This window comes from Siphateles boraxobius, unplaced genomic scaffold (genome assembly GCF_051911475.1).
Source record: "Siphateles boraxobius isolate OS27281-9 unplaced genomic scaffold, OSU_SipBor_1 32, whole genome shotgun sequence".
NCBI classification, from domain to species: domain Eukaryota; kingdom Metazoa; phylum Chordata; class Actinopteri; order Cypriniformes; family Leuciscidae; genus Siphateles; species Siphateles boraxobius.
In genome coordinates this window covers 2255012-2543369 of record NW_027508942.1, presented here as the reverse complement: position 1 = coordinate 2543369, position 288358 = coordinate 2255012, and the positions used below count along the sequence as shown (strand labels likewise).

Here is a 288358-nt window from a genome sequence, read left to right as displayed (position 1 = left end):
TTACCGGTGTTCTGACGATTTGTGCTGCCTTGTCGAAAAATGCTACCGTAACGCGAATCGATAGCAGAGTCTGTCGATTTGTGCTGCCTTCGCAAAAAAAATGCTACCCGAGCGCGAATCGATCACAGAGAATCTTGATTCATTCCCTATTGTTTCCATAATTGTGTAAATCTCACATTATTATGACATCGTTATTTCATTTAAATCAGGGTAGGTGTATGGGGAGCATATTTTGATGTTTTAAATGAACTAGCAATTATCACTTTTGATATAACAAGTGAAAATGACATTATTATATGAAATACAATTATAATAAAATTTGAAGTTAAGAGTGCAGTATACTGTACTGTTTTTATTTTTTAAAACGGTGTGAAAAGTAAAAAATTATCATCAAATATTAATCTTTGACCTGTCAAAGTTTCCTACAAGTCTCCACAGAAAGGATGCATAGATTTATGGGCGTGGTAAGCAGAAGAAAAATTAGTCTGCACATGCGCATAACCAGTAAGTAGCACATCTCGATGGGTAGCATGAATCGTCAGAACACCGGCAATAGCCTCGTCCTTTTTAAACAAATTAGTTTCAATCAATGTAAACTATTCGTGTGACTATGCCCCTGCGCAATACACACACATTACCGCGGGATGGCGGGTGTTCATCTCATAAACTGTACACAATGGTAGCTTATTTATTTTGTAGCCTATAAATTAATGTATATGTCCGACGGATAATGTCATACTTTTTAGTAGTGCTATCGTGGCGTAATAATCTGTTTGGTTGTAAAATGTATTACCTGAATGAAATGAAATGAAATCGAATGTATCGTCCTGTGGAATCATTCATTCACAGATCTTGCATTTGCAGATTTGCTTTCACTAGACTAAACTGTAGCTCTTGGTGTTCTTAAATCTTCCTGTTACGACTCCGAGTCGAGTGTGATTGAACGCGCTTCAGTGATTCAGTGCGTGAGAAACTGAACAGAACTGATTCGCGAACCGATTTAGACAGATCTGCCAACTTGTTTGATGAAGTCTTTGAACAGAATCGACCCAAAAGAGTGATTCATTTGTAAATTGAGCATCCCTCATGCCCATAAAAAAGATACAGCGCGCTTGGAATAAACTCATTTAACAACGTGTAAAGTAACGAGAGGAACGATCAACGTAACATTTCTTTACACCTTGTGTCCCTGACAGGAAAATACCCTGCTGCGCGATTTGCGCGAAAATATAACGATATTCGATGGCTATTTTTCAAAAGCTATTTTATGATCCCAACCCAACTTTGAGAATAGATTAATGGCGATATTTTTTTTTCCGCCCGATAAGAGTCTCACGTTAACGCCGATAACGGCCCACCACTAATATATATATATAGGACTTGTAAATTGTTTTTCTTTTTTGTTTTAACCAGTTGAAAATGGGTGAACCTAAATGAACCTCCTATATACATTATATATATATATATATAACCCATATAACAAGCACTTTTCACTATTTGGTTGAATTAATGTTCTAGAGGAAAAATGTTTCCCTGTGGTGAGAAGTCCAGAGGTAAAAGCACTAAATGATATAGAGTAAGTTTACTTTGATAACGCCTTTAAAGGTCTTCTGAGAAGAACAACATTCATAAGTAGTGGTGCTAAAGTGGAAAAGGCAAAACTTACAGTTTCTTTTATTATATGGCCATTGGAATCTGCTGAGGAAAAAAATCAGCTCTTCACTTAAAAAAATAACTGTCAAGTCCTGCAAAGATTCAACAAAGCCACACAATATCTCAAGTCTCCGGCACTGACATATCCAGAAAGAGAGTGCTGGAAAAAGTCTGACAGTTTTTGAACACAAAAACACATCGAAAATTGTGCATGCCAAGTGTTGTTTCATTTAACACACATATTTCATTATTGAAAAGAAATCACAGAGCTGTCACAAGATTAATGGAGATTTTTAACATTTCACTTTTTATTGGCCAATATTTCTCATCTGAGGACTGGAAGATGCTGTCTACATGCCAGACCAAACCTGTCATCAATTAAAAATGCTCAGAAGTCCTTCGTGACTCACATGGGAAAGTTGAGAGGAAGACATTGATTTCTTTCGACTCTCTTGCATAATTTCATGCTCCATCAAGCACATCATACAACTTTCATGAACAATGGAGACTAGAGAATAAAGTATTGTTGTGCTCTTAGTCATCATTATTACAGTAATGGCCTGTCTTACATTCTTAGAACGGTGATTCGACCGTTACCCTATATGAAAGTTAGTGGACATGTAGTTGCAAAGTTACTTATGGTTAGTAGAATGTCTAAAGTGGACCACAATATGGTGTGACCCTTGTTAGTCCAACCAACCCTCGTTTGTCCCTTTGTTTAGAGAAACTGGTTTGAAATCATTTTTAATGATGCTTTTAATTTGATACATTTGTATTAATTTATCATTTAAATTTTAGAATAATTTGTTTAATATCTTAAAAGCGTACTTAATGTAATTTCCATAAAGTATTAAACACTGCTATGGTTATCTTATCTTCTTGTCTGCACTTGAACAATGAACAAATTATACTTATTTATTGTTGATATCTAACTCTCATTACAGTATTAGTAGACTGTTAGGTTAGGGTTAGGATTTGGATTAGAAGAATAAGTTTACATGTAGTTATTCATGCAGAGTTATTTATAGTCAGTAGAATGTCTGTTGGGAGCCTCAAACTAAAGTGTAACTCAAACGAGCAGTCCAACTCAGGCCATTGTTGCTCAGACCAGAGGAGCCTCCTGGTGTCACTATATAATTCAGACAAAAATCATGTTTGTTTTTTTTCATTGCCAGCCATTCAAAAGTAGCCATTAATTCTGCCTGAATAAAAATGTTATAGACTTCTGTTCTGCATTTAAAATGACTTATTAAATAATTCAGAGGATGGTCCACATGTAGGCCTATTCTATGATAAGTGCATTCAAGTGCTTTTAAACCATTTAAGAGCCATAAGGCACCTTGAAAAGTGTCCACATCCGCCTTGGCGCCAGTCGCTAGTGTGTCTTTTTGTAATTGAGCTGCAACCAGTGTTGCGTCTACGATTTACAGCCCAAACGCTCACTAAAACATGCTCCCACTCCAAGAAAAACCCACTCAAAACTGCCAAAATAATGTGATAGAATTTGATTTTATTCCCAATCAAACCAATCGAGGTTGATAAGCACAATTTTTAATCTCCTTAAAACAAAATAATGATGACAAAATAATAATATTAAGATAAATTTCCCAGAAAAAACTATCAAAACAGGGCAAAGACATTTAAGAGAATAAGCAAATGACTAAAATGTCCAGGTGGAAACTGTCAAAATGCCAGTCAAGAAATTAACTGATAACTTTAACCCTTGAAAAAACAGATCCATCATTTTTAATGTCAACACAGTAACAATAAGCCAATTTAAGTGAAAAAAGTGCCCAATATAAAGGATCAGAATAAGCAACATAATTGGCAGGCATTTCACACACGTTAATGCACACACCACAGCCAAAACGTGTGTATCATACGACTGTATGATAATCTGACAACAAAAAAATGACAACAACAACAATGTGCTTACCTTTTTACCTTCAGACAGAACTACATTACATCTTTCGTGAAGCACTTAACATACCGCACTTAGCACAGTAAAAACTGATTAATCATTGATTCCAGCGTCTTTCAGCTGCTGTCGGGGACGAGGAGAGTGCAGTCTAGACTGGGGTGACTAACGTCTGTCCCGGAGAGCCTCAGTCCTGCAGAGTTCAGCTCCAACCCTTATCAAACACACCTGAACAAGCTGATCAACGTCTGAAGGGTTATAGAAAGATACAGCCAGGTGAGTTTTTATCAGGGTTGGAGCTCAAATCTGCAGGACTGAGGCTCGCCAGGACCGACGTTTGCCACCTCTGGTCTAGACGGTTTAAAAGTTGCAGATGTCCGCTGATTGGCTAAAAGTGTGTGCTCGTTGGCGACCGCAACAACACCAACGCCTGTGTGTCATGATGACTGCTTTTATGGAGTATATGCACACTTGAGTTTTGTTTATTAACCAATTTGACTATAAAAATGTGATGTTTGCCGAACTGACCCCAAACCAGCCCAATTTTTTACCCGCACAATCAAATTAAAAAACGTCCAATTAGGCAGGAATCCGCTCAATCTGGCAACATTCAGACCAGAGTCCTGAAAGCCTTTCTTTTGGAGCCGTTTTTGACTCAAACTTGAACTTCTAAACCGCACCACCGTGAATCCCACACAGAGATGACACCGAAATATTTTATTTCATATATTTCTGAGAATACCCAGAATTTTGTCAGCAATTGTTCTTGTTAACTGTTAAATATGAGGCCCAAATAACAGTTACATAGAAGAAGAAGAATGAAATGTGAGAGCAATAATGACAATAAACACGTTAGAAACGGACCGAGTCAAGCAGTCATCATCCGAGCTTGAAGCCCACAGTCCTGTCATCTGAGGTAAATAATTCATACGATTGAGTTTGAGAAAGGTTTGAATTTCAAGGAGGGAGTGGGCTGAGAGGAATGGAGTGTGTTAGGAGAGCGTGTCAGAGAATCTCTGCGAAGTTTGAAGAAGGTTCCTGTCGGGAAGCACAGATCATTTATTGTGACTTCATTTGCACAGAGAAAGAGAAATCTCTTTCATTGCTCTGTGCCGTGGTGATGACGGCGTATGAATCTCAATTCTTCAGCTTGTTAAAAACAGGCCTTTCGTGAGTCGAAGTTATGAGCTGCAGAAATATAAAATAAAAAGACAGGCAACTTTTCAAGCCATGCTGATTTCACCAAATAAATATTCAGGAGCATTTTTCATCTGAATAAAAATATTCAGTGCATTCAGTTGAAATTATGGTGATACCCGACTCCAGTTAAAAGAATTACTTGTTCCATATACTTCCAAATTGAATTGGAAGTACTGCAGTAGGTTGTCTGATTTTTTTATTATGACTTTGTTTTCTCTCATCAACATGAGAGAATAATTACGGCAGTCTCATGGGAAAGCAACACCTGATGTTGCCTCCTGTCATTTGAACCTATAGTATTAGCAGAAGATGTGTTAATCACAGTGGCTCACCGGTGGCAACAGATTGAGCCTTTACTAGTGGGAACGGCTATAACAGAAAAGATAAGAAAAGAGACACTGCCGTTCTGTTCATCAGACTACTGAAGGCCTAAATGGGCCAATATTCCCTAGATGTGAAAAATTAGATTTTTCTCTCATAGATCTGTCATATTCACTTTAGGAGCCCATACACTTTCCATTCTCCGCACCACAGCCCACTGCTTCCCGTTCAGTTATCCACCCTGACAAACAGAAAGAGGTACAAGACAGAGATTGTTTTTCCTCGAGCCTTTTGAATTCCATGAATCCTGAAAGAGACGTTCTATAATTCATGTTACTGATGTAAACAGACTCCAACAGAGTCACTATCACACAGATGTATGGTGAATCAAAGGGACATTTCAGAGCATGGGATGTTGTGATATACAGTTAAGGCACTTACCTAACATAATAATCATTTTGTTTAATTTTGATAGTAAAAACATTTGTATGGATTTACAGCATGTTCATGGCAGTACACAGTATTTGTGTAGTTTCAATGTATTTGATAGAAGTTGGCTGCATTTATTTGATCAAAAACTATAGTAAAATCAGCAATATTGTGAAAAATTATTTTTGATGAATAGAAGTTTCAAAATTACAACATTTATTTGAAATATTAATATTTTGTAACATTATTTAATGTCGTTACTGTCAATTCTGATCAATTTAATGCATCCTTTAAAATAAGAATTAAGATAATTATATAAATATATGTAAATAATTGTATTCGTTCAAATAAATCAAACAATAAAAAAATGTTTTTTGTAATATAATGTTAAAATGTATGCTATGATATAATTTTTTTTTTCAATTTAGTCAGATGGTGTAGTTACAAAATCTTGGTAAACCTTGTCAAAAGCTTAATGTAGGGTATAAACGAACATCATCATTGTCACATGACATCAGCGTCACCAACTCTAAGCCTCAGGCTACTTTTTTAGTGTTTGTTTAATTATTTTTTTTTTAAATGTGGAAAAAATCACAAGAGGGTTTTACTGATGCATTTGTTTTCACCACAGATGTTATTTTAGCCATTTAACCAAAAACTAATTCAAAAAACCCATTGACTTCAAGCTTCTTCTCTGTTCGGCTTCTTCCTGTTTCTGTTCCAATCACTGAAATAAAACATGCAGTTCTAGTTCAGTGGTTGCTCTACTTAGCACCATCAGGCCTGAAAAATTACCACGGAGAAAGCTAAATATTTTATGTTAGGCCCAATTCTATAAGTAAATCTTACTTTCCAGATTTACACTCGAATCTAATTTTGTTTGACCTCGTAAAATATAGCTGACACACAGTCCGACCCGCACATTTTCTATTGTATTAATGTCATCCAGGGCTGGGTTTATATGAAATAGTTGATACCACAATCAGCGTTGAGGGTAATGCATTGCAAGAAACTCAAAAAAGTAATCAGATTACATTTTCAAGTAACTAGTAAAGTAACACATTACTCAGGGATGCAAACACATGTATGGTCAAAAAAGAGAGAGGTTATCGAAGCCCTCGCCCCGCGGCAAATATCCATAATTGTGATGAATTTAATCCTTTGTAAGTTATCATTTTGCAGTATAAGATTACAGTTAACACCTTTAAATATTACATAAATGTATTATGTATTTTTATTAAACTTAATGAGTGTATAAATCAGCAGCAAAAAGTAATTCTTGAAAAAATCTGCACAGTAATTTTATAAAAACTCAACATGTTAATAAAAACAAATTACTATTAGTACTCTTATAGAATTCAATCATGCAATCATACATTTCACAATTTTATATTTATATATGAATGTCAAGAATTCAGACGTGTATATATTTATATAGCCTACACTACACTACACAGAAATAATATACAATTAAATTATACTTATTTTAAATGTATTGTGCAGGATAGGTATAAAAAAATAGGCTTTTAATAATCTTTCAGTGCGCAAAACCATGAAGGCTTCAAAACAGAGTCGTTTAAAAACAGCAACAAACATAATATACAAATACACAAAATAAAGTAATTTTATGCAAATCCACAGCCTTTTATCTACAGATCAAGCACTATAATGTGAATATATCATATTGGAGAGAGTTTTACCGTGCATCCTGCTGTAACCGGACGTGGCGCGCGCGCTGTTTGAATACTGAATGGAGAATGATTGACAGCCGCAGAGGAGGGAAAACGACTTTCCGTAAACTTTAATTTAATGATGTAAATAGACTTCTGTCCCTCACATTAAGCTGTGGAATGGCTTCAGATGACTTTGTGAAATTATAATAAGACCCTATCAGTCTCAGACCCAAGTCACCGAAACTGACGTGAAAAAAGCGTGAGGCGCCGAAAAGCGCGCTGTTTGCATCCCTGATTACTTTTCAATTTAAACCAAAATACCTGAGTTACTTTTTCAAATATACACAAGTTACTTTGTTTTCTTATTTATTGACTGACAGCTCTCCTGTCCCCATGTAGAGAGATATCAGGATGAGTGCAGAGGATTTGTCTGTGAACATGATGATTATTGTAGTACTAGACTAAATATGAACTCATCTCACTTGCACAAAAATCGTATTTCGAGACCGACTCGGAGGAGTGATACGTGGCACTGAAGCGAGCTCCGCAGAAGACTTCTTCCCGACAGTCAAAGCGGCGTTACGTCACAAAAGTGTGGACTCAGAGAAAGACTGCGAGTGTTCAGGTTGCCATTTGGGACAGGGCCTAAGAGTGTTGAACTTTCGTTTTCTGTGTCTTATTCTTCTTCAATACAGAACATTAGCAGCTGAGAGGTTTCTTTGGGCTACGTCCTCTACTGTACAGCCTAGAATTTGCATTTCATTCAGTCTAAGGCTTATTCGTTTCACTTTTGAACAACAAACAAGAAAGCCTAGCCCAGGTGAGAAAAAGTAAAGCGAAAGTATAATGTAAGACAATGACAATGACAAGACAATGATTTGCTTTTTTAGGGACTAACATAATATTGTAATGCATTACTTTTAAAAGTAACTTTCCCCAACACTGACCACAATAATAGATCACAATGGAAGATACTCATTTAAATAACTGCATAGTAGCATCAGGAAAGTCTGTAAAGTGGAAATGGTGGAAATACACTGTGAATTCTCAGGTTCATCCATGATACGATCAGCATGTGTTTAAATCTATTAGTGATCTTGTTTGCCAGTTGTATGTGTAATTTAATTTAAGTGAGTAATTAGGTTTTGCAGATCTTCGATTCAGAGCTCTTTAATCTCTCACTAATCTGTCTTTCTTATCGTCGACAGAACCAGTCCAGTTAAGCCAGACCACATCAATTCCAAGATAAAATTTAATTTCATTGACTTCATTTGTCTTAATTACCAAACAGTTAACAGGGAAAAAGAGGATGAAAAATTCTTGCAGTTTAAACAGTTACTAATGCAAATTATTTACATATTTTTCATTGTCTCTCTTTTTGTATAATATGCATAAAATGTCCCTACCTGACAGCTATCACGGAGTTAGATGTCACTTTATATATGTTACACATATGTAAGGAACTCAGCTTTTTGGAAATATTAATAATCAATAATATCTTGTTATTATTAATTATAAATATTTGGGTCAGCTAATTGGATTAACTTGATGTGGCTGAATTAATATTACAATCAATTAATCAGTTCTTCCAACGAACTCTTTTGATTATTAATTTATTCTAAGAAAAGGGTATCTTCCCTGGCCACCGAAGAATAATTATTTCTTCGCCTGTACAGTACTTTGAGCCAGTAGCAAAACCGTGATCGTAAAGTGACTTGTATTGCAAACAAAACAGAACCAAATACATATTATGTACAGGTTTTATTAACTAAATATAGATATTTATATGAATATAAATAAACTAAACAACATAAACACATGAATACATACATAGGGTAGTGATAGGATGAAATTGGAAACCGGAAGAGGGTCTATGAGAAGAACCATCAGAATTTCATTTTCACATTTCATTGAATTGAATACTTGCATTTGTAGTGGGAACAATTCTTGGAGTTGTTGAAAATTTAAGTCGTTGATGGTTCCGGCAGTGTCAAGTGGAAGTTGGTTGAGAGTTCTCTTTCTCCAGGAACGCACGACTGGTTTGGTCAGGGCCTGGGACTCTGTTGAGGCCACGCCGAGCACCCAGGAGAAGTGAGGAAGTCGGAAGAGTGGGTGATTGGAGTCGTTGTTGGTTGGAGTCTTTGTTCCAAAACTCCTGAGATTGTCCTTGGTTCTTTGTGAGAGAGTCTTCTCTCTCCTGCCTGAGCCCATATCTGGTTGGATTGAGGCCTGCTGGGCCCTGGGGCCCCCGTGGAGGGGGAGGGGGTTCCCCAGTAACACCAGAACAGTGTTGCGGCTGGATGAAAGAACTAAGAGAGGGCGGTCACATGTGGACTGTCTCTAATAAGGCCTGGAAAAGATCCTCCCCTAAGGGTTGAACTCGACCAATCAGAAAGGTGACATGTCTGAGAGGGAAAGTGGCTCTTAGTTGATTTATGGATCTTTGTCCCTAGCATGATTATACCTTCATTAATGCTCAGATAGCTATAACACATCCACACTGCATTCTAGAAGAAGGTGATGTACATCAAAGTGTGAGTCATTAAACGAGGATTAATTAGGTAGGAGGCATGATACAGGTGAGGTTACATTGATCGTTAGTTGGTTGTATACCAGGATACATACCATAATATATAGCTAATAGTACACGAGACAGTAAACCATTTACACTGTTTCTTTCACAGTTTTATGCATGTTCATTTATAGATCAGTTAGTCTATGATTAACGCAGCAAAGTCTGTTTTAAAGAGGGTTTCTGTTTCATAGTCTCTCTCTTGAGTATGTGGCCACATTCCTCGGAGGTCGTAAAATCTCCTTATCATGCCCTGTAACATGACACTGTTTCTGCCCTTGTGTTTGTTCATTTGGGCTGTGTGAGGAGTTTCATAAACCTTTTTATATAATGAATAATTAGTATGTGTCTGATTGGTCCATACCCTACACATACTACAGACACAACATAACAATGAAGCCGAGTTCAGAGTTAAGCTTTAGGTCATGTGTGTGATCAACTAGAAACTGAGTGATAAAATGTCCAAACAAGCAGTCCTTACTCAAGCCATTGAACAATTCATAAAGCCTGCAAAAATTCCCAACAAGCTCCATTTGTGTCACGCTTGGTTGTAGAGAGCCATGGCGAAAGGTGTAGATAACAAAAACAGCCTTAAACAGCCACAATATTTCTAAAATTTAAATAAAGTGACAAATTAACTTAATGTCTGTTTGTAAATCAAAACGTCATAGAACAAATAGTCAAATAATATGGTTTGAAAAAGAAGTCCACATTTAACCACACATATTGATGAACCATTGCAGCATGAAAAGAAGATTAAGACATGTTTCATAAGCTTACGTTCCACAGCGTCTAAGCAGACCAGTACAGGTCTATAGTTTTTTTTGTATTGCAATAGGGTAAAAAAAACATATAGTGTAACATATTCGGCGTAACGGGAAACAAACCAATAAGAGCTTTATATCACATTCCCTTTAAGAGCATGATGAACGATTGCACTTGCTACTATTATAACGGCGCATTTACCAGGCGCGCTTCAGAATCGGTTCACAGCCGAGGAGATCGATGTTCTCGCCAGGCCCGTAAAAGAAAGAGAAGTGACATTGGGGAATGGACAAACCCAACTAAATCAGCTTCGGTTAAACATGCATATAATAATTTGGGTAAATGTGTAAGCTTTATGCCTATTTTCCCCATCGTCATGGACACAACAATGATTTCCCTCGTGTTTTAATATTTTTCCTAATTTGCAAAAAGTTAAATGCATCTGTGTAGTAGATGAGAGAATCATCTACAGTGTATGCGCGTTGTTCACAATCTGTATTATGTCCAAGCATGCGCGCTTAAAATAGCATCTGAATGTACGCGCAACAGCCATTGACTTTAGACTAGGTTATTTCTGGTCAGTGGCGCAATTGTTTTATAGAACAGCAAAATAGCATGAGGGAAAGTTTGCGCCGGAACACGCCTCCTCTTTGCGCTGAACCACCCCGGGGAGTCCGCTTTGCGCGGGTGCAAAATAGGAATGATACATGGGTCAGTGTACAAAGTCATTTGCGCCGGGTGCAAGATAGGGCCCATAGAGTTATTATGAAAATGTGTCCGCAAAAACGTCTTTCTTTCCCATTCTAATGAAAATGCATGCTGATCACTGGCTGTCATGTTTACTACTAGCAATTTTGCTTTATTCGGAAAGTCTGAAACTATTTTGCATGTATATGAAGAATTACTAACTTTGTTTTTTAGGGTCAGGACAGCTACAACCACCCACTCAAAAATGATTTTAATAGATTTTTTTTTATCTTCCTAAAGTGCACAAAACAATGGCTCTGTTGCAGGCCAAATATAAATGCATTGTTTAAACTTTTCTTGCAAAAACTCACATTCCACGTGAATAGGCCTTAAATCAAAGCAACAGTCCCGGGCCCTAAGACTCAATTAAATCAAGAGCTCAGGTGAAATCACCTTTTTCAAGGTGGGCTGGAGCTCCTGTTTATACCTGCAAGGGTACAATCATAAAGCATGCTTTTGCTCGGTGCTTACCCTCAAAATTAATTCTGTTTCTTCACCATTTCACAGACCTATCATCTGAGCCTGGATTTCTTGGACTGCAAAGCTGAGATAAGGAAACACGCTCAAGCTTATTCAAATGGGGAAATTGGTTTTGATCACATTGCTGTGGTTTTTGAGCTGTGGCGAAAATAACTCCTTAGTGAGTACTGGCCAGGCAGCGCTCCAACTCGATGAAGACGTCTTGACTGAGCAAGGATACAAAAACCGTCCATTCAGGGAGCTGCTGGCCCTATTCAGCGACTAACACAATTATACTCACACACACACACCTCCAACCGCTTTCATAAGGTCTAGGTTACACACACGTATACAAGCACACAGGAACCCCCACACACAGAGCCTTGTACTGTTTGTTTTTCGTTGATTATACAGGCGTTCGTTTCCAAGCTTTTCACCTAGACTCCACACTGCTGCATACAAGAAACACAATGCACTCTAACCAGAGCAGATGCTCAGAGACTTGAGTGTGTGCAGCATGATAATGCACTAAACCTTTGTACACCTTTTTGTTGTGAAAAATCTCAATTACACGTACTCAAACATAATCGTGGACGTACAAGCAAATACACATCTGTACGGCTCCATCGGTGGCAACGAAAATGCAAAGATAATTGTAAGCCGAAGTAAACTTCTTTGATATTGCTATTCATAATTTTATTAAAACTAATTAACAATATTTGCATATAGAAAAATGACTTGAATGTCAACAAACATGCAGACCTATTACAGGAGTACAGTAGGTTTCAGTAGGTATCAAATAACTTTTAATGAATTTAGCAATGAAATGCAATATGCGATTGACTTATTAATGTTACAGCAAAATGTAATGGGACAAATGTAAGATGTGTCAAATCAATTTCAATTATTTTCTAGTAGAATTTAAGCCATAAAATAATGACACATCTATAATGCATTTCTCCAGTTTTTCAGGGATACAGAGAGCATTTCTCTGACTTCTGAAAGTGAACAGCAAATATTTTACTATTTTAAAATTGAATTTCTGTTAAATGATTCATCCAGAATTGAGACAAATAAAATGGACGTCTAAACAAAGGGTATAGGGTTAAAGCTGCAGTATAGGGAGTTTTGAGAAAATGTTGAATTAGCCTGAAAATTTGAACAAGCACAACTTACAGGTCCAAAACCCCCTTGCTCTCTGCTTCGCTACAGCCCTCCCTCCACAGCTCCTCCCTCACAGCTCCTCCCTCCACAGCTCCTCCCTCCACAGCTCCTCCCTCCACAGCTCCTCCCTCACAGCTCCTCCCTCCACAGCTCCTCCCTCACAGCTCCTCCCTCCACAGCTCCTCCCTCCACAGCTCCTCCCTCCACAGCTCCTCCCTCCACAGCTCCTCCCCCACAGCTCCTCCTCCACAGCTCCTCCCCCACAGCTCCTCCCCCACAGGTCCTCCTCCACAGCTCCTCCCCCACAGCTCCTCCCTCCACAGCTCCTCCCCCACAGCTCCTCCCTCCACAGCTCCTACTCCACAGCTCCTCCCCCACAGCTCCTCCCTCCACAGCTCCTCCCCCACAGCGGAGCCTGCCGTTAACGCACAGGCTAATAAGCAGGACCACCGATGACGGCGGATTATAAACAGTTATGGAACATTCACTAATAGGGACGAAACATCAACAATATGCTTTACATTGACTATGGCCTGCCCATACTTTGACTACAAACTTGGTCCTCAAATCATTATGTATTTTGCAATACATGTAACTTTATAAGGTTGCACTCTTTCTATAAGTTATAAATAGCTACTAAGATAACGTTAAAGGATTAGTTCACTTTTAAAAAAAACTTTTGCTAAAAATTTACTCACCCCCATGTCATCCAAGATGTCCATGTCTTTCTTTCTTCAGTCGAAAAGAAATGAAGGTTTTTGATGAAAACATTCCAGGCTTTTTCTCCATGTAATGGACTTCAATAGGACACAAAAGTTTCGAGGACCAAATGACAGTTTCAGCGCAGCTTCAAAGGGTCTTATCTAGCGAAACGATCGGTCATTTCAAAAATAAATAAAAAACTTTACGTTTTATAAGCACAAATGCTCGCCTTGCTCTGTTCTGTGATGCACGTTCGTGATCCTGTTCGAACTCGTTCATCCAAATGAACGAATCTTTTTTCGAGTCATTAGGTTCGTTGAATGAATGAAATGACTCCGAAAAAGACTCGTTCAAAATGAACAAATCTTTTTTCGAGTCATTTCGTTCGTTGAATGAACGAAATGACTCGAAAAAAGATTCGTTCATTTGGATGAACGAGTTCGAACAGGAGAGTCAAAAACACGGTACGCGCTCGCGCTGTGCAAGAGAGGGGTGATCAGCGCGTACACGAGCGTGATTGACACTACTAAGACATTCCTCCTGGCTCTGATTGGTTGTTTCTGACCGGGAGCGGTGTATTTCTGCAAATGGCAGTAGGACCACAGGGAGGAGCTAGAGGAGCTTGATTTTTTTCACAGATTATCTGTCTCATATTCTACTTTCAGGACATAATGACAGTTTTAACAAATATTTGTTTATAAATGTTACCTACTGGAGCTTTAATTAACAGTTACCCTATGAATGTTATTAACACGTTTTATCAAAAGTACACCATGTAGTGTTTAAAAAACAAAATGCATCAATTTTGTAGAAGAACATTGTTTTGAATTTGACTATGTGTCTGAATATGATTTTCCTGTAATGTTTTTCGTGGGTTCTTTGGTGTGCATACATTTATGAATCATATGTTCCTTATATCATTTGGTTATTCGGTGTCCTTTTGGAGTCTCCAAGTGTCCTTTTTTTGGGACACACTTACATTTACCTTGAAAAAAAGTTTTGTGTGAATCACCCTTCAATCTTATGCTTTACTTTGCTGGATATAGCAAATGATAATATAATGAACGTGTTAAACAAGATAAATGGTGTATGCTAAATTTCACTATAAGGGTGTGATTAATTGTGATTAAAATGGTTTATTTATTGACAGCCCTAATATAAACACTTATAATAGGCTTACCAAAGTGAATCAGGGAAAGACAAAAACATATTTTGGAAGAAGGATTGATGATGCATTGATTAATTTTGAACAAAAAAAAGTACATAGTGTACCTTTCATGAATATTATTAAATATGAATGAATTAATAAATATTTATATTGATGTCCTTCATGAGTTGGTTTCCCCCACAATTCAAAGACATGCAATGAAGATGAGTTAGAGACACTAAAATGTCAGCCTCTCTGTGACCCTAAAGAGGATAAGCAGTTTGGAGAATGAATGGAAATTAATATTAATTAATATTAATTCAATATTTAATGCACATCTATATTTGCTAAACGGGCATTTAGATTTAATTCATTCACCTAATTTTGCTTTTTTGCTGTCACAGTTATGGACTGACTTCTGATGAACTCTAAGGAATAAATGAACATGGAAATTAACAAACCATTCAAATAATTTTCACCTAGCAGGTTTTGTAAGCAACGGTTTGGTGAGTGTTCACCCATTTTGTGATGAGACAACAATCACAATATTATTTATTTTTTCCTCTCCTGCGATGACAGCCAATGGGACTTAGGTGTGCACGATTGCTCCGCTCCTCTTGATAACCATGTGCTTCTGTTTTGTTGGTTGGCCAGGGTGACAGCAAAACATGCTCAGAGGACTAGCCCTCATGATACGCATACACACTCTTGCATGCACATCCAGTCCTGCCAGTGTAGCAGAATATTATGCAGTATGAATCAATGTGTTGCGGTTGGCTGTAAATCCTCAGATGTGTATCCTACCATTTCATGGGCCAGCTCAAAGTAATGGCAGCTATCAGTGAAAGTGACATGTGGCCACCCCACTACACGGTATAGTGACACTAGGATTCATTCAGACCTGTAAGGCAGAGCACTGCGGCCATGACCGTACATCAAGAGACATGTTAATACAGTATAGCCATGAAGTTAAAGAATTATGATAGAGGGAAAAAGACCATACCATAAGTATTAATTAGAGTAATTAGATTAAACCATATTACAACCGCTGAAACAGAAATACTTCACCTATTGGGCAATGCAAACAAAATGCAATGGTATCAGCAAAAATGCAATCTCATAAAAAAATAAAAAAACGCTGGATGGAAATGCCAAGATGCGCATAAATTCTTAAAATGCGCATAAAAAATGATGCGTTTAATCGAGGCAGATCATTTTTTTATCTGATAAGAAGACATGCGCATAAATAAATTATGATGGAAACACATTTACCGAATAAATCCCTCGATGCGCAACAAAACTCATGTGACTTTGCCTCAACAGTGGATGTGATTAGATAACTGGACTAACCAGCGGATCAGTTTCATAGCACAGCATCTCAAATGTTGGTCTGTCATCAGAATGATTTGGTTTAATTCCCCCCCAGAAGCGTCTTAAACACCTGCATCCGAATGCAAAAGATCATGACAGTGTTTATTGAGTTTCGTCTGAAGCTCTGAGACATCAATTATGATGCAGAAGAAAAGAGCCACAGTGACTTCCCCAATTGCAGCAACTTCCATTTTTATTACAGATATTTTGCGGCAAATTCCCAGGAAGTGACGATTTTGTTTTCTTAAACGCATGGGATGGAAATGCTGCTTTATTCACAAATGTTTAATGCGATATTACAATTTTGTGCATAAGTTAAATTCGTACTTTGAATGGAAACATAGCTAGTGAAGAAAACGATTTAATGAAGATAGAAAGTCATAAATGTTTGGAACAACACAAACTTGAGTAAATAATAACAGAATTTGCAATGATTTATTAAATATTTTTCAAATTCTACATTGCTGTGCACTACTATTTAATCTGATATATTTGTTTGTTACATTTTATTCTATTATTGTTTAATTTGCACAGTTGCACATTGTAACCAGCTAAAATACAAATGTTTTAATCATGCCAATAACAAGCACTCTAAATTTAAATTGAGAGAGACGGAGATAGTATGTGTTTAAACTGAAATAACAAGAACAAAAAACAAATAAACACATATTCTCAAGGTTCATTAGAGCCAATAATAAATCTTGGTTGGTTTTCCGAGTCAGGTGTAATTATAGAAAGAGGAGATTTTATGTTATTGTGTAGGTACTAGCAGACTTAATGACATAATGACACCTCACAGACTGCAGGATACAATCATGCAATCAGTCAAAAACTGTCATTTTAACTTGCACTTCAACTTTAATTTAAGTTCATAATTGCAATTGTTCCAATAAATAAATATTTGACCTCACAATACAACATTTACAACACCAAGAGATTTACAAGCCTTTCAAACACTGTGACTCACTTCAAATGTTCTCAAAAGTTGGTTTTCAGCATGTTTCACTGAGCACGTTGTAAAAATGTGGCCAGAGTAGGATTTCATGTTATCAGTTTATTAATGCTAAACAGTCTCTTTACTATAAGTAGGCTAAAGTTGCACCTACATGTCTAGCAGTCATTAGAGTATTAGTAGACAGTCTGCTTAATATCTGCTAATACTTTATTTTGATGCTCCCCAACAGACATTATACTGTAAGTAACTTTACAAGTACATGTCAATTTATTCTACTAACCCGAACTCTGCCAGTCTACCAATACTCTACTAATACTCTAATGAGAGTTAGTCGACATGTAAGTGCAGTGTTACTTATGGTCAACCGAATGTTTAATGGGGACCACCAAAATAAAGTGTTACCCAAAACATTTGACAGAAGCTTCTAAATCCAATGTAAAATTTATATTGTGTGACTGGTAATTACACCATCAATTTTCAACAACAGTCTTGATTCTGTTTAAAGCCCTTCAGGAGAATTGTAACACAAGTGGATGTTTGTTTTAGACCAGAGGCTCTTGTATTGACCTTACCCAACACTGTCTGAAATGTCAAGCCACTTCAACTTACACCATGCATCCCTGCTTCCAGCCATTTCTTCCACTATTATAAACATGCATCTAATTACCAAGCATAGGAGTATCCGTTTAAGTCTAGTTCATTGAGTCTGAAGCCATTTTAAAGCTAAACTATATTTAACACTTGGGGACCTTGTTACCCTAAGATCATTTGAGACATGATTTTACACTTTGCTAGATTCTGAATATTTAAAATGGCACTTTATGCTTTTAAATGTCCATTATCACTTTTTGCATCTTTAAAAAGCCATTTTATAAATCATGCTAGAGCAATTATAGTAATTTGACTACCTCTGCACAGATAGAAAAAATATTCACATTCATATATATCAGTCTATCCTGTTGATATGTTCGAGCGGGAAGTAATAGACGGGAATTTCAAGTAGGGGTTACATGGAGAGATCTCTGTGGTTTGCCTCTGGCCTCCAGAGTCCTTGCATGCTTCTAGGAACAACGTGATCTGTAGTGAAGAGTGCATGGATAATAAATGAGAGACTCAGACTGGCCTCTACATGAACATTTCATATACCCAACAAGGTTGTCACCCTCCATGGTTTAAACGTAAAAGGGAAATCAATCTACTCTTTGATCGTCACAGAGCTGTTGGGTTATGTATAACATGTCATAAAAGTTTTATGTGTGTGCACTATAACAGGGGGCTTCCTCAGGGACATCTCCTATTAATTTGTCTTGGACAGCAGGTAAAGTTCTGGGGGAGTTAACAATAACAGGGTTTGACTAGTGTATACAGTATTTGCTGGTTCTGCAGGTGATGGCCATTGAAAAGGAGGTCTGTAATACGGAGAAAGCTTTACAATGATAGTTTCTCATGTTTTTATATCTTTGCTTATGGGCACTCATCAAAATTTGCCCAATTCCATAATATAAAGAGTGCTAAAAGCAGCACGACAGATGATTTATATGTCCTTATAATTATAAAACAGTGGGCAAAAATTCCCAAGATACTGAAGTCTGCTGCCGATGTACAGTTTACTATTTATATATTCCATAAGGCCAATACCATGATTGCGAGTGTGATATTGCTATAACAATAGTTCCAAAAACAATTTAATATTGTTAAAACAAAGTCTTGCCAGTGTTATTCCATAATGAGTTGAGTAACTTAAAGGTAATGATACGCAGGGCAACTTTTTGAGTAATGTTGCTGGGCAATGTTGCCGTCAACGGTCAACCAGATGAGACACAGGGCCCACGACCGATCAAAATTATCCAGATAGAAATGTATTGCCCATTTTCAATGGGAAAGTGCCCAAGCAACAATCGCTCGGCAAGATTGCCCAGCAACATTGCTCAAAAAATTGCCCTGTGTATCATCACCTTCACACTTTAGACACAATGTTGCCATTTTCTTTGCTTTTGCTCCACTTACAAAAATAGTTCCAAATGAAGCCAAAGAAGAATATATCTTTGCACATTTCCAGGCAAAACACACAGTAGTGATTACAACACATATAGTCCTGAATAAATTAGTGTTTGATCGAATTAGTCAAGTGAATAATTCAAAGATGTGCATGAGTCAAAGAGTGTTTCTCAATTGGAAGGCTGTGTCCTAGTAAGACTGCATATCTTGTCCGCAACATCATTAGGCACAGTCAAAATCAGTGTTTTTGAATGAATCGGTTGAATAAATGATTCAATGACTCACTCGTTTAGACGGTCACTTGTCTCCACCTACTGGCGAAAGCATCTAACCTGCTAAATGAGACATAGACAGACAGACTATTTGTCTGGAACCATTCAAATTTGAGGACTAGAACTAACAATTGTTTAATATATTAACAAATAATTTAATAGTTTGCAAAAAGAAGCTGGATAAGTATGCTTTTTGCTCCCATAGTGGTGTAGTTATGGCATCCACCAAAAGAGGCTAACTGCACCATGCCAGCTAGCTGACATGGTGGTCATTAGAGCTCAGAGAGCAGATGAAAAAGGCTAATGGAGTGTGGAAAACCAAGACTCAGAAAAGACAACAACACAACACATACCCACTCACACACAGGAAGCACATTTTTCCTTCATACAGTACATTTATTTTCACGGTTGCAATCAAGCTGTGTAAAGGGAGCCTTTACTACATTAGAGGCTTTTGTTGAACATAAGGTAACAAACTCTGCTGTCCACACTTTAACCTGGAGTGTGACTGGACTACTCTAGGCGAGAGGTTTGCTCATGAAACCATTAAGGTGACGAATGGTGACACTTGCCACGGATAGCAAGCTCATCTCGCCTCCCGTACACCAGAGGGACGGGAAAATCTGACTGACTCCGACAGGGTAGACAGGGTGGAATATGTATGCACACAATGAGAGAGAACAGCTGTGTATAATTCATGGTTCTAACAATGTGACCTTTTCTAGATATGCACCATTACACTAAGCCGTCCCATACTGAGTGGGCTGTGTCATTTTACAATAGGGCTTTTTCAGTGGATACATAATCCCTGCTGCTTTGAGCGGTCTCTCTGGAGGCTTCACATCTACTGAATGCATTACTGGTACCTCCTTTCCGGATCAAAACCCTAGTCTCCAATCACACCACTACATGCCACTCAAGCGGCTTTCATCTCAGCATCGAAAGCCGTGGGGTTGCATATCTGATAGCTTTGCGGCAACACTCATGCACACGCACATGATGTAATGGAAGCCAGGAGACTTTCACCTGAGTTAAAATGGATTTTGCTAAAGGCAGTTAAGTTAAAACAAAATTATTCTCTTAATATTTTGGCAACATTGATACCAGAGAGCAGGTCTTGATTCCAGCAATAATGCGTCCTGTTAGATGTATTTACAATCTGGATGGATCTATAATGATTAAATGGATGGATGAATTTCGAAATATTCAGATTCATCAAAGGGTCAAGGTTTGGCTGGTTAGCATGACCCTGTTAGCTGTCTCTGGTATATGCTGTAACTGCACAGTCGGGCTGCCAAAATCACCTTTCTCCATTGACAGCCGTTCTAAATTAGTCGTGCATTATGGGAGTTGCTGTCAGTGCTTTCTCCATTGTTTATATGAGATATTTTATATGAGATGTCGTTTGGATTCGCTCACATAAAATTCAGTCTGCTCCAAATGTAGCACATAATCAACCAGGCCGTGCAAAAGTCAGGCTAATAAAAAAAAAATATATTTTAGAAATATTAATGCGTAAAAAATAAATTTTACAGCATCAGCACTATTATTGATTTTGCCATATGACTTGACTGGGAATATAGTGAAGCTGATTCAAATGCAGACATTGCATGAATTCTCTAATTAGGACTCTTGGGGAGACATTTTCCCATATGTCAGACGATGATGAGTAAAGAAGTGCTGAATAGAGAGTAAATATGCATTATATAGTAAGGCAGATGCCTGACGACCCCTTGGAAGTATTTGATTTGAAACTTACCAAGACAAATTTAAATATGCAAAAGCAAACAAAACCTTTTCAGTACAAACATTGGTAACATTTTACAACACAGGTGCACTAATATGCAATTAATTCATACTTAACTAATGCACAACTAATCATAAGTTAATGTATGACTCATGAAGAACTAAACCATTCATTAATGATTACTGCTGATCTGATTAATATATTAAGTCATATATGAATTGCTGTTAATGAAATGTGTCATCATGTATTAATTCCTTAAAGAGTATTAACTAATAGTGTAAATTAATTGTCACAATGGGCCAAAGCCATGTATTTCAACTTCTAGTTGTCTGCTTGTATTAATCATGAGCTAATGATTTGCAGAGATATCATGCTATGACTTTACTCGTTGTGGCACATGACTATTAATTCGTTATTAAGTAATATGTCAGTATGCTACCCGATATGATTCAAACTGTCAGTAATAGGTAATCTAGTTGTGAGTAGCCTTTATTTAAACTGAATGTTTGTTTATAAGTAGCTCGAGGAGATCACACTTCAACACCTGAAGCGGCTGACAGACTGCATGAGGGAGTTGAGGCTGGAGGTTAAAGATTCCCCGCTGTCATGCTGAGAGATGCTTCAGACTGGAGTGTGATCATTCTGGGCTGGATGAGAGCCCTGCTCATGACAGATATATTGATGCCCAGGAACTGAGCTCTGAATTGACACTTCTTTTAGAGATTTTCATTGGATGTGTGTAAACTGTGGGTGGAGAAATTCTCAGTGACATTCAATGTTAGCATGAAGCTGTTAATATGAATGTCATTTACCTAATAAAGAGTTGAGTTCTCAATTTTTAAAGTCACAATTTTTTTGAAGAAAGACTTCTTGGTTTGGCTAGTTCTGGCTTCGACATGAAAGTTAGCATTGTGTGCAGCTAAAATTAATGCAATGCTTATTTTTTTAGGTCACTTTGGATAAAAGTGTCTGTTAAATTACTTTAAATATAAATCGCCCTCTTCTCCCTGTCATTATCTGATCCCATTAAAGGCTGAAAAAATTATTTTAAAAAAGAGATTCTGATACATCAAGCAACTGTATAATGTATCACACATTTGGGATTTTAAAGCAATAATCCCTACACTAATCTCTACAGGGCCTAAAGAAAGGGCAGTTATCAAATTCCCATCCAAAATGTCAGCTAAAAGTGGAGCATGCAGAAATCTTGTCACAAGTCGCAAGTCAGACACAAAAAGTAGCACGACAGAATTCATTATCTTACAGTTCATTGCATGGTTGTTCTTCTCAACTTGCAAAAGAGCACAATTTATCACAAGGGACAATCTCTGAGGTGAAAGCCTCATAGTACCCCAAGGCCCCAGGAATTAGTCTTACAAAGATGAAATTACTCAGGGTCACAAGGAACAGAGGCGGATAAATGGTGCAATTTTACCTGCATTTCAGTCACAATGAGAGTGTAAATGAGGGTTAGTCCACTGTACCGAGGAAGGCCTCCAGGATGATGCTAATGATCCTTCAGGCAGAAGCACATTAATTCAATTGAGATATGTGAAATGAAACCCTCTGAGTTATAATTCATTCACTGGATATTTGCTGCTGCAGAATACAGGGAGAATCTGTGTACCACTGCACTGAATGAAATGAAAGGCAATGGATGAGGGTATGTGTGTGCCATACCTCTGAATAACATCATAAATGTTGAATATACTACTGAATATTATTTTAGTTGTGATTATGGTAAACATATTTACATAATCCACATTCAGAGGCTTCACATACTTTTTTTCTAACTGTATTTACACTGTTTTATCATTGCTTTTGTTGTTAGGTTTAGTAACTTGCTGTTTTTTTGACATCTTGAGCTCATTTTCTACTCAAAGTGACACATTCATACTCAAAAGGGATCCAACGAATGTTACCGTTATTGTGTACCAAGTAATGAGATCTCTGTGTTCGGGTGGTTATCAGATTACTTATTATGTTGTCTACAAAATATCAACTGTATTATTTGCTTAGATGTTCTAAGTAAAGAATACACTTTAAAAGCATGGTATAATTCAGTGTTATATTATTTGAGTAAAATGTACTTGTAACAGAGTAGAAATTACTCAACAAACTTTAACTGGCCAAGTTGCAGGTACTTATTTTCTTTGTCAACTTTACTTAACTTTGTTAAGTTGATTTTACTTAATTCCCTATATGTGAAATTTACTTAAAAAATCTGTGTGCAAAAACTTGCAAAAGAAAAATTAAAGGGCACCTATTATGCAAAATTCACTTTTACATGGTGTTTGAACATAAATGTGTGTTGGCAGTATGTGAGTAAAACCACCCTAGAATGATAAAAATCCATCCAGTGGTTTTTTTACAATCTCAATAAATCATAAGCACTGTCTCAGAACGAGCTGTTCTAAGATTCGGCTCAGTGTGACGTAGAATTGAGCAAGCCCCACCGACGTAGTTTGATTGACACTTTGGTTTTGGCATAGACCCCGCCCTCGGTGATCTGTTCACCATCCTCCATTGTTTCAATGACAGCCGGTGTTCTGACGATTTGTGCTGCCTTGTCGAAAATGTCTCCTAAGAAACATAACTGTTCTGTTTTGGGATGTAATAATGTTCATAGTAGTTTTCACTTACTTCCGACATCAGAGCCACTGAAAACGCAGTGGATGGATTTTATTTAGGAAGGAAAGGCGGCACTTAAACTTTGAAAATACATTTATGTTGGCGCGTATCATTTTATGACAGACTGTTTTGTGAACGAGGGTCAATTCAAAGCAGGTCTTGCTTCAAAGTTAATCCTCAAGTGTGAATCGTTGCCTACTGTTCGTGATCCAACGTCAACGTGTATTTTATGATTTTCGAGCAAATAGTCATTTCAGTCGATGTCAGCCAATTCAACAACAAATGCGTCTAAAGTTGTTGTCGTCGTCGTAGGATGTCTGTGTAATAATTTAAACCTTGTTTGTATAGTGTGTAACCAAACGTTTATAAATATATTTTTTAAAGATATTGTATTAAAAACTGTGCATGTTTTCTGTAAAGACATCAAAATTGCTGTTTCATCCGTCTTGTAACCTTCCATACAACAAATAGCGTCAGACAGTTTTATGTCACGTATTATTTTTTGCAACAATTACAAATGTAAATAAATGAATACCTGTTCTATCTCCCTGCAGCATAATATTTTCTTGTTCTGTAGCCATCTTCTCACATTTGCCACATAAGCACCTGTACGACAAGTAATGTAAACATGACGCAACAGGTCCCTCGCATAAATGTAATTTCGTTTGTACGTAGCAAACGTTATCACAGTATTTGTGTTTGTAGTTTCAAAAAATTGCGCCAACGTTATCACAGTTTGTGTGTGTCTGTGTGTGTTGCACATTCATAATTGCAAAGGGGACGCGATTACAACTCTATAAGTACATACATGTATCAAATAACCATTCCGAGATGTCCTGGTCCATTCTCATTTGTGTTTCTTCTGCCGGAGTCTCTTCATCATCTGGGTCTGATTCCGGTTCAAACATGTACGGCTGAATGCCATACAAAACAGCAGGTCTCGTCTCTCACTCTCAGCCATTCTGCATCTACCGACTGTTGTTTGCAAGTTACGCCCTCATCTAAAGGCTGGGCGGGGATATGCAGCTCATTTACATTTAAGGTGGTACACACCAAAACAGCTCTTTTTAAAACAGGCCCCAAAAATGACATTTTCAAATGGTTATAATAAATTAAATGTGGGGTATTTTGTGCTGAAACTTCACAAATACATTCTGGGGACACCCGAGACCAATATTACATCTTGTAAAAAGGGGCATAATAGGTGCCCTTTAAGTCAATTTTAAAATTTTCCAGTGTATTTCATCAGATACATTTTATGACCTTGTTATTATTTTCTTGTCTCAGATCTTATTTTCAATGTTAAACTATGAAAATATAATTGCAAATTATTTAATTATATTTAAAACTATGATAACCTGAATGTTTATACATTTAATAAAAAATATGGTAAAGAATAATATTGTGAAAGCATTACAATTTAAAATAACTGTTTACTAATTTAAATCCTGTGATGCAAAGCTGAATTTTCAGCATCATTACCCCAATATGATTGTCAGGGTTGTTGCAGGATGCCGAAGACGAGGACACGGGAACTGAAGTATAGTTGATTTATTTACAAACTAAACTTGCAGGAACAGACAGAAACAAAGGAAAATCCAGGACTTCAAAAACACACAACCTTACATCGAAGACGACCAACAAACACTGAGGGAAAACACAAGGCTTAAAAGAACTGGGACTAATGGGATGATTAACAGAACACAGGTGAAGAAACTGAACACAAACGAGGAGCGGGAAAACTAACAGGACTGAACCAAAATCACAAAAGACGAGGGTGAACAAGATCACAAAACTGAACTAATAACACATAGAAAACGTGACAGAACCTCCCCCTCCCCGAAGGCGCGTCCTCGCGCCTTATAACATCCAAAGGGGTGGGAGGATGGGCGCCCTTGAGGCTGACGAGGGCATGGTGGTGCAGGGACGGGAAGCCTCCAGGCCGGAGCTGGTAGCTCGGGGAACCGGGGTGGAACAGGCTGTGGGCGTGGCCAGGGCGGAGCAGGCTGTGGGCGTGGCCAGGGCGGAGCTGTCAGACCCGGCTGTGGGCGTGGCCAGGGCGGAGCTGTCGGACCCTCGGGCATCCAGGGCGGAGCTGTCGGACCCTCGGGCGTCCAGGGCGGAGCTGTCGGACCCTCAGGCGTCCAGGGCGGAGCTGTCGGACCCTCGGGCGTCCAGGGCGGAGCTGTCGGACCCTCGGGCGTCCAGGGCGGAGCTGTCGGACCCTCGGGCGTCCAGGGCGGAGCTGTCGGACCCTCGGGCGTCCAGGGCGGAGCTGTCGGACCCTCGGGCGTCCAGGGCGGAGCTGTCGGACCCTCGGGTGTCCAGGGCGGAGCTGACCCTTCGGGCGGCCATGGCGTTGAGGACCCCTCAGGTGGCCATGGCGGTGAGGACCCTTCGGGTGGGTGCCCCCCCGAAATTTTAATGGGGAAATTGACAGGAAAGGGGGGATCCGGCAGCAACGAGGGTCTTGGGCTGGGCAGGACCAGCAGTGAAGAGGGCTTTGAGCTAAGCAGGACCAGCGGCAAAGGAAACTCTGGGCTGGACAGGACTGGCGCAGGATCAGTGGGCTCTGGTACAGGATCAGTGGGCTCTGGTGCAGGATCTACGGGCTCTGGCGCAGGATCTACGGGCTCTGGCGCAGGATCTACGGGCTCTGGCGCGGAACTGGACGGGGCCAGCACATCATGGGATTCGGAACTGGACGGGGCCAGCACATCATGGGACTCGGAACTGGACGGGGCCAGCACATCATGGGACTCGGAACTGGACGGGGCCAGCACATCATGGGACTCGGAACTGGACGGGGCCAGCACATCATGGGACTCGGAACTGGACGGGGCCAGCACATCATGGGACTCGGAACTGGACGGGGCCAGCACATCATGGGACTCGGAACTGGACGGGGCCAGCACATCATGGGACTCGGAACTGGACGGGGCCAGCACATCATTGGACTCGGAACTGGACGGGGCCAGCACATCATGGGACTCGGAACTGGACGGGGCCAGCACATCATGGGACTCGGAACTGGACGGGGCCAGCACATCATGGGACTCGGAACTGGACGGGGCCAGCACATCATGGGACTCGGAACTGGACGGGGCCAGCACATCATGGGACTCGGAACTGGACGGGGCCAGCACATCATGGGACTCGGAACTGGACGGGGCCAGCACATCATGGGACTCGGAACTGGACGGGGCCAACACATCATGGGACTCGGAACTGGACGGGGCCAGCACATCATGGGACTCGGAACTGGACGGGGCCAGCACATCATGGGACTCGGAACTGGACGGGCCAGTACATCATTGGACTCGGAACTGGACGGGGCCAGCACATCACGGGACTCGGAACTGGACGGGGCCAGCACATCATGGGACTCGGAACTGGACTCATGGGCCAGAGCTGATGTGCGTGTAGCCCACACACACAGAATCGCCGCACACATCACAATCAGCGCTGTGTCTTCTCGTGTGGACTCACGTGTGGTGTGTTCAGGCAGGCAGGCGATGGGTTCAGGCTCTGGCTCGAAGACTGGCTCCGGCTCTTGCTCGAAGACTGGCTCTGGAACAGCAGACACTGGCTCCGGTTCTGGCGGGCTTGGAACTGATTGGAGTGGGAGATCTTCTACGAGGTAGTTGGATCCACACGCCCATAGCGTGTGATCCACAAACTCATAAAAGGACATATTGAGGTCCTTCACCAGAATTATCTGGGCTAGCGGGTCCTTCAGACCACCCGAGAAACTCTGCTTCAGTTCCTCTTCATCCAACGTCACATCATCATAGAGCTCTAGGTAACGCCCCGCATACTCTTCTAATGAGCGCTTACCTTGAAAGAGGATAGGTGTGTGAAATGGTTTCACCTTTTTGTTCTTCCTCCTTTGGCTCATTTTCGGTTTTTGTAAGGTTGGTCATTCTGTTAGGGTTGTTGCAGGATGCCGAAGACGAGGACACGGGAACTGAAGTATAGTTGATTTATTTACAAACTAAACTTACAGGCACAGACAGAAACAAAGGAAAATCCAGGATTTCAAAAACACACAACCTTACATCGACGACGACCAACAAACACTGAGGGAAAACACAAGGCTTAAAAGAACTGGGACTAATGGGATGATTAACAGAACACAGGTGAAGAAACTGAACACAAACGAGGAGCGGGAAAACTAACAGGACTGAACCAAAATCACAAAAGACGGGGTGAACAAGATCACAAAACTGAACTAATAACACATAGAAAACGTGACAATGATGATTTGATGCTCAAGAAACACTTTCTTTATTCTCTCTCTCTCTCTCTCTCTCTCTCTCTCTCTCTCTCTCTCTCTCTCTCTCTCTCTCTCTCTCTCTCTCTCTCTGAAAATAGATGCTATGAAATTCTTCGCATAAGACGATGACCCCATCATGACTCCCTACAACTCTAAAGTTACGTGTACAGAAGTTCATGACCCCATGGACACATGTGGTATGATGTCATGTCTTGTTTAGAAAATCAGATATCCTTCTGGGGCATTTTTCTACTCTGTATTCTGCTGTGTCGGTAGTTCTGTGACAGGACATGTTCGATTAGTGTTGGTTCAGGGATGTGACTAATGTTTGTCTCTGCTCTGAGGTCTCTCAGGCCTGACTGCACTTTGAGAATCCCACATAGATCCAGTGCATGTGGGAGTTTCCCATCTGAGTTACACTCCTGATTTCCCTCCCGCCAGCACAATACATCAAAATGTGGCCAAACTAGGCTGTTAACCTGTCGGTCTCCAAAAGGATTTTTTTTATTATTATTTGTAGCCTATCTGCTATCTTCTATCTATCTTAGGGTTGTTCGCTATCACAGCATTGGTATACTACAGAACATATAGGTGTATAAGAAGTGACTTTTGTACTAAAACTCAGGGTGACAGCAATGTGAGACATTATTAGCATTAGTTCCATCAACTGTGTGGAGACAAGACAGAGTTATGACAATCTAGAGATTAAATAGAATTTCGGAAAGGTTTTATGATGCATTCAAATGAACTTCCTCATGTTGAGCCGCTTTTATGCATAAAAAAAAATCCATTAGGGTGAATTCAGATGGAAAATTAAGGTGAACGTCTTCTCACTGGCAGAGGACTCATTATTAGAAATCAACCAACTTTCAGTTATCTTTGCTACTTAAGAGTTTTGAAATTGATGAAGTGGAAGAAAAAAAGTCAAAAGCATCATGGAACAACTTCCATCAATTCATGCATGAAACTTTTCGCTGTGGCTTTATGGGCAGTAAATGATTTCCCAGTCATTCTGAAAAGAGTCTGCTTCGCAGTGTGCTACAAATGATTCCCAGCCCCAGTGGTGCTAATTAGAGACGGGATGTGCATTGGGACTACTTAAAGTGATGATGAAGGGAGAGATGATGTACAGCTCACCTTTACAGCACATAGATATTCTCATTTTCCAGCTGAACTCTCCCTCATTGATTTTGCATTATTTTTTTCAAATTGCCAAGCTAAAAAAGAGCTTTAGAAGCCCATAGAAAACGAATCACATAATTACGTTGTTTTGCAGCCGGAATAAACAAAAGGTTTCATTATACATGAGCAATTTACAAGGATGAGCGGGTGACCTCTGGTTATTAGAACATGGAGAGCTGTCTGTCACTTGTTATCGTCAATTCCTGAGGTATTGTTCGCTCATTTTCAGCGAATCTGAAAGGAATTGTATACACCGTCAGCCATGACCCGTTAGATGAAGCCTGCTCCGATCAGTCAATAATTAGTTTATACGTGATTCACAGCAGATCAAAACTCTTCTGAAGGATCCTCCGGATTTGATGTAGGTTAAGACCCAAGTGGAGATGCAGATTGATTTTGGAGTGAATGCGAGGAGCGGCGTTATCGACTGCTGTGGCTTGAACCTCAGTCCATTAGCTCCACGAATGAAGGTCCGAGACATTCCTGCCATCAATCTGTAATGTGTTCTTACGTCTCAAATAAGACTGTGCCATATTATGACACTGACCGAGAGCAAAAAGCTATTTAAGGTTCATGCAAATGACTGCAGCATTGTCTCCAGTCCCGCGCTCTTTGTTGTCTCCCAGCGCTGTGTAAAACCGGATATTCCTGAGAGATACACAAGACAGTCAGTCAATGGAAGCGCAACACTCAGAGGACTCGCCCGGCAGCCCGGATACTTTCAGCGAATCAAGGGAAAGTCATTCCTGTTCGGCATGCAATTCACGTGCCACCTCGACTCAGGTTTGCTCTCTTAGCTCCATAAGAGCTTTTCTCATCTGCCATTTTCAATATCATGCCCGGAGGCAGTCCTGATGCTGTGAAATGTGCTGTGAAAGAGATGGGAGAATCCCCTCTGCTCCTTCATTCAATACAGTACTCTCTTTAGATGTCTAAACTGAAGTGGGGCAATTTGCAGAGAATGAATTCTGACAAACAGGCAATTGAACGACCATAAATACGCGGTTAGGATATTAGCGCTGACATTTTCCTTTAATCTATTTGTCAGTCATGTGCTGACTCCTTCTTAATGACCTGCTATCATGGCATAAAGATTGCTGACATGCTCAATCTCATTTCCTCCCCTCATCAGCAAAAGAGACATAGCCCGATTTACTTTGAAGTCCTACTGACGACCACGAATGCGTTGGCCTTTAACTGAGTGTTTTATGCACCTTGCTTTATGGCTCCATGTATATTGATACAGTGATGTAAAATTGATATGTTGAGCTCATTAGGAGGAACCGGTGTCTTGCATCAACCTCCTCCGAGGGCATTGAAGACTCTCAATAGAGTGTTTAATGAATATTAAACTGTATGTTTGGTCTCGTGAAAATGCAATCACGCTGCCATCAAAGAAACTTTCTAAAGGAATAAATGTAAATCATGCAGGTAAATTATGTGTGAATTGCAGAGAAAATGCATTTTTTGTGGGCAAACTTCATGAAGGTTGTTTATGTTAAATGTTCTCGCTCTTCCTCATGATACATCAGTAATGAAATTTACAAGTTGAGTTCAATGAAATGCATTGCACGTTGCATTTATTTAATTTTCTGTCAATTAGGTCTAGGTGTTTCTTAGTATTAGAAGTAGTTAATAAAAATCTTCCACATTTTACCTCTATAAGTGAATAATCCTATTTGCATAATACATTTCCTTGAGTTAACAAGCACAGATTGAACAAATTCTAGAATTGTCATATCAGTATTTCCTACAGCCATGGCTGTGTGTGACACTAACAGTGTTTTTATTTTTATATCGTAATATTATACATTTTAATTTCTTTAATTATACCATAATTAAATTATTTAACCTAATCTATTAAGTCTTTAGATGACTCCTAATAGAGAGCAACTGATTAAGTATTTGAGTGAATAGCTTTTGTGAAGGATGTCTGTATCTATGATGTATCATCTGAGAGAGAAAGAGTATAAGTGATTTAAGAGATATTAGTATGCAATTTTTGGGGGTTTGTCCAGTTATGCACAAAGAACTGAGCAGATTCCCTATTAGAAATTACCATTAATTATTAACTGAAACTCATTAAAGTAAACAAGTAACAAACAAGTAAAAAAAGACCATATTAAAAATATCTTAGCAGAAAATGTATTTGAAATCAAGAATTGCTGGTCACCATCTAAAGGTATGTTTTGCTGGGATGCTGGTTGCTGATTAGCTGGTCTCCAGTATGAAGCAGGAGTGCAGCTGACCCAGTCACACCAGCTCAGTTTTGCTTGAGAACAGGAGGACTATACGGAATGCATGCTAACAATTGCATTAACCTTTTTATTTAGATCTGTCTTTTAAAAAATGTTTGAGAGACAGAGACTTCCATTAATAGCATTGCAGAGCTCTAGCACTAGCAGGGATTCCCAGAAATATAAACCAATTAACCAGGCGAAACTACAGTCTTTACTGGGTAAGTGGATGACTGACCTTTGAAAACGGTGACATTTTAACTTAAGATCTCCCGTATGAGTCGAGTGGACTTGAAAGACTTGGGAAATATATTGGATAGTGGGACTACTCTTTTAAGAATGGGAGAGAAACCAAAATATTGTCATAGTTAGTCAAATTAATATAATTATCATTAGCATAATTTATTGCCTTGGTTGGCAGAACGGTAAAATGTCTTTATAACATCTTCGGAAAGGTCTTTATGGAGAGAATATCTAAGAGGAACTGCATGGAAAAGCATGCGGGTGCAATTGAAATATATATGAATATATAGGATGTACATCTCAATATAAAGATTCATATGCATAGATATGACAAACAAGCTGATGAAAAGTAAATGCAGAGGGAGCAAACATGTTAGTGTTTGTAATACAGCAAAACATTTAATATCATCCATATGTCATCCAAAGACAGACAGTGAAATTTAATGCAGGCAAATCTAGACAGTTTTCTGAGAGTTATTAAGTAATATGAATCACCAAGATAGAAACAGAGCCTCAGCTGGGAGAATTGTTTTAAATCAAATTTCCACCTTGAATGAAAATTACAACATAATATCCATAACAAAGAGTAAATCAGGGGAAAAAATGAGCCCCACAAAGAATCAGTTTCAAGCTCACAGAGCTTTTGCTTTGCTTTCTGGGAAACCGTAGCCATGAAAAAAGAGGTAATTAAAACAATAAGCTGCCTTGATAACTTTCTGACAGTCTGCTGATTATCTATCCGTCATGTATATCTAGAGAATAATGAGAGTGAAATGAGAATACAACAAGAATTTTTGCAAGGAAATTGACATGACTTCAGAATGCAAAATATATCTAGTGAATAAAAGTTTTTATGTCACTTCAAAAAATAACTAAGAATATCATGCTTTTTATATCAGGTCCTTATGTCAAAGTATACAGCTCCTTCCTGTGAATAATACACCAATTACAGTGACACCACAAAATAATAATAATAATTATTTTTGTAGAGAAAAAGGTCTTGACGGAATATTTTATGTGACTATCTCCAAATGTTATTTATTTTTCTAACTTGAACTTGCTGTACTGTCCTTCAAGAAGGTTTAATAAAACCGATGAAGTTCGTGGCATTATAAAGGTGTAGCAGAAGCGGAAATCTAAGCTTTAGCAAGTAACTCTAATTAGTTCTGCTCTGACAAGGTGATCCAGGCAAATTCAAGACAATTCCTTTAATCTTTTCGAAGATTAGACCTGTCATCAGTTCAAATGGTTGGCGAGCAGCCACACAGTCAGAGGCTGATGAAACAAAAATCTTCTTTAGAGTGATGCCGAAGGATTATTTAGCGAAGCCAAGTGAGGTCATCTAGTGTTAAACGCGCAAATGAGCTGCAAAACAGAATTAATCCGCAAGGCAATCAAGCTTGCCCTTGTCCAAAAACCTCAATTTACACCCTCAGAATTGCAGTATGTTTTGCCGAAAATAACATGCAAAGCTCAATGAAAGCATGGCCTCTTGAAACCAAGTATGGTTTCTTCATTTTGTAGATGACTCATTGTGCACACGAAATGTCATTATCTCCGTGTGTCAGGCACTTCAATCCAACTTTCAAGTTCCTTCGGAAGTCATTTAGGGCCAAACGTCTGCCTCGAGGGCAAGCCATGTGATTGAGTTGCTGGTAGCCTAATACACAATGATGGTTCATATAAAACACCAGCACATCCTGCTTGTCTGATGAGGTCTCTTCATTTGCCCGGTGACCTCTGAAGAAATGCCAGACTTATCATTTCTCAGTAATTGGCTGAGGGAAAGGGGGAGTTTCATTCGGACAAATGATATCGGAAATATAGCTTGATTTTTTTAGCATGTTTGCGAGGAATTTGTTTCCATTTCTGTAGTCTCTCCATTGTAAGCCACAGTGGGCAAGAGGATCTTTTGCAAGCATTAAAAAATACAAGATGGGAGGAGTTTATGACATAGATACTGTGAGAACCATTGCGATCAAAATAATGTAGATATCACAGTCACCGTCATTGCTAACTTTAGTAGATGGCTGGGTGTAACTTTACACTCATGCAACGTACAAAGGGAACCATTTAACCAATAAAACTCTCCAGCACTTTTATGGTAACAGCATTGCTAGGATCTGCAGACAGATGTCAAATGGTATATGGACTTGCATCATGTAATAGTGTCCAATAATTTCTGCTGGTATAAAGATTTTACTGCATCTGTTGGTTCAGCTCTGCTAGAGGAATGCATTTATGTCCTGGCCGACTCACTGCCTGAAGCTTGTAAAAGCTGTTTATTTGCATATTTTATTTGCATACTCTAAATGGTATAATTATTTCTAATATAAATCAGGGGAACACCATAAACTGCGACCTGTCAGTCTTATTTGAAAGTCACCTTTATATACATTTTGTTGTTTTAAAAATTCCAGGTCATACAATTTTGAGTGAAAGTATACATACTTTTTTTTTTTGACCAACCATAAAAATGGCACACACACACACACACACACACACACACACACACACACACACACACACACACACACACACACACACACACACACACACACACACACACACACACACACACACACACACACGGCTGAAATAATGCTATTTTAAAATATATTTTTTACTTTGAACTTCTTGTCAAATCCACTTGTTCTGACTTGCTTGTTTTGTGCTCATGCCATTTGTTTGCAGCAATTAGAATAAGACGAGGGCTTAATAAGTGTAACAGCAGTATCTGTGTCATATTCTTTAAAAAAAATATATAAAAAAATATGTAATTCCATTACAATTCCGGTGTCATTTTAACACAACCAGAGTTACACTCACAAAAGCATACTTTAAACTTAGCAACAGTCTAATTCCCATAGGGTAAAACTGGTAGATGGAATTGCAGTGAGATTTTCCCAGATGGCAGGCTGGTAGCGCTTTTTATTTCTCCTGACAATTACGAGAAAAAACCATCCCTGGCAGAATCTCTGAGCCCTAATCCTCTTCTGAACTGAAAACCTCTGTTTTTTTTTGTACTGCTAACATCACAGACAAAGCTTACCCAAGGTACCAACATTATCCTCTTTAAGACAGAATTGTGGACTCCATAGCGCACAGATTATCCTGTGCTTTTGTTGCTCCTGCTTATTGTGTGTCACTCTATCAGTACTGATAGAAGTCATAAAACCTGTGTGTCATCTCATCATTTCACTGCTTTATGGTTCATGGTTTTATTGCAAGATCTGTTGATCGATTGCCCTATTGAGTTTTCTCAAACAGTGATTTATCTCCATGTTTTCTGAAAACAGTCCCCATAAGTAGTCTTAGAATCGGACCAATGAACATTTTCTAATGCACTTGACACCAGAAGCATCTATTGGACTCAACACCAATGTGCGATTTTGAAGCAGTTGGACATTACAGTGCACTTCAGAGACAGTAACGAAGAAAAAAACCTAGCATCTGTGCTGAAACAACATTAAGAGGCCTAGCAATTCTCATTCCTTTTTGGAGGTTGCTTGGTAACTTTTTTCCCATGCTGGCAATATGAGACCTGTGTGAGTTGTGGCACTTCAACCTTGATTCATGTTGGTGCCCTTTGCAATCTCAGGTTCACTCAGAAGGTCTATCCAACAAAGGAACCGCAGAGGTGAGATTCACTTCTAAAAATGCCTGGAAGCCACAATCTCCTCCAGCCAGAGCTAGTCATCTCACAGACTATATCCAATGAAACAAACAACATACATTCAAAGTTCAAACCAAAACTACAAGATCCTCGTAAATAGATAGTATAGCAAGACAATTAAAGGTGATGTGAAAAGCGTGAAAACTTTCCAATATTATCAGAATATAGTCATATTATACTTATAATTCCTGCCTAAGGGCCGGTTCACACAGAACACATTTTTGCAGTTAAAAATGCGAGATGCAGGTCAGTGGAACAACAAAAAAATGCGAGGAACTTCTTTTAAAGGCAGGGCAGGCGATTTGTTCCAGAATTGTTTTTTTGTTATGCTGGTTGAAAGTCTCCACACATCCTGATAGGAATCACTAAGTTAAGTGGTCTAAATGTATGTATATGTACATAAATATTTCCATACCTTCTCCACACACCCTGCTCGCGCAGACATCACACGTCATCAGCGCGCTTCATGCTATGCTGAGTTAGACAGACGTCAGTCATCGAGCACCGCAACCGTAATTTGTAATATTGTAATACTGTAATTTGGAAGAGATGGCATTTACATTAAAAAATAATGGAAACGTAGTGCAGGTGAATGGAAAAAACGAGTTGTGTGTGAACGGCCCCTAATAAGTTCTTTGTGCTAGCTTGACTAAAAACATGAAGTTAACTAATCACATAACGTGTGCTATACAAATTAATCTCAGGCTGATAACAGAATACTTCCTTAATGAATAGTTCCTGCTTACAAACAATATGTATTGTGAAATAAACTTGAATTTGATTGAAATGAATTGAATAAAAATGCTACGCATTCTCACATGTTCCTGAAAATCCCGCTGAAATCTCAAGCTCATTTGGGATGTTCAGTAAAGCTTTTATGGTGTTGATCCTGTATGGATATCACAGTTAAAGAAGGGGAGATACATAGGTCTTGTATTGTGCAGTGGTCTTAAATGACCTACTGGAGAATTTACACATAGAAGAACATTATTTTTTAAAAATCATTCTTTTTATGTAAATATATCCTAATATGTTCTGAAATAAATTGTATTTTCCTTTGCCGTTCAATTTAGTCTTCACTATTTTCCACTCTGGATCTCTAATCCTCCAACAGCAGCAGCAGGAACTAACCCGAAATCATCCTGAAATCAGGCAAGTGGAACCAGTGATTACAGCATTTCATAATCCACTGACGTCTGCATAGTGTATAGAGATCCGAGCATATGTGGAAACCATTAATAGCATTAGAATAGAGGCTCTTTCCAGCTAAAGTGGAGTTCTGCAATGCAATGCAGTGCTAACACAAAAACCTAAAATTCTCGGGACAGCAGCATGTGTCCAAATTTTAATCTTAACCGTTCGATTTCATCAGAAACGATCTTAAAACAGGGCTTTACTTGTAAAACGCCGAACTTACCCTTTAAATTCCCTCTTGTTTGCTTTGCAGTGAACTGTAGCATACAGCTGGGCTTTTCCTCTATTTGCCTGTTCTTCTGGAGGAAGGCCTGAAGCTATGGGCTCAGAAACTTAAAGTAGGATACCGAATTGTACTATAAAGCAGAAAAAAGTTACAGCAAACACAACATGCACTGAATTTTAAACTAGGGGGTCAAGACTTGTACTTGAGATCCTACAGATGCAGTTCTGTTGGATATGAGGGAAAGGAGATGTCTTCAGTGAACTTGTTCTTTGACCTTCTTTTACAGAATAAGCCAGGTTACCTCACAAGCTTTCTGATTCAGACAAACTGCTGGAATCCAAAAGGCATCAAAGTTTCTGATGAATCAGAAATTTCAAGATCTTAAGCGTCTTCTTCTCTTTCAAGTACATGTCTCGGTACCTGTGAGAATATCTGGTGGCAAAGTTCAGCCGTCTCATTTACTGCACCTGCCAAACTCATTATGTGGAATCAAAAACAAGGAAACTAATTAAAGTTACATTTGTGCTAAATAGTGTTTCCAATTTGACTTTGTTCTCTTTGAACTATAGAAAGAGTTTGACGGGGAGACATCTGCATGTTTGATCCTCTTCTCGTCACTTTCTGCTGACAACACTCAGTGCTGTTGTGAAGGGAATCTTTGGGAGACATGTGTAGAATGACAAAGGAATCACACTAGTCATTTCCTCTTGCTCAGTTTCCTCACATTTCTTCCTGTTCCTAAAATTAATAACCAAACACCAGTCAAAGTCATTACAGCGGGGAAGATGACGATTGTGGTTGTTTAGACTTCACTTCAGGGAAACCAAAGTATATTTTGTATGATAACAAATGATTGAAACAGTGCCAGGAGATGAAACAAAGTGATTTTCCGACTCATAGCTCACTTTTGATACAAGATCATCAGTAAAGAGATGCTTTATTTACAGCATTTGGCTAGATGATGGATTTTGCTCCTATGAATTTATCAGATTTATTACTGTTATGATTTTCTCAGAATACTGTCATCATATTTATGTATTTGCAGTGTATTAAGGCATGGATATGAAGGAATCCATTATTGCATGTTTATCTGAGTTTATCTACAGTGTTCAAATTCACTGTCAGAAAACAATGTGCAAAAATGTATATCACAGGCATCTGTGCATAAGGGTTAGCTTGAAGTGATAGTTCACCCAAAAATGAAAATTCTGTCATCATTTACTCACCCTCAAGTTGTTCCAAACCTATTTAAGTTTCTTTTTAAGGTTGAACACAAAAGAAGATATTTTGAAGAATGTTGGTAACCAGTTGACGGCAGACATTGACTTCCATAGTAGGAAAAAAAATGACCATGGAAGTCAAAGGGGTCCATCAATTGTCTTCAAAATATCTTTTGTGTTCAGCAAAAGAAAGAAACTTATGCTTTGGAACAACTTGAAGGTAAGTAAATGATTGCAGAATTTAATTTTTTTTGGGTGATCTATTCCCAAAATAAAAATGATTAAAAACAGAGAAACTTCCTACTATGGAAGTGTTATACTCTAACCCTTCAAAGTCTAAAGGGTTTTAAGTCCGCCTGGCACTATGTTGATATTTTGGCTTCTGCAATGGTCAATTTTCATAGCAGAGTGAAGAGTCTCATATTTCTGGATTCTATAGACTCCCAGCTACAATGTGGATGCATTGAAAATACACTTGTATGTGTTCTGATGTGATATATCACCAAGAAATACAAAAACGGAAGTTCAATAATTTTGTTTTTATTATATAAAAAGAGTAAACCATAAATGAACACCAGTTTAAGATAGCTAATGTGTGTTATGCTCATGATGGAGCTGTATTGCTCTGACTTTTAAAGAACATGCTCCACACTCCAGGCAAAATTATGCATCTGTTCACATCTGACGCCAGTGTAACATAGACCCGAGACATAGAGAAGTCAAACACTAAGCTGAAACCGTGAGTGACACTGTAACTGGAGTACAGGAGAATACGGTGTTGTGCAAGTGAAAACAAAAGTAATATGATAATTTGACATGAAACTAATTTAAAGAAACGTCAGAAAGTTCTAACATTAGTGGATGTATAAGAGAATATAAAAGTTAATTTGTGAATTACTTACCTCAGACTTGGAGCCAGTGCTATCTGTTTCATTAAACCTGAGACAAAATTATATTTCAACCTACTGTATAATAAAAGAATGCTTTTATACTTTACAAAATTACTTTTAGAAATTGTTTTGCCATTGTGGCTAAAGAAGGTGAAGTATAATAAGGTTTCAAATAGTTTAACATTTGAACAAAGAAGGGGTGTTTTTGTCTTCTGTGATACCTGTGCTCTTTAAAAAAAATTTTTTTAATTCTATTTATCTTTTTTCTTTTAAAGAACATAACGCTGCCTGCTTGGAATGCATTACCGGTTCATTCTGCTTCCTCAAATAAATTCATGTCGACACAGGCAGGAGTAAATGAGCATCATTCACAAGCACAAGAACTGAATTAATATAAATAATAATAATATTAATAATTAGACTTCTTGCACAACTGTTAGTTCACAGTGCATTGACTAATGTTAACACATACTGTACAACCTTTGATTTCCATAATGTATTAGTAAATGTTGAAATTAATATTAACTAAGATTAATAAATGCTATAAGTATTGTTCATAGTTCATGTTACCAATGCAACCTTATTGTACAGTGTTAAAAACAAATTTAATAATTATAATATAATATACAGTGCTGGGTAGATTACTTACAAATTGTAGTCTGTTACTGAATACAAATTTCATGATGAAAATTGTAGTTATTGAAGTAATTATTACATTACACATTTTAGGTAATATAATATGACTACTTTTTGATATACTTTTAGATTACTTTTAAACGAACTCATTTATCTATTGACACTTGATTCTGCAATGGACTAAAACAATAAAAAAGTAATTGCAACTTTTTATGAAAATATAAAAAGAAAATAGAAAATATGTCATCAACAACAGGAAATGCTTTAAACATTACATTGCGTCAGAGTTGCGCCACCCCCAAATCCTTCATGTCGGTTATTGGCAGGAACAGTTTGTTATGTTTCGTGGTGCGGGTTAGCCCAGTTTGTTTTTGTTGCCGTTTGTGGAGCCTTGGGTGTCTGCAGAGACCGCGTTTTTTTACAGTGTGTTCAGGGGACAGGCAACTAGCGGATAGTGAGGAGATGTTTGCTGTATGTGACAAAAAAATGTTTGGCCTAAAAAACGAGTGACATCGCTTAGAGCATGTGGCGAACAGGACGGCCGAGGGACGTGAGAGAGCGGCGCGAGGCCGGTGGTACGATTGCTAATGAGCAACACCTGTGAAGCACACCGGTCTCGCATCTCTCACGGAGGAGCGGAAGCATAAAGGAGGAGCGACGACGTTGATGATCGAGAGAGGAACAGGCCTGTATTTTAGTTGTGTTTTGTTTTTGTTTTTCGCCGTGGGCCGGAGCCTGCTGCCATCCGCCGAACGAGGGGAGGAGCAGGGAGCGGGGGACTCGCGGCCATGGAAGCTCGAGGCGGTGCGCTGGAGTGAGTTGCCGGTGTGACGGTCGAGTTCGCTGCCGGCCGCCTTGGTATTGGAGGGGCGGCTGCCATCCGGGAGGGAGAGGAGGAGTCGCCGCCGCTCACCGTGGGCCGGAGCCTGCTGCCGTCCACCAGCAAAGGGGAGGAGCAGGCCTGTATTTTAGTTGTGTTTTGTTTTTGTATTTATATTTTATTTTAGCCAGCAGTCGTCCGCGAGGGGATGCTGGCAGTTATGTTTATTTTCGGTAGCCAGCAGTCGTCCGCGAGCGGCTGCTGGCGGTATTTTGGTATGTTTGTTTTATTTTAAATAAAGTATATTTTGATTGTTCGCCGGTTCCCGCCTCCTTCTTCCCTAAACATTGCTACACTGGTGCCGTAACCCGGGAAGAGGGAGGAACGCGCTGTCAGAGAGTCCTCGCCACTAAGGGGAATCCGCGGTGCCATCGAGCATGGTGAGCGAGTCGCCGCCGCTTGCCGTGGGCCGGAGCCTGCTGCCATCCGCCGAACGAGGGGAGGAGCAGGGAGCGGGGGACTCGCGGCTATGGAAGCTCGAGGCGGTGCGCTGGAGTGAGTTGCCGGTGTGACGGTCGAGCTCGCTGCCGGCCGCCTTGGTATTGGAGGGGCGGCTGCCATCCGGGAGGGAGAGGAGGAGTCGCCGCCGCTCACCGTGGGCCGGAGCCTGCTGCCGTCCACCAGCAAAGGGGAGGAGCAGGGAGCGGGGGACTCCTGCCATCTGCCCAAGGCACCCGAGGAGCCGTTGCCGTCCACCGGGCGGCGGAGGCGCGTCGAGCCGTCCACCGAGGGCTACCCAACGTCACCGCCAGGCACCGCGGAGGAGATCACCCAGCTGGTGGGGGACCAGATGGCAGCGCGTTGTGGGAACCGGACCAATTTTTTTTTCCTCTCTCCCCTCTCTCGATCTGTCGCTCCTCATGCTTCCGTCTCCATTTCCCTCGGCTAGTCGGTCCATAGCCCCCAGGGATCGCCGCCGCCGGGGGGGAGTAGGCACAGGCTCGTGGGTACCCCCCGGCCTGTGAGGGGCGATGGGGGTATGTGGCGAACAGGACGGCCGAGGGACGTGAGAGAACGGCATCTCTCACGGAGGAGCGGAAGCATAAAGGAGGAGCGACGAAGTTGATGATCGAGAGAGGAACAGGCCTGTAATTTAGTTGTGTGTTTTTTTTTGTATTTGTATTTTATTTTAGCCAGCACTGCCCTACAAAGGCTAAGTGCAGTAACTACGCAAACAAAGAAACGGAGAAAAGGGCCTTTAAAGTTTTTATACCAGCCAGTCAAACATGTTATGGGTAGATTAGTGGTAATGCATCTCCGAAACGGAACATGATTTAACCCAGATATTTTTTCACAAGACAGAACACATGTCATAAAGCCCATTAGAAGTCTTAGCTCAAATGTGTAGTTACTGCTTAGCCTTTGTAGGGCAGAGCAGTCGTCCGCGAGCGGCTGCTGGCGGTATTTTTGTTTTTTTGTTTTATTTTAAATAAAGTATATTTTGATTGTTCGCCGGTTCCCGCCTCCTCCTTCCCTGAACATTGCTACAGAGCATCTTTAAGGAACCAACCCAATCTCACGCCAATTTGTACGTATTTTACGAGGAGGCTAATTCGTACGAATTCATACGATCTGTAAAGGTGTTGGCTAGTAGAAGCTGAATTTGATGCTGGTTGATAACAGACCCACTGCAGAGCGTCCGGGGAGAGACTTTTACCAGAGATAATCAGGTATATGGGAATAACCCATTTATTGTCACTACAACTCAGTACATTGAATAAATTTTGAGACCAGGGGAGTTATCCATCAGCCGGAAACTGAAGCCTCCTGGGGGCCGCCATTGTAGCAGACCATCACCTGCTGTTAGCATTCCATTTACTCCCATTCATTTTGGCTCATTTCACTTTGACAGCGAATATCTTTACATCTGAGGCGTCCAAAGACTTCATTTGTCCATTATTTATTTCTAAAGAAACACGACAATGTATAAAAGGCTCCATTACTTTGTATCTTACGTTATGGCCCCGTAGAAGCCTTTTTTGAAAAAATAGGCTAACGATTGCGTCATAACCACGCGACTCTCTGTCGCACTTTAGAGAAATTACTGTATAGACAGGAGGAGAAGCTTGCAGGCAATCTTTTACTGTCTATGAGGCAATCGGGGGACATAGAGGCATAAAGTCAAGGGAGAAGCCCATAGATAGAGAGTCCATAAAAGCAACGGGACAAAATATTTCAATAACGTTTTTGAGGAATTAGGTGATTCATATTTGTCTTGGCACAGCTACTAGAAGATTTACAACTGTCAGACAGGTTGCTCATGTCACATCTACGTCGTCAAGCTCAGCCATCAGGAAGTGAGTGCTTCTAATGGGCTTCACTTTTCTCCGTTGAAATCAAGAGGGTCGCTGTGTCCATTTCTTTTACTGTCTATGCCTGAGACCCGCGACTCTCTGTAGGCAAGGGCATGGTGAGCTGGTGTCTGCTTACGTCACGCAGTACCACAACATCCAATAGGAAAATTGAAAATAGAAATAGAAAAACTGCAGTAGCCACCGTTCAACCTGAAGAGGGCAGCACTCAGATGTGTTTACACCATATATTGAAAATTAATGAAAAGAATTAAAACACTTTATACCCAAATGTCAAAAAATTTACTTGAATCAATGAACAGCATTAATAAAGCCCCAGTCTTACAGATACTAATTCTTTCATTAACTAAAAAAAGTTGTTTTAGGGTTTAGTTAACCTTTAAACAAATTATACGAATGGTCATGAGATTGAAAGGAACTGCAGGGGTTTCAGGTAAATTGATGAAAAAGGTAATTCATTAAACCATAAAAATGTGAAAAAAAAAAAAAAAAAAAACATGAAATATTTTATGCTGTGTGATCTCTGATTTGTGCATTTGTAAAACACTGGAAGACTTTCTGAACATTTATACTGTAAGCAATATGCTGTTTTAGGAAGGAAAATTTAAAATAAAATAAAAGAATAATTAGTGACAATCAATGAATTTTGAATAATTGCCTGCCATTTTGTGAATATTAAATAATCATGTAATGAATACAAATTTTATAGTAATAGTATTGCATTTTCGGAGTCCGATACAAAATCCAGATTGCATTTAATCAGTTTCTACCGAGCACTGATGATATACATTTAATCTAGTTATTTATGGCCACTGAAGTAACACAGATAAAGGGAATTTACATTTGCACAGGATGAATCTGGACATTGCAGTAAGTACCTTGATTCTGTGTGTCAGACTGAAGAAATGCTTTTCACATTCCCTCTGATTCATTCAGGTGCAGTTTTGCCTGGTAAGCATCACAAAAGGGTCCTTCAGCATGGCCGAAAAAGCCCTGCTATGTGATCTAAAACCAATTTCACTGTTAGAGTAAGCCAACAACACACATTTCCTTATCTTCCCCTTGCAGTCCAAACGCCCATGCATAACCGCGAGAGGTGAAGCATGGTAAGAAAAAAAGAATGTAATTTTAAAGGTAAGCACCAAACAAAGCAATGCTTTAAGAGTGTTACCGAGCAGGGATAAGCAGGTGTTTGGCACGCCATGAAAAGGTGATTTCACATGAACCCCCACTTTAATTGGGTCTCAATACTTTGGCCTTCTGGTAAGAGAATACACCTGTGATTTGGCCTTTCCTCTTCTCTCTCCAGCAATAGCAGATACGAGGAACCTTCTTTGCATGACCTTTGTTTTTATAACCATCCTGTATATCAGTGGCTACAGTAACATGGACACCTTTTGCTTCAAACGCTAAATGAAGTGATCGGGTTGCACGACTATACAGAGTTTCCCGCTGTTTGCGCATACTAACCATTCTCATAAATTGCTTCTTTTCTTTATTTTAAAGAACAAAGAATTTTAGAATGACACAACAGTTCGTTCCACGCCTCATACGTTATTTTGTCATTTTTATGATTAATAAATAAATAAATAAATTTGGCTTAAATTATTTATTTCGGTTCATATTTGATTTTAGTCATTTGCAGGCAATATTTCTCATTTTTTATTATTAATTATTATGTTTTTATATTATGTTTATAAATTAAATATGATATAATTTTTATATAGTACACAAAATTGCACATGATCATAGCTGAAGCTTATAAACAAGGTGAAAAGGGATTTATGGAAGCTTGTTTTCGCCACTGGACTTTTTATGTCACAATTGTCCCAATTGCAAATGATAAAATTCGAATTATGAGATATAAACTCGCAATTGCGAGAAAAAAAGTACAAATTGTGAGATAAAAAGTAGCAATTACCTTTTTTATTTTTTTTTCTGCAGCAAAAACAAGTTTCCATAAAAACAAGCTTCCAAAGGGATTGGAGTAGTGTTTGGTGGCTTAACTGTAAATCTTCTTATTTTATTTTAGATTTCCCTGCTTATTTTAGATGCACAATAGTGCAGTATTATATTTGCAGCTTCCAGCTTTCTTTCTCCAGTGGCACAGTCATGATAAAACAGCGACAGTGCTGATTTGTTTCCAGCATGAGAGCAACAGGGAAACGCTTTACTGTGTGATGCCGTCAGATTGCATTTCGTCCCGCTGTGAGACGTCCTGCAGAGTCCTCCTGTTATACACACCCCAGGGACCTCCTCCACTCCTCATGAACACACGTCAATAGTCCTGTCCATTAAGCGGAGGGGCTGCATGGAACGATAGTTAGAGGTTATTGAAAGGCCACTTAGGTACATTTCTCTTCTAGACACACAGTCAGAACATAAATGCGTATTGCATATTTGTTCTCTTAGGGTTTTAAAAAGAAATGTTCATCCGGCTCTATCACAATAACAAAATTTATCCACTGATGTTTTTTTGCATGAATAGAAAAAAGAAAAGAAAAAAAGAAAAAACAACAACAACAACAACAACAACAACAACAACAACAACAACAACAAAAAAGACCATATTATTCCTGTCGCTCACCCTTCCTTCCAAAGATGACTGTATTTATTGAGAATGGAGCACTTATGTATAATAATAAGAGATAGTTCAGGGATAAAGGGCAGCCATATGATCAAGGTAATTGTTTATAGCTTTTTCACGGTTATGGCCAATTTCTGCCCCGTTTAACTCAAAAGGAGCTGTAATGCTCACTGAGTTTAAGGGACACGACAATGGTGTACTAAAAACGGAAAAGTTTTTCCTTTGCATTTTTCAAGTACGTATGATGCTGTACAGATAAAGGTAATAATGCAAATAAAAAATTGACAACAAAAACATGGAAAAATGTTGTCTTCTGCCAGAAAGACTGTAATTGCTGATATCAACGAGACAGAAAGGCATCCTGTGAAGACGAACGGCAGGAGACAGAGCTCAGTCTTCTTATCAACAGCACTTCATAATTCATGTGCTTATGAATTATGCATTATCTGTGGTTTGAAAAGAGGAAGAGTTCCTTTGTAAACATGGGGAAATACAAGCCCGAGATGTATCATTCAGTAGCGTTTCTTCTTTATAGGTGGTCTTAAAAACTTCTGTGCCTGCGGTCTTCATGCCGATTCACGCCTCAGTCTTAAACTCTCAGTTCCTGAGAAGTAAAAATAGATTGTGAAGTGTAATGCACTCAGCTTGCTCCAGGTCAACTGTTCCTCTGAAAGTAGTGTCACTAAGGTGTTCTGGATACAATAAATGTCCAACGTGATTAACAGACCACGAGTTTGGAAATGTTCCTTCATGAACACGTACAGTATATGATGTATGATTTGTTTTGATGAGTAAAATGCAGAAGCAGTTATATTGGGATTATAATTCAGAATTTGAGTTTACTTTAAACATGACCATTTGTCTTGTTGTTACTTTAGGTTTTGTTGTTCGTTACGATTCTGGCAGGTTTAAAATGGGTTCATCCGTCATTTTAGACTGTCCTGAAAAAAGATCAATGAATATTAATGAAATAAAATAAAAAAATCTTACCTTGAGACATAATTATTAATTGACCGTATGAGGAAGCAGCAGACAGTAATTCAAAAGAGCAGATGAGATTTACTTTTTTTTTTATATGAAAGCTTGTTTAATTTTGTTTGCTGGTTGAATTTAAAAGATGAATGTGTCACTTTTGGTTTTGAGTAATGCCAAGGCCTGGACGAAACCTGCAGACTGCGATTTTTGTGCTGATTTTAAGGGAAATTCTGCAGAATTCTGTGGAATGGACTTGAACATTATTCATAGTTTGATTATCTGTGATTCATTTTGTTAATAGGTTTGGTTCTTCTGTGTATTTAAGCCCTGTGTTTTGTTCAGTTCATTGTCTGTTTTCATCACATTTTAGTGCAGTTGTTCTGTCAGTGTCTTGATTCATGAGTTTTTTGTTAAATAAATCTTTACACTGCTGCATTTAGATCCATTCTCATCATCGTTACTGCAACCGACTGTGACAATATGTTGAATTTAATATAATGACAGATTCTGTTGCCTGTATGCACTTCACATTCATATATGAAGAACAGCTCCATGCTGGAATACAACACTTGCTGTAGTATCAATCAATGGAAAATGGTAACACTTTATTTTGTCCTTGTTAGCTACCATAACTATAAATTATTCATAATTACATGCAGCTAACCCTAAACCAAAAACTAATCCTATCCATAATATTACTCAGTCCTTGAATGAATAATTACACAGTAACAAGGACACCTTAAAATAAAGTGTAACATGGAAAATATACACAGCATAAGTCCAAGTTTTATATTATTTTCTTTGTATGAATATCTCCACAAGAACCACTGCTTTCTCAGATCTTATATGGTGGTTTCGATCTCTACAAGAGAGTCAGATTCCAAAGGAGGAATAAAAGAGGATTTAATGCTACTCAATGCTGTCAGAAATCTTTCACAAGTACGTATATTTTACTCCAGAGATAATCTAAGGGTGAAATTGTGAGGATAAAGGACTCACTTGTCCCTCACTCACATATGGACATATCAGGATAGTAAAATAACCCTATAGCTGCCGATTTCATGGTCAAATACTCTACCTTGCTGTCTTCTTCTTTACGGTTTAAAATACAAAATGCAGTTTAGAAATGGTGATCAGAAGACAGCTGGGCATTTTAACAAAAAGAACACAAACATGTTACCACACCACTGCACATGAGGTTATGACAGCAGTGCATATGAAATAATTCTATGATCTTCCTTCATATTAAAAATATATTAAACTCAATTAAACTCAATCTTTTAAAGAAACAGTACTACTATTTTTATATATTGATATTATATATATATATATATATATATATATATATATATATATATATATATATATATATATATATATATATTTCAATATGTTTACCATTATAAGTCAATAAACCATCACAGAAATAAATAAATTGTTTGAGATTTTTAGATAATTTCTCTCATTTTATGTCGGTTCTATTAGCAGCTCGCAACCCCAGAAAAACGAATTGGGTCCATCAGTTAGTTTGTTAGTTAATTAGTTTATTTGTGTCGCACATTTAAAAACAACTCGAGTTGTTTCTAAGAATGTGCATGATATTAAAAATATTATTGCAGAGTAATATTGCACGATAATGTCACAGGAGCTATAATTGTAATTTCTGCCTGGATCTTCACCTGTTAGAAGAGCTTTTAGCCTATATATTTATATGCATTTAAATAACAATGCTTAGTAAATATTCAGTCTCCTCCACATAAATGTCATTAAACATAAAAAAATATGTAAACATGCTGTGATATACACTGTGATTGAGAAAATAGGAGGATAATATTACATGCTTAAGGCTTTGCATGCTTATTTGTTTTTAGTTGATCTGATTATTTCAGGTTTCCACCACCAATTTCATTTGGACAGAGCTCAATTGGACTGATTGAGGTGTTTACATGAAATCTTTTCAGTCCGATTGAGCCATCAATCCAAATACTAAAATATTATTTGGTTTAATATAAACGTAGCTTGACAGATTTAAGATAAATGGAAAGATATTGACTGAGATGAGATCTTTATATATATATATTTTTAGATAAAAGCTTCCATTCAGTTCTAACTGAGTGTGGTGAGTTTTAAATAGGCCCACTGAAATGGATGTGTTTTTTTTTTGGAGGTTTTTATTGAAAGCAGAGTTTCTGCATATTGAGCCTTAAGGCCAGTGAAGTTCTCTCCAAATACAGTCCCATTTTCCTTGTGCTTTCAAGGAAACGGTTTAGCAGGACTACAAAGACTTATCCACAATGTTTTTTGGGGATGCGAAAAAAGCCCCAAACAACAAAGAATTTAATTTATTACGCCCATCTGCTGCCTGCCGCAAACATGGGACATGACATCAAGTTTTATGTCTCACCGCTTTTCCGTGGAATTATGAATAAACGGAATTATGGCTAACTAAATCAAAAACTATGACTCATCCGTCAAAACTTGAACATTAAGGGAGCTCGCTGACTCACTGTCCCAAAAGATGTATTTTTTTCTGGCTCACTGAATTCTTGTTTAGAATTCAAAATCATTGTCCTAATATGCAAAAATCGCTTCATAATCACTTTCCGGTAATGAGCTTTGGTGTCTGGTGGCGCTGAGTGACAGAGGTTTGGTCCAGGATCACTCTGCATTCAGGCCTCTGAGCTAAGCTCATTATGTAAAACACAGCACAGTGTGCAGACCACATCCTGCTGCTTAAACTCACACTGATATACTGCCTGCAAAATCTATTTTAAGCTGTGTCTGGGTTTGTCCTCTGAGGACAGACACGGGATGCAAAAATCTCCACTGACATTGAGTCACTCCTATCAAAACTAGTGCCTGTGACCCATCTGCTGAGAACAGGTAGCAATGCTGCATGAAAAAGAGAGAGAGGGAAAAGTTAATTCTATTTTCTTATAATCTGATGCTTTGGATGACAAAGATGTGAGGATTTCCCATTTATTCTCATTCTTTGGTGAATTTGTTCAAATTAATCTTATTCACAGTTTTTCATCTACCACCCCACTGATGGACATTCATGCTTAGTTTTTTTTTTTTCTTCTAAAAAATATGTTTTAATCCTAATTAAATCATACTAATTCATACGAAATCGTAAATTCGTGATACTCGACGTGGCAGGTTTGAGTACTCTACCACCCGCGGTGGTGGCCACCATCACTTCATCTAGAGCCTTTGGTGGCCACGAGACACACCTATGCTCTGAAGAGGAACCTCTTCGTCAACTGGTGCTCTTCTCACCGAGAAGATCCCAGAAAATGTGCAATCAGTGTCGTGCTTTCCTTCCTGCAAGATGGGTTGGAGCGAAGGCTGTCTCCCTCCATCCTCAAATCGTATGTTGCTGCTATCACCGCACATCACAATGCAGTTGAAGGTAAGTCTTTGGGGAAGCATGACCTGGTCATCAGGTTCCTTAGAGAAGCGAGGAGACTAAATCCTCCTCACTCTCCTCTTGTACCCTCTTGAGACCTGTGGTGTTATCTGCCCTTTGAGCCATTGCGATCAGTGGAGCTTAAGCCCCTGTCTATGAAGACAGCACTCCTGGTCGCTTTGGCCTCCATCAAGGATACGTGCCCAAGGTTCCCACCACTCCTTTCAGGGATCAGGTGGTGAACCTGCAAGCGCTGCCCTCGGAGGAGGCAGACGCAGCCTTGGCACTGCTCTGTCCAGTACTGCACTGCTCTGTGCTTACGTAGACAGAACGCAGTGTTTCAGGACCTCAGACCAGCTCTTTGTCTGTTATGGTGGGAAGCTGAAGGGAAAGTCTCTCTCCAAGCAAAGGTTGTCTCACTGGATAGTGGACGCCATTGCATTGACATACCAGCAGCAAGGCCGACCATGCCCCCTTGTTGTGAAGGCACACTCCATTCCGAGTGTGTCTTCCTCTTGGGCTGTAGCGCATGGCGCCTCGCTCACAGACATTGCAGAGCTGCAGGCTGGGCGACACCGAACGCATTCATGAGATTCTACAATCTCTGAGTTTAGCCAGAGTCTTCTCATGTACTCGCCCCCAGCCATTCCACTCCTCGGACTGGATAAGTGCGATATTCTCCTCAGGTGAGCTTCCCGACAAGCCCTGAGTTCCTCCAGCACTGTTGACGTCAATGCCAGAGTTATGCCTGCGGCAGCTTTCGTGTTGGCTAGGTTCCTCCATGTGCATGATTCCCCCGTTGGGTGACCCCCACGTGTGTATTTCCACTGTAAGCCTCTCCGAGCTTGTGTCTTTCCCTTGGCAAGCCACCTTACCACCCCTGGTATGGAAGGATTCCACCCTGCGGGCTGGATACCCCAGTGTTTTCCATATGTTTCCCGCTCGCGGGTCATATGTGTATTCTGTAAGTCCTCCCTTTGGGCAGGCATTTTGTTGCATATTTCCACTGAGATATGCTTCCCAGTGTACCTTGTTTAAGTAGGAGTCCTTCGTCCGTGCTAGTCTCACGACAGGGAGCTCAGATTACGCAGGAAACTTGAAGACAGCCGAGGTGCCGTGCTCAGACTGGGAACCCCATTCGTCAGTCACTGACGTAACTCGCAGTGACTTAATGAAAGGGAACGCTGTACCGCTGGAACCGGCTGAGTTCAGCCTCGGCTCCTCAGCAGGTAACAAATGCATATTGTCAGCATACTTCCTTATTTACCCACGAGGTAGGGCGGAGTTACGTTATGCAAATTCCGCAGACCCATGGCATTTCCTTGCCATTGGCTCGTTTTGTAAGAACTCGAAGGTGATAGGCTTTCTTAGCGAAACCCCTTTCATCAGTCACTGACATAACGTCTCCATTCCCTCCTCAGGGAACAAGGGTTACATATCATGTGAACCTCAACGAACATTTTATATATATATATATATATATATATATATATATAATCCATGTCATGACAAAGGAATGGTTGTTAGATTCATATATATGTTATATATAGATATTTGAATTAATTAATGAATTAATTCAATTAATACTTTTTTTCAGCAAGGGTGCATTGAACTGATCAAAAGTTACAGAAAGGAAATGTATAATGTTACAAAGAACTAATGCTTTTCATTTCAACTTTCTATTTGGAATCCTGAAAAAAAGTCATAGTTTCCAGAAAAAAACATTAAGCAGCACAGTTGTTTTCAACATTGATAATAATATAATAAATGTTACTTGAGAAGCAAATCAGCATATTTCATTCTGGTTCATGTGGACAGTAGTGTATACTAATATATTATTAACATTTCAAGTGTTATAAAAAAAAAACAATCACAATGGAAAATAGTATATACATTAGTGCTGCACCCCCCAACAAACTGAGATTTCTACCAATCTTTCATGATTTTTCATGTTTATTGCTATTTACAAAATAAATGCCTAAACCCACCTAATGAATATGCAATATTCTTGTTGCAAACTGATAAATAACTGCTCCTCTGTAATTTATTTTAAAAAGTACCCACCAAATATGAAAACTAGAGATTGTAAGCTTTCAAATGATATATAGTTTGTCAATATTACTTTAGGTTTTTACTAAGATATTATTGTTTTAAATATATAATGGCAACCGTCCCACAGGTGACAGTTAAAGAATGTTAGCAAATTATTTTTTGCTATGTGACTTATTCATGTCATAAGCTCAAATCTGACCTGGCCATCATTGAAAGCTCATCCTTCTAGACTCCAGCGGCCTGCTATTAACCTCTCTGAGTCACTTATAGCTAGTGATGAGATTATGACAAATGGAAACTACTGGAAACTGACAGATTCTGAGTAATTAGATTCTCTATTGCTGTTCATCAGTGCAGAGGAGCTGCCAGGTTCATACCATGAATATATTGAGTGTGAAGTTTTGATTTTGAACTAAAATTTTTATCAAAAGCAGTAGTGTGTCCTCCAGGCACTGATTATTTCTACTAAAATTTAATTATAATTTTCCCATGATACCTGCACTCCTTATTGTAATGCTATGATGTGATTTTATTAAACATCAGGAAATATTAGGTACAAGTATGAAAATATACAAGTATATATATATATAACTATATAAAGACTATGTAGCAACCTTGCTGAGAGACCAAAGAAATCTGTATGTGGACATGCAATCTGCATAAAATTGAACTATATCATGTTCATCAGCATTTAGCTGACTTATCTGATCACACCATATGCAAGCTCACATTTATCATTCTGCAGAAGCCTAGACGATAATTAGAATTTGTCACGTCATCACACTTACTGTCTACTGTCTGTCGGCCACACCAGAATGCATGACATGTTATATATCACTGTTGGAATTACTAAGCCACAGTAGCTTTATTGCTGTTCCCACAGTGTTATTTCTCCAAAGACAATAGCCGATGATTACACCCTAAAATAGAAGTATATAGTAAAAAAACAAGCAAATATAATATTTGACATAATACATAAGTCTATCTACAAACCATATACATTACCAGTATTTACGCAAAAAAAAGTAAACAAATTCATATGTTATGTTTTTATGTGTGTATAAAATCAATCGATCAGTCTGTCTGTATATATATATAATATATGCACGTGTTCTTTTTTAAATGCTTTTTTTCTATAGTATAATGACACTGGGCTTTATGGGTCAACTAATAATTAATTGCTGACCAATCAGTTAAAAAATTAGTTGCGTGTATACCTAAATGACAAATGTGGACCTGCTAGCTATCATTGCCTCATTTTACCCCCAATTACCTGGGAAATAAATTCCACCACCTGAAATGAGAAAGATTGGACCATCTGCTGCCTCTTTCCCACTCCGGCTTCCTCTCATCAGACATGCATTTCCACATCAGCTCATATGGCTTCTGGATTTCTGAGCAGGGGTGTCGCTACTCTTTAGTTTCATTTTATTTTGTTGGTCCCTTTAACACATTCTGTTGACTAAAAGTAACGTTACACCACATGCCAACTAACTCTAATTAGAGTATTAGTAGACTGGTAAGTTTAGGGATGGAATAAGTTGACAATACTTGCAAAGTTACTTATAGTCATAGAATGTCTGTTAGATGACCATCACAACAAAGAGTTAAAGGTGCAGTGTGTGATTTTTAACGGCATCTAGTGGCATAACCAACAAAAGTTACGGTGGCCGACAGGAAAATATGTCATCGTCTGAGACAGCAGAGAGTAGCCAGTTCAGCAATGAGGTTTCTTTATAAGGATAAATTAAGAAATTATGTTTACTTATTCAGTAAAAATAGGCCTATATGTTATTGCAAATATTATTGTTACTTGTTCATCATTGTGTCAGTGTTTTATTCACTGAACTAAGCTTGCTTCTTTGCACGAAGAGCAAAATAGTAACGAAACGTTTTTGTCCGTTTAGGGCTACTGTAAAAACATGTCGGCGGATTTCATGATTAACTAACTGTATTTTTCTATGTACATTTCTGAAATGCACTTTCTGTAAAGCTGCTTTGAAACAATATGTATTGTAAAAAGCGCTATACAAATAAATGTGAATTGAATTGAATCTTATATTGCATTTCTGTCAATAGATCCTCAGAAATATTACACAATGCACCTTTAACAAATATTAAGCAGACAGTCTACTAATACTCTAATGAGAGATAGTTGACATATAAGTGCAATGTTACTTAGTCAACAGAATGTTTAAAAGTGACCTTAAAAATAAAGGCTTACTCTTTTTACGGGCGCACGAGTAAAAATTTCCTGACAAATCATTGTCTGATTAAGGTAGGTTTACTGTAGATAAATATGTCTGAAAATAGGGTTTCCTGTTAATTAAACGTTGTCATTTACAATCTTTTTATTATTCAAAACCTGAAGGCTGATTGTAAAGTGTGTCTGACTTCCTCCTGCAGTACTACAATACTGCAATACTGCAATACTACAATATAAGTTTACCTTAAACATTTCATACATACAACATAAAATAAATGTACTTCAGTCAATGACATCCACGCTTGTTTCATTCGCGTAACTTGTAGTAGTAGGCGTAAATACAGTGGTGGGGTTTGTACTGCGGGATGCAGACAGACCCTTCTTGTAATGCTAGTTGAAGCAAAACTATCCTGTGCATCCTCTTTAATCATACGCATCGGCCCCGCCCCCTCGCTGTGCTCCTCCTCCTTCACTTTTTCAAGTAATTCCATTTTAATGCCCTCTAATTTACCTGCTACAGATTTGATCAATAGCGTTAGCTTGTTAACTAAATTGCAGTAGTTTGTGGCTTAATATAATCATCATCAGTGCAAAATAGGGATGTTAACGATAAATCAACGATCGATTCATTGTCGATAATACATTTAATTGATCAAATTCATTTATCATCGATTAAGCAGGTTCATGGGCGTGCGTGCTGCTCAACCGCGAAACATGTAAGGAGAGCGTGCTGGAGTTATGTTTGGGACCATTTTACACCATCATGACTATAAGTTTGCGTGTGCAGTCGCAGCCTTTTGTTTTGTGCAAATGTAAGTTGTAATTGTGTTTATTTTGTGTAGGCCTATCTATATCTGATTAATATCATATAGGATGCATTTGGTTAAAAAAATATGTAGTAAAGCGTATGGTGATCCTCTTCAGCTTCAGCGCGCGCAGCTCAAACGGCAATGCACGACTAATAATGACTATTGGGATTGTCATATTACATAACATTATAAAGAGAACAATATTGTTATAAAACACTGAATTATTTTGGTTTACTTGCTGTGTCGCGTTGCTCCAGGAAGAGCGCGTCCACAACATGAGTCTTTCTGAATGGCACGTAACTTAGTTCAAATTCACTTATGCATTCTCGTAATTTTGTGCAGATATAATTTGTAATATTATGTTTATTTTGTCTTTTGTTTATTAATCTCACATTGGATGCGTTTCTTTGAGTTAAATAACACGCTAGCAAAGTGCTACCGATACCGGTAGGCCTATATTCATTCAGCGCATGCAGCTCAAACAGCAATGCACGGCTAATAATAACGATGATTGGGACTGTCATATTACAAAACATGAGAAAACCATTTTATTAAATCGTTGTGAATTCATTGGGTTTACTTGCTGTTTTCAGCGTGTTGTTCCAGGGAGAGCGCGTCCAAGACAGTCACACATTCTGACAAGCGCGCATCTGAGACGCCGTTGGTGACACATTGTATTAGTCGTTATTTGATAATTCAATAATTAATTTAATTAAATGATCAATCACATCGAAACATTTTACATTCCTACAAGCCCTTTATTTAGATTAAAAAACATTCTCATTCATTTGGTGAGGAACATGTAGTTTTGAGCAGCATTTGCAGACCCTGTCATGCCGTTGACGCATATTGCAGTATTAAGGCTAACGATTAATTGATTGTTAATTTAAACGACAATCGATCATGGGAATTTGTGAAAATTGACATCCCTAGTGCAAAACTTCCAAAAACTGCCAAAGTAGAACCAGAACTGAATGTTTTGAAACCAGAAACCAGAATTGAATGTTTTGATGCTGGGGGATGAGGCATTCATTTTTGAAGGAGAACAGGGTTTGTAACTCAGACTGTAACATACTGCACTTTAGAGTGGGCAGCCAAAAATCTCTTTGGGATTTATAGCTGACAGACAGGCTATATGGGCCAGCTGTAGTTCGGTATCTGGTCTTGGTTTCTCACCACTGCCTCTTTTACATTCTTAGATCTACATTTATTATCTCAGAAGGTGCTTTCTAAGCAAAGGAGCGTATATTTAGCTAGGATTAACATCAAGAACATGATACAAGAGTGCTACAACTCATGTGAATGGTGTCAATACTGTCAATACTCTCAAAGTGCTAGGTAATGTCACTGTTTACTTAAAGTAAGAGTCGTCGAGCCATCGGGTGCCTCTGTCAGCTCAGTGCAAATTGGATTGTTGTGCTGGATAGTGGGGGAAGGATGCCAAGTAGAAAATGTGGAGGTGATGAGTTTTCTCAGATGAGATGAGTGTGCGTACAATGAGAAGTCTGTCCCAAGGCTTTGTTTTTGAGCATAAGTGTTGAGTTAGCTCTTCTGATAATGTCTTCTGGCAGTGTGTTCCAGCAGACATGGAGAGCTGGGGGAGTTGGGAGTTGTGAGACCATCTGAAGCAGCAGATTTCAGCGATTGGGATGTGCTCTTTGATGAGGGTTTGAAGGAAGTGAGGGGCCAGGCCATAGGCATTTTTGTAGGTTAGAAAATAATCTTGAATTTAAGTCAATATCTATCCATCTATCTATCTATCTATCTATCTATCTATCTATCTATCTATCTATCTATCTATCTATCTATCTATCTATCTTTCTATCTATCTATCTATCTTTGCACAATACCATGTTATGACCTTAAAACACTTTTTACCATTGTGCATAATTTGTAAACGGATACATTTTCATGTTTGCATCACATAACCATCAACCAACAACCCACATTATAAAACGTTTCCAGATTCATGTTCAACTGACTATCTGTCTGTCTGCCTGTCTGTTCGTCCATCTATCCATCAGTCCGTCCATCCATCCATCCATCAGTCCGTCCATCCATCCATCCATCCATCCATCCATCCATCCATCCATCCATCAGTCCGTCCATCCATCCATCCATCCATCCATCCATCCATCCATCCATCAGTCCACCCATCAGCTCATCTATCTATCCATCAGTCCATCCATCAGTTCGTCTATCCATCCATCCATCCATCCATCCATCCGTTCGTCTATCTATCCATCAGTCCATCCATCCAACCATCCATCCATCCATCCATCAGTCCACCCATCAGTTCGTCTATCCATCCATCCATCCATCCATCCATCCATCCATCCATTCGTCAGTCCATCGTTCTGTCCATCCATCCATCCACCCATCCATGCGCATACCACTATCTATATGTCAGTCCTAACCCATCCATCCATCTATCTACCCTCCTTCTTACCACCATCCACCCATCTATCTGCAAATTTTGTATATTTTATTATAAAATGAATGAATGCTCAAACTGATTATTCAGATTACTACTATATTCATGCGCATTTCAGAAGTGTTGCGATGACAGTCGCTGTGATGAGAGAACAAAGGGAGTCTGAATTTCTGATGCTGGTATGCTGCTCTGCACTGCTCTGTATGCAGGATGGACGAGAGAAAACGACAGAGCACCAGACGGGAAACGCTGAAACACATTGATTAATTATCACATTTTCTAGAAGGTTCTGATTGCTGTGCCTCTTAATTATGTAAGCGAATTAGCTATTGATCAACACAAGTGAGTCAGCAGGGCAGCAAAATAACTGCAAGTAGTATCTGTGCTTCTCCCGCAGGGGAGCACTGAGATCTCTCTGAGACTGTGCTTCACTCTCCATGAAATCACTTTATCCCATGCAGCTTCACTGCTAATGACAGCAACTTAGTAGGCTGGACAGTTTTGGTCTGTGTAACTCTAAATGGCTAAAAAAATAGGTGATCTTCATGCCATTTGTTACAATATATACATATATTTTTCTGAGATTATAACCAAACAACATGGTTTAATCACTAAAATCTCTGATGTAATCATTTGAAACATTGTCTGCAAGCTTAAAAAAAGGCAGTGCAATTGTAAGTAGAATTCGTAGGCATTTGTGTAGAAAGTCAGGTTCTAGCACACATTAGCACACAGCTTGAATAGAAGCTGAAGCATATTGGCATCTAAAAGAGACATTTAATGCTTATTAATTTTATAATTATCATTGCAGTTAGTGTCACTGGTCCCTGCTCAAAAAACTAAAAAATGGATTGCACCCCTAGTCACAGTACCATGTATGTGTCTTAAAAGCACAGTTTTTCACTGAAGTCTAAACCAAATTTTGCCTCAAAGTAACAGCAGGGCGAATGGTTTCTGTCACCTCCGCTGTCCCAGTTGTACTGTGAGATGTCCCGCTGCTGCCATAACACTAATGCTTCATTCCTTTCGTTATGGTTATCTTATTCCCCTCCATCATCCTGACATTCTCAGTCATCAGTCCTGACAGCAACACACTTGAGTGTACTTCTGCATGAACGCAGCTTAGCTCGTAGTACACACTCTGACTGACTGCCTACTTTGAACAATGTCATTTGCAACTTGATTTGCTCAGACAAGCGTTCCATCCAGAAGTTTTGGCTCAACATAGCCATCAGAACAGAGGCGAAGAGATGTGTGTAAGTATTAAAAAATGGAGGATTACACACTGACTGTGAGGACAGACTCTGTGCCCTTGGCCACTCAGGAGGAAAAAGCAATCAAGTTCATCACTCCCTAGAAGATGGGCTCAAGCCTTTACCTTGTTTATCCTTCTAGTTTATAGATTCCTACTCACATCTCCCTTGGTGACAGCAAATCTTACTCTCCTAATCGAGAGACAGCTGAGATTTTCAAGTTGTGTAGTGGAGCAACAGCCTACAGTATATCGCTCAGTTTATAAATCCAAAGCTTCGGTTCTGGTAATTAACCTGTTTTTGCTTTTAAAGCTTGGCTGTTTTGTTGAATTCAAATGAGACATGCTCCAAAATCTCGCTAAATGACTGCAACTGCTCATTTTCTCAGCTTTTCTTTGGAGTGTGAAGAGTATCTGTTGTTATTTAAGCGGTTCTTTTTGTTGTACATGGGACTATTCTTTGTAAATTGCTGTTTGAGTTTGTATGCCATCCCAGTTGGACGACTTTTACCCCACTGTCACTGTATGTACCCAGTTAAATTACTGCAAAGAAGTTGATGTTTCAATGAAGTTTTAACCACTGCGTCCATTTTAAGCACGTGATTAAATGGTTTAGCGAGAACAAGGCCATTTTGGTCCATTTTCCCAGGAAAGACTGTACATTTTAAATCTGCTAAAAGAAACGCAATCGCATGTTGATGGCCTCAAAGATAAGCTTAGAAATATTTGATACATGGGATTGCATGTCTTCTCCCTCCTGGTGACATATGCTATTTAAGACATAGAATAACTTTTAATATAATTTCCAAAATGTCCTGCCTTAAAGGGGATAGTTCACCCAAAAATGAAAATTCTGTCAGTATTTACTCACCCTCATGTTGTTCCAACCCCGTAAGACCTTCGTTCATCTTCGGAACACGAATGAAGATATTTTTGAGGAAATCTGAGAGCTGGATCACTCCTCCATAGGCTTCTAAGGGATTGAAACTTGCCAGCCCCGAAAAAGTTATTAAAGACATCGTTAAAATAGTCCAAGTGACTACAGTGGCTCAATCTTAAGTTTATCAAGCGACGAGAATACTTTTTGTGCGCAAAAAACAACAAAAATAATGACTTTATTTCAACTATTCATTTCCTTCTCTGTGGGCCTCGAGTCAGGTAAAGTAGTGTGATTGCGTAGTGCTACGTCACACGTAGGCTCACTATTGGCGGACGCTGGTCATTGGGTGATGCGTGTGACGTACAACACAGAAGCCTATGCTATAACACTAGTGAACTGACTTGAGGCCCACAGAGAAGGAAATGAATAGATTTAATCAAAAATATCTTAATTTGTGTTCGAAGATGAACGAAGGTCTTACGGGGTTGGAACAACATGAGGGTGAGTAATTACTGACAGAATTTTCATTTTTGGGTGAACTATCCCTTTAATGCTTAATATTGAATGCATTGTTTACAGAAAAATCATATTGAAAAAGTGTCAAATATGATACAGCAGGTATATATGAGGTGATTGATGTACTTCACTATTCCCACTACAATTCAAATGTCCCTTTACTAGAGATCTACAGTAGATAATCTAAAGTAAATAGGTTGATGGTCTAACTAGCAGCAGGATGTGAGATGTCCTTCTTAATTGATTTCCTGATACAGTGTCATGGCTCCTTCACCTGAATATTGACCAGCTGATGGCAGGATAATGACCTCGAGCATGTCTGTCAGACGCTTTCTAAGAGCTCATGTTGTGGCGACATGTCGAGTATCATCATCCTATTCGTTATTTACAGGAGTTAATTAATATGAGCCTTTCCCTGTTACACTGAAACAGCTTATGAAGATGGAAAAACCTTGGGACTTTCAGCATTTGCTGAGCTAGATTGAATTGCTTTTTTGGTTTGGAAAAATGGTTTTCCTCTTAAACCCTGGAAACCTGATCATCGCTTACTTATGGGTGAATTGTTTTACAAGATCGATCTCCTCTTCGAGGAGAGTCGACATGTTCACAGTGAGCTCAGAGAGCAGCTTTGCATTTTCATTCAATATCATTTGCTGCTCTATATTCCAATCAGGCAGGCTTCTGTGTTTTGCTGTATTGGAATGCAATGAGAAACCCTCCTTAATCTACAGTGGGATTAAGTGCTCTCTTTGCATAGCTAAACAGCAACATCCCTTGAAATTGACACTCGTTAAAGACTGCTGGCTTGAAAGATCAATATCAACATCAAAGACAACAGCTATCAATTTCGCAAGTTGAGATAGAAAGTTCAACACTGCAATCCTCACTTCTTCACAAAGGGTTTGAAGAAGATATTGACAAGGACTCTTATGAGCTGCCACGACTTGCCATTTTAAATCCCTTCCGGTGCTTTAGGAAGAATCAGCAGTGGCCCTTTATGGATTGTATGCTGATGCGGAATTATACATTATTAGAACGTACCGCTCCTGGCAGAATTTTTGTAAAATCCATAAGAACTGTTTGCCGACAGATTTTTTTTTTTTTAAACGTCTGGTCTGAGGCTTGCGATATACCAGCCAGCCAGGGGTTCCCAGTCTTGCTCCTGGAGGGCCAATGTCCAGCAGAGTTTAACTCCAACCATAATTTAATGCACCTGAACCAGTTTTAGGATTACTAGAAATGGTGCGTTCAAGTCCTTCTGGGAAGTTCGTATATACGAGCAGGGAGGAAGTCGTGTTTTTTACGTCGTCGAAGCAAGTTGGCGGTGTACCTACTCTTAATTAACTACACAAAAACACAGAAAGGTTTTTAAACCCTATTTCTAGAAAATGTACAAAGAATGTGCATCAGCCAGGTGTGTTTTGTTTCCTTATGTTTTTATTTATTTATTTAATAAAGTTATAAACTTTGTAACATATTATTTTGTTATATTTTATTTTATTATATTTTTGAATTATTTTTTTGTAAATGAAAAAACCTGACAATGCCTATACAATTCCTATAAGTATTGTGGCATGTCTCACTGACTCAACTCATAAACCCGGGGCTTAAAGAAAATCCTGAGCTTCCCACTGGTATTTGCAACTTTGTGGTGGTGTTCAAGTGCGTTCAACTCGTAAATACAATCTTTCCAACATGATTTGAATGAACCAAAACTTCCAGGAGAGTGTGTTGAAGCAAGCTAGAGCTATTTTGCAGGACGTTGGCCATGCAGAAGCAGGAATGGGGACCCCTAAAGAAATAGTTGTATTCAGTAAGGATGCAATAAATGTACAGTATGCAAGTTTCGCCACTAGAGGACGCTTATTCAAAATAATAACAAAGACGTAGCTTGATGAAGCAGTGTCGGAGTGTGGAATCATGGGAGTTTCTGTGTTCACCTCCGCAGACGTTTTCGTTTTATAGGGTTATCTTTGGCAACAAAACCTGCAGCAATCAATAATAAATAATTCTGGTCCATCACGAATGTGCAAAAAAACAACAACTTTGTTTGCTAGAAGCTACCAGAGATTTTTCCCGGAAGTGCCCTGTGATTCCATAGTTTCTACAGATGGGCCGTGCCACTGGTTAAAATTGTGGATTGCTCTAGGTTTACACATTGATGTACACATTTGGGATAATGTAAGTATACAAGTAAAATATATAACAGTTCTTTTTGTTGTAAATTTTAGTGCAATTCGTACATATTGTACCTTTAAATCCATGAAAACTGACAATGAAGACTTTTACATTGTTACAAAAAAAGAAGATATGCACATAAACTAAAAGAGCCACAGTGGCTTCAACTTCCATTTCTATTTCCGAAAATTTTCACACAAATTACAGCTTTGTGTAATACTTTATTTTACAGCATCCTTGTTACACTTTACATGTACTTATAGTATAGTAATAACAGTAAATTATGCATAATTACATGCAACATACTCTAAACTAAATCCGGTAGCACTTTATTTTACAGTCCTGTTCCCCATGTACATACTATAGTAATTACAATAACTGGGTAATAACTAGGTACTAACCCTGAACCTTACAGTGCCCCTAAACCTAACCTTTACCATGTAGTTACCTTGTATTAACCAGAATTTTCTCAGGTAAGTACACGTAAGTACATGTACTGTAAAATAAAATGCAACCCCAATTCTAACCCTATAACTACATGCAGTTAATTTATAGTACAATTACTCTGAAACTAATTACTTAAATTAAATTTGCAACTTGGATGCAACCATAGATATTGAACCTACATTCTAACACTCAATCAACCAGCTGTCATAATAAGACTTACTTTTTTTTATTGAGAAACAAGAGAGAAGGAACATGCATTATTATCCATCTGTTCCTTTTCTTGCGATAGCAAATTTGGCCTTCATTCTTATTGCAAGCACAAAATGTTTTACTTCTTGGTTTCCCACGGAGTCGAAAGATTGCCCGGCGAAATAGAGATGCGGTGCTATCCTTACTCAGGCTGCTGAATCACCTCTCTGATTTAATGATTCTCCTGGGCTTCTGAAGTAACACTTTATCTCCACACCCAGGAGCCATGCAATACGCCAGTCATCTTTATGATCGTGTAGAAGTAGAATTCACATTCCCTTAAACAATCTCTGTATTTCTGCACCTGTAACAAGATCTCTGATGTGGAATAACATAATCTCTAAAGTGCTTAGTTTAAGCTTTACTCCTTTTCTTGAACTAATGAGAGGAAATTGGACAATAAATGCAAATGTTGCAACACATTCTATGTGTATAGGGAAACTGTTAAAACTGTTAAAAAAACCTTGAATTTTACAAGTAGCATCTTCCCTGTGTAAAAATTAAAACCGTGCATCAGTGTGATAGAGTGATAATCTCAGGTCTTACTTCATTTTAATATGCTTATTATTACTTGATTAGAGGTTTATGGGATGGTACTTTGGCTGAACACGATAAGGCGGTTACTACAAAGTTTCTCACTTTGGTGCAGAGGAGTAGCATGATTATATTTATCTTTGCAATCGAATAGAAATGAGCTAGATGAGATCATCACACTCAACTAAAGAAATCCATTGAACTCTGAGTAAACAACAGACCATTGAGTGAATGAAACCAGTATACTGAAGATGGTTTTGCTAGCAGATTCAGCCTTTGTATTTATCAGTATATATCAGTATTTGCAAATAGTTGATGTCAAAGTCAGCATGACATGGAAATTCACCCTACAGTCTAAAGACCTGTTATTGATCTTATTGTGAACGATTCATCCCTCCATACGTTTCATTTTTCAAAACGTTTCAAAATATCATAACTTGGTCTCCTAAAATGACAGACTTCTTTCTGGTGGTATTTGCCAGACTTCTCAAATCATTTTGTTCTCATAATCCTGCCCCTTTCTTACATCTGACTGAAAGCTGGCATTTAAATCTGCCTCCATCCAATCAACAACCAATGGATAAAACCAAAAGCCTGTTCTACATTTTTTACTTTTTCGATAATCTGTTTCACGTGGATGTACGTCACAATACTGAAGAAAAGATTTGTCGCTACTTTCATTACATCACAACCTTAAAATATCTCTGCCCTTCAAAGTGGGATGAAATGGGAAAAATCGTTCCCAGTTTATACGATATTCTAACGGTGATTAGACCAGAAAACAATGCCGTGTAGTTAAACATAAACAAGCCTCAAGTGTCAATTTAACATTCGCCCATCTGCACTCTGCAGCAATCCCAGGAAGAGAGACACACATTTTTATTTTCCATCCATCCATCCATCCATCCATCCATCCATCCATCCATCCATCCATCCATCCATCCATCCATGAAATTATCATAGCCTGTTTGGTTTTATTAACCAGACAAGATAAAACCCACAACTCTAACCCATTAGCACATGTATTTACTGTCCTCTCCTGTCATATCAGTTACCATAGCAACATGGGCCAACAGGTGAGAAGGGATCCATCTGAGTCTCTGCTGCATGGCTTAGAGCTCTCCTCATTAGTGCTGCTGTTTATCCTGCTGCATACACTCCCACAGCATTAAGGGGCAGAAAACAGCTGAAATGGGACGCCCATATGGCTCACTCAAATATGGATGCCAAAAGATAAAAAGGACGAAGCAAAATATTTAAAACAATAATTTATGTATTTACCATGCACCTTATGTTTTTTTGTTTGTCCACTGTGCATTGTGTACAAGCAAATGCCTTTGTTCTGTAATCACATGATAACTGTATTTACCTGTTACTAAATAACCTTTCAGCAAGAAAGATATCTGCCTTTTTGGCACACAGGATTACTTGGGAGGATAATGAAAACAGCTGCCTCCTGCTTTTTATTTCTCCCATTTTCACCTGCTATTTAAGCATTATTATTTTGTGCTTGTGCCAACAGTAATGATAGCAATTATGAGTATCCACAGTGGTTTTCCAGCTTGAAAGTAGAATCAAAATATCACAAGTACTCCTGAGAGTTAATGTTCACTTGAGTGTCCCACTCATCACTGAGGGGCCCATATTAAAGAGGACGGTGTCCCGGTCGTGTAAGAGTGTGAAAAAACTGAGCTGTGATGAAACACAGTCCACTTTTGGCAGACCTGTCGAATGTTGGATACTTGCTAAAACATTCTCTTATTAAAATGAAAGCTACAATTAAGGCTTTTCCAAGTTGAATTTATTTACTTCAGTAAATGTTTGAGTAAATGTTTAAATGTAAGGTTGCCATGTCTTATAATCTGCCATCATCGTAAAAATGTAGGTAGACAACACTAGCTCTAGTATTCCTTTTATTTATGTAGGTTTAAATGATTCAATGATAATGATTTTTAATGATAACGACTTGTCGTAAACTGTCAGCAACATTACACACACACGCACACGGACACAGACACGGACACGGCAGCCCAGTCTCATCCCAAGGCGTCATCTAACTGACGCTTTTGACCATGTTTGAACATGCGTCAACATGCCGATGCACATGGCACCCTTTAAGCGTCAATATGAGACGCGCCTCCTAGTGGTCTAACCCTAACCCTACCCCAGACCTAAACCTACCCATAACGGAAGTGTCATCAAACTGACGCTAAAGGGTGCCATGTGCGTCGGATTTAGACGCATGGTCAAAAGCGTCAGTTAGATGACGCCCGAGGATGAGCGTCTCATATTGACGTTTAAAGGGTGCCATGTGCGTCGGCATGTTGACGCATGGTCAAAAGCGTCAGTTAGATGACGCCTTGGGATGAGACTGTGTTGGACACGGACACGGACACGGACACACGCACACACACACATTAAATACATTAAATATATATATATACACACACACACACACACACACACACACACACACACACACACACACACACACACACACACACACACACACACACACACACACACACACACACACACACACACACACACACACCTTGAACCTTTTCATGAACCTCAACATTTGGTACATGAAACATGACAAGGGAAACAATCAACAAACTGAGTTATAGGAACAAACTCATCCTGACATCCCAAGACAACAAGTTAAACATGACAACAATGTTAAATGTCAAACCCTAAAACAAAGCAACCATATTCATTATACATGCCCCAGTGTACACTGGGAAAAGGGCAGATGGTACTGAACCACAAAATTATATCATTTTAGTGTAGGACTATTTGAACAAAAAATATTGTATTAGTCCGAATCAACTATTCTACTTGCTATCAGTAAATCCTATCAGTATTTCCTACTAGTAAAGTTGTTCGAGTGTAATTCTTAAAAAAAAAACAAAAAAAAAAGAACTTAGTAAGTTATTTTTTCAGCATAATTTAGTTATGAAGAAATCTTTACAGGTGTATAAATATTGTAAGTGGATACTGAGGGAAAGACATTTAAAATAAAAATGTATTTCTAAATACACATTTTTATACATACATATATGTGGCGAGCAGGACGAGGCTGAGGGCGTGAGAGAACGGCACGAGGCCGGTGGCGTGATTGATAATGAGCAACACCTGCGCGACGGAAGCATAAAGGAGGAGCGACGACAGTGGAGATAGAGAGAGGCTAGGCCTGGACTATTTTATTTAATGTTTTGTTTTATGTGTGGCGGCAGTCGACCGTGAGGGACTGCCATCTTTACTTTCGTTTTTGTGTTTTGTTTAATTATTTATTATTAAAATTGTTGAATGTTCGCCGGTTCCCGCCTCCTCCTTCCCACAACATCTAACCTTGCTTCAATATAAAATAATTATTCTTCTGTCACTGTGCAGACACATGACAGGAAAATAACTTAATGATTAGTGAACAATGGTTCCATTTACATCTAATGGGTCACTGAGATTTTGTTATGGTTAATTCTTGTCTGACACCATGTGGTAAAGTGGAGTTTATAGGCTCTCAATGGATAATAGCAAAACGATAATGCTCAATTTGTATGGGTGAATTTTTAAAGGTGACCCTTTTTGCCTTGTGTCGCATAATGCTTCAAATCGAAATTCGTTTCTGTGTCTGTCTCTACAACATAAATATCTTAAATAGACTGCTGGCCTTTCTCCATCAAAGTCTGCCAGGAGTCATTTAATAAACAATTTAATCAGCGGTCTCGACGAAGTAAAATCCGTGTCGAGCCTTAGGTGAGAAACACAAGGCCCCTCACACCAACGAGACAGGAAATAACTTGAAACGCGATATATGAAGAAGAAACAGGTTCTAAGAGTTTAAGTCATATTCCTGCTGCTGGCATCAACAAAGGATTATAACGTGACTCTTCTAACTGGCATTGCTTATTGTAGGCAATTTGATTTAATACGCATTAAAAGTACAGATGCTGGATTTTAAAAGTTATGTTTATATGTTCAATGATGTAAGGGTTTATGACAGATACAGGATGTTTCAGATTGTCATTTGGCTTGCAAAGTGTTGACATGGTGGAATCAAAAAGAGAAAAAATAATGTGGTTCTTTTTTCATTCAAGCATGCTTTCATCAAATCAACAGAAAGATATCATTTAGTAGATTTGTTATTATCCATCTGGCAGCACTGCTCTCAAATTGGTGGTGCTAAATAAAGAATCCTTGTAATAGCCAAGGCATGATATTTTGTGTACATGAAATTAATTGAAAGTACAAGACATGAGAGTTTGCTGGGTTTTGCCAACATCCAGCTTTGCTCGCACATGCTCTGAGAACACAATTAAACTGACACAAACAACTCACCTCGATAACTAATTTCAGGGTTGTCATATTAAATAAACCTTCGCATAATGTTTTATACCTACACAGAAGACCAATTTAAAATACACCTACAGTTATTAAACACACCATTGTAAAAGCCTTTTGAGATTCCATTTGAAAATATACACTTTTAATGACTAATTAAGTAAAATAAACAAGTAAGTAAGTAAATAAATAAATAAATAAATAAATATAATACCCAAATAAAAGGCTTGTGGGGCCAACCATTCTGTTGTGGTTCATTCATATGATGTTAGCATTACTTAATACTAATTAGTAACTGTTGACAGTATGGTGTCTGGCAGGTGCATATTTGTACCCTTTTAGGCCTAGTCCACACGGACACGGGTATTTTTATAAAAAATATATAAAATATATTTAAAAAAATCCCGTCCACACATGCTCGGTTTAAAAAAAATCTCCGTCTACATGAAAACGCAAAAACACGCTATCAAGCGCTGTCAAGAGCAGTCAGCGGCACGCAATCTGACGTCAAACACAGCGGATAATGGCGCACGCTCTGACGTCGCAAGGCAAAAACCCCGGTTTTACTGTCTAAACGACAACACTACAACCGGCGTTTCTGAAAATCCTCACCCTGGCAGGGGTTTTCAAAATGTTCAGTTTCAGTGACCTGATACTGCGTTTCCGTGTGGACGAACGGCCGAACCGCGGAAAAAAAAATCACGGTCATAAAAATACCCGTGTCCATGTGGACAAGGCCTTAGTATAGGTGCTATACGTAAACAGGGTTATAGCTTACTCCTGCCACTGATTCAGAACACCCCCATCTCTTCAACATAGAGTTGTGCCACATTTATTAAACTGAATGTCTCTTAAATTACAATTTACTTCCTGAATTTGAATTGAGGTGGACGGACAAACAGACAGACAGACAGAGAGATAGAGAGACAGACAGACAGACAGACAGACAGACAGACAGACAGAGAGACAGAGAGACAGAGAGACAGACAGACAGACAGACAGACAGACAGACAGACAGACAGACAGACAGATAGATAGATAGATAGATAGATAGATAGATAGATATAGACAGACAGATAGGACAGACAAAGGCAGAATGCCAGACAGAGGCAGAACAATGGATAGAACGATAGATAGAACGATAGATAGATAGATAGATAGATAGATAGAACGATAGATAGAACGATAGATAGATAGATAGATAGATAGATAGATAGATAGCTAGATAGATAGATAGATAGATAGATAGATAGATAGATAGATAGATAGATAGAACGATAGAACGATAGATAGATAGATAGATAGATAAACAGACAGATAGGACGAACAAAGACAGAACAATAGATAGATAGATAGATAGATAGATAGATAGATAGATAGATAGATAGATAGATAGATAGATAGATAGATAGATAGATAGATAGATAGATAGAACAATAGATAGATAGATAGATAGATAGATAGATAGATAGATAGATAGATAGATAGATAGATAGATAGATAGATAGATAGATAGATAGATATAACAATAGAACGATAGATAAACACATAGAATGACAGACAGAGACAGAACAATAGATACAACAATAGAACGATAGATAGATAGATAGATAGAACATGTCCCTTTCCTGTCATTCAAATTCACTTCAATTCTAATGATATTGATCTAATGATCCTACTTCATCTGCACACCTTGTCCAAAACACCACAACGACATTCCAGCAATCCTGCTCACACACTGATTCTCAGGCAGAGGGTGTTCACGGTTGGCTAAAAAAAGAAAGAATGGGCTGCTCCCTTGACTCTTTTTTCAGAGTGTAGGGCTGACACAGAGACAGGTGTGATTTCTCAGGGCACCTATTCCACTGATATCTGTCAGGTAGAGGAGACATTTTATGGATGGTAGTCTGAAAAAAAAGAAAAACAACACAAATACAGAACCTTTAAAACCTTTTAGTGACGCATGTGCTTGGATTAAATCTAATTTGTGATTATCAGTGCATACAGCATTACTTTAAAATAAAATCAGTGCTTGTGGAGATCTTGTATAAGCCAAAATAAAGTCTTTCTCCTGGTGACATTCATGGCTGAATTGGTTGGTCTGAGCTGGTCTTGCAGAATGACATTCTGTGGAACCGTACAGACAGAGATCGACGGACCAGATCTTAGAGACACAAGGGAATTAACCTGCCTGACATTTGATTGCTTATTCGCACCACTGGTCTACCGATGGCTTGCCTGTGAACGTTAAAGCAGCAGTGTTTGGAGATAGTTATACTCCGCAACTAGGTGTTACACTGGACAACGTTGACTCAATCTGATAAAAGTATGCTGGAAAAAGGTCACTGTATTTTTAATCTTGAAATTGTCAGTAGCTAAATTCACATTGTGCCTGCATGCACCGAGTATTTAGATGTTAATAAGGTGGCATACTGAATGATGTTTACTGTTCTTGGCAGCTGTCCCATTAGGGTTTCTACTGGTGCTGTGAGGACTAAAAATAGCTTGAACCACAGCTTAAGGCGACGGCAACTAATATGACATACAGACACTTATGCAACACACTTATTTGCTGTTCTCTAAATCATAGTCTAGGTATGCTTGTGAATGCAACTGTGCACCACAGGGAAATGTTCCATGTTCAATTATTCATGAGCAGGCTATGTAACACAGGTAACTTGGGAATTCTTTACACACCTGACACTGCATGCGCTAATCTCTCACCTGCACAGCAAGGAGCTTGTGCTAATTCAGAGACACAAGCAATATTCTAACAAGTTCTTATGTGTATTTCACAGATCCTGAGAGCTTGAAAGAAAAATAAATAATAAAAGGGGGAGATACTGTATAGCTTGATCTATGCACTGCAGAAAGAGTACATTTTTATATTACAATTGTAGTCAAATATTAAATTATACTTAGTCATCTCTTGAACTGTGAAAAAATGCATTTTACATTAACACCGTTTTTCAATGGTCCAATTTAGACATTACCCAGCAAGTAATTTTGCGTTTAAAAGACGTCTAATAGTCGTCAGAACACAGCTCTGACGTCTAGGCTAAATCAAGGCAAAATGTGGGCTGTCAGTGAAACTGTTAGACAGAACTAATAAAACAAGAACCAATGAGGATCTGACACATGAACCAAAGGAAACAATGAAAGCCAGACACATGAACAGGTGAATTACATGACGGGATCACATGAGGGAAATAGGGAATCACATGACATGAACAGACGCACCAAAAAACATGAACTTCAAAATAAAAGATACGAACACATGGACAAAACCTAAACAGACATGACATATCCCCCCTTCAAAGTGTGGCTCCCGAGGCCTTGACGAAACACCCAATCAATAATAAGACAGTCCAGGGGGAGGAGAAGTGGAGGCGGTCCAGGGAAAGGGATGAAGGGCCAGGCCCATGAACAGGAACTGTATATGGCATGGCAGCGGACCCGGACAGCAAAGTGGTGGCAGACCTGGACTGTGAAGCAGAGAACAAGACAATGGATTGTGGAGCATGAAGGATCAGGTGGACCTGGACCTTGGATCACTGGATGAGACTACGGAGGATCAGGTGAATGTGGTGGAGCCAGTGGACATTGAGAAGCCATGGCACAGCCGGCAAAGATAACCACCTCAGCAGAGCAGAAGAACACGGTGGATTAGCAGGCCACGGCAGAGCAGAGAAGACAGAAAGTTCTTGGATGGCATCTGTGGCAATGGCAGAGCCGATCCGCCCTATACGCACACTACGCAAATTACTCAAGGCCCCGCCTCCCCTCGTGTCAAACTGCGTCAATAAAAGTTTACAATATCGCTGAGAAAATTAAGCGGAACTATATCCTTCTGGTCATGAAAAGAGAGAGAAAAAACACCATGAGAGTGAATTGCGGGAACAGCAATCAGGTAGATATGTGTTCTCTCCTCTCCAAGCTTGTCAGCAAAGAACAGTAAAGTTAAGTTGATGTGTATCTATCTCTAGTCTGTCTGTCTTGCTAACCCAGCTGGCAAGTGCATATTTTGGTCTTTCTGCGTCTTGCTTAAAACACCGGCCACTTCCAGGACTTTGAGGGCTGTGTTCTGTGACTTTGTGCCTGACAAAAAAAGTGAGAGTGAAATACAACTATTTATTACGTTTGATAAACAACAAAGGGCAACGATGTTTGTTTGGAGCTCTGCAGCTCGGAAAAGATAACCGCGTCGCGCGTTAACATGCGTTCATATGAGCGTGCACGAAATGAAATGCACACTTTCCAGCAAAAGATCTGTGGGGACCAGTACAATATGGGCGTGATGGCACTCCTCATTATAGGCGCACATACTTTTACAACAAGGCAATGATGATCTAGTCTCCAATTCAGTTTAGTTTGCAATAAAGCAAGATGGAAAGCAATGTACTGACATTGACTTTTGATTTATAGGCTATATTGCATTTAAAATGTTGATTGGCTGGACATAGCCTACTGGTCAATATGGATGCACATCTCTCAGTAAATAATAACCATCAAGTATCAGGTATTGCTTTTGTCATTTAAAACACTATGGCATGCTATGACAAGCCATTTTAGGTTTTATTCAATCACAGGATGCATTTTTGATATCAATAATTTGATTTGTACCATTTAAAATGTGAATTCTTGATATTAAGAATGTACTTTTTCTAGTAACAATGTCTATTTCTGATATCAGGAATTATATTTTCATCAGTACTAGTTAAAGGAGTGGGAGCACTTGGGTGTCAGGTGTGACTGTGTGGCAATGGCAAATGGTTTACGTGGCTCATGGGTCAGATAGGAGGGCCCCTTAACAGAATTTAGCTAAGGGCCCCAGGGAGGTCAGGATCGGCTCTGCTCCATGGCCATGATAGAGCAGGCAGATGTCTTGACGGACGTTATCACGGACACTGCTACCGTGGTCATTACCAGAAGCACCATCGACAGCCTTCAGGGCCACTGGATTTGGGACCACCGGACATGGAGTGCTGCGACCACCATGCTTGGGAGCGCTGAGACTACAGGACCTGGGAGCACTGGGTTGAGAGCCATGGCTGGCAAGGGACCAGCCTCGGTGGCTATTAGAATAACACAACCCACAAATTTAAAGGCAGGGGATAAAGTGTGAGGAGACCGTGACGTGAGGAGGCTCTGGTTTTAGCCTCTCATTGAAAATGATTCCACGTCTCCACTTGCTTCTACTATTCTCGTTCTGCATAGTTTTAGATGGTGTCTCAAAATTTTGTAAAATTGTTAATAAAGCTGAAAGTAAACTAAAATAAGAGTTTCAGATTTAATACTAAATGCCATGCTAATCTGATCACCAAATAATGAGAAAATGATGATTCAGAATTTGTACTTGTCTCTAGGGGACAGAGGTCCAGAATCCTTGGCTGGTTCAAATGTTGCCTGACCTAATTATGCAGTCTGAGGCTGCTCATATGCATCCAGGCAAAATAACTTTGTACATTAATTAACCATAGATGCAAAGATAGCTAAACTAAATACAGGGAGAGATGGAAATGCCTCATAATGAGTTCTGGCTTTGGGCAATGGAGAATTAGTGATATTTAACAACCTTTATATTCAGTAATAAATGATGTGTGCATGTGTAGGTAGTCATGTGCAAGACTACAACTGCACTTTGATTGTTTAAATGTCCAATAATGACCTTTGTTTGTCTTAAAGAGCAAATTCAACTGCTCAGGGGCAACATGTAATGACTTTATAACAATTGAAGAAAGGCTAATTTCAAATAGAAAGAAAGAGAAAAATACAATATTTTTCTATATCCAGCCTTTCATTATGGATTTGAAACCAAGTGCACATGTAGTTTTGTGAGTTACTGCATGTGTTACATCAATTACTCCATGTATTTCTGCTTTAATTATCATTAAGATCTTCACTGAATCACAATAGACCACAATTGCTTTACAAAACAAGCACGACATGCATTTATTGTGTTGCATGCATACACACGCTACAGAATAAGAGTTAATAAACAAATTTTGTTATATGCTTCAATATTATTATTTACTTAAATCCAACAAAAAAAAAAATTCAACTTTGTAACTCTAATTCTAAAAAAATAATAAAAACAAGTGCCTAAATGTATATGCATATAACACAGCCATCTCTAAATGTACAAATATAACACAAGAAATGTGAGCCAACTTTTTATTTGGCCACAATTTCACATTTACATCACACCATATGTTCTCTCTGGCAAATGCACATGGGAAAGAATCTCTTTGTATGCCTGATCCATCTCTGACAATCATTCGAAGATATATCTTCACTGTATCTGAGGGACACATCATTGTACGGTTGTAATACATTAGAGATTGTAGGAGCATTGCAAATCTCCTTAGTGTAACCACTGAATATGTTTGCTCAATGCAAGGCATTATTTGACAATGTAAGCATCAAAATTATACTGTGAGATAAGCCTCATTCTTTCACCAATCAAAACTCAATATTCAGTGGTAAAGGCTGACTTAAAAATAGGAATGCGGTGTGAACAACTACATGTGCATCGAAGGTTATGTGAGTTGTTTTGAATAATGTGAGGGATAGACAGTTCCTCTGGGTTGTTGATTAAAGGGAAGTGTGTTTCTATGGTTGTTTCTCTATGATAATTTCACAATGCACAAGGGCACCATGGGCACACAGCAGGAAGTTTTAATGAGCACAGCAGATTTCGGCTGTGGGCATCAACACAAATCCAGCATCCATAGGGTCATATGGAGAGTTTCTGCTTTTAGAGCAGTCAAAAGTTGAGGTACACTGAATGTTTTGTGACTATGAAGGGCTCTGAATTAATGGAGATTGAGAAAGACAATTACTAAGTCGCATTTCTCTAAACTATAATAACAAAATCAAAAGTACAACTCAGTTGTACAAACCTCAAACTTTTCAGACAAAAATTGAAAGTCATCTTTATGTAATTGAAACTTTGCTTTTGACTCACAAAACTATCAAACACACAGATGCACTGAACACTCATTATACACTTTTTCAGGGCAACCTCTGAACATTTTGATTTGTGCAAAATACTACTAATCTACATAAATTACAGTGGGAGGAAAAGGAATAGGTGCACTTTACATTCAGGGTTCAATTTGTTAACATGGTTAATGCAGTAGGTATCATGAACAATGAACCACATTTTATAGTAAATGTCTTAATAGTTAATGCTAATTTATAAACATATACCGTTCATTAAGTCCTGTTTTACCATAATACATTAATGTTAATTTAACAACATGAAATGTTAAAAAATATATTAATATATGTAGAAATTAACATTCCAAATAGATTCTGTAAAAACTTTGTTAATTGTTAGTTCAAGAAATCTAAATCATTAAATAATGGTCACGAATTTAATCTTATTGAACAGTATTGCAAGAAATATTATAAAACGTACTTATACAGTCTACTTATAGTTATATGATTATTCACATAGTTGAAATATGTTATAAAAAGTCCTGAATATAATGTACAGTAAATCTGTTGAATGTAAACTATACTCAAAATACTTTGAGTTGAATATTTTAAGTAAAAAAAAAAGGTTTGGTGTAAAGGATGTGAGATTATTCGATTAAGTTTTGATAAATGGACCTTGCTTTCAGAAAACTGCATTATTGTTTGGGTTATTAGATAATAGAATGGAATTTGGTGTCTAAGCAAATGAGAGAAAACTACAAATGAAGCAAAAGCACTTAAGCAGCAAGCTTAGGGAGAGAAAAGTGTGCACTATCAAGAAGAAGAAACAGCATGATGCATAATGCAACAACATGGACAAAATGCTAGACATGATTGGACTCAAATTGTGTTGTCACAAGCTTTTATATGCTATCACTTTCACAGTCTTGCTAAACTGAGAACAAAAATCACTTTTATCAAGAAATGTATCAGTTGCTGAACTAGAGTTTTATACATGGTGTGGCTAAAGCTCCTTCAGGGTCCATAGAACATGAAAGAAAATGAGTGTGTGGCATAACCTGGCATCAAAAAAAGCATGAATGATTCCAATGATAGCTGATTAGAGGTAGAAGTGATAATTCACGCATCACTTCTGAATTATCCACGAGTTCTTCAGTGTGGCCCAACATGAGCTAAACATTCTACAGAAACTTACGACATTGTGACTGCACTGTGTGTATTAATATCACAGATGTAAACATGATTATCTTATCTCTCGTCTGTTAATGGAGCAAAAGGTCTAACTTTAATTTACACTGACCACTGACCAGTGTTGGGGAAAGCTACTTTTAAAAGTAATGATTTAAATATTGCATTAAAAAAAATCAATAACTTTTTTTAAAACTTACTTTTTATGGAAAGTAATGCGTTAAGTTACTTTTCAATATTTTTTTTCTCACCTGAGCTGGGCTTGGTTGCTTGTTTGTTTTGGCAAAAGTAAAGGCCCTTTCTACTGAGTCCTGCACATACGGGGAAAATGTGTTTATCGTTGCCACGAATTAACAATTCGTTCTCTTGTTTTAGTAATTCATGGCCATGATTTATGAATTAGTTTCCTCGTTATAAGTCAATCGTGCGCACAATATAACAATGTGTTCCCTTGTTTTACTAAATCATGGCCACATTGTAATAATTTGTTCCCTTGTTTAGTTAAATCAAAACTAATAAAAAATTAATACAACGTGGCCCAGATTTACAAAATCGAGGGTACAAATTATTATATTGTATTTAGTAAAACAAGGGAATTAATTATTACATCATGCACACGATTTACTAAAATGGGAACGAATTCATAATTCGTGGCCACGATATGTCATGTCATGTGCAGGGCTTCGTACCTTTCACACCAAAACTGAAATGAATAATCCTCAGGCTGAAGGAAATGCAAATTCACTCCAGTACAGTAGATGGCGCAGCTCAACTAAGTTCCAAACTCTTACAGTACTTCAGTAATAAAAAAAAGACAAATGTGATGTTTATCTAAAGTTATCTTTGTTCACCAGTACACTGGTTAAGACATTGCATTTTACTGTTTTTATTCATTTTGAGGAATACTGAATCTGTTTTTGGGCAAGTGAGATGAGCAAATGCATATTCACATTTAGTCTAGATCTACAACATGTTCACACACAACGCCTCTGCACTTACTCCTGATTTCTCTCAACATGAGGACAGGAGAGCCGTCAGTCAATACATGAGAAAAAGTACTTGCGTTACTGGTTTGAAAAAGTAACTCCGATATTTTGTTGTAAATTTAAAAGTAATGTGTTAATCAATACTTGAAAAAAGTAATCTGATTATGTAACTCATGTTACATGTAATGCATTACCCAAACACTGACAAGGACTCCATTTTTGTAAAAGTTGTTCAGGAAACCTAAACCTAAATGGAAACCTTAAACTTACTATAAATAGTCTATAATGCACACCGGTCTGCACCAGTCTGTCTTAGTCTTCACTACACTACCCAGAATCCTCCTTGTCTCCACACCAGAACTCACACCCTCACTTGTCAGCCTGTTCATCGTTATCTTCATCCGTGTCACCTGTCTTCACCTTGTTATGTTTGATTTGTGCTTGTATTTAGTTTGCTTGTGTTCAGTCGGTCTTTGTCGGTTCTTGTTAATGTTTTGGAGTGTTATGTGTGACTTTACATTTTCCCGTCAACCTGCCTGTACCTGCTTGTTGTTTTTCTATATATATATTAGTAAATGTTGTAATCGAAGCCTTTTTGACTCAGTCTTCTCCTTCAACCCACACACCCCGTGACAGCGACACATTCTCAGGTTTAAGACGATAGTCCAAAACACTGAATCTAATCACGGTACAGGTAAAAAGTTCACTTTCACAGTTAAAAAGGAGGCATCGATGAGATTTGCAGTAAAAACAGTGCAAATGGAGAGAGAAAGGGCAATCTATATTATTATATCTCTCTATATGAAGCACTTTATTCAATCCACGAAAGACAAGTATATTATTGAAAAGCCAAGGGTGAAGTCATTATGTGCATTAACACCGATTTGGGAGAAATATACTGTAATTTAATGTAAAACTACGTGAATTGCTCTCTGTGGTGTGGCAGGATTTTGAACACCGCTTCTCGTACAGTGTTCGTCCTCCTTTATTCTTATTCTTCTGTATCTTGTGACTAACGTTAGTATTCTCTTAATATTATTCAACGTTATTCTGCATTAACAATGTGCCGCGCCACCGCACATAAAAAGAAAAAGCTTCTTTCAACAAGATAGGAAATGAAATATCAACGCCAGTATAATGACTGGCCACCCCTCTGGCTCCGCCACTGAACGGCACGGTAACTTAAGCAGATCGGATGCCTGGTGTTTTAGATGATGTTGTTTCTACTATTACAAAACACTCATGAATTATGTGTCTTGTTAAGTTCTCATTATGATTCATCTAGAGAGAGGAGCATGTGTTTTAGGGATGTGAGCGTGCTGGAACACACTGTATGCTTGTGGTTCATCTTGGAAGGATCTCAAGGGAAATCACCACTAGTGTACTCCTTTTCCACATCTATGTTTAGGATCGCCAAGAGAAATAACAGTCATTTGCATGATAATGTCCAACTAATTGGTTTAGGGAGAACTGTTTGTAATCCGTCTTAAACATACAAGGTCAGAGTTGGCCAAATCACCCCCTCGGGTTTGGAAACAGAATACCGGTAGTATAATTACATCTTATCCATACAGAGTCGCATTTAGTAAAAGCTAATACCACAAGCTATTACATTTACTTTGCAGGGGCCATCCAACAAAATGTGAAGGTGTGGTGTAAATGGTGTCGCCATCATGGAAAGTGAACGGTACGTGGAGGCCGGCAGGGAAACGTGGACGTACCTTGAGCTCAAGGACTTATAGCCTACATGAACAGATGAGAAGAAAAGGCATAGAGCTGGATTTATGGCACAATAAGCATCAGGTGTGTATCCTTCTGCACTGTCAGCAGGGCTCCTTTATCATTCCCCTCCTTTATCATCCTTCTTTTTAGCTCTCTGCTCCGGTTATGAGCAGGAACAGTGGCCTGTGGTGACAAAAGATTTGCAGTAGAGCTGCAACTACATTGATAATCCATTAATTTGTCAGTTATTTCTGCAATTACTCCATCAAACAATTAATGTGCAAATTGATATACCTGTATATAAAAGTATGCTATACATTGTGTGCAAAAAAATTGATTAAAATATAAAAGTTACAAATGAAAAGGATAAAAAATAAAACGCTTTACATTAAAATTACGGTGTATATAAAACTATAAATATTTGCATTGCATACAGAATTTTCATTTTTTCATACAGATCAGACATCGCTCTGTTGCACCACATGCACACATTCTATGAAGTATTTAATGACCTATTCAATTTAATGCCTTTTAACAGCAACTAAATTACTTCTTAATACTGTATAATAGAATACTAGTAAATAGTGCTATATAATAGAATATTGTAATGCAAGTAGATCAAGTGTCACAATGTCATAAACATATGAAATACTTCAGAAAAACTGAAGTGAACTACTGAAGCAAACCATAAAACCCAACATGGTTTTGTCCTCCCAGCAAAAGTTAATCATATGAAATGGATTAATGTAGCAGAAGTTACACGTTACTTGTATTTACAATAGTAATAACTATAAATGAAGCACAATTGCTAATTGTCAATCATATCTGACGATAGTGGTCCTGACAGAACCTATAGTAAGTACATGTAGATAATTATTATTACTCAGTACTTAAATGTATAATTATACTGTAACAGGAGCACATTAAAATAAAGTGTAACCAAAAAGTGTCACAACAACTATTACCAACATTATATGGTGGTCATTTAAACCTCCCTCGGTCTGGTGAGGTCAACATCGGGCGCAGTGCTGTCATGGTAGTTTATTAAAATCTCCTATTGCAGGGAGGAAGAATTCGCTCTACTGTCCCAAAGCAGCAACCGAATATCCCTGCCATCATTGAGATGCATGCTCTCCTACTAAATGAGCTGCCCCTGGCAGCTATAGCAAACCAGCCAGAGCTAATATTTCACCTCTTTGTCAAACCGCTGCTATTAAACTATGGAGGATGGAATAATTTCATGTGATGAAGTGCTTTGTGGGAATCCTGAAACTTTTTATCTTTAAACCTGCAAACTTAGGATGGTACTTTTCAAGTTTGTTATAGTTCTCAATGGCCCATTCCTGATAACTATTTTAGAATTTATGGTGGTTATTAAAGGAAATATTCTATGTAGTAACCCCAAAATCAGCATTTTGTGGAGATACTGTAGTTAATTTATGGAGTGTGAAAACTGAGGGGTCCTATCAATTTCTAATGAGCAAATGCCACTAAGATCAATGTGACTGCTAATGAATCACTTAAACACCTTTTTGTCTTAAAGCTATGCATACTGTACACGGATTTCCACCGGCCCAGTCAAATGACAATCTGTTGTCTCCATGATTGAATAAAAGAGGATGTATCTCCTTGTTCCTCTATACAACATGAGTCACTTTGTTTACACTTGGCAAGCGTTATCAATTTCTGCGAGCACAGAACCATTTCACCCACATAAACACAAATTCCCAGAGAAGAAGCAATAAAACAACTTAGCAAGGAGCTGTGTTGATAAAGAGGTGTGAAAATGTATATAGCCAAATGGGCTCACATGAAGCTTACAGCGCAACGTTTTTGTGGGACTGTAAGCAAATCTGACATGCTAGCTAAGCTCTTACAGTCTGTTGGCAAACATAGCTAGTTACATAACAATTGTTAAAAATATGGAGACCTGTCATGTTTCAGTGTAGTCACCACATTATAGGCCAAGACAGGCCTACGTCTGCTATGATTCCATTAAAATTTTCGAGAGAGTGTGTGTGTGTGTGTGTGTGTGTGTGTGTGTGTGTGTGTGTGTGTGTGTGTGTCTGTGTGTGTGTCTGTGTATGTATATATATTTAATGTATTTAATGTAACTCTAGTCAAGCCATTATTGTGAAAATACATTAAGTCGATTGGGAAAAAAGGTGTCTGTCAATGCACAAAATACAATGTAAATGTAAATATTTTGATAGTTCTAGATATTTGACGCATACTTGCCGCACTTGACATGCAGCTGAATTTTTAGTTACTGTGTTTCATTTTCTGGCACTCTGAACATCGTTCTGTGATCTTATGCGTACTGTAAGGGGGATTCTTCTTCTGTTTGTTATGCTATCTGGCATAGTTATAATTCATTGGATTTAAGCAGGAAGCCCAACGCATAGAAAATTATGTTTATTTTGAGAAGCAAGATAAATCTCTCAGCAAAAACAACATAACTGGCAGGCAAGCAGTAACACTACGAGAACAGCCACACATGGAGTTACTGAATAATAAAATCAGAGATGTTAAGACTTTAAATCAATTGTTTCATGTATTGTAAACAGAGCTTTATGCACACTGTGCACGTCGAGCTGTCTGTGTGTCAGTAATCCTGAAGGCTTTCTAAATCTAAGCAATACAGTGAGACCAAACACATCAGATTTCAGGATCAGAAATTCCAAATGAGCAAATCCAAAACATTTATCAACTTAAAGTGCGGTATTTTCTTCACACAAACTATCACATGGCTTTACAATATATAGATTTAAAGTTCAGTATTTAAAATATTCATTCTTCACCTAACCTCTGCAACAGTGACACCACAAAACATTGAGACCAAATACATATAATAAAAACAGCTAAAAAAAAAGATAAAAAATGCACAAAACGACTATTCAGCGGTGTGAAAGAGAGGTACTACATATGTAAAGGACAGTTGGAGTATAACGTATAACCTTATCTTTAGAACAGCATGATAGCCTCTTATTTTATGCCTCAAGCAAGAGCGTTGTTTAGTCATCAAGTGTGAAAACCAAATGAGTGGTGAAATTGAAAAACAACTTTTTTAAACTCAAGAGGATCCCATGGTGGAGGAAGCGTATTTGCATATGCCTAAAACCATGTTGAAATTTGGGACACCAGTGTGTTGAATCTTATTAAAATTCAAAATTGTTATAGGAAACGCTATGTAAATACAAAAGTTGTATTTGTATGGAACCTGCAGCACATCTTATTCAAAAAATAACATTACTGGACTAGTACAATTTAACCCCCGATGCAAAGAAATGTGCATGGCATCAGCACTTATGGGATTACATTTAGTGAGAATTAAGAATATTACTTGTCATCGTTTAATCCTAAAGAAACCGTCTCAAACTCTTTTTTCCGCCATCTCCCAGTCATTTTCTTCACATCCTCAAAAGTAGTTTCAGGAAGTTTGACTAATGAACAGCATCCTTCATTTTTCATTAGGCCTAAAGCATTCCTTGAGGACAGGATTAGCCTTTTAAGATGCAACCAATAGACTTTAGCAGTATTTTGCTTATTTCGCTGAACACTAATAAAGGCTAAGTGGAGAGTGCTGACGAGTGGCAATTTCCTGTCCAAACCGAATCCTCAATGATAATATGTAATTTGTTGGTGACATTTACTTCTAAGAAGATTTTGCATAGCGATGCATTTCTATATGAGATTTTTTTCTCATATATCAACATTTTTAATGAGTATTTTATCACGGATGAGCTTAAGGTCTTTGTTGTAGATCAATGTTGTTTTGGACGGACTTTTGTTGTATGGACTAAAGCAGTCGAAACATTCTCCAAAATATATACTTTTGTGTTCCAGAGAAAAAAAGAAAGACATACAGGTTTAGAAAGACATGAAGGTGACTAACTGATAATAGTATTTATTTTTTATTTTTGGCTGAACTATCTCTTTAGAATCATGGTCCAGTAGTGCAAGGTCAGATAGTTCCTCTATTCGACAGACAAAATGTGAAATTCCAGCAGACTAATATGTACAAGTATTCAGGACAGGGAATTACTCCAGTTTCTGTATCATACTGACATTTAAAGTTCCTCCGTCACAGGATTCAAGCATGAACAATAAAGGGCATCTCTCAATGCAGAACCTCGGTTATGAATGAGTGTACTGTCTGGCCAACATTGTTTTTTGCAGTTTATTCAGTCAAAATATATCCGACGTAATGGAATGTTATGCCATTTACCACATTCACGAACCTATTGATTTTATTACATTTAGTAGATTGCATCACAGACTAGTTTAGTGTAAAAGTCAGTAATGTTTATGTGCAGTAACATTTATTTTGACAAACTGCTTAATTAAAAAAAATTTTTTACTGTTCTTTTGTTCACTGTTCCTTCTTTTGTTCTTTGGACCTTGTTCACATAGACCTGACTTTGTTTTATTGATTCATATATCTATTACAAATCAGACTCAGAAAGCATATACTGCAAAATCAGAGAAATGTCAGCATCAGTCATCACTTTAAAGACACACAAATTAAAATGTTTCATTATCTAGACACCCTCATGTCATTCCAAACCTGTATGACTTTCTCTCTTCTGTGGAATATAAAACAATTATATTATTAATTTGAAGATTTTGAGAAATGTTTTAATTTTTTATCCATACAATGGAAGTCAATGGGCTCTAATGTTGTTTGGTTACCAACGTTCTTCAAAATATCCTAAAAGTTCCAATCAATGGGGTTTTTCAAACTTATAAAAATAGTTATTTGCATTACAGTTTAATACTTATACACTTCTAAACTATATAAATAGTTGCAATCTCAGTTAATGTTAACAGTCTGGGCATAATACAACAAAACTAAACTGAAAAAATTATATGATCAATGCAAGTCAGTTTAATATAATTTAAGTTTAATTCAAATTTATACTTAAAAATTGAAGGCGGCGACGTAGTGGTCATCAACGAGTGGATCTCTGAGCTGGTGTAGGTGAGTGGAGGCGGGGCTCATTTGCATATTCATAGATCCGAGGATACAAAATGAAGCAATGGTGAAGAGTTACATTCAAGCTATTTTAAGGAAAAAACTTTAAAATTTGTCAATTTGGTGATCAAAGATGAGTTTTAAGGGATACAATTATTGACTACAGGGGGACTTTAAATAAACACACTCAAGGATCTTTTAATGTAATATAGCTTTGCTCTATTCTCATAACTGCACCTGGTCGCTATAGCATCTTCAGTATATACTCCATTTCCACAGACACACTTAGGATTTCGTCAGGCTTAGTTTGTTTTAAAGAGCTAGAAAGACAATGGTGTGTTTGATGCCAATTCACCTCAAAGATGACATTACAAACAGTGTTAAATATTTATTGGGAGCATTTTGTGTTGGCGAACTAAACCTAAGTGAGCTAATGTGCAATCTATCTGGCTTTTCAATTTGGTGAAATAAATGGATCACTGCACTGTGTGCAAAGTGGCCTTCTGAATTTTAAATTAGATGTATGCACCACTGGTCATTTGGACGAAGAATTAGATTCAAGGCCAGTTATAACACTAGTGTATAATGAATGCAAAACACAAATATAATGGAAGTGAGTGCCCAGCCAGGGTGAATAACCTTGACTAAACGTTCATAGTGCCAGTGAAAAGCAGCATCTATGTGTAACTGCAACAAACATGCTTCCTGATTATAAAATGGGATTCAAATCATTTTTGAAAGGGAAGAATCAGGGACACTAAAACTTCATATTTAAATGATGATATCAGATGGAAATATATTGATTCTTGCAGCATACAATGCCTTGCAAAAACCTCTACCATACAAATGGTTTTAGAATTTCAGTGTATAGCAATAAAACAAAAACATCAAAAATCTAACAAAAATCTGAAATTAATATATATAGAATGGCTTCTGTAATAAGTCTTCGGTTTCGTTTGGTTGTTGTCAGACTGCATTACCAACAGGAGGCAGAGTGCTGTCAGAAAGCTTCATGCTGGAGCGTCTGTGTGCATGCTTTGTGACTGATTACGTCAAATGTCTCATATGACATCCTTGTCACTGACAACAATAAAATATTGTCGAATTCAGGCCTGCGTTATGATGACGGAGAGCGCCGGCTTCTATCCTCTGCCTAACTGTCTCAGTGCAGACACATTCTGCTTGCTGTTTCCCAATAGACTTCCATGTTTGAGAGATATCTGAAATGGAAATCATGTAAATGTTATGCTCTACTTTCACTGCAACTGTAGCGCACTCGGGTTAACTCACACAGTGTACGTGTCTATGTGGACACCACTCCAAAGTTTCACTGATGATTTGTCTGTATTTTTGATAACCAAGGAAGGTTTGAAATATAGTCTGTAAATTGATTTAACGCATGATTTTGTCACCGTCATTAATTCTCGGATGAATTCTCAGCATTTAAATATGCTGACGCTACATCATTATTCACTATAGCAATAAATATCACAGCTGTGTTTGCATACTAAAACATTTTGATACCTATACAGACCCATCAGTGTTCAATAACCCAACAACCTCTAAAAATGATGTTCAACTGCACCATTCAAGGACTTCATTTACATCAGTTAGGCCTTAACCACATAAAGAAAAAAATAAAATAAAAGAAATCAATTAGGTATTCAGATGTAAAATGAATGCAGTCTTTCTGTTAATTACTATACGGCATACTATATAAATACTGTACTGAATGTAAAGCTTTCCTAATGAAACGTCTCACCGGGCGGACTGCTTTGACACACAGGGAGGTGTAATACACCTCAGCACCAAGAATATGGTTTAATTAGTCATTGCTAAGAGTGCATGATATTTCGGTCTATTGTAAAAAAAGCATACCTATTATAGATTTGCAACAGTAAGCAGTGATATTTGAGAGAGTCTTTTAAACTCAGCTTAAACACAATTTTCCCCCTAAAACTGAAACTGCTGATCTACTGGGATTTTCATGCACAACCTTCTCTAGGGTTTACAGAGAATGGTCAGAAAAAGAGAACATATGCAGTGAGCATCAGTTCTGTGGGAGAAAATGTCTTGTTGATACCAGAGGTCAGAGGAGAATGGCCAGACTGGTTCAGCTGATAGAAAGGCAACAGTAACTCAAGTAAGCACGTGTTACAACCGGAGTCTGCAGAAGAGCATCTCTGAACGCACAACAAATCAAACACCAGTGATACTCGTGTCAGTGGAGAAGAGTAAACTGAGGCTAATCTGGCATAAAATCATGGATCCACCCTGTCTTGTATCCGCGGTTCAGGCTCCTGCTGCTGTAATGGTGTAATGGGGGTTTTCTTGGTACAATTTGGGCCCCTTAATACTAATCTGAGCTTCATTTAAACACTACAGCGGACTTGAGTATTGCTGCTGGCCATGTCCATCCATTTATGACCACAGTGGATCATCTTCTGATGGCTACTTCTGGCAGGATAAAGCGCCATGTCACAAAGCTCAAATCTGAAACTGGTTTCTTGAACATGACAGTGAGTTCACTAAACTCAAATCCACAGTAACCAGATCTCAGTCCAGTACAGCATCTTTGGGATCTTTGCTGGAACGAGAGATTCTCATCATGGATGTGCAGCCGACAAATATGCAGCAACTGTGCTATCATGTCAATAATATAGACCAAAATCTCTAATGAATGTTTCCAGCACTTTGCTGAATCTATACCACAGAAAATTAAGGCAGTTCTGATGGCAAAAAGAGGTCCATCGAGGTAATAGAAAGGCCGGTGAATGTATATTGAACATTTAATCTAACATCAATTTTTCAATATGAAAAAATAAATAAAAAATAGATGCAGTAGGGCTCAACATAAAGGATTTTTTTCAACACAGACTCATTGGAAAAACATGCCTGCGGCGACATTTCTGCAGAAGATATTATGTAGCATTTGAAATACTACACTAACCCTATCCTAAACCTAAAAAAATAATATTAGAAAAAGAAAACATGAAATATGAATGCATTTGCTGAAGCAACTGTGACATTTTATCTTGAGCTCTTCTATCCTAACTCGTTTTTCACGGCACTCGAACCTGAATGCTCCGCAATGTGCCGTGATGCAAACGTCAAAATGGATTAGTTTACAAATCATGCTGCACTGTAAAAAAAAAAGTCAAAGTTGTGAATAAAGCAAGTATTATTGGAGTACGGTTTACAAGAAAATACTATTTCAGTTCTGCTACTTCAAAATTTCATGTTTAATTTAATGTGTTACTTGTCATTTCTTTGTAATTGTTTGTGAAAGTGAAAACTGTTTTTATACCATTTTTTTTAGTAAAAGGGAGACCATATAAGGTCCAAGAAGCCATGATACACCTATAATGTAACAGATGCATATGATGCAACACATTACTGATAGGTTTTTAGATTTAACACATTCTTCTTTGATGCATTCAAGACTAGCAAAAGCCATTCTTTTGTCATTTTGATAAAACCTCATCTGTGTTAGACAGCTAATACTTAGTTTCTTTGGTGACAAATCAGCAGAATTTGCAACGGCAGAAAATCAAATGTTTACATTTGCAAGGTATTAAAATGGACATACAAGATCAGGAAACATAAAACTGATCCAAAACACTCTCACACAGCTTATGGGCTTTAATATGAGCTCTGAATACCACAGGCATACAGGTGGTCACGAGCAATACATTCCACATTATATTTACAAGCTCACGTTACATTTTTACAGCTGAAATAAAATGTCCTAGTTGTTATTTGAAAAGGTCTTTCTTTATAGGCTTATAGGAATATTCTAGCACATGATGATATAAGAAGTACTGAGACAATAAAATTTAATACGCAATGTCTTTAACTACACTAGGTGCTGAGTATATATTCTCATGTATTACATCAATAATTTATTGTGACTTTTAAAAACGCTGTTCTTAAAGTCCCCCTGTAGTCAATAATTGTATCCCTTAAAACTCATCTTTGATCACCAAAATGACATGACCAAAATTTCCTTGGAAAAAAAAACTTCATGCCTTAAATAACTTGAATATAACTCTACACCCTTGTCTAGTTTAGTGTACGCGGTTCTATGAATATGCAAATGAGCCCCGCCTCCACTCACTCACACCAGCTCAGAGATCCACTCGTTGACGATCACACGTTGATCTGATTGGTAACAAGGTAGTTTTTGACGTCAGAAACACCAACGATTTCAAACTGCGTTTTTCAGTCTTTGGTTCACTGCAGTTTTAAAGAGAAAATACTCAGCAATGCTGTTGACATGAATTTGCACATGGTTTGCCAAAGCATACTAAAAACACCGCATAGACATATAAACAAAATTAAAAGCTTGATTTTCACCAACGGGGGACTTTAACGCAGAACTGTGTGATTTTTGGTGTTGATAACATCACATGGAAACACTGTCTTAATCAGTGCTGAGAGTTTGGGGAAGGACGAATGTGTTTGACCATTACTTTGACAATTATGCACACAAATGACAGACTTAAACTTGAAAAAATTTTGGTAGGCACTGAAAAGAAGACAATTAAACACAAGCAATACCATAATAAACAAGTGCACATAGACACATAGGCCTACAAAAATGAAATCATAAATGTACAAGAAACAAGATACACTAAACACACACTAAGCACAATGTGAGAGATCTCGCTGTTGGAGAGATGCTGACCGATCAATAGACAGTCTGTATTTACTCTCAGGTATTGAAAAAATTATAACTGTGGAGAGAAATAATTTTTCCGTGTGAGTCAAAAGTAGTCAACAAGAATTGGAAAAAAATCTGCCCTGAAGCCCCAAAATCTGGACTGGCACCCGAGCGAGCGAGAGAAAGTCATCACATTTCACACCATGTCAAACACACATTTTCTCAGACTCACGTTTGTGATCTGAGCAGCAAGACAGCTTTACTTGACTGCCATTTTCACTATGATGCCCTGAGGCGGTCTTTAATACAGCGAAATGTGCAGTGAAAGAGATGGAGAATAATGCTTACACACTCTTAGTCTGTAGGTTACTAAACTGTGCAGCCATTCGAGAGAATGTACTCTGATAAACATGCGAGAGAAAAACCGTAGGGATGTTAAATGTGACATTTCTAATTAATTCCTTATGTCCTTACAAATGCAAAGCAAGCCACACCTAATATGGATGATGCCAGTCATCTTCTCTACAGAGGCTTTTTGAACTTCTCTGGGAGCTGAAAATGGACACATCTTGTGCCAGTTTTACTAATAGTGGACTCATCTATCATCTACAAGTGATACTCCTGACAGCCTCAGCATAAGCTATCAATTAGCTATAAAATATACAGCTATGAAATATTAAAATAGTTTTCATGGCAACTTATTATTGTGGCATAATCTATTTTAGACAAATCTGAAATACATTGAAAAATCCATGGTTGGGCGCTTTCGTTTTCATGTCAGCAGACATTATAAAGGAAGGACATGTACATATACTTTATGATACTGTTTCGGGTCCGTACAAATTTTTCTTTAATATAATTCATATTCAGAAAATTAACTTGATCAAAGATCAAAACAGATGCACAGTAAGATGACTTGCTTTAAAGACACTCTTCTTGTTCTTCATGGCCAGAATAACCTGCAACGTGGACTAGACCTGTTACCATCGAGTCAGAAGTCAACTTTTGCAAGACTAATAATCTTGTCAAGTCAATTTTAGTCAATATTGTCAAATTAATTCAAATTAAGTCAAATTGTTTGTTTTACTTCATTAAAGGTGGTAAACCCGTTATATAAAAAGTACAAATTCTTCACATTTTAGGTAGGGATAAATAAAACTGGTTATCAGTACAGTCCTCTTGTGACGACCCTCTTTTAGCAGCTTTGGAGAAGCTGAAAAAGTCCAACTTATCTCTTTTCAACAGCTTAATATTGAAGTAGGTGACATAATTGCCCATTAAGGCCGCCATAACACATTTGTGTTACCGCACAGTCTCTGCTTTTTAATTTAATGTGAATAGCTCAAAAAGACATGCTTGAGGTGCCACTTTCCAAATGTGTGAAAACATTTTTTTAAATTCCAGGCGTACCACGCAAAACAGCGTAAAATTGGCTGTTACAGTACTGGTTACAAATCTGACAAAACCATGTTGTGCGTGCTGTACATCAACGTTTTATGAAATCAGATGAAATCGAACAGATTATGTCTTGCTTTGATCTCTATAAAAATAAAGACCCAGATAAATGGTACAAGCTGTTGGAGCCCAAGCATTATTTCAGAAGACACAGAGAGAAGAGTGAATTTCAATCTTCAGCTCTGCATCTCATGCTTAAATAAACAATCCAATCTAAGCTTACAGGATAGTCGGTAAAACAAACAAAATGAAAGAGAGAGAGAGTGTAAGTGGCAGATGCATAAGTGACAAGGTAGTTGTGTCGATTGCCACTTCTCATTCTCACTGTGCCGAGCAGCCATCATCACCAGCACACACGAGGTGGGTAGAAAGGAATTGCAATGCCATATTCAGTAGTCCTACTGGACTCTTATTATAAATGAGGAATCTGAGGGAACGGTGGTCGCAATCAGAACCTCTTGATATTGCATGTGAATTTGAATAATTCATGTAAAAGGGATCAGGTGATGAATGATTACAAATCTGTATTGGGTTAAGCCCTCATAAATCTTTACAGCTTAACTGGGGGGCATTTGAGAGACAATAACAGATACGACCCCTGATGTATCATTTAAAGGTAGATATATGGTGTGTAACATGACCACAAGCTTTGATGGCATTAAGATTTTAAAATAGGATACATTTATTATAAATGAGTAAGAGAAAGTGTATATTTTAGATCCTCTTATTGTTCACCATTTTGCTAAAGTTTTTCATGGTTGTAATCTTTTAAACTTTTTTTTTCCTTGACTAGTTTATTTGAAATGGTCCTGTAATATGATAAAGAATTGAAGTATATTCCTGGAGTCACTTAGTTAATGAGGTCTTAAAAACTGCATGTTTAGTTATTATTATATAAGATTTAGTAAGGTGAACTCGGAAATTAAAAAAAGAAAAGAAAGGGATGTTACAATAAAATCAAAAGAAATAGCCTATACGTTTTTGACATTAAAATGCAATGCTATAATACTACCATTAAAAAGTTTAGTGTCCGTAATCATTTTTTATATATTTTATATTAAGTATCTTATGCTCATTAACACAGCATTTAACAAAAATACAGTAAAACGTTAATATCGCAAAATATTATTATAATTTCAAATGACCGTTTTCTTTTAAACTTATTGCAAAAATGTAATTTATCCCTGTGATGCAATGCTGAATTTCTGCATCATTACTCCAATTTCTTTAGTGTCTTGTGGTCCTTCAGAAATCATTCTTATATGCTGATTTGCTGCTCAAGAAACATGTCTTATTAATGTTAAAAACATTTGTCCTGCTAAATATTTTCACGGAAACCATTATTTTGCAACATTATAAATGTCTATCCTGTACCGTTTAATTAATTTCATGCATCCTTGCTAAATAAAGCTTTAGTGTAAATGTACTGACGTCTTGGGCAGGTCTGGAAATCTTGTAGTGTGTGGCAGGCTTTATGCAAGGATCCAATATACTGTTACTGTTTTTGATCAAAGCTGACTGTACTCAAATACCGAATACTCGCCAAGACCAGCAGTTTGACATCATTTGTGTCAAGCCATTTAAGCGCAATAAGGTAGAAAAAAGAAGTCAATTTGGCACTCGGGAGCTGTTTAAGAGGCGGCTATATTCATGAAACTGCAGAAAAGGAGTATTGCAACCATTTCAGATATTTCAGTATCAATACATATTGAAATATTTATATTTTTCACAACACAACTCAATTCATGTGGAGACTGGAATTCAGCTGTGGCTCAACATAGAAGTCCCAAATTGAGTCTTTGAATGGCTTTCCCCTTGACTCCACAGCCTAAATAACGTGAGATGGGAGGGATATCATTAATTCATGAGTGAGAGTAACTAACTCATCAGATCATCAGGCCTTCGAGAACTGTAATTAAACTGATGGGGTTGTTTTCCCTCCAGCATTCTGTCTGGGAGAGAGACCGAGAGGAAGGATGTGTGCGACGAGCTGAAGGTCTAATGTGACTTGCACACCGAGGGGCTAAACTGCTATTATCAATCTGGCTTTCTGGGGAGTACCGTGAGGGTCAAAGCAGCGAATCTCCCCCGTGGAGGTGAGGAGAGAGCGTTACCTGAGGCAGTGTTGACAGAGCATTCCTCTAGAGATGTATTATCCCATCGACCCTCTGTCTGCAGTCCTCAAGAACCAGACAGTCCTGGCAGTTTTACAGGGTCCAGCTGAATCGGTGCATAAAGGTGCCATCATTAATTATTACAAATGAATAAACAATCAATGACTAGGACCGGACAGTCGAGAGCTGATGTGATATTAACGTGCACATCCACGTTCATTGAATGTCCTCGAAGACTCTTAATAGCTGTCAGCATCATGCTTTGATTGAATTACATCCTCCTCTTTCTCACCAAGGAGACAGCTAATTATCTGCTCAAGGTGGGTCTCCGCTCACTCAGAAAACATCAGCAGCCCGGACCACCTGTCGCTGGATCCGCGCCGTCTTGTCAATATATTGACAAAGCAGCGTTTTATCCGTTAAGAGTGAATAATGAATGTTTTACCTGTAAAATCGCAAATTAGGCCCTAACGGCTCATCAAATCATCAAGTGTTGAACATCAATCTTAATAGGTTTAGGCTTACCAATAATTAATAGTTAATTATTAGACCGCAGTGAAAGATCTAACAACATTGAGGTTTTATTTAAAGACTGGAGCCCACAGGTGCTTTAGCTCTATACCTCACGCCTCTCAATCTTTCAGCATTATGTTAGACTCCCCGAGGGGCTGGGAACATTTAGAGGCATAATTGCTTTGTAAATGTTAAGCTCAAGATGTTTAAATGAAATAGAACACTAATCTCCCCGACACCACATACAACCTTGTATGTAAACACAGATATCCTCCTATAATCTGTAAAGAAGAACAGAACAACATTTCCGCTCACACAGAAGTGACTCATGATTGTTTGGGAATTTGCAAGCAGCTTTTCATTTGATCAAGGCTGGTTTCATGTCCAAAAATAAACAAATCATGAAACAAACAGACACTTATTATATTGTAAGAAGTGAAACTGCAGTTACAGACCATGGTCTGTCTGAATACTCGATTGGGATTGTCTGGAAGGTGTGAAATAAAGCCGTTTAATGCTCTGATAGTTCCAAGTCAGTTTAATCACCATTCTATATTAATGCACTGCTATATAAAATCACCACATACACTGATGTTCAAAAGTTTGGGATCGGTAAGATTTTTGTCTCTAATGCATCCTTGCTGAATAAAAGCATTGATTTATTTTATTCCCCCTTTCTATTTCAGATAAATGCTGTTTTTTTTTATTTTCTATTCAAAGAATCCTGTAAAAAAAAATGTACATAACTGTTTTCAACATTGTTAATAATAATAATCTTTTGTTGAGAACCAAATAAATGCAGCATTGGTGAGCATGAGAGACTTCTTTTAAAAGCATTAAAAATCTTACCAAACCAGACTTTTGACCGGCAGTGTTCTAAACAAATTGGATGACAAATACTCGTCAGCTCACAAATGTGCCCTAATTACAAGAAACAAACAAACAAACAAAAAAGATGGGAAATTATTAATTATACTGTTTTGAATTTCCAACTCTGTAGCTGGTGCTCTCACACATGTTACTGACTGTGAATTACTGGACTTATTAGTCATTCAGCTTAACATTCATGCATGCAACAGCTGCTCACAGGTAAGACACTGATGAAAAAGGAAATGGACACAATAATTGCTTTAAATGGCATTGGGAGAACATGACTTTCATTCTGAATGGATCTCTCTGTGTTGGGATTCAAACTGATTAATTAAACAGTACAGTTTTTCATTTCTATAATGTGTATTGTGTATAATTACACTACTTCTTTTGTCATTACGCACCAGTCAGCATCTTCAAGTCCCTCTGTGATAAATACACACCCACACAAGCACAAATACCATGTTTTCAGCATAAATACAGGTGTGCATCTCCATGCGTGGTGTGCAGCAGGAGAACAAAATCCACAAGGGCACTTTTATCCACTTTTTAATCGTGGTTTGTGACATTGATTAAATAAAGCTCTGAAGTGGTGAATATCTTTTGTGAATTGGATTTACAATCTGTCCATCCTAATCTTTGAGAGGTGAGAACAGCTCGCTCAAGGGAAGGAGAGGCAGCATTAAGAGGTATTATCAGGATTTTAATCGAGGTCCCTGCTGATGGGCCGTCAAAGACAAACAGCCGAAAGGATATTACACAAAGCCAAGTCAGGACTGACATCAGACGTGACCATGAAAAATGAACAGGCCATCACTAAAGGCTTAAAACATGAGTGGACATGCGCACTCAGAGAGGAGATCTGTGACTAACCACCGCAACATCACCCTTCACTTTTTGGTGAGGTTTGCTTGAAATTACTATAGAAAGAGATAGTAAGAGATAGATACTGTAAATCCCTTCTGAATGACGACGTGAAGGACATCCTCTCATCCGTCTGTTTATGGACAATGGTCGTCGGGTCACGTAAAGTCGCTGTCTTCCTATTCATTCTTCCTCTTCTGGACAGTCTGATACTGTCAGAGCTTCCAAGGGGCACATCAATGACTCTCTTTGATGCAGATGCGGGATCCCATTAAAGTCGAAGGGCAGAAGACAATGACAGAGCTGCCAGATAAAGAACATCACACACCAGAAGAAAAACAGTATGGGGTAGAGGGAAACAGAGTGACACATGCATAGAGAGAGAGGCAGAGAGAGCGTGTTAGGCAGCGGACAAAGAGCATGTTTAATGAAATCTTACAGACGATCGCATACTGAAAGAGCATCAGTGATAAGGCTTCCGTGTCTCCGTGGGAAAACTTCTCGGGATTCGTTGAAAAGAAGACGTGCATACCGAAACCTAGCCCTGCTCCTCTGCTTCCTCACCTCCTTTGGAGTCTGCCGAGCTGAACCTGACACAGATACAGTATTGACTTTTGGAGCCAAAAGTGAAAGCGGAAGATTAACACACTAAAATTATAGTGGAATCAATTGTGAAAATTGCGAAATTTATTAAATTGTGCAATGCGTTTCACAAGTTTACTGAGTGCATTCTGCTCTTAAAATGTGTTGAATTCTGAAATTTAATTGACAAACTATTACACTCTTGAAAATAAAAGTTCCAAAAGGTTTTTTTTCAAAGTTATGGCATAGAAGAACCATTTTGGTTCCCCATAGAACCTTTCACTGAACAGTTTTTTAGTGTAAGGAACATTTGAACAATCAAAAGAAAATTTTAACAATCTAAAAACTCTTTTTTCCACTATAAAGATCCTTGAATGGAAAGGTTCCATGGATGTTAAAGGTTCTTCCTGGAACCATCAATGCCAATAAAGAACCTTTATTTTTACGAGTGTCCATAGATTAAAATTAAAAGGGATAGTGGGGTACTATATTTAATATTGTCGTGGACAGTGGGGCCTTGGAATCAAAAAGCTTGAGAACCACTGCTTTAAATACATTCATATTGACATAGGCAATAAACTACGTTAAGGCAATTGATACCATGAGCGATGCTTTTTCATTATTTGTGATATGATTGTTTGGTTGATGTCTGTGACATCTAGATCTGCACTTTGAATTGCAGGCAAAATTTATCATTCAGAATTTATTTCAGTTTGTCAGATCTGGGGTTTCTAAGTGTCTCTGAGTAATATGGTCTCTGGGAACAGCAGCCTGATATTGACATTAATATTGATAGCAAAGTTATTTTTCAATAGCTGTGCAAGCAAAATAAAAGGTCAGATTCAGTCTCTTCTCTGTCATACGTTCAACAGATGTGAAGTCTTCAAAGAAAACACTTACTGCAGGAGGGCAAAATGCATAATGCATCCTTCTTAGCTACAGTGAGGCTCAGTGCTCCGTCATAAGACTGCGCCCATAATACCCATACTAACAAGATCAAAGTCTAGTGTGCTGAAATTGCTTTCTACAAGCCACTTTCACACTAACAATGTTGAACGAGAGCAGACTTCGGTGCTTTTCTGAAGGTTTTCCTATCGTGCATGTGAAGAAAGGTAATCACTCCAAACAGCCATTAAAATGCAATGATACCGTTTTATTATTAGTCTGTTATTCTCAAGATCCAATTGCATCTATAAAATGAAAAAAAGTTTTTTTTCATTTCTTGCAAAATAAAAAATGATTCTTCTCCCATGTTACTTGTAAACATTGGTAATCTGTCTTTAGATGAGAATCTTGCAGGGTCGTCCTTTATTAATAACCTGAATGAGGTCTGAACTTAGTCTGTCCTTCAGCTCATACACTTTAAAATCAAGCACTGACATTTATATTAGGAGCAGATTTATGTGCAAAAACCAATATAAATGTAACTTATGCAACCTGTCCAATTTTACTTCAGAATTGTTCTCATTTATGTGTAGGCATATCTTCATTTTCACAAGAGTTTAATCAAACTGTCTGGCTCGTGCAAGTTTTGCCTAATTAATTCCCTGGTATCTATGGTAGAATATGTTCTCCCTTGTAGCATTTACTTTGCAGTAGCTCTTGTTTCTGAAGTGTTTTTTATGAAAATGAGATTCAAGTCACACTCTGTATGTGTGGATGTGATCTGGATGTTAGATTTCAACAGCCACCTTTATACGAAACGACAACCGTGGCTTGTAGGCAAGTCTTTTAACAATCTCCAATATATTTAGCGGTTCCAAAAATCCTCATCCACTGCAGTGTTTCTTTAATAACACATGATCCCTTTGAAGTCATAATAGCAACTCATTTAAAATAGATGCTAAAAATGATAAAAATCAGGGAAGGTGAGATTTAATCCAATCACAGTCCTATATAGAAGCTGGAATTTCATAACAAACTGAATTGAATAAGAAGACATTTATTTGAGTGTCTTTTCCAGGAGAGAATTTAAAGATCAGTGCCAGAGACGAGGTTTCCGTGGAGCTGTTCATCATGGCATTATCACAATAGATCTGGATTCATTCACTGACAAAGCAGAAGGCGCTCAGACAAATTCCTGTCATGTTATGCATTGTGTCGGGCACCTCTGCTGATTCCTTTGGCTTTTTGAAAACTTTTTCATCAGCAAATAATTTGATTAGAACAGAGTGCTGTGATGGCTGACATTAAAATGTGAAACAGATGTTTCATATTGGAGCATATAAAATAAAAAAAAACTGAGGATATTGGCTTGAGTTTGTTGTAATCAGATAGTCCGATATTTTGTAACTTCCAGAGCATCCACCTTCAGATAAAAAAGAAAACATATGGAGCCCATAAAGGCATCATAATTGCATCATGATGCATAGGCTGACCCCAGATGGGGTTTGATCAATTTTTCAGTTCGTCTGACAGCATTCTTTGTGTTTTGTGAGGAAAAGGAGAGGTAATCCACCTTTCTTCCTCCTGGCCAAACATAAATGGAGGAAATGATGCAACCGCACTGACACATACTCAGAAAGATGTGTAATTGTTATGGGCAATCTGTTTGTCATGCCTTACAGCATCTCTGCTATCCTCACTTTTACAGTTAGCCTGTGAGATGGTGACAGCAGCTTTGAATAAAAAAAGGCAAATAAAAAGGAACCTGTTATTAGTTCTAAAGCAAGAAGAGTACCACACGGGGTAAAGTGAAGGTGAGGCAAGCCAGCACCAGATCTAATTAGGTGAAAGAGATGCAGCGCTGCTTTCATGCTGTGCTGAGGACATCAATGACCCGAGGGTCGTGGATAGGCAGTCTCTCTGGAGGTCAGTCAAGGTAACAAAGGGTTTGGCTTCAATCGAGAGCCATTTGTAAAGTGCACCAGCCACCAAGCATGTGGAGAGAGCCAAGCACCACAACACTTTCTTTTCCCTTTGACAAGATCTTCAATGCACTGTTTCAAAACACTTTAAGCACTTTAAAGCACTGTAGGTGCTGTCTTGACCCGTTTCAGAAGGTCGAGCTACAGATACCGCGGGGCAATTTTGAAGCCGGCGTCTTTCATATGTATCCTTCATGACATTTTTAATATAAAAAAGCATTTCTGAAACATATCCATTAAGATAATTCACAGTAATGAAGAATGTAGTATTTGTATGTTCTATTGTAGGCATTCACTGATATTAAAATTAGCAGATAATTATTTTCATGTAATGGCCGAAAACTGATAAATGGCCCACATTAAAATTCTATCCAACTTTTTGTCTTAAAAATACTAAACAACACAACAACAACACAATAAAAACTACAATCAATCATTTTAAATGCTACAAATGAATTTAGGCAGCACAAAAAAAAGAATAATATTAATTTTGAATATATAGAAATTAATACTTTTATTCTGCAAGTGTACATTAAATTAATCAAATTTGACAGTAAAGACATTTGTTACAAAAGATTTCAAATAAAGTTTGAAAAATCATCATATTAGAATGATTTCTGAAGGATCATGTGACACTGAAGACTGGAGTAATGATGCTGAAAATTCAGTTTTGGTCACAGGAATAAATTACAATTTAAAATATATTAAGATAGAAATCAGTTATTTTAAATCACAATAATTTTTCACAATATTACTGTTTTACCATATTTTTTATCAATTAAATGCAGCCTTGTTGAGCATGCAAGTCTTCTTTCAAGAATTTAAATATATATAAAAAATCTGCACCCAAGAAGGTTTGTGTGCATATATCAGCTTAGTTCGGGATTTATTTTGTGCACACTAATCATCATGCCTTTTAGAGCATTGCATCATTTGTTTAGCAACATGCTAACATCAAATTATGTAACAATTTATGTAGACCAAATTCATCATCCAAAAAAGGTCCAGGGAGCTTAGTGTAGGTATAGTGTAGAGACCTCATGTAGGCAGCAGACAGTGACTCCACTCACTAGGTTTTAGAACAGAGACAGAGTATATCATGCACAGAACCTACAGTCATTATAATTACACTGTTCTAGCCTGTTCTGTAAATGTTCTCCAAATTAGCCGAACAGTTCATTAACATGTCCACAATATCTTACTGCATGGATGTCTAATCAATTTGTTAAGCCAATTCAGGGACTTAATTTTCATTATCAAATCACTCAAATTATTACTGGTCTCTAATGATTAACCCAGTTAGTGAGACACATCTTAGGGTCATGTTCCCCCAGGGTTAATATGTGACGGCAACATGCAAGAAATCAGGGTCTGTTCTAATTAAATCCTCAGCCTGTCCACAGCATTAGTCACTTCTATATTTGTCATTTCTTGCAAACTGCAGACTTCAAAATGATGCTTCATACTGTAATTACCTGCTGATAGTATGAAATCACACCTAATGTTTACTCATACATTGTAACCAAGATGATGATACATGTAAACAACATTACAGTCCTGTGGTTTTGGCAGAGAGGACAGGGTTTCTCAAGTGAAGGCTTAAAGCGTTGTACAAGTTTGTTTCCATGGAGATGAGAGGAGTTTGACAAAGCTGTTTGACTTTTAAAGTTAGTTCAAGTTGTCAGATGTCATGGAAAGTGTCAGACAATTACCAGACAGAGGTAATTGAAGATTACTGCTGTGTGACCTTATAATTTCCTCTATAATGTTTGCTATTTTAATGTTAACTTCTGAAGGAAGGACACTGAACACGAAAAAGCAGTTGGAAAAAAAGTCAAATTTTTCATATTTTATATGCTAAATGAATTTCTATACAATTGCTAAATATTTAGATTTTCAAATCAGCTAATCTGCCTCAAATAACAGTTTCAGACTCAAACAGGAGTTTGATAATGGTCTCAAATAAAAGATGTCACCTGCCACCATCTAAACTATAACCTGACACAAATTCACACAAACGGTTTCCTCTAGTCTAGCAGGATCTACATTTTTCCCCTCATATTTCTGACTTACACGGCCAGAGGAGCAACAGGGCTGACGGAGAGAACACGTGAATCAATACTCAAACCCAGAGCACACTGAAGACTAGCTCAAACACACACCGCTCTAGCTCACATGCTTCTCTGCTCCACTGGTAAGCTCAAACACACACCATTCTTTTGGTTAACCAATACCGCTGGCCGTCCGAATACCTGAAGCACAGCAGGACGATGTTGATGTAATCTTCTGCAACGTTTCCTCCTTGCAAACAACTTCTCAGTGGTGGCCTCAAACAGGATCAATACAGGGTACAAATAATAAGAAAAACTTCAATTAGTGAAGTAAACACTAAAAAATAGAGTTTATTAAGAAGTGCTTGTAAAACTAGTATAGCCTATACTGTATATATATGATGCAACACTGATTGCTTACCTCTACAACAGGAAAAAGAGCTTAAGAAGAAGAGACAAACTATGCTCTAACCCAAAACAAGTTCAGATGGCACACAAGAGGCGAGCTTACTAGTAGCCCATTCGCTGAGTTTCGATACATTTTTGTGAAGGGCTCCACAAGGAAAGGAAACCGGGGTGACAGAAAGCGGCATCCTGTTTGTTTTCTTTATTTTACAAAAGCACGTTTTGTTTTTGTTGTGAGTGTATATATATACCCACATTTACAAACACTTCTCTTCTCTTCTCTTCTCTGATGAAGTGTTCATAGTAACCTGTCACTCACATGAGATTAGGGTTGCAAAGGGGCTTGAAATTTCCGGCAAATTTCCAGAAACTTTCCCCAAAATCCTGGAAAGTTTCCGAAAATTGCAAAAAGGGAAACTTTGCAAACCTACAGGAGATGGACCAATAGGAAAACACAATCAATTCCCCATGGACAAAATCTATTTTGTCCTATTTTTTTTTTCATCCAAGAAGTCTTTTTACCCGGATATAGCCTACGTCACAACAGGGAAGAAAAGACGATTGCAACTCCATTTTATGCCGGCTTTAATAATGCATTCAAATCTCACTAGTTATGCAAAAATGCTGAAGACTTCACATGAGTGAACTACCTTTTTGTTAGACACAATGCAATTACAAATGATTTGAATTATTTAACAGAACCAATACATCTCTGGGTCTGAAAACAACATAACCCGTAACAAGCAAACATGTCTTTTAAGGAAGTAAGCAACGTGTGCTGCTGTTTTATTCACATCTCAAGTCTCAAACTACAGCGGGTGAAAGTCAGCCATCAAAGCCATGTTTGCTCCACATCTCCCACCACACCACAGTTCTTCTCCATGTAAACCCACTGGCACGACCTCAACTTCAACTCTTACATGCTTTGAAAGAGAGGCAAATGTGAGTTTTTTCGCTCAAGTCCTAGGCCTGTAATGAATGGCGGTTCCCATGTCCCTAAAGCAGTAAAATTGAATCCACAGAAAACAAATCTAAAAGGAGAATACACACTCTTGGGAGTCCTGAGGATGTTCTGCTTACTGTAAATCATCCATCGCCCCATGCATGGCACAGTCCAACGGCAGCGGCTTTCACTACATTCATTCATGTTTACAGTAGGTGTTTTAAAAAAAATAAGAACATTCCGGGGATTCCATTTCAGCGGCTGAGCTTCGGAGATCCTTTAAAACATTTTAGAAAAATGGAGCGTTCTTCTTCAGTTGTGTACTGAGCAGTACATACAGTGGTTGCATTGCATTGTTGCAATGCTCTAGTCATTATAATGTTTTATTGTTCTCTGTTCTGTTAAGGGTTACACTGAGACCGAGTTTATGAGAGAAGGGAACTTCATAATGTAGCTGAGGTATGAAATAATGAGTCCTGGAGGGTAATGTTCATGCATATTTCTGCTAATAAAAGGTGAAAGTATAGAGATGCATGCGTTATGACCAGCTCTGGCTCACAGAGCTATTGTGTTATGCACACAATAATCTCACAATAATGTTAAAATAGACCAGTTTGTTGTTGATACATGCACCAACTGTAAACTGATTTTTTTTCCATACAGTTGTGACACCAATTAATGAAAGTTGTTGAAATATCTTGAAGGTTAATAGATAACTTTTCTTTTTAGCAGAATTGGTAATTATTCAAAAGAGAATTTAAAATGAGTGTTTACAGTTTTCTGCAAGTATTTCCGTGCATCACCTGGCTGGAACATTAATTTATTTTTATGCAACTAATAAAGTGTTTTTTCTCGGTTAAGCCCGACATCCTCAACATGCTATTTTACACAGAGGAATGCTTTTTGTCTTTACATTTGACCTCGTACATTTTCTAGCCAGACTCACAGTATTTGAGCGCCAGACTTACAAATCGAGGACATACCACAGCAATAGATGGTGTGAACCGAGAAACTAGGAATATGGAAAATGGGTCTGCTTTCAGGAGGCATAATAACTGTGGAAAATCGCTGCAAGCAGCAATTATAGAAAAAAGACACAGTATGACACAGATCATACAATTCAACCAATCTCCAAAGAATCAGTGGATGGAAGAATTGTGCTTTTTGATCAGCCGTAAAAAGTTTATGAGCACTGTTACATTGAATATAAATGGCAGAATTATTTGATCTACACTCCAGGGCAAAACAATGTCCCAAGTCCAAAACGGCTAAACGCTAATTTTCTTAACCACAAATTATTGGTCAGGAAATTAGCTAAATTTAAGCAACTGCACTACTTAAAAAGCCATTGATGTCTCAGAAAAGCATCAAAGACAGAATGAAGTTTTTGCCCGAATATGTGAAGTTGTGTGTGGAGTGATTAATCACAATGAAACACGAGTTGCATGGTGATGCTCCAGAGCGGTGTCTTCAAAAATCTGCGGAAAAATAATAATAATAAATGCATCTCTTCCACAGTGAAGCATGGAGGAAGAGGAGCCTTTTCAGCTGGTATTGGTGAGCTGCTTCACTATCATTTAGTGCTTTGGAATACAGGAGAATATTACTGTTCTATACTATTACTATATGACTATTTAAAGAGAAATGATCAGATGTTATTTTTCAACAGGACAATCCTCCAGCCCACACTTCAGAAACAACCAGATAGTGGCTTGAGAACGGTGAAGAATGGTGTGTGTTGTTTATACAAGTTACAATACATCACCCACAGTGTATCTGTCAAAATGACGGATGGCTTTCAGATTTTTTTCACTGCTAAAATATTCCATCAATTACAGAAAATGTTCAGATAACGCCACCTCTGTTTGCACTAGAAGGTTTTTAAAAGTCCGATCCCAAAACTATCTTCGACCCTCTCTCTCCTATCTATCTCTGTGCCAAATTTCACAATTTTTTACCATGCCGTTCTTGGATATTACATAGTTCTTCCTGTCCTTATTCCCTTTTTTGTTTTATGTGGAAATTGTGCAAGAAACTGTGGGAAATTAACTGATTATCTGTCCCTGTAAACATAATATGTGTGAAAAGGACTTAAAGTTGTTGGTGTACTGCCACTAATGTTCAATGCAGCTGGAAACTGTGGTGAATTGTATGTATATGTACATTATTAGAGTTTTACAAAAATGAGGGAATGAGACACCATTGCGAAATGCTCTAAAGCATATTTCTATGGTTCTGCTCTTGGCTGCATGGACGTTAAGATCTTAACACCGATAGTCTGAACACAGATCTTAATCCTGTCTAAGACTACGCCGCATTACAGAGGACTTTGTCAAACGTGGACCCAGTGGAGTCCAGTTGAATCTGCAATCTGCTCAAAACTATTTAAACAAATCTCTTCAAGCAGAGCTAACTAGCTCAATGTATTCAACTATTGATTTATATTGATAACCTTAAGTAAACGCATAATACTAGGTCTGTCAATGTAAAGACAATTCCAGTTTCTGGCCTACACTCGACACTACCGAACCCATGTAAATTGGCTGCACAATGTAAATTGGAAAAAGTAGCAATGCTTATGCAACAGATATCCCGGGCATTCTCAGCTGGTGCCTTAAAAGCATGCTTATTTGTCTTATAATAGAATACAGACTTATTATGTAGCTATTTGGAGTTTAATGATCCTTTTTCTTTAGTCTTGTCCCCTGTAGGGAAGTTTCTGCAATTTGAATTGGAACGAGAAAATAATTATTTGAAAAATTCTCACAAAAAAAAAAAAAAAAAATGGCTGACTAAATTCTGTCAGCCATCACTAATCTTCACATTATCAAGCCAACAGTTTGGGAAAAATCACTGATGCTACAATAGCTATTTGACCTCAGATTATTTCATCTCCCTTTTAATTAGTCAATCCCCAAACAGTCTTTCAGTGCATGATTAGCACAAACCGGCCTCCTGGAAAACAACAGAAGTATTACACAATGTTAAAATTCATGTTTATACTAATTGCATTACTGCTCCCTGTATACTTGCAGAAATGGAGAGCTTGAAATCTAAGAACGCCAATTGCCCATCAATATTACAGTCTCACTGTGGCGCTTAATAACAACCAATTACCTTTACACAAATGCTGTGAATGCATTTTCCTGAAGATAAAAAAAGGATCCTGGTAAACCATGTCCCTTGAAAATATAAACAGAAAATGGAGACCTTTTATAGATTAGCAGAGTTTGAACCATTATCTTGTGGTTCTAAAATTAGAACCACGTAATGCATATCATATTATGAAATCTCTGATTTGTAAGAGGGCATATATTTCATCCATCAGCACTCCTAAATATATGGATATCAAGCAATCCCACAGGGGTTCGAACCCTTTGCAGAGCAAAATGAATACGGAGCAAAAGAAATAAGTTGATTTTAAATGTATAAAAAGAGAAAAGAAATTATACATAAAATTAACTCATTTGAAATTATGTAGGGAACAGATATAAAAGTGTAGTAGTGCTTTAATTAAAGAATTCCAAGAAAAAAAGTGTTTTAGTAGCAGATTTGAATAAGGCTCGGGTTGGGGCACATCTGAGCTCTTCTGGACGATAGAGTCGTTAGCATAAAAGCTAAACTGTCTCATGTTTGGAATAAACCTAAGGTATTTCCAGCTGACTTTTCTAATTATCTAAGAGGTCTATTGAGTCTATATGCTATAGGCACATCTCCATCTATTTGGGACCTGGTATTCTGTAATCTCTAAAATCAATTCTATAGTGACCACAAACACATATGCATTACATACTCAATAACGTGCTCAACACAACAGGCTCTTTAAACTAACCAGTCAAATGTTAATCCTAAAAAATGTTTGTAGATTACATAAAGTCATTGCAATTCTGAATGTGATTCCTTTACTGCTATTACCTGACAAGCATCTGTTCTTTAGAGATCTGACACCTGCAGCATCGCTCTATTCGCTTGAGCTAGAAGGGGGGACTGACTCTACTAACTAACCAAATGCTACTGTAAGGATTTTTCAGCTCTTGCCTTATCATGGGAATACCCTGCAATATCATATAACTAACCTCTGACCCCCCACACCAGACACACGTCTATTGACGGATATGACAAGACATGGACGGCATGCATAATAAAAAAGAAATTACACACCAACATCAGTGATGTTACTAGACTCATTCCAACCCGATCTCATGGCAATTCGTACAAAGTTTACAAGTTGGCTGATTCGTATGATTTTTGCTAAATCATACATATTTTACAAGTTGTCCAATTCGTATGAATGACCTACACCTGACCCCGCCCCTAAACCTACCCATCACATGGGTTTAGACAAATCGTACGAATTCATACGAGTGAGGTCGTACAAATTCGCGACCTTTTACTCACTCGTACGAATTGGTCGTGAGTTAGCGTTGCTCATTCTGGAGAGATTATTTTTGTTTCGCTTTTTTGTGAAGAGATGAAAAGGAGCGCATTCGAGCTTATATAGCTCTAGAACTTTACAATAGCACATCTCTAATTTCTTTTCCACTCTCATGTCTCAAGCCTCTGGGACCTTCACAATTCGTCATGAGTGGCTCTTGTCAACCCTCCACAGGTCAGTGTTATTTGTAAAGTAAAACCCATCAGAAACCACTTTTAAACCAAAAAAATGATACCCACTGTTTTTCCACTCTCCCCAGATGGCTTTAGAAGAACACGATCTCAAAGATACGAAGAGAGAGATGTATTTTCCTGGAAAAGCAGGTGCTATTAGACAGATTAAACATCACACCATCCTCTGTGTTTCTTATATCAACTCAGCTGGAGATAGCAGTTTTAGCAGTGTTCTCCTGGAAGTCTTTTTTCTTATACCATTTTCATCATCACAAAGAAGTTTTCCAATTCATTGTTAACTGATCAAATTAATTTTGTGGTGTGTATTCCAGATATATGACAAAAACGCATATGACAAAACGGCGAAATACTACGCACATGGCACCCTTTAGCGTGAATATAACACGCGAACCCAAGGCGTCATAAAGTTGACTGGCATCCTTTAGCGTGAATATGAGACGCAGACCCTACCCCACACCTAAACCTACCCATCACAGTGCGTGTTATATTGACGATAAAGGGTGCCATGTGCGTAGTATTTCGCCGTTTTGTCATATGGCGTCACATATGACGCCAAAGGATGAAAATGCGTTAGAAATCGTGGTCTGCTGTCTAGTTTATGCCTACATCCCAGAAAATGATTCAGTGCATGAGTTTCTGTTTATATAGGAACAGTAGATTCAGCTTCTTCGGTCCTCTTATTAGAACATGTGGATAAAATAGAACCACCATAGTACATTAAATTTATTAGACAGTGCTTGGAATTTTCTTCTAAATAAATTCACGGCACATTATTCGTTTTAACATTTAGAGGTAATATTAATCAGTATTCAGATTGTGTCAGAGCTCTTGAGGGCCCTCAGGGTGCTAACAGAGAGGTAAACATCTAAAAAAAAAACCTGTATGTGGTGCACTTAGGCGAATGTCCATAATTTGATAAAGTATCACTAATTAAAAGGTGGATAAGCAGAAAAATAATGTTAGGCTCTGTCAGGTCAATAATTTGATTGAATTTTATTTATTCAACGTTCCCCCTCAATTTTTATTTTGTTATTTTTTCAATTTGAAAAGTTAGTCATTAACATTTACTATTCTGAGACCAGCCATGATAAAGGTGTAATATTAAAACCCTACACTTGATGTAGGCAGTAGAAGTTTTCAACAGCTGAATAACTTACTGAAAGAAACAGCATTTAGGTTTTTCAAGGCTTTAGTGGATCAAACTGGGAATATCACATCAACTCTGATACAAGTAATAAAGTAGTTTGTACTCAATTTAAAAAAGTTCCAAATTAGATGTTGGCAAATTATCATATTAGAATAATTTCTAAAGGATCAAGTGATACTGAAGACTAAAGTAATAGGTACATTGTAAGCACATCAATGATTTTCTTGTATGTATATATATATATATATATATATATATATATATGAGAGAGAGAGAGAGAGAGAGAGAGAGAGAGAGAGAGAGAGAGAGAGAGAGAGAGAGAGAGAGAGAGAGAGAGAGAGAGAGAGAGAGAGAGAGAGAGAGAGATTTACCCCTTTTCCACCAAAGCATTTTGAGAGCCGGTGCCTACTCGCGAACTAGTTCTTTGTGTTTCGACAGCCAAAGAACCAGTTCTCGGGCAGGAAAATCGGTTCCAAAGCGCCACCAACTCTTTGCTGGACTAGAAACAGAGAACCGTTCTTTTACCACGTCATGCTTACGTCGGGGGCCAGGAGAAACATTTGCAGAAAGACGATGTAGTCCGCCATTGTAATTGATATGCTTTAAGTTGTCGCAAGTGTTTCAGGGAAAGCTATGTTGACAGTGACGTTCGCTGGGCTCTCTAGTCAGTGGAAATACAAACAGGTTTTGAGAAGGTTCGCAGGTTGAACAAACTTTGAACCAGCACCGAACCAGTTCTTTTTTTGGTGGAAAAGGGGTAAGAGAGAGAGAGAGAGAGAGAGAGAGAGAGAGAGAGAGAGAGAGAGAGAGAGAGAGAGAGAGAGAGAGAGAGAGAGAGAGAGAGAGAGAGAGAGAGATGGTAGTAATGTCAAAACATCTCATCCATCAGAACTGTTTGTTTTAATGAGCAGCCCACTCTACAGGAGGAAGAGAGGGGCATGATGGGTAATTAGTGTGAGTATTTAATTAGGTTGTAGGCTTGGGTTGCTCTCAGTTCTATTAAATGCTTTGCATTGGTGACCTTTACAGCTTAAATTGACTTAAACCACAACATCTCAAAAAAACGGTGGAGCCTAATAGAAGATGAATGATTTAGTAAGGACCAGCATATGTTGGCAGGCTATCTTGTGAATATTAATGCAGGTTTGCTCTTTAAGATTAAACACTTTAAAATAGTTTGACATCGTCAAGCTGTGTGCATGTTATAGATCAATTAGCTGCAGGAGATGTTTCGTCAATGTAGTTTCAATTCGAGTACAGCATACTATATCAGAGTGCACATTTTCAGATTGTGGCCTACTGCCAGTAATGACACTCACTCAATATGAGGAGCAAAATCAATGTCTACTACATTTCATGGCACTCTATCATACTTTTTTAAATAATCCAACATAGTTCAGCTATATTAAATTTGTTATTAGTAAGAGTTATGTGCAGTGATATCATCAGTCTGTGTTATGTGCTGTGGTTAAAGATCTGCAAAAACCAAGTGTAACTAACATCTCCAACTACAGTTTATATTGTAATCTCTAGTCCAGAGGGAATGTCCAAGCAAAAAGTGTACTAACTAAATGAAAAAGAAGTATTTCTAGAGTACAAATGTGACGAGGTGAAATATAATAGGTGAATAATTGTGTTTTTATGCACTGTGTGGGAGGCAGTGAGAAACTTTACTGCAAAGCCCCACAGCTGTTCACTGTAAAATCTGTCCTCGCAATGAATTTACGGCTGGCTCGCCGCCACACTTTTATATGCGTGTGCCCAGATTCACACAAAGTTAAAGTTTGTCTTTAACCAGGTGGGGAAGATACATTTGCCATGAAAACTTCCTCCATCCTTGAGGAGTAGCTCTCCTCCAAATGAACCTAATGAATCATCTATCACTGTCCAGGTACAGAAGAAAATATGCTAATCATTGGTGTCATGTTTGGAAATGTTGTCAACATATCTGCAGGGTGAAGCTGTAATTTTGCATCACCGCACACAGAATTCATAATACTACATCACTGTTCTTTTCTCCGAATGTCAGATAAGATTTAAAAACCAGGCTGTTTCTGTTGGCTGTTGTTTCTATCTTAAGATACAGTGTTGCATAGTATCCAAATGCATTTTTTTTTCTCTGTGTGTTTGTATGTGTATGTTTGACCTTGTAATTCTGCTTTTGGCAACCAGGAATCGGCATGAATCCACTGGCACTGCGTCTCTCACAGCTGGCCCAGATTCTTCAGCTTCCTTTTCTCCTCTGATGATTGCTTTTGTTGTTCCTGAAAATACTGTTTTACCTCCTCATAACTCAACACGTAAAGAGCCAAACCAATAGAGATGTCTGTACATGAGTACTTCCAGAGTGAGTTTGAATAGAAGTATTGATGGAGCTATTTAAATTCACTTTGAAGTTGCTGATGGGCTCTATTTCCTACACCTTTTCCCTGACTCGAGTGGTTTAGATGCTATGAAGAGGGGAAAATTGGCTTTCTGAGCTGTAATTAGCCTATCAGAATGCCTTTCTCAAATTCATCCAAACCCCATTTAAGCGTTAATGGAGGCTGAAGGCAAGAAAATCGTTGGAGTTTCCAAGACCAGAGTAGAAACCCACATGTTGGACTTTGAAGAGGATCAAAATAATGACATTGCGCCTTCTTTTTTGCATTGTTTGACCTTCAGTTATGGCAGAACAGAAGATTGTTTTTGGATGCAAAGACTGGAGGTAATATGTAAATCCAAAATTAATGTCTCATTCCCGGTGCTGAATGAAGCACTTGACTTTGAAAAGTTTGTAACAAGTCAGCCTCGATTCGAAGCAAATGTAATCAGGCATATTCTGCCTCTCCGCAAGGCTTTTTCAGATAGGCTGATATAAATCAGGTTTTGATCACGGCTCATTTTTATTTATAAGATCTTGTAGAGGCAAGTTTTTCAAGGGAAGACAACATCATATTTTTGGAAGCCACAGTGTAGCTACAGGTAAATTGGCTCTTCGCACAGATTTGCCACTATGCGTCTCATTTTCCTGTGAAGCGATCTTAGAGAGAGCATGTAGTCCGTCAGGGAGTTGTCCAGCTCAAACATTCATGAGGAACCTCTCTTTCTTTCTGGGATACACTTGGCATGCTTTCCCTTAGAAGTTTGGATGATAATTGGCAAGGTAGCAAATGGCCTGAAATCATAATTTGCAGGTGGACGTTTCTACTAGTGTTTTACCACCTCCGACTCGAGAAAAAGATGCTGTTGCCTCATTAAGATGTGACATAAATGTGACAAAAAACAACAACTACAACATATGAGGACAAAAGCCTTGATTAATTGAAATAATCTTTAAAGAACAGCTTTAATTTCCAAGATAAAGCTGTCATGTCAAGGTCAAAAAAAGAAGCTGCCATCAAGACTCACACTCACCACAACTTCTAGTCTCCTAGTCTCTTTATATCTTTCACTCAAGTGTTTACATAAAAAAGAATAGAAACCTTAGCAGGGAAAAATGGTGGGCAGCGAGAGGAAGGACGGAGATCAAAGGTCCAAAGGTCTGTGAAAAAGCTAAGAACCAAAGCTTTGAAGTTATTATGATGTGCTGCTCACGTACAGGATACACCAATGAGGACTTTCCCTTGCTCCCTCGGGATCTAGGTTATTGAACTTGCACTTTAACAGTACATCAGGGCCTTTGTTAAAGCACCAAAGGTGTTAATTAAATGGAGCGGCAGAGTCAGGACGCAGGAAATGCACGGTTGTTTTACTCCACAAATAACCATTTATTCTTCACACATTTAGCGAAAATCACGGTTTATTGTAAAGGACACAAGAAGGTAGAGAAACAGAGAGATGTAGCAGTAGATTAAGTACTCGGTGCATGGCACATCATTCTTAGGGAGGCGACTCACTGTGAGTCGAGTTTTTCTCTTTAATTCTGGCACCAAAAGCTCCGAAATATTCAACAGTGATAGTTGGCCAGCCAACTTGAGCCTCGTAATATGGAGTAGGAGGAGTAAATTAATCTTTGCTACAACACGAGACAAACCGTACCTTCACGTTAAACAGTTCTTTTCGTAATTTCAGCTGAATTGGGATTGAGTCGGTTTCTGTTAGGGCTGCACAATTAATCGGAATAAAAACGAAAACGAGATATGACTTAGTGTGACTATCGAATCGCAAAGGCTGCGAAAGAATTAAATAAGTACATGCACTGCGTGTTTCAGAGTGAAGTGCAGCACTGTGTTCTTTCACAAGCGAGCACCTTATGATCTGGTGTTTTCAGCTCGATTAACAGTAAATGCTGCTCCACACAAACTCATCTCAGCATGTGCTCTGAGTTTGGGTCGCTTATTACGTGCATTTAAAAAAATGCAAAGCGCCAAACTTGAGAATTGTTGGGAAACTGGCTGAGAAGTGAGAAGTGCTTATAAACCAGCTGTTGTCAAAAAAAAAAGCTTTAAGGGCTCTCCGTGGTTTCTTGACAAAATAAAAGCTGGTTTAACGTTTGAAAATGAAAAAATTAAGACTAAAATATTATTATTGTAATTTTACAGTTGTACTGTGAAATAAAAATCACATTTTAAATCACAATTTATCAGAAAAATCACAATTCATCCCCCCCCCCCAATCGTGCAACCCTATTTTGCATTCAGGACATACAGTATTCAATATTTCAATATTTTCAGAAGCTGCTTTGACAAAAGTTTGAATTTGACCTCATTAGTAAATTTACAGAACTCAAATGACCCCCAGCGTGACCTTTAACACTGAAATTCTGGTCTGCGGTGCCAGAAATAGTCTTTAATTACAAACACAAATCAAAGAACATTGTGTCCTCACTTTAGAAGAGAGAAAAAAAAGAATCAAAATAGATAGTGAAAAAAAAAGAATAGCAGTTATTAAAAACCACCAGTACCATCGTAACCTTGTAAAATTAATATCTAAAACTCTATAATGCATGCCATACTATGTGGTTGTTGTTTTTAATTTTTTTAATTTTTTATTTAAGAAAGTTAAAAATCGAATGTTGGGAATTTCTTTTTCTACATTAGCAGTGTTAGACTAAGTATTTTGTGTTTGTGTCTGTCGGTGTTTGTGTTTGCCTATTGTGTGTGTGCTTATAAGCTCTGTGATGAAGAGGGGCTTAAACCGATATGACATCATTTTTACCATGCAGAAAATCTGCCAAGTCTTCCACTGTCTTTTCAGTTGTGATTGTCCATTTGTGTCTTTTTTAGGTCTCCGTCTGTTTTCCCGCTTCCCTCTGCTGTCCTTTCTTGACCTTGTCCGATCTGCTCTGGGGTCTTGGACTAGAGAACAGAAATGACAAGAGAAGAGAAGAGAATACATGCATATGGTGCATACGTCTGGCACAAACAGAGCAGCTGATTAGACATTCACTGTACACCTTCCTCTCCGTTTCCCCTGTCGCGTCAGACTGACCTATAATTTGACAAAAAACTGTCACCACTTGCTGCAGTGCCCAGGGCTAACACTTCTTAGCACTGGAGCAAATAGTTATCTGTGAAAGTGTGTGTACGTCTGTGCTTACTGCGTTTTGACAGCTCACTTATATAACATGGGGAACAAGGAGGCTCAGAGACACATTTTAATGTATTATGCGAATTTTGGCAAATTTGAATTGGAGTCAAAAGGTCTGAGACTGAATAGAAAACATGGAATGAATAAAAAAAATATTTAAATCTGAAAATAAAGTTTAGTTTAATTTTAAACAAATACACATGATGATGTACAGTAAAGTGAATAAGAGTGAATATTTCAGATTCTGCACATTTTCTATTCTAAAATATTTTAAAATGTAATTTATTACATAATTTCTCCAGTCTTCAGTGTCACATGATGCTTCAGAATCATTATAATATGCTTGATGCTCAACTCATATCTTGCATATTTCTTAAATTATCATTGTTGAAAACATTTGTGCTAGTTCATTTTTTGTGAAAACCATGATACATTTTCAGGATTCTTTGATGGCTATAAAGTCAAAAGAACAGCATTTATTTAAAACCGAAATCATTACAAATGTTTTTACTCTCTCTTTTGATCAATTTAATGTGTCCTTGCTGAATAACCGTTTATCAATTTAGTTTTAAATTAATACTACATTAACTCATTCAGTATTCATTTATTTCAAAAAAAGTTTTGAATGATACTCTAATTTGTAATGAAGTAATATATGTAAATTAATTAAATTAAAATAAAATAAAAAAGCATTTTCACTTTCACAAGTTTCAGACTTTTTTACCCCCTCAAAAATGAAAATAATTGACTTGGTTTTGTGAGGAGCACAAAAGAAGATATTTTGAATTCCAATGATGGTTTGCTTTCAAATGGGCAAAAACTGTTGAACAAATCTTCAGATTCATCTTCTTTTGATCATGTTCCACAGATGAAGAAAAGTGAGTAACTGAGGGTGAGTAACTGATTTCAGATTTTTTTATCTTTAATTCTTTCAATAGGCACATCAGAACACTCACTCGACTGTGTCCAAATGTCTTTTTCATCTCAGATGAACTCTCGGTCTGATTGGAACATTCTGCTCCCACCTGAAGGTACAAAGAGAGAGACAGAAAAGAACATGTTCATTTAAAAAGCAAACAAACCTCTAACAATCGAGCACAGAGCGGAGGGGATAGACAGCTTGGTTTAAAAAAAAAGAAGGAAAAAAAAGTCTGTGGCCACAATGGAGCAGAGATACAGTATAAAGTATAATTGTTTGCTGTTTACATTTTCCACAAAAGCCTGAGCTATGAGATTATACAATGTTGCATAGAAAAAAAGATTAATCATGTTGCTCAAGGGATGCAGCATTTTCAGGAAATGTTTTATATGCTTGTCTATGAGCTCTGAAACAAGCTAGAAAGATGTTTATGGATCAACACATTAAATAGAAGAGTATAAGACTACAAGAGATTGTTTTTAACTGTAAAGTGCACCCTCATTTTTTTTTTATTCTGACAGGACAAACAACAGGGAGGTTAAGTTAATGGAAGTGCTGTAGAATGGTGTCAGCCAAAAGAACAACATTATATAGGCATTAAAGATTAACCAACTAAAACTCTTGTTCATTTTCCTTCACTGTCTACAGTAGGTCTGCTTCAAGTGCTGTTTCCTCACAATTATTGAGGCTGAGGAATTTAAGGAACGTTCTGAAGCCAGCAGAGACAAATGAAACGAGTAGCAAATATCAGCGATGACACGTGCCTCTGGACCACCGATGCCAACTATTTTCAATGGAAAGTCGCTAGATAACGTCATATGCTAATTAGTACCTTCATGACATCATTACGTCACATTTGCACTCTGCCTAATGTCAGCACTTTACAATTGTTTGCAAGTCTCTTATTCTTATCAAGGCTGCATTTATTTGATCTAAACCACATTAAAAACAGTAATATTGTGAAATATTTTTCTAATTTAAAATAAATGTTTTCTATTTGAATATATTTTAAAATGTAATTTATTCTCGAGATGGCAAAGCTGAATTATCAGTCTTTAGTGTCACATGATACTTCAGAAATTATTCTTATATTACCGATTATTATTAATGTTGAAAACAGTTGGACTGCTTAGTGTAATTTTTTTTTAACAGAGATACATATTCATGATTATTTAAGTAAAATAAAGTAAGTAAAATCAACATTTACTTGAAATCGTTTGTAACATTATACATGTCTTTACTGTAACTTTTGATCTATTCAATTAATAAAAGTAATAATTATTTCAAAAGATACAAAAAAACTTACTGAACCTTTTGAACTATAGGGCCCTATCTTGCACCCGGCGCAAATGACTTTGTACACTGACGCATGTATCATTCCTATTTTGCACCCGCGCAAAGCGGACTTTTCCCTCCACAGACAGACGTCGGTTAACTAAGAAGTACACTTGCGCTCCCCGGGGCGGTTCAGCGCAAAGAGGAGGCGTGTTCCGTCGCAAACTTTTCCTCATGCTATTTTGCTGTTCTATAAAACAATTGCGCCACTGACCAGAAAAAAAACTAGTCTAAAGTCAATGCCGCGTTGCGCGTACATTCAGATGCTATTTTAAGCGCGCATGCCTAGCCATAATACAGAGTGTGAACAACGCGTATACACTGTAGATGATTCTCTCATCTACACAGATGCATTTAACTTTTTGCAAATGATACATTATTATAAGGAAAAATATTAAAACACGAGGGAAATCATTGTTGTGTCCATGACGATGGGGAAAATAGGCATAAAGCTTACACATTTACCCAAATTATTATATGCATGTTTAACCGAAGCTAATTTTGTCGGGTTTGTCCATTCCCCAATGCCACTTCTCTTTCTTTTACGGCCCTGACGAGAACATCGATCTCCTCGGCTGTGAACCGATTCTGAAGCGCGCCTGGTAAATGCGCCGTTATAATAGTGTTGCGCCATGGAACAAGCGGACCTCGTTCATCATGCTCTTAAAGGGAATGTGATATAAAGCTCTTATTGGTTTGTTTCCCGTTACGCCGAAACCACACCTATGAATAATGAAGCTACTTCAGACCAACCCCTTTTAGATTTGCGCCAGGCGCAAGAGGCATTTATACCGCCGGGAAAATAGCAACAGCGCCGGGATCCGTCCACAAATTTACTTGCGCTATGCGCTTTGACACTTGCGTTTCAGATCGTTAAAATAGGGCCCATAGAGTATGGAGTCCAAAATATGAGAGAAATATTTAAAATGTAAAACTTTTAATTCTGCATTATTTATAGGTTAAATAAATAAATAAAGTTAAATGTGACATTGGTCATGTGACTCTTTATACAGACAGTCAGTTGTTCTTCCATTGAAGCTCAAGATGCTCTCTGATCATTTCAAATCATGCTGGAGAACCTGATCATTAGGCAAAAGAAAAACAAACCACATACTAAAACATTATCTATAATAATAATAATAATAATAATAATAATAATAATAATAATAATAATAATAATAATAATAATAATACGAACTACAATAATGAAAAAAAAAACGAATTTGTGGTTTGGTCTTCAAACACACACTACCCTATGATAAATGACTTGGTAAATACTCTAGTAAGAAAGAAAGATCAGCAGCATTCATGAATGATAAGATGCCCCTGGTGAGAAAGTCAGAGTAATGTGTTTTATCTCCGTCACACTGCTGTCATCAGGACCATCAGCAGACTGAGATCTGCTTCGGGAACATTTTCATTAGACAATCTTCATGGCATGTCATCTACAGAGGATGATCTTGTGTTTCTTTCTCTCTATTTCTGTCGTTCTTTGTTTCCTGTCTCTTCTTCACGTGGATATCTTCCCCTCACACACACGTTCAGCTAACACACAGCCACTTACCCACAATCACACACACAATCCTGTCATTACAGTTGATAAGCGCATGTCAGCAGTCAGTGAGATGTATCTCTGGCTTACAGAACTGCTCTCTGCCATGCTGATATCTGTGAAGCACTGTCTCAAACATTCCAGAATACAGGATCCCACATCATGACGACCGGAGATCAAGTACAGATAATGGCTATCAAAACGAATAACGAATAATTCTGCCGAATAATATTCGGTTGAGGCTTGCACAGTCACTCCTCATGTTTGCTGGATAACAGGTGAGCCAAAAGAAAGCACGATACTATACATAAATCTCTAAAATCACAACACAATAATGAGTGTGTGAAGTGAATGAGTGTTCAGTATACTACTCTTATGAATGAAATGAGTAGGCTAGTACAAATTAAATAGCAGAAATCGGAGCTTGGCAAGAGTAAATCAACTAAAATACTATATCATACACGTTCTACTATTTGATGTGTATATTTACATGCTTTAAAGTTTAAACCTTTTATGATATGATACACTAATTAATGGAATAAGCACAGCAAGATCTCTGAGCGTCTCTCAGAAACCAAACCAGCTGACTGTCAAGAGGAGCCTAATAATCAACTAGGATACATATACATTCTCTACTACTTGATATATCTATTTAAATGTTTTAAACATTGTATGATATGATAGGCTATAATTTGTTCAGATAATTGAAAAAGTGTTTACTTTCTTTTCTTTCCTTCCTCCTCAACCTCTATGTTCTTTAATCAGCTATTTATAGAGTCAGACTCCTCTTATTTGAGGTTGGGGTTGTCCTGACATTACTCAGTACACAGAGCTCTGGAATATATATATATATATATATATATATATATACACCTCGGGTCGCCTGAAGCACGACCGCATTACACCTCAAAAAAATTTTTTTTATAAGTGACAAAAGGCATATTTTTCAGTGATAACTAATGAAGAATACTACACACCCCTAATGCTTACCATACGAATGAGAGCGTTGCTCAAAATGGGGTTGTAATCTATTTAATCTGCACTTTTTTTTTTAAATATCTCCAAAGATCTATGACGTGCACTCAGAAAAAAATTACAAAGATAGAGTATAATAATTTTGAGGTAATTTTTAGCTATCTTGGAGGCAACTTATTATAGAAAAATCAGGGTAAATCCCAAGGCATAGTTCTTTTTTATGCATTTTTTATGACTACTGTATGTGTACAGTACTTGTGATGTAAATTTCATCATCAGCCATATTTTTCTAAACATGTGTTCTCTGCATGCTCAGCTCACACACGCACCTTGAATTTCTGTTGTGCTGATTGGTTGGTCCAATTTTTTTTTTGACAGTCAAAAAAAAAAAGGATTAATACAGAACAACAACAACAAAAAACCCTCAACTACATTAGACAGCTGTGCCGACGAGCATTTGTGTGAGTGATTAAGAGATACTAAGTATAGTTGCATGATATTGCGGAAAAAACTGGCATTGTGATATTTAGTTTTTCTGTGATATACACATAGGCGGCCTTACTTATGTTTCACCCGTTATAATGTGCATGCGCTGGTCTTAAGTGACATGTATGCTCAATATTGTATTGAGATAATGTTCTAACCTGTGTAGTAATAGTACTGATAAATAGTAATAAGTATTTATTGATGAATAATTATTTACATAAATATGATCCTAGGTTCTCTCTACATACATGCAAAATAGTTAATTTTACAACATTTTAAATCACATGATTTTAAACCTAAATTTGATGGATTAATAGCATGTTGTCACCACAAGTATATATATATATATATATATATATATATATATATATAATTTTTTTTTTTTCAGTGTCTGTAGGACATGTACTTACATAAAAAAAACACCTACTGATTTTAAGTTTCATATACAAACTGGTTACAGCAGTCAGATCAAGCGCTTGTCACTACAGTGACCATTTATGACAAGTGACATGGAAGGACGTTGAAAACAAAACAAACAAAAAAAACAACTGATTTTAAGTTTCAGATACAAACAGACAAACTGAAAGTGACCATTTATATTTATACATGGCTATCAATGGACAATTTGATGTGGTTTTGTACGTCTCACAAAAAGGACAGTGATACAGGTTACAGCACCGTGTGCATCTTGAAATTACAGGGCAACTGCCCTTTTAAAGACATTCATCTAGAACAATGCAATAACAAATAAGTAATCATTAGTCGAGCAGAATCATGTTAATTTTAGATTAGCCCTGCAGTCTGTCCATGGTATTATGTTCTGAAGTAAAAGATTAAAATGAGAATCGCTGTGGTTATCTTAAAAGTCATATCAGCTAAACACGTTTCGCTTCGGATGCACAACACTACACACGACTATACATGTTGAAACAACGAAACAGTAAATAAAGATTCCCAAAGATGAAATACCTAACGATATACAATCAATGTTGTTAATTATTACATAATTTTTCTTGGAAGATCAAAGCACGTCCGATTGTTCACCAACTCTCTAGTATTGTGCATGCATGTATGACGTCACCAAAACACACCACCGCGCATGCGCGTAACAGTGTCCAAAACACACCACCGCGCATGCGCGTAACATTGTCCAAAACACACCACCGCGCATGCGCGTAACAGCGTCCATGACGTATTGGACCATCAAGCTACGTCATCGTGCTACAGGCTAAAGCGAGGACCTCTTGGTTTCAGTTGCAACAGGCCCCGCCTTCACTAGTCAGTATGAAATCAACCTTGTTTTTAGGAAAACGTGTTTTATTTGCGATCTTCTGGAGAAATACTACACTACCCACAATCCTAAGTATAACACTGACGTCTCTGATTGGTCGAACTCGCGGTTACCATTGCGACGTTTACCGCCCCCGCGAACAGCTTAAAGTATAATACCGGTAGTTTATTTGTTTATACCTTTGCCTTTTTTTCCGTTAAGTTAAAATGTTATTTTGAGCAGGAACGTTTTTTTAAAGTAAAATGAAACGTACATATGCCAGTGGTGCTGAAAAACGAAAGATATCGGACAACAAAGGAAAGCTTTATTCAGTCTACCAAAAGTGACCTCTTTCTTTGGTCCAGGCAAGGTGACAAAATCGCTGGACAAAGATGAACTTATCACGGCATTCTCAGCACTCAAACACAGAAAAGTGGATTTCTAAAAAGGGTTTAGGTGTAATCTACGCCCGCTAGAGATGCGCGGTTGGCGGTTACAGCCGCGGACTCCGCGGATAAACCACGGATTGGGCGGATGACGTGACGAAAACATTTGTTTTAATTAAATTCGGGCGGTTGGCGGGCGGTTTCTAGTCTCGTGGCTGACATCAGCAGCGCCTTGTATCGCCCAATCAGCGAATGGCGGACGGGTGCGGTTTTGAAAATTGGTCAAAAACGTTGGTGCGGATGGATGGCGGACGGATGATGAGTTTTGATGCGGTTGCAGATGAAATAATGGCCCATCCGCACATCTCTAACGCCCGCCGCCCGGTAGGCTGTCCACGGTGCTGAAATAACGCGGAGCCCATCACTGTATTTATGATAAGTTCGGTTCAGTGTCAGTCAGATATGTTTTTTTTCTTTGCTTTTGTTAATAATTTAAGTTGAGAGGATGTTTGAGCTGTTTACTTTATGTCAGCCCAGACAGCTGAAAATATACTGCGCTAATCAATTAAGCAGAGAAGCTGCCGTCCGTGAAAGGGCGTGGCTTATTCCAACGTAAAACGCTGTATAATTGTATATAGTTTTAATCAAATAAGGTTGGATGATTTCTATGTTGAGCTGCCTGTTCGTGAAGCTGAAAGTGCACGTAATAAAATAATATACCATTGATGCAAACCAACAGGAATCCATGCTTTTTCTGCTCTATTATGTTTATGTTTTATATGGCTAGGGCCCCATATTAGTTATTGAAAAGGGCCCCCGGATGCATAAGGTTGCCACTGGATATACATTGGCATATGAAAATAATTTCACCAGATGACTTGAATAGGATCTATTCGGAAATATATAATCATTCCAGAATGATTTTATATTGGAGTGAATCTGCAGAGAAAACAATAAAACAAATTACAAACATAGATAAATAAAATAAACAAAAAATACACATGAAATAAATAGTGCTTTGTGTTTTTCAGGTAAATCTAACAGTATTCAGGTACGGAAATTAATCGAATGTAAAGTAACTGTAAAAATTTAATATAAATAATCTTGGTTAAAGCTACGAAAGATTTAGATTTTCTCTTTGTATTTCGTCCTTTGATTAACATTCATGACACAGCAGTGAAATTAGACTGCTGTCACTTCAAGACCGAATGCACGGATCCAATATAATGATACGCATCTGCTTTCTTTATCAATTATTTACATTCACGTGAGCCATAAGCGACTGTTTACGAGGATACTCATTGAGACGGGCATTTTGACATCATTTTGCGTGTATGTGTCCCACAAATAGAAGCCGAAGAGAAGGGAATTTTGTTGTTGTCGTGGGGTTTAGTTTGTGTGCACAGAAAACAGTAAATGTAAACTGTGTTTACAATTTAGTTTTGTTTTTTAAATAGCAGGTGCTGGTGTTTCATCTGGCGGGCATTTAGACAATCAGCGCCACACTTACATCACTGGTAGTTTCTATTGTGATGTGTTAGACCCTACTCTAAAGTAGGAGCTAATTTAGTCCCCCCAAAGGGCGGGCTCCCACACCATAAAGTGGGTGCTTCCACCAGTAGTTATAGGAACTATAAAAACGTTCCTCTGGTGCGAAAGCCCCTTTGACTGGCCCGAAATGTATTGGCTCACCAATGGCGTTATTTTGGAAGGGTCTATCTGTTTAGCTGACCAATGGAAGACAGTTTAAAAAACCTTTTTGAAAACAATCATTATTATTAGTTCCATTTGGTGCCTTAAAGGTACATAAGTTACACACTTCACCCTTAGCTGAATGGAGCAGTGATAATTTCTCATAGATCCAACAGCAGCGGTTCAATATACCATTGATCAGGAGAAAACTGCTGAGCGAGGCCTCAAAGCTTATTCTCGAACGAAATTGAATGCAAAGTTGTAAATGATCTTAAATAGCTAAGGGATACACTGAGATGCAATGAACATAAGTCGTCCCATTTAGTCCAAAGGGTAAGGAAGTGGCCATTAGAGTATAAGGGGCACTAAAGATTTACCTTCACCATCTGGCAGTCTTTCGGTCCTGTGCTCTCTCTCCTCATTACCGCACTGCTCAAAGGCAATTTACTTGTTGTTGTGATCCGGGGAACTTTCGGGATGTCCTTAAGGAAGAGAGCATAAAGAAACAGAATGTTATGTTATGAAAGACACAAAGGAATAGAGAGAGAGAAAGAAAAAGAGGAAAAACAGGAGAGTGCTGGGGTTAAATTCTCCAGACGGTTTATTATGAAGCACAGACAATTTTCCACTTAGGTTCATTTGAAGTCAGTTGTCAACTCTCTCTCTGCATTGTGATCTACAACTCGATTGTTCTGTTATTGTTTTCCATTCAGCAAATGCTTTTATCTAAAGAGACTTACAGTAAATGGCATCTGTTCCATTAGCCAAACAACATAATTATAAATGCTAAGTTTTTTGCTGGTTCTGTGCTTATAGAGATTTTAATAATATAATATGTTTATAATATCAACATCAATATATTATATATACCATATACATATAAATGTATACCTTATATAAAAAATGGGGGAGGGGGGTACTTTTTATGTAAATGTTTGTCTGTAATAATAGTATACAAACTATAAATGAAAATAATAGTATATAAAACATTATCAAAGTCCCTTTAAGGCAAGTCATTTGTTTCAATGTTTGCAACATTGATAGTAATAAGAATTTTTCTTGAGCAGCAAATCAGCATATTAGAATGATTTCTGAAGGATCACGTGACACTGAAGACTAGAGTAATGATGCTGAAAATTCAGCTTTGCATCACAGGAATAAAATACAAATGTATTCAAATATAAACATTCACAATATTAGAATTTACTGCATTTTTCATCAAATAAATGCAGCCTTGGTGAGCTGAAGAGACTTCTTTCGACCCCAGACTTATGAATGGTAGTGTATCTTTAGAGAATTGTATTATTTTTATTAGTTTATTCTATTTTGGTGGAATGACATTGTGTTTTGTCAGTAATAATAGCAATAAAACTATAAAAAATTATCAAATAATGTATTTTTTTGCATTATTGATCCTCAGACACTCAGAAAAAGCAGGTAAATGTGTCTCTGATTACCGTATATGTGCGTCTCTAGGTAAATCAATGTGTGTAATTAGCGTAAAGGAAAGAAAAAGAGAGGCTCTAACTGGAGGCTTCTAGAAAAGCTTTTCACACATCCGATCACTCATTTACTGAGCAAAGCAAATGAGATAAATGTTACTACAGTAAAAAAACTCCATAGAGTCTCTGAAGTGTCTCTCTGGAGAAGTAATGATATAACAATAATCAGCTTAGGGACTCTCTGCTCCTCAGAGTGAATGAAATGGAATATGACACACTTGTTGCTTCCCCATTGCAAATCAGCATGATGTCTATAGAGGCCCAGTTTTTTTTTAGTAAGTCAGTTTTGAACATGGTCATCTGGTATCGACTGGAGTTCTTATTATATACTTAATTTGTCCAGATTTGAAAGGAAGATGTGCTTATTCAATCAAATTACTATATTTTGCACAGGTACACAGTAGACTGGTTAAAATCATGGTTATGAAGGCTTTGAGTTTGCACATTTCACTTCAGGACATATCCATGAATCTTGTATCAAGCCCTCAGAATTCTTGTTTTTACATGAGAAATGTTGTGCTGTATTTCAATTCAAAACAACTCTCATGAGAAGACCAACAGCATCAAGACAAGATGCCGCCGGGCGACTGCTGTAAAGAGTTATTACAAATAGGCTTTCGTGTTTGAGTTACTTGTTCAAAACACCTTTAATTAATCGGCTTGGCCTCCTTGGTTTAAGATGAGCTAATTAGCGGATGTTTGGTAGAAATACCTGCAGGGAAAGCAGGGGTAAAAATTATTTTGGTTCTCAGTTTGTTCAGATTGTCAGTTAATTAATGGTGTTTAACTGTACATAGTGAATCAACAGAGTTAGCATGATCAATTTCCATGATTTCCAGCATCATCACATTCAGTTCTGTTGTTGTCAGCTGCTGTTGGCTTGAGATAGAGAGATCAAAACTTTTGACCTCTTAGCTATTGTCAATTTAATGCATTTACAAACTAGCTTTTATTTGGGGTTTACTTGAAATATGACTTATATACAGTCTTTAAAGATTATTTAAATACTGCACCACAACAGACACAGACCGGAATTGCTAAAATAGTTTTTAAACAGGTTTGAAGACGCTTTACCTTTAAGTAATTTCCAGATAACACATTTAGTATGCCATACATACACATAAACATAGCATCAGCATCAGGAAAAGCAATCTGAGGTCTATCTCTAGAGGCAGGCTAAGTGGCTTCTCAATTACATTTCAAATTAGTTTGAGCGAACCCTGGCTTTAAAGGTAGATCTTTTTTTAAACAATTAAAAAATAACGTGTTAAAAAAATGCTGCACGACTAACCTGATCCAGGGCAAGTTTTTTTTCAGGAAATGAGATTGTGGTAACACTTTATAATAAGATTCCATTTAATATTAGATAACTACACTAGTTAGCATTATCTAATTATTAAAATGACTTGTAAAGCATTTCTTTAAAAGGTGCAGTGAACAATTTCTGAAAACACTGTTGATATTTGAAATCAGCCTAAACAAACATTCCCTTCATCGCTCCGCCCCCAAAATGCATGGACTGATGTCTCTTTATCATAGCTGATGCAAAGGAAAATAATGCTTCCTCCCCAAAAAAGCGAAAAGATGATGAACGACGAAAAACCAAAAATGAACATACAGTACACAAGTATAAAAGCAGGAGTTTGTTGTTAGTCGTCAACAGCACAGCAGCTCCAGACAAAGAATGACACTCAAAACTGTCCTGTTGTTACATTACAACAACAGCACAAAACCAATGTTACTCATGTATGGAACAAAGCAACACAACCTTGGCATCTGTTTTGAGGCCTTCTCATTTCAGTAGGTCCAGCGCTGGAACACTTTCCTAATATAACAATGGTTCTAAAGCTCTTGCCTGATCATAATCCTACTTTTTCCAGAGATATTCTTACAAGCTTTTCTCTTTTTTAATGTCTCTCAGCCACATCTCTTTCTACAGTCTGTCTTCAGTGTTGGGGAGTAACGGAATACATGTACCGGCGTTACATATTCAGAATACAAATTATGAGTAACTGTATTCCGTTACAGTTACAATTTAAATAGTTGGTATTTAGAATACAGTTACATTGTTGAAATCAATGGATTACATGACGATACTTTTCTGTTTCATGAGTTTATTCACTCTCTAAAGAAATTAAGGCAACTCCATGCATTTCCCAGAAGCCCCAATATGAAAACAAAAAAATGCGCGGTTTGCGTGATCAGTCACAATGGAGTCGGAAGAGGAGCAGCGGGAGCTAGATGTATGGAGCCGGAACAACAGAGCCAGGGCAAGAATGCGTTTCTATTTTGGAAATTCAAACAGCATTTCACATTAAAGAAAGAGAAGGGAGAACAAATATAACTGTGCAGTGCAACCTCTGCTTGCAAGCAACCATCCTCCTTTCAGCGTCCAAAGACTCCACCTCCAACCTGAAGAAGCATCTTAAAGTTTTTTTTTTTTTTAATTAGCCAGGGGTAGTCGTCTGCTGTAGTTTTACTGGTCACCTTGCTATTTTATAGTTGTATCAGGTAGGCTACTAGCTACAGGGCTGTAACAATATGCGATATGAAACCGAAATTGCGACACTCAGATCCACGAACCTGTATCGCATGCGAGAAGGCAAAATTGCGACACACCCCTTCCAACTCCCAGAGTTATCCTTCCCGTCCAGATCCAATGCTACCACATCTTTAAATTACTATTAGTATTATTTGAAGTTAAGATTATAAAATACGTATACATACACCACAAAACTAGTTGCGGAATAATTATTTAAAATTTAGCAATTGCGTTATGGACATGCATTTTCTGAGAATGTAGGCTATATTTCAAGTTTTGACTGCAAATGTCATTTAATACCAATATATATAAACGTCTGTTTGTATATCCATACTCCCTTAATAAAGGAGTCCAGACATTAGAAAAATATCTGTCTACACATGCGTTTTATATTTAATATGAGGGAAATAAACATGCGTGACACAAAAAATATTTAACTTTTAGGCCAAATATTTTTTAGTACTTCTGTGAATTAGGCTACACGGCGCAAACCAAAAGTAATACCCACCGGATGAAGAAGGGTTGGCTCTCCACAGAACATAAAATATTCATTTTATTTAATTTTTCTTGTTCGCATTTATGAGGAAAAAACAATGTTACGGACGTGACCACTCTGAAAGCGGCACTAAACAGATGCACAAAGCCTTTCTTTAAAGTGAATTTCGATTTGTATTAATTGTATCTTAATTTTAATCAATGTTTCATCAACCAAATTGGCTGGAATTAATAAATAAGTAGTAAATATAGCAGACAATAGATATCACGGCATGGAGGCGCTGGTGCGTGAACTGGGGCTCATCTCATAAATGAACCGAAACTTGTAAGGTAGTAAGGTAGGCTAGCCTCCTTGTCTCACAGACATGTCTACTTTTAAACAGAACAATTCAAAACGAAAGAAAACAGACTGTTCTCTGTTTATGTAATCCGTATGAAATGTGCATTTCTCTGCGGCGCGTTCACTAGAGTGCTGCGAAGATCGCGAGTCATCGTCAACTTCATCTTTGCAGCCGACACTAACATATTCAGTCATTACTTTTGCCGGTTCTTTGTGACAGCTTTTAGGTGCTTTATTGGCAGCGCCACATTTACATGTTACATGAACCCATCACCACCTCATCACCGCACCGGTGACCGCAACATACACTTATAGTCTTTGTTCTTCTATAGCAAATTATAATATATTGCACTTTCAGGAAGACATGGGCCTAACACATTCAGCCAGATGGAACAGAAAAACACACCAGAATAGGCCTGTTTAGTAAGCAGGATTTGATGGCCGCATTCCTACACTTTTAAAATGCAATTCAATGTGGAAGTAATCCAAGTATTCAGAATACGTTACTCAGATTGAGTAACGTAACGGAATACGTTACAAATTACATTTTTGGGCATGTATTCTGTATTCTGTAACGAAATACGTTTTGAAAGTATCCTTCCCAACACTGTTTGTCTTCAAATCTCCCTCTTGCTCACTTTCTCCTCCCCAATCATTAGTGGACACGCCCCCTACTGCTGATTGGCTCACTCTCTCTTCTCCGCTATCATGAGTGGACACGCCCTTTCTACTAATTGGCTCACTCTCTCTCCTCCCCCATCATGAGTGGACACACCCCCTACTGCTGATTGGCTCACTCTCTCTCCTCCCCCATCATGAGTGGACACACCCCCACGACTGATTGGTTACAAGTGTGTTGTGTTGCGGAGTTCGATCAACTTTCAACAAAGTTTGTCAGAAATCGCTTTCTGCACCTTTAATGTTGATTTTAAGATTTAATAATACATCAATACAATAAAAAGCCTCTATTAATATTTAATGAATCAGAGCTTGCATGAACTAATAGTTGCGTTTTTATTAATGTGAAGAACAATGAATAAATAGGTCTACTGTAACCAATGCATTGCTCATTAGTCAATTCATAAACTAAAGTTAACTAATGGTACTTTATTATAAAGTCCTAAATAGATCGTAAACAGATACCGGATACTGGACCAGTCAGCTGGAAACAAAGTGATATATTTCTGATGCAATAAATTGCCTATATGAAAGTTATATTTATATGATTTATATTATATAATTTGTATTTAAAGTCATTTATAAAAAATTTATTATTGCTTTTTTATAATTGCATGCATTTAGTGTAAACACCTAAGCTTATGTTTTTATGCTGTTTGTGGATATATATAAATTATAAACTTCTAAAATTAATTTCCATTAATACTTGCATAATGATCTTTTGATCTAAACAATCTACTTCACATACACAGTATTTGCTAACAGGCAAATAGCACAAACACATAAATGTCGCATGCGACTAAAGCTACAGCACATGACATCTATCAACGGCTGTTAAACATGAAGCGACTATCATTTAAAACTGCTTGTTTGTTAAAACCTCACGCTGATGAATCTTTCAGCAGCAGGGACTAGTGTGCGCTGGCTGACAGTATAGGTTTTGCACGGCTGTTTGGAAAGGATTAAGCCTCATTACGTTCCCAACAGTTGATGAATAGGGACTGTAATGAAATGCTGAATGGGACACTGTAAGAAGGACTAAATGTCTTCTGCTCATCCACTTAGTTTGAGTGGAAGAAAGTGATTTTTACTTGAGAGAAAACCATGGCCAGATATTTCACAATGACATATTTAATCTTAGGAGAACACTTTTTGACTTTTCAGGGTTGAGATTTGTGTCCGGTTTCCAATGAAAGTCTAGCCTGGCTCTGCCCTCCTACGTACTTCCGCTCAATTTTCATTTTCCTTCAGTACTAGGTCTGGGATTGTGCTGTAGTCTTTGGTGGTTTTCTCAGATTAATTTTTAACCGGGCCAATCAGCGAACAGAGGGAGTGGCTGAGAACGATGACGTTGATGTTGTGCGTTATATTGAGTTGTAGTTCAGTAATAGAGTGCCGAAGTTAGGACGTCACTTTGTAGGCCAAAACGCGGAAGTGAGTTAGCATTTTAGCACTTCCGGTTCCCTCGCCCTAAAGTCTCTATGGGCTTTTTGAATTGGTTTTTGCTAAATCTCCTGAAATAAGGTCTGTGGTTAACAAAGCCTCTAAATATTTTCACGTTTTGATCTATGACATAAAACACGCCAGTTATAACCTGCTTGTGGTTTTTTAAACTTTATTGTGTCTGCTTGTGGTTTTTTAAACTTTATATAGGCTTCAAAATGTATTCAAGTGTATTCTAAATGTATTCAAGGCCATTCAACCGAGACTGCACTACTGTCGGTCACAGAAGCCCTGCGGATCGCAAAAGCTGCTTCCAAATCTTCAGTTCTCATTCTGCTGGATCTCTCTGCTGCCTTCGACACTGTGAATCATCAGATCCTTCTGTCCACCCTCTCATCACTGGGCATCAAAGGAACTTCCCTCCACTGGTTTGAGTCCTATCTCACAGGTAGGTCCTTCAGGGTTACATGGAGAGGCGAGGTATCCAAAGCACATTAACTGAACACAGGGGTTCCTCAGGGTTCAGTTCTTGGACCGCTCCTCTTCTCCATCTACACCACATCATTGGGACCCATCATACAGGCACATGGTTTCTCTTACCATTGCTATGCTGATGACGCACAGCTCCACCTCTCATTTCAACCAGATGATCCCACAGTAGCTGCACGTATCTCAAGCTGTCTGGCGGACATCTCGGCATGGATGAAGGAACATTACCTGCAGCTCAAACTGGCAAAGACTGAGCTTCTCGTCCTCCCTACCAATCCGTCTCTACAGCACAACTTCACTATCCAGCCAGAGTCATCCTCAATCACCCCATCAAGGTCGGTCAGAAATCTTGGAGTAATATTTGATGACCAGCTGACCTTCACAGACCACATTACAAAGACAGCTCCATCATGCAGGTTTGCCATGTATAACATCAGGAAGATCAGGCCTTTCCTAACTGAGTATGCAACACAACTTCTCGTCCAGGCCCTGGTTATTTCTAGGCTTGATTACTGCAATGCTCTTCTAGCTGGACTTCCATCATGTGTTACTAAACCTCTACAAATGATCCAGAATGCTGCAGCCCGCCCTGTCTTCAATGAGCCCAAAAGGGCTCACGTCACTCCTCTGTTCATCTCACTGCATTGGCTACCACTCGCTGCTCGCATAAAATTCAAAGCTTTGATGCTTGCTTACAGATCTACCACAGACTCAGCTCCGTCCTACTTTCACTCCCTACTACAAGTCTACGTCCCTACCAGAAGCCTACGATCGGCCAAGGAGCGACGGCTCGTGGTGCCATCACAGCGAGGCACTAAATCACTCTCCAGAACATTCTCATTCACGGTTCCATGCTGGTGGAATGATCTCCCCACCCTCGTCCGTAATGCAGAATCCCTGACAGCATTCAAAAGAAAACTCATCTCTTCCATGAGTACTTAACATAAAAAAATAATAATAAAAAAATGAAAAAAAAAATCTTCTCTTTTAAATCTTTCCTTCCCTTTTAAATCTTCCCTTTCTGGCTTTTGCTACTCTGAGCAATGCCTGAACTTTGTATTTTGAGCACTTCTTGCGTCGTTCTTCCCTCCTCACGATGACTCGCTTGCTTTTGTCCTCAGATGTAAATCGCTTTGGATAAAAGCGTCTGCTAAATGACTAAATGTAAATGTAAAGATTATCTTGATAGACAAAACGTGTAAGGGTCACAACTCTTTGTTGAACACAGATCTTATTTTTTGCGATTTTCCAAAAGCCTATGGGGAAAATGCATAGCTTTTCGATCAAGGGAACCCATGCACCGCTAACTTCCGAGTTGTCCTACAAAGTGACGTCATAACTTCAGCACTCTATGGCAGCGGAGAAAGATGCGAGCGAAGCCATTCGATCCGTTGTGGCAACGCTGCCGAATATCAAGAAGTTAAAGCCAGAGCAAGAACAATCTTTGCTTAGTTTGGTAGTGGCCATGATGTTGTGGCCCTCCTCCCCACGGGGTTCGGGAAAAGTTTGATTTTCCAGCTCGCTCCGTTAGTGGTGAATGAGTTGGCTAAGGCAAACGTTAGTCATACGTCACGACCAAACGTTAGAGATTGGTTATGGCAGATCCAATAGTTTTAGACTTCAATAGAGTACACGCCTACAAGGAAGTTAACGCTTGTCAATGGAGCGGTGCCAGACTCTATGTACAAATGAAATGTACGAGAGTCTGGTGGGACCAGGCTAATGAAAGTCTTGCTGAAAAGCTCAAAGTGAGACACTTCAGATAAAGATTCTAAGGAAATTAAACAAATATGACATTGTATGAGAAGATACTGCATCTTTTTTTCCTTTCATGTCTTTATGAGTGCTTGATAATGATGCATTTTGAATACCATGTTCAGTACCTACAATTTTCCTTCATAAAAATAATATTTTTTCGAGAAAAAAAAGCTGAAGGCCAAAGCCTTGTTTTATGAGGTCTTTTGATGTTTTCTAATATGGTTCTGTGGAGACCTCTCGCTTATGGACAAGAGTATTGGAGCATAATCAAAAAGAACTGCTCTGTCCTCTGGGTTTAGTACATATAAGCATTGAGATTCTGAGCAACACTTCTCACTGAGGCTGAGTGCTTTTGCGTCATCTAGGGGAAAAAATAGACGCAGATTCTCCCACACTGTCTGCTAAATAAATCAAGCACTGTTAATGTTTGTGTTCTCAGTAGTACTGTATGCACCGAAAGAGTTGTTACTTAACAGTTTGGATGACAGATTGTCTTTTGTGGATTATGACATTCAATCCTAAAATGTTGCCACAGAGTAATAAACCTCTTATCGTCAATTTACAAATCACACTATGCTTATGAGACAACAATACAATTGTTAAAGGAATATAATGTGCTGATGTATATTTATATATATCAAATGTCTTCCAAAATAAGTTAGATAGAATACGTGCACTACGTTTTTATTTCAAAATGTTCAGATTTTCAGTGAATAACAATTTCCGCATAGGTCTTTTTCTTACACAAATATTTCATTTGGATTCAGAAGTTTTAAATCTAGCAAACTGTAGCATACTTTTATGTTACGTTTATGTCGTTTATGAAGGTTGCTCAGTGTCCAACTATTCATTCAAGATATGAAATACCCTTTTACAAGTTCTTGTATTTTGTGTTTATAACATAATAGTTCTGTCATGACTGAAATTCGGGAAATTGTCATGGTAATAGAGATTGACATGGTAATGGATATGGCAATGTTAATGTATTTGGTCTTGGCGGAATAGATCTGCTACGCTGCTGCAGAGCAAGTACCAAGATTTGCTACTGCCAATGCATTGCAACATACACGCAACATACACAAATTAACCTCCGTAGCAGATCTATACAGGTGGAGCTGGGGAAGGTGGAGGGTTTCTGAAAGCGCGCTGCAGACTGCTACCAGCAGCACCCCGGTTTGAATGTTGAGCCGCAGCTCATTGGCCGCTGGTTCAACAGCAACCAATCAGCTGTACTATGTAGATAATGATGTGATGGCTAAATGAGTCAAAGACTCATCAGCCTGCGCCATCTAGAGTTTCATGCCAGAACTAGGTATATATTTATAATACATACTACATATACGTACATATAGATAATACATAATACGAGCAAGAGTGCCATTTTCTCGAATATCAGCACAATTGCAAAATGTGATATTCATTTTATACAACAGTTCAAGAAATAATAATTTGATTATATGAATTGAGAATTTCGACACAACGTTGTTGTTTTTGCTGAACGAAGCAGGTGAGTCAATTTAGTTTCACATATAATAGTATAATTTCATTTTCCACCAACATTTCATATTTCTTTACTCAAAAAGTTGTATTTAGAACATTAATCTCATAACATTATTTGGGCAATTGTAATTGCAGTGTAAATGGATTTTGATGAATTGTCAGATGGATTTCGTATACTGAATTCATTTAATTGGTACAACAGGCCTATTGTGTATAGTGTTAAACAGTGCCATTAAAGGTGCATTGTGCAATATTTCTGAGGATCTATTGACAGAAATGCAATATAAGATCCATAACTATGTTTTCAGTGGTGTATAAAGTGGTGTATAGTGGTGCATAATGAACCGTTATGTTTTTATTACCTTAGAATGAGACATTTATATCTCCATAACCACGGGCGCACCCTTCAATGGAGGTCGACATGTTATGTCGTCATGTTTCTACCGTAGCCGACAGCGAACACACAGCGCTACAGAGCATGTTTCGTCACTACCTTGAAAAATAAGTTTTCAGTGGTGTATAAAGACCTTACTTAATGAACCATTATATTTGTATTACCTTAGAATGAGCAGTTTCTATCTACATACACCGTGGATCCCCTTATATTGAAATGCGCCGACATGTTTCTACAGTAGCCCTAAACGGACAAACGCGTTTCGTTACTATGTTGCTCTACGTGCAAGGAAGCAAGCTTAGTTCAGTGAATAAAACACTAAAACAATGATGAACAAGTAACAATAATATTTGCAATAACATATAGTTTTAATGAATAATTAAGTAAACATAATTTCTTAATTTATCCTTGTAAAGAAACCTCATTGCTGAACTGGCTAATCTCTACTGCCTCATACGACATTTATTTTCCTGTCGGCCACCGTAACTTTTGTTGGTTGCAATTCGTAACCTCACCACTAGATGCCACTAAAAATCACACACTGCACCTTTAATTAAAAGATGATCAACAATGTGTAACAACTTTGTTTTATTAATAATATAAAAGGATTGCCCTTTATTCCACTTGAGCATCTCCCCCCTCAAAATGTCAGTGCACAGCCCTGCTGTTTTCAACTGAAAAAATTTGTGGCCGTTCATTTACACAACACCAGCATTTTGAGGGCCTGAAAAAACGATACTTTTGAAAACAGGTTTCAAAGTGCAAGTTTTTGAAAACTATAGCGTCTCCATGTAAACGACAAAACTGCAAATTTGTGAAAGCGGTGATGTCGTGCGCATTACATGTTCCGTCTACAGGCCTGTGGTGTTTCTTTACAAAGTGACATCGCCAGCTACTTGCCTGACCAGAATACAGCGCTTTTAGTTGTCAAAGGAAAAACTTTTCCGTTTTTAGTACATCGTTGCCGAATTATTTTTAACCATCCCTTTAATATTCGATTGCATGTCTATGACATGAATAAACCAAAATAAAAAAAGTCTGTCTTGGTCAAACTACATCTGTTGGTCATTTAAAATCTTGCGTTTCATCACATCAGAGAATGGTTTTGGTGTTCGTACCTTTGCGTGCGGCTGCTGAAAGGTGACTCTTGAGTTGTTGAGCAGGGCTGAGTATCTCAACAGGTTGGAGGGTGTTGCTGGAAATCTGTGTAAACTTCCGGTCTGGCTGTGTAGGACAGACGAGAAGCAGATATGTACGGTGTCCTTCAGGGCTTTCAGCTGTGACTCCTGCAACAGATTAAGTGAGACAACACACATGAGATTAATGGGCAAATGTTTATCACGCTGTCATCTTATCCTTTTGTCCTCAAACCATTTATCTGTTCATTTGCTTCTCGCTCTCTGCTGAAATTGCAAAATCCCTGGCCTAAAGAGATAATACAATTCATTCTCAAAGTTTACATTTTAGAAGATAGCAGAAGAGAATAACAGTAAAGCTGAACTGGAATGACGAAGCGGATCGGCTCATGTCTCACCTTATCTAGCGCTGCCTTCTCCAGTTCATCTTTGGCTACTTTGAGTTTATTCTCCAAGTCCATCAGTTGCTGTCCCTGCAGAGAAGATAAAATTTGATCCTCTTATCATCTTGCCAAACTCACACAATTCTTAGTTCAAACTACTTGTAAAAAGTTATAGAATTTTAGGTTTATTGTTATGAAAAATGCACAAAAATACTATTTTCAATTTTTATATTAAATATATATTTTTCAAAAAAGGTTGTCTCAAAAATTGAGCTTTCAGTAAGATTTTGTTTGAGTGCAGTATCAAACATTTCCAATAGATTAAATTCTTTCCTAATCATTTTCAATGCGCACAATGTGGGTTCACATAGCAAGTGCCAAAACTTTTAACAAACAAGTTTTGTACCATTCCGATGATGAAGAGAAAAAAAACTAACCATAGAAACCATTTTTGGTCAAAAATGACCCAAGAGCACCAGAGGATTAAATTCTATTTGAATCCTATATTGTGTTCAGAGACTTTGTGCATAGAAAGTGTGCAAAATTAGCAAACTAACCAAATAACCCATTTTTTAGCTAGATATAAATTAATATTTGTAGCAGATTTAAAGATACATTGTTAAAATAAAATGCGTCTCATTTTGCACACTTTCTATATTAATCTAGATATTTTATATCCTTCAGTATGTCATTTGCTTAGTTTCATAAATATTGCTATGTGACTGTGACGCTGTGTGTGCAGTCAACAAGAGACTCATTGAGATCTAAATAGGTAACAGAGATTGCCCATCTGGGATGATTAGCACACGTTATCTGGGCAATGAAAACTAACAAGCTTGGATATAAGAGATCATACAGAATGGACTTAAATGTTCACATAATTTCTTAAATATGTGTAAGTCATCTAAAATCTAAAATGAACAAGCTATCATTTTGCACTCACAAGTTTCAAGGTTCCTGAAATCATGAAAAAAGATGAAGTCATTTTGTTTGTTCTAAAAAGACATTCGTTTTTGAATAGCTTTTCGGGAACGAGGTTAAACCTTTAGAAACTACTAAAGCCTTTGGTTTTGAGCATGAAACAAAATCAATGGAAGACACATCAGTCTAAAGAAATATAGCTCTAAGATAGTGTTTTTTTCCTCAGTGACTCAGTGGTTGTACGTACACACACAAAATAATTAAACTAAAGTGAAAATAAGTTTAATGCGCCTCGCTAGATAAACCAAATAAATCTTTAATATTTAATTTCATATCACATTATAAATGCACTGGTTACTATATCAGTGGTTCTCAACTGGTTTGGCCATGAAACCCACATGGTCATTAAGCTGCAACCCAATTGTTTAGGAATTTAAATCAAACAAACATATTTCTCAAAAAATTGTTGACACACACATAAATACCATCCCACTTTACATCACATATACATAAATTGTAAACATATAACTAACACTGATGAAAAAACAGTATAAGGTAAGACTATTAAATAGCAGTCCCAAACCATAAGTTGGTATGGAGCCACCACAGTCATCAAAAATATAGAAAAAAATCACAAAGTGAAAATAAAGTGTTATTTTGGATTAAGGTTATACGGAAACTACAGTAAGCATGGTAAATGCACAATACTAAGATGGCCTGTTAATACAATGTATGGACAATGATCCTAATGAACAGGATGAACATCATACCTGCATGCAAATCCTTCCCAGCTAATACACGCATACTAGTTATGTAATTTATTGGTACTTTGATCATTTCATGACATACTAATTAACAACATAACTTGTTGCATGTTCATAATTTAATTTGCTCTTTAGTGAATGCGTGCAATTGAAGAGCACAGTGTAACGTCTGACAGGACAGGAAAGTTTGTTTTTCTTAAGTGAGAAACTTTTTATTTTGTAACAAATGACGAAACATTAACATTAGAATAATGACACTGACATATTGCCTGAAAACATTTTATCTGAAAGCAGATACTGAATCAAGAAAACACATTTTTCTCAGGCACTCTACTTAAAATACGTCTGACAGAAGAGTACACAGCTTCCAAGTAAGTCTTTCAAAATAAAAGTCTTGCATCAGAAAAGCATTTAAAATTCTGTGTTTCTTTTTTAAAAAAAATTTTTTATGTTGATGTTTCTTTGACTATACATTCTGAGCACCACTTAAAAAGGTCTTGAGACCCACCGGTTGAGAAACACAGCTCTAAATAAATGTCAATTGCTATATATACAGACCGACAAATATATTGTGTAATGGGATTTGTTTTCAATCAACGTAATTGATTACCATAATCACAGTAGATTGTGGAATATCCTTAATTGCTTGTAAAGTAGCTGCCGATTTATTAAAAAATAAAACTGCATTCAAAATATAATTAAAACAAAGAACAAATTGCAATCATCCTGATTTTGTGTTATAACAAGCTAATATGTCACTGCTATCAAAATTGAATCTATTTAATCTTTAATCTATGTATAATTATTTTCACAGACATCTTTCGAGCATGCCAGAGAAGAGGCACCAAAGGAATAGCCAAATCTTAAACATGTATGGCGTTTTGCTACAGAAGATGAATGATGGTAAAAAGGGTGATAAAGGACAATTACAGTACCAAGCAAATGCTAATATGTTTGAATAAACAGCAATGTCACACAATATGTAACAGTGTGTTCCTAAGAATCTTTGACACATTCAGTACATGATTGTGATAAAAAAAATGGCAGTGCTTTGAATAAGAAAGAAAAAATCCATTTAATACTGGCTAGATCTGGGACAAAGCAAAGGTGTGACAAAGCAACCTTGCTCATTGTCCTTCTCGAGCTTTGCTGTGCTATCCTGAGCCTCTGAATGTTCTACCTTTGCTTCCCATTACCGAACAGTGCCACTTCAAACCGACTCGTACTTAAAATGCAACTCTAGATATAAACTCTGAAAATAACTTCTTTAATCTTGAATATAAAAGGAGGAAGGATAATCTTCCTTCATTGATTTCAAACAGGGGAGGCAGAAATTGATGTACAGCGCAGATAAAAACACATTAGAGGAAAATAAGCCCAGATAGAATATTGCTTTTTGAATACGTTTTGCAGGCGCCTTGACCAACAAAATTAGTAATATTCTTTCTTAAAAATAAACAAGACATATTTGACAACACGTGTTAGCCTGTGTTCCCGATTAAGCAGCAATGGTTTCAAAGTGATGCACTTTGTGTGAAAACCCAGTGCTTGTATGATGGTACCAAAGGGCAATGTGCTGGAAATATCAGCTGACATTTTCCCATCTTACACTGCAAATAAGAGAGGAAAGGTCAACCTACATGGCAGGAAAGGTCGCTGTTTTTTCCATGAATATTCACTCTCATCTCACATAAAAAGGTCAAACCATTCAACTAGAGTGCACATATTACCCCTAATCTGTTATATTTTGGCCAAAAATGCAGATTATTGCGTATGATTTGTTTGACGGTGACATTCACATTGCTTTGTTTGCACTTTCAAAAGCATCTCAGAAGTCAGAATGGTTAAAAGAGGTTAAAGACGCCATTTGGAATAAGAGGATTTTGGCTTTCGGATCATTTAAGCTCTAAATGCTTTTGTACTCATAAAAGTTCAACTTACAGCAATTGTATTCGACTTTATTTCTCTTTTTCCTTTGGTTAAAATAAATGTACTACTGTTCAAAAGTTTGGGGTCAGTAAGATTTCCTCTCTATTTTTAATATTTTTTATTTTTAAATTAGCACTTTCATTGAGCAAGAAGTCACAGTAAGGGCATAGGCCTATATAATTTTCCAAAGGATTTCTACTGTAATAAATGTTCTTTTGACCTTTGTATTCATCTAAGAATCCTGAAAAAAAAGTGTCACGGTTTCCACAAAAAAATAAAATAAAAAAAAAGAATCATGTGCACTGAAAACTGGATAATGATGCTGAAAATTCAGTTTTGCATCACAGGAAAAAAAAGATATTTTAATATGCAAATAGAAACATAACTGTTTTTATTGTATTTTGGATCAAATGCAGCCTTATTGATCATAAAAGACGACTTTCAAAATCATAAAAAAAAAACTTCCTGACCACAAACTTTTGAACGGTAGTGTAGATATTTAATATAAGGACAAGCTGAAAATTCCTGTTTCAATAGTACAGTAAACACGTCGACACTCATAGAACTGCTCATCAAGAGATTACATGCGGTACATCTGGTGATGTGGCCTGACATTGTTAACTAAATCCTAAATATATTATGAATGGTTACAGTAACAAGACAACACACAATAGCGTTAAGCTTCAGACCTGTGGTTAAACTGCAGGTAAAATCATCTTTTTACGCCCCTGCGCATCATGCAAGGGTACAGTAATCACACATCCTCTTTGTTTGGTTCTTACCTTAAAAATTAAATCCTTTTTGCCATACCTCAGCTCTTTCAGTTGGGCTTGGATTTTTTTGGACTGCAAAAAGAAGATAAGAGAGAATGTGCGTTAGCTTATTCAAATAGTAAAATTGGTTTTAGATTGTGTAGCGGGCTTTTTGTGGCCGTGCCGAAGTGTTCCTTTGTGTCCCTTGCTGGGCAAAGCTCCAATTCAAAGGAGAGACCGTCACTGAGCAAGAAAATATAAAACTCTTCCCTTCAGTGGACTGCAGGGACCACGCGAACACATTAACACATCAACACACACTCGCACAATCACACTCACTCCATGCTATGGCATTGTCTTGGCTTGCTGCCTGTGGATTGCTGCCATAGTTGTAAACATTCACGGAACACACGCACACACACTTCTCTTTCTCTATAGCCACAGTGTCTTCAGTAATCTCTTACTAACTGAAGTGTACAACACCTCCACAAAACTAATGACATTTCATTACTCTCTTCCCCTTAGAGAACCAAAATAACACTTGCGTTTAGTTGTCTACCTTGGCAATTTCCTTTGCTTGGAATGACTGGAAGGTTGAATTTATAATATCGAGTTGGTTGCACTTGAATCTAGCACGAGCACCAAACTAAGTGTGTGTGTGTGTGTGTGTGTGTGTGTGTGTGTGTGTGTGTGTGTGTGTGTGTGTGTGTGTGTGTGTGTGTGTGTGTGTGTGTGTGTGTGTGGAAAGTTCAGCTTATATATACAGGTCCTTCTCAAAAAATTAGCATATTGTGATAAAGTTCATTATTTTCCATAATGTAATGATAAAAATTTAACTTTCATATATTTTAGATTCATTGCACACCAACTGAAATATTTGCCCTGGGCGACAGTGGCTCAGTGGTTCATGTAGGTTGTCTACAAACCGAAAGGTTGGTGGTTCTATCCCCGGTTCCACCTGACCAAGTGTCGAGGTGTCCATGAGCAAGACACCTAACCCCAGCTGCTCCCGACGAGCTGAGTGGCGCCTTGCATGGCTGACACCGCCGTCGGTGTATGAATGAGTGAGTGAATGGGTGAATGAGAGGCATATATGTAAAGCGCTTTGGTGGCCATTGGGTCTGTGAAAGCGCTATATAAATGCAGTCCAACTGAAATATTTCAGGTCTTTTATTGTTTTAATACTGATGATTTTGGCATACAGCTCATGAAAACCCAAAATTCTTATCTCAAAAAATTAGCATATCATGAAAAGGGTCTCTAAACGAGCTATTAACCTAATCATCTGAATCAACTTATTAACTCTAAACACCTGCAAAAGATTCCTGAGGCTTTTAAAAACTCCCAGCCTGTTTCATTACTCAAAACCGCAATCATGGGTAAGACTGCAGACCTGACTGCTGTCCAGAAGGCCATCATTGACACCCTCAAGCAAGAGGGTAAGATACAGAAAGAAATTTCTGAACAAATAGGCTGTTCCCAGAGTGCTGTATCAAGGCACCTCAGTGGGAAGTCTGTGGGAAGGAAAAAGTGTGGCAAAAAACGCTGCACAACGAGAAGAGGTGACCGGACCCTGAGGAAGATTGTGGAGAAGGACCGATTCCAGACCTTGGGTGACCTGCGGAAGCAGTGGACTGAGTCTGGAGTAGAAACATCCAGTTTCTACAAAATCTCCTGATCAATGCAGCTAGCTATCAGGAGATTTGGGAGCACTTCATGCTTCCATCTGCAGAAAAGCTTTATGGAGGTGATGATTTCATTTTTCAGCACGACCTGGCACATGCTCACAGTGCCAAAACCACTGGTAAATGGTTTACTGACCATGCTATTACTGTGCTCAATTGGCCTGCCAACTCTCCTGACCTGAACCCCATAGAGAATATGTGGGATATTGTGAAGAGAAAGTTGAGAGACGCAAGACCCAACACTCTGGATGAGCTTAAGGCCGCTATCGAAGCATCCTGGGCCTCCATAACACCTCAGCAGTGCCACAGGCTGATTGCCTCCATGCCACGCCACATTGAAGCAGTCATTTCTGCAAAAGGATTCCCGACCAAGTATTGACTATTGGGTGCATAACTGAACATAATTATTTGAAGGTTGACTTTTTTTGTAAAAACACTTCTTTTATTGGTCGGATGAAATATGCTAATTTTTTGAGATGGGAATTTTGGGTTTTCATGAGCTGTATGCCAAAATCATCAGTATTAAAACAATAAAAGACCTGAAATATTTCAGTTGGTGTGCAATGAATCTAAAATATATGAAAGTTACATTTTTATCATTACATTATGGAAAATAATTAACTTTATCACAATATGCTAATTTTTTGAGAAGGACCTGTATATATATATATATAATGGAAGTTTGAGATCCAAGATGGCGCCGCTGTGTTTGGCAAGCCGTCGGTCGCTCTTCCTATTGTGGATTATTTTCAGTATTTTCTGCTTCTCTGTGATCAAAACGTGGCCTACAACTTTTATTTATGATCGGCAAATGTTGCTAGATTGAAAACTTCAGTCATTAATATTAATAAGGATTTATGGAGCGGTTCTCACTCGTTCTCCTCACCACCTTGGATGAATATCCCGGAGCACCTGTGCCGGCACACCTCTAATCTTCTTCGCAAAAAACGCCGTAGAAGACGAGGCAAACGAGGAGGTGCCGCTACTAGATTGAAAGCCAGAGTGAATTTTCTGTCTGCTGTGCTGCACGGGATCTATCTTACCGGAGTCGTTGGATTCGGCCTATTGTTCCTGACTCCCTCAATGTTTCTATGGTGTGTCTACTTCCCCGGGCTCGTCGAGGTGGAGTGAACCCTCAGTTTCTGCGCTGACTAAACAGAGGGATTCAACCTGACAGCGATTCTCTGCCGCCAAGGATGGCATTACTTAACGTGCGATCCTTGGTAAATAAGACTTTCATTTTACATGACTTTTTTATTTCACAAAATCTGGATGTCCTGTTTATGACGGAAACCTGGACTAAATTGGGGGACTCAAGTCCTTTTTCTGAACTTGTTCCCCAAAATTGCTCATTTTTTAATTCTCCAGGACACTACGGTCGCGGGGGAGGTTTGGCCGTTGTTTTTAAAAACTCTTTTCAAGGCCGCTTTATTCCGACAGACGCTTACACAAGCTTTGAGGTTAAAATGTCCTTAATGAACACGGAAACTCCAGTACTATGCGCAGTTGTTTACCGGCCCCCACAGTTCAACAATCTATTTCTGAGCGAATTTGCGAACTTTTTAGGGAATGTAGTAGCAATATATGACCGAATTTTACTGCTTGGTGATTTTAACATTCATATCTGTTGTCCTAATAAGCTGCTAACCAAAGATTTTTGTAATCTATTGAATTCTCTTGATTTTTCTCAATATGTACAATGTCCTACGCATGTTCATGGTCACATCTTGTACTTGGTCTTTGCTCATGGATTTTCTATCACAGATATGGACATAAGAGACAATGGATTTTCTGATCATAAATCCGTTACTTTTACAACTGCCCTATCTTGTCGATCAAATACGAAACCAGCTCAGACACGTTGGGTTCGTTATTTCTCATCCACAGCTAGTGAGGACTTTTCCACTGCCTATAAAGCAACGAACTACTAACTACGAAACGGATCTCTGAATCCCCGGACGCTGATGCATGTCTAAGTTTATTCAATAATACCTGCTTGGACATTGTTAATATCATTGCTCCTTTAAAATATAAACGTTCTATAAAAAAATGTTCACCTTGGGTTAATGACTCTATCCGCCCACTCCACTTTTCGACAAAAGTGTAGACGAGCAGAACGCAAATGGCTCAAGGATCGACTGCAGGTGTCATATGATATCTTGAGAGAATCTCTTCATGCTTTCCAGAAAGCTGTCAAGTCTGCCAAATCAAAATATCTTGCAGAAATCGTCTCCAAAAATCAGCATAGACCAAGAATTTTATTTTCCACCATTGACTCTGTTTTAAACCCTGTGGCTGATGCTTTCCCCACTGTGTCTTACTCTTTATGTGAAAATTGTGCATCTTTTTTTATCACAAAGATAAGAAGGTTAAGACCAGAAACAACGCAGAGCTCTCCTGTTTTCCGTGCAGTGCCTAGGTGCCCAGCTACATGGAGCATTTTTGATCTCATTTCATTAACTACCTGCAAAGACATTGTTGAACATCTTAAACCTACTTCTTGTCCTAATGGTACTATTCCGTCATACTTTTTTAAGCAAATTATCGATATCATAGGGCCTGATCTCCTATTTTTTATCAACTTTTGTTTGAACACTGGTATGCTACCAGATTGCTTAAAACATGCCACAGTCACTCCCCTATTGAAAAAACCTAATCTCGATACATCTGATTTAAGTAACTTCAGACCTATTTCTAATCTTCCATTTATTTCGAAAATCCTGGAAAAGGTCGTTCTCAATCAATTACATTCCTACATGAGTACAAATTCATTATATGATACTTTCCAGTCAGGATTTAGGAAACTGCATAGTACTGAATCCGCTTTACTGAAAGCCACTAATGATATTATGCTGGCTACGGATACTGGGAGTGCTGTTGCCCTGGTCCTCTTAGATCTGAGCTCTGCCTTTGATATGGTCGATCACTCAACCCTTATTATTAGACTGAAATATTTAGGCATTCATGGCACTGTTTTAAATTGGTTTCAGTCTTTTTTAACTAATAGAACATTCTCTGTATGTATTGAAAACTGCACTTCTTCAGCAGCACATCTTTCCTGCGGTGTACCTCAGGGATCAATTCTAGCTCCGATGTTATTCTCTCTTTATCTGTTACCACTGGGTTCTATTTTCTCTAAACACGGAGTGTCATTTCATTTATATGCCGACGACACCCAATTGTACTTTCCATTTAAGCAAAACAACTCAAGTTCTTTAGAAGTCCTTCTTGCGTGTTTTCAGGAAGTGAAGCTATGGCTTACACAATTTTTTTTTAGCTCTTAATGAAAACAAAACTGAAGTAATACTGTTTGGACCAAATGATCGCTACGACTCTGGTACATTAGATCTTGATGAGTTAAATCCTCATGTTACGTCATCAGTAAAAAATCTAGGTTTCCTGTTCGATTCAGGCCTTAAGTTTGATCAACAAATTAACTCTGTTGTTAAATCCTGTTTCTTTCACTTACGACGTCTCGCAAAAGTAAAATCTCTTCTCTCTTCTAAGAATTTCGAAATAGTCATTCATGCATTTGTCACTTCACGACTAGAATATTGTAATTCACTCTATTTTGGAGCTAACCAATCATCAATTGGGCGCCTTCAATTAGTACAAAATGCTGCTGCCAGGCTGCTGACTGGTAGTCGAAAGTTCGATCACATTACCCCGATCCTAACTTCTCTAAATTGGATACCAGTTACAAAGAAAATAGAGTTCAAAATTTTAATTTTTGTTTTTAAATCATTACACGGCCTAGCACCGGGGTACCTATCGGACCTATTATACTACCACAATCCACCCAGGTCACTTAGGTCTAGTAACCTTGGATTGCTCTCTGTACGTCGATCGAGACTGAAACATCGAGGTGACCGAGCCTTTGAAATAGCAGGCCCCAAATTATGGAATTCACTACTATTATCAATTAGAACAGAGTCGTCAGTTGCCACCTTCAAATCAAAGCTTAAAAGACACTTTCTTAATGCTGATTCTTAATCTACTTTCTTAACCTGTAACTGTATTGTATTCTATGTGTTATTTATTTTAGTATCCCTGTATTCATACTGACTGCACTTGCAATTTTACTATATCTTTGTATTGATTATTTTGTCCTGTTCAGCACTTTGGTCAACCATGGGTTGTTTTTAAATGTGCTCTACAAATAAATAATGATGATGATGAAACCATTCATAAGCATCAAGAATAGAAAGGCCAGATTAGACTTTGCCAAACAACATCTAAAAAAGCTTGACCAGTTCTGGAAAAGCATTCTTTGGACAGGTGAAACTAAGATCAACCTGTACCAAAGTGACAGGACGAAAAAAGTATGGAGAATGCTTGGAACAGCTCAAGATCCAAAGCATATACATCATCTGTAACACAATGTTGGAGGCAGTGTGATGGCTTGGGCATGCATAGCTTCCAGTGGCACTGGATCACTGGTGTTTATTGATGAAGTGACAGAAGACAGAAGCAGCCGGATGGATTCTGAAGTGTATAGGAATATACTGTCTGCCCAGATTAAGCCGAATGCAGCAAAGTTGATTGGACGGCGCTTCACAGTAGATGGACAATGATCCAAAACACACTGCAAAAGCAACCCAGGAGGGTTTTTTTCAAGGAAAAGAAGTGGAATATTCTGCAATGGCCAAGTCAATCACCTGATCTCAGCCCGATCGAGCATGCATTTCACTTCCCTGAAGGCAAAACTAAAGGCAGAAAGACCCACGAACAAACAAAAACTGACAGCTGCAGTTAAGGCAAAACATCACAAAGCAGGAAACCCAGTCTTTGGTGATGTCCATGGGTTCCAGAATTCAGGATTCTCAACCAAATATTAAAAATGAACATTTTATTTATGATCATATTAATTTGTCCAATTACATTTGAGCCCCTGAAAATGGGGGGACTGTGTATAAAAATGGTTGCAGTTCCTAAAATATTTACTTGATATTTTTGTTCAATCCCTTGATTTAAAGCTGAAAGTCTGCGCTTCAAATTCATCTTGATTGTTTCATATTAATTTTATTCTGCTGGCATACAGAGCCAGAAATATGATAATTGTGCCTGTGTCCAAATATATATGGACCTAACTGTGTCTGTGTGTGTGTCTGTCTGTGTGTCTGTCTGTCTGTGTGTCTGTCTGTCTGTGTGTCTGTCTGTGTGTGTGTTTCAATTTTAAGCAAATGATGGGGATGCAAGACTTTGGAAAAATCGTTCCAAAACGTTTTGTTAATCATGAATCATGAAACATACTATAAATATATTCTATATGTTTCTATATTTTTGGAACTTGCATTCAAAATCAAGCGACAAAATCTGAGGGTGTCATGTGAATAGGCGTAAATAGGCCTCAATATAATTGGCCTGAAGCTTGATGGATAAAGTATAAATGCTGCCAAATTTCCTACTGTGTTTGTGTGTGCAACAGTCCGACGCAACATACCTCCTCTGCGTGTATGTCACAGAGCTTGGTCCCCGACAGAAGTTTGTTCTTCAAGCTTTTATTCTGCAAGGCAGGAAAAGGCAATAAACAGAGATATACTATACAGTCGGCTTTGTAACATGAAGCATGAAACAAGCCCCGACGTCTTGTTTTATCTAGGTAAATACACTCCGTTTAATGGTACCCTGTCCCTGCAGACAAAAGCCATGCTTCAACTGTTTCCATAGAGCTCATTCTGACAGTTCCCTCACAAGCTTATTGAAGCTCAAGGTGACCCAGGAGTATATGCCTCATTTCTGTAATAACCTGCAGTGGATGTCTTTATGGAAATAGATGATGGTAGATTAAGAATCAATACAGAGATGATGGTGGTGCTGAGTTTAATCTAGTGCTTTCCTCCACCTCCTCCTCTGTTTTCCTCTCTGTTCGGGTCCTTTTGCTTTTATTTTTCCCCTCATTATTTCTCTTTCTCAGCTTCAATTTCTCACTTCCTTTGTCTCTATGTTGCTCTCAGATGCAAATGTACATGATTTTACTTCCAATGTCACCCATATTCAGACCTACCAGTATTTCACAGGACTTTTTTCTGATAATTGCAGCCCAAAAAAAACAACAATGTTCTGACTTTCTAGGGGCTTTTCAGTCCCACTTTATATTAAGTGGCTTTAAGTACTATGTATTTACATCAAAAAATAAGTACAATGTACTTATTGTGTTTATGTTGTATTATAAACACTTTTGCTGCTATTGAGGTGTGATACGGATAAGATTAGGGACATTTGGTGGTATGGGTAAGTTTAAGGTGTAAGGGAAGGGTCAACAGTGTAATTATACATGTAATTACATCTGTAATTACATGCAGGTATTTTCTAAAAAATAAGTACAATGTAAAAACATGTATGTACACAATAAGTCCATTGTATCAAATCATTAATTTCAATGTAAGTACATTGTACTTAATATAAAGTGGGACCGGCTTTTCTCCTAAATTGTGATGCTGCTGTGGTATTTTTGGTGTTGTTTTGCAGAGAAAACCCATCAGCAACCATGCAATTAGAGTTAGTGACAGTTGACGTACAATTACCTTTAATTGTTTTAGAGCATAACAACAGTACACATTGAAATATCAAGACAAAAATGCATTAGCTTTTTCTGTATTCAGCGTAAACAGAGAGATCATGTTAACAAAACCTTGAGTCATTAACACAAAAACTTCAGTCATTAACACAAATTGACAGTTAGGTTGTGAGAGTTCTGTAAATTATTTTCTATAGACACAACAGGTATAATTAATTTAATGTCATACATCCATTCTCATTCCGTAAGGTTCATTAAAGTCCCCCTGCAGTCAATGATTAAAGAATCATCTTTGATTATCAAAATTACATATTTAAATGTTTTTTTCCTGTGAAAATAATTTCTTCATGCCTTAAAATAGCTTGAATGTAACTCTACACCTCTGCTTCATTTAGTATACGTGGAAGCATGAAAATGCAAATGAGTCCACGCCTCCACTCACAGCAGCTCAGACTTCCTGATCCTGTAGTAAACGCTACACAATAGCAAGTGGAACTATTGGTTTAGTGCAGCCATATATATTTGAACCAGAAACCGTTTCAGAAGAGGAAGACAAGTCTACAAGTCGATGTATCAGAATGATAATGCGTTTTATGTATCATTCTCTACAACATCAGACACATAACGGTAACTGATTAGCCTTTGGCTTGACTACGTTATCAAACAGCTAATAATGTTACAGAAACCATATTACTGTTCACCACCTCAGAGTCAGACATGATTTTGATAGTCCAGCTATTGTTTCTAATTTGTGGCACACAAATGGGAAACACTTTTGGAGTTTCAAAGTCGTCATCTTTGTGTGTTGTGTTCTTTAACGGTCCCCCTAGAAGCAAAGTCGTCATCTTTGTGTGTTGTGTTCTTTAACGGTCCCCCTAGAAGCAAAGTCGTTGTGATGCCAAACTCCCTTATGGAAGAGATCGTGTTTACGAATGTGACAATGAGTGCTTATCAGGATCAACTAAACGCTGGATTTTCAAAAGTAGGCTAAATGAAGTATGTGATGTTCACAGCACCATTGTTGCCGTGAACATGCATGATGTACTTGAATGATTTGCACGCCAGTTTAAGGACATCGACTTTACATTTTCACGCCCCTAAACATAACACTGAACAAATCAAACTGTGATTGGTTGCTTTACGTGTAGGTCAAACAGCCTCTTGGCCAATGAAAGCTGCGATGGAGTCCAGACCTGTCTGAAGATCTGGCTATGTGAGATTTAAGGGTGGGTTAAGGGGTAAAGGAAGGGTCAAAAGTGTAATTGTAGATGTCATTAGAGAAATTGGTAACACTTTATTTTGATAGTCCACTTTAGACATTCAACTAAGTATAAGTAACTTTTCAGCAACATGCCAACTAACTATCATTAGAGTATTAGTAGACTGTCTGCTTAATATCATTTTGTTGGTCCCCCAACAGATGTAGTTGCTAAGTTACTTATAGTCAGTAGAACAAGTCAACTTGTTCTCCTAACCCGAACCCTAACAGCTAACCCTAACCTAACAGTCTTGTACAGTCTACTAATACTCTAATGACAGTTAGTTGACATGTAGTTAAAAAGTTACTTATAGTTAGTAGAATGTCTAAAGTGACTATCGAAATAAAGTGTAACCCAGAAAGGAATTATAGCCGTAATTACATGTAGGTATTTCTTAACTATAAGTAAAATGTAAAAACTTGTATACAAGTGCATTGTATCAAATGATTCATTTAAATGTTAGTACAGAGTATTTAAAGAAACTTAATATAAAGTGGGTCCAAAAAGGTTTAAAAATGAAGTGGCAGTGACGTCTTTTTGTAGACGCATGCAAGACATAATGAGACGCCCTTCAGAGTGTTGATTCCCTGTCAAGTTTGTGTTTTTTTGGCAGAAAATTGGTGAAAATGAGACTAAATTGCATGCTATCACAAATAAAATGGGTGCTGAATTTGGTTGAATTTCGCACCATTTGATTGCATCAGTCTAAGTGCAGTTTTCACTGTATTGCGCCAAATTGTGAAATTCTTTCATGTTTCATTCTTTCATGCAGAAATTGTCAGTGTTTCACTCATTTCCACCAAGTGGCGTTTGATAGAAAATTTCAAAACAACTAAAAATGGCACAGCTATTATCACAGCAGAGCACTTGCTTTGCACACCATATGTCCAGTACTTCCGTCATTAAGTTAATGCTAGAAGTTCAACAGGCTCTTTTCTACTTTTACTGTAATTACAACTCCTGCTGTGTAACGAGTCACACTGGCCCACGCCAACAGATTGACTGGGGAATATATAATAGCTGCTGGGTCACAGAGGTGTTACATTAAAGTGGCTGTACGTGAAAGAGAAAGAATGAGAAAGGAAAAAGAAAAGAAGGGACATTCTGAGAACAAGTGGAAGGGTGTTTGAGGTAATGAAGCAGAATAGCATTGCAATACGATTCAATGAGGTGGAATTGGCTGAGTATCAAATCCACACACTTGCATCTCAACCTCTCTCTGAAGAAGAACGAGTGCCTAAGTCTGCAAGAAAAATGGCAGCTGTCATTAAAAGTGACACGAGGCTGCCATGCAACAGACTGCGATGACACAGGGATCCACCCAAGCAGATCAGAGTCAAGTCACTTCAAACAACAAGCATGAAAACCAGCCTTAAAGGTACAGTTCACCCAAAAATGAAACTTCTGTCAGACTTTATTCAGGCCCAAACCTGTATGACTCTTCTGTGGGACATAAAAGAAGGTATTTTATTAAAAAAGGGTTTTTGTTTTTTGTCCTTACTATGAAAGCAGTTCCAGACTTTTTTTCATACAGGTTTAGATCGACATAAAGTTGAGTAAATGATGACATCATTTTTTGCGTGAACTATCCCTTTAAATCTTTATTTTGCATTATTGTTATTTTGTAAGTCTATAAAGCTAACTTTAGTGATAAGCTTTTCACCAGTACTTTAACACATTCCCTTGACTTCAGTTGAACTAAGGTGACAATTTAAATTTTATGTTCAATTAAAGACCATTCCACTGCAGACTTTACCTTGAATAACACAGCATATTGCAGTAGTCATAGCATAATTGCTCCATTCATTTATGACCAGCCGTTGGCAAAAACAACTGCTGTGGCTGCATCGTTCTCTTCCTTGATGAATGAAAACATTCAACATTGTTTCATTTAATTGCATTTAATCACACATATCCTGTAAATGCTAGACTATTAAAGTTTTTTTTTCTTTGATGTTCTGAGGCATTATTGCATATATTCAGAATTAATACATTAATAACACTTCCACCTCTTTAAAAATTATAAAGAAAAAATTGTGGTGCTCAGTACCTCTTGCTGAAGGTCTTTGATGATTTTGGTCTTCTTTTCCATCTCCATCTTTAAAAACTTTATCTGTATGGAAGGGAAAAAATATTGCATGTTAAAGCCACAGTAACATTTTATACAGGAAAAAAAATATTTTTAATCTGTTTTAACAAAGAATAAAGTATGCTGTTAAATATAAAGTTTTGGGACAGTAGGATTATTTAAAATGTTTTAAAGTCTTTTTTTTTGTTCACATGCAGCATTTATTTATCAAAATTACAGTAAAAATAATATTGGGAAATATTATTACAATTTAATTTTTTTTTTTTTTTTACTTATGTCTGTTTTTATGTTTATTTTACTGTTTTTAGGTAATTTATTTCTGTGATGCAAAGCTGAATTTTCAGCATCATTACTCCAGTCTTCAATGTCACATGATCCTTTAGAAATCATTCTAATATGATGATTTGGCAAACGAAAATCAAGAAACATATTTCATAATTTAATTTATGAGATTATTTTGAGCCAGACTTGCTTATTAACTGTTGACATGCAAGATGTAATCCAGATTTTTTTAGTAAGTGTTTTATTAACATTTTTAAGAATTATTTATTTGAATGTAAAAATTGTATGATTTAATTACTTAATAGTTTTCCATTAAACTCACTTAAATCCTGCAGTTCCTTCACAAACCTCAGTCTTGGAAACGTAATGTATTATTAAATGCACTTCATGTTGTTAATAACAATTTTTTTTTTAAATATTTTCTTTCTCTTTGTATTTTTAAATAAATCTAGTACAAGATTATCCTTTTCAAATAAATGTGATAAATGAGTTGGGTCAAAAGTAATCTAAAAGTAAAAGTAATCAAACAGTAGATTCAGTCAGTCAGACAGACAGGTAAACAGTCAGATTACATTACCTTAAATGTGTAGTGTAATGGATTATGTTATTAACTACAATTTTTGTCCTGTAATTTGGAATCCGTAACCATCTACTATTTGTTGATATCTCGCGAATTTACATATGATTGCGCGATATAACAGGATGTAGTTTCTATAAACATAACCACAAAACAAGCAACAGTTTGTTTCCATCCAGAGGAGTAGAGGGGAACAACTCTGTGTTGACCTGCTGATCTCCCTTTTTTGTGGAGATTATTGTGATTCTACCATGGGTAAGTACAATATTTATAATTATATAATCAACTTATAAAATGCTAAATGTTTATTTTGGGTTCCTTTTTGAATGTATTGGGAAAGTAGTAGGCTGTGTAAATAAAGTAAACTATTGTTCTTGTTGGAAAAGGAAAAAAGTATAATACAACATCTTCGCCCATTATGACGTTTTCAAGGTGTAGTGCAGGGAAATACGATCCGCCGTGAGCACGGGGTCTTTTATTTAGAAAATTACTGGATGTTTTATTTTGTTTCTGTGCTCGACTTCCTGCGGCGTCAGGAAAAAGAAGAGACTGATATAACTTTGAGAAACATATTAAAACAAGATCAGGAAAAGGATAATAGAGAGGCTTTATTTAAATATTTGGAGAAAACAGGGTTAATAGGATTATTATTATTTATTTTTTTTAAAGCCAGAGGAGCTGAACACGCAGCGCTGGCTTTAACATATAATGTTTTAATATACTGGGTAAAGATGAGGAGTGGGTAGTGGTTAGAGTCTCTGGATCATGTTCACATAGGTGAACAGTAGGTGGCGATAATGCACGAAATTGATGCGAATCGCCAAAAAAAGGAAGAAGAAGAAGAAGAAGACGACGACTTCCTGCGGCGCTCTCCGGCATCCGGCAAAAATAGAAACTCTACGTATCTGCTTCGGAGGGATGTGGTCGCCGGAGCTGGGACGGAGTCGGAACGCAGTCGTTACCCAGTCAGTGAAAATACACATATTGACTTTAATGGAAACCTATTGACTCCGCCGCCGTTCCGGAGCGGATCCGCAGCCGTTCCGCAGTTGGTGGAAATTGGGGGTGAGCAATCTACCCAGCACTGTTCTGAGCCCTATATATTTCATATTTATTTTATTGGTTTATTGGCTTGGTTTGGGGGTTTACAGATTAAAAATAAAGGAAGAAGGAAATGGAATAACAAAGGTAGATCAGATCTTACTGTACATTTCCTGTATAACCGCGATGTAAATTCATGAAAACCTCAATCATATTTATCCCTCATGAATTCAAATGAAAAGAGAACCATGTAAAAAAAATTAAACGCGTCTCTTTGTAGAATACAAATGTGGAAGTGAGAGTTCCCAAAAGAATACAGAGCGTGGTACAAACAGCCAGAAAGAATCCGAAGTGTTTACGGCCCTGAGGGTGAACCGCAACACCAATCAAATAGAACGTTCCAGTATTGCTCCTTATTCACCCAGCTCAGCCCTGAATGTCAAACTACCTCAACTCGCAAACTCTCTCTCTCCTCCCTCCAGCCACGGCAGACACTGTGGAAAAATAACAGCACATCTAAATACTGAAGCCGAGCAGCTGTGCGCATTTCCAGACAATACGCCAGTGTAGCTGCAGGTGGATTCGTTCTGATTAGCAATTTAATTGAATTCAGTCCAAGTTCATATATTGATATGCTGCAGTCAATGCATAGATATTTTTTCAATCTTGTTTTTTTTGTATGTTTTTTTTTTTTGGATTACAATAGAACGGTATCTTGTTTCTCATTTCCTGGTTTCACGCGGCTTTGTTTGTGAACTACATGCATCCTGAGTCTTTTCTATCCTGAGTGTCTTCACTAAACATGTTTTGATTCAAATACTTCAAAGGGTTTATATCAGATTAAGGTTCATGAATAATGTAATTTGTGTTCTTAAAAGAATCTTAAAATGATAGTTTACTAAAATTTCATACAAAAAAAAGTTCTGTCATAATTTATACACTCTCATGTCTTTTCAAATTCCTTCCTTTTTGACAAAAAAACTAACAAACAAAATAAACAACACTAAGACATATATCAAAAATATCAAAGAAAGTCAATGACATGACGGTGAATAAATGATGCTAAAACAGTCTCTCAGTGCACAAGTTTTGAATATGCAGTTAAATTAAGATGATATGGACCTTATTTATTTTGCCAAAACTCTGGACTCAACGGCTCAACATTATGGCCAGTTAATATAAAGGTTAGCATAAAAAGACACTTACAGGCAAACAAAAGGTCACAGCTCGTTGGGCCGCTTCAACAGCAGTGCAAAATGTTAACATTCCCCAAACTGAACGGGCACATTGTTGCAGCTTGTGAATATATCTGGGGTTGTGAATCAGCTTTGCTCTCTGTAATTGGTGTCAATTGGTGGTGAACTATTCACAGAATGGAAAGAATGGCCAGAGCTGGTGAAATGCTAATTCTGAGAGATTCATTCTCATTCCGAACACGAGCCCCTGTGCCTCTATCCCCCGCAGAACGGCACAGACACACAGATGAAACAAGAAAAGTTGCATGCAGATAATTGTGTATCTCTTCCAGAGACAGCAAGGTGCTTCCTACAGTTTTCCATAATTACTGTAACATAACTCTTCCATACCTAAAGGTAAATGCCTAAAATAGAAGAGCCTCTCTATATGGCCCCTCCATGCCATCTCACTGACTTCAATGAGGATTCTAGAGTTTTCCTGGTAATTCGTTTGGAAGATGCAGTGGAAACAAAGCAAACATTCAAAATGGAGAAGTCATGATATTTAGTCTGAACATGCTTCAATACAGCAACAACAAAGCTAAACAATTCTATTTCTGCACTGATCTATAGGGGGGATTATTCAATTAGAGAGATCTACAGTATTTGTACAGTACTATGATATATAGATTTTTTAAATCATGCTAGTTTTAAAGGGTAAAACTTGGTAGCACTTTATTTGAACGGTCAACTTTTAGACATTTTACAGTGCTTGCAACTACATGTCAACTAAGTATCATTAGAGTATTAGTAGACAGTCTGCTTAATATCTGCTAACACTTTATTTCGAAGCTCCCAACAGACATTCTACTGACTATAAGGAACTTTGCAAGTACATGTCAATTTATTCTACTAACCCGAACCCTAACACCTAACGGTCTAATAACTAACAGACTACAGACTAATAATACTCTAATGACAGTTAGTTGACATGTAGTTGCAAAGTTACTTATAGTTGGTTGAATGTCTAAATTGAACCATCAAAATAAAGTGCAACATCAATTTCTTTATTTCTCTTTAATTACACACAGATATATATATTTTTATGTACAATTTGTAATTTTTCAATAATCAAAAAAGGTTTTTCCAATTTTCCATTATGCCTACTATCATGCTAAGCAATTTGGAAAACAGTTGTTGTTGTTGTTTCCGTTATGATAACAGAGTGACGATTTGAAAATCAGAAATGTCATTAAATCTGAAGCTTTTCCATCATGATCTGAAAGCATCTTTTTTACATGATCGTATTTAAAAATATAAATTATTATTTCATTTTATAAATAAAAGTTTATTGACTGTTATCGAACATTTTGTGTCAGCAACCCCAAGGCTTTCTTTTCTTTCCAAAAAGTGAAAAGGCCATGATCAGATCTTTATTGCAGGATATGTATTGAATATTTTAACAGACTATAGAAGCTTGCTTTTCTTTTAAGATTTCAAGTCAAAAGTGCTCTTAACTGAAGAATCAGCTGTGGACAGTAATGTCATGAGTAATCATTCAAGCAGCAAAAGCTATAGGCCATTTATTATCATTAGTATTTTGACAATCCCCAAAAGGCAAGTTCATGTTTTTAGCATTTCAGCAGGTTGTATTTATATAGTTTAACACATCAGTGTAAAGGGTCTCACGGTGGCCTGTTGTTTCTCTGCACGTTCAGCTGCATCATCCAGTTGTTTCTGCAGAGCTGCCTGGAGCGACTTCATCTCATCCCTGTGAATGAGGGAGATAGTGGCACAGAGAAAAACAAATGAAAAACAGTGAATAAGAGTGCAGAGGGGAATAGCGATCACAATGGCCATCTTAAATGTGTGATATACTCTAAAACACACATACAGTCATGCCATATCAGCATATGAGCACAACCAAAATTCACCAATATCTGAGCTATATATTTAAATAAAGCTCCATGACAAACATGTAAATGAATACACCCTACCATAAAGCAGGGATTGCTCACAATGTACGCTTGATGCTGTATAATAAATAATGGGAATTGATATGCTATACCCTTTACTAAACGCACAAAAAAAGACTCAGCTGCATTGTGCACCGCAAAACAAAAAATTGGTATGTCTCAATGTTTTATTTCATGGGGATGGAAAATGTTACTTTCCTTCCCTGTGGTGAAAACTCACCAAACTTTGCATGCATGCGAGATCTGTGGCTAATTGCATTCTCTGTAATTTTAGGATGGATGGGATGTATGGTTGCCTAGCAACTAGTGGATAACTTTGCAATATTCATAACATCAGCACCACTACACCGTTTGAGCTCAAGACTTAATATTTCACATGAGAGTCACAGAAATTTGCTTCGAGGACCACCAAGTTCCGCCATTAAGACGTTTTTCAGTATCTGACATTTCAACCAATAGCTAAAGATTTTAAAGGGTAACACTTTATTTCGATGGCCCAATTTAGATATTGCGTAAGATTTTCAATGGAACTTCATCTTTATAAAAGGCCACTGTGGGTGTAAAGCAGCCAAAAAGGGGTAGATTCACGAGGACTTTCTGAATCATGAAATGACAAAAAGGACACCCTGAAGTTGTGTTGCCTTAACACACATAGGCATGTGAAGGTCACAAGACCGCAAGCCTGAAGAATTTGGATCATGTCCATTTCTCTATCATCTACTTTATAATGTTCTGGCAAGCAATGCCGGAAACAAGAGCTGTGTGAATGGAGAAACACCAGGGGCGCAAGGGTTAATGAGTGTCACCTGCGCCACACCGGTCCCCAGTCCCACGGAGGAACTCCAGAAGGATGAAAAGAGGAGTGACGACAGTGAAGGACAAGAGAGGACCAGGCCTGGACATTGTGTTGTCGTTTTGTTCTAGTTTATGTGGCAATCATCCGTGAGAGGCTGTAATTTTTCTTTTATTTTGTTTATGTTTATTTTGTGATTAATGACCGTCAATTCCCGCCTCCTTCTCTGAGCCTTTACCCTTGTTAAAGACGTCTTCTTATACCGACCTAATTCTTTTTATAGTTTATTTTTAGTTTAATGAAACCTAAAAGTCATATTAAATGTTTATCAAGTGGATCATTTATATCAGCATGTAAATTCTAAAATAAATAATCTAAAGTGGGATACAAAATATTGAGACCACGAGTGAAAATGCATTTATCTAAAGTAATATGTATTTTTTTATTTAAAATCATATTATCATTACAACAATTTTAATGAAAAAATAAATAAATGTACAGAATTCCAGATTTCTTTCTTTATTAATCCCTTCCGCTAGAAATCTGAAACATTTAACCCAGGCTTATTGTAAAAATTACATTTCTGCAAAAAATTATGCTACTTCTTGCACGTTTCACAACACACGTCAAAATGAAATGTTCAGTGAGAGGCAGTATAAGCATGTTCAGTTTGATCCAAAACAGATAAATGTGAATCTGGCAACATTTTGTTATGCTGGTTGTTGTAAATATCGTGGCAATTCAGAAATGAAATGGTGAGTGGTGCTAATCACTTTTGAAAACAATGTACCAGCTACACTAAACCCTACCCTGAACCTAGTCTCAACCTCAGACGTCACACCATTTTCACACCCCTAAACTTAACGATAAACAAAACTAACTGTGATTGGATGCCTTAATTGTCGGTCAAATGGCCTCTTGGTCAATCCTTGGCCAATGAAAGCTGCTATGGATTCCACATCTTCTGTCAGTCTGAAGATCTGGCTACGCAAGACTACCCTAAACCCAACCAAAAGTGTAGGAAAGTAAGAGATAAAAACACATTGCTGAAGCAACCATGCCATTTTAGCTTCCTACTATGAGACTTTGAGCTCTTTTAATCGAGTGACATAGCTTGTGTATCACAGGTTTTCACAGGTTTTAACTGAGTGCTCTGTTTGTCCAGTGCTATACCAAGTGAGTTACTGAGCAAATTTACTTCTTTAGAAAAGGCATACAGCTGGTTATGTGATTTCAAAATATAGTATTGTGCAAGGAACTACTAGAAAATAAGTCTTTATTAATCCATAATCTGTCCCTTTATTCATACTTTGTGTGAAAAGTAATAAAAGTCTTTGGCATCCTCAAATGTTCATTTCAGCTGGAAACCACAGTGGATTGCATTTATCTAGATTGTAAAATGTAGATAAAGGCACAATTTCTCAAAAGAAACATTATTATTCATTCAAAATCATAAAGCTTTCTGTTGATTTCCAGGTTTACATTATGTTTTGAACATCAGATTTTCTATTTGGTCTCAGATTTTTGGACCACACTGCATCTATGCTGCATTAAATCCTCTGAGAAACATCACTGTGTGCCAACTAGCAGGCGAAATACAGAATCCATTGTCATTCTCCAGACTTGCGTAATCACAAATGTCCATGGGACATTTCTTTTTATACCAGGTGCTTATATTGTCATTTTAATCAAGAGAGTGAAGGTCAGAAACATCAGCACATCTGCCCTGAATTTCAATATCTGTCTGCTGTTGATTGGGGTTAAAAATAGAAGCCATTACGCACACCTGACACAGGGGGAAATTGAATTCTGTCACTAAGTCTCCACAGCCAACATGGATAGAACGTTGATGGATCCAGTCTGGATCCAAACTCCCAATGCTTGAAGTCTCCATTTTTAAATTATGTAAATCATATCAAAAACAAATATTCTCGGTTTAAGTTATCCATATGAAAGCCACGGCATGTACAGTTTCTCCAACCCGAGCCCATTAACTTTAATGTGACCACACCCACACGCGCACGAGCTGTTCACATGCAAATATCCACGTGAAGGAACTCAGAGCTGTAAATGCCCTCATCACCTCTAAACAAAGAATAAGTAACTTCAGTACTTCTCTGCTTTTCATCGAGTTTGGAAGACTGTGTTTGTGCTGTGCTGTTTACCTTGGATTTACCTCAGAAGAATTAGAAGAACACGATTTGATTATGAGAACGATTTTTAAGGTAAGAATAATAGTATTCGTATACTCATAATAGTAAGCCTGTTATTGTTGCATAAACTTTACATTGTAGCTACAAGTTAAACTAGTGCCAGACTAAAATGTTATGAAATGAGATTGGAGTAAAAATATGAAGCCTAATGCTAAATGTTCATACATGTACGACAGAAGAATGTTTTTATGTTCGATAATTAAACACAGCACGATATAAAAGTAGACTAGTATGAGTGTTTATTCTTAATTGGTGAATATTATAATGTTAAGACCCGTGTTTACTGTTAAATACTGTGTTTGTGGATATCTGCTCAAACGTGTATAATGTAACAATAATGTTTCCTAGTTTGGAGTGGCTTGAGTAAACGTTCTCTGCACATGCTGAGTTTGAGTAAGTTGCGCTGTGCGTTTGAAAAGCAAAACACGCCAAACATTAGGCTTCATTTTTTTACTCCAATCTCATTTCATAACGAAAGGAAACGTTTGAAGTAACATATGATAATCCATATATTTTTCTCTAGTGTTACTGAAGTGTTCATATAATATAATATATACATATGTATGTATGTATGTATGTATATATGTGTGTGTGTATATTTTGTAAATTTCATAATTTGTACCAGAAAAATCTAAAATGTATTCACCAAAAATCATGCAGCCCTATAGTTTCTCTTGATCACAGCATGTTCACTGGGTTTATTTTTTACAGGGACCAGATGCCACTGGATGAATCCTGCTGACTTCAACATTCACATGAGTCTCTGTACATGAACATGGTAAAATGAAAAATCAAACACCTTGGAAATGAAAGTTATGTACTATGTTTCAGGAATGGCATAAAGGTGCGTGACTGTTCAAGTCTCTGTCTTTAGATCAGTGTGTTTACTAATGTGCTTTTTTGTCCTTTGTTGTGTATCTTTGGATTATGTTGTGTTGTAAATAAATCCAAACAATCTAAAAGCCATTCTTTTTAAAATCTCTACTCATTCTTTGTGCAAGGCTCCTCATAATTATAGGACCTGATAACACCTGATAGGGCCATTATGGGAGGGTCTTTGTCTTTCTCAGGTGTGAAACACATCAATATTCATGATGTATTCACGCCTACTCGCATAAAGCTTTCTCACACTAAACATGTCTTACAAATTTTAAATCAATATATTGTCTTATCTGAATGAGTATGCAGGATGATTTTCACATATCATCCTGATATGGATAGGATAGTTTTGGATAGTAAAATCCAAACATAGTTGGAGCAAATATTCTAGGCTACGTTATACAATTTTCAAAAGTCTTCTGAAGAAATAATCAGTATGGGTTTCATGACCTTATTTTAGTAACATTTTTTTTTCACAAACCACGCATAAACGCCATTATCTCAAAACTACAAACTTTTACATACATGCTGCTGACATATTATTGTAGCAGAGTTTGAGCTGAATACAGTGTAGTAAGTCGCTAGCTAATAGCATGGCGTTTTAAAATGGGTTCCCACTGCGTATAGCTACGCAATATGAAAGTGAACATTCTCAAAAGGGAACGTACTCGGTTACTAACGTAACCTTGGTTCCCTGAGAGTAGGGAACAAGTATTGTGTAGCCTGCCATGCTATTATGCTTGGCTCAGGTGCTGTCGCTTCAGTCGATTTAAACTGACTCTAGGGCAAAATGGTCTACTTATATAGGCATAAGCCACCTCCATTCTGGTGGGTTCTGACTCGCCCTGGGTGTGAAGCAACCCGTTTCTCGCGTCGCAGCCGCCTCGTAATAGGTTTGTGCAATTGCTGCAGCACAGCCAATGAGGGAGCTCTGCTCTGTGCTCGCTGTGCAGCTGCACTGCGTTTTAAAACAATGGCTTCAATATTCTCTAGAAAAGGAGTTTTCCCACTGCGTAAAGCTATGCATTACTCGTTCCCTACTGTCAGGAAACCGAGGTTACGTTAGTAACCGAGTACGTTCTGGAGTGTTCTGCAGTTTTCTATCACTGAAAACCCATGACAATTCAATCTGGTTTAAATCGAGAAGGTTGTAAAAGCTGCATTAAAGAACCCTGTTGCTCTTGAAACTGGGAAATAACAGTGGCTGAGAGAGCCTTAGAGATGTACACGACAAATGGCGGAGCATCTGTCTATAGCCGTGTACATGTAAACAGTTGCTAACAGTCTCTAATTACTGATGTTGGTGTGTGAGAGTGAGTAATTCATTAGAGTCTCTCACAGCACTGTTTCCTTCACAGTTCATTTCATCTAAAGTTGACTGAAACACCACATGGGCTGAGATCCTTGTCTTTAAACTTTTTGAAAAGATTTTTTTTTCTTAAAAAGGAATTAATACTTTTATTCAGCAAGGACACATTAAAGTGACAGTAAATACATTTATGATGTTACAAAATAATTATATTTCAAGTAAATACCATTTATCAAAAAATCCATTTATCAAAAAATCCTGAAAAAAATATCAACTTTCACAAAAATATTAAGCAGCATGACCTTTTCCAGCATTGATAATAACATTAAATGTTTCTTGAGCAGCAAATCAGCATATCAGATATGCACACTATTAAAGTTATCTATATAGTTACCATTCTTGGTGTGAATGGGCCTTGAGAGTTGCAGATTTAAAAAGTCATTAATTTATACAGTGATTCAGATCATAAGAGGAGCAGCAGAAAGAATAAAAACATTTACCTTTGCTTGTGACTGAGCTCCAGGATCCTTTGCACATCCTTCTTGGGCACGGCATCTTCATTCTTAAAAGACTGTGGAGAAAGAATTGAAAAGCTGTGATGTATGCTTTACGATATTGTATATCTGTATACATGAGTGTTTGAGCTGTTTATTTTTGGATTTGACATGGCAGATGATGATGACACTGTCAGATTTGTTCATCTGTAAAGATATGACATCCTCCTATATGCTGATTTTTCCAGTAAGCCTGGAAAACCCAGTAAATAGAGCTTTACCAATTTGAGAAATGATGCTTTGGTGGTGCAGTTCCAAAGCATCTGTTTCCCTCCTCAGAGAAACATCAGCGAGATCAGAGTGAGAAAATCTGACTAATTCTCATTATAGCCTCATTTCCATTTTCTTCAATCAGCATACACCATGAATAATGGCATGCAAAACCTTGAAAGAGAGAGATATGGAACCTCTCATTCAGATCATTTCTAGAATTGCACATTGATGAATTCTGATGTTTATTATGAGCTTGGTTTTTTTATTATTAAAATATGCACAGTTTTATCCACTGTCACAAAGAAGTCATGGGATGTGATGAGTAGTAAAATATTACATGTACTCTGGTATATAATCAGTTGTCATTTTTCTTGAAACACATCTTCAGATGCACCTGAACACATCATCAGTGATGTAACCTGGGGTCCTCGGGTGTTTCGGGTCTTTCAACATCAGACACCCTCACCCAGGCGACCCAGCCACGGCTGATCAGACCACGACTTGTGTTCAGGTAGCACTCGCTTGCCCCCATGGTGCTCCTCTACGGATCCAGAGCCATCTCGAGGCTCTCTCGGCTGTGTCGGTGGTGTTCTTGATGGCCCTGCTCCTTTTTGTTCCTGCAATGCCCAGCGCAGTAAAGGCTCTGTGAAAGGAGTGTCCCACAAAGCCTCTGCAGCCAACCTCGATAAGCATGCATTTTGCCTTCCAGCCCTGTGCTCGGCAGTCTGTGACCAGATGTTCATATTTGGTCATCTTTCTTTCATGGGCTTCTCCCAAGCGGTCCTCCCATGGCACGGTCAGCTCCATGATGATTATATTCTTGGTACTCTCTGAGACTAGAGTGATATCTGGCCTCATAGTTGTGCTGACGATGTGCTGGGGGAATTTCAGCTGCTTCTCCAAATCCACCGAGAGTTTCCAGTCCTTGGCTGATGCCAGAATTCCTGCTGGTGCCTTCCTCCCTGCCTGTGGCTGTTCTCCTGCCCTAACAAATACGATTGAGCGAGTGGTGTTGCTGCCTCGGCCGCCTTTGCTGATCTCTTTGCTGATGGTGTCTGCAATAGCTTTCAGCACCTGATTGTGACGCCAAGTGTAACGACCCTGGCCGAGCGCTGTTGGGCAGGAGCTCAAAATGTGCTCCAGCGTTCCGCGAGCTGGGCACAATTGGCAAGTTGGTGTGTCTGCTTTCCCCCACGTACAAAGGTTTGCTGGGCTAGGCAGGACATCGTACACTGCCCGAATCAGGAAGGTTATGCGGTGCGGCTCGCTTTGCCAGAGCTCCGTCCAGGTGACCTTGCGGTCCATGGCCTGCTCCCACCTGGTCCAGGCCCCCTGTTGCCCCATTCTAGCAGCTCTGCTCGTCCTTCCTTCCTCCACAGTAGCTCTGACCTCTTCATAAATTCGGCTGCGCTTCTCCTTCCCCTTCAACTCTTTATGTCGAGGAGGTGTTGGGAACATCCCCAAGCCTGCTCTGCCTCGGGCCACCGCTCCCACAAGCTCTTTGTGCCGCAGTCGAGCCTGTGCATCCAGCACAGCGGCTTGGGCGCTCCACTTCCTCCCTGTCACCTTTGGGTCATTGGAGTCTCTATACATCAGAACCTCACGTGCCCGAGTCACTTTAAACTCCTCTTCCAGGGATTTCAGAGGCAACCGGAGCATTGTGGTGTTTCCATAGAGGGCGATGTTGCTGAGACTCCTGGGCAACCCTAACCATCTCCTGAGACAGCTGCTGACCTTTCTTTCCAAGGTCTCCACCGTGGAAATGGGAACCTCATACACAAGTAGCGGCCAGAGTATTCTTGGCAGTATACCATGTTGGTAAATCCACGCTTTAAACTTGCCGGGGAGGCCAGAACGGTCTGTTGCTCTTAACCAGCTGTCCACCTCCTGACCGGTCAACTGGACTGATGCGAAGTCTCTGAGGCTACTGTCAAAAACCTTGCCCAAGCTTTTCACCGGCTGTTCTGACAGTGATGGTATCTCTGCTCCTTTGATGCTGAAATGGAACCTGTCTGTGACCTTGCCCTTCTTCAGCACTAGCGAACGGGACTTGGCTGGTTTGAACTCCATCCGAGCCCACCGGATGAGCTTTTCCAGCCCTTGGAGTATCCACCTGCCTCCTGGCACTGACTCTGTGGTGACTGTCAGGTCATCCATAAATGCTCTGATTGGCGGTTGGCGGACCCCTCCTCTACTTTGGGCCCCCAACACTCAGGCTCTGCCGATTTGACAATCATGTTCATAGCCACCGCGAATAGGATCACAGAGATGGTGCAGCCTGTGATTATTCCCACCTCCAGTTTGTGCCAATCTGATGTAACACCTCCTGCGGAGACTCTCATCCTAAAATGGTTGTAATAATCCAAGATGAGATCTGCAATATGCTGTGGCACATGGTGTTTGGTCATGGTGGTCTGGACCAGCTTGTGGGGGATAGAGCCATATGCATTGGCTAGGTCTAACCACAGTACCGTAAGGTCTCCCTTGGGTTCACGAGCTTCCCGGATGAGCGGAGTCATCACTCCCGTATGTTCTAAGCACCCTGGGACTCCAGCAGTTCCTACTTTTTGCACAGATGTGTCTATGTAGTTGTTAGTTAAGAGGAAGTTGGTCAGACGCCTTGCTACTATACTGAAGAAGATCTTGCCTTCCACGCTCAGCAATGATATTATTCTGAACTGATTGATCTTCTTGGAATCTTTCTCCTTGGGGATCCAGACTCCCTCAGCAAATCTCCACTGTTGTGCCACCTTTCCTCTTCTCCAAATGACTCGAATTATCTTCCAGAGTCGAATGAGTAGCAAGGGGCAGTTCTTGTAGACCTTGTATGGGATTCCATTTGGTCCAGGGGCAGAGCTAGATCGTGCCTTACGCACAACCTCCTGGACTTCTTTCATCAGTGGCTCCCTGCTGTCAAACTCCTTGGTGGGGGGAGGTGGATCTACAAGGATGTTGCACTGGCCCAACTCTTCCTCCCGGAGAGGGTCACTGTAAGTGCTGTGTAGATGCTGGTCAATTTCCTCTTTTGAACAGAGCAACTTGCCGTCGCGCTTCTGTCCAAGGAGCTGTTTAGTGAAGCCGAAGGGGTTGGCAATAAACAAAGCTCTCTTTCTGGATCTCTCCTTTCAACGCCTTCTGTGCCATTCTACTCTGCGCAAGGTCATCAGCCTTTTCCTCAAGACAGCCCTCAACTCCTCCAGGGGGGGGGGGGGGGGCGTTGCTCCTCACTGGCTTCCTTGTACCGCTTCTTGAGGGACTTCAACTCCTGCCGGATTTTGTGGATTTTTGCTGCTCTGTGGTTCATGGAATAGGTGGTTGGAGTTGATCGCTTCTCCTCTGCACCGAACCTCTCCTGTGCTAGGCTGGAGATGATGGTCGTCATTGTCTGCAGCCTTGGATCCACATCTCCCTTCTCTGTTGCTTCAAGCACCTTGTCAACATCCTCATCGAACTGCGTCAAGACTGCCGTCTTACAGGCCTGTGGCCACTTGATTCGTACCTTTGCCTGGGGCAGAAGACTTGGGGGGACGGTTAGTGGCACACGGAGGCTCTGAGCGCTATGGGGTGCTTCCTGGCTCGGCTCCTCCTGCGTCTCATCAGATGTAGCATCTGTGCGCTGTGACACATGTTCGTTCTCCAAACACTTCATCCTGGCTTGGTGGATCTTTAGGCCACGGCTGTTTTTGCAGGTTTTTCCGCACCTGCTTACTGCGGTCGTTGTCGTTTCTCCATTGCCATTAGTCATTAACCTTGGGTCTGTCAGATTGGGGTTCTCATTCTCCCCCCCTCTCGGGCTCCCCTGGGGGTATACTTCCATGAGTCGATCTGTAGCTTCAAAAAGGGTTCCTCCTCTCGGAGAATGTGGTTTGGGCTGCCAACCCTTCCCACCCCTAGTGCTGTCTTCCCAAGCTGCCAACTGTCTCTCCAGTAGTCACCAGCCTCTTCCTGGTTGCCAACCAGTCTATTCCTGGGAGTCACTGGCCTTGCCAGAACAGGTAGTTCTTGAAACACATCTTCAGATGCACCTGAACACATCATCAGTGATGTAACTGGTGTAACTGAATAATTAATATTATTAAATGGGTAACACTTTACAATAAGGTTAGTTAACTACTTTTGTTCAAATTAACTAAGAATGAACAAACCGATCTCACGGCAATTCATACAAATTTTACAAGGTGGCTAATTCATACTTATTCGGATGACCTCTAGTACAAATTTGTCCGATTTTTGCTTAACTGTACATATTTTACAAGTTGCCAAATTCATATGAATTCGTACGAATGGCCTATACCTGACCCCGCCCCTAAACCTACCCATCAAGTGTGTCTAGACAATTCGTACGAATTAGCCACCTTTTAATCACTACTACGAATTGGTCTTGAGATAGTGTTGGAATGAACAATGAATCATATGTTTTATTTGTTAACATTAGTCAATGCACGGAAACTAACATGCACAGAAAAATCAACAGCATGATTTTTTAATAAATACTGTAACAAATGTATTGCTCATTGTTAGTTCATGTTAATACATTATTAATACATTATACATTATATATACATTACTAATGTTAACAAATGAGACCTTATTGTAAAGTGTTAGCATTAAATGTATAAATGTCACAAGGAAAGAGAGATGATTTTTAGTATCATATTTTACACTGTAGGCAGATTCTTTTTTCTTACTATTAAAAAGGCAAGGCTGTTTATATGAGCAATATTACACAATTAGGACACGGCCTGGAGCTCACATCTCCAAAAATGTCTAAACACATTTTGAAATGGGAGATATGTTTATATATAAATTGCATATTTGATGTCTAAACAACTACATTCTTGCCTAAAAAAAAATCCTAAAATTACCTTCTGTGAAACAATAACAGTTTTTGTAAAATTATGGTAGGTTTGCTCCTCCGCCATGAAAAATGCAGCCAGTATAAATCCGGCAGAAACAAGTGGAGTGATACACATTGTGAAGCGTTTTTTGTGCGATGTTCGAATATATATACATAAAATTACAACCAGGTTTTCATTAGAAAACAGAATGAAACTAATTATATAAAATTCAAAAATTAAATAAAGTGTTGAACGTGTCATACACCCCTGCATCCACATCAACATTATTTATATCTGTCTGTCTAATATTTTATAGAGATGATTAAATATATATATATATATATATATATATATATATATATTAGAGAGAGAGAGAGAGAGAGAGAGAGAGAGAGGGAGAGAGAGAATTTATAGATATATAAATAGAGAGATAGATAGATAGAATGGAGATTTTATTTTTCTGCTGAAGTGCTTGGAGCGTTAATGGATAAGGACAATAACGGCGTAAATAAAACTGACAGAAATAGCTTGAAAGCATATATATATTTACATATACATACACACACACACACACACACAAATGGATAAATAGACAGACAGACCGATAGACCGATAAAAAAAAAAGTGTTAGAGAAAAATTGTGTTCATCATACTTGATATCAAAAGTGACCACATTAATTTAGACAGCCCTAAAAATCTTTATTTTGTAAAAAAATTATTTCAGCATTGGGGTCCAGGTTTCAAGGGCTTTACTCCTGTTTATATTTTCGTCAATACAGTACATGATTATTTTAGTCATTGACAGCAAATAAACAGTATTTCAAACAAAAGAATATCCCACTAAAAAGATGCAATCATTGATCATCTTCTAGAAACATAATTACATTCCTATATAATTTGTCAGTCCCAACACTGATCATGGGGTGGCCGCACTTAGACAACATCATTCCACTTGACATTCTTTGGCATGAAACATATTGGTCATCACTATTGCTCTGTCACCCCACTTGGACACCTCTGTGTTTCCAGAAACTAACAGCAGCAAAGCTTTGTCAGGGGAAGACCATCTGTGCAGCTGTTGAGTTGTATTGAGATTGGCATCGCAGTGTCTTTTCAGGCCAAGCTGGCAGGAATGTGCCGGCACAAACACACAAACCCCTGCCAAGACTACAGGCTCCATCAGGCGAAGTTTAATGATGATGAGCAGCACTCTGGGGAGATCTCATTATAAAAATAAACAGTATGGACAGTAAATCTGCTCAACAAAAAGGTTAACTGGTCACATATACATAATTGATCACACTAGAAAGGTCATAGTTGATCATGGTTTTACAAATCCACTGGAGATCCCGGCCTTAAACTCAAGGGATCTAGCAGTTCGGCGCAGGGCCAGGGATTCAGCAGTCGGGCCCTTGAGGTTCCCCTACTCTTGCATATCCAACACCACATAACATCCTAACAGAACCATTACACTTATACTCGCACATTGCTATGCATTCACATGCAGGAATTCGCAGATCATACAGAAACACAACTGCATCAAAATGATGATGATCCATTTCAGTGATGGATATATTTTTCAATATTATATATATATATATATATATATATATATATATATATATATATATATATATATATACATACATACATAGGTCCTTCTCAAAAAATTACCATATTTTGATGAAGTTCATTATTTTCCATAATGTAATGATAAAAATTAAACTTTCATATATTTTAGATTCATTGCACACCAACTGAAATATTTCAGGGTCTTTTATTGTTTTAATACTGATGATTTTGGCATACAGCTCATGAAAACCACAAATTCCTATCTCAAAAAATTAGCATATCATGAAAAGGGTCTCTAAACGAGCTATTAACCTAATCATCTGAATCAACTAATTAACTCTAAACACCTGCAAAAGATTCCTGAGGCTTTTAAAAACTCCCAGCCTGTTTCATTACTCAAAACCGCAATCATGGGTAAGACTGCCGACCTGACTGCTGTCCAGAAGGCCATCATTGACACCCTCAAGCAAGAGGGTAAAACACAGAAAGAAATTTCTGAACAAATAGGCTGTTCCCAGAGTGCTGTATCAAGGCACCTCAGTGGGAAGTCTGAGGGAAGGAAAACGTGTGGCAAAAAACGCTGCACAACGAGAAGAGGTGACCCGACCCTGAGGAAGATTGTGGAGAAGGACGTATTCCAGACCTTGGGTGACCTGCGGAAGCAGTGGACTGAGTCTGGAGTAGAAACATCCAGAGCCACCGTGCACAGGCGTGTGCAGGAAATGGGCTACAGGTGCCGCATTCCCCAGGTCAAGCCACTTTTGAACCAGAAACAGCAGCAGAAGCGCCTGACCTGGGCTACAGAGAAGCATTACTGGACTGTTGCTCAGTGGTCCAAAGTACTTTTTGGATGTCATTCGGAAATCAAGGTGCCAGAGTCTGGAGGAAGACTGAGGAGAAGGAAATGCCAAAATGCCTGAAGTCCAGTGTCAAGTACCCACAGTCAGTGATGGTCTGGGGTGCCATGTCAGCTGCTGGTGTTGGTCCACTGTGTTTTATCAAGGGCAGGGTCAATGCAGCTAGCTATCAGGAGATTTTGGAGCACTTCATGCTTCCATCTGCTGAAAAGCTTTATGGAGATAAAGATTTCATTTTTCAGCACGACCTGGCACCTGCTCACAGTGCCAAAACCACTGGTAAATGGTTTACTGCCCATGCTATTACTGTGCTCAATTGGCCTGCCAACTCTCCTGACCTGAACCCCATAGAGAATCTGTGGGATATTGTGAAGAGAAAGTTGAGAGACGCAAGACCCAACAATCTGGATGAGCTTAAGGCCGCTATCGAAGCATCCTGGGCCTCCATAACACCTCAGCAGTGCCACAGGCTGATTGCCTCCATGCCACGCCGCATTGAAGCAGTCATTTCTGCAAAAGGATTCCCGACCAAGTATTGAGTGCATAACTGAACATAATTATTTGAAGGTTGACTTTTTTGTATTAAAAACACTTATTTTATTGGTCGGATGAAATATACAAATTTGTTGAGATAGGAATTTTAGATTTTCATGAGCTGTATGCCAAAATCATCTATATTAAAACAATAAAAGACCTGAAATATTTCAGTTGGTGTGCAATGAATCTAAAATATATGAAAGTTTAATTTTTATCATTACATTATGGAAAATAATTAACTTTATCACAATATGCTAATTTTTTGAGAAGGACCTGTATATATAAATATATATATATAAGCTCTTTCAAACTATTTCTGTCAGTTTTATTTACGCCGTTATTGTCCTTATCCATTAACGCTCCAAGCACTTCAGCAGAACAATAAATCACTCTATGAATTAGATTGAATGAATTTGGAGCGTATGTTTTTTTTCTTCTCAGGCACCAGTACTGGTTGACTGCCATTGGACAAGGCAATCAAGTATTTGATTGACTGGCTCAGATGCCTGGAATAATGTATTCTCTTTGTGGCTAATCTGTCTCCATATGCGCCAACACTGCTTTACATGTCTGCTTGCCAGGCTTACTAATGCAGCTCAGTTTTTAATAGTTGCTTAGTTTACCCATCTAATTTGGCTAGCTAGCATCGCAATGTACAAGAAACAAGCCTTATTTGTAGGTTGTGGTTATGTTTGACAGTACACCAACAAATGAAAATTCTGTCCTCGTGTGCTCACGTCATTTCTGACTTTCCCTATCTGTTGCTCACGTTCGACGTAACGTTGACGTGACGACGTATTTGGGATCACTTCAGGGAGCCCTATCATCTTGAGCCAATGAACCTTGGTGTGTGTGAATCGTGTCACTCGCCCCGCAGCGCAGGTATAAACAGTAAGCGGGCGCACGCACTCATTGTCTTTCACTTCAGAGCCAGCTTACTGTTCGACTTCAGAGTTCTACAGACTGCTTGAAGACTCGTGAAACAAAGACTCTTTTTTCCAGTGTTGGTGTGACGGCGCGATCAGCAGTGGCCGCGAGCATCTTAAGCTCACAACTGCGGTTTTCACAGCATTGTATTGTCTGTGTGTTTGTCGGTCTCTGTGGGCGTTCTATTGAGTGTGTACCTCGATTACACCGCAGCTACTTCAGCACTGAAAGAGTTATTTTTTCTATTTTTTGTTTTCACTAAAAGAGCAACACAAGCGTTATCCTGCGTCCTTTTCAGGATGTCATTCCGCTTGTGTGTTTCTGGATAGGGTCGTTCCCTGGTGCCAGCAGACGGCCATATTCCCATTGCGGGAATATGACTATGGCAGCACTTAGATCAAGACTGGCTCACCTCAAGGGAGGTGCAGTCCCCTCGCCTATGCCCCGATCTAGTGTCTATTCTGGACCTCAGAATAGATCTACTTCTGCACATGGTCAAGGTGATCTGAGGATTACCGTGAGGCCTTCCCCGCTGATGCAATCTCTGTGGGCCCCTCACGCCTCACAAGAGTTGCTACCGCTGGAGCCCCCAAAAGAGCGTGCTGGTCCTCATCATGGACGACCAGTCGTTTCTTTTGGATGAACAGATGACCAGATGTCGGAGGGGAGCTTCAGTCCTCTAGAGATGAGGATTCGGCTGCATTGCCCCCTTCGGGGAGTGTAGCGTTGCCCGAATCTGATCCAGAATGGGCGGCTATGCTTTCCCTGGCCGCCGAGAAGGTCGGGCTTGTGCGGAACCCTACACCATGTCTTGAACCTTCGCGGTTGGACGATTGGTTTCTCGGGGCGGGCCGTGCTGGTTCTCAGTGCGCCGCCCCGGTACCTTTCTTTCCAGAGGTGCTTGAGGAGCTTACTAGGAGCTTACTAGGACGTGGAAGACACCGTAAGTGTGCTATGTGAGCCCGTGTCTTTCCCTTGGCAGAGTCCGCTCTGCCGTCACTGTCTGGTGTAGCCTCCCCCTTCTCAGGCTGGAGCCCAGTGACATTCCTTATGTTGCACTGCCCCTTCCGGCCAGTCCATATGTATGTTCTCCACATGTTACCTCCCTTCGGGCAGGATGTAGCTTTCGCAGCGACCCTCTCCCCTGGAAAGGCACGCTTTCCCAGTGTTATCCAAACGTTCCACTGTGTGGGGTATAACGGAACAGGGGTGAACTCCCTCTACGCAGGCCTTCCGCCCCAGCCAGTTGGGTGTCTGAGAGTCTTGCGTAGGGCACTGGATGTGGCAGCAACTGTGGCGTTTTCCATAGGGATCCCAATTACGTCGCCACGTCGACGTTACGTCTCCCGTTCCCTCCTTCGGGGAACGAGGGTTACATTAGTAACCGTGACGTTCTTTCTTCTGCGGAATAAAAAATATATTTTGACCAAACCAAACAGTTACCCAACTTCCACTGCATGGGTAAAATCTCTCAGACAAAAAAAAAAAAATCCTCTTTTGTGATCCTCAGGAGAAAGAAAATCATAGAGGTTTGGAATGACGTGAGGGTGAGTAAATGACAGAATTAAAAATTTGGGGTGAACTACCCTTTTAAAATTGAGGCTGAGGACAATCTTTTTTGGGACACAAATACTACAAAGTCATAAAAACATATTCATATTTCCACAAATATAGCCAATAGCTGACTAACTAATTAACTAATTACTTTAGCAGTTTTGTTAAAAGGTTCCCATCATGCATTTCAGCAAAAAAATATATACAGTTATTGTTAAAGATTCTGTTTTTTTATCCAAAATGCACTTATATTTTAAAACAATAATGAAATAACAATAATCAATATTATATTCATAAATTCATATTAATCTATAACAATAAATGCAGACAAATTGCTGTAAGTTGTTTATACTTAATGCATTTAATACTTACTGCATTAATGCAATGTTAACTAATTGAATCGTTTTGTAAAGTGTTACCCTTTTAACTACTAGAAACTATAGAAGATATGTTTTTCAATTAAATGTTATGTTCTTTTTGTTTTAAACCTTTGCAAAGTCAGAAATATTCACAAGAACACAAAAAATGTGTAAAACATGAAAGGGCAAAAAAGACAAACAAAAAGAGACAAACTTCTGCCCTAAATAATATTTCAATGCTTCTTTAAGGTATAGAAAATGTTTACACCTCAAAATGGCATAAAGTGAAAATGTGAACAAAACATAAAATGCAAAAGCAATACACGATAAGAGCAGACTAAGATCTGAGTAGCAGAAACACATTGAGGAGCATTACAGCTAGAAACCTTGAGCAGCCACAGAGTTAGAAAATTAAATGTGACACCTCTCTCTCTTGAAAAAAAATCTTCCTCAATCTGCAAGCATTAAATCATGTAACAAAGATGCACTCGTATGGATTATTTACATTTGGAAAGGAACACAAATCCCTTTAAGTTTCCCATCAGCACACAGTGGAGTTTTACCTGCAGGTTCCCCTTGATGCTGTCCAGCTCCTTTGATGTTTTGGAGAGTTGTCGTAAAATTCCTGTCCTCTCTGTGAAAACCTCCTTCAGCTTCTTCTCCAGTCCCTCATAGCTACAGGAAGAGAAAAGAAACAGAAAGATGACTTCTTTAAATCTAAGGCATGCCTGGCAAATTCATTCTGCACGGCAGGTTACAGCAGCCTGGAGGATTTCAAGCCATTGTGAGTGGATGATGAACTCAAGAAAACATCCAATGTCACGAAAATCCTGAAAAAGAACTTGTGACCTCGCCTCAAAGTCACGTCAGGGTCTGTTTCAGGGTTTCTTGACGTCTAAGGTTGCAGACAGAGAAAAATATACACATATTTTTGTTTTAAAAGCCTTTCAGTAACACATTACATTAAGGTATACTTTGTTAACGTTAGTTAATGCATTAACTAAAAATGAGCAATATATTTTTACAGCAATTATTAAAGGTGCAGAATGTAAGATAAGATAGCTAGTGGTAGAAATGGGTACTGCAGTCCAAATTCAAAATATTGGAGAGGGTTGTTTCCCCGCTCCACCTCATATGGGTTGCCACATTGAGGACATGAAACAGGAACGAGGACACAAATTTATCCACATTTAATATGCTCCCGTTCATAGACACTTTTAGATGGATGTCAAGGCTTTTTGAGGTTGAGGTTTTATGTTCTCTGTCAGAATTTCAACACTTTGCCAACCCAAAAAGACGCACGCAGCTGTGCATAGCACAAAAAAGAAATAAATATAATGTGCCGTGATTTTCTTTTGTCATTGTCCCAAATACAAATCATAAATAAGTTATGTAGAGTACAGTCAAATGCTTTCAACAAATGGGCTCTTTGCCAAAGCATCCTGAGCTGCTGTAGCTGAACTTTTATGTTTCAAGGAAACCAAAGCACAGTCGTACTAATCTCCATGATAGGAAAGCAACACCTGCGAAATAAATAAATCATGCTGGAAGGCATCATGCCTATAAAACTCCCACAGTGTGATGTCTGTGAAACTGATCAAGGGTGTGGGCTGGAAGAGACAGATAGAGATGAAAAAAACATCACGCTCTCTCTACCAGATTTCAATGGAGTTGGACTCATCTAGGACAGACCGATGAGATGTCAATAATAGAGTCTGGCTCAAACTAGGGGTCGAGGTTTGGCTGGTTAGTGTGACCCAGTTAGCCCCTGCTGCTAAATGGCGCAGCTATACAATATCTGGCAGCAAGAAACATCTTTCTATTCATTGACGGCCATTCAACAAAATATGTGTATATGTTATGGTGTTTATCTGTGCACATCACTATTATTTATAAAATGCATGTGCCCTCGTAATCTTGATCAAAATAACTTCCACTCCCTCTTGTAGCATCTGTTTTCCTCTCTGATGACGTGTTAACTGGAATGAGGGTGGGACAACCTCTCACATTAGATCAACCAATAACAAACCACAACCATCCAATGATCCAATCAATTACCCACAGACAAAATCACGTCCCACCCTACATTTCTTCTTGTTCAAGAAGCCGTTTCACTTCCGTTACATGGTGGTCAGAAACTTTTACTATTACTCCATCACAATCCACACTTATTACTCCACTACATTTCGTAAAAACATGCCATTCCTTGTTATTTTGAACAGAAGAAACAGTCACCCGTTCCTACACACAATAGCAATGTCCGATTCGTGAACAAGCTGATTATTTTCAATTAACCTGTTAAATTGGTTCGCAAATAACACTGAAAGATTAATTTGTGAATTGGACAGATGTGACTGCATCAGTTCTCGAGTCAACAACTCACTAACTCCGATGATCTGGTCAGAGCAAGTCTGATCAAAATGAGCAAAGAACAGGAGATCCTCGGAGGTTGAGTGAGCGCGCGACTGATGCTGCGAAAATTAAGTTACTAATGCTGAATTAGTGCGAATAAAAACTAAACAAAGTTAAGCTAATACACATGAATCCCCAATGTATTTCAATATATTTGTAATTACCTATTTATAATGAATTTGCTTTTTATTAAATATAATAAATAAACAATAAAAAATGTACTAACTTTAAATGTAATATAAAATACCACACCACAGTTAAAATTATAATCAAGCATGTGTGTGTTACGGTACGTAGGGTAGTGAAAAGCATGATGAAGATGGAGAAGAGGAATAATAGTATTTAATATAAAAACTCAGGAGACACTCACTTAAACACAACATAACATTAAAGAGAACGCACGAAGACTGAGGGAGAACACAGGGTATAAATGCATGGGCAAACAAAGGGAGCTGATGAGTGAATGACAAGGAACAGATGAATGAAATGACTAATCAAACAGACTGGGGAAAACTAGGTCACAGGTCTAAACCAAAATGAAACATAATGAAGGGGGGAACACAGAACATACATGTTACAGTGTGCTTTAGTATGTTAGTCAACATATTAAAAGTGTACTTTAAAGCACGACAAAAGATTTTTAAAACAATGTGTACTAGTTCTAGTTCAATACTTCCTCAATACTTGTCACTTTTCTCAAAACTCTTCACACAGAACTCTTTTTCTAAAGCCTGGTTCACACGGCAGGATAATTAGGCCGATTTTAGCCCCGATTTACCCCTTCCGACAATCCGGATGCTCAGATTATCGTGATAATCTGATGAGATATTCCTGCCGTGTGTGGTGTGTCAAGAGTGCTCTCGTCTGCTCGGAAGGACGCCGGGACCGCTCCGATCTCAAATCGGGGATATCCAACATGTTGGATTTTTTTTGGCCCGACTACTCCTCGTGTGTGGTGTCCCCCGGGGACAAACGAGCACGCAGCCTGTAGATTTTGGCGTGTAGCCAATCAGAAAACGAGGTGACGAGGCGCAGAGGAAGCACCGGGAAACAAAATCAAAACAGCCGGCGGCATGACGCACCAGAAAGTCTGGTGGACGTCAGAGATGGATTTGGTTAAAAACAAACGACAAACTATCGCCACTGCATCCTCTTCGTCCGCCATGATTGTTTACCCTGAAGTCACGTTTGATCTCGAGGGATTTTGCGAGATTTTCCATCTGACCTGGGAATGCTCGATCGGGAGTCAAATCGGTTTGTGTGTGATGTGTTGATTTTGCTGCGTGGCTGCGCACCACACAAGGTACGACCAAAACTGTAGGACCCGTGATTTTTTTATCGCCGTGTGTGGGGTTTCTCAGGTTTGGAAAATCGGCCGACAATTTTTAAATCGTCCCGTGTGAACCAGGCTTAACCAACTTTCAGCTTGGCACAGCAGATAATTTAGTATGCACACTGCACTGCACTAAAGCTACCAAAACACTGCATACACGTCTCAAATCAACTCATTCTTACATAAGACTAGCAAAGGATGTGACCCAACAAAGCACACTTTGGCGCTCATAACATGGAAACAAAAAATAAAAAACACGTTTACATTACAGTACAACAGTATTCTTAAGTTTCCCCTTTTGGATAGATGGTAATACAATTTAAAGTCTAACACCTGTCTAGTTGTTCAGCTAAATGTTTCAGAATATAGTTGAACATGGTGTTACTGTAGAAATTTCTTATTCAGTTTTGTATTATGTTAAGTTTTGAACTTAAGTTTAACATTTTAGAAAAGAGAATAATTGGCCTGTAGGTACATAGAGTTTTGGCAGTGGTTGTGTCTAAGTGAGAGAAGATTGTATGTGATTTGAATGACATTGAATGCATTTGTGCCAAAGCAGTGAGAAAAGACCCACATAAGCTATCTTTCCATCCAAAGTTACACTTAATTTAAATTTAACTGATGTGCAAAACTGGATTATTGCATTAAACATTTGTGAATAAATCAGAGTTTCCATCCCACGTGTTCAAGAAAACAAAATCGCCACTTATTACGACAAATGCCAAGCAGATGACATTAGATGACCGGGAATGCTACCGGATAACTTTCTCCTGATATTATCGACCTCATTTGGCTCAAGATACGAACATCGTCACAACGGTACAGGTAACCACAGAGTCGGGAATATGAGGAATAAATTGGTCATTACTATCACAGGTTGATAATTATGCTGTGACCACTTTTGACACAGCTGTTTTGGCAGACTCTCATATGAGAGAGACCACAGAAAGTGTTCTAATGAGAATCAGCCTGTCAGACAAACAGGCTTATAATCGCATGCTGTACTCCACAGCTCCTCATTGCCAGCGATCGCATAATTCTGATTAAAGCCACACCATGTGAAGGCTGACGATAAACCACAATCCTCCTTGAAGAAAAGTTGCTTAGCTGTAAGGATCTGCCAGAAACAATCTGCACACATGAATGGTGATGCTGTCTGAAAAAGTGATTGTTCAGGATGAAGGGAGCTTTGAATAACAGCACAGGACAGGCAGAGAAACAACCATACGCACACACTGCCTCATTAGACAGAACCTCCCTACCCAGGCAGTACGTTTCTGCGCTCGACTTTGAATTATATGGAACTGATCTTCCTCCGTAATGAAGAAGTGCTGAGGCCTGGTCATTAAAGTGGAAAGTGCTGAGTTTCACAAGTCCAGAGCACAGGCTGCTGCTACAGCTCAGTATGGATCTATATAGGCCTTCACTGAGGTAAAGATCAGATGGAGTGTGATTGGGCTTTGGCCAACAAGGCAGGACCCATCACTCCTCATCTTCCATTAGCCACTGTTGGACTGAACGTTTCCTGCAATTTTATGTGCTTTCAGAATGATATAACAGAGAGAGATCGAGAGAGAGAGAGAGAGAGAGAGAGAGAGAGAGAGAGAGAGAGAGAGAGAGAGAGAGAGAGAGAGATCGAGAGAGAGAGAGATCGAGAGAGAGAGAGATCGAGAGAGAGAGATCGAGAGAGAGAGAGAGAGAGAGAGAGAGAGAGAGAGAGAGAGAGAGAGAGAGAGAGAGAGAGAGAGAGAGAGAGAGAGATTGTGTAAGCATATTGCATATATGCTTACAATATATGCAATTCAATTGTTTTATTTGTGATGCAATGCAATGAATAATGCCAAATTGTGCAGACAGAATTTTTAGCCAGGGTTTTATACAAAGAAAAACAAAAATCTCATGAAATCATTACTTAACAACAAAATCAGTTATTAATAGTTCCCTTTTTTTTGGAAGTTCATAATTTCTATGCATTTTTTTTGCACAGTAAAATAAAACCATTTTTAGTGTACTCATTTTTTTGCTAAACAACTAAGTCAGATAAATACCTTAACTAAGTGTTTTTTCTTGCCTCATATTTAAAGTATTTAAAAATATAAAATATTTTCCTCATATTTTGATGGTTTAATCAAACTTGTAGGGTCAATAAAAACGAATTTTGGCCACTACTGTGTGTTTTATAAGACCAACCAATTAAAACATACCTAGCAATTACAATTTGTAGCCATAAATATACTAGACAAAGATAAGCTGTCACAATTAGCTGTAACTATTCTTTGAATTCGATTTCAAAAACAGTAAATGCACATATAGTGCCTTACATAAAAGTGCACAAGTTTATGATCTTTATTTTTAGTTTTTACTTACAAATACGATAGAGAATAAATAACTTCTGTACTGCATTTTTAAATACTTTAGTTACTGTGCTCAAACAGAGACGAATGCATCCTGCAGCTGCTGAGCATTATGACCAAACATCTGCCACTAAACATCCTGTTCGGCTGTGTGGGATTTAAAGCCCTCTATATATTTTCTGCATGCTTTGAAATTCGTGGTTGTGTCAATTTTGCATTAAATATGAATGAGAACAAAAAGGAGGAGAAAAGAGAGATAAAAAGGGAAGCACTAAATGAAAAATTGCTGGGGAACGCAGCATTACTCCTTTTACGAACTGTTAATGCCGTGTGCCGGGATGTCAGAGTGTCTTTTGTATGCATATTGCTTGATTATCAATCCATACGCTGTCATTCTTTGAGCCAGATAAATGTGACAGCAAGCAATTGGCAGGAATAACTGTGGCCATAGACAAATACTGTAAAGGTACAGTAATGGAAATAATATTGGCAATGCAACAGCCCATCTAAATTCCATACTTTCTAGCCTATTCATCCGCACAAAACCCTTCCATAGTCACAGAATGCAAATAAATATGCAACAGCTCGTACAAACGCATGCACATATTCACATGTGAATATTTTGAGTAGAAACACATGAAACGAGTTTGATAAGATTGCACTGCACTTAAAGAGAAGCAACATGCCAGAATGCTTTGAAAAACATGGTTGCCGAAAATCATTTGTGGTGCGGTTAAAGCAAAAATTAGGGCACTTGTCATACTGTGGACATATAATATTAAGGGGGCGTGAGATTTCCGATTCATGTTTTACGTTGTTTGCCATTTGCAGTTGTAATGAAATGCTCAACTACAATTCTACTACACAATAAGCATGCTAACATTTGGAGACGACCTGCGGCCAGTGCACTCTTTCCTGTCTCTATTTTGGTATTCAGATCACCGTCGTTCTGCTTTGCTAAAAATGACTTGAGTTTGAGCTTTAGAGTTGACTCATAATTGCCGGATATCTCATTAATAATTTGTCCCAGGCGTAATCTTGAAATTGAAATATAATCCATAATGCATTATTGAGCATTTCATTTAGGCATGCAGACGTGACTCGATATGTACCAGCCATAGCCTGCATGTCCTATTAAATCCTGTTTAAAATAAATTAATTGAGGTCTTTCTGGGAGGTACAGGGGTTGTTTGCCATATATGTTTGACTCCCATTCCAACTCTAGACATGTGATATGATTCTCTCTATCTGCTCTCTAGTCTGGTAGGATGTTAAGAGGTTTAATAATGCCCAGCTGGCAGTGTCTAAAGCCCCCAGTATTACAGCCAGACTGGTATTGTCGTCTCAGGATCTCAGGACTTTTTTTATTAGGCCAATATAATACCTAGAATACATTTTGTACCTCTCTGCACACTGCTAAATATATGGCAGGATACACGCAGTGAGTCAGTTAACTGGTGTATCCTAATGCAATATGTTATGCCCTTGACAAGCACTCTGTGACTATTTTACATTGTGACTATTTTTGTTTGCCTCGTAGGATTAGGGTGGACATATACATGTATATAATAAAGAGCCTGATAACACAGTGCACTTCAATGAGTTTGGAAAGGCTGCACTTAAAACACAAATATGTCATTTAACCTAAAGCTAGAATCAAAGATGAAATAAAGCCTGTTATTGTGGTACACAGAAGTCATTTGAATTGTCATTTTGCAAACAATTAGGCCATATCACATGGCTCTGAATAATCAGCAATTAATTATATATATACAATTATAACAAACAAGAAGTTAATATTAAGTAAATTACACAACATTGCCTGTTACTTTGTCTGTTTTGCTCTGCCAACAACTGTTCTAAAGGAAGTAAATGTAGAATTAAATGCTGTGCATCTCCTAGCCACATATAGTTGGTGCATTTAATTCTTGAATAAATCATTGAGTGAACGATTCAATGACTCACTCATGTCCAAATACGCCTGCTTCCTTACTACTGTATATAGCAGGCGAACAACAGTATGTGAAAAAAGTATTGTATCCAAATTCATAGTATTCATAAAACAGAAGGTGAAATGTCATTTGGATAACCTGTTACTTCCACAGAGATTCTCAAGTGCATATCTAATGGAAACTTCATGTATGCAATTTCAGATGCATCTAGTCACTTGTTTTGTTCCTTAATGATGAATGAATCAGTTGACTGAACTAAACAGAATTAGTTCCTGGGTATGATCCAGGTCATTTGAGTAAAAGACTCAAGAATATCGCTATATTGACCCCCTATATTGATTTACTGTAATATGCAGAAAGAGCCATTGAATAATTCCACCACCAAAGGCCCATTCACACCAAGAACGATAACTAACGACTACATTACCAACTACATTAGTGTCCACACCAACACACAATGGCGTTCTGTTTATTATATGCGCACACTGCCGTTTAAATGCTCAAGCTCTTCAAAGCAGGGTGGGTTCTGATTGACTGTCAATGTTTTTATCGTTCATCAGCTGGGAAAAATCATTCTAAAAACGAGAAAATTTTTCCTCTGTAGTGTTGTCATTTTGGCTGTGTTGTGGATTTTCCCATCCATAGAATTAGAATCATTATTAAAACATTATAGTTACTGTTCTTGGTGTGAATGGGCTTAATGCAAAGACTTGTTTTGAAATATAAAATGCACATTAATAATGTAAAATATTAGCTTTAGTCAGAGGAGCTTTTTTACTATCAGTAATCTTGCTTAGTAGCAATATTTTATGTTTTATCACATACCTGTTCACCCATGCAGAATTTTTGTGCTTTGCGTGTATTAACAGATTCCAAATAATCTCCTTATCAGGATCACAATTAGCTTTAAATCTGTCATGGCAGTAAATGTAAGCTTTACATAACCTGATGCTCTGAAAAAGGCTATTTCATGTAAAGAAAAAATGCTCCGGAATGCTATAGGTTCACAATTCAAAGGTGTTTGTAGCAGTGATCAATCAGCAAAAAGCAAAAAAGAATGAGCGATGCTTGGAAATCATCCAGCCCCATACTGAGCCAAAAGCAGTTCAGCATGCAATGCTGCAATTTCATCCTACAAATCACAACTCAATATACCAGACTGACCAGACTTGACAGATTGCTCCACTAACATTATGGAGGGAAAAGTCACAGGAGGTACACAAATCACAACTTGTGATGTTTGACTTCCTAGAAAATCTTCATTTGGATTTCATTTAAATAAATTTCAAGTATGATTGCCCTCATCTAATATTTTTCAAACACCTGAGACGTAGTTACAATATAAAACTGACTAAAATCGTAATCTTGTTAGGCAAGAGTAACTATCCCTGGTTAATTCACTGGGTACGCATTTTAATTATGTTGCATAGATTACCAATATGTTGAGAAGAGTCTTTGTTTCATTCCAAAGGGCAGTGAAACATTAAAAATCAATCTCTTTCCATTACCCTCAGATACCTGTATTGACTGGCTCACAGCGTCTCAGCGTTCTCACATATGAGAAAAGACAGCAATCTGACAGAGCTCGCAAAGACAAAAGAATGACCTTTTGGGTTTAGTGTGAGGAAGGGTAAAGTGTCGTTGTGGGATGGTTCAGGGCCTCTGTGCTCCAAAGGCAATTTTCAAAAGCTCGGGACACGGTGTACACACTTTCTCCAGTGGAGCGTTTAGGAGCGCTGCCCTGGTTCAATGAGCCTTCTTGGAAATTTAATTTGATTTTCTTTTTTGCCGTTTTGTGTTATTAAAGAATACGAAAAAACGTTTAACGATCAAGCGACAAATGAACCTCTACACAACCGAATCCGCTCCTGAAATGTCAAGGTTTCTTTTTTTTTTTTTTTTACTGAATGGAGAAAGTAATAAGAAGATGTATATGTTTTAGAAGGTTTGAGAGACATACACTACAGTTCATAAGTTGAGGGTCAGTAAGTTTTTACTTTATTTATTCAGCAAGGATGCATCACATTTATTACTAACTATTATTAAGCAGTAATTAGCAATTTATTGAGGCAAAAGTTGCAGTTAATAGTTAGTAAATAGGGAGAATTTGACTCTTATCTAAAGTGTGACCAAGACTTCTTTCAAAAACATTTGGAAACTCAAGTTTTAATCAGTTACAAAACAAGCCAAAATGTTTTTTTTCTCTCTTTCTCGCTCTCTTCTTTCACACTAGGGACCAGAAAGAGTGGTATTAAAATCAGTTCATAATCATAAGTGCTGATGTTACCCCGACTAGACTATTATTGGTCCATCGGGGCCATAATTGCATTTCAAAGATGCACAGTATCAAGTAGCATTCAATCCTTTTACATCAATTTGGATTAAATGAAAGTGATAAGGTGTTCTCAGACTGCAAGCCCATATGAACACGAACAGTAAAAATGATTCACCGCAGCCCATAATGAAGTGTTTTGTGTCTCCTCGTGTTGTGTGGCGCCTCATTACCGAGCCGCGGCCCAAGGTAAGCGATATGTGAAACACTGGGGTCAAATCCGAATTTCCTTAATCAAACCTTTTCAGCAGATGGTTAGAAGTTATGTTAAATGACAGATGAAAACTTAAGGCCTTTCTGGTCAGGAATATGTTTTGATTACGTAGGCCTATCAGATAATAAGAGCAATTATTTGTGTATGTGGGAATGAGGTTTCGAATGACTTTATTGTCACGTACAGTAGCAGGTAGAGGCAGCCAAACTAAATTAGCATGCCTCAGGTGCAATGTTTTCTCACAAGGCTTTAATTCAGAGAGAAAATAGGGAATCAAACGTCCCTGCTTAGCACATATGTGCTTATGGAAGTGACTGTACTGGTTATTTATTCTCAGTGTAGCCGACTCAATGTGTTCGCTTTTCGCCTCGGGCTTGCACCTGGTTCCTTTGTGAGGAGAAATTATTAACCCTCTTCTCCTGCATTATGAATTGTCATACCATCTTCGCAAATGTATGCATGCCACGAGGAGCGAGAAACCTCACAAGTCCTTTTCCAGTCAGATGGCAGTCGTCTCTTACGTTATACAGACTGCTAATGGTCTCTCTGCAGTTCTGACCCCTCATCCGTCTTAGTGGAGCTCTGAGCTGGACTCCTCTATGCTATAAGCTGCCAACCTCTGCATTTGCCAATGTTTGCTAAATGGAATCATTCCAAGTGTTGATTCCAACCAATGATGTCGCTTTTTAACAGACCTCAGTCAACCTCTACTGATCCATTGGCATCAGTGTGTCTACACATTTATGTAGAGGGAGGGAAGAGGAGAGAGCGAGAGCATGTATTTCTATAGCAAATCTTTCTATTCTCATTTTCCTTTCCTTACTCAAATGCTAAAAAGGCTAAAAGGCCATCAGTTGGCAATAGTTTAGCATTAATGAGGAATGATAATAAAGTAGTTACTTCTCCTAACTTAACTTGACCAATTACAATGACAAACCACAAACATTCAGCACAACTGTTTTCAAGAGGATAATAATAAAAAAATGTTTCTTGCGCAGAAAATCAGCATATTAGAATAATTTCCGAAGGATCATGTGACACTGAAGACTGGAGTAATGATGCTGAAAATTTCTGAAAATGTCATCAGAGGAATAAATTACATTTTAACAGTGTTTTAAATTGTAATAATATTTGGCAATATTATTGTTTTACGGTATTTTCGATCAAAAATACAGCTTTGATGAGCATAAGAGGTAATGTGTATTAACATTACTATGCGGTTATATTATCCTGGAACTAATTTATAAAAAATAAAATAGCATGCTTGTTTTTTACCAGCATTCCCACTGAAAACGTTGCAAAAAAGGGTTATACCTACAATCCTAAGGGTGGATAATTATCTCCATTGTTATGTAGCTAGCTAGTTTACTGAACGAACTGCCTTATTTAATGTAGTGTGAAAAAATGGCATATATGCTAATTGTGACATTAAACTGTTTACCATCAGTGGTGCCATATACCCTCTTATTGTTCATTTCCACTTTCTAAACCAGAAATGGGAATGAGATCCATGATAATCTTCAAGGATCAGTCGAAACAAGAACAACTGATTTGGAGAACGATTGGCCGAAACATCAGACTTGATGTTTTTTTTTTGTTCTCTCTCTTTCTTTCTTCCTCTACAATCATGTCCAGCGTTCCAGCTGAAATAGCTGACAGTTCTGGCATTGGCTGGAGTGACTCTAAGTGATCTCCAGACTTTTAAAGGCTGATATTTGCGGAGGCATCGCCACTAAAGCTAGTGTCAGGACAGGGGGAATGTTGGAGGAAGGGGTAATGGTTTCACTAATCTTGTACGTGCTAGACATCCCATTAAAGTTGTAGGGACAAGATGTCAAGGGAACAATCAGTGACCACTTAGAGCCACACAAAGCAGGTGTCAAGGTTCTTTCACATGTAGAAATGAGAATATCTCTTCAGGTTATCCGCTGGTGTCTAAGAAAGAAAAGAAAAAAAGCTGTGTGGTCAAATTGGGTGTCAACCACAGGTAAAGGCTTGGCATTTAGATGTGTGGCAGATAGGCAATACTCCTTACTTTTGTCAATTGGTGTATGTGAGTGTGCTGCCATGATGCTGATGGGGTGAGTCCTATTAAGAGACCGTTTGGAAAAGGAATTCAAAGCAATTCGATGCGTGATTTGTTCAGAAACTGATCAAACTTTAAAGTCATTTTGATCACTTCTGAACTCTGAAACTTTCTGAGAGGCATTTTAATTGACGCTCTACTCACCAGAGTCAATGAGTCTGTCTGAATGTACCCTTAATTATGTGGCCATTGGATTCAAAAATGGTCTGTGTGTTAAACGGGCAATACCTGGGTGTCACCGATAAGCATTTACTGTCATCTGACAGCTGTTCATTAGGGTTTAACAGTGTACCAACCTTTTGGGTTCATTCACATTCAGGCTGTCATACTGATACGCACCAGATGTGTGTGTGCGTTCGTGCGTGTGTGTGTGTTGTGGGGCTATAACCCATTCACAGTGCTCGATTCCAGTGTGTGAACACAGTGGCGCTGCACATTAACAAGTAGTAATCAATACACTTTGAGCTTTCCAAAAAAAAATCCCATGCTCAGCACATTCACAAGGACTGCTTACATTAAATGAAAAAAAAAAGAAACGCCCATGTGTTTTGATGTAATCAGATATGCTCTTTTAAGCCGAGCCTGTGGCCTAATTTAATCCTGCGTTTCAAGAGTGTAAGAGATAAAAGCGTTATTATTTTCAGAGCGGAGAGCTTTTGTTATTTTTCCTCAAGGGCAATTACTTTCGAAGAATTTGTTTACCATGAATTGAGATGTTGTGTTCAAGGACAATAATTAGACATTTCACATTTCACAACTCCCCCAAGACCAGGGCACATCCCACGACGAGCGCAAACCTTGCGTGATTCATTTAAATACTCTCTTCCCTTAAATGTTGTGTCGGGAAGGGAAACTCCAACAAATGCAAATGCAATAATGTCATTTAAAATATGTATTTGTCATTGGATCATTCATTCAAGAGATTCGTACAAAAAAAAAAAATGCTGATTCATCAAGTAACATGTGAAGAATTTATGAGTCCGTCATTGAATCCTTAATTGAATCTGATTTTTTATTTATTTATTTATACATGCATATATTTATATTTATACATTTATATATGCATATATTAATATCTATTTAGAATGTTTAAGGAGTCTGAATAAATTATATATATATATATAATTCATTCAGACTCGTTTTTAAATAGACTGCAGCAACTAACATTTGTCAGAACCTCCAGTAAGTTACATGTTATTCTGTTTGTGGGAGGATTGTCGTTCTCTGTTTGAAAAAAACAAAACAAATCCTTATTCTCAATTTATCCAGAATCGCGCCGCATTACTTTAGCTGCAAAAATCCACCAAACTCAGCATAAGAAGTTAAGGGCTTTGCTTTAAGACAAAGGCTAAACCTTCAGCTAGAGGCCGCTAGCTTCAAACAGCTGCAAAAACAAAAAACTGGGAGGCTGCTTCAGTGGTGAGGTAAAACTAGATCCTCATTACATTGGACAGGGACTGGTTTAAAGTCATGCTAGTTCAGGTGCTAGAGTGATGCACTTGTCTCTCTGCGTTACATTCACTCGGGTTCTTGGGTTTTGAGCATGCTGACACACGTTGACAGTGTGAAGGTCAACCACCATCTCCATTCATTCCACTATATCTCACTGGGTGGAAATCAAAGTTCACACTTAATGTGCACAAACACATACTGTATGTACATGCATTGCACACACATGCCCAGTTAGTCTATCTAGGATGAGATCGTTTTTTCCTGTATATTGAAGCACTTAAAACCGCTTTCCACTGGTTTAATTAGTCTATTAACAATGTCCAACATTGGACATTTAAATGCCATTTTTGAAACACCTGAAATCTCACACAATGGATTGTGTTTACTAGCATTAAGTGAGGGAAATGAGAGTGGTGGAAATTGCGTTTAAAACATTTTTAGATTAAACTTTAAAAGGGTAATTTCAAAGCAAGCATTTTATAACCTAAAAACTAAATGTAATATTTCAATGCCTGCATTATTTGACAATTAGCCTACATCTTGATTTGAATTCTATTCACTAGTGATATTTAACCTTGATTTTTCTTTTATCTCAAGCTAACTCAGCTTTAAGACACTTTTGTCTCTTTGGTAACCAAGTAAATAATAATAATAATAATAATAATAATAATTCATTACATTTATATAGCGCTTTTCTCGACACTCAAAGCGCTTTACATTGAAGGGGGAATCTCCTCAACCACCACCAATACGCAGCATCCACCTGGATGATGCGACGGCAGCCATATTGCGCCAGAACGCCCACCACACACCAGCTTACACTTAGAACACTTTATTATCAAAATAATCAAATCAAAATCAAATACTTTTCACATGATAAATATTGAAATGGTTTATATTTATTCCACAGGGTGGAAAGGGAGTGAAATGTGTCGAGCCGTTGTGTTCACGCAAAAAAAAATATGTTTGAATCTGTTTTGTCAACAATCATTATACAATATTACGTATAAAAACTGAACATGCCAAAACGGGACATGAAAGAGCATACGATTGGTCATTCTTACAAAACAACCAGCAAACCATAGAGAGAAATGTATTTTAAACTGGTCTAGCATTTTCGCTCTTGGGAGCAAAAACTGCATCAGTTCCCGTTAAGATCCACACATAAAATGCATGTAAGGTCACACTTGTCGTGGCTCTCTCCTCTGCAGAATGAATCAACATCTCTCAAAGACAGAGGAAGCTGAATGACAGGGGTTCAGACCTTATCTCAACATCAGGACGGTCCTTCATTCAGGTCCCTCACGTCACCGGCCCTGAGCTAAGCTCATTATGTAAAACACAGCATGGCGCGAGGGCCACATCCTGGTGACTAAACCCACATTGACGATCCACTTCATGTTTTGAAACATCTATTTTAAGCTGACTCTGTCTGCAGCCTTTCAGAGGACAGACGTCAGGCACAGAAATCTCCAGTGACATTGAATCACCTCTTCCTGGTGCTTTGTTTGTATCCCTCCACAAAGACAGCAAACTTTTGCTGGGCTATTTCTTTCAGGAGATGAGAAGTATTGCAAAAATTGCTCTTGAAGTCTTGGGGTTTTAATAAATAATACCTTATACAATATTTCTAAGATAATAATGGACCTTAGATCCTGTGGCACACGTGGTGCATCTATATTTTACCCAAGTTAAGGGAAGCGAATCACATACAGTACAGTATACACACACCTTTAAATTCAGTCCAACATGGCTACATTTTGGTTGTGCTGCAGAGGACTAAAGCATCCTTTAAATATATTAATGGAAATTGTGCAATTAATCTAATTAGTTAAGTAATGGCCTAAACGATTAGAAACACACCAGACAGACTTTTAATTGGCTTCGAGGGATCTTATCATTCCGGCATTGGACGTCTATTTCATTATAATTCAGAAGACTTGCTTGGCGCATTTGAAAGTAATTGAGGCAATATTTTAAAACTGTAGTGTTAGCAGCTTTTCTAAGATGTTTTTAAAATGTGATGATTTGTTCATGCATGAATATGGAGGATTTTCTCGATTCATGCTCTTGCATCAACAAACTGAGGGAATGCCCATTTAAATTCCTGCCTAAATTTCTCCCAAAGATGGTAATGAATTCCAATGAATATTCCTGGGTTCATAATCAGTCAGATATGATTTCTTCTGACCTGTTTTCAGAAGTAAAGTCTGACACTGTGATTTAATACGGATTCATAATTTGCCCTCTGTGGATGTTTCCACTGTGACAGAATGACCTGAGATAAATTAGTATGGTGTGTTTAACATACCTCTAAGTGACCTTTTTATACCAATATAAAAAGCAGCACTATTAATGAGAGAATCTCGTTTAAATTAAGTAACATAAAAGCGCAATATCTTGGAAATATTGGCCAAACCAACCATCAGAGTCAGTCTACTCAATAGGTTTTGCATGAGGGCCCAGTTGAACTTCTATCACCCCACTCTTGAGTTGTGTTTGCCCCTATCAGTAATGGCTGTCCCCCTCAGTGCTCTTCCATCTCAGATGGCCCATCATCCACCCCACGATCAATTCCTCAAAGTGATTTGCCATTAACCTTGCCGTTGTGATGGACTTCTGTGGCCAGTGGCTGTAGCCCAGCAATTTTTTCCGGTTTTGAGTTTGATAGGAAAATAATGAGTGGAATCCCTGTTGTAATCTTTAACAGTTCGGGGAACATTTGCAAGATCCACAGGCTCTAAAACGCTTGAATTACTTGATAGGGTACACTTCTCTGAAAGACACCGATTAAACCCTGTAGAATAGGAATGTCAATCCCAGTTTCCCCAAGAGGTAGGCAGCTAATTTTCCTCGAAGCACAATTATATAAGTCAATTACATGAATGCGTGCAAACAGGAAACGATTGAACTGTGTTCTGTTGGGTTTACTTACAGCATTGAAAATGTATTGAAAGACCAACAAACAAACTAAACAATCTATGTTTTTGCCTTTCTACTATTAGGAGTTAACCAATCCACACTTTGCCATAAAGCTGTAGTTTGTCATTTTCATGAGTTCATTAGCTGATCCACAGCTTCACACTAACTGGTGATATAACTGTTAAAAAATCATTTAACCGAAACCATTACAGAAGCCGTCTTGCACTCCTCCCTACCATCAATAATACATTATGTTCTCAAGAAGAATCATGTTTAATGATTATTTTAAATTTTTTTCAGAGCACTAAAAGTACTTGCTATAGTTATTCCTTTGATATATTGAATAGTAGCTGAAATAGAAATTACTCCATTCAAAACATGATGGTTTCATATCGAACTCATACAGAACGGAAATGTATCACTGAAGCTAAATTTCAGGACTGTTAGGTGGGTAAGTTGGATTATTACTCCCCGCCTTAATATTTCACTCAACATTCTTTTTTGATATCTTTTCTCTATATTTTATTACCTTAAATAATCAAATTTATTTAAAAAGTTGCAATATCTTTTTCCCCCGCTTTTCATGTGACAGCACAGACGGAAAAAAAAATGCAGTTATCAGTTCTTTTCACAATGTACTCTTGTTGTTTTGTCCAAGAAATTGCTTTGCAGCAAGTACACAAGTTTATGCTGCCTAAACTATAAAATTGTGTGCGAGGAAGACAGATATCGAGTCCAGGTTTTCAGCTTTCTCACAAACAACTTGATTACTCTATATAAATCACAGAATTTGTTGAAGGTCTGACTAGTTAAAAATATTTTTATAGGACTTAAATGTGGCAGTTCGGTTGACTGCACTGATGTGTTTTCACCAGTGTCCACAACCCGTCTAAATGAATTTCCTTTAATTTGCACTCTGCTTTAAAGTTAGGCCTCGGTGGAATATATGGCTGTATGAAACATGTAACTAATGTTCCATGAACAGCATGTCGTTTGAGCTTCCCTCGCAATGCAACCTGCTTTGGATATTAAAATCCATCAGTGAGTCCTTAGCTGTCATGTAGGTCACGAAGGAGCAGAATGTCTTTTCTATCACCTGCCAAGCAAACTAGATAGAGACAAATGTTTTTGATAAAACCGAAATATTTAGTCTAAATATTATTTAAAACTTTGGATGGTTATTTTTTCAGCTTTACTTTTTACAGGCACGTACCTCTCGCTTTGTTTTCTATCCTTTTATATGCGCAAGTCCAATTAAACCCGTAAAGCCTGTAAATTTGTAAGTAAGGCATTTGGAAAGCTTCAAACCAAATAATTGGATGCTTTTAGAAAGACAACACTAAATATGAACTCACTTTGGCAATAAAGATTCTCCTTTCCTCTTATTTAAAAGTTTATTTAGTCATCTTTGGGTTCATTATGAAATTTCTGACTGTCGCAGTCAGAAATTGGGAGCATTCAGTAATGCACCAATTGTTTTTAGTTGTATTTTTTGTTCACAGAAGAGCATCAGCCCACCTTGGTCCTCTGGGAGCCGGTCCTGTTTACTTTGTGTCTGATGTAAATGTCAGGCTCTTCGTACGTATGTTGCTCTGTTGTACTGAGCATGAATAGCCTCGGGGGGAGTCATGTCACTATCGATCTGGGGATATTTTCTTCACGCTGATGTCCTATTCTTTCTGAATGCAGTTTCAACACAGTTTCAGCATTCTTGTCGGATGTGCTCATGAGGTGGCCCCAGGAAAAATGGCTCAGAAACTCAGGCATAGTTAAAGAAAAGTCCACCGTTTAACCAGTGGGAGCCGGGAACCACTTGAGAGGCTCAGAACATTTAAAAGATCGCTTTAAATTACATAAAATAAAAAAACAAAACATCTAAAAGACCTCGGTTCTATCCAGGGTGCGAACTACAGGGGAGCTAGGGGGAGCTCGGCTCCCCTTAATAAGACATGGGCTCCCCTGAAAACGTGATTCGTAAAATTTTGGGGGTCTCAAAAAATATTGACAATGTTTTATATTGACGTGCAATTTCAGTTTTGTGTAATGTGATCATCGTGGAGTATTATGTGTAAAATAGCAAAAATATAATTCAATCATGCATGACGGCGATTTAAACCTAATTCACTTCAATAAAGATAACTATACATGCTATTCTTGTCATGAGCATCGAGGTGTGGTGGCGCTGCGGTGCAAATTCCAATCATGTTTACTACATGTTAACTAAAAGATTCGTTGAAAAAATATAAACGGTGGAGGCCATTGATCTGCGCAAAGTCCTTGAAATCCACTCTGTGTTAAGGTAAGGCATGTTATTCCCAATTATGTGTTGTGGCTGGGTTGTTATCCTGTAGGTCTGCGTGACTCTCGATGTCTTAAGCCTAATTGAACGGATGAATTATGGTATTCTTCTGTAGCCTGACGAGTAATTTAACCTTTGTTCAAGTCAAAGACAGCCTATGTAGCTATAGACTATTTTGGCATGGCTGTTTGCCTTATCAATTTGTGTCGATAAAGTATAATAGGGTGAATCCTGTATATAGTGCTTGCATATATAGTGCATACACTTGTAGCTGTTATGTATCTTCGGAAGTTTTTGAAATTAATGGGTTTCAAAGCGCAGCGCCGCGCATTCCGCGTCCTGTCTGAAAGGCGCTTCAATCCTCGGAACATGCAAGTGCACGATCATCTTCAACTTTGGCCATTTAGAATGAGAATCCAACTCTTTAAATGTGTAAAGTTGAAACAAATCAGAATGCATTAAAAAGCATTAGAAATCCCCTTTAATATTGCCACTTCTATGGTTTCTGTAAATAAAAGTTTCAAAACAGCTTTGTCATCACTCTCCTGGCCAACATCAGCAGGGAAAAGTAAAACACTGAAATTGCGGACCATTCCTATAGAGACTTTTCAGGACCTTTAGCAGGTGCTGTTCGGGGCTTTTCTTTTGATGTTACAGATTGATTTTGTCAGGGAGCAGAAGTTTATCCAGCCAAGTGACATGATCCAACTCTAAGTTCCACTAGACACTACAACATCAGGGTGCCTTCAGATATTGTTTTGAAAAATATTGGTCCGAGCTTTGGAGTCAAAAAGGTTGGGAACCATTTTTATCGTATTTTTCCTTATATAAGATACAAGTAACCACTGTAAGGCAAACAGGCCTCTTGTGTATATTCTGAGTGTTCCTAAACTCCAGCAGACACTCACAGCATACAGAGAGCCCTGGCTCTCTAAAGAGGAATGCACATTAAACTTCAAATGATCTCATTCCAACTGAGAATTTGGAGCAGGTTTAAATTGGCTCCCATTATCAGAGTGACTCATTTCTTGTACGGGCTACGCAAAGTCATTACCAGAATTCTCACCATAGTGTCAACCCAAATTGGCTGTCTAAATGTACCCGGCCCCACTTCAAAGTGGATAACGTAATTTATATTAAAAGTTTTTTTTGCATTTTAAAACAGATTAAGTATTTTTAAAATAAAGGAACAAGTGATATAGTCTACATGTGGAAAAACGATTTGCTATCTATAAAAATTATGCGTGAGATTCCCTTCACAGGTATACTTCAATACACTGATGTATTCAAACATTCATATGAGTTGGTCCTTGACAAGTTATTAAAGATAAGGACTATGAGGAGTCCCTCAGGATTCTAGTGTCATCCTTTATATTAATGATTTCCTGGAGAGAGAAACTTGTTGGGCACAGTATTCATCTTGCCAAAGCTATGCTTTGTTTGATCGACATCCTCTTTGTTTCAAAGAGTTTGCATTTGTCATCCTCCAGCAGCACAGGTAATGATCAGACTGCATGATAATCATATCCACTGTCACTCCAAAACATATGACATATTACTGCATTTTTCTTTCTGCTGAGACAATTTTTTCCCCCTTTACAATAGACTGTGATTACATGCCCCCCGAAGGATGGATATTAGCTTGAGCTGTGATTGGTAATTATTAACACCTGTGCTCAATCAAAAATGTTCTACAAAAATACATCATAAGTCTCTTTGTGGCCAGATTCAACTAAGCCATGCTGGATAAAATAGTTTACACCAGCCAAGATAGTCTCCAAGCCTGATCAGGTTAGCTATTTTTAGAGTCATCTGACCAGCAAAACCATCTGAACACCAGTTTGCCCCGGCTGTTGCAATGTTCCGTCTTTATGAACGAGTCAAGGAATCATTCATTCAACCAAGCCATTGACTCATACAGGAATGAAACAAATGGCTGATTCTGAAATTGCATACTTAAAGGTGCAGTGTGTGATTTTTAGCGGCATCTAGTGGTGAGGTTACGAATTGCAACCAACAAAAGTTACGGTGGCCGACAGGAAAATATGTCATCGTCTGAGACAGTAGTGAGTAGCCAGTTCAGCAATGAGGTTTCTTTACAAGGATAAATTAAGAAATTATGTTTACTTAATTATTCATCAAAACTATATGTTATTGCGAATATTATTGTTACTTGTTCATCACTGTGTCAGTGTTTTATTCGCTGAACTAAGCTTGCTTCCTTGCACGAAGAGTAACATAGTAACGAAACGCGTATGTCCGTTTAGGGCTACTGTAGAAACATGTCGGCGGATTTCAATGTAAGGGAACCCGCGGTGTATGTAGATAGAAACCGCTCATTCTAAGGTAATACAAATATAATGGTTCATTAAGTAAGGTCTTTATACACCATTGAAAACGTATTTTTCAAGGTAGTGACGAAATGCTCTGTAGCGCTGTGTGTTCGCTGTCGGCTACGGTAGAAACATGACGACACAATATGTCGACCTCCACAGAAGGGTGCGCACGCGGTTATGGAGATATAAATGTCTCATTCTAAGGTAATAAAAACATAACGGTTCATTATGCAAGGTCTTTATACACCACTGAAAAGTTATGGATCTTATATTGCATTTCTGTCAATAGATCCTCAGAAATATTACACAATCCACCTTTAAAGCAGGCGCTAAGCAGTATGTGAACTGCATAGTATGTCTGAAATCATGAAAGTAACCGGACAACCTACTGTTTCCGGCGAGATTCTGACGTGCGTATCCAATGAAACCTTTTCTAACTCATGAGGCCAGGATTTGTATATGGAAGTGAAGCAATGCGACTGAAACATGGTCACATGATAATGACAACATGATGAATGTAGTACACGCAGGTTACATTCATACCAAACATATTTCTATTATATACTTTCATTAATTTGATTCCTTTAAAACGCTGATTCATTTAGAAACAAAACAAATAAATGTCCTAAAGAGTGACTAATGAAATCTTTCATTCAAACCAGTCACTTTTTATTTGTTAGATTACTCAATCGGTTCATTTAAAAACATTAATTAATTCAGTTACAAAACTCCACTTGCTATGCAATGCTCAAATACACCAGGCACCAAAGAGGTATTCCAGAAAGCAGGTTGTGAGTCATGTCCCAGGTACGTAAACAGATATGTCAACATATAAACAACACGGAATGATAGTAAATAAAGATTCAAAACAGAAATCAATACGGAGCTCACAGACACAAACCACTCAGATGATAGAAGATTTTGCTCAATATTATATGATATAGTTATAAACTGTATATTAAATTATAAAGCACTATTTTAACAAAGCACACTGAGAAAAAGTGTAGTATTTACTTAGAAACAATTTTCATTTAGAAATTGCTGATAAACTTCACAAATAATTAATTACATTATTGAATTAAATTATTGAAAGACTGAAATAGTAGTTAACTCAAATAAATTGTTTTAATTATAACTGCAATATTACATTAAACTGCAAATTTTATTTTTACATTATTTTGTTCTCATCTCACACATCGTGGATCTGCATTCAACTATTTCCTAACAGGATTTTTTCTATATAATGTATTTATATAATAATAATAAAACACATATGTGACATCTTACCTTAGAACAAATGTGGAAGCAAAATGTCTAAACAAACAAACTCATACAGTCATTACCTTTGCAGGCACAGACTGTTTTTAATTACATGTTATTTTCCTTTTTAATTTATATATTTATCATTGAACAAACAATAATTATTTTTCACAGTGCTACAAATATAATTAAAGATTAAAGGATAAGATTAAAAAAAATATTGTCCAACCCCAAGTAGGTAGCCATATGCACTAAGAGTGTAAATCAACATGAACTCTATCTGAGTTAACTCTTTAGTTGCCAGCCAGCACTTTAAACTTTCATGGCCCCGAGAATATTTTGTTGTATGAATAACTGAACATGCAATATATCAGTGCCTCTGCTTTTAAACAACAACAACAACAAAAAACATTTTATTCTAGCTTCACACATTCTTTTTTTAAGCAACACTTGAATATGGGTAAACTTCCTTAAAAAAGCAACATTTTGAACAAAATCCTGAGAAAATCACCTTTTTGTCAAAGACTGCTGTATGTCCAGATTGGATTCAGAATGATATTCAAAGCATAGATTGAGTAGGTTGAGTATATTCACAGTCCTATACCTCTTAATGGGTTTGACATTTCATCGGGTAACTTTAGGCCGTTTTGATTTATACGGTGTTTAATGTTTGATGATGTTTCTGCTTCTTTTTCAACTGTTTTGATCAGGAGATTTTGCACTCTTTCAGAAGATGTGTAACAGTGCTTCCTACCATATAACAGTGAAAACATGGATTGACGGAAATGGCGGGGAACCGTTGTCATAAATTAAGGAAAATTCTGTCAATAGTGGGGATAGAGTTAAGTATGGCACGCTTCTTTAAGTCAGTTTTCATGGTGATTCTAGGATTTTCACTGTGAAAATGCTCTGGGTTTACTGAACTTATGCCCGTCCTTGTTTTTGGAACCGAAAACTTTGACTGAAAGGTTTAGGTTTATCAACAGAGAGATCGAGGTTATCTGATGCTCAGTTAACCCTGCTTTCTGGAATACCTCCAGTTAAATCTGCTTTAGTGTCATTTGGAAACTATTTTCAAGAAAAACAAGCAAAGTAATTGCCAATATTAAATCCAGGTTACTCAGTTTTAACGTCTTATTTATATTAAACTGTTGTATAAAAGCAATAACACACTCGCAATTGTGCTATTTTTCTAAATGCAATTACAACAATCTTGCTCTTGGTATTGCTTGCATATTAGCACATTCAGTAAACTGCTAGAATTACAAAGGCTAAAAAACAAAACAATCTAAATTGCCCAAACAGGAATATATCAAAAAAAGCACACATTTGCATTGAACTAAAACAGCATGATACAACATTGCATATAGTTATACTACTACAGAACAAAGCATTACTCTGTGGCACTTACATGATAGCTATGACTTATCATCCTCATGCAGACTACAGTCAAAGAACTTCAGAGGAGCTCGGCAGCGATGGATGCACACATACACTCAAACCCTTCGTGATTACGAGGAGTTTGCTCAACGATTTGGCTCTGAACAAGCACATTTGTTCAGTATTTGGTCATAGAGTGGAAATCAGACACAGAAAGCCTCTGTGGTCTATTCTGTCCCAGTACAGCTGCTGTGAAACTCTGTGCTCTAAATTAACAACTTATAAGGGCCACCGGTTATACGACTTTCCATAGTTTTACTAGGCTATTTTTATTTCTAAGGTTAAGTGACTCGTAATGTTTACAGTAGCTTAATGTCATAGCATTTCATTTATTTGATGGAAATGTCTAGCAGTGTTTTTTTTTTTTTTTTTGTTTTTTCCGGCTGTTCTACTCTTGTTTAGTTGGATTTTCAAAATCATGTTAATTTTCATCAATTTGATCAAGTTAACATTCACTTTCAACCTAATGACTGAAGCCACTTAGAAGAAGAGGCATGCATAATTAATGATAAAATAATCATTAAAAAGATTAGGCTATTGATGCTGCTCTATACATGATCTATAATTGCATATTTTTTCCTTATAAATGGCCCGAGAAGTTAACACCCTTTCTTGATTATCCCCTTTGATGAGTTCTCAAGACTAAGTGCCAGGTGCTGTACCATATCCAGACAAGCTGCAGTTTCCCTGCCAACAGTGGGCAAGAGAATAATTAACTCGGCGTCCCAATTAAACAGACACAATCCTGGGAGAGCATTGAAAGACGTGAACCAAATAAGGTAGAGTATACTCAACAGGAGCAGCCCGAAAGGCCCAGATAAATACATTAGAATGAGAAAAGAATCAGATAAAAGACACAGTAAAGAATAGAGGGCAAGAGAGACCCAAATCTAAAGCAAATGAAGAAAGGCTGATGGGATAAAAGCTGTACAGTAATGACCATTTCATTTATTTCTGCCCTCGGTTTCGTTTTCAAAGAGCACTGCGGTTACAATACGAGCTTAAACACTTTGTATATACAGTATTATATACTGCCTATCCTACTAAAAACAATGCAAGTAAAACAGCAATATTACACAATAAACTGCCACACATGCCCCGGTTTCACAGACAATGCTTAAGCCTGGTCCTGGATTTTAATGCATGTCTGAGCTGTTTTAAATGAACACAACTGCCATATCTAAAAATATTTCAATGCAACCAGTAATGTTTTTTTTTTCTAAAGAACGTTTATAAAAGCTACTTAAATGTCCTAATTAAACTAAGGCCTAAAACTGGCTTAATCTAAGCCCTGTCTGTGAAACCAGGACTACAGGTTTAATTTCATTTTATGTTATCATCTTGGAAACAAAAACAAGTTAATTTGCATTTTTAACCCGATTTTGGTAAATTTTTTAACTTTTGGCAATTCGACCAAATAACGAGTCAAAAAACATCTGTCACACTGAAAACTGAAGGTCAAGTCAAGCACACTGCATTGTGGGAAATGGCACTGGGGATGCAGTAAATGTGCTTGTATACTGCTTATTTTGGCAAATGTTGTAGGTCATCTACGCATTTTGAATATCCCCTTGAGCCGCAGGGATCCCTGGTGATCCCGAATTTTACATTCAAAAAAATTGTGCATTGTTTTTGAGCTGCTTTATCTCTCTATTAGTAATTGCTAGAGCAATTCTGAGTTTTTCACAGTAAACTGTCAAGTGTTAGCTTTTAAATGATACCTTGGTTTTGTGTATAGTCAGAAGGACTCCTTAGCAACAACCATTTTATTATGGGTATGTCATTTTGCACTCGATTGCCAAAAAGGGGGGCGACTGGTAAGGGGATATATACTGCAGCAATAGAAAGAGTGGTTTGTTAGTATTCTATTCCAAAATACCCAGTAAGTATATTTCCCTCCTGAGCAATTCTATATGATCTTTTGGAAACACGTCAATTTTATGTTTTTTAATAATAAAAAAATGCAGCTAGACCAAAATAACAAATAAAAAAAATAAAAGGAGATTAAGCCTGATTTGGACGCCTAATTAATGTCAATGTGAGAGGGAAGACTAGATCAATTATGTAGTAACTAATCATGAATTCTATTGGCAAAAATATCTGCTTGTGAGTTATTTATTATGATAGGCCTCTGGGATGGCCTGTTTTAAGAGGGTGAATTGTCTATCTTGATTTAGTAAGATACTTTTCGCTTTTTACTGTATAAAGGTTACTGAAAAATCCAATTAACACTAAATCTCATCCTTGTGAGATGTTTAATGGGTTAGAAAAACTGCATGGAACAGGATTCAATTTATTATCACATGAGCATAAAGGAAAGATGGTTAATTGTACATTCATTAATGCTTAAATATGCGGTACTGTATGTGATTCCAATGCTTAAATGAATGTTAATAATCGATAATAGCTTGCCTATTAGTTAAAAATGCCATTGTTTTTGAAAGAGGAAAGAACTGATTTAGCAATTTAGTTTGTTTAATTTGTTGTATGTTCCTGCAGCACTGCCCTCCAAAGAAGCACTAAACCAATACTCTCAAAATACAAATAGCATATAAAAATGACAAGTCTCTTTAAAATGCAAAGGATATGGCTTACCTGACAGCTAACAATATATTAGTCAAGAGCCCTCAAATGCATCTTTATTAAAACTAATTCTTATGAAAATTAGTTAATGACCACGACTTCACTGGAATACAATCAAATGATAGTAGGCTACAAAGGAGACTACAAGCACAATATCAATGAGTTTATATTAACCTAATACCATTTGCAGGATTCAGGCTTGTTTTGACAGATCTTTTCAGGGTTTTGAAGGATTGAGGTGACAGACCTCTTTTTACCTTATATTATCTGGCTCACACCTGCATGCAACCGGAGTTTGGCCCTTAACATCTCTGTTGTCAGAGTGTAATGTGATATAAGCTGGGCAGTTCGCAGCAGAACATGAGATTGGTAAGTCCATGGCAGACAAGAAAGTCAATATCTAAACAGCAGTCAAGCTATGACCAGCCGTAAAAGAGCCAACGGAATAAGGAAAATATCAGAGGCAAAAATGGAGGGCGCAGAAAGGAACTGAAAATTGAAATTCCAGCTAGGTATTTTCACTCTGATTCAATGTTAATTGCAAATAATAGTATGTTAGGTCCTCAACAAATCATGCTGTTGTTTTCAGTTCTTATTCTCCTCAGCCCATTGTGATTTAGAGGAGAGCAGAACAAGCTCTGACTCATTTAGATCACCTCTCATCATTGCACTGAGGCAGAAGCTCACACAGCCTCCATAAGTCAACAGTGAAATCAGTGGAATTTATTATTTTTTTTGAAATTGCATCCCTGCTGATTTCCATGATAGCGCAGCTGTGCTGCTTTTTGTTCTTTTTCTATTTTTTCTGTGCTGTGTGAAATATAAAACGAATTGATTACGACCCTTGCTGGACTATTGGAAAAGTTGTTTCTCTATAGATAACCCTTGCTGAACAACCTGAATACAATGAAAATTGACCCAGCCAATTAATCCAAATGACCCCAATTCATTGAAATGTTTTGTGTGTTCAAGGTAGACTGTAAACGTATAGTGGTAGGGTTTTTTCAGTGATTATTACACCAGTAGGTGGTTACAAGTTACCATGAGTCATTAGTTGCGTTTACATGGACCCTTATAATCGGATTGACGGCTCAATCGGACTAAAAAACCTTCATGTAAACACCTTAATCCATCTGATTTAGCTCGATCCGATTGGAATTTCGATCGGATTGAACGGATTTCTTTTGTAATCAGATCGAGAGAACATGTAAACACATGATCGGATTGAAAACCGAAACTGAAAGGATTGCACATGTGGAATGACGTTGAAATAGCGTAATGACGTCTGACGCACGGAACGAGCTGTTCTTCCTGTTGAATAAAGTGTCATCTATATGAGTGTCTCGTTATTCTGAACTTCTCCGTTCACTCAGCGTGTGTGAAGTGGAGCAGGACAATGTCCCACCAGTCCTTGTTTCAGACTCTCATCCACAGACGACTGGTTTTGGACGCTGGGTTTTACTGCGTAATAAATATAAGCAGCGGCAAAACAGTTCATATGCTCATGGTCTCCAAATCATGACCAGAGACGGAAAAATATTAAGCCTGCTGTTTAAAACAAATAAAGAACCAATAGAGGAGAATAGTTATGCACGAACAGCGGCAGTATATTCGTGCAGTGTGCGCATGTCAAAAAATAAATTCCAATTTGAAGCTTGTAACATAAACGCGCACATCCACCCGATTACTTTATTTATCGATCATGTAAACACCATGTTCAGATTCATCAATCGGATTGATTTCATTCAGATTGAACCAAAAGGTGTCCATGTGAACGTAGCTAGTGAGTCATTAATTCAACCATGTTTCACTGAGTCATAATTAACAAAACTAGTAACTGTGTTTATGAATGAGTCATTGAATAATTCACTCAACCGATTCATTCCGAAACACTGATTCACACCTACTGTGTGTTATTTTGACTGTTTGGAACATGGCGTTTTCATAGGCTGAGGAAAAATAGAGTAGTAATATAACTGGTAGTTAAAAAATGTTGTTAAATTGTAAGATTCTCATATTACTCAATATTAACTACTTGTTTACTGCTGTATAAAAGACATCTCACTTGTAATAATCCTGTTGGTCTAAATATCACTGTCAACAAGAAGGCTACTACTAAATAGGATTTGAAATATGTTGGATTTACAAGTTTCAACATGTATCCTTTTTTTACATTAGAAGTATGGAAGACATTTTGACTTTTTACATCATAATTCTGACTTTTTATATCATACAGTACTAAGTCATAATTATGACAAATTTGACTTTTCATAGTTATGAGTTAGTATCTCATCATTTTGAGTTAATTACTAAATTATGCTATAATTATGACTTACCGAAGCATTTTTTTTTTCTTATTTGGCAGAAATTGGCATCCAAAGTAATGTTTTTTAGTAACAGTAAATTCTTAATTTGTAGAGTTAAGCATGTACATTAAGCGTTTCCTTTATTATTAGCTTTGAAACTAAAACAATATTTCCAAAACAATACAGGTTTCACAGCCCTAATAGGACCACAAGAAAAACAATGAATTAAACATACACCACCCAGAGTGCTGTAGACTAATGCAATTGAGAAAACATCTCTCCACCATCGACCCAGCTTGTCTCAAATTCACCTGCAGCGCATCCTCATCCTCTTCATTTAGTCAAGCCTTTGTCTATTGATATCATCATTTCTCTCACTTCACTAGAGCCTCTCCAGAATCATAATTATGGCAGCTCTCAGGCTCGGCCTCGGATCGGGTCTCTGAACGCTGTCAGTAATAGGTCATTTACGGGCCTCGCTCGCTGTGCTCCGCCGCAACCAATCAGATGGCAGAACTGTATCAGTCCCTGCCTCCAGGCTCACTCGCACCTCTTCAGACTGACATTTATGGGTTTGAGATGGAGCCTCGAGGAACATCACGACTAAGACGAGTCTTAAAGATGGACTCTGTGTGAGTGGGTTTTATTTAGTTCTGTCGAAGGGACCTGAAGGCTCCAAGGCAACAGCTGTTCCTGCAGCTAACTGTGACTAATGTTGCAAAGCTGTGGATGTGGAAGCGAGAAATGCAAAGATCCATACCTTCTGTTGCGATAATCCTACAGCAGTGCTTCAGTACAGTCAGTGATGTTTCGTGTGGTATTGCTTGTTGCACAGAAGCCAGTACGCAATGCATATTGACATTGATGAGCTCAAAAGTAAATCCACCACAAGAATGACTAAAATAATCCTAAACATTTACATATTTTTGCATTTTTATAGATCACGTCAAGCTGCTGCCTAGGTCCATGGGTTAGTATTTGACCACATACGCCTATCTAGGTCAGTGAAAGAGCGAATGAGTTCCCATGGCAATGGGGCCGTGTAAATTTAGTCATCAACCTACGTAAACCTTTCTCTCCGCCACTAGCATTGAACTCTGGCTCTCAACCGTCGATTTTGAGGACAAAGTGTGTGTCACTGATGAGGTGCTGGATGTTATCAACACAGACTTGTAGGTGATATAATTATTTTAAGTTCAAAGGTCATATTTGTGGACGCTGCAATGGCTGGAATAATGGTCATCGCATTGGACCCGTGGCCCTCAGAGATTGTGACACACAGCTGCAGTTGTGTTTGTGACCTGCATGTTTCTGGGTCAGTGTTAAGTTATCAGTGCTGTAGTTCTGCCATGAGCAAGACGAGAAAAGCATCCCGCAGTGCCTAGGATAGTGTAGGCGGGTCTTTTCTTACTCTGGCTAAATATCCAAGTTAAATCATAACCTCCAAGTCTGACCCAAATATAACCAACAACACATTAGTTAGATCTGAAGCGTACGGTCTTACGCAACCCCATCATTAGAAAGAGAGACTAAATTCAATGCGGTACAACTGTGAAAGATATTACTGAGGAAAAGTGGCTGAAATTAAATCTGATACCTGTAAGGCAAAGAATCATTTTAGTCATTTCATTCGCCTCTTTAACTTAAACTCAAATTATTTCATGGCTTCTGCAAATATAATGTCTTTTAAAATCACATTAGAGTGGAAACAACAGGGAATATTTCATTTAGTTTGAGACAACTTAGGGTTTGTAGCACCTGTATGGTTTTTCTTAATGCAACAAAAGTCTGATAATGTTTGGAACGGGGGAGCCAAGATTGGTTTTCATATAAGGAGATGAAACCAAGACCTTGCTGAAGGCTATGGCATGTTAAATCCAATTTTCAAACTGGGGGAAGCTAATGGATTGTACAAAAAACAAAGACAATCATTTTGGGATTAGAGAGCCTCCTGACAGATGCACAAATACATCTATATAAATCATCTCATTCCACACCTATAAAACCAAATCACAAACAGACAAAAAAGCTAACAAACCATCAGCAGAGACACTTTATGCCAAGTTTCCATTGGCAGGTTGACAGCTACCAGTGAGGTAACAAAGATCAGCTGGTTTTAGGAAGCATGCATAACACTCTGGGAGATTAGAGCAGGTGCCGTTGGAGGTTAAGCTGATTAAGACAGTCCTGAGATGCTGGTTTTTGTCACGGTTCCAGCATAGGTACTGAAACAACAAATAATCAGATTTTTACAACCCGATCTTAGGAGAAAAAGTAACTTAAGTTTGGGCGTATTGGAGACTTTGTTGTAATATACACTGTAATATAAAAAAATGTATGAATTATAACAATTCAATGTTGTGAGAACATGAACAAACATGAACGAGCGTCTCGGGACAGTTGATGGACCAGTGCTGTATAGTCACTAATGTTTAAGCCTTGAAATTTTAAATATATTCAAGTGCAAGAAGAAAGGGAACTCAATTCGTTACTCGCAGCCTGTGTGGAAAGTTTTGTGCGCGTAGATCTGACAGCGCGCAAAAAATTAACTCTTTCACCTCTTATTGCGCTTGAATGGACAAATTCACACAAAATTGTCAAAAATGTCCGTCTTGGCGAGTATACTAGTAAACGTAGTCAGTTATGCTTTAAGTGAAAGACAATGCATGTGTATCAATATAGTGGATCTGTGCATTGGTCTTAAAGTGACAGCAGCCTAATAATCTTGCTACTGTCCGTTTTTTAATGACAAAGAATCACTGTCCGACAAAGAATCATACTGCTCTTGACTAACTACATTTTGCACCTTCAATAAGGATTAAACAGTGTTTGTTTATACAGTGAAGATGATCCAGTGTCATTTTATTACTGCATTCAATGTCTCTACCTGAAATATGTATATTAGTTAGGCAAGTAGTTTCAGCTGTGGTATCGAAATTGAAAGAGAGAATTGTGATTTTTCACTGGTATCTAAAAAAAATATGAGATATGACTGTCAAATGATCACCCAAAGGAATAAGCTTCTGCATCTGCCAGTCTTTCTTGACAAAATTCATGGAGACAGCAGCTCCCTGAAATATAAATATGTACTCAGAGTACCTTAAGGGTCGATCTAATCAATAAGCCTGTGGGAGCTCACTGTCACATTAAATTTGAGGCCAGAATGCTCACGCAAAATGGGTGGCTCCGATTTGCTCAGCAGGAGTTCAGACTTCCCAGAAGGGGAGGGCATTGACAAGCAGTTACCCACTAATTCAGAGATCCTTGTCAATCACTGTGGGGCAACAAATACATCAGTCGCTTTAGAACAGCACCAAGAGAGATTAAAAAAAAAAATAATTGTAAAATGGAAAATGTCTTGACCAGTAGAGAAATAGTTCACCTCAATAAATAAATAAATAAATAAATCTGTTATTCTCATTGTCATTTAGTTTCGTGGCCATTAGTTCTAAAACCTATATGCTGTTATATTTTCAACACACATAAAAGGAAAGTTTTCGAAAGGATATTTTCGAAAAGTACCATAAAACAGTGCATTTGACTTGTGCACTACATTCCAGGTCTTCTGATGCCAGGACTTGAGAAAAGCATTCAAATATGGTGTTTATGGTGCAGGCTGCATGTCAATATGATAGAACGTCATTGGTTCTTATCTTATGATGAAATTCGATTCCCAGCCAATGCTCAAGTGGCTTTGGGGCAGTTGTGGCCTAATGGTTAGAGAGTCAGACTTGTAACCCAAAGGTCACGGGCACATCACCCTCACTTTCATGATGTCCAACCTGGTGAAGATTTTTAGTGAATCAAAAGTAAAAGATTCTTTATTGGCATCGATGGTTCCATGAAGATCCTTTAACATCCATGAAACCTTTCATAGCACTAAAGGTTCTTTATAGTGGAAAAAGGTTCTTTAGATTATTAAAATGTTCTTTTAAAGTGTTCTGCAAAACCCTTTATTTTGGAACCTTTATTTTTAAGAGTGATGGATACATTTCAGCTTCTTCAGAAGAATTGGAATATGCAGCCAAAGTAGTCATTTTTTGAGCTTGACAGACACTATAAACTGGTGCTGTATGGAAGAAAAATATGCTTTCTCCTTTCATAAGACGGCAAAAGGGTTTGGAATGACATTAGGGCAAGCAATGACATATATACTGTACACTACAGATTCAAAAGTTTGCGGTCTGCATGATTTTTTTAAAATAGTTTTTTGAAATCTATGTGCAAGCATATGTGCAAGCTGCAAGTGGCAGGGAAAGCAGGCACTCCTGTGGAAACTCACACACATCAGTGCTGATTGCAGCTCACAGAACTTCCTGATTACCCTCCCATGGGCTGACAGTGGCATGACTTCTCCTGTAGTGTCCTCCTTACTGCAGGGAACACCTGAGGAGAGTCCCCTACTGGAGCGGAAACCACCGTGCGCCAACCTTTCCGAACCCCTGCCAAGGAACACATATGTCTGCCTGTTTGCTCACTAGCCAGACCTTGAGGCTAAGGGATAGATATAAGCGGAGTTTTAGTTGTATCTCTTCCTCTTTTTTTTTTTTTACAGTTCTCCTATGCAGCCCACAGAAAGAAAAGAAATGATTCACAGACAGAAGCAAACATTCGGTCATACAGATACTGCAGCGTCTGGTCAAGAATGATAGGTCATGGTTGAATGAAGCAGGACATATTGTTATACTGTCCTCAAGATATATCTGCACAGTTATATTGAATTGTGTTCTTATAACTGAATCAATGGAACTTCCCTGAAACTGAACAATCTGAAATTCTAATATTGCATACATATGCAATTTTGCCCTTTAGGGACTGACAGCGAATACACCCAGTATTCAGTGCTGTTGTAAGATGAAATCATACCTAGAAAAACAATAAGGTTTTTAATGCTGGTTATTAATTCAGCAAAACCAGTTTGCACGTCCCATAAATATTTAGATTTTTCAATTGTAGTGTTGATTTATACTCAAGGTCAACCATTAAAGATTTATATATGTGTTTTTTTGTATAATTACTGTATATACATTTAGCTACTTTGTGAATAAAGCAAAAACAAAACACCCATATTTTGGTAACATGGTTGCAAAAGTTAATTTCTATTCATTGGCTCATATACAATTTAATTCGACCTCCTGAATTTGGCAAGCAGCCTCTTTCTATCTTGTTTAAAAAACAACAACTTTTTAAAGAGTCTTAGGCCACTTTACCCTACAGTACTTGTGGAAAGTGCCAGTTGCTAAACAGAGATAAACAGACATTACAATAGACCCGGTTCCATCACATAAAACTTTTCATTCTGTTTCTTTATATAATAAATTCAGTGCAGTAGTGACAACACGGGTTCAATCACATAAGCAAGTGTTAGCTCAATGTACTAAGAGCATCTGGGGAATGCAGATAGATGGCTAAGCAGGACTGGATGCTTGGCATTTTGCGACTCCAGGGACCGTAGCTTGCGGCACTTCCGTTTTTTTAGTCTGTTGCTCAGGATTATTCTCTTGATGTATTGATGCGGCAGGGTCATTGCTTTCTTTGTGTTCTTACATTAACATTATAAGTTATAGACCAATTAGAACACAGACAATCCACAGTGCAGCAATAAAGCCTCACATAGTTCTCCATAAATCTACTTTGGACCCAGAAAGACCCTTTGTTTTGATCATGGTCTGTGTCCTGCAGGGTTGCGATGTAACTGTAAATTGCTACTTAGAAGCACATAATTTCCATTCACCTTTAAAGCTCCCGCAATGCTAAACTACACAATTCTGGGCTGAAAAAAAAGAAGCTTATAGGCTTTACCTAACAGGGGCCAACCATAGACAGCCAGTTTGGCAAATCCCTGCAAATACAACATCTGTGCTAATCAGGTTGCATTGGAGGTTACGCTGCATTATTGGTCCTATCCATTAGGTTAATAGGATTTACACTGTTACGTTAGCAGACTCTGCGCTATCTGCTTTAAACGGCGGCCTATAAGGAACATTATGGATCGAATTTGCATTACACAAGCCCAGAGTACTCGTGAAATCAAAGCCTCTCAATACAAACACCTTCTGCAAATCTCAGAAACTTTATTACTTTCATTAAACCTAATGAAAACATATAGATTACTTCATTTAAAACCTCCAGGTTTGAAACCTTATCAGGATTGAAGAAATTAAGAGCATAAAACATTGACATTGTACGAATCTTTAGCTGAAACTAATAAGTCATGGAAAATGAACCCAGTGTTACACAGTTTATCAGCAGAAGGTCTCTTCAGTGATCAAATTACAAAAAATGTCCAAATGTAATTTTGTTATATTTTGTTTGACAGAAGTCCCTTTCAATTTTAATCAGGAGAATCTTATTCAAAAGAAACTCATTTTATGGGGTCAGTGAGTAGAAACTGATACTCATTCTCTTTTTTATCAATACTGGAGAAAGTATCAGGATAGCGCTGGCTGTAGAATAGTTATTCTTTGCACATCATTTAAATTTTTTTTATTCATTTCCAAGAGCCTCATTTCATTTTCAAAGCACCAATTTTCTCTACTTTGCCCTAATTTTAATTGCTGTTTTTTGCCATCCCTTGTTTCCACAAAAGTGCAATAATGAGATATTAAAATGATGGCATGAAACCAAACTTTTTGCCAGAAGCCAACAACCAAAATAGACCTTTTAAATGACATTCACTTGATAAAAACAATATTTGAAAAGTAGAAACTGTGAGAACTTCCTGTGACACACCTGATTATTCATGCCTGTCTGTCCTTCCCGGTGAGGAAATTTAATAAAGCCAATCCAAGAAGCACTTCACGGAAATGTTGTTAAACATCAACACAAGAGCAGTCGAAGTGGAGAAGAAGTAAAAGTTTTAGTTCAGACTGAGGGAGACAACTTTCTCTACAAAAATTAAAATATTCCCTTCCTGTTGACTCTCAGTCTTAAATGTTGATCTTCTGAGCGTCTTCATCACTTGTCATTCAAATGTTCAAGAGGATGCGGTTGGTAACGTGGGTGTTTTTTGTCATCTACACATACAGAGAGAAAAGCTACACGAGGGGCTGAGCTGGTGGATTGACAGGCGGCACTTAAGCATCCGTGCTGAGCCGTTTCATGTGTTTTATTCCTACACGTTGAATATTAATAGAATTTTTTTTAACTACAACTCAACTCCCACAAACTTTCTCTTTCCTTCTCTTTATCTTCAGTTCCCAACACCCTCTACAGTACACGAGTAAGTTCAAGGCATTGTTATAGAACTGAACTTATGAAATGCCAGTATTTGCATTGGATATGAGATCACGGATTCTTATTCCAAGGCAAAAGACTGTCTTTTACCCTATTTATATGCAAGACATCTTTTGTCCAACCCCACAAGGCCTGCGAGTTGTTGAATCTAGATTCTACACAGCCCCCTGTGACAATGTCCTTGTTTTCAATGACAGTTTAAATGGTGGAGCGCTTGTCTGATTGTCCAAGGTTAAGATAAGATTGCCAAGGCCAAAGCAACCAGGGCTCCTTTCGATCAACCACTAATCGCTCGCCTGCAACTAAGACTTGGACTAATCAGTCTGAATTACTTAACTAAACTAGGTTAATTAAACCATTTAAATTTCTCAGCACAGTCTAATATTATTGTGGCATTTTCATGTTTAATAGGTGCACTCTTAGGCCCTGTTTACACCTGCTATTAAGATACGTTTTGGTCGATCGGATCACAAGTAGATGAGGGAGACACATTCCCATTTCTCTTATGTTATAATCAGTCTCTTTTGTCCTTTCAACCACTTCTGTCCTGGTTTCTTTGAGGGTAGGGTCTATGTATGGAAATGTATGGACTTTTTCAGATCTTTCGATCTAATGGACGAAAAAAGATTGTGCAATTTACATATGAATGCGACCAGAGACAACGGAAAAATACACAGAGAGCATCAGCTTTAGTTTCTGTTCTGACGGCCACAAGACCAGCCGAACGCTGCGAGTGTGTGTTAGAAGTTGGGAATATTGAGAGAACATAATGCTTGATACGTTTTTCATCTTCAAAACAAATTTGGGTCTCCAACCAAATATAAAATCCAGTCTAGCTAGAGCTCTTCTCATAATGTTTACGAGTTAGGCTAGTAGGCGGAGAGTAGGCGTCATGGCTATTCGAACAAATTCGACTACATGAGTGTTTTACACTACGAAAGCAATCCAGTCGGATGCGTTTTCGACTACCTCTAGAAGTGGACAGGCTCAAAGCGTTTTAGACCCCGTTTACACCCGTATTTAGCATCATCCACTTGTGATCCGATCAACCAAAACGCATCTTAATATCAGGTTTAAACAGAGTATTAGGGGAAAAAAGGTCCAGTGGGTTTCAAAATCTGCAAAGGGGTAATTAAATGTACCTAATCATGTAAAAATGTATCATTTATTGGAAAATGAAACAACATTTTATCAAACTTAATGTTATCAAACAACATGAGAAAATAGTGATAAAACTACATTTTATAAAAAATTACTTGTCAAGTTTATTATGTATATTACATCAGCATGCGAGTTAAATTAGACAACTCCTGGGACTCAAGATCACTCATCATTTAATGTTCATCTATTCTGTCACCAGATGGAGGTTCGGTTCCTTGCCACTGTTGCCTTAGGCATTTGGCTTGCTTAGTTGGGGACACTTAATATTCATAATATTATTGATCTGCCTGCATTGACACCATTATATGAGAGCTGAACTGAGCTGGACGATGACATCACTGTTTTCTCCAGAGCGGCTGTATAGATTTACATTTACATTTAGTCATTTAGCAGACGCTTTTATCCAAAGCGACTTACATTTGAGGATTAAACCAAGCGAGTCATCATGGAGAGGCAAAAACAACGCAAGAAGTGCTCAGAATACAAAGTTCAAACATTGCTCAGAGTAGCATAAACCAGACAAGCGAAGATTTCAAGAAAAGGTAAATTTTTTTTTTTTTTTTTTTTTTTTTTCCTATGTTAAGTGCTCACGGAAGAGATGAGTTTTCAGTTGTCTTTTGAATGCTGTCAGGGATTCTGCATTCCGGACGAGGGTGGGTAGGTCATTCCACCAGCATGGAACCGTGAATGAGAATGTTCTGGACAGTGATTTTGTGCCTCGCTGTGAAGGCACCACGAGCCGTCGCTCCTTGGTCGATCGTAGGCTTCTGGTAGGGATGTAGACCCGTAGGAGCGAGTGAAAGTAGGAGGGAGCTGAGCCGGTGGACAATCTGTAAGCAAGTGTCAGCGCCTTGAACTTGATTCGAGCAGCGAGTAGTAGCCAATGCAGGGAGATGAACAGCGGAGTGACGTGGGCTCTTTTGGGCTCGTTGAAGACAAGACGAGCAGCAGCATTCTGGATCATTTGTAAGGGTTTAGTTGCACATGATGGAAGACCAGCTAGAAGAGCATTGCAGTAATCAAGCCTAGAAATAACCAGGGCCTGGACGAAGTTGGGTTGCATGCTCCGTTAGGAAAGGCCTGATCTTCCTGATGTTGTGCATTGCAAACCTGCATGATCGAGCTGTCTTTGAAATGTGGTCTGTGAAGGTTAGCTGGTCATCAAAGATTACTCCAAGATTTCTGACTGACCTTGATGGGGTGATTGAGGATGAGTCTAGCTGGATAGTGAAGTCTTGCTGTAGAGACGGATTGGCAGGGAGGACGAGAAGCTCAGTCTTTGCCAGATTGAGCTGCAGGTGATGCATTCATCCATGCCGAGATGTCCGCCAGACAGCTAGAGATACGTGCAGCTACTGTGGGATTGTCTGGTTGAAATGAGAGGTAGAGCTGGGTGTCATCAGCATAGCAGTGGTAAGAGAAACCATGTGCCTGTATGATGGGTCCCAGTGATGTGGTGTAAATGGAGAAGAGGAGGGGTCCAAGGACTGACCCCTGGGGAACCCCTGTGGTCAGTCGATGTGCTTTGGATATCTCGCCTCTCCATGCGACCCTGAATGACCTACCTGTGAGATAGGATTCAAACCAGTGGAGGGAAGTTCCAGTGATGCCCAGTGATGAGAGGGTGGACAGAAGGATCGGATGATTCACAGTGTTGAAGGCAGCAGACAGGTCTAGGAGAATGAGAACTGATGATTTGGAAGCAGCTTTAGCGATCCGCAGGGCTTCTGTGACTGAAAGTAATGCGGTCTCGGTCGAATGCCCTTTCTTGAAGCCAGATTGGTTAACATCCAGCTGGTTGTTCAGAGACAGGAAAGATGATACTTGGTTGAAAGCAACTCGTTCAAGTGTTTTTGCAATGAATGGTAGGAGAGAGACAGGTCTGTAATTCTCTAGAAGGGATGTGTTTAATGTTGGTTTTTTAAGCAGTGGGGTTACCCGAGCCTCCATAAATGCTGTAGGATAAATGCTAGTATGGAGGGATGAATTGATGATGTGTGTGAGTACTGGTAGAAGTGTGGTAGGAGTGATGGCTTGAAGAAGGTGTGAGGGGATGGGGTCTAGAGGGCAGGTGGTAGGATGACTGGAGAGGAGAAGTTTAGATACTTCTTCCTCGGTTAGTGGAGAGAAGGAGGAGAGAAGGTTATTGGCTGTGGGAAAGGTTGGCCTAGGTTCCTGTGTGTGTGGAGGAGAGAACTGACTGCTAATGGTTGTTGTTTTGTTAGTGAAGAAGTTATCAAAATCATCAGCAGTTAGCGAGGAGGAGGGTGGTGGTGGAGGTGGACAGAGGAGAGAGTTGAATGTCTTGAAAAATGTTCATGTGTTAGAGGCGGTGTTGATCTTGTTGTGGAAATATGAAGATTTTGTGGCGTGAACATCAGCAGAAAAGGAAGAGAGCAGAGATTGGTACATAGTCAGGTCAGATGAATCTTTTGATTTGCGCCATTTCCTCTCCATTGCCCTGAGTTTAGTCCAGTGTTCACGAAGAACCTCAGATAACCAGGGGTTAGAGGGGGTAGCGCGTGCTGGCCTGGAGGAGAGAGGGCAGATAGTGTCTAAAGAAGAAGTTAAAGTGGAGCATAAAGTATCCGTTGCGGTATTCACATCTAGAGATGAGAATTGTGAGGGTGAGGGAAGAGAAGATGACACGGCAGAGGAAAGACGAGAGGGAGAAAGTGAGCGCAGGTTACGTCTGAAAGTAACTGGTAGGGGAGTTGGTGGAGTGTGGATAGTGAGTTGTAGATTGAAAGTAATGAGGAAATGATCTGAAACATGGAGAGGTTTCACCAAAATGTTGTCAGTGATGCAGTTGCGTGTGTAGACCAGGTCCAGTTGGTTGCCTGACTTGTGAATACCTGTGGTGATGAGCCGTTTGAGATCGAATGAGGCTAGGAGAGAGATGAAATCTGTAGCATACGGCTTCTCTAGATGGATGTTCAAGTCGCCAAAGACTACAAGTGGAGTGCCGTCCTCAGGGAAAGAGGACAGCAGCACATCCAGCTCCTCAACAAAGCTTCCCAGTTGACCTGGGGGGCGATAAATGACTACAATCTGGATCTTAAAGGGAGTTGTAAGTGTAATAGCATGATATTCAAATGAGTTATTGCATAGAGAAGAGAGAGTTGAGTATTTCCAATTGTTAGAAATGAGAATACCAGTCCCCCCACCCCTACCAGACTGGCGAGGGGTGTGAGAGAGAGAAAAGTTGTTAGAGAGAGCAGCAGGGGTTGCTGAGTCTTCTGGGCGGATCCAGGTCTCAGTCAAGCCCAAGATATAAAGAGTTGAAAGAGATGCAAAGGCAGGAATGAAGTCAGCTTTATTGACTGCTGACTGACAATTCCATAGACCCATGGAAAGAGAGAGAGGTGTGTGTGTGGAAAAGAGAACGGGACGCAGATTAGCAGTATTGCGCTGCCTAGACCTCATGAAAGCAATTTTTGAAATCAGATGGATGCCATCTGGTGGACAAACTGAGCATTTTAAAAATGCAAAACACATATGAAATCTGAATTTTTTAGTTTGTTTATGTATAAAAGTGTGTTTGTGTGTGTGTGTGTGTGGATGTGTCTGTTTTGCACTCTTGATGTTTTATAGATTCACCCCTTCACTGTTGTGTGCTTTTTTTCTGGATCGTGGCTGATTTGTAGATTGTACGCACAAAAAAACTCGGTATTTTCACATTTTTGCCAATTTCCCATTCATTTCCTATGCCGGGTCCATTTGGGCCGAAGGTCCTGAGTGTGACAATTTTTTTTACAACCACTTAGATTATTCAAATCCTGTCCCCAATTTTTTGGGGTGTTCGTATACCAAGTACCAAAAAAGTCACCAAATTTCAGACCATTCCGATGAAGCTATGATTTTTAAAAAATAAATATTTAAATGTTTCGGGTCCATTTGGGCCGAAGGACCAAGGGAAATAGAGTACAAGTAGGAAAGGAAAGGGAGAAGATGATACTTAAGTGCTTAGCTGGTGTCGTTGCTCGGTGGAGTCGCACAGGTAGAGTCGATGGTCTTTACCTGAGTCAGTCTTCACACGAGAAGGCTGAAACGCTTCCACTGCCGCTTCCGCGACAGTGCGCACACTACATAGATATAATGCGCTCAAATTACTGAGTGAGGACAGCTGTCTCGGACCAGCAATTAACACAGCACCCTCGAATAATCCGAAAATGTCAGAGATCGAAACTAGTTGTTGGCCAGTGACTCACTTAAGTGCTATGCAATTTAACCTGCAATAAAATCCAGACGTGGCTCTTATAAAAAGTAGCAACGCGTCTACTTAAAATACAGATTTGTGAGAAGGTAAAAAATTAAAATAACCACAGAATCGAAAATAGCCCTAGCTTGAGATAAATACTAAACTGAAACAACAGGAGAAATGGATATTAAGAAAAAATCTACTTGCGCGCTCTTGTCGACTCCACAGACTTGACCGCTGTCCTGGCCTTGTCCTGAATCTCCACGAGTATATATCTATATATCTATATTTATATCTATAACTCCACGAGTTTATATCTAAACTCGAGTTTATATCTAAACATATGATAGATAAATTAACTAAGTTAAAAACTTTTTTACAACAAATAATTAACTATCACTGAACTTATTTAAGCTGACACTATTTACTTCTAGATCTTCTGTACAGCCGAAACTAACTTTGTTGCAATATTTTCCTGTTATTACTGTAAAGCTGCTTTGAAATTATTTATAGACCGCTTTTTACAATATAGATTAAGGTGACTTGACTATTGTCAAAATTCGGATCAGTCGAGAACAGAAAATTATTGAAAATATTCAAATCAGGAACGTCAGAATCAGAATGTGTAGCTTGTGCATAAAAAATGTCCGCCAAAATATAACGTACAAATTCCTGTTTCTGTCATGAACCAACATGTTGAACGATGTTCACTAACGTCTCAGGTTACGACTGTAACCTATGTTCCCTGAGAACAGGGAACGAGACAATACGTCAACGACGTTATGGGGAACGCCTCAGGCGTGACAGGTGTCTGAAATCACTATCAATTTACGTCAATCACATTGACCGGCGACAGCACGTGAATCATTAGCGTGAATGATTAACGTGCGACCTGGAAGTATATAAGGGCGCCTTGCAAACATGACAAATCACCTTATCGTCTGAAGGGACTGTACGGAAGGTAAGCCCCCAGGCATGGCAGGGAGACGTATTGTCTCGTTCCCTGTTCTCAGGGAACATAGGTTACAGTCGTAACCTGAGACGTTCCGTTTCGAAGGGAACTCAATACGTCAACGACGTTATGGGGAACGATATACCAACACCGCCATGCTAAGGGGAGGGCATGCCAAGTGGCAGTGACAACTGTCAGAACCAGCAACTTCAAATGAAACGCTAGAACCACTCACCCTCAGGTCACACTGGGCTGTCAGTGACAGCATTCCCTACGGTCATAGCCCAAGCTACAGCCTCACAGAAAAACCCTCATAACTACATGGTTAAATGAAGGGTCTACCTGGGCCGGCTCCGGGCCTGGAACCACAACTTCCAATTAGAAGGGGTCCCTTCTAGGGAATGTGGCTAGGGAACCCGAAGGAACCCCAGCCAGTCACTATTCAGGGGAAAGTACTCACCCCGAAATGCCACCAGGACGGCCTGAGCTGGCGTCAGTACATAGACACTTAGTCTGGCCAAATCCTGTCTGTCTGAAGACAGAGCCTCTGGACAAAAGCCTTAAGTAAGGCATCCAACCCTGCGAAGCTGGCAGTGAACCACTCGGCCCGGATCTCAGAGACGGGATATCCCGGAGAGTATGACTCCGCATAGTGCTTTCCAACCCTTGCTAGCGAGGGGAGTTTCTCTACTCGATCCACAGATCAACCCAGTGTCTGTGTTTCAAAACACTGAGGAGGCCTGTGAAGGCCTAAGGGCTGATCTAACTGGGAGGCCTCACGAGAGGCCTACGACCGTATGACCAGACTCAAGAAGCCGCATGCTCATAGAGACCCTCGGTGAGGGGAGCACAAGGTCTGCCTGGTAGGCAAACCAGGCTGTAGGCAGGAAAGGTTCCGGGAGGGAACCAATAGCAGAGAATGAACACTTTAGCGAGCCAGGGCGCAAGCTCGCCTTCAGCAGCTGCCTATTAAGGTTAGCTGAAACCGATAGCAAGAGGCCACTAGCTTCATAAACCCAGCACCATAGGGAACCATTCACAGGGAGGCCTGGAGAGGCCTACAACCTGAAAGCCACAGTATGTGGGGAACTCATCCTCAGGGAGGCCTGGTGAAGCCTACTACCGGATCACCACAATCTGTGGGAACTCACCTTCAAGGAGGCCTGGTGAGGCCTAGTACCTGACCGTTCCATTCAGGGAGACCCAGTAGGGCCTAAACCCTGATCACCACAGCATGTGGGAAGCTCACCCTCAGGGAGGGTGACAAACCCAGTCTTCTTCGTGAAGCTAACCCTGCACAAAAAAGACATAAATACCACGGAGGCCTGTTTGTGGCCTGCCACGTCCTTATAAACCAACCTCTGCACCAAGCTGCATTACTCTAATCGCCCCAGAATGCAGAGAAGGGGGCGGGCCTTGGCCTAACGACTCCATGGGAGGAGGCTGTTATACAGGGATGCTAGAAACATACATTCACAAAGTGAAGAGTCAGAGGAAGAAATGCTATTCTAAGCAGAGCGCCTCATTATCCCTGGCACAGCCTAGGCCAGCTACAGAGGCGGCCCTGGTGAGGGCAAGCCTGCAAGCATAGATCTATCTGAGGGCTCGGTATGGAAGTAAAATAATGCCAAATGTTTTTGAAACAAAAAGCCTGTTGAATTGTACTACTTGAAAAAAAATATGCATTGCATTAACCCTGCTTGTATTTTAATCCATTGTATTTTTAGGGCTTGCATTTTTATGGGCTGAAATTTAGCATGGTTGAATATTTAAGCTGTGAATATTTAAATTCAAAACATTTCAAACACATTTTCATTAGTAAAATTTCAATAATCCATATTCACCTCTCATATTTCACTACCAAAATATTCAAACTGATTAAAAATACAACCTATAATATTCAACAGGCGGTTTTCGGTCCATTTTATTTCGCTTTACAAATTCGCTTCCACAAATTCAGTGGTTCAAATTCGACAGTAAATTCAACGTTGACATCCAGGAACTGCAGGAAAAGCAGTAGATTACCGAGCATAATCTCCATCTGCTGTTAGTCGACCTCGCCAGCAGGGGGTGCAAGCGCGTGTTGTTGACCAAGACAAGAGCAACAGTTAGAGCCATAGACATCATAATATCTATGGTTAGAGCAAGCCATTCATTCATAAACTCATTTACAACAATGTAAGTGTATCTGTGATTATTATGTTTTATGTGAAATTCAGTGTCTTCACGATTACTTTTCCTGTGTAGCCTACATGCACCTCTACCGTGAACGAGATTATGTTATTCGTTATTCGTGTTATTAATATATGTTATTAAATGTTATTCCCCCGATGCGGATGTATACAGATCTAATGTTACATTTAAGTTTGACATATCTATTGGTTGTTTAGTTGCCTCAACCTTATATTGCGGCGATTGTGCTTAACGGTTTGGATGCGAAGGTTGGAGCTCTCAGTGTCGACGCCTGCCCAGACACGAGATTGTTCGCAAACGACTCGTCAAATGGGCGGCATCGACACATACCCATGCTCTGCGATCCCCTCAACATCAGCGAAACTAACCCACTGATGTCTGTGAAAACGGGCAGAGCATGGGCTCTTCCATGCCCTCTCGATCTCCGTGTGAGAATCGGGAAGGAATGGAAGGCTTACCTGAGCTGGTGGTGTATGGCCGGGGAGAAACCGATCGCCGATTTTACAGCGAGCGGTCTCTCCTCTCGCGTGTTGCCATGGAAGCTACATCCTGCCGGCAGCACGCTCCACCCAGCTCTGCATACACAGGGCAGGGTGGCTGAGAGGGTTCAGGATCTACCCGATTATAAACCTCCTAAGCCATCTCATGCTCGTCCTGAAGAGCAGGAACTGCAAGAAACCGTCGGTGAAAAAATCCTCATCATCGACCTGTAGTCCGCCCTCGTTATCCGTCGAACCATCTGAGAGGTTTACAGCCCTCTCAAAATGATCGACGAGCTCTATCTGGAAGCCCATGATGCAAGTCGCCACTCTGCCTCGGCACGAGCGGGACCACCAGGACCAGAAGTAGAACCCCCTTCACTCGAGAAGAGAGCCAGACAAGAGCAGAGCGTTTTAAAAGAAAAAGGCTCACAGTTCGCACAGAGGGTTCCCTCGAGAACCTCCCGTGCGCGCTCTTCTCCCAGGCAGGAAAAGCACAGCTCACTGTACATTTCATTTCTTTTGTCTTACGTTTCTTTGAGTAGCATTTCAAACAGACAGTCCCTGAAGACGATGAGATGATTTGTCATGTTTGCAAGGCGCCCTTATATACTTCCAGGTCGCACGTTAATCATTCATGCTAATGATTCACGGGCTGTCGCCGGTCAATGTGATTGACATGATTTGATAGTGATTTCAGACACCTGTCACGCCTGAGGCATTCCCCATAACGTCGTTGACGTATTGTTGAGTTCCCTTCGAAAGGGAACTCAACGAAGTTTTTCCATTGGATTGGCATTTATTCCCTTTAGCATGCAGGGTGAAGTATTTCACTCACTTTCCTGATCATTCCATTTCAGCGAGTGAAGAACAAATGAATACTCTCATGCGTTATGTATTAGGTACTTTTCATTATAATCTCTGACAGACAGCATGTTGAAGCCATTTTCTGCCTCTTCTTGGAAAGTGATGACGTATAGTCAAAATATCCAGTAGTGTGTGTTTTCCAGGAAATGCATACTCCCTGTACTGTGTATTGTGCACATTATTTTTGACAGATATCGATGTTGTGATATTAAAATTATGTAGATTTGAAAACAGATGGGTCGTATGGTCTTCATTATTTATTTCTTAGTTTGGAACTATTCAGTGAAGCGAAAATATTTTTAGTTCATATATTATTACCGACAGCCAGCCTACACGTTTCTGACGGACGTGATAACGTGTGTGAGGGGATACCTATGTTTTATATTTATCATTATTATACTTAATTTTTTGTATAGTTTTTTTTCCCCCCACTCTGTAATCTGATGGGAAAGTCTCTGTTGGACAGAGCATTGCTTCTTGTTTATCCAGTTTTGCAGGTTTCAAGTTTTAATTAGAATTTAACAAAGCCCTTAGAGAGTAATGTGTTCTGTTATAACATCGTAGACGGGCTGGTATTAGTCCTCAAAAGAAGAGGGTTAATTGTAAGGCTATTATTAGAACATCCCAATTACAGTAAATGTTTGAACGTTGTGAAATATTGTTAAACATCCTTTTGAGAGCCATATAATATTTAGGAGAGTTAATTTTATGATGGTGAAAATGCTAATTTTTACGATTAATATGAATGAATACTACTGAAAACAGAGGAATCGTAAGGTAATAATTATTTATTTATTAGTTGGCAAGTATTCTGTAAAGTGACAATGTGTTTTTAGTTCTAATATTCCAACCAACAGCCAGCCATAAGTTTTTGATAGTATGTTCATGTGCTGTTTAAATCATAACATTTAATCAGAATAAAAAATGAATTAATACAATGAATTAAGTGCCTGACAGAACCATTTAAGTTTCTATATAGAACATTTTCTTTAAAGAGAGTGGTTTGCATACATTTTATAAAATATACTGTGCATCTTAAACTACTTTATGGTCATTTTATTTTACTTAGATTAGGAGTAATGAACGTGTTTTTCAGTTAATTTTCAGTTCTTCCCTTTTATATTATATATATATATATATATATATATATATATATATATATATATATATATGTTTGTTCAATTAAAAAAATTTGCATAATATGAGTCCCATGGAAAAAGTCTAACGAATATTTTTTGGTATTTTCTTTTTTCTTTTCTTTTTTACAAATTATGGGGATAGCAATTTCAGTGAAAAGTTTGTTAATATTTGGCATGTCTCCTTTTTTTCCATAATCACAGCATTTACTGTATTAACATTCAGTTTTAACATGGATTACTGAACTCAAATACATGAACAGGTGTTGGCCTGCCATTATCTGTTAACAGGCGTGACAAGGTTATTCATTCCAGCATATAATAATGAAATCATTTTGTAATAAGTGTTATAAAACCTTACAGCGAGTGACAGATTGAGAGATCTCTAATGCAAGTCAGGGAACATGACAGAAAGGTAAGAACAAATAATTTGTTCACACTTCTTCCTCACCACAGCTGAACAGAGAAGAGGAACATACAACCTACTAGAGAAAGACAGCAATAAAGGCACTAGCTACAGTGTGCATTACTGATGTGCATTTTTATATCCATGGTTTACGGGAGGGAATGTCTCATGAATGTCTCAATGCTTCATGGTCAAATGTACACGTAAAGCCAACAAAGGATTTGCTTCTGGTTTTGCTAGCCTATTGCATTTTTATGAGTGTTCAAATGAAAGTTTAGTCAGGCTCCATGTGGAAGATGCCCTAAATTTCCCACACACACGCAAGACAAACGCAATCAGAATTGAAGTGGGTATTGAAGGATTTCATATATTTCAGGGACAAATATAGAATAAATATTGATTAGGCGCACATACTCCGTCATCTGATGAAAATATCTCTTTTGGACAGAGCATTGCTTCTTGTTTATCCAGTTTTGCAGGTTGCAGGTTTTAATTAAAATTTAACAAAGCCTTTAGAGAGTAATGTGTTCTGTTATAACATCGTAGACGGGCTGGTATTAGTTTTCAAAGAAAGAGGGTTAATTGTAAGGCTATTATTAGAACATCCCAATTAAATGTTTGAACATTGTGAAATGTTGTTAAACATCCTTTCGAGAGCCACATAATATTAGGAGAGTTATTTTATGATGGTGAAAATGCTAATTTTAATGAATATGATTAATATGAATGAATACTACTGAAAAACAAAGAATGATTAACCCTCTATGGTAATATATATATAGTACCTATAGAGGTATATATATTATATATATATATATATATATTATATATATATTAATCTGTCACGATTTAGGCTGTAATGAGCGCATGGAGACGAATGCATACATAATAAACAGTCAATCAGGGCTTAAATACAGACAGGGACATTTAAAGTAACTAGGAACACATGCAAACTCATTCAAAGACCATGGAGACAAATTAGGAAAGGGAACACAGTCAAACAGGAACGCAACACTGTGAAAACAAAAACAACTGGAATAGCATAAACTCTGGAATAGCCTTCCTGATATTGTTTGAGGTTCAGACTCGCTGTCCCAGTTTAAAACTAGATTAAAGACGCATCTCTTTAGCCAAGCATTCACATAATGCTTACCTTTTATACTACTGTTTAATCAGATCGAATGCATTAATTTTATGAACAGCAGTTATGCTAATTGCTATGCTTCCACTTCCTGCTCAGCTACTGTTCGGACGCTCTTGCATACTGCTCCGCGCTTTGCTCTATCGCTTTTATATTTTTATATTTTATCTCCTTTTATCACCTAATTTTAACTTCAGCAAATCAGCACAGTGCTCAAAAGCTTGGATTACTACAAAAAAAAAAAGCAGAATTATTTTATTCGACCAGCCTCCCACTGAAAGCTTACATTCCGGGGAAGAGAAAACACAACTGCCATTAGGACATTCATAAGGATAAGAAAATGCCTCCTCTGGAATCTACTTGCTGCTCTAACTGCCACAGACTTTTACAAAGGATTGCAGTTCTTAAAAAAAAGTTAATTGCGGGACCACCAAACCAGACAGAACACACAACAGAGCTTCGTCATTGACGTCCTCAGCATACAGGCGGTGAGTCCCATGAATCTAGTGCTCCTCGACAGGCTATACTGAGTGTAGAGAAACAAGCCGATCGACTTACAAATCGATGGTACAAACAGGGAGCGAGACCCAAAGGCACTCGAGACATCAGATTGTCACGAGCATCACATATTGCCGCAGTAGCATCCTCTATCCCAGATATGGCTATGACAAGGATTGCAAACACTGGTCTCCTACCACCGCCTATAGATCTTGAGAACAGATTTGAAGTATTAATGAATGAGGAATCCCAAAATTTGATGAATGAGCACAGACTGAATCAGCCAGTAGCTAACACTGATGCTAACTGGGGCTCAAGGTCGAGCAGACAGCGGCACTCAGCTCACAGCGCAGCCGAGCCCAGGACTCTGATAGTGGGCGACTCCATGATCAGAAACATCAGCAGCAGGGATACAACTACATGCTGCCTTCCACAAGCAACAACTTCTGATGTAAACAGGGAACTTCAGAATAGGGGTGTGCCATATCATACCGTCCACGATAATACCGGTATATATTTTTACATGATAAAAAAGTGTCATATATTGTGTTGTGTAAACTCTTAACAACAAAATTACCACATTGTAAAAACGCAATGAGTGAGCAAACATTTAGGCGAGATAAACATAAGAAGAAAATTTTCAACAACAACAAAAAAAATGTCTATATCGTTATAAATATCATTATCGCAAATATTCTTGAAATATCGTGATAGAATTTTGAGGCTATATCGCCCAACCCTACTTCAGAACATTCTTATGAAACATAAGACTGCAAATCGACTCGATCATTCATGTGGGAAAGAATGATATTCATAAAGAGCAGTCGGAACTCCTTAAGAAGGATTTCAATTAACTTTTTGAAACACTTGAAAGACTGAAAGTTCAAACATTCATCAGTGGACCACTCCCAGCAAGAGGAACAAACAGGTTTTCACGGTTGCTTGGGCTTAATACATGGCTGCAAAAAACCTGCAATATAAAAGGAGTGAACTTCATTGACAACTTCAAACTCTTCTGGAGTCAGAGGCAACTGTTTCAACAGAATGGCTACCACCCAAACAAACTTGGTTCAAGAGTGCTAAAGGACAATATCTACTTCTCCCTCCGTCATCCTTCTGCAGTGTGTGCCAATCCACTCTACCTGAATGGCACCACACACACCTGGATACAGTCCTGCCCACAGAGCTCACCACAGACAGACTGTGACATATTAGAACTGCTCCAAGATTCAGCACCCAAGGATGACTTTCTGGAAAACAGCCAAGGAAACCAGGACAGCATATCACGGCCTCCGATAACCCCAGAGCAACAGCCCCTCTCACCAGACACGTTATCCCTCTCTCCAGCATCTCCACTTCTGTGCTTCTCAGAGAAAATGGAACAACTGGTGTATGCTGGAACCAGACTATCCCACTCTTTTGCTGCCAGCCGACAGATACCAACCCAAAAAACGGCAGGCCCCACAACCACCAAAGCCTGTGGGCCCAGCTCGCCCTCCCCCTCCTCCTGTGAGAGCTCTTCGGCCTCTGCCACAGCACCAGGGCCCACACCCCCCTCCATCTGCTCGAGGTGAACCAAAAACAACTGATACCAGCTCTCAGTGATATGTGTCGAGTCCCCGCTATGATAACAATAACTTTTCCAAATGTTTACAGAACAAGCGGGAACCCAGTGTGCCTGTATCTTTCGCTATTGCTGTTCGATTACATGATAGAAAGTCTAAGGCCTTCAAAAGCCGTACAGCAAACCCATCTAATCTGGTGCCTATTAAACGACAAACTAAGATTGCTGTGGGGAGAAAAAGTAAGACTGTTAAGTTAGCACTTTTAAACATCCGCTCACTTAAAAATAAATCACTTCTAGCCAACGACTTAACCACATACAACCTGGATTTTATGTTGCTAAATGAAACTTGGCTTGAAGACAGCTGCAGTGCAACAGTCCTCAATGAAACAGCCCCTCCTAACTTTACTTTTATGAGTGTCTGCAGAGCTGTCAGAAGAGGTGGCGTTTAGCTGCTCTTTTTAAAGATGTCTACCAATGTAAGCAAATATCATTTGGGAATTACCCGTCTTTCGAATATCTGGGTATTGTGTTAAAAGGTGCACCACGCATTTTACTTATCATTGTTTACAGGCCTCCAAAATACTCTCCAGCCATTGCTGATGACTTTACAGAACTGTTATCAACAATTTCCTCAGAGTTTGACTGTTTTGTCATTGCTGGAGAATTTAACATTCACATAGATAATGCAAAAACCAATATGGCAAAAGAAATTAAAACTGTTTTAAAAACTTTTGATCTGACTCAGCATGTACATGGACCCACACATAATCATGGACACACTCTAGATTTACTTACCAGTAAGGGTCTAAACATTTCATCGATTGTTATTAAGGATGTAGCACTGTCTGATCATTTTTGTATTTTCTTTGATATATTGATCTCTCCTGCCATTGAAGCTAGATCTGTGTCTGTCAAGAAGAGATGCTTAAATGAGAACACTAGTGTACTGTTTATGAAGAATATATCTTTAACACCAAGCATATCTGCTGACTCTGTTGATTTTCTCCTTGATAATTTTAACTCAAAAGTTAAGAGTGTAATTGATGATATTGCTCCTGTGAAAGTCAGGAAGAAGAATGGCAGACAAAAAGCACCTTGGAGAAACTCAACAGCAGTGCAAAATATGAAAATACAATGCAGAAAAGCAGAGGGCATGTGGCGGAAGACAAAACTTGTAGTCCATTATAACATCTACAAAGACAGCATCCATGCTTTCAATAAGGAACTAGGCAAAGCTAGACAGACTTTCTTCTCGAATATTATAAACAGCAATATAAACAACACACGCACTCTTTTTGCTACTGTAGAGAGACTGACAAACCCCCCAAGCCAGATTCCCAGTTTAATGCTCTCAGAGAGCAAGTGCAGTGAGTTTGCTTCTTTCTTCTCTGAGAAAATCAATAATATCAGAAAGGTGATCAGCTCATCCTTGAGTTGCGCTGGGGTCAGGCAGATCAGACAACAGCCTGAGAAAGTAGTCACTATGTCTGATTTTGAAGAAATTGATGGTAACATTTTGGAAGAAACCGTACAGCACCTTAAAACATCAACCTGCGCCCTTGACGCACTTCCCACATCTTTTTTCAAAAATGTGTTACACAGCTTAGAAGCAGATCTCCTAGAAGTGGTAAATGCCTCACTTCTCTCTGGGAGTTTTCCGAACCTCCTGAAAACTGCAGTTGTCAAGCCCCTCCTGAAAAATAGCAATCTGGATCAGACCATATTAAACAGCTATAGACCGATCTCAAATCTTCCTTTCATAGGCAAGATCATTGAAAAAGTTGGCTTCAATCAGCTTAACAAATTCTTAAGCTCAAATGGACACTTTGACAATTTTCAATCTTGTTTCCGACCGCACCACAGCACAGAGACAGCGCTCATAAAGATAATAAACGATATCCGCTTAAATACTGATACAAGCAAATTATCAGTGCTGGTACTACTCAACCTCAGTGCTGCATTTGACACTGTCAATCACAACATACTTCTTGACAGGCTGGAAAACTGGGTCGGGTTTTCTGGGATAGTCCTAAAATGGTTCAGGTCATACTTAGGAGGCAGAGGTTATTATGTGAGTATAGGAGACCATATGTCTGAGTGGACATCCATGACATGCGGAGTCCCTCAAGGCTCAATTCTTGCGCCCCTCCTATTTAACCTGTACATGCTCCCAATGAGCCAAATAATGAGAAAGAACCAAATCGCTTACCATAGCTAATCAGACGATACACAGCTCTACTTAGCCCTATCGCCTAACGATTACAGCCCCATTAACTCTCTGTTCCAATGCATTGATGAAGTAAACAATTGGATGTGCCAAAACTTTCTCCAGTTAAACAAAGACAAAACTGAAGTCATTGCGTTTGGAGACAAAGATGAAGTTCTCAAGGTGAACGCATACCTTCAGTCTAGGGGTCAAACAACAAAAAATCAAGTCAGGAATCTTGGTGTGTCTCTGGAGTCAGACCTTAGTTTCAGTAGTCATGTCAAAGCAATAACTAAATCAGCATACTATCACCTGAAAATATTGCAAGAATTAGATGTTTTGTTTCCAGTCAAGACTTAGAGAAACTTGTACATGCTTTCATCACCAGCAGGGTGGATTATTGTAATGGACTCCTCACCGGCCTTCCCAAAAAGACCATAAGACAGTTGCAGCTCATACAGAACGCTGCTGCTAGGATTCTGAGCAGAACCAGAAAATATGAATACATCACACCAGTCCTCAGGGCTTTACACTGGCTGCCAGTTACATTTAGGATTGATTTTAAAGTATTATTACTGGTATATAAATCATTCAATGGCCTAGGACCTCAATACATTGCAGATATGCTCACTGAATATAAACCCAACAGATCACTCAGATCATTAGGATCACATCAGCTAGAAATACCAAGGGCTCACTCTAAGCATGGCGAGTCCGCTTTTAGCTACTATGCCAGCCGCAGCTGGAACCAGCTTCCAGAAGAGATCAGATGTGCTCCTACAGTAGTCACATTCAAATCCAGACTCAAAACACATCTGTTTAACTGTGCATTTAATGAATGAGCACTGTGCCACTGTTCGTCCGACTGTTTTCTGTATTCTGTATTCTATTTTATGTTTTTAATTATTCTGATTTCTTTTGATTATTTCTGTATTTTATCTTTTACTCTAAACTGTTTTAATTATTCTGATTTCTTTCGATTATTATAATTTCTTCTATGTAAAGCACTTTGAATTACCATTGTGTATGAAATGTGCTATATAAATAAACTTGCCCTGCCTTGCCTTGCCTAATTATTTCCCATTTGCTTTTCTGCTGTTTCTGCTGCTGGTAAATGGCGTTCGTCAGCTCCAGTTTGTATCCAGCCTCTCACGGAGACTTCAGATGCCCCAACACCTGCGATGAGATGACTAAACGCCTGTGAAGAGACGACTCAACGCTGACGATATGTTATGCCCTAAATTAATGCATGATTAATTAACTGAAATGCACTTTCTGTAAAGCTGCTCTGAAACAATATGTATTGTGAAAAGCGCTATACAAATAAATTTGAATTGAATTATAACTGTTTTTGTGAAACTGTTTCTATGAATAAATACATATACATATATAAATACATTATATAGGGTAGGGATGCACCGATACCGATACCAGTATCGGTATCGGGCCCGATACCAAGCTCATGTACTTGTACTCGTACTCGTAAAAATACCCCGATACCAAAGACCGATACCTCACTTATGTCCTTAGCTTATATTTCTTAATTCTTATGAACACTCTTCCTGCAGTTATAGTGTTGCTAGATTTAATAGTACACTCTAATATTTCACTTTACACTTTCGGCTGTGATTACATTGTTACTCAGTGTTATGTTAAACATTTGTTCTGTGATTTCTTTGGCACTTTATGACAAATTTGTTTGTCTTGTTGTCTGATTTCTTTAGCACTTTGACAACTTTGTGACACCCAGGTAAAAATTACATTCATTATGTCCTTGGTTTTGCCCTTTGGAGGTTATTGGACACTGTGAAATTTGGGCTTTGAAAATTTGTGATAAGCACAATAAGAATGATTTATTTTTTAAGTTTATTTAAGTTGTTCAAAATAAAGATGCTGATATGTTCATTAGTCTCATTGTGTTGTTCTTAGAAAATTGCCACATAAAACGAGAACCCCCCCCAGTACAACAGGTATCGGTATCGGCGAGTACCAGGAAAAAAATATCGGTACTCGTACTCGACCCTTAAAAAGTGGTATCGGTGCATCCCTAATATAGGGTGAATTCAGGTTGATCGGGACATGTCATTTTAATGGGGATTGTCCCAATCAACCTGAATTCACCCCCATCTATAAACACTTAACCCTCTGGGGTCGAGAAACGCGCCGATAAATAAATAAATTGCAATAGCAATTGATGCCACTACCTGTACAAATTACCACTGCAGTTCCATTGTGGTGCAGAACAGGATATTTTGAATGTTTTGAAGAGAAAAATGAAATGTCATTTAGCTTACAAAAAGCATATTGGTATCTTTAAAGACCACCTTTTTAAATGGTAACCAATAAACAATGCCAGACTGTACGGTGACATATTTCATACACAGTGTTTTCAGGCCACAAACAAAAATAAGCCATATGACCTTGTATTATCACATTCAAATTCAGAAGAGCTTTTCCCAAAGCTCAGAACCGTTCAGAATCTCAAGACAGGCACAAGAACAGCTGGCCTTCTTATGTTGTGCATGTAAATTGCATTTCCATTATGTTTAATCAAGATGTTAACACTCTACTCCCAGCACCCAACAAGATCATATGGAGAAGAAAAGCGCAGTATTCTTCATTCCGCACACATTACTGTGATTTATTGAGCGACTGTATAGTCAAATTTCAGAAGGTCTGTTTTTTAGGATGAGCCAGACCACAACAAATCATGAGCCAAGATGCAAAGCCAGATTATGCACGTTCACGTTGTAGTATTAGTATGCAGAATGTTGCGATGGCAGTTTTTTAATATCTCACTCAGCACCTAAATGAGTAAATGAGGCCTAAAATGGATTTAAATGGCTTTTTCTTTTTTAGCTGAATACATCTACTTAATTATTTAAACGTTTTTACTTAACATGAAGTGGCCATGACTTAACATGAGCCATTCTTGTAACAAATCGCCTATTTAGATTATCTCTTGAAAGAGTGCATGGCACTAAACTGTTCAATATTACGCGTTTCATTTCATGCTTTCTAAAAAAAAAGAAAAAAAGGCAAAAAAGAGCTTGTTGTCCTAAAAATCACACTCACAATACAAATAAACACTTGAGGTAGTGTTCCTCGTTACACACAGACCTCAAGACTTGGCACATGAGGCATGACAAGTGTAACAACGAGTGTTACTAGTGAAACAAACACATCCTGACTTCACAAGACAGCAAGTTATGAAACGTGACAACAAATTCAACACCAGTGGTGTAAATAAAACTGGCAAACAGTCAAACAGTGCAATCATATTAATAATTCATGCCCCAGTGCATGCTGGGAAGCCCATCTTCAGAAAAAACAGTATGCAAGCAGCTAGTAGAATAAACATTTGCACTACAGACACAACAGCTATAGACATTGAGCCAGTGGATCTCTACTTCAGAAAAACAGATTTTAAATGACACAAAACCCTTTGATAATAGTAGAGTAAGTAAAAATGTCCTTAAAATCAAACACTGAAATGTATTTATATTACGGACAGGCAAACAACATTCAAAGTTCACTAGCCAACAGATCTCTGACAAGCAAACACTACTTAATGGCAATAATAGCTAAATCAGTTATAAATAAATAAATAAATAAATATATACAATAATATATTGAACTAAAAAATGTATTATTTTTTATCTTTTTATTTATTTATGATTATTTAAATAATAAGCATGACAATCATGAGATTGTTTAGGACTGAAAAACTAAAACATTTTTTTCCTGTATAGGCAAGACAAAAAATGAAATCCATTAATCCTGCTCTTGGTGTGTGTGTGTGTGTGTGTGTGTGTGTGTGTGTGTGTGTGTGTGTGTGTGTGTGTGTGTGTGTGTGTGTGTGTGTGTGTGTGTGTGTGTGTACTAGATCTAAGAATCATTTTTACTGTGTAGAAGGGGGTAACAGAGATCCCCTGCATCATGACTGGCACAAATGATAATCCAATGTGACCATCAATGTCAAGGAAAGTGTGATTATGGGCATGTGTTTAGCCTGCAGTTCTGTGTGTGTGTGCGTGTGTGCGTGTGTGCGTGTGTGTGCGTGACACATCAGTTCACCCCTGTGGCAACAGAGGGCATGTACTGTAAGTGAATTACAGAAGGTGTTGTAAATGAAAGAAAAAAGATGGAAGGAAAGTACAGTACGTACGTGTGTGTGTGTGTGTGTGTGTGTGTGTGTGTGTGTGTGTGTGTGTGTGTGTGTGTGTGTGTGTGTGTGTGTGTGTGTGTGTGTGTGTGTGTGTGTGTGTGTGTGTGTGTGTGTGTGTGTGTGGTATGCTCACTGATGCTCACAGATAAGCAGTATGCGCTCTGAGACTGTCTCCGAAACCATCAAAATACTGCCTTATCAGACCGTCTATGGAGACAAGGCGGCATCAAGTCAAGTTTGAATCTAATGTTCGCATTACATCCTGTCAGCTGAGATGCCTCCATCTGGTCTACTTCTTTGATCCTTCGCTGTCTATGATATTCCACAATCCTGTGCACAAGGGCGGAAACTTTAGTAAGGACGCTAGGGACACGTCCTTCTCCCTATACCAATATCCATCAACTACTGAATTGCATCTGAAATGGGTCATTCCATTAAAGCAGCACTATGTAGTTTTTCAACCTTCATAATATATTTCCAAGACCCTTGAGATGGTACATCGACTTACAATAGGTTGAATGACACGTCTGCCATAGCCTGAAGGTGTCTGTATCGCTTTTACTGGCACTATGTAACTTCGGGTTTCGGGTAGTAACCCGAGCACAAAAAAAACTACAAAATTCGACTGCTTTACGGCATACGTCACTTCCCCCACTTCCTCAGATTCTGACGTGAGAGCCCAACTAGCGTTTGATACCCGTCTGTATGTTGTTGTCATGGCCGAAGCAACAACTAAAAGGAAGAAGGCAAAGGTTTTGTCAGAGGAGACTAAAAAAAAAAAGGGAGAGAGACCAATTGAAAGGCTGGACGAGGATCAATATTGGAGGGAGAGCAAGACAGTTTGAAGACGGTGAGAGTGCGCGCACGCGACCAGCTCTCTCTCTCTCTATCCTCGTTCTTTCAGTAACATGCACCCTGTCACAACCGCAGTAGTCAGTCATCTATAAAGTGTTTATAAATTTATAAATAAATCAGGGAGTCAGGGAGCTGACTACCGAGCGAAATGTAAAAGGCTGATAACATGCCTGGCCATGTTACGGAATCTATCTGGTCCTCCATTTATCTTCATGAATCAAGTAATGCTAGTAGAGTAGTGGATTATCAATCTGGTAGCTACACTAACATGCTAGTTTACGATGGTTATAATAAATAATCTTTCAGGATAACTATCCTAATGTTTGCAGGCTGATAGTCATCTTTGTTTATTTATTTTTCTGGTGGAAGGCTATTGGTCTTGCCTCAGTCTATAATGCAAATCGATTTTCAAATTTCAAAATCGATTTTCAGATTCATCTATGGTAGCTTGATATTATAATATTGACGATATATGGCTATTACCTACCACACAAACATTTAATTGAATTAGCATATCCATTATGTAAAACAGTAGCCAATTATATTCATATAACATGCTGAAATATATGCCAATGTACCTGGGATGAAGACATTTCACACGCAATGCTGTCAGTCTGCCCAAGACGTGAGGACTCGCGAGAACTCAAGACGATATCGGCTTGTCAACAAATGCACGTGTATCCCCTGGTGTAACCATGACAGATTTTACAACCGTAGAAGAAGACAATACTGTTTCCAAACTGTAGGGGGACCCGAGAGCAAAAACGACATAGTGTTGCTTTAACACTACCTATGAAGTTAAAGTAAATGCAATAGAAAGCTGCACTTTTTCAAGTTCGTGCATTTATTGCATGGACAGAGTAAAAAACAAACTGAAATATCCACACAATTAAAAACAGTACAATAATAAGAGTGTGTGGTTTTTCCAATGCATTTGTATGTGCATGTGTTCGTTACTATAGCAACAGTTGGGTCCCGGTTGTTTTTTCTTTCAGATTCATTCACTCATTTTTAATATTAAAATAAAGTGATGTACAGTGTTGAGGGGTTTTTTTTTAGCTATGAATGTCTATCATGATTCTATTATGATTCTATTGCAGAAAGCTAAATTGTAGACCTAATATTGTTGGTTTACATAAAACTGTGTAATTATTGTCTACTGAACATACTGACATAACTCTCTTTTAGTTATGAGTGTGATAGATACCATATTTATATAGAAAAAAGGCTTTAGATAACAAGAAATTGTGGTCATCTTAAATGCAAAAATGGGAGGGGCACTGCTTTTATGTTTCCATCTATTTCAAAAACAAACCTACCTGTGCTCGCGGTTTTGCAATCGAAGGTCCTGATATACTCTCTGCACGATTCTGGATAAAGTGGGAATCACTATTTTTTCTGAACAGTGTGTTCATGTTTCAACTTACGTCTGACCTTGACGGACTGAACAGAAGAAATGAACTGGAGAAGAATTTCAAGTCAAAGGACGCGGAGCCTCAGAGCCACACCTACGTAATCGCCATTGACCAATAGTAGTTCGAAGGTGTTTACAGACTGGAAAAGTTCGCTTTGGCAAGCAGTCAAATGTTCAAATTTGATCTAATTGAGGTCACACACCATGCAGTTAGTTCTTCGAATTTGCTTGAACCATATCGGGGCCTTGACTGAACGTCATCAGTGTCATCAATGATCTCTACCAAGAAATAAAAACCGGAGTCATTAAATATTCACTTCCTGATCTCAAAATCTCATTTGAATTTGTTCTAGATCTTTAGATGTGATGGATTTTTTGCCTGGAAGCCAGTCTGAAATCAGTTATCATACAAGAGCACCTGTCTGACTGGGCAGCTGCCGTCTGTTTCCAGCACACCCTGGATTTGTGCCTTGGGCCCAGTCTGAAGCGCACACCTGATTCATGGCATCTCTCCTCATATCTACAGGCAATCTTTTGACAGCCTAACTAGGCCACAGCAACAGATTGAGCCGTACCCCACAACCTCTTGTCATTTAATAATAATAAGTGCCGCTCGGCTTGGCAGAGCTCAAAACAAATCTTCACACATTACTGTATCATATGAGCCCTTGCTGACATTGTTTTCAGGTTACGTATTTGTATGCAAGTCATTGACACGCATTGCATCCATGAGACATCTTCCAACGCATGCACTGCCTTAGCTTAAAAAACTCCAGTATTTTATTGAAACAGCAATAGTTCAAACTGAAAAGCGTGGTGTTTTCCACACCAAGGTCATGGGTTCAACTCCCAAGAAAATTTACTTTTATGCCTGGAAACCAATATAAATTAATTTGAATAAAAGCATGCAGGTTTCAGACACGTGACCAAGCATAAAAGTATTTGAAAATCGGACAAAAAGACAAAATGTACAAGACTGTGTCCTTGAATACGTAAATAACTACAATCAAATGAAGCACTCCAAATGACAACTGAAATAAAACAATGGATAAATATAAAACTATTGATTTTATATATAAACAATACACTGATGAGCCAAAAACCTTATGACCATTGATCATCTCCTAACAAGGCCACATATTAAGGTCTGGGTAAATTAGATAGTAAGTTCTCATTATCAGTGTTGGATGCAGGAATAAAAATCTGAGCGACTTTGACTAGGCCAAATTGTTATGGCAAGGCAAATGAGTCAGAGTATCTACAAACCACCATCAGGGTGTTGGGCGCCCAAAGCTCATCGATGCACGAGGGCAACAAAGGCTATCCAAACAAAGTTTTTATTTTATTTTTTTTAAGTTGCCAGACTCTCCAGTAGCACCTCAATGCAGTACATGAGATCCACGGGGAGGAGTCGGATCAAGATCCAAGGGGTGGAGATGGGTAGTATTAGGGGTGGGTTTAGGGATTAGGGGTGGGTTTAGGGATCAGGGGGTGGAGATGGGTAGGGTCAGGGGGTGGAGATGGGTAGGATTAGGGGTGGGTTTAGGGATTAGGGGTGGGTTTAGGGATCAGGGGGTGGAGATGGGTAGGTTTAGGTATATGTAAGGTGGGAGGAGTTGGATCTGGATCCGACTCCTCCCCGTGGATTTCATGTTCTGCAGTGAGGACCATCTCAGACGGACCAGCATTTTTGACAATTTTCACAAAACTTTCATGGCCCCCAGAATATTTTCTTGTTGGAAAATCTGCAATAAGAACATGCAATATGTCAAAAGACAGAACAGTCTTTTATTCTAGCTTAATGGATTCTTTTTTATTAACATTTGTTGGTAAACTTTATAAAGTAAAACACCATTTTGAGCAAAAAACAGAGAAAAAAAAAATCACTGACTACGCCCGTATCGGATTCAGAACGATGATCAAAACATAGATGGGGTAGATCGAGTCCATCAACATCCCCAAAGCTTCACAGTCCTGTAGCTCATCCTGGGTCAACATTTCATTCAGTAACATTGGGCAGTTTTGATTTAAATATCGTTTAATGTTGATGGTCGCGATATTTTACATATGCATCTGATTATATATGCTATCGTTCGATGCTGCTTGTTTTCGCCTGTGTTTTGATCCAGAGATTCTGTACTCTTTCCCCCTACCATATAACAGTGAAAACATGGAAAAAAGTCAGAAAATTTCGTCTATGGTGGGGAAGGAGTTAATGATAGTCATGTGAGGAATGTGTCACAAAACTCAGTTCATCGCACTCTGCTGCCTATGATGACCCCTGTTCACCGTCGAAAGCGCATACAAATGGACACACAAGTGTCGGAACTAGACCTTGGAGCAGTAGAAGGTTGCCAGATCCACATCACGTTGTTTTAATCAATACTGAAGATTATACAGCTGTGTTTAGGATTTATTCTTGCGTCTTTGTAATATTACCGTATACCTGCCTGCAGCCAATCAGATGTGTAAAGGTTGTTTATATTTTGTTATGCATTGTGTTTCTAGATCTATTAAAATGCTGGATATATTTGTCTCAAACTCTAACAACTCAATACTACATAATATCTTATTGACTTGCTAGAAGGCCTTATGAATTCTCATTAAAAATTCCCAATTGAATTCTCTGGTAAAATGCAAACTTCTAACTATCTGTATCACCAGATGTTGCCGCTCTCCTATGAGAAACCTAAATATGCCTTTATGTGTGTGTGTGTGTGTGTGTGTGTGTGTGTGTGTGTGTGTGTGTGTGTGTGTGTGTGTGTGTGTGTGTGTGTGTGTGTGTGTGTGTGTGTGTGTGTGTGTGTGTGTGTTTGTGAGGGAGTTTGTATGTGAAGCTGATGCAGAAACTGGTCTCGCCCACATTGACATTCACCCCTGTGCGCCCCTGCTGTCATCCTGTCAGCATCGTCACAGGCGCGAGCCCAGCATGGAGAGATCCCAGACGGACAAACCGGGCAAAATGGAAGCTGTGGTCTTCAGCAACATAACAACTGCCTTTCACCATAAAGCCTGTTGACCAGCATCCAGCACTATGTCAACCCTCACCACAGAAACCAACAGTTCCCACCACCCCTGGGGCTCACACTGTCAAACAATGGCACAAAAGCCCATACAAACAGCCATAACGGGCACATAAAAGTGGCCCCAGAAAGCGTTTGGACACTTCAATCACACTTAATGAATGTCTTTGCTTTATTTAATAAAATAAAACCAAAAGGCATTTATTAAAAAATATATCATAACATATTTGGGTTAAAGATGTGACGTTCCAACTTGACCAAGCTATCTAATTATCTTTTAATTTATTCACAAAATACATGCAATTTACACACAGTATGGCATGAATAATTTAAATTATTTTGGGGGAGCATAAAGTCAAAAAAAGTCAAAAAGGATTATATAGAATAGAATAGAATAGAATAGAATAGAACAGAATAGAATAGAACTTTTGAACAGTAGTCAAAGTGTCCAAATACTTTTTTTGGTACAACTGTATCACTGTGTACCACTGTGGAAAACATGAGGCACAAACAAGGCTAGACAGATGCAAATACACAAACACACACTGTGGTATTGCCAAATCCAATGATAAAGACATTGCTAAAGCCAGACACACCTGAGAGCTTTTCCATTACCAAGCCCTGTTATAATTCACAGTTTAAATTCAACACACAATACAGAAATTAGTTGGTGGCACATCAGGGCACTGCCAATAACACGCCTTCAAAGAGCCACTCTTCACAGCAAAACTCCTGTTGAGCAGAACCGCAAAAACATCATTTCTCAGAAAAGTTTGGAACCAAATGAGGCATTTGATTTAACATTCCAGTTCATATCTCAACACTTAACACCAGCCGAGCACAGCTCTCACGCTGAGCGTGTGCTTACAATCCCATAAACAACTGCTTAGATTTGCTGCTCTGCTCAGTGCCATTTTGTCGCTCGATCCAGCATTTTATTTGCAGAGAATAAACAAAGGAATTCGCTTTGCAGCACAGAGCCTGGTGTGGCGGAAATAGACCTTGCGAGTCCACCCTAAAAAAGGAAAAACAAACCCAGAGAAATGAAATATCGGCCCAACAGATAATGTTCCCCTGCAGCATTATTGGCTGGGTATTTTATCAGTTTTTGCTTGAGAGACATCGGTGGCAAAATACTCGCTCTTCACTGACGCATATGCGGGGGGTTGGGGAGGAGGGTGCTTATCAGAGAGAGGTGTCAGGGCAAAACATTGCACCGCACTGGATAGATACAGCACTAATGCAAGCAGCTTTCCTGTCAGAGGAGATGGAGGCAGACACAGAATATGCTTGGTGAGGGAGATTAGATTAAAATAACGGGATCCATCCCCGTGTCGTCCGGGGTGTAGCGGGTATCCTGATAAGGGATTCAGATTTATGTAGGGAGCAAGCCAAAGGAGCAAATATGACATTTTGGAAATGAAATAAGGCGGAGAAAAGAGACAGATTTAAAGGTTGAAGCAGTGGGGGTTAACGTAAGCCTGAGAACAAAAGATAGCCACATAAGGGTGCTAGACTGGCTGTTATACAATGTATGACATAAAAATCAATTTTCTGTCGCATTTCTTTCCAGCCATCATGAAAAGGGAAAGGCCTCTGTGCCAGATTCTACTCAACAGCTTTGTGGATCTATATGATCTAAACACCTGCACTGTTACTTAGGCTGTCAAAAGGTTGATTTATTTACATGATTAATCAAATAAACCGCATATATCAATATTTGCTGGGGATAATTCAAATTAATTGCATTATTGTGGCAGAATAAACAGAAAGTGGATTTTAAAGTCAACATACAGTATTATCTTATTCCGATGTGGACGGAACACTGTACAAAAATACACTGACCGAGTTTCCTGCAATACTTATTGGCACCGCAACACCACTAAATTTACAGTGCAAACAGTGTAATGTAATTCCAGAACGATTGGACTTCTTGTTTCGCAGTATGTTTTTCAAAAAACTGAAACAATGAGTCCTATTCCTGAAGGAATTACCCTAATGAGCTGGTTCTTTTTAGTGAATCATACAGCAAAACGAGTGAAACCTAACTCCTGAGTGAATTACACCAATGAGCCGGGTCCTTTTAACTGAATCACCAACACAGTAAAACAAGTGAAGTCCAATTCCTGAAGAAATTACCCTAATAAGCTGGTTCTCTTTAGTGAATCAAGCAGCAAAACATGTGAAGTCCAATACATGAAGGAATGATTCTAATGAGTCTTTTAAGTGAATCAAAAAAATACTGCAAACATGTGAAGCCGATTCCGATTCCTGAAAGAATTACACTAATATGTCGTTCTTTTGAGTGAATCAAACACATACAGCAAAATAAATGAACTCTGATTCCTGACCAGAGCAAAACCAAAGCAGTCCAGTTCCCTGACAAATAAATATGAGCAAGTTATTTTTAGTGAATCGAAAAACATACACGCAAAACAAGTCCGACACCTGAACGAATTGTGGATCTTTTCAGTGAATCAAACACATTCCGTTTACAACTAACTGTGAAGAATTTTAAGTAAAACTTTAGTTTGCTGTAAGTTTACTATTATTTAATTCAAAGTCAAAGCCAATTTTTAAATTGCATTTAAGTAAAATATTTATTCCTTACAAGTAAGAATAGTTTAGACCTGGTACCATTCTGTCTGGTGCTCTGTAAATTATTTTGAATTGCTCTAAAAAAATTATGGAAATGACATACAGGCCAGGGGTCACTTTTAATTGAATTCACTTTATTTTTTTATTAAATGAACGCTTAAAATAACAGCCCTAACCGCTACACTTTGAAGTTTCTTACCAAAACCCATGAGATTCCGGTTACGGGCCCCTCGATCATTCAACACAAATGCAGGCTCCCTCCGGCCCTGGGCCATCCTCCTTTCATGATCAGAGCCATAGATTTGTAGCATGTATTATTCATGAAGTTATCTTTTGTACATGCCTGACCAAGTCTTTCCTTGCACACTTTAATCTGAGTAATCACTAGTGAGTTACGCATCTCTGCTCTTTCTTTTCGGTTCCATGGGGGACCAATTACAGGCTATTAAGGGAGAGAGACGAGACAAAGCCACGAGGAGGCGGGACAGAGATACAATCGTGATTTATAAGAAGCTTTCATGGTGCGATGGCTGCTTGACAAACACCCGGATATAGTTTGTTGTTGCTTCTACCATCTTTTCCCGCTTAAATTATTCATGCTGCTCCACTAAAAATTGGTAACATAAATAGAGGCATCAGAGCCAAGCCATTACACCACACCCTACGAGACCGATCCTGAGAGAGGACTCCAGAGCCGGAAAACAAATTTCAGCTGTCCTCTTAGAAAAAGCGCTCAGGGTGCGAAGATTCGGAAAGCTCTTATTATTTCACTCTCCGTTTGATCACCCTAATGCTGGAACTAATGCAAGCGGAGAATTAACGTGCATAAGTCTACTAAAAGATAGATTCAAAAGCACCATGTTTTTTTTTGTTGTTTTTTTACAGACATCATTTGTTTCAGAGTAATTTACCCCGAGAGCCTGTGGAAAACACTGGAAACATCTAATAAATGTAAGTCCATATATCATTGACTTCAGTTTGTCTTCTCAATCAGCTAATGCTTTCGAACATCTCTGCTTAATGTGCTACAAATAAATGCACACAACTTTGCAGATGCTAGAGGACGTCATTTGAAAAGGGGCTGAAGAGTTTCCGGCTTAAATAATTCAGAGGGTTCTTTCAGCGTCAGTTAGTCGATCATTCTGAATGTCCCCTTTGTCCTTTTCAAGTAAAACCGTGTGGCATCCTTGCAAACCGCTCATGTCATTGCATTGCAGTGTTGTTACCCTCGATACTGTGGAGAGAATAAAGCCTCATCCGCTCCCTGGACTCTGATCAACCTTGGTGACAAGATTGATGGCTGAATAAAACTCACAAACGACCGGACATTTTTGGAGTCTCATCCGCCCTAGATCCCCAAATGACAATACATGCACATACATAAACACACACACTTTTCCCCTCCGGCCTTGTCCTGACACACCTCAGGTCGCAAATCTGCTTGGAGTTTCAAGTTTGACTGACAGGCAGCCATTTTTCTCTCGAGGGGGGGGTGTCAAGGTTACTTTCCTTTTCCTCTACAGTATACACAAAGTTTAAAATATAAAAAGGACAGATATATTCACAGGATCAGACAGAACAAGGCAGAGAATACTGCATGCTAAACAGCTTTATCAGAAAAGTTTTATTTTCTGACAAATGTCACTTTAGATTCACAGCACTGATTCTCGAGTTCTGGGACAAAACGGCGACTACACTGAGAAAAAAAAAGGTTTGTGTGAAAAGGAATTTTTTTTTTTCTGTCCAGAATGCTCTGAGGCATTCACCTGTGTTTAGGTGCAATCTCTTGCCGTTTCTCTTCTCACAAAACGAGTTTTCCACTATAACTCTTTATTGGTCAACACTGCTAGATACATCAATAAATATTGACCAATTCCCTTCAAAGATGGTTTTAATTTAGACCACAGGATGGTTTCAAACTGATCTATTGAATTGTCACCATAGAAAATTCCTATATTTTGCACACCACACATGTTGTCATCATTTCAGGAAGACAGAAGAATCAAGTTCCAACACGGCGTTTAATGATAAATATCCACAAGGAAGGCAAACAAGCATGGTAACTGTGATCGGATAGAGAATGAATATGAGGGACCAACTTATATAGCAAATATTAGGATGATTAATAGAACACAGCTGACACATATGAGCTAATAATGAGGAGCAGGAAAACTGAACAAAGGAACACGTGATGAACCTGAAAACAAAATAAAGGTCCATGATAATGAAACTAACTGAACATAATGTGACATGTCTATTAAATTCAATAGGCAGTTTTTATTGTTGCCAAATATGGAAGCTACTTTACATGCATAATAATTTATTGATAATTTGTGTGACGGAATTGGCATATGTTTTTTTATAAAGCACTTTTTTTTTTAATTTTGCAACTCTACAGAGCCTGAATAATGTTATTCATTATTATTCCTGATTATTTATATATTTGTGTGTGGATATGTGTATATATATATATATATATATATATATATATATATATATATATATATATATATATATAGTAAATATCTGATGTTTTTACAAGTAGGGAAATATCTGTGAATATTACATATAATAGTATTATTAGTATTATTATAATAAAGTTTAACATATTTTTTTAAACTTAAGAAAAACAATGTAAACATGCATTTATCTACCCTACACACACGTTTGTCCATTTGTCTCAAATACAGTCTATCATAATCCTTATTGATCCTTACAATCATGATAATTTATGCTGACAATCATGATTATGGTGAGATTTTAAACAAGAGGACTGTTCTTGTTGCATGTGTTTAAGCATAATGTAATGTGTGCGAGATTAAATTTAAGACCTTTTGAGATAATGATGAAAAATGTTGTAATTGGAAATGGATTTTAGAAAATATATATGATGTTTTAATGGAATATTGTTTCAATTATTGTAAAAAAAAAATGTTCTTCAGGAATCATTAGCAATTAAGTCAATTATTTAAGGACCTTAAATATTCAGTATAGCACTTCATGGGGAAAAAACATGAGTTTAAAGCTTTAAAGGCAGACCGATTCGTTGATATATTGTGACCTTAATATGTTGTCTCTGGCAATGCCTTTCCCTCATATCCTTTAAAAAAGACAAACTTCTGAGAAACATGTATAAATGTAGCACACAAGTGAAAAACACCTAGTCCAGGGAAAAGAGGACCAACAAAGTGCATTTTGTCCCAGGGTTATTCTGTTATAGTAGCTGTCTCTCTGCCTCTATCTGTCCATGAACTTTGAGTTCATCTAAAATGTAAATCATCTCAGTACCCAGAAATTACTGGAGAAAAAAAAATAAAGAGAACAAAACCGACAAGGAGAGGCTTGAGAAGTTGACCCTGAGAGGATGAGAAAAAAAAGACAGGAAGAATGAATTGCATCACCAACGCTTCCATCTCTAAGAACTCTCTTATTACAAAAAAACAACAACAACCCAGCAGCCTGAACCAAGGCCAAACTTTGCTGTGTGCCTTTTATGAGATCAGATGAATGTTCGGTTTATGGAAATTGACAATCATGCTGTTCACCCAAACATCTGGCTTGCAAAATCTATGCCTTAACTTCCTAGTAACCATCAATTCCTTGGTGCTTTCATTTTTATCTCAATTAGAAATGTCAGTAGAGAAACAATTGTGGTGGGGAATCTATATTCATTTAACCAAGTGAAAAGGCTTCCCGTTTACAAATAAACTGCCTTCCACTCTGCTTTGATTAGAAATGGACGTGTTTGGTACTAGAAAATGTTTCTCACCAGGGATGGGAATCAAAATATATAACAGTTCCGGTACTGAATTCAGTTCATTTTAATGAATACATATTTGGAAATGAAATGCAATTTTATTTCAAAATGATGAAAAATATCAATAATAAATATATTTAAACCATTTTGGTGTGCTTACACGGACTTTTTAGTAACTTTTCAGTCATTTTAGAGGCTGCATAAATGCTATCCATCAACTGGCTTCAAATATTAAACAACAATACAACATTATCGCATGTTTCACTAATTTACTATTAAAAACACAAATTAAAATGTGTAAACGCACTGTATGTTTTTGATTCGACCAAAAAAATTAGTTTTGACTCCCATTTGTTTGGGAGTCACTGCTTCAGGCTGCTTCCGAAATCTATAATTCCCTACTACACAGTAGGCGAAAAACAGTATGTGCCAAAATAAGTATGTCCGAATTCACAGCACACACAGTCCTGGCAAAAAGTCCCCGATGACCTCCTACTTCCAGTGAGATTCTGAAGTCTGCATACGATGGACAGATTGGACACTTCACTATCCCATGAGGCCACGGGAGAGGATTAGGACATGGCGAATCTATGTCCGGATAACATTCATAAACGCATATAGAACATTTTTTAGCGGTCACGAAGTAATAACTCATTCAAAATAAGCACCAAGAGAGTTTGCAATTTTGAATATAGCAACACTGTTTTTTATTCACTAAAAAGCTGCCCATAATTTATTTGGGAATCGGACTAAACTGGTTATGCGGTTTCATAAGAGTCATTCATACTGTAATTGGACTACACTGATCTTATTCGCGCTGTAGATTCAATTGTGATTGATTGAGTTTTCCATCCATATCGGCAGAAGCCTGCAAGTGTGTGATCCAAACAAACCTCTTAAAAATGGAACCGCTCCTGAATAACAGGTTCTGGGGTTTTTTTCAAGGCAAGTTAGAGGGTTGGTTCATGAGGTTTGTGTGCTGTCTTAAACTGTATGTTTTTGACAGTTCAATATTACTCCTATGGCGACAAGAACCAGACATGCTTGAATGTCTCCGTAACAAACGCAGAACACCCAATGCAATACTTCACACAAACTCACATCCTGTGGGCATTAATTTGAAGCAAAAGCACAGTGTGGTGCTCCCTGTCCCTCTATTTAAACAGCTCAACCGTCAGCCTTTCTCACCCACTCGATCATATGAAGCCCAGTTGATGTAAGGTTTCAAACTTTTACCACTGGGAAAGGCATATTCATCCAATCTCTTTGTTTGACAAATCTCCTGTGGCCATGCTCTCCCTCCTCCTCAGAAACAGTTCCAGCTGCTTACTTATTTATATGTCCTTTACAATCCTATTAGAGTGTTTATAAGACACGGCTTTATGATTTCTGCTATAATTCCGCTAAGAGGTTTTGCATATTCATTCATGTCCTTTCATAGTGGCACACAAAGAATTATAATATTCTGAAGTTGACCAAGAAATACAAAAGGTTATGCACACCCTCCTCTATACATTAAAAGGCTAGTTCACCCCAAAATGAAAATTCTGTCATTAACAAAAGATTATATTTTTTACTAAATCTGAGAGCTTTCTGTCCCCCCATTGACAGCTACGCAAATACCACTTTGAAGCTTCAAAACGTTCATAAAAAGATCGTAAATGTAATCCATATAAATTGGTTTAGTCCAAATCAGAGATGAACGGATTGAATTTAGGGTTTTATTCATATATACACATTCATCAAGGCCACACATCAGTTGTGCTAAACAGAAACTCAATCATTTTCGCTTATCGTGCGAGAACTAGGGATGGGAAGGTGAGGACATTTTCCTATTGGTTAATCGACATGTGACAACACCGGTAATACCGGTTTTCCTGTTTTCCACCTCGCTTTTAAATCGAATTAGCGGCAATTCGGGGGCGGCAATTGCTTGAATGCTGGGTTCATTATTATCCTTAATGAAAAACATAAAAAAACAGTAAAAAATATTGCCAAATAGGCGCTTTTACATTATGCTTTAAAACCAAATCTCCCGCCATCGTCTTGTCAGTCAGCTCACCTCACTCTCGCCATGTGATAAATTAAATCTAACTCCTGTTGCTGAACTGTGCTGCGACTCTCGATTAGCTCACACTGAATTGAGCAGATGCATTCAGTTTTTAAATTGAACTGTCTGTACTCTAACTAAACTAAATTCTTTTTATTACTGTAAAAAAAAAAAAAAAATCTAAATGACGGTGGGGGGCAGTGACAAGACTATTGCAGCAAACCTAGTGAGAACCAGTGAGGTTAATCCTCGTGTTACGCAGCACGTTTGAGCTTCTGCAAGAACCAATGAGGTTCATTCTCATGCGTCAAGCAGGTTTGGTTGAGCTTCTGTTTATGTTTGCTGATCAATCTGACCTCATCTGCATGTCTGTTTGTATAGCCTACTAACCAATGTTGGACATTAAAAATGAGAAGGCAAAGTTTGTATTTAGTTTTGTCCGGACTACTTTATGAAAGCCTTTCCTTTGACCAGAGAAAAACAATGGCAATTGCCTCCTCCAGTGAGTTTTTATGTGTTGCTGTGTGTTCACTGAGGTTGCAGTATGTTCTCTCAGACCAGCACGGCTCGCTATGTGGATACACATCTACTGACATATAGTACTGTAATGTTACTGATAAAAATGTGTTATATATCACACAAAATTTGAACCCGGGAACCTTTGCACTCACAGCTAAATCTTACTTACTTCAAATCCAACAAACCTTTAAAGTGCAAGATATAAAGCTGATGTTATCAAATAAAAAAAATGTCACTAGCTCACTGGAGCATTTGAGTTCATCAGAAAGAAACAAATGTAAACCACGACTCAATCATTTGCATTTAGTTTCTAATCATAAATTAAATAATAAACTGTTGACATTCCGATTTGACTTTGAAATTAGCAAATGCCATAATAAAACCCCATCTCGAGATATAAGAGAATAAACTTATACGTTTAAACATACAAACTGTCTGTCTGGTATTTTTTCCTCGATGGGAAGTTGGCACAAATGCTATAAAACAGAAGCCAGTTAGAACAGAACATGAATTTAACATCCTACAATTACGTTATGTGTGACTGTCCCAAACACTGTATAAAACAATGTTTATATGGTTTCTGGGTTAAATGCACATGGAAAACGTTTACATTATGCTTTGGACAATCAACATTCAACCAATACTATAATATGTTTGGATGTTTTACATAGCCTACTTTTTTAATGAAATCCAGGTGCTTTAATTAGTTTTATATTTGTTGTAGCAGAGCATTGCTAATTTATTTTGTGACTGTTTGACAGCCTGCTCGGTTGCCATGCCATTGTGATTACGGTATGCCTCTCGAATTTCAATTTTCACTCTGTCAAGACAAGAGCTCAGGACAACACCTCTCTCCACTAACCTCCAATCTACCCCCATCTGCATGCATATCCTCACACTTATGACATTGTCTATGCATTCAGAACATCTCAGGAGAATCGCTCTTTCTGATTGGCTTATCTCAAAGCCACCGTCCCACTTCAAACATCACACTTGCGTAAAGAATATGGTTAACCCTACCGCAGAAAACAGTAAGTGCTAAAAAAAACGTTATATTACTTATTTATGCTCTAGGTCCAGCTAAATAGTATTGCCATTTTTTACTTCACATATTAAAGCAATATTACAGATTCAAGTCAAGCTCCATCAACAGGATTTGGCATAATGGTTAAAAACAAGGTTATGGTCATTTTTGGAGGACTTTAAAGCAATAAATGTGAAGCTTATTATTTTATAAAAGCACTAACATCAAAGGGATTATTCAACCATAAATGAAAATTTGCTGTTATCTTATTCACCCATCCAAGATGTAGGTGACTTTCTTCAGAAGAACAGTAAAGAAGATTTTTAGCTGAAACTGTGGTCCTTGGTGATTCGTATAATGCAAGTTAATGTTTACCGTCACTTCGGGATGACAACTCACTGAGTGTTTGGCATGGTAATAGATATGACAATGTTGATATATTTGGTCTTGGAGAAATAGATCTGCTACAACGCTGCTGCTGCTGCTGTCAGTTATTGCTGCTGCTACAGAGTAAGTACTGCATGCTACAGCCAATACACACACGACACGCTGCTGTGAGCAAGTAAGACATGGTGTTACTGCTGTACAAATATAGCGCACATGAATTACCCGTAGCAGATCTATACAAGTGGAGCTGGGGAAGGTGAGGGCTTTCTGAAAGCGTGCTGCACTGCTAAGGCAAATGCTAACCAAGTATTTGAAGGTTGAGCATGCAAGCTCATTGGCTACTGATACAGCAGGAACCAATCAGATGTGCCCTATAGATAACGATGTGATTGTCTGCATCATTGAGTTTCATTACAGAACTTTGTATATACGGTCAAAACAAAATGAATACCCGTGGCTTCTGACGATACATTGAGGTCTTATGAAGCGACGCGATTGCAGAGCACATTCAGTCAAGCCAGTCGTACGCAAATATTACGATATCTACGGTAATCTGCAGTCTGTACAAAAATACGAGATTTGAGGTGTTTTTCACTCGGCGGGTCTTCAGCAATACCCGCCTTTCAATGAAATAACACCAAAGCCTCTTAAGAAAATATGTTCTTAAGAAAATATTTGAAAAGGATTCTTTCCAAATTGCACTTAGGAGCATTCTTACAAACTTCTTAGAATTTATCTTAAGAATTTTCTTAACTTCTTTCTTAGGAAGATATTTATGAATCTGGCCCCAGTTTCTTGAACAGACTGATCATTTTGCTGATGAAAGTGATGACAAACATTGACTTGCATTTTACGAATCACCAAGGACCACGTTTTCAGCTAAAAATCTACTTTACTGTTCAGCTGGAGAAAAAAAGCCACCTATATCTTGGATGGCCTGAGTGTGAATACATTTTAAAATTTTCATTTTTGGGTGAACGATTCCTTTAATTCTGCTATTCTGTTTTTACAGTTGCTTTAGTGCTTAAAGCATTACGTTGTCATGATGACGAAGTTTGAAATAGGATATAACTTTAAACAGAACGTTATTTAGCAAGCATATTTCACACTATAATGAAGTTAACACACATAGGCCCGGTTTCACAGACATGGCTTAGATTAAGACCGGATTAGGCATTAGTTCAATTAGGGGCATTTAATTAGCTTTTATAAATGTGCCTTAGGAAAAAAAAAATATTACTGTTTGTGACAAAACAATGGCACTGCTATATTTTAAGTTATGTTAGTGCGAGTTGCTATCAGTTACAACAACTCAAATATGTCTTTTAGTCTAGACTGGCTTAAGCCTTGTCTGTGAATCTGGACAATATTGTGTAAGTCTGGCAGTTATACATTTAAAACAGTGACAATTTTAATGTTTACAAATTGGCCCCATTCACTTCCATTGTAAGGGTCTCACTGTAACCCAGATTTTTAAATAAATAAGTAAATAATGAAGAAGGGACAAGTCCAAATTCATTTTTATGGTAATTAACATTATTACAAAATTGTTGACTGAGCTTAACTTGCACTGAACCCAGAATATTCTTTTAATATACATAAATCATGCTCCTTCAGCTGGGTAAAACATGAATCAAATCATAAAGCTAAAATGTAAATCAAAATTTCTAATAGAAATCTCCCAGTGCACATAACAGATGTGACCTGAGGAGAGAAAGAGGTCTGTAAGGTGGCTGCCATGCATCACGCAGGTGAGCACAGAATAATGTTGGACCTCTTCCATTTACTATCACGATGCCAAGCACTCTGGGCACGGTCACACATGGGCACCTCTGGATCTGCCAACAAATCTGTTCTATTCTCCAGCCTGGCACATGCTCTTCTCCACTCTGAACGCAAGATACAGCCACAGCAGTTTCTTATTCTTTAGAATCTATCAGTGACATACAGGGAGAGGCTGTCAGATTAAAGCGATTGCGTCAGGATGGATATTTTGAGAACATTTTCAGATTTCAGAGGTTTAACCCCCATGATGCTGCCGAGGAAGATAAGAAAGAAAAAAAAGGGAGCAAAAGAAACATTTCTTCTCAAACCACTCCAAAAGTTTCAATCGCATGCAACTGGGTTAACCTGAATTAGAAACATTGTCTTAGTTTACCAAAAGAATGACACACAAAGCGACATTTCATTCTCACTATAAACAAATTGCACAAAAGCGAGAAAAACGCATGACCGTCACTCATCAGCGTGTTGACCGCAAATCCTGCTAGTACACTCGCAGACGAGAGCGACACTACTATCAAGGGAACAATCACGGTTGCCATGGCAACCATAAAGCATCATTCAAGGTCATTATTCACACAAAGCAAGAATGGAATATTTTAAATCGCATCCCAGTAGCCAGAGCGCACGGATATAAGCGGGAATGTTCAAGCCATTAAAACACAAGATTTATGGGTAATGATCGAGCACGGCTACGAGACATATGACCCCCTCCCACCAGCCACCATGACATCGATCCACACCGCAATGAGTTTGTCTTCCCAGTCATTTTCCGACATGACACCGCTGCCTCTGAGGCTTTGCCTGATAAAAACAAAAGATGCAGGCTTCTGCAGGGGAGAAAAAAAGAGCACATGAGCAATTACATGACCTATCCGCCAGTCTTGATCTAGGTTTAAAATGGGAGTTCCCAACCTTTCGTCTTACATTTATACCTTGGCAAATGCTGTTTTTGACATTTCAGTCACTTCACTGGAGGCAAAGTTTTGGCAGAAGAGGCTGCCACGGTTCCCTACATCAAAGTTGGAGTCATCAGAGAGAGAGACTGCGATCCTGAGGGAGACGCTGCAGGCATGCGAGCGGAACTGAAAAGCACTGACAGTTGTAACAGTGAACTTAGCCACTTGAGCCGGGAAACCAAAACCCAGAGCCACAATATAGAGGATGTGATAAAGAGACGTTTAACAACTTATCCGAGCAGATGTGAAAACTTTTTACGGTCATATTCTGGAATAGATCATTCAAACAAAGGCATAAAAGAAGGTGTTCAAGGGGTCATTTAAAAATGTAAATTATGTCATCACTTAGGCTACTTACCCTCATTCCTTTCATTTTGTGTGACACAAAAGACGACATTTTAAAATGTCTCAATGATTTATAATTTTCATATATAAAGTCATTGAGATCCAGTGCTGTTTTGAACCCCACTGACTTTCATTAAAAGTACAAACACATTCTTCAAAACATATTTTGCCTGTTATACAAAAAAGGCATAAAGGGTTGAAAATGGATGAATAACTGATGACAACTGAATTTTCAGGGGTTTTTTTAGGTGAACATAAACCGTATACAAGTTTAAGGTCTGTGAGGTTTTTAAATGTTTTTCAAAGAAGTTTCTTATGCTCACAAAGGCAGCATTTATTTGAATAAAAATACACTAAAAGCAATAATATTGTGAAATATTACTACAATATAAAAAGGGTAACACTGTATTGTAAGGTGACGTAGTTAACACGTTACTGCATACTTACTATGGTATTAACGGAAAATGATGCATAATTACAGGTAACTAACCCTAAACCAAACCCTAACCCACATAATTAATATTACTTAGTAGCCTACTTACTTGAGCAAGTACAATGTAACATCGTCACCTTAAAACAAAGTGTAACCAAAAATATATTTTCATATTTCAATATATTTTAAATATATTTTGATTTATTTCTTGTGATGCAAAGTTGAATTTTTAGCATCATAACTCCAGTCTTCAGTGTCACATGATCCTTCAGAAATCATTCTAATATGATGATTTGCTGCTCAAGAAACATTTTCAATTATTATCAAGGCGCAGTGGATAAGACACATGCCTTTGGTGTGAGAGACCCGGGTTCGAATCCACTGTGAGACACCAATGTGTCCCTGAGCAAGACACTTAACCCCTAGTTGCTCCAGAGGCGTGCGACCTCTGAAATATAGCAATTGTAAGTTGCTTTGGATAAAAAGTGTCAGCTAAATGAATAAAATGTAAAAATGTAAATGTAAAAAGAAAATAAATGACGCAATATTCACAAGGTACAAGAATTCTGTGAGAAGTGTGTGGCCTTGTATGAATGCATAAATTCTGAAACATACAGTGATGTATTACCAAAGCAATGATGTATGGAGTGTAACACGCACACACAGCAATGCTTATGCAAACCTACGGGGTGAAAATTTACACATGCAGGAATAGTCATTTTCTTTTACTGTCCGAGGTTTACTATGTTTTATGAGTGTGTGGCAAGGTCATGGTTACCCTTTCAAATGAAGTTCCCAATTCATTCATCAGCCATAGCCTGACCTATTCATCATCCAAGTGTACAGGCATGCCATGCACATGTAGCGGTGGAAGAATTCAATTACTTCAAATAAGCAACACCTCATTTCATCTATAGCCATTTTTGCGCTACTTAAAGAGGCTCTGATGAAATCGTTCAGTACAGTTCTGTTTAGAGTATAGGTTTCCCCAAACATCAAATGCTTATGCCGCATAATGTAATCATCTCTCTGTATAAAATGCTGAATAGTACAGCTTTGCTGATTTATACATGTGTAGTTCAATACACTTGTCTGTTGAGCTTTGCAGACCAGTAAGCAGAATTGATGAAATGTTGGTGTAAATTGTGAGAAAGCGTTTTTGCTGTTGGCATGAGAGCGGTTTACTGCTGAGCAGGGATTCTGGATATCTAAATGTGAGCCACGCAAACATATTTTATGACCATGTTTTTCACCAAAGTATCTGAAGGAAGTCGTTAAAAATTTGAAGGAAACATCAAAAAATTTTAAAATTTAAAAACTAGAAGAGGGAATAAATGATTTTAGATATTATGAGTTCTATGCAACTGTCTCTTCTATGCACTACAAAACGCATTTAATTCTTGAGATGCGATTTTATGGGCCATTTCTCTCCGAGTCCATGATCTTTGAAAAAGTAAAACTGGCCAAAAGTGACAGACTCATCTTCATCTTATGCCTACAAACTATAAATAGTGTGCTAGGTTAGCTAGTATAGCAACAAAACTGAATATGATGTTATACAAACACAAAAATACCCAAAAGAATAGCAGTCAAGTATCACCAAAGACAACTGAAACACACAGGAGTCTTAATGATGCGCAGTCTGAGGGAAATCAAGGGAAATTAGGGCAAGTGTTATTTTTTACATCACTTGAGTCATTAGGCTGCTGTTTTTCTGCTCCACTGCACTGTATCTCAATGGTTGAGAGAGTGACATTGTGCCAAATGTCTTGCCCGATATGCAAGTGGCTTCTATATGAATAAATGTAGTTTAACCGCAAGTAATAGAGTCTGGAAATGTAAAATGAATATGTATTAAAAATGTTTTGGTACAAAAAGATGTCTCTGTACAGTAAACATCACAGACATCATCATCCAGTGTGACTTTCAATGCAGTCGCATCTGGGTTTGTATAGAAAGATCTCCAGATTTGAAAAGGTATGTCAAATGTGTGTTTGACATTGTCTTAATGAGAATCTGGAGATGTGACTCACAGACTCTGGCCTTGATAAATGTCTTGCATTAAGAAAAAAGAAGATAAAAAAGAGGTTAATTTCTCTTCACGTTATAAAACGACCACATTAACATACTTTATTCAGGCTATGCCTTTGATTTAAGTGTATAATGTTTAAGTCTGAATAATAAACTTTGATCAGAGAACTACATGCTATAGATCGAATTTAAAACAAACACAAGAAATGCCACTAATTTTAACAGGGGGAAAAAAACAATGTAAAAATGTTAGAATAAAAACACGGTAAATGTAAGTTGGCTTACAACATATGATGAGAAATTATATTATAATATTAAAATCAGAAAATATGACAATGCAAAACATTAAAATGAAAAAAAAATTATTGTAATTATTTATAGCATTTACTTACTATTATAAATGTAATGAAAATACTTGTGTCTGGCTGTAATACTAGGCTATGCCTTGTAATAGATGGTTATAATTCTATCTATGCATCTATCTATCTATCTTTCTATAAAGTAGAAAGCAGATGTTAGTTGTTCAAGTAGTTTGGTATATTAACATTATATCATTTATCAAAATATATGGTTATGAACTGTAAAATATCCAGGCACCAAAAGGCCATACCATTTCAACAGAATCCTGGATATCTGGCAAGCACATCTGCCAGTTTTTGTTTAATAAAATTATTTTTGTACAATGATGATTAACTGTTACATACTAGTGGTAAAGTGTGTGTGTACAAAAACAATAACCATTTCAATGTGTGTATTGCAAGCATGTGTACTCGAGGGCCACTCCCTGGACAAGTCTAAAGGGCAGAAGTATTTGCCGAACAAATAAGCTATTAATACGCGGTTTAATTCACCCAAAAAGAGCATAAAGAACACCCCACAGGTGTCAAAGTCAATGTTCAAATCTTGGCTGAATGCTTGCTGACCTTTCCCGTGCTCTGGGTTCAGAAAGGAAGAGGCACAGCTTTATCAGTAGTTAAATTAATGATCAATCCTTGAAAACTCCCTGACTCTGCAAGACTCCTCCTGGCTTTGCCTTTTTTCTCTCTTTATTCCTCATCTCAGATTCTTCCCCTCACTGCATAATACACACACACACACACACACACACACACACACACACGTTCTGCAATTGCACAGGCATCCCAAAGCTCTGACCGCCACAAAACTTGCTCCTTCCCATTAGCCACAAGCCCCTGCCACATTTCCCTCAGTCCGTGTGCCAGAAAACCAACGTCTCTGTTTTGTCTGCAGCACAAGCCAAGCCCAGAGCAGAGGCAGGAAAAAGTTGAGCTGTTAAGCATCTTTCACCTCGCTCTCTGTGCCGTCTCAATCACTGTGCTTCTCTCTTCGCAGGTTTTTAAGCACAGACAGAGGCTTTAACAGTAGAACACATCACTGGTTGTCAAAGATGAACATAATCAGCTATTGTGTCCGCGACAGACAGACTGATGTGTGTGAAGGATAACGCCGGACATGTAAATCTGCTCTTACCTGCTGTTGAAGCTTAAAGCAGGAAGGAGGAACAGGAGGTAAACGGCTCCGATGAATTTCATTGCTTTGTCTTGCTCTCATGCACTCGGTGTCTCTTTGCCCCTTTTTCTCGCGATCGCTCGCTTTTCCCTTCTCCCTTTCTCTCTCCCTCTCCTCGCTGGCTCGCTCACGCTGTTCTCTCTCTCTCTCTCTCTCTCTCTCTCTCTCTCTCTCTCTTTCTTTCTGTGGTGCACACACGCGTTAACGCAGGCACACGCGGCACGGCAGACAGATGCAGCGCTGCAAGCGGTCTGTGAATGTGAAAGTGTGGAGCTCTTCGGCTTCAAATAGCAGGTACAGGGAGACGGACGGATTTATTAATGGACAGAAACTAGGGTGTCGGGGCGGGGGGGATCCGGAGAGGAAGACTGGAGAATGATTTGAGGTGGTGAGGTGATGTCAGCATCAATACAGCCAGTGGCTCCCTGTCTTTCTCTTCTGCGTTCCACTGCGAGATGAATACCTGCTGGTTTGTCCCACATGATATCCATCTGTCTTGGGACGGGGCAGGGCGATTATACGGGCTAGAGGAGAGCAGGGTTGCTCCGCAAAGACCAAATTAATCAATTTTCGTGGAGATTACACTTTGATGGCAGGGTTCATTAGTTTGACATTTTGTTCTCTGTTGTCCGTCAATGTAATTGATGAGACATTTCCCTGCTCACCGTCTCATATTGTGAGATTAAGAGGGTAAACCGATGATGATAAATTTAATAGTCACAAGTCTCTTCGCTTTACCTTTCTGCCGTGCTGCATCTGATGTCTCCATTCGCCTTCTCAAAACGGGTGTTCAAATTCTGGACAGAAGGAAACAAAAGAAAGGTAGCCTATATGAAAATTTCAACATCAAACTAAATTATGAAATGATCAATCAGTCGCCATGAGATGAAAATTCACTCGATCTATTTTCTAAATGCATGTTATCTTATTTTGAACGATTCATCCATGCTTATTTTTTTTAAATTGACATGAGGTATGCCAGACTCCTCCAATCATTTAATCTGCTTAAACCCCACCCCTTTTAGTTTTTCCTTACAATTGACCCTTCGCTAAGCCCCGCCCTCCCTAGTTACTGTTGCTATGCCTGACAAGCTTTCGCGACTGGCGCGTCCATTACAGTGTGATGCACATCAGACATGTGTCAGACATTCCCAATGAGATAATAAGTAATTTTTGGAGAGGGATATATTCACAACATAATATGCAACCGATTAGAGAATAATTACATAAAAATTGAAGCTAAAGCCCATAGTCCCAGCGCAAGCAGCAGCCGCCTCATACACTGACCATTCAAATGGGAAACACACAAATTGAGGAACAGCTATGTTAGTGCAGAGCAGGGTGACTGAAATGTGAAAATAATCTATAATTATAAATCAAACAGCTTATCCATAAATCTTGTGGAATAACACTAACACCGGGAGAGCCGCGATCGGATTGGGTTAAAGTTACTCAGTCAGGGGTAGTAGCCGTCGATTGACAAAATGCTGAAATATATTTTAAAAGCCTCCGTCTTGTCTTTAATCGTTTTATTTTACGTTAAAACAGATGCAATATGAACAAAGAACCGTCATTATTTCCAAGCATAGGTGTTTTTGTTAATCCGGTCAACATTTAGCTGTGAATGGGGTCTCCCACACTGCTGATCCACGCACATCATTTCTCCACTTGGCTTTTAGATTTTTGGGAAGGAAAAAAAATTCCACTCCCCATCCAAAAATTTAAGATACCGGGTATCTGATTTGCACAATCTATACGAACAACACTTCGGCATGTTTCCCTCGCTCAAAAGCTTGCCACCACCTCCCGTGCCTAGTTACAGTTGCTAAGACACGATTGGCCAGTGGTGGTTTTCGGGAGTGGCTTAGCGAAGGGTCAATTGACCTCCATTTAATCAATGGATAGAACCAATTCCCGATTTTTTTTTTTTTTTTTTACTGTAATCCATTTCACTTGGATGCATCACAATTCGTAAAAAAAGATCTGTTTCTATTACATCACAACTTTAAAATACTTTCTCTAACATGATAAAATTAGTTGATTTTACCATCAAAACACTGTGGTTCGTTTGAGCACCCTGACCAGCCCGACACAGTAACACTGTGATAACAACATTCAATGCATGTTTTGGGTAAGGCAGTTTGTTCAAATCCAACCAATTCATAGTTTTCACGCGACGACACACTCTTATTGTGCCATAAACTTGCGGTTTGGATTTAAATAGGCAAATAGTTAAGAGTCTATGATTGGATCATTATTGCAGTACAAGCCCTCCTAGAGGACAAACCAAATGCTGAATTCAGAACCGCATATTAGCATACAGTTTCTGCTAGGCTATAGAAAGATGTGGTAAAAGTAGAGCGAGTAGTATAATAGTGTGCGGTTCCGAATACAGCAAAGGCAGTTCTGTTAAAAGACCAAATTCAATACACAACCTTATTGATGATGCATACTGTGCACAGGCAAGTAGATGAATCCAGAATATAAATGTAACCGTTTCTCAAGCATTTTTCTATTAAAAATCATTATAAAGATAAAGCTTAACCATTATAATGCGCTGCATTCATATTCTGCACGACTGTATATAGTATGCATCATCAATAATTTGTATACTGAATTTGATATTTTAATATCACTTTTAGTGCATTTAGTTTTAGTACATTAAGGCACTTCAACTCTTTCCTCACCACTGGCAATCCAATGTTATACTGTTATACGATAAGGGGCGCTATTACAAATAATCTGACAAAAAATTGATTTTCTCAGCTTTTTGTTGCTACCTTTTTTTTTAATGAAACATACCCACATTCAAGTGTTGATAAAAAGAGAATGCATGAATATAGAATAAAAAGCAGAGGCTCTATTCTTTTTTCATTTATTGAATGTTCAGATATTCATACAACAAAATATTCTGGGGGCCATGAAAGCTTTGTGAAAATGTTGTGAAAAATGCTGGCGCTGGGCTGCTGGCTGGCAGGTGTTCCCAAAAACAAGTTCCCAAAACTTGCATTTCAATCACAAATCTTTGTTTTTCTTCTTCTGAGGTGGAAAACTGACAGGCATGCTGCAATTCTATGGAGATTTTGGTCTCCAGTTCTTTGTGCCAGTCACGTGACTGAAAGCTATGAATTGCAGATGGAGTATTGTTCAGAAAACCTCTTCGAGAAACAATTATTTGTGTAATTACATTTGGTAACTACACTGTAGGGCCAAAAAAAAAGCTTGCGGTTTGGATTTAAATAGGCAAATGGTTAAGAGTCTATGATTGGATCATTATTGCAGTGATTATTATGTTTCTAGCATGTTATATCTTTGGCAACAGTTCTTCTAACCCTAACTGATGGAGTGTGTAGCTTTTCGTTTCTGAACCATGTAGAAAAACACATCATGGCCATATTCCAGGAGGACAATGTGAAGATTCTTCAGGCTCAAACTGTGAAAGAATGGTTGTGAGGAGCATGAAGAATAATTTTCACACATGAATCCAGATCTTAAATTCATTGAAAGTCTTTGGGATGAGCTGGAGGAGACTTTACAGAGTGCTGGACTCTTGCATTGTCAATACAACATCTTGAGCAAAAATTGATGTACCTCTTAATGGAAATAAATGTTGTGATGTTATTTATACCAATGTCAATATTTTCAGTGAATGCAGTTTGGTTCATTTAATACACAAAGCATATAGCACACACATCTATTTTTTGTTGCCTTTGCATAATTTGCATAAGCACTCGTTTATTGTAATTTCATGGAAAAAGAAATGGAACCCTTCAAAAGAAAACATTTTCTTTTTTTAGGTGAGCTGTCCTTTTAATACGAATACTTTGTTAATTCTGAAAAGTTGTGAAACACTCTGAAAAAGGCAACTTCTAAAACAAAATGCTTTGATATGATGGCTCATTAGGACACTGAAAGATGGAGGCATTCCCATCCCTCTTTTTACCTGTCTCTATCACACCATTTTTGTCTTCAAAGGGAATAAAAGATTTAGGGATAGCCACTGCTTTTAGCCATGGAAGGCTGACTGATTCAAGTTCTATGATCAGAACAGTGGAAATGGAAGAAAGATGTGTCTGCGGTAGAGGTCGCGTTATAAAAGAATGATGAATGGTTTCCATTAGACCACTAATGGAGTTTGGAGTCTATTGTCCCTTAGTTCTACTCCCTGCTCCTAATCCCGCACCTATTTGATTTGCGTCTAATTAGAGCGTCATGGGTTGCATAGGCACTCAGGGAGTAGTCACAGATGAGTGGGGTCCTGGCCCTCGGGACCGCAATACGTATCCTTAGTAATCTGCTCTTATTTGTCTTAGTCACACCTCCGGCAGTCTATGTCACAGACAAGGTGAAGGAAAACATGTCTCCTGTCAGATTTAAGAGAAATGAAGAGTGCTTTTAGATGAACAATGAGAAGGCACAAGAAGGATGGTCCGGTCTTCTAAACCACCTTATAATAATAAGATAACTTGACTGGATGTCAAATAAATATTGAATTAGGTTTATTTGTTTCTTGTTTTAAGCATAAATCTCATTATACCCTTCCACATCCATTATGCTTAAATCATGGGGAAAACTGATAAAGTAGTGAACTTAAATTCAAGATTTAACTTGATTTCTCTTAATATCTTATGCAATTCTTAAGTAAATATATCTTGTTTTAAGGATGTTGATATATTTTGAATAAAAACACGATAAAAATACTTGATTTTTAAAAAATAAATTATTTTACCATAATGTTTTAGTGCATATTATTAGGGCATTGAAAGTGAATATGTTAAATATGATTACAAGAAAATGAGAGAAAGCAACTATACAAAGTAAAGCACAAAGTATTGTGAATATATGGGTCAAATCAAAGGGGACCGTGATTCACACAATCTCATGCTGTTCGACACAGAAGTTGTTCTCTTGAGCTGCCTGCTGTGTTAGTGTTGAAAAATGGAGGAAAACAAATAGACTAATGACTAAATCCATTTTATACACTATACTGAGTTTTCTCTCTGTGTCTTCTGTAGCAATTCATAAATATTTGGTCTATTTTATCATTAAACATTTTGGATGAACTGTGTGGAATAGTTCTAATTAATTGTTTTCTTATTGACATGCGCTTTATCTTTGTGTGCTCTTGTAGCCAACATATGCGAAAATGATGTGAATGATATGTCAGTGAATGTATAAAATAAAATGTGGGATAAAGTGATTAATCTATCTACATTTCCCTAAGCCTTATGAAGCAAATGACAACATAGAAATAAGAGTTTCTGTGATTGAGGGATTTGCTGCTTTTTCAAATGAACTAATCCTGAATATAAAAATATTTCATAACACAAAGACACACAAAGCTGTACTTTTTGACTCCAAGGCTCGTCTCCACTGGCCCCGACTTCAGTCGTTCATGATATACTAGATAAGGACAAAGACTTTTTAAAGACAAAGAATTTCTACCTGATTAAATATTTTAAAGCTTGACATACATACATATATATATATATATATATATAAATGCCCACTGGAGTTATAAGATTTTATTAATTTACATTACTTTTCCAGGTCTAGAGGGTTGAGACTTAAGATCCGATCACACCAAGAACGATAACTATTAAAGGTAAATACAACGATAACTATATAGTGTCCACACCAGCGGACAATATTGTTGTTTATTCGATACACACGCAGCAGTTTTGTCAACAGCCTCTTTAAAATTGAGCTCTTAATACAGAACGGATTCTGATTGGCCGTCAATGTTGTTGTTGTTGTTGTTGTTCATTGTTGTTGTTGTTGTTGTTGTTCAAATTTTTTTGTTGTGAATGTAATTACAAAGATATTGTTTCTCTGTGCCGTTAGCGTGTTAATTTGGACAGCATATATATATATATATATATATATATATATATATATACACACACATAGTCAAACCCAAATTTATTCAGACACCTTCAATATTTCTCACATTATCAGAGTTTATTCGCTATAGTTTAGAAAATGGTAATAAAATATGACAAGAACTCAAAAGTTATCAAATTAGTTGATATTTCACTGTTTTGGCCATCCTTCTGTTAGACTGTCTCAGAAATTAATTAGGTTGAATAGCTGTCAGCTGTTAAATTTAACTACACAATTAGATAATACCAATTTAGGTCAACCAATTAGCAATGCTTAATTTTGTTCAGTCTGTGGTGTAAAAAGATCACATTAGGAATTAAAGAAAAATCACTTAAGCAAACCATGGACAGGTCAATGTTTCTGAATAATTTGTGGTCCCAAAATGTTTTAAATTGTATTGGTAGTCCACTGTATGAAGAATTTCTGGATATAATATGTCACAGTTTACTTTATTTTGCTCTCCTCACTTTCATAAATGAACTATCGTGTCCTGCACCCGCAAGTAAAAAAAAAAAAAAAAGATCACGCACGCACGTTGAGGAGTTAAATTAAAATAGATAAGAAATATTTAGCATATTTGAATGCTTGTTTTGTCTTCTATTTGTGTAAATCATCTTAAGGAAGTTTGCTGAGGCCCCCTGGCTAAGAACCACTGGTCTAAAAAGAAAATTGCACAAATGTAGCACAAATATGGTGAAATTCCAAAACTATTCCCACAAAGACGTGTCCTCCATAGTCAGCGCTGAAAGATCAAATCATCTACACGTCTCTGCATATTCTCTTCTCATCTGGTTTCCTCTCCACGTGTCAGCAACTATAAACCCAGAAGGTGTCTAAAGTGTCTCCTTCACTGCACTTTCTGCAGGCACACAAAAAAGTGACTTCACACTGTTTCAGGCCCCATCTTCAGACCTGCAAGTGTCACAGATCATTAGACATGGGTCACCTCAATCAGACCTCCCCAAAAAACTGGCACATGGCACATCCCAAAAAAATCTGGACATGCCTTGAGGGAGAGGAAAGCAGCATGACTAAGACATGAGCAAGAGGACACAAAAGCTTCGGCCACAAAAGCTTATAACAGAGGAACTGTGAAGGCTGTCAAAACAAATCCAGGAAGGGAAAAATGCCAATATGTAAAAAACAATCCAAAAAAGATAAGCAGGAAATAAATAAGCATATGTTGTTTAACTGTTCCAGATTCCCTTCATATTAATTACCAAGAACAAGCACCAATCACAGGCCAATTACTCCTCTGGCTGCTCAATTCCAAATTATATTTTTATTGCTTGCTATTAGGCAGTACAATTACATCCATCCTTGTCCACGGGAGGATTAATAATTCATTGGAAAGAAAGAGTCAATGATCCTTGCAGAGGGAATTCAAATGACCGTTAAAGAATATGACTACCGCCACAGCTGCTGGCAATAGTGTTACTGCAACCTTTGTTGAGTTTTACTGCCTGAACACTTCCCACAAATCCCTTCCACAATAAAGATGATCACTTAAAAGCGAGTATTGAAAACAGGCATAATATTGGGTCGACAATAAAGAAAAGAAGAAAAAGGTCTTATTCAAGGACTTTTCATAAATGTTGGTGTCATGGTTTTGAAAAACGTATATCGTTTTCAAGAAAAGCTTCCTTTTCCTTTCACCTTGAGCACACGTGAAAACACCTCATTATTTAAATTAAATATATTTTTCAAGGCAAAAATATATATTTTTTATATGTCCAACAAATTAATCATCAAATTATTATGTTTTCGGTCAAATTATTAGATTTAAAAAAAAAATTATTGACCTTGGATCCTCTCCATGAGATCATATCCAGTTGAAAAATATCCATTAGAATGTCAGCAATGGTTGCAGGAATGAAGAGTTGAGACAGGATTTAAGCACAGTGGTAACTTTTAATAACAGTAAACCAAAATACAAACACGCAGTAGAATCAGATCAAATCAAAACCAAATCACTAAACGACTAACGAGAACAGAAACTTGTTTCCTCGCTTCCCTATCATCAGGCAATGACTTTGCAATCTTAACAATCAATGAGTAACTATGACAACAAATGTAATCATGCTTGGAAACCATGACAACCAAGGGAACAAAGGAAAAACAAACAACAACAAAAATCCCCTTTTTGTAAGCAAAAAGTACCTGGATGACCTACTTCTACAAGCGAGATTCTCAAGTGTGCAAATGATAGGCACTACAATCCCATGAGGCCACGGGAGATATATACATTTACACACACACACATTTTTTACTCTGTGTCCCAAAAATATCTAAATTAATTCAGAAATTTATAAAAAAAACATTGTTTTTAATGCACTTTAATATATATATACTGTATATTAAATAAAATAATAGATGAAAAATGACCCATCACGCCAATGCCCCTAATATCAATGGCAAGTATGCAGATTGCAAGAATCTGTACTAAGCCGCAGGGTTGCAAGCAGAGCCAATAGCACCTCATTCTTTCAGGAAGTGTGCCCAAAACGAGCTGGCCTCTCCTACCACAATTACTCATATTTCCCTTACAACCCTCAGAGACGGCGGAAGACAGCAGTCATCCATTCTACCTGCGGAAAACAAGTGAACGCGCATCTCCGCCATGCTCAGCTCTGCTCACCCACTCCTTTGGGGTGTAAGAGGTTTAAGATGGGCATGAAATGCAGTGATTATGCCAGCAATAGAATATGATGGGTTGATTGTGTTAAATCTGGCATTATCAGACACAGCCCAATCAAAGAGGTTATCTGGCATTTAGGGAGATCCGTGCAACAAAATGACATCTGATGAAAAGAACTCTAATCCTTGCGAGAGAATTAAACCGCTCTGAAAAGGGTAACGTGTCATCACATGGCTGACGAATGGAAGAATGTTCTCAAAATAAAACAAACAAAACTTCTGAAGATGCTGTCAGGTTAGCTGGGTATCTCAGGATCTCAGTCAAGTCTAAGTGGCTCTGTCGCTCAGTAGGGGTTCTAGTAAAAAGGAATAGGTCTCTTTCTAATGCTGGAATGAACTGAAATTTAAATGAAAAGTCTTGCTTTCTAGTTTATTCCTTTGCCCTTTTCACTTGACTGCAACTACATGACAAGAGCAGACAGGATAAAAAGTGCAAATGTTCCTTGTGAGATGGAGTCTCTGGACTCCTGTGCAATTAAAACAACTGAGATATTAGGGTTCACAATGAACAGCAAGTAAAAAAAAAAAATCATGCAACTTCACTATGGATTTAATGTCATTGAAAAGAGCATCTTGGGATGCAGCTAGCAAAACAGCTCAATAATCCCTTTTTCACACTAAAACCTTTCGACCTTCCAGTTCTCCTTCCCAAACTCACAATGGTGAAAGCCCCACAGAGCCATACATTAACCTGTTTATTTGCCCCTGAGATATGTGACCTTGACTCACGAGGCAAAGGCTTGTGACTGCCACAGCCATCTGTGCCCTGAGGAGGTGGTCTCTCTGTGACTTCAGTTCATACTCTCTCACATCATACAAAAAGCGGGCCGGAGCAGTTTCGATCCATCTCACGTTCCCCAGGACAATTCATTTTTTTATGAGCAAAAGGCTCTGATTATTTTTGAGGCATGTACACCTTGTGAAAAATAATTTAATAGTGAACTGAATGCTCTATAATGTTTTCAGGCACTAATTGCATGCCATTTACAATTGAATGAAAATGTATTTTAATAGTTTAATTTTTATTAAATGCAGTTATGTTTTGTTTAGATGTCCTTTCGTTCCTATGCGTTTTGTTTCTTGTGCTTCACTTCAGTTTAGTCTTGATTATGTCCTAGTTCATCTCCTTGGTTACTGATTGAGTTCAGCTATCATCTGTTCTGTACATTTCATTGTCGGTACTCGTCTTTGGTTTGTGTGGTTGGTGATTTTATTCTCTGTGAATTCTCCTTGTGTGCATTCTCCAGTTGATTAAAGAAGTTATAATTAGATTCTGTGTCATGCGTTTACTTAACCTTTAGAGTGTTTTTTATTACCCACTTCAGTAGGACTTAAGTACATCTTTATATTTAAATTCATAATTATCTCTATTGTCTTTAAAATATGGTCAAAGGGGTCATGACATGAGAAATTTCTCTTGACCTTAGACCTCTAAGAGGTCTTTTTTTTTTTTACCATAAAACACCGCAAGCTTTATAGGAAGTTGTATAGTTCTCTTCAGTACAAAAATAGTGTGCAAAAATTTTTAACATTATAAGTGAACCTTAAAGGCTAAGTTCAGCGTTTTACAAGTAAAGCCCTGTTTTAAGATCGTTTCTGATGGAATTGAACAGTTGAGATTAAAATGTGGACACATGCTGCTGTCCCAAGAATTTTAGGTTTTTGTGTTAGCTATGAAACCATTGTATAGGGGGGGGGGCTAACACAAAAACCTAAAATTCTTGGGACAGCAGCATGTGTCCAAATTTTAATCTCAACCGTTCGATTTCATCAGAAACGATCTTGATTAAAACAGGGCTTTACTTGTAAAACGCCGAACTTACCCTTTAAGGAACATTAAAATATTTTTGTAAAAAAAAACATGTCATGACCCCTTTAAAGGGATAGTTCACCCAAAAATGAAAATTCTGTCAGTATTTACTCACCCTCAAGTTGTTACAACCCAGTAAGACCTTCGTTCATCTTCGGAACACGAATTAAGATATTTTTGATTAAATCTGAGAGCTGGATCACTCCTCCATAGGCTTCTAAGCGATTGAAACTTGCCGGCCCTGAAAAGTTATTGAAGACATCGTTAAAATAGTCCAAGTGACTACAGTGGCTCAATCTTAAGTTTATCAAGCGATGAGAATACTTTGTGTGCGCAAAAAAAAACAAAAATAACGACTTTATTTCAGCTATTCATTTCCTTCTCTGTGGGCCTCAAGTCAGTTCACTAGTGTAATAGCGTAAACTTCTGTGTTGTACGTCACACGCATCACACACATGACCAGCGTCGGCCAATAGTGAGCCTACGTGTGACGTAGCTCTACGCAATGACACTACGTTAACTGACTAGAGGCCCACAGATTAGGAAATGAATAGTTGAAATAAAGTCGTTATTTTTGTTGTTTTTTGCGCACAAAAAGTATTCTCGTCGCTTGATTAAAATTAAGATTGAGCCACTGTAGTCACTTGGACTATTTTAACGATGTCTTAAATAAATTTTCGGGGCTGGCGAGTTTCAATCCCTTAGAAGCCTGTGGAGGAGTGATCCAGCTCTCAGATTTCATCAAAAATATCTTCATTCGTCTTCCGAGGATGAACGAAGGTCTTACGGGGTTGGAACAACATGAGGGTGAGTAATTACTGACAGAATTTTCATTTTGGGGTGAACTATCCCTTTAAACTATACTGCTGAATGTACTGTACACTCTTAACCCGAATGAGTTGCCTTTACTCGCAAATTGTGTGGAAACACGTTGCCCTATACCACTTTAGTTTTTACACAAGATGAGACTAAACATGTTGAGTTCTATAATCTTATGTAGGTGCAGTAGACAAAAAAAGTTTACATTAGTAGTCTTTACTGAAAAGCATTAGTTCACATTCTAAAACTTTATGAATTTAGGTGCACTATTAGGTACCCAGCATGCATTGCAACATGAAGCTTTTCATTTTCCATGACTCTTAATCTCTATTGATGACAAGATCAATGTACAGTCATCACTGGATCACTTTACTATAGCTTTTTAGCTATAACAATTGTGCCTTTTTAGACACAAGTAAAGCAGCCAGATAATAACTAATTTTCAAATGTTAAGGGCAAGAGCCCAACTAAAGCCAACACTTATCACCATTGTGGTTTTAAATTAAACAATAATTAATCAACATCTAAACCTCTGATAATTCTCAATACCGTCTGTTGCCGAGGCCTGTGCTCGTCCAGCCAGGTGTAGAGCCCCTTGGAAGCACGTTAGACGCTGGTCTTTTCACGTGACCAGGCAGGTTTTTGAATACCAGTGGTTTCTGCCTTTTGATTTGTGATGTGGTGTTTGAACCCCTCCCCTTCCTTATGAAACTAAACATACCAAGTAATCTCTGCTTAACTTGATTAGTGCAATGAATCTTTCAGCTAAATAGTACAAACAACTAATGCTGTTTAGTAATGATAGCAGGTTTTTACAGAACATAAAAAAATAAGTAATGATCACTCATAAGTTTAATTAGAAACAAAATCTGGGTTTACAGTGTAGCATTAATGTTAAAATAAAATATAATTTAAAGGCACACTGAAGTGCCTAGAAATGTGTTATTCAGTGTGTTGACATAATTTCCACTGAAACCGGAAGACAGTGCGGGATATATCGAACAGCTCCTCCCCTTTTTTAAAATAGCCAATAGCATTCAGTTTATATCAAAGCTCGGCCAGAGCCGTTGAGCTAAAGCCACAGTTTCCTCTTAATCTCTAACCGTTTCTCCTCCTAACCTCCTCCATATCGCTTTAAAATACAGCATTCTGTGCAGAATTCAAATGGGTCCTTTACGTTTTCTGCTCTGCGCCGACTCACGCATATGATCCGCTCTGTGCTATCCTGTCTCTGCAAGTGCAGTTTGTTAAAAATATACTTTTAAGATTTCAAGTACACTACAAGTGCACATGGGGAGATTCCGGTCAAGACCATTTATTGAGACAAAGAAGATTATCAAGTCTGTACTGCACCATCTGAGAACGATGATCACTATTTGTGTTCTAAACCTTGTTGTACGCTTTCTATTTCTGAAGCCATCTGCCGCAGCCTGATACTGAAGTACGCGACAGATTCCCCTCTAACAGAAACATCAACACAACCAGGCAGCCGTACAAATGAAAATAATCCATTCCATCAAAATCTACTGCAGCAGACAAAGGAGATGTCATCCGTGTCAGAACAAAGTTGTTTCATCATGCTGCAGGCCTTTAGCGCAAGACAATAGACAAACAACAGAATGTAGCCGTTAGTCAGCCATGATACAGCCGCAGGGAAAAAGAAGGGACAAATTACAGCTAATTGCAAGATGAAAAATCAGGAAGGGTGAGAGGGGGGCTGCAATTTTGTGTTCTGAACCCAGTGCATAAAAGCCTTTTTGAGAGGGCTGGCGGATGATCGCGAAGAGCCGTGCACCGATTGCTGTATCGCCAACACCTTTTATGGAGAGAGGAACGCTGTCTCACTCTATTAACAACACTGAGAACTGAATATGTATGACTGGAAATGTAGAGTCCTAGGATATAGAGCTGAAAAGAGTAAATGGTGCTTTAAAAAACAATCCAATTTACCAGAGATATGTTTTCCCCTTTGAAAACCGAAATGTCATTAAATGTCCAGTGACAGCGGAATGAGAAATGTATATAGGAATCTAAATAAAGCGAACTGCTGAGGACTATAATCAGCCATGACAGGCAGGCAGACGTCTGCATAAACAAATTAAACTGTATGCAAGCAAAAATATCCTGATTTAAGCATTAAGACCCTTTCACATCCAATGCAAAATGAAAAAGTGAAACAAATCGCTGACGATTGGTCTATTCACACCAAAAGAGAAACAAATATCGGTCGGGCTAAACGAAAAGCAAATGCACGACGGTACAACACCTTTCAGCTGGTCTGCCATCCGACTCTCAAGATGATGATTATAGCCCGCTTCCTTGAAGATGACAGTAGTTTCAAAGAGCTATAAAGCACAAGACAAGTAAGCAAGACCAAGACTAATGTCTTGTGACATAACTGGTAAGAAAAACAGAGAAAATTTTAAAGTAAAATATAAACATATGATGAATCAGACAGGGAACATCATTTAACTGTTTTGCTGTGAATTATAATGTAGCTATTTTTTTCTAAAGAAAAAAAGAACAATACATTAAAATGCATGTATTTTTTGCTGAATAGTATGTAGATTTAAACTGTAATTTATATGGTAATTTATACTTTTTACTTACAAAAACCACGTAAAATTACATATAATAGGATGTTAAACCATTTTATGGTTAGGTAACTTAAACAGTAACTTAACGCTGCAGTATGTATATATTTTTTGGTTAATAAAATAACAAAAAACAAAAATAAGATATCAGTCTCACTACTGTACCCTGATTTGCAATGGTAAGCTTATAAAAGTGATTTTTAATTTTAATTTGAGTTCTCATGTCCCATTTCGCTAGAAATGTCAGTTTGTGGTCATTCGTCTACGCGTCGTTGTCACATCCGTAAACAGATGACCCGGCTACTATTTGGCGTGTGTCGAGGATGCAGTTGCTTAGAATTTAAACTTGTAATCTAAATGGCTGCTTTTAATCTAGAAAGGTCTAAACGGTCTAATCGTTGCCATCTGGAGAATCACCTGAAACCTCAAACTGCAGTGAGGCTGCAGTCAAAAAGGAAACGCGACAGAGTCCGTGCTAAAACAAGAGTAAATATCAACATGGAGACAACTCAGAAATCTGAAGGGATTGAAGGCTGACACAGATGTTTTTTTTTTTCCTGCTGTCATGTCGATGCACAATGACAGATCCACTCTGATGTGGTGATCACAGATTAATCCACTCACTGCAGAGCCAATGGGTGGAGCTTGACGTCCAGCTCCCCCTCGCTGGATGCAATATGTGTGTAGCTAGACGTCCAACCACACCCAAAAGCTAAACATAACTCCACCCATTACATCCACAGAGGTGAAGCTGGGCTATATAGGTCAAACTATTACGTCCAGAGAGGGGGAGCTGGATGTCACTTGTCACTTACAAAGCACAACCCACGCAATTGACCTGTGGCTAAGCCACGCCCCCTCCACTTACTCGGACAAACAGTCAACATTCAGTGACAGGCGCTATGGCAGCTGTCACAGTAGGAGACATTTCAACGGAGGCAATTGATGATTTTTGGAGACAGAAAGATTATATAGATATATATTTTGGTAGAAAGTGGTCTAAAATGTTGTGCTTCAATATGTAATTAATGGTTCATGATCAAATTAAATATGTACAGGTCTAAGTTGTTGCATGCGTTTCCAGGACAAGCCTTTTTACCATCTTTACCAAGAGTACCTCTCCGTTAGTTTGGTGCTACAGTATTTACATAACAAATGTTAGCCATGTTGTGCTGAATGATTTATCTCGGTTACTTACATATATGTTAATGAAGCCAAGTGACATGATACAACGCAGCTAGAAGCTAACGTCAACGTTTTCTAATGTTAGGCTAACGTTACGTTCGAGATGTTAAAGATAACGTTCAAATACGTTGTTGACTTATCTTAGAACAGATGTAGATATCCTTGTTTAATTTATCCACGTTTAGTTGGTGTTGTGGGCTACCGCATAACTTAATCCGGACACTTATCTCGGTTGAGGTGTGGCTTGGGAAAGGGTAAAAAAAAATACACACCGTTGCCCAGCCTCTCGGGATACGTGTCGGAGTTGCATGTACCCCATGCACACCATTTGACCATTTTAAACTTAAAATGACAAGAAAAAACATAAAAACGAATGAAAACTGACTAACGGCAATGCATTTCAATGGATGAGGAAGCAGAGAATTCCTGAGTGTATTGGGGTAGGTATGCGTACTGTGATTGGCTCATCGCGTTTGGGGGCGTGGCTTAGCCATAGGTAAATTTTATGTTTCAAACAGAGTTTGCTATAGAGAGGCAAAATTTCCGTTTTTACAATTGTGACAAAAAGAAAAGAAAAAAAAGACTAGCCTTTTTTCTGTAAGATAAGTGATGTGACGTGCAGCCAAGTATGGTGTCCCATACTCGGGTGAAATGCAGAGCACAAATTCCATCCAAGTGCTCACACACAACAGTGAGTATTGAACACACACACACACCATGAACACACACCTGGAGTAGTGGGCAGCCGATTCATGGCAGTGATTCGAGTTACAAGTCCAAATCTCTAACCATTAGTTCACAACTGCCCCCCTGAACAAGAATCCAATAGATCTATTCAAAATCCTGTTTGCAATGAATATTTGTGCTTGATGTGAATAAACCATAAAGGACGCAGAGCTCCACAAAAGTATCTTATAATCTCCAACTGTGAGCCCTAGATTTCCTGAAACACAATACTAGTTTGCAGTCAGGTTTCCAACCTTTGAGCGCCATTAACTGAGAGGCATTTTTCATACAAATACCATTTTTCAACATGGCAGCCTTTTGATCGGTGGGTAAAGAACAGTTCTAGCTGAGCAGTAGAGGTTGTTTTGAGCAGAAAGGTCCATAAAGAAAGCAAGCAAAAAGTGAGAATGAAGTAAAGAGCACGATTCCAGTGCGTCTTTATCAGCAAGCAACTGATGTTCCAAATACTGTAATGACTGCAATGATGACTAATGAGTCGTTAGGCAAATTTATAACCTTGCAGAAATCTTTCCTCTGAACCGCACAAGTGTCAGTGATGCAGGGACAGCAGAGACAGCAGAATGTAAAGGGTTGCATGAGGGCATGCAGAAGAACGTCCCTGAGAGAGACCAAACAGCTGGTGCTGCAAAATGAAGAGTGGAGCATTACAAGGTTTTGTTATGAAGGCACAACAGTAAAATGCAGTTGTGGTGCTTCATGAATTGTGTAATGTCAAATAAGAAAAAAAAATAAGACAAAAAAAATCCTTCTAAATTTCCTTTTCAATTTCGGATAAATATCTCCAAGGCAAAAATACTAAACAATTACACAATATGTAACATCTTATTCTCTAACCACCTGCAATTAACCAAATGCTAAATGGACTGAGATAACGTGGAAATGTGAACATTGAAATTCCATTTAATTCTACAAGGCTGTTGAATGCCTGATTCTGATTGGTTGACGAACGTTCTTTAAAAAAAAGGTTTTAAAACAATGTTAAATTGTAATAATGTTTGAGGTCAGTAAGATTTTTTTTGCTTACCAAAGTACCATGGTATAACCTTCTAATACAGTACCATATCAATGGTACTACCACAATAATAGGGTTTCTATGAATTTCTGCAGAACAACAACTAAAGATGATCTGTAAGCTTGTGAAAATGGTCAAATCTCTCAATGCACCTTACAGTTATAGATCGACAATAACAAGTGTTAATAATGACCTTATAAAGAAACAAGCAAACAATACAAAAGATTAAGAAATAAGCCTAGACATCATAGTTACTATAATACTTAAAAATACAACTTAATGTTCAGTGGGCAACAAGAAAACATTGTGTATAATAATAAATATATATATATATATATATATATATATATATATATATATATATATATATATATATATATATGTATATATATATATATATATGTATATATATATATATATATATATTCAGAAAGTGCACAAGATAACAAAAAACACTTCACTCTGAAATAATTATATCACAATTACAACTGCAGCTGCAGAGATGAGTCACATTAATTACTTTATAGGTTCATTAGCAAATTAGAAGTATGTGTCAGCTACTTAAAAAGTGTGACAATTAACACTTTGATATGCAAGTTTTCAAAGCCTCATGAGGCAACTATCAAACAACTTAAGAGGACAAACAATCTGCGCCCGAAATGCGGTTATGTCGGTTTCATAAATAATGACCAGCCAAATCCATTTTATTTGTATAGAGCCTTTCGTAATGCATATTGTTTCAAAGCAGCTTTACAGAAAATCATCCCTTAATGCCTCCAGTGAGAGAGGAACATGGAGGAACGGCAGCGGTGAAAGGCAGTAGTGGTGGCCATCCAAAGCTCATCAATACAGACAGACAGGCGCTTCACACGCTGGTTGCTTAGTGCCTCAAAAGAACAGCCTCAAAAATGACCACAGGAATAAATAAGCTCCTCTGTGACCCAATCACCACAAAAACTGTACACTGAGCTTCACAAAACTGACATTTATGTCAGGGCTGCCATTCAGAAATCACTTGTATCCATGACAACGAACAAAGACCCATAACTTGAAGTAAGAAGCTCACAACATGAACCCTCATGAGCAAAGTAATGATGTCATGGGTAACCCTATTTACTACATCTATGCTCAGGATAAAGGTTCAGTGGGGTTCAATATAGAACACTAGGGTTCTTGACTCAATTTTAAAGGTTCTATACAAGGAGAAATGTATGAAATGATTACATACGACTTTCGTGTTGAACAAGTTATTTAAACTGATATTCCATGTTTCCACGTCTGCCATGTTATCATTTCATCTTGTGTCCATTGCCGTCCATTGCCTTTTCGGCCTGAGCTTTTCTAGGTTAGTACGCCTACCTTGGGTTGTTTCGCCATTTAGTGTAAATGCAGATATCGGACATGGGTCACTTTTAAAACAAGAGCGGATATAGTCAATTGACCCTTCGCAGGGAGCTTGATTGATAGGTGATCTGACCATTCATACTTCGCCATCCGCCATTTTGTCCGACAAAGCAGTCAGGAGAGTTAGTAGATTAACATGGGAGGAACTGAACTTGAAAAACTGAATATACTTGAATATAACCGTGGTTAAAACAACATTCCTTCTTATGTTCATTCATGTTTATTTGATGCTATAAATGAACTAGAAGGAAGAGATGATCGGTTCACGAGCAGCTTTAACTGAGGCTCTACAGCGATCTGTCACGACACATTAAAGAGCCACAAAACGGTATTTATTGTTTAAATTTCTTTTTAAAAATGACCAAATTTGAAAGGTGAGACTTTGTTTAATATGTTTAATATCAAAAGTAACCGAAAAGTAACCTGGTCTGCCCTGTCTGTCAGCATATTGTCAGTCTCCTCTCTGATCCGCGATGTATTTTTCACTGCGTGAGAACATGGTGTGTGCGTGAGAGCGGCGTAGCTTGTCGGACATAGCGACAGTAACTAAGGGGGGCGGGTCTTTTTGAAAGGGTCAATTGTTTCTTCTAAAAGTGTAAAAGGGGTTTTGTTTTGAAGAAACCCAAAGGATGCCCTGAACCTCCAACCAATGTCCATTGTTCTATATCAGGGATTTCCAAACTTATGTAAGCCAAGCCTCTTTGACCTAACATATTTACTTGAAGTGCCCCTTCATTTTAAAGTCCCCCTGTGGTGAAAACCAAGCTTTTACATGTTGTTTATATATGTAAATAAACATATATTTTTATATATGTTTATTTACATATATATTTATTTACATTATTATCTATGTGGTGTTTTTAATATGCTTTAAGACAAACCATGTGGAAATTCATGTCCACACCATTGCTGAGTATTTTCTCCTTAAAACTACAGTGAACCAAAACACGGTTTGAAATCGCTGGTTTCTGACGTCACAAACTACCTTGTAACCAATCAGATCAATGTGTGATCGTCAACGAGTGGATCTCTGAGCTGCTGTGAGTGATTGGAGGCATGGCTCATTTGCATATTCATGCCTCCCACTTACTAAATGAGGCAAGGGTGTAAAGTTACATTCAAGCTATAAGGCATGAAGTTAATTTTTTTCCCAAGGAAAATGTTTTAAATGTCTAATTTTGGTGATCAAAGATGAGTTAAGGAATAATAGTGGTTGACTACAGGGGGACTTTAAGTTAATATTTCAATAAATTGCATGTTTACAGTTCTCCAAAGTTTGTTAATGGTCAAATGACATGCAGGTTAACAAATTTTTTTTTTTTAGTGGGTGTTTTATTTTGAATGTTTTCATTTCAGAATTATTTATTTTAAATTAACATTTTTGTGATTAAAAACTTGTTATTTTTTATTAAAAGTAGGTGTGGTTATAGCAAATGGCATCTGACAGTTTCAAAGTGAAAGTAAATAATAAATGAGAAAGTAAATGTCACAAAATGTCACAAAATCACTTTTTTTCCACGGAATTACAACAGAGCAGTGCACTTCAGCCACTTTAAGCATTATGCGTGTTATCCTCTTGTTTTGCAGTCAACATAATGTATTTTTATTATAATATAATACTGACAGTAGTGTCATCTGCACCATTTCCTGCTGTTAATAGACACATTTAGATGAATGATTCTGCAGGTGTCCCTATCACCTTGTCGCTGAATGGCTTGTATTCACTTCTTTAAGCTTCTTTTATTCATTTGGTTGGGAAAAAAATGCTTTTTGGGATTCTTGGCTTTTTTTAAGCTGCAAAAAAAAAAACCTGCACAACATTTATGCTTGTTATTCTTTCAAAAAAAAAAAATACCCCAAAAAATCCCAACTTGAAATGATACAGAAATGTAAAAATTTTATTTAAAAAAGAAGTCAAATGCTTTCCTGAATCATTGAATAGATTCCACGTCATCATTTACCCACTTTATGTCATTCTAAACCGGTTTTACTTTCTCTGAGGAAAACAAAAGAAGATATATTTATTATAAAATGTCTCCAAACAATGAAAGTCAATGTGGTCCATTGAAAACACTTGAAACATTCTTCAAAAATCTCTTTGTGTTCTGCAGAAGAATGAGTTTTTTTTTTCATGCAGGTTTTTATTTTATTTTATTTGATTATTTCTGAGTGATAGTGTAGAATCTCAAAAAGCAAACTTTTCTGACTCTTCAGCTGGTTGACTTTAACATATTGTTAGATATATACTTTGTTTTCCTGTGTACATTGTTACTTCCAGCTCCATTATTGATTTTAAACACTTGGTATGTATGAGTAATTTAAAAACACTAAACTATTTTTCGTTCAGGGGCTCATGACAGCTTGGGGGTCTAAGTTATGCCTTGTTAAGTTGAGGGTAATCACATATTGATCACTGGCTATATGTAGCATTTCATTAAAATTACACTTGACACTGCTATTAACCCTGGATGCCTCAGCAATCCGTGTAAATAGGTTGGTGTAGTGCTGTACTTCTGTTGAGTGGCATTGTGCTCGATAGCTACAGTACGTTGTCGTTTGTTTGTTTATTTAGGTGAATTGTAGGCTTGCTGCACTGTTAATTGGATACGAGTGTACTTACCTCTTAAAGGGACAGTACACCAGAAAAAAAGATAGTCATCATTTACTCACCCTCATGTCATTACAAAACCAGTATGAATTTACTTTTCTTCTGTAGAACTAAAGATATTTTGATAATTTTATTTGATTTTATGTCCATACAATAAAAGTCAATGGGGTCCAAAAAGTCAATTCAATAATAACTATGTGGATTATTCCACCAACTTCTCACTATTTCAAGATTACATTTCTATGTATAAAATGTCATCTTAATTTTTTAAGGCCTCCCAGAGTAATTACTTTGTGTACATGTGGTTTCAGTTGTTCCTACTTTTTCAAAATTTACAAAATTTATTGGCGAATCATGATTTTTTCGTGAAAATGTCTGCACACAGATTGCACACATAATTTTGCGCACATTTAACTTCAGTTAGTGTGTAATGTTGCTGTTTGAGCATAAACAACATCTGCAAAGTTATGATGCTCAAAGTTCAAAGCAAAGGGAGATATTTTATTTTAAAGAAATAGCTTTTTAAGGACTACAACAAACGGCTGGTAGGGACTACACGACATTCCTCCCGGGTTAGTGACATCACAAACCCTACAATTTACATAGACCCAAGGAACGGAATTTATAGATCATCATGACAGAATATGCGAATCAATGACTAGAAGATAACTACACATCAGCTACATAAATTCATCAACTAACCATTCAGAAATGTGGTCTACATTTTGTCACTGCTTCTTGAGTCTCTTCATCTTTGTCTAACTCCGGGTTGAACATAAAAGGCTAAAAGTTTTTGAAATTTTCAATGCGCGTGTGTGTGTGTGTGTGTGTGTGTGTGTGTGTGTGTGTGTGTGTGTGTGTGTGTGTGTGTGTGTGTGGTAAAATGATGCAAGCTGTTGTAGCTCCACCCCCTGTGCTGGGAGCACCAGCTCATTTGCATTTAAAGGGACAGACACAAAAACGGTGCGTTTTTGCTCACCTTCAAAAAGTGACAATTTTAACATGCTATATCTATAGAGTATTTTAAGCTAAAACTTCACATACACACTCTGGGGGGACAAAGACTTATTTTACATCTTGTATTTAGGGCATTATACCACCCCTTTAATGGAAAATTGCCTCGTAAAAAACCCTTGTAATCTTCAAATCAAAATAACTTCCCCTCCCTCTTGGAGCGACATTGCTTCTCTTCTCTGATGGTGTGTTTTACGGAAGGACAATCTGTCACTCACATGAGATCAATCAATAGCAAACCACAACCATCTAATGATCCAATTTAGTCCAGTAGTGCATTTTTTCTTTAAGGATCCATTTCACTTGGATATACATAACAATAGTGAAGAAAAGAAAATCACAACTTCCGTTTCATAACAACTTTAAGTAGAAATCAAAGAGCAATACCTCGCAATTCTAAAACGAAGTTTAAAAAAAATCCTTGCAGGGCAAGACATGGCCAACTTTGTCCTCAGTGTATTTTCTGACAATGAAACATGAACAATTTACAATTATATCATGTTTCATCTTGTAACTAATTACCCTAACTGACCAGATTGGGTTATAAATACGCAGCCGTTTATGTAGGAGGGAGATAAAGTTCTAATGGTGGCAGTAAAAAAGGCAGGCAGAGTGGGCAGAAGAAACAGATGGTTAGTGCTTTGGAGAGTTGGAGAGGCAGGTTGGCATGTCTGAATCTAATGCCATGCAGTGGAGAGAGGAGACGCGTCAATGATTTAATGAAGTCCTCTCCTCAGCTCCTCTAGAGAGCCGCTTTAATCTAAAGCCATCGCTGCACAGCTCTTCTCTGACAGGTGCAGGAAATGCAATCAGCATTACATGAGAGTCCTCCTCTACCGTAAAGCCAGAAATTAAACGCCTTTTCGGTCAGAGGCCTTTCCCCGTCTCTCAAGCTCAACATACATGGCTGATTGTAGTAAAAGAACATGACACCCTGAATAATTAATTTCCTGAAAATAAAAATTATTTTGAGTGGCTTTCAAAAATATGACTGCTAGAAACAGAAGGGTAGAGTAATGATCTAGACTTCCATAGCTGTGAGCGCAAGTCATTTGGCATTGTTGATTTTTTTGGCATTTTGAATAAATATTAATAATTTTGCATGACTGTATGCATTGACTGAAATAAAGAAGAAGAATAATATGCCATTATGTTTAATGCATTGATTGCAATAATGGGTGAAAATTAAGAGAATAAATTAATATTACTCACTCATTTGTTTCAAAACAGTTCGTAAGGAGGAAGTCAGAAGCATTCTTCCCTCTAGCATTAAGTATATATTTACTGAAACAGCTATAGATAAAATATTTTTAGCTGTAATTGGCTAAAGGGCAAGATTTGTGTCCGAAATCAACGGATGGTGTTATCTGTGCTGATATATCTAGGACATCTAGGGTGAGTTGGCCAAATAAGGGTATGTCCCCCAAAATAATGAGCCGTATTTCCATTAAAGTTGTAAAAAAAAAAAAAAAAAAAAAAATAATAATAATAATAATAATAATAATAATAATAATAATAATAATAATAATATATATATATATATATATATATATATATATATATATATATATATATATATATATATATATATATATATATATTATATTAATACTCTCTGTCCTTCTCAGTTGGATTATAGATGTTTCCTTTTCAGCTCCGTAATATTTCGTATTAAGTATTATTTAATATGACCTGTTATTATAAAAAATGTATGCATAAAATGCTATTTATGTCCGTTATCTTGTCTTCTCAAAGGGAAACATATTTTCTTAAAGTAAAAAAAATTCTGATAGTGTAACAATTTGTGGAATTTAAAAGCTACCTTCACCCGTGTAGGGAATGATCATCCTTCACACTAAACATGTTGAAGTACCTAAGGGAGCATGAAAATCACCTAAAATCTGGGGATTCGGTGGCCCAATGTAAACCTCCGTTATGCTATCTTTTATTGCTCTAAAGGCTCTGAAATGCATGAAATATAAATTGTATTGGAGTCAGAGATACATACGATGGAAGGCCATAACAGTCAGGGCTATCCAACTGAAAACCCAGAGGAAGATAGAGACAGGGATAAAGCAGATCACAGGAAGAGCTCTCTCCAAACAAGTGCACTGAAATCCCATTATCCAGTGTAGATGGTAACCAGTAGCAACACATTTACTTACTTGTAAAACAGAATTTGCATAGGATACAGAGAGCACATTCTACGAAAGAGTACAAAGTAGGGCCTGAAACTCAAATGCATAAAAATGTTTTATTTTTCAACAGTGCTTTTCAAAAATACCAACTTCAAGAGGTCAAATATATATAATGTAACTAAATATTATTCATTGTATTTTCTATATTAATTTTGTCTACGGCAAAATGAAGGGTCAAATATTACATTTTTGTAATAAAATTAAAAGATTTTTCTACAAAAACCCCCCCCCCAGAAAATTCTTTCCATAATAGAGTATGCCTAAATTATAGCATTGATTATTTTATTTGTATTCAAATATATCTAAGATGTCTCTCAAATGTTTAAAAATAATGAGTAACTAATGAGTACTGTAAAGATACTGACCTCTGGTACAGTGACCAGACCTTGGCCCAAACTGGCCTTTAACACAATTATTGGTCACTGTGATTCAGGAAAATCCTTCTTTATGCCGGGCTCCGCACTGAGACCTTCAAAGTTCCCCATTTTGGTCCATCAGTTTCAGTCAATAAATCAATGTCAGATTGAGATTTGTTTGCCCCAGGAGAATGGGACGCTACTGACTTCCCGTGAATAGAATGAAAATAAATTCATAGCATGTCAGAAATTTCCAGAAAAACCGCACAAAAATTGCACGCGAGCAGAACGCCAAATTCTCAAACACATTTGCGAGCACGCTGACTGGGCATCATACAAAGATAATTTAAAATGATTGCTTTATGAATCATTAAGTTTGATCAATTATTCAACTATATTTCACATTTCCCACTTCTTTCATAAAATATGTGACCCTTATTAGTCACAATAATGCATTGCATGAAATTGTCTGCCAGTTTACTTGAATAACATTGACCAATAATTGTTTTTGGGTCGAGATCTGGTCACTGTACTGGAGGTCAAGAAGGTGCTTAAATTTGACTGCCCAGTCAAATAACATAGAGCAAGCTTTAGGGTTGATGAGAACCCGCTCAGCTCGATGCAGGATTGTTTGTGCCATGTCAGCTTTGAAGAGGAAGTTTAATTATATCCCAGAGGAACTCTAACAGTATCTCCAATACAGTGAGGTCAGTGCTGCGTTCCACTCTTCCGGTTATACTTGAGGTAAAAGATCATTAGCATTCAACTCAGCACAAAGCAGCAAAAACACAGGCTTATTTGGCCAATCTGTCATATGCTTTTGAGCAAGAGTCAAGATAGTAAGATAGATTCATTGCCAATTTTTATTCTGAGTTCTGAGAAAACAATTTTGCGAGAGCTCCGAGGATGACTGGACTAGCACAGGAAAGTTTTGTTCAAATCACAGCAGGATACAAACATTAGATTGGGTATTTTATCCCAAATGTCAGTGCAAACTTATTTATGCCATCAAATTTTTCAAGCAAGGGCTGACATGCTGCAATCAGCTGTCCCACAGAAGCTGATGCCACAGAGCATCAGTTATGACTGCTAAAGCGAGACATATTTCAAAGACGTGTGAGTCACTTCTGTAGCGCTGCATGGGACTTGCAGCATTCATTCGGCTTGGGTCAATTGGAAAATCGTGTTAGGTTTACATCTAGATTTGAATGGCCCTGCTTACCATGTCCTTGCAGCACCCTCGCTTTATTCATCTGCAGTATAATGTCCTCCTGCCCCACGGTAGTTGACAACCTTTGTTTTTGTGAAGTCAGAGAATCTAAAAGAAGTGCTAATAAAAGGCAGAGAGGGTTTGATACCTACGTATGAACCCGTATCAAAGCGCAAGTCTGTCTCTGTTCTTTAAAAAGATCACTAGCTTTCAACTGCACCTCATCAGCCAATATATAGCGGCAAGCCTTGGCTGGAGTTGTACACTTCAGTTCACATTATGGTATTTTAATTAACAGCATCGCTGTCAATTAATTTTTCATTCTCTAATTAGCACAAAGGAACTGATTCATCACATTTGACAAATTTGTCAAAGAGCCTGAAGTGACATAAGGTGATGTGTATGGAGGTATTTTTAAGCATGAAACAGAAAAGTGGTGCAAAATATAGACTTTTTTAGTGTTTTAATGAGAGTCTCTTGGAGATGATGAAAAATGTATCTGATTAGACCCACACAGAGACTGTGAAATCTAACCATTCGAAAAAAAATTTACACATCCTCCGCATACACATCCACTCCTTGAATGTTGATGAATATGTCATGACATATTTTTAGCCAATTTTATTATGCTTTCAACAATCAATATGAGTGGAGTACTCCCTAGGGATGCACAATATATCAGCGCCATATCAGTTATAAGCCAATATTAGCTCTTTTTTAAATCTAATGATATTTGATATTTAATTAATTCAGACTTTTAAGATTAAGTTGGCTTTTTCCGTTATCTAGCACTAAATTAAAAGCATCATGATAGAACAAGGATTTAAACCATTAAGGCAGTGGTTCTCAATCTTTTTGACTCCTAGGCTCATTGTTCACAAGAATATTCAAAGGCCCTCATGTCTTTTCCAGTTGTTTATGATTCTCTGAAAAAAGGGATTGAAAAAAGGAAGTTTTGCGGAAGTAAAAATTTGTTTGGCCTTCTGAAAAGTGATGAAATTGGGAATCAAAATGTTAAGAATTATTTATAATGCCGTTCCTGCATTTTATGGAGGAAATTCTCCTGAATCTGGCCTGGCACAACGCCGGCCACGCACAACTAAATAAATCAGGGGTGTTTCCTCTGAGGAGGCAAGGGAGGCAGTGCCTCCTCAAAAAAACTGGATGAGAAAATAAAATCGTATTACAAAAATAAATCAGCGCCAATATTACAAAATGAGACATTAAAGGTGTATAAACCACTAGTTTTTCTAAAAAGTTACCTGGTTTGATGGTGGTAATTGAGCATGCATGGGGGAAAGTCACATGAGAGGAGGCAATGCCTCCATCGTGCTATGCTTGGATATGATTGGTTCGTGCAATAAATCCCACCTCTTGTTTTCATGCGTGTTCGCAAAACGCTCTGAATGAACAAAATGATGCCACTAATGGAGGACTAATTAAGAAAAGTAAACAACTCACCCACTTAGAGATCACCACTACGTCACATCAAAATTGAACTTGAACTGGCTGTGAATTTGACTGTGGGGGGTTTTCAGTGAGCAATCAGCTTGGTCAAATTAAAGGTACATCTTCATTTCTGTGACCAGTGTTTACCGAGGTTGAGGACTAATGATCTGAAAATAAGTTGACTGTTAGAAAGAACAACTGAACATTAGTTCACAAATAAAATATATCGTTTAAATTGTTACAGCATTTATTTATAATTTTTGAATAAATGTAAAAAAAGATTTACTAACAGCGTGCACCAGCACAAACACTCTTTTGGTGTTAAAAAAACACTACTGTCTGGATTTACTAAAGACACACAGTGGAAAAAATAGCGCTGAAAGTTATTTTTGCGGCTGACCTTATTGCATATGCATTTGTAGGAGTTTCCCTTTCGGGCGCAAAATTTATGGGAGGAGAGTATTATATTATTATAATGTATGGTGTTTACGCCATTATTTATCGCCCCAAAAAAGCACGTCTTAACCAGAGGCTACCTGGTAGATTGCTTTTGTCATTATGGAAATGAACTGACTGCGTCTGTATTCTTCAATTTGCACGTCATCAGTAGATCACAATAGAACTTTCCACTCCCAATAAACAAAATAATGAACTTTTAAAATAGCATTATATGAGCATCACATCTTATTAAAGAGATGGCTCTTTAATTGCAAATAACATGCAATGTTATTGTGTCTGAAAACTTTACATTCAGCTTGCCCTTAAGCATATTCTGGTAACACTATTTCGATAGTCCACTTTAGACATTCTACTAACTATAAGTAACTTTGCAGTTACATGTCAACTAACTATCATTAGAGTATTAGTAGACTGTCTGCTTAATATCTGCTAACACTTTATTTTGTTGGTCCCCCAACAGATATTCTACTGACTATAAGTAACTTAGCAACTACAAGTCAACTTGTTTGTGAGGTCTAACAGTCTACTACAACCTACTAATACTCTAATGAGAGTTAGTTGACATGTAGTTGAAAAGTTAATTATAGTTAGTAGAATGTCTAAAGTGACTATCGAAATAAAGTGTAACCCATATTCTTTATTTTATTGACATAAATACTCTTTTTAAAAGTATCCTAGAGTGAACCATTTCTTCCCAAGGGTGGGCCAGCTGATTATCTGCAAATGTTCTCTCACAGATGAATTACTCAATTATAAACAGAACTACTTTGGATGAACTGATACTTGGAGTTGCTGATGTCACGAGTGTCCTCAATCAAACTTGTGACTCATCTGCACCCTGACTATGATAGACTACATCCCTTGAGTTTCACAAAGACACAATATAATTTTTTACACATCATTAGGCTACCCAAGCAAACCTCCTCAACAATAAACTGTTGCTCCACTGTCTTGCAATCTTCCATTCAGAGCAAGATTGCACACCCCACACCCATTCCCCGTGCATTTCAAAACAGATGGGGAGAGACAGATACAGTCATGTGAACTGATACATCTTGATACAGTCATGTGAACTGACTCATCACGGAAGTAATTTATCTTAATTGAGAATGGAACCTACCCGGGGTGAAAAATGACATTAATTTACTATATGATTAAGTGAATAACCGACTAAGGTGGAATGAAGATCAAGAGCCACGAATATGAGCCGTGAATATCATTTTTAAAATACGTACTATGTAATGTAGGCCACAGGGCCTGTTTCAAATTCCTTTCTACAATCACTCTTTTATACGCTCCTCTAAAGTTCTGCCAACCAGATCGTTCTCAGCAAAGTTCTCTGATAGAGCATCATAAAACTACATGTAGATTAAAAAGGAAACTTAATTAATTACAGCGCCTGCCAAGCTAAATTCCCCTTATGCTAGGATCACTCTGGTGTTTTATAGATGTTGCAACTCAAAGCCTGTGTACATGGTCAGTTGGACAGCCAGAAAAGTGCACAGGCGAATTGCACTGGGCAATACTGGCAGTGCAGGAGAGACTAGAACATGGCCTTCTATTTACGAAGCCTGACCCTATTTTGTAAGCTGACTGGCTGTGTATGAAGGGAACGATGTGAGGTCGGTGTTGTTTTTGTATGGAATAATAATGAGAGGAGCTGTGACCGCTACTGCTGATCCTGCATGTGTTCCCAGCATTTGTGAGGAACAATAATGAATAGAACACAGGTGTGTGTTCGTGTGTGTGTGTGTACGTGGCCATGTCCGCTGCCCTTTACCTTGGCAAATGGTTTGCAATTGTTTTATTGTCCGGAATAATCAGGATTCACGCCGTGATGCGCTGCAGGTCTGAAATCTGTTTCTAGAGGCTAACAAATAACACGGAATAAAAGCACAGCTAGACTGTTTAAGAGGCCTGACCCATTTCGAGAGGACTTAATGCACATGCTTCCACAGTCTCGCTCTTCCTCCACCCACTGCTAACACTGCAGGTCTAATGTACCATGAGTCAAACGTTACAGTCATTGCTCTAGGGCAGGACAGCTCCAGCCCATTACGTTAACACAGAGCTACACCTCAAGATGATGGGTGATAGAAAGCAGAAAATGTTTATCGAAAGGTCCAGACGACGTATACACCACCACAATGCTACAGAGATTTCTCATCAGAGACACAAGCGACTGCTTTTTTGGTGTTAAATGGTGCTGAAATTCCTATTTGTGCATATTTCTTGATGCACTACTTAAACAACAGCCCATTGACCAAAGTGCTGTACATTTTAAAAAACACATACAAGGAAAATCAACCATAAACACATAACAATAAAACCAGAGATTACATTAAATAAATAAACCCCACAGGTGGAATATACAACCAGTTTTGATTACCCTGCCACGTCAAATGCTAATGCAATGAGATATTCTTTTAACTTAGTTATTGTGGGTGCCAATCTGAGGTAAAGAAGTAAATAATTTCACAGTTTAGGAGCCGCCTCTGCAATTGCACAATCTCCACTCATTTTTCGTCTGGTCCCAGGAATCGTAAAGGTCAGCTGACCTTAAAGACCTCTTCGGCTTATATTTCTTAATTCCAACAAATACGGGGAAGCAAAATTATGTAGTGAATTATAGACCAAAAAAAAAAGTTTGAAGGCCCACTGAAGTGCCTTGAAACACGCAGCATTATTCAATGCGTTGACGCAATTTTCACTGAATCAGGAAGACAGCGCGGGACATATTGAACAGCTCCTCCCCTTTTTTTAAATAGCCAATAGCATTTAGTTTATATCACAGCTCGGCCAGAGCCGTTGAACTATAGCTGCAGTTTTCTCCTAATCTCGAACCGTTTCGCCTCCATATCGCTTTAAAATACAGCATTCTGTGCAGAATTCAAATGGGTCAGACACGTTTTGCCTCGACACCATCATATGATCCGCTCTGTGCTATCGTGTCTGTGGACCGGAGCAGACTGTGTGGCGCTGCATTGGTTCGTATAACACTAATGTGAAACCAGACTTAATTCGCCTCAATGGAAAGCATATATACACACTGTCTGAATCGTCCCCCATCCACCATGTGGAAAATAGTAATCGTGTGAACAAATTTCAATTTCAACAAAGACCAATTTCAGCCGCAGCTTCAGCATCTATTTATAACGTAGGGGGCGGGACGCTTTAGATTCTAGAGAGTATTTGATTGGACAGAAAATCTGATGAGAAGCTGGAGTGGAGGGTGACGTCATCAAAAGCATTGATTTATATTAACAAAAGTGAGAGACTACATTAGAATGCCTATATCTTCTAAATGCAGATTTTGTCATTGTTTTGGAGCACACTTTAGCTTATAGATAACAGTAAGGCTAACATATTCATACTAAAAGCCAAAAAAAAGTTTACATTTTTATTTCATGGGGACTTTAAAATCGATTCTTTTAACAAATGCAAGCAAGCCAAGACTAAAGTAATAAGGTCTCTCTTAGGAGTACCTTTTAAGAGCCTTTTGTACCAATTATAAGCATTTAAGTGATGATTTGTTAATACCCAAGTATAGTGAGTTACAGTAGTCGAACCTTGACCTTGTAAAAACAAAGGCATGAATGACTTTCTAAATCACGTGTGGACAAAAATGGTTTTAAAAAACATGATTTAACCACAGAATAAATCTGCTTCTCAAATTTAAGATAGAGGTCAAAGAACACCCCCAGATTCCACGCTACTGGCTTGTAAAAGGGGGCTAAGCTGCCCGGATCAGAAAAAATTGCTTTCTCCTGGTGCTCCAAACCATACTACTTCAGTGTTATCTTTTAACTATTTTTATTTATTCATTTAAAAATACCCATACAAACACAAATCGCACTTGGGCAAAAAAGCTAAATTACTCTTGTCTCTTGTCTGACAAAGCAGACTTATTTGGCAAAAGGGCCAGACTATTTTCCTACCAATTTCCAAGTGAAATCACTCTTCAGCAGTGTCAAGGCGTGTATTTGAAATGTACTGCGGTCCTTTCCTGGAGAGCAGCATTCCAAGTCACTTGAATATTATTTGAAAGCCAAGTGTCATATTTGAACAGTGACACTTCAAAAGCTTCTCGGTTTTATTGTAAGACAGCAGATCTTTTGGGAGAGCCTTTGATATTCTCATTGAAGCTGTATAGACACTTCTCTCGGCTCCAGATGACGAATACTAAGGTAACTTGGAGACACCGATATGCGAGTTTGTTCCTTTAATCCAATCATCTCAATTCATGAAGGGTAAAGGTTTAATTTTAAGGGTTAAATTAAGCACATGTTAATGTACTTTTGCAGGTTTATATTTTTTGTCAAAGTTCATCCAGTTCCTTCAACATGCTAAAAAACTCTTATCCCTGGGAATCAAATGCAAAAATCATGGGTTCATTTCCCAGGGAATGCACATACTGATCATCAAATGTACACCTTAATGCAATGGTGTTTTAGTGTGTTGTTACGCAAGCACAATCATGACATGACTTGACTTACACATTTAGACTAGCATGTAACATTTACCTGTGTATTTGTGTCTTTTTGCACAGATGCTAGCTGTAATATTACATTTATGTCATGTATATATCTGATAATCTAATCTCATAAGATGTTAACCTACTACACTGTAAAAAATAAAACGTAATTTTTACAGTAAAAAAACGGCAGCTGTGGTTGCCAGAATTTTACCGTCAAAAATACGGTAGCAACGTTATTGGTTTTACAGACTTAACTTAAAATTTACAATAAACCATATTTTATTATCTGATATAATGGTCATTTGCAGACCTATTGAAGCATTAATTTCTGTCCTGTAACCTTGTAATACACTGACAACCAACAATCATTACAGCAGTGATGAGAGTCACATGAAAAATCAAAGCTCATCAAGAAAGTTAATACTATTATATAGAAGCTGCACAGTGTCATTCGCACAAACATTAAACACCATCATGGTAACACACATGAAATTTTAAAAATGCAATAAACATTAAATTTAACAACATTAAATGTAACATAAAAACCTAATGTACATAACTGATTAGGAAAAAAAACTAAGAAAACTATGAACAAACAGTTATTTCAACAAAATTATTTAAAATGTGTCACGCAGGGAATGTCAAGTTTTTCACTGTAAATTATACAATGAGTTTTCTTTTCAAAAACTGTAAATTTAACGATATTTTACAGTAAAATTACATTAAATGTACCATTAGATCTATCACAGTTATTTACCATATATAGTAAGGAAACTTTCTGTTAACCAATTAACGGTTTTGCACTGTAGCATTTTTACATCTTTTTTACAGCATTTTACTGTTAAAATCACGATCATTTTTTACACTGTAGCAAAGCATTTCAGGTTACTGGTTTTCATGGTGTTCACTGTTTATTGCCAGATTTTTTTTTAACTGCATGCATGCTGATAAAGCAGTCCAGATAAGAGGACACACAGCCTAAAATCAATTACCTTAAATAGTCAATCATTGGTTGGCACAAACTGAAGCAGCAGCATCCACTGAGGCTCTTTGTATATTGAGTTTGACTTGTTTGAGGTATTGCTTGGGAAAGCAGAAGAGGTGTACTTTAAAGGAACACCAAACAGAACAGCTAAAGCATGATGGGAAAACAGACCTGATCTCACACAAAAGAAGTCTATTAAAAGACAGACATCATTTCACTAGAAGAGATCTGCAGTGCTGGAAAATCTCCATGCTGAAAATTAACAACCTTCGCTTTGTGAACACACATCAAACATTAATACACCTTCTGACGTCTGTACGAATATAACACAAAAATAACACCATACACACCAGCATTCACAAATCAAACAATATTGGAAATATAAAGTATTTTGAAGATGCACCTTTAATTTGACACTTTCATCTAACCCACATCTGCACACAATTTTCATTCAATATTTGATATTTGAACTTTTTTATATAGTTTTGTGTGTGTGTGTGTGTTATTTTGTATACATTTATTTTTTTAACTGGAAAATACTTTAAAAAAAATTAAAAAAAAAAAAGGTACAATATATAACTTTAAAACGGTTAAAAAAAACGGCATGCCTTTTGCGATACAACATTGATTTGGTTGTGCTTCGGCTCTGCGCGACTGTCCGGATGAATATGGTTATCCTTGAAGATAGAACTGCAGCTGAAGATGTTACTGTAGCTTTAAACCCATTAATAGACACGGTACTTCCTACAATAAATTCTAGCACAGCTTTACAACAACCATAATGAAATGACCCTTCACAATAGATCATGCTTTACAATGAACTCTGTTAGAGAGCTACACATGGTAATTTATCTCTTCAATAAAATACCTTCCTGACCTGATAATAAAATGCCATCACAGGGTCACTTTTACAACATTTCAAATCCCTCAGCTCTCACCATCTCTGAAAACCCAAGCGGATGTTGGTTCTTGTTTTATTACGAGCTCTACTGTTCTCTTTTCTCCAGCAGACTATCTTCCTTTCAGCGTTTGATTAAAACGGGTGATTCCCCGGAGGTTGGAGATTTAGCTGCTCCATGTCAACCTTTCTCAGTCATTTTGACAACTAACCTCTGACTTCCCACACCAGACACACACACTCAACTAACCTCTGACTTCCCACACCAGACACACACGCACTCAACTAACCTCTGACCTCCCAACACCAGACACGTGTCAAAGGACCCGGAGCAACTTACGGATAATTTACAGATATGACAAAACATGCACTGTCAATTGAAGCATGTACAAAATTTCCCTCGAAAACCATTCCCGATTTGTCTAAAATGCTCATAACTATAAACACCCATAATAGACTAACCTTAGGGAATCCGGGTAATTAATTTAGTTGTTCATGTCCTAATGGGGATAATAGATTTGCATATTTTAGAGAGCACAGAAGCCTGAAATTCTGACTTGTCACCTTATTGCAATTAGCTGTCAGACAATTGAGGATCACGTGTGACTTGATTTTTTTACATTAATTTCTTTCTTTTCTTTTTTTTTACTTAAGTGTATTTTTAGTTGTCTCAATTTCGAGAGTTAATATTCTCTCTCTCTCATATATATATATATATATATATGGGAGGGATAAACAATGTTTGTCACATCAACCATGGAAATCAAATCAGAATCCATAAATCTCATTCATAACAACACAGGATACACACAAGTGCGCACACACACGAACAAAGATTCAGTCTCCTCTCAGGACCTATAAATCAAAGCCGCGCTGCAGCGGTACTCCTCCTCCATCTATCTGCATTGTGAAGTTCTTGCCGGTCATTTGGCCCCACAGCCTTGTCAGCACTTCACTGCGATTCCTCAGAGCCACATGTATATATTCATCCCGATCACAAAGCCTTATGCCTTATTTATACGCCTGCACAGACGGCACCTTTAGCATCCGAGTGTGGTGTTTAGTTGTAAATTGCTACAGACATGTAACATCACAGAAGCCACCTAGTTATGGAAAGTTGCACCTAAAAGCACTGAGTGTTACTGCAGGGATACGCCACACTTTTTGATCTTCGGTGTATTAGTAAAATATGTCTGTACAGAGACTTAGACCTCCCACTAGACTCCCACCATTTTTGCTCTATGGTTCAAAATGTTTAAGAAAGAGTTTGCCTTTATTCTATTCTTACAAAATATAGTATATTTCTGAACTGCTGAGGTGCATGATGGTCAAGTCACAATAAATACAACATGAGATTACATTAAAATCTGTAACTATTCCAATTAAAAATAATACAAATTTTTAGGGGTTTGAACATTAACATTTTATGACATGAAATATTTAAAAGATTTCAGATTCCGCATTCAAATCTTCAGTCAAGTTTTAACTGAAAATGTATTCAATACAGCAGATATAAAAAGTCTACACCCCCTGTTAAAAGAGCAGGTTTTTGTGATGTAAAAAATATTTTTCTCAAATATCGTATAAGGACTTTAACAATTTTATACAATGACACTGAAAACCAAAGTGAACCCCCACAGATTTTCCTAGGATTCAGTTCTGGGCCATTCATATCTTTCTTTGACGCCATTCTTTTGTTGGTTTAGGTGTGCGTTTTAGATCATTGTCATGCTGAAAGTTCTCATTTTCAATATATAAATTGTATTCTCTACTCTTGTATTTATTTTTAAAGTGTGCAAACTTGCTCTATCCTAAACAGATTAAGAATACGGGAGTGTCACAAATTGGAAGCAACCTTGACAGAAAGAGGTGCTCTTTCTATCAACTCTTTTTAAAGTGGTCACGATTTTTTACATTTTCAACTTTCTTTTTGTTCAAAGTTGCTATTTGACCATGAAAAAGGTCTGGAAAATTCCAAAGCACAAAGTCACTCCAGAGTTATTCTCTATATCAGTGCACACGTTTCTGAAATCCCTGAAACGTCTCCAAACACAATATTCCTCAGCTAAACTCCCGCCAAAGGCATACACACAAAAAAAAGGGCCAATGGTTGAGTTGAGTTAGTAGTGAGCTGAAACTTTTATGGTAAGAGGCATGACATTTACAAAAATATGCTCAAAGTGGTTGACCAATCACAACATACTGATCCAGCCAACCAATTCGAGCACATTGCACTTTTCAGAAGAGACAGGAACTAAACCAAGCGTTACTGTCTGACAGACGGGGAAGAGAGGTGCTGCAACAATGCAAAATATCTGAAAAATAATGTGATTTTCGAACATTCAAGCATGAAAACCTATTCTAGTAGACTCCCTGACCGGTTTTCTGTGTCTTCTAATCAAATTTGGAGGGATGCCCTGTTCTTGATAAAAGCCTCTTTCACACATAGTCTTTACTGGTAAATTACCGGAAAGAGATCATGTGTGAACAGGACCTTTTCAAAAATACCAGTAAATTGTTTCTAGCAATTTACCAGTAAGGGAAGTTGTAACATTAACGGTAATTTACAGATAATGTGCTTGGTGTGAACGCGGAATGAAAATCACGTCAGAACATGCTGACGTAACAGGTCTGCTTTGGGCCAATCATTTTCCATTTCAAAATACTATACTATGCAAAGTACAGTCTGATTTAAATGATCTTTGCTCCTTTATCTGTTGCTGGTTTGAGTGGCACACGCACATTCGTTTAGTGAAGTTCAAAAGAGACTTGCTTATGGTAAAGAATTAATTCATTCAGTCAGTCAGTCAGTCATTTTCAAAAAAACACTTTTACCAACTTTTACCATGAAAACACCCTACTTGTACGGCTGGGTATTGACAAATTTCACAATTTGATTTAGATTCTCAAGCAAGCGATTCAATTCCAATTTTGATTAAATTCCATTATCGATCAATTGCGCCATGTACAGTATATGGTAAATATTCAAAGAAAATAAATGTCTCCCAATACTGTATATTATGGGAACCCCGGATGGTACACTACCAGTTGTAGTGGTCTCTCAAAGTTACTCACCTCTCTGCATTTTCATTGGCCACAACTTTGACATTGATACCATGGAGAAAAACTGCTACACATTTTAAATATTATCTCATAATTTGGCAGCCGATATATTAGGCTGTTGTCACTTTAAGACCTGATGCACGGCTCCATTATACTGTTACACATGTATATTCTTTCTCAACTGTTTACATTCACTTGTGTTGTCGTGAATACTCGCCAAGACGGTATTTTGACATTATTTTGTGTGCATTTGACTGTTTAAGTGCAATAAGCAGCAAAAAATAACTCAATTTAGTACTGAGAGGTGGCTTTATGTGTGCACTGCATGAGCATAAAATATGAGGGAATGAGTAACACGCAATCCCACGCTGAAATTCAAGCTGTAACAGCAATCTATAAATCAATATTTTTATATTATATCAGGACAATACAATTGCAATAAAAAC

The 288358-nt window shown here is 38.1% G+C and overlaps 1 protein-coding gene and 1 long non-coding RNA gene across 2 annotated transcripts in view; one reads left to right on the top strand and one right to left on the bottom strand.

The window, feature by feature from the left end:
- Window positions 1-14929, top strand: part of LOC143700839 (uncharacterized) — a 43538-nt gene extending 28609 nt beyond the window's left edge. Inside the window, exon 2 of the long non-coding RNA XR_013189653.1 lies at window positions 11786-14929. This is a non-coding gene — a long non-coding RNA (uncharacterized LOC143700839). The remainder of the gene's footprint in view (window positions 1-11785) is intronic.
- Window positions 14930-110212: 95283 nt separating this feature from the next.
- Window positions 110213-251948, bottom strand: luzp2 (leucine zipper protein 2). The gene is made up of 12 exons (XM_077194526.1): window positions 251006-251948; window positions 171409-171520; window positions 159935-160005; window positions 153954-154035; window positions 149151-149213; window positions 144765-144827; window positions 137667-137729; window positions 133286-133360; window positions 132870-133037; window positions 120988-121092; window positions 112952-113020; window positions 110213-111763 (listed from the first exon to the last, which is right to left on the bottom strand). Exons 1-12 carry the CDS (start codon window positions 251065-251067, stop codon window positions 111659-111661), a joined length of 1038 nt encoding a protein of 345 aa, XP_077050641.1. The 5' UTR covers window positions 251068-251948; the 3' UTR covers window positions 110213-111658.
- Window positions 251949-288358: the final 36410 nt, after the last annotated feature.

Bases quoted from the DNA above. Each gene is read 5' to 3' on its own strand.
- luzp2 (XM_077194526.1), bottom strand. From the start codon at position 251,067: ATGAAATTCATCGGAGCCGTTTACCTCCTGTTCCTCCTTCCTGCTTTA. The intron at 144,828-149,150 runs GTACTGAGCACC...CCTGCCTTGCAG, and splicing joins TCAAAGACCTTCAGCAAGAG to AATAAAAGCTTGAAGAACAA. The intron at 111,764-112,951 runs GTGAGTGTTCTG...TCTGTTCTCTAG, and splicing joins AGACATTTGGACACAGTCGA to TCCAAGACCCCAGAGCAGAT.